Here is a 236,055-nt window from a genome sequence, read left to right as displayed (position 1 = left end):
CTTAAAGCAAACTTTGAGTTTGATAAAGCTGAGTGTTAGGGCCACTGGAGTCTGGAGATTACAGTATGAGAGAAAGTCATTTCTGAGAAGTACTACCTGCTTAGGAAGAGTAGTGGCTTCAGTTATGAACTTGGACTGCCAACGGAAAGGTAAAACTAAAAAACAAACAAAACAAAAAATGATGAAGAAAGTTATCCTTCCAGAAGTACTGAAGCCTAGTGGGGAAAGAGAAACATGAAAAAAATTCAAGAATGTGGACAAGCCACACAAATTACTCAGACCGTATTTGAGTGGGACATTCCTTTTTGTTATTTCTGATTCACCTAAGTCACCTAATGAATCACACTTTGGTGCCATTCTAGTCTGTTAGAAGAGGGAACGAGTGGTATCTCGAACCCTGAAAAACACATACCAGCACACACAGAAGTGGCTGGGAGAGGAAAGCCATGAAGAGAGGAAGTTTCCCTGAGTACTTGCAAGGTGTTCAATCAGCAAAAAGGAACATCCAGCCTGGTGTATGTCTTTGACAAAAGCAGCAAAGGACAAGTTGTTTATGTGCATAATTGTTTTCTTTTGTGGGAAATGATACTTGAAGATATGTTGGTTTTTTTGTAGAAGAAGGTGAGTTTTAGGGAGGCCTAAAAAACCTGCCTATCCAGTTCAGGTGCAAAGACTATTTACAGGAATTCACAATCCAAAGTGATTAGCTCTAACTTACAGGAGATAATGGGTAAATTATGATGTAATATATGCATTACAGCACCATTAAATTTCAACCTTCCTAGAAAGAAGAGAAAGCAAATAAATTAATCATGAATTTACGTGGCTGTTTCTTTGCATGCACTCTCAGCATCTTTATTTAGTCATCATTGAATATACTTGCTTGAAAAGACTTCTAACCCTGCTTGGTAAAAAGGGAGGTAACAATAACGGAAGTAAAAGAGTCAAAGGACTTTATGGAGATCCATTTTGGGCCAAAGAATTGTTGGAATTTGGCTAACCTAAATTTTTAAAATAGACCCATATTGTAGAAATAATTCCATAATTTTAACGTAAACATTTTTTTCCATTCTCTCAAAAACATTTCAAAGAAATAAGCAACTGAATTATATGACTGATTAGATATAGAGTACAAAGGGAAAGGGAAGAGGTGAAGAAACCTGTGGTTTTCAGTCTTGGAGACAATGATTCTATTTAAGAAAACTATAATGAATCAGGTGCAGACAGTAAATATAGGATAGGCCCTAATGGCCTATTAGTCGGATGCCAAGAGATGTCTGAGTAATTAACCCTTGTTCCAGTTCAGTTGGAAGTGAACTATGGTAGCCAGGGGGCTGAGTCATTCATTATACTTGTAGTCATTTTGTATATTGATGGAGTACACCTGGCTTGGATGCATGGGCTTAGCATATATCAAAAACAACCAGTGTGTAGAATTGCTCTACAATTCTTATAAAGCAATGCCTGGAAGGGAAAATTTGAACTACCAAAGTTCTCATGAGGCTCTCACTCACCCAGATGAAATCATCTCAGCCTGAAGATTTTTGAAGGCGGGAAATTTGACTTCTACCTAACTAAGAATATGGTAGAACTGCCTTTGCCCTGTATCCAGACCTTGGTGAATTCCTTGCATGTTTCTGTGTCTTTTGGATGAGCACGTGATTTGCTTTGCCCAAGCATCTGATCTTCCCATCCATCAGAACCTCCTCCCAACGTTTGTCAATACTGTAAATACTGTCAGTGGGTATGTAGTGGGGTTGATGCAAAGACCCCGCACCCGTATGGTTAAGTCTCTGTGAGGAAAAAGTTGGGACAACAAAGAGGAGAGGTATGATATTGTGAAGTCCATGTGATCTTAGCATCCAGAGTTTGAGATAGTTAAAGCCTTGAGATGCATAAGAAGAAGTAGAACTTACTAGTGTGGCATAAAAGCTATACCATTAATTCTCAACGATCTACCCCAGTGAAATAATATTAGCATAACATTGACAACGGCAACTAGAACAAAATCTAATACCTTAGATATTGTTTGTTTACTTGCACTGGGTGAAAATCAGTGAGGCAACAGAGGGAGCTAAAACAGCGCAGGTGAGGCTTGTGGATTCTGGGACTTACAGTGTTCCACATAACTGGTGACACAGGAATAACCTTGGAGATATCAAAGGTAGCTGTAAAAAGGCAAAACATATCAGCCAATGTAAACATTGAAAAGATAAATCCTGTTCTGAGGAATATGACAATTTCTCCTATATCTAAATGTATTATTGGTAAGGATATTTTAAGTAAATGGGAAAACCTGCCATTGCCCCCTAGATCACTAGGGAATAGAGGATTCACCTTCTTTCCAATTTTCTATCTAATTTTTTATTAAATATATATACAAAAAAGTGCAATACCCTAAATGTGGAGTTAGTTGATTTTTCATACACTGGATATACCCATAAAACATCACTCAGATGAAGAAACAAAATATTATCAGCACTTCCAAATTCCTCCTCATGCCTCCATCCCAAAGGGAATTGCTATTCTGACTTTGAAAACTATGGATTCCTTTTGTGTGCTTTTGTATATTACATAAATAAAACAAAGCAGTATGTACTCTTTTGTGTCGGGCATCTTTCACTGGACACTTTATGTTTTGACTCATCCAGACATTCATTCCACTGTTATGGTATATTTCATCATGTGATGTATCACAATTAATTTATCCCCCCTATTGCTCATGAGCATTTGGTCATTTCCAGCTTGAGTTGATTACAAATAGGGCTGCTACAAAAATTCCACTACATATCCATTGTTGAATGGATGTACATGTTTCTGAGGGGTGATATCTAGGAGTCAAATTGCTCGATCATAGAGTAGGCACACACTCAGCATTGGTGGTTACTGCCAAAGAATTCTGCAAGGCAGTTGGGTCAAATTTACACTTCCACTAGCAGTTCTTCAGACTTATAGTTGCAATCCGTTCTTGCTGACACTTGGTATTTTATCATTTTAGCCGTGCTTTTGGGCACAGGGTGAAATTGCATTGTGGTTTTAATTTTAATTCCCTGATGACTAATGAAGTTGATCAACTTTTCATGTGTCTATAGGCCAGTTGGGCATCCTTTTTTGTGAAGGTTATTCAGGTCTTTTGTCCATTCTCTTGGTGGGTCGATTATATTCCTCTTATTTATTTGTAAAAGTTCTTTATATATTTTGGACATAAGTCCTTATTTGGACACAAATATCGAAAATATTGCTTTCCAGATTGTGGCTTGCCTCTCACTCTCTTACTGGTATCTGCTCCACAGCCTCCTTACGTGACTGCTCTTGTGGGGACATCAAAGAAGAGAGGTGATGTTCAAGATGCAGTGAAAACCAGAGGCCAGCCACAGAAGGTAAGCAGGAGTGAGAACGAGATTTCAGAGGAGGCAAGAATTGAAAGATGTGGTGACTTTTTGAGGAGCTGCCAAACTGTTTTCACAGGAACTGCAGCATTTTACATTCCCACTAGAGATATATGAGTGTTTAAAGTTCTCCACATCCTCTCCAACACTTATTTTCCATTCTCAAAAAAAAACGTATAGCCATCCTAATGGGTGGAAAATGGTGTCATTGTGGTTTTGATTTGCATTTCCTTAATGTCTAATGATGTTGAGCATCTTTTGATGTGCATATTGGCTGTTCATATATCTTCTTTGAAGAAAATTAATGATGTCTTTAAATAAACAGAAATGCGTATTTTAATATTGAGAAATTTATAACTTTTATCCTTTATAGATAATTTTTTGTTGTTATATATAAGAAATGTTTGCCTACTTTAAGATCATGAAGATGTTCTGCTATGTGTATAATTTTAGAAGCTTTATTTTTTTAATCTTTCACATGTAGATCAAGAGTCCACTTTGGATTATCTTTTGAGTAGACAGAGGGTAGAGATCAAGGTGCAGTTTTCCCACATAGCTCTGCAATTGATCTAGGAAATGATTATTGAAAAAAATATCTTTTCACACCACACTGAAGAGTTAAAGTTATCACAACCGAGGTTAAAAAAATTATATCTAATTTATTTATATCTATACATTTCTAATTATATCATATATGTATATATAAAATACGTAATAAGGATATATATATTTCTAGATTCTCTATTCAGTTGCATAGTTATTTTGATTCTACTTGTACTAACACCACAAAGTCTTAATTAATATAGCTTTATAATCAGTCCTGAAATCTAGTAGTATTGGTCCTCCACCTTTGTTCTATTTCAAGATTGTTTTAATGGTGGTGACTGTCAGAAATATAAGACTCCCAAGAATATCCGGAGACGTAAGAGGGATACATGTGGATAAGCCCTGAAGAGCTCTGCCCAGCCCCCTGGGATCCCTTTTTACCATTGCTGTGCACCCCTCTGCAGGCTTCTGGGTGCAGTACAGTAAAAGAAGTGTATTAATTTATGTGATGGAGTTTCTTAGGCCCCTCATTTGTTGAGCTCATAAACGACCACAAAGACAAAATAGGTTTTTTTGTTTGTTTGTTTGCTTTGTTTTTGAAACAGAGTCTCACTCTGTTGCCCTGGGTAGAGTGGTGTCATCGTAGTTCACTGCAACCTCAAACTACTGGCATCAAGTGATCCTCCTGCCTTAGCCTCCTGAGTAGCTGGGACTGCAGGTGTCCACTACCACACCCGGCTAATTTTTTCTATTTTTGGTAGAGATGGAGGTCTCGCTGTTGCTCAGGCTGATCTTGAACTCCTAACCTCAAGTGATCCTCCTGCCCCAGCCTTCCAGAGTGCTTGCTAGGATTGCAGGCATGAGCCACTGCACCCAGCCAAAAACAAAGTAGTTTTGATATATGAATATTTATTGCCATACATATTGGTAAAGTTGCAAAACAGAAGTGATCCATATTGAATTGAAAGCAGAAAATCACCTTTCTCTCCCTCTTTTGTGAAAAATTATACTTCTTTCTCCAGACTGGATTGTCTTGCCTTGTCTCTCTGTAGTTCTGGTAGGTCAGTCTCCAGAGACAGCTTATACACCTCTGGGCTTGGGAGACGCCTCATGAGTTTGCCGCCTGCACATACTTGCTCACAGCCTCCAGCAACCTCCTAAAAGAGAGGTAGACGGTGAGTGTGGGTGAGAGACCTCTCCAAGCCACGAGGGAGGGTGCACCCTGACAATGGAAGTACAGTCAGTCCTCCACATCCCCAGATTCAACCAACCTCAGATGGAAAATATTCGGAAGAAAAAAACCAATAAAAAATAACAATACAACATAAACATAATACCAATAAAAATACAATATAACAACTATTTACATAGCATTTACATTGTATTAGGTATTATAAGTAATCTAGAGATGACTTAAAGTATATGTGAGGATCACATAGATTATATGCCAATTCTACTGTCATTTTATATAAGGGACTTGAGCATTATGGATTTTGGTATCCAAGAGCGTCCTCGAACCAAACCCCCACCACCCTCCGTACTGAAGGACAAATGTACTACAGAATCAGGACCAAGACCAACCTCAGGCTGGTGGTTAAGCAGGGAAAACCAGAAATCATTTTGATCCCACAATAGCCTTCCCAGAGGGACATGGATTTGTTCTGAGAAAGCTGCCCGGAAGGCCTCCATGGGAATAAAGGCTATTTCCACTGACCCTCCAGAAATAGCACAACAGTATACTCCATAGTTTAGCAAATGTTAAGTTAGAAATCAGTACTCCCAGCTCTATGGAACGCTTCTCTGTAAAGGCTCTGTTTTTCCTGTTCTCAAGTGAGAGCAAGAGAACTTGCCACCCCTAACTCACCATGCTTCACGGAAAAAAAAGTGAGTCCCTTTGAGTGATTCAAAAATGAATCCCGACAAGTCAGATGTCACCATTGATGACTGGGACAGAGCTTTTGGGGGAGGCCACCAGTTTTAGGAGTTGACAGCACAGACCATCCTTGAATTGTGTCACTTACACATTTATACTTGGGCATCTGTGGGTACCCGGTTCTGTTCTCTGAGCAAGTGATACTTTGAGGACCAACCGCACCATAGCGAGAGTTGCATTGGATGGTGATGTTTTCAGAATCAACACACAGATCCTTATCCACAGACGGCTTTCCATTCACTATTTATGGTTTCACACACAGAGCTCTAATGGAAACATATCTGAAAACAATCTGTAAATCTAGGAAGAATAACATGATAACAGTCTAGGATAGTAAGAAGGAACTATATTTAGTGCTGCCAATTGTTCCTTCTCTCATTTTGATAACAATATTAGTTATCATTTATATTGAGCGTGACTACCTACCAGACTTTGGGCTAAGCACTTTATGTGATTATCACATTTAAATCTCTCAGTAGTCCTATGACGTGAGTGCTGTTATTCCAATTTCATCTTGGAGAAAAATGAGATACGCGGAGGTTAAGAATCTTGCTCAAGATTATAAAGTTTTTAAATAAAATGATAGGCTATAAATAAATGCATGTGGCCCCAGATTCTTAGCTATCAAGGCAACTATCCCTTGCAGCCTTGATTGCTGGAAGATTCTAGGTATGAAATTTTCCCTCTTGTCTATTATTCCCCTGTGTGCAATGGAGACAATGGGTGGCAGATAAATCCTAGCGTTGTTAGTTAAGTGATATTAAAGCTGATGCATGGAAACATCAGACCCGATTTTAACTCCTCCCATCCCCACTACAGGCTAGAAACTAGGAGTCCCCCTCACATACACACACCAACTATATCATGGCAGGTGGTGCCCTGCACAAGGCTCTGGCAGAAATACCTGTCACTCATGGTTTTGGGAATTAGCCCAGGAGAGCCTACATTCATGCTAGAGCAAGTTTCCATGAAAATTTTGCCACAGGCTCACAGATAAACTCATACTAAATGTGATGCTTCTAGAATATTTCTGGAAATATATATAAAAAAATGAGAACAAGAGTTGCCCCCAGAAAGTTGAATTTTGCGACTAGGAGAAAGAAGTGGAGGAGCTCAGCATTTGTGCGTGCCCTTTGCACTTTTTGCATTGGGTACCATCTGCCTATGTTAATTATTTAAAATAATTAAAATCAAATCAGATGTTTTCATGCTGCCTGTGGCAGAAAGAAACTTTGCTCTCAGTACTCTCATGACAGTTCCACCCACTTAGCCACGGGCTGAAAAGGGAGCTGGAGTTGCCTTGACATTGAGGGGCTGGGGGTGACCAGCGTGAAGAACTGCAGGAGAGTTTCGCCTAATTGAAATAGAGAAAGTATGCAAGTCTATAATTGTGAAATGACAAAAATGCAGTCCAAACAATTATTCCCTCAATATTTATGCTTTTTTCATGTATTTATAACTCTAAATTAATCAACTATGGGGCTACACTAGTTGGAAAGTAAAGGGAAATGTCTCAGCGTGGTGTTTCCTGCACAGGTCATGCATGCATGGAAAATTAAATGGTAGAGGATGAAGCATTGTAAGTGGAGAAAGGATCATGACAACCTTAAAAATTTTTCAATGGTGCTGGATAAGAGTAAAGGTCCTTCCATCCCAGCGTTATATCCCTGACAAAAGCACTAAAAGATAAGTTGTAGAAGGCATATTTATTAACCCAAAGACTTAGCTTGTTAATAACTGTCTGAGTTAAGACTAGACTGTTAATAACCACCTGGGTCTTATGCCCGGATTATTTATTTTAGTCTCCGGGAAGGGGAAGGGTAAAGATACCAACTCGAATTTCATGTTTTGCCCCTTGGACCAGCTGTGGATATTTGTTACTTGACAACACACAGGTATTTATCCATAGAAGATGGTGAATACTGAAAAATGTCAGAAAATGAACTTCATCACCGTTTGAGCTGTAATGAATTGCAATAGGCACATAACAACCAAAATGCTTAACTCTCAAAAATAAAGAGGAACAGTTCCCAGAAATAAATGGATGGATTTCTCTGTAATACTGATGGCAGCACAATTAAATTTCAACTCTCCTAGAGAGATAGGAAAGCAAATAAACTCATCATGTGATGATTGCTTCATTTGATAAACAGGAACTAAAGAGAAATCTATGTCAGATGAAAGAGTTCATTTAAATAATAAAACAAAATATCATTTTTTAAAAAACAGCTTCTGCTTATTAATCATGTCCCAAATTTTTGCATAAATTATTGCATTTAATTTCTTAAGGCAAACCTATTACATGGACATTAGTAGCCACATTTTACAGATGAGGAAACTTATTCAGAAAGACTGAGTACACTTCCCAAAAGCTATAATTAAAGTCCCCTGATGATGCAGCCACCATTATTATACTATGAAGTCATTACGAGGATGATGTTTTGACTACTAGGAGTTCTGTTTTTGGCAGAGTCAGTTCGATTCTCTCATTCTTTTCTCTGGCATTAAGAATTACTAAATTAAAACAAAATACTTAACATGTTCCAGGCACCATGCCAAGCCCTTTACAAAGAATATTATTTAATTCCCCCAGCAATTCTGAAAGACACATACAATTATCATTCTTATGTTATAAAAGAGGAAACTGAGGCTTAGAGGAATTGAATATTTTGGTTCCCATGCGGTGGAACCAGGATTTAAACTCACATGGCTGGGTGTGACTCTGGAGTCCATGCCCCAGGTCCTGGCCACACTGTCCTCCTCTCTCTCCAGCACTGTGGCCTTGGCCTTGGTGTAAGGCTGAGCTCAAAGGAGTGAAATAACGCCCTCAGCACAGAGCAGGTGTGGCTGACTTTTCTCTACCATCATTATCTAACGCAGCTGTTGCAAGCTGTGGAGGGAAGAGAGCCATTTTCCACTCCCTTCTCCCTCTCTCCTTTTACTGACCTGCCTTCCGTTGACTGGCTGATGATGTAAGGACATCAGATTAAAGATGGGGAAGGGAAATCTTGGAGCATACAGTAAAACCACAAGCGTCAGTTTCTCGTAGATGTGCCTATCTTTTAAAACAAGCAAAATTTTACCTTGACCAAAAAAAGCAACATAAGAATAAAGGTGTATATGAAACATTTTTTTACAAAACATACTTTATGACTAGATGCTTTTGAATTTGAATTCAGCAAACATTTTTTGAGCACTTCTATACAAGGCACAATGCTAGATACTGTGGAAGGCAGAGATGAGTCAACACCTACCCTCTGACTTTAAGGAGCCTGCAGATTAGTGGGCAAGATGGACTTTAGACTTATCTAAAATCTAAGTCGAAATTAGGATAGAGTTATGAACATGCAATTGTAATGGAATATGGGGCCTGAACTGTAGGACAGGAAGGACACGGAGGATGTGTCTGGAAAAACCAGCGGGCTTTGGTGGAGGAAAGGGCGAGAGGGCAGATGATGGGAGCAGAGGTGAGGAGGGCGGGAAAGCGTTTGGAACTGACAGGGATCTAGGGATTGTCTAGGGCCACCAGAGCACAGGGACAACTGCCAGCTACTGAAGACTGATGTGCCGAAAAGCAATCTATCTATTGAATAAATGCTGATTCCTGAAGGATCAGTTGCCTGAAGTGAATTTACTGAATTTATCAAATTATCAATTTACCCAATATTGTTTTAAGAAATATTCTTCTTAAATATATTCAGTAATATAAATATATTTCTCTTGAAGATCACTATGAATCTGTACTTTTTAGCAACATTTTAAGAATGTTCAATCTGTCCAACACATGGAGTTTAGTGTTCTTAGGATTACATTCTTTTTCTGACTGTATTTATAAAGGCTTTCTTCCTAATACATTTAATGTGTGCATTTTTCTTACGAATTTAAGTACAAATACAGAGATTCATAAGATAAATGTTTACTCTCAAGTGACATCTTTTTAATATTTTAAAGCCATTTCTTGTTTTGCCAACATTTTAGCATTTTTAAGATTTTTGCCAATTTCACTGGATGACTAATTCACTGCAGCTGCCAAATTGCTGACATACTGACAACTTGCAATTTATTTTCTTATAGTTCAAAACAACTTTTATTGGTGGGAAGATTTTAATGCTTTTGAAAATTTCTGTGAGCTTTGAGTTGCCTGGTTTTCATCAGTGCAACTTGTCTTTGCTACTACAGCTTCCTCCGGCTGTACTGGGCTCCCAGGGCAGACGGAGCAGAGATTGTTGGTACAGTGGGAGGGGCTCTAGGGAGCCGAGACGGGGGAGCATGTGGGAGGGTGACCAACCACCCCAGTTTGCCCAGGACTGGCCTGGTTTGAGTACTGAAAGTCCTGAATCCTAGGAAATCCCTCAGCCCTGCGCAAACTGGTACAATTGGTCAACCTATGATGGCGAAGTAAGTGGAAGGCAGTGTGGGTGCTTTAGAGCTTTGGATTTCTGTTTCTTTGTAACACTTTTAGACCAGTCTGACCTATTCAATAGAAATTCAATATAAATTATCATTTAAAATTTGGCTATCATATCAATTGAATTTTGGGCAGAATTGTGCTTAAAGACATGAACAGAGCATATGGGATGGGGGACATGAGTGTGCAGGTAGCAGGAGATGGGGCTGGAGGAGTGGCATGATCAGAAGCTGTAGAAAGTCAAGAATCTGACAACAGGTTTTACTCAATGAGAGAGTTAAGCCCCTGCATATATTCTGAGGGGTACCTTAAGCTTCCTCCTCCTGCCATAAAATGGGCAGTGACAGCGTTGGGGGGAAGAGTGAGAACGCTGTTTCGACTTAAGTGGGCAGGTGGGGGCAATTCATATAATTAAGGACAGATGGTAACATAAAACCATCTCAATCTACCCAGGTTTTAGAGTAAAAGGTGAAATCCTGTATTTCATTGGATTCAGAAGTGTGATTCGGTTAAAACAAAGCCCATAGGTATATAAAGTATACTCTAAAAGCAAACGTGTTGCAGGCAATTAAAGCAGGATATTAAATGATGTAATATATGGCAGTTAAAACATATTATCATTAAATATTTATTTCCTTAAATATTAACCAAAAAATGTTTTTAACTATCTTTTAAGTACCCTCTTGCTATAATTAGTCTCTCTTAAGATTTTACAATTGAGAAGTGAGGATAATTATACATTTGCTGATGAAATTTCCAATATTTTATTTTTTATTAAAAAAATAACTTCAGAAGTAGGAGTAAGAATCCCTTTACCATTTCCTTCACTATCTACTCTTCTCACACTTCCTCCTCCATAAATCTAACCGGCTAATCCTTGAGGATTTGCTTTTATCTACTGATTTGCTGTTTTTAATAAGTCCTTTGGGAGCACTCTAAATGTCTGTAAAGAGTCATATACTTTTTGGGTTTAATGCTTTTAAGCATTACAGCAAAAGTAGAAACAATTAAAGGAAAAAATGCTTAATTTGAATATATTTTTAAAAATCACTAATATATCAAACATTATTAAGTAAATAGGATAATAAAGATATTTAAAATAATTAAAACTTAATTAAAATTTCATGTCTAACTCTAAACAATCCTTGAGTGGTTTTGACTTTGCATTTTTATTTTTGCAACTTTAAGTTATATGTGCTGTGCTAGTTATCAATGCATTGCCTCTCGGCTCCAAATTCACCATTTATTATAGCTCTTTGATAGAGGATGGATTTCCCTTAAATATTTATCTTTTACAGTGAGCATGATGTTAAGCATTCTCAATAGAGGGTGCTAGAGGGACATTACAGGAAGAAAGGGACTGGCTGTTTCCTGCTGCTGCGTGCTGGGTTAGTAACATATCCAGTGGTGCTCCATATATGTACCCTGTACCCAGAACGCACTGTCCCTTGGCAGTCTTGCAACCCTGGACCAGCCTGGCTATCACCTTCCTGTGGTTTTTCTGACAGGGGTATTGCTCCAGGCTTTTTGCCACACCAGCACCCCTACTCCCTCTTCATGCCTGCACACCTTGCTACCAGCTGCCTCTTGCCTGTGTCCCCTCTCCACCTTGGAAGTTTGCCACCAGGGTCCCCTTTCCTTTGCACACCTGTCTACCTGGCCGCTACCTGCAATTCACTTCCCAGACACTTCTTGCTCCTACTCTGTCTGCAGGCCCATGTAGGTACCACCAGCTGCAGCTCACCTCTGCCCCACTTGCATTCTGGAGGGTTGGTTTCTGCTTACCCAGTGACCGCAGACCCGCTCTTATCCAGGCAACTCGTGACCTTCCCTGGCATCTAGTGGATTGCAAGTATACTTCTCTAATGAGTTCTAAACCCCAGTCTTGGGAAAGCCACCCTTCCCCATTGAAGTTTATCTCCCTTGAGTACCTTCCCTCAGCCTTAGGGTACTGTAAAGAGTTTTCTTACATTTTATAGTTACTTTTTTAAAATCAGAGTTTAATAATTCTTTACATTAAACCTCCACTGTTTAAATCACTGTGTGTTTTCTATCTCCTGATTGAACCCAGACTCATACACATACATTTAGGTATAATCTAAGACTTGTAATAATCAAGCTTCTACTTGGTATTGGGATAGATGACATATAAAGTTTCTAAGAAAAAATTATTTTGTAGAAATAAAATTTTTTAAATTATATAAATCCATTCAGAGTGTTTACATATATTTTGAATAAAGGAGAATTCATTATATCTTTAAATCTGCAAATAGGCTCATTATCAGTATCAAAAAGTCAATTATTTGGTTAAAATTTGTAGAAACATAGTACTAGAAACAGTAATTCCTGGATTCAGAGAAATTGTAGAAAATAACGTCCCTTTTTAGCTTCCGTAAATAAAAAATGGCAGTACAATCAAATAGTCTCTCTTTTTTAGTTATAATTTTTGTATGGAAGAGCCTCTAGTTTACTGATTTCTTTCTCCCTATGGTTATTAAACCTAGAATAAAAATATTAATAATTCACTTAGTCTTAATATGTTTTCCTATGGTCAAAGAATGATATTTGGCAGCAGAGATTTTGTATTTGATTTCTCTCAGGCTAAACTAAACTTTAGCACCAAATTAACATTGCATGTAACTTATACATTTTTTTTACTTACAGTGTAATTATTCGGCACCACTGTAGGCAAAGCTCTGAAGGAAACACAAAGATGAACTAGTCACAGGGGAAGAAAAAACATTTCCCTTAAGGCAAGAAGATGAATGCACCTGCTCTGCCTTCTAAGGATGGGAACAATCAATTCAGGAAAGAAAGTTCTCTCAGCGTTGATAGCACAAAAGTAATGTGGTTGTAGAAATAGCCTGAGGGACAGAGAGAGAAACAGAATTCAAAAAGAATATAGAAGGAGTAATCTCCTCATCCTGCACGGTAGGAATTCAAGTTGTAAACTCAAGTTGTAAGCAGGGAGAAGACCTGAAGATCCTTCTCTGGAGAAACTGGACAGCAACAGAGAAGCTACCTTTCCTATAAACACTAGTATTTGGGGATTCCTCAGCCTGTACTTGTGAGTAGGTAGGACACCCAAAACTCAGGAGTGCAAACCAGGTAGAACTTTATGTTTCTTTTATATAACAGTGCGGAAGCATGAAACCACCCAGAATGGTTGGTAGCGCTGCTTGACATGATCAACAAGGGACCAGATCCCTTTTTCCTTGTTGTTTTAAATCCCCAAGGATGCTGTCTGTCCCCCTCACCATGGTGGCAGCTGACTCACCAGCACCGTCAGCATTTCAGCCCTCAGCAGGAGGAAAGAGGAAGTTGAGAACCAGCAGTTTTCTTTTGAGGGAAGTGACCAACAAGTTGCATTTATTGGGAAGTTGCTCCAAGGGAGGGTCTAACTCAGCAGCCATGTGCACTGCCATGTGAGTTATATTTAACTCAGCTTCCAGAGGACCCAGAGATATAAACAAGATCGATACAGGTTTCTCCTCATGCGTGGGACGGTTGCTCAAGCCATTTTACTTTAATTGTGAGGAAAACGGTGACCAAACCGGGGGAAGACTTGACAATGTGCAGGGGGCTGGCATGTGGGCTTCACCTTCATTTGTCTTTCAGAGTTCCTTCTCTGGGGCTGGAACGAGCAGGTCGAAAACAAATGTGAACCTCCTCATGGCAGGCAATGGCGGAGCTGTGCTGTGAGCGAAAGAGGCAACGTGCACAAGAGTCCAGGGGAGGGCATGACTCCCTCACATGGGGAGAATGGACAAGGCTGTGGGGTGTGTTGACATCGAGTCTGAACCTGGAGGACCTGAGTGATGAGCACGTGTGGACCAGGGGAGAAAAGCCAGTCCAGGGACACATACTGCTGGCCCATACAATAAAATAAACGTATAACCTTACAAATGGATTTGTTAAGTACCCTAATTTCAGAGTCCTAAATGACCACAAAGACAAAATAGTTTTTGGTATGTACATTTTTAATCAAAAAATCTGCACTTTGTGTCCAGAAAAGCAAAAACATGAGCCATAAGATGATCAGTAATTCTACATTCTTAAAGCACTAAACTTTCATAAATTATCATTTCTAAATATTACAATTAGTATCAGTGCCAAAGCAAAAGTAGTTGTGCTAAACTGAAGTGATGTGTATTGAATCATAGGAGGCAAGCCAGCCAGGTACCTTTTTCCTTCCTCTTTTTGGAAAATTATAGTTCTTTCTCCAGAGTTGCCAGTCTTGCCTTGTCTCGTTCCAGTAGTTCAATCTCCAGAGACAGCTTATACACCTCCAGGGCCAGCTTCACATCCTCTGGTTTTGGGAGACACTGCATGAGTTTCCTGCCTGTGAGTACTTGCTCGCAGCCTTCAACGATCTCCTAAAAGAGATGTAGAAGGTGAGTGTGGTTGAGAGACCTCTCCAAACCATGAGGGAGGGTGCACCCTGACAATGGAAGGACTACAGGATCAGGACCAAGACCAGCCTCAGACTGGTGGTTGACAGGGAAAACTAGAAATCATTGTGGTCCCACAGTAGTTTTTCCAAGAGAGGCATGGACCTGTTTTGTGAGCTGCCCAGAAAGCTTCCAAAGAGACAAAAGCTATTTTGGTGCCCCTCTAGCAATAGAACCACAGTATATTCTACAGTATAGAAAAAGTAAAGTTAGGAGTCAGTACTCTTGCGTCTATGGGATAGTGCTCTGTAAACAGCTCAGTTTTTCCTGTTCTCAAGTGAGAGCAGGAGGACTTGCCACTGCTGATGCACCAGAGTGCTCTGCAGCGAAAGAAAGAATTCTCTTGAGTCACTCAGAAATGAATCCTGACAGGTCAGATCTCACTGTTGCTGACTGGGCAGAACTTGGGAGGATGCCGCTAGTTTTAGGGGTTGACAGCCCAGACCTTTCATGAACTGTGCCGCTTACCCACTCACACTTAGGCACATCTGGGTACCAGGTTCTGTTCTCTGAGCAAGTGATACTTTCGGGACCCACTATTCTATAGCCAGAGTCACACTGGATGGTGATATCTTCAAGTTCAACATACTGATCCTTCTCCACAGACGGCTTTCCATTCGCTATTTCTGGTTTCACACACAGAGCTAGGATGGAAACATATTTTTAAATAATCTGTACATCTAAGAAGAAAGCTATGATAACAGTCTAGTATAAAAAGAATGAGCTATATTTAAGTGCTACTAACTTCTTTTTTTTCATTTTGATAACAATAATATCAGTTAACACTTTTATGGGGCATGACTACTTATCAGACTTTGGGCTAAGCAGTTCCTGTGATTATCTCATTTAAGTTTCACAATAGCCCCATGAAGTGAGTACTGTTATTATTCCCATTTTATGTAAGAGAAATTTGAGATACACAAAGGTTAAGAAATTTGCTCAAATTTGGTCATAACATTTTTAAATAACATGACAGAATATTTTTAAAAGAAGGTACATGATCCCAAATTCTCAGCTAGCAAGGTAATTCTTAATCCCAGTCTTGAATGCTGTAAGATTCTAAGTACAAAAATTTCCTTCTTGCCTATTATTCTCCTATGTGCAATGGAGAGGATAATGTCAAATAAATCCTGAAATTGTTCACAGCAAAATGATACATGTTAACTGCAAATCTGTACGCATAAAATCAGACTCAATTTTGATTCCACCTGTCCCCATAATAGGCTGCAAAGTAGGAGTCCCCTCTTACATACACACACCTACGTCCCGGCAGGTGGTGCTCTGCATGAGGCTCTGGTGGAAATACCTGTCACTCATGGTATTTGGAATTAGCCCAGGAGAGCCTACATTCATGCTAGAGCATGAATTTTCCATGAAAATTTTGCCATAGGCTCACACGTAAACTCATATAAAATTTGATGCTTCTAGAATATTTCTGGAAATATATATAAGAAACTGGAAATAGGGGCTACCTCAAAAAAGTCGAATTTTGTGACTAAGAGAAAGAAGTGGAGGAGATCAGCATTGTGTGTGCCCTTTGCACTTTTTGCATTGGGTACCATTTGAATATATTGATTATTTAAAATAAATAAAATCAAATCAGATGTTTTCATGCCGCCTCTGGCAGGGAAGAAACTTTGCTCTCAGCGCTCTCATGACAGTTCCACACACTTAGCCACGGGCTGAAAAGGGAGCTGGATTTACCTTTACATTGAGGGGCTGAAGGTGTCCAGAGTGAAAAACTGCAGGAGATTTTTGCCTGTCCAACGAGAGTGTATCCTGTATCACATTCATAAATAACATCTTCTCTGAATAAGCTGTATGTTTGAACTCTTTTAGGATGTCCATGGGCAATGGTAGGAGGAAAATGGCAATCTTGATGGTGGGACATAAAAGCGAGAGAGCGTGAGCTTGTAGAAAGTATAAAATAGCACATCCCAGAATGTGTGTGGTTTGTAAGAGGCTTCATTCAGTCCTTCTATCCTCTCTGCCCATAAGGTCACTTGGCCAAACCCACATACTCATGCTGCCCTCCTGTAAACCTCGGGCTGAGGAACTGTGGAAAAGCTCAAGTTATAAGCCCTTAGTTTTCCTTCATCTTATTGACAAGTTCGCTCAACTTCACAGTGTTTAGGGATCATTTTGACAAGAAGGCTGGATTCAGCCCCAAGTCACTTCATACTAGTGGTACACTTAGTCCCTTCCTGGCTAAATACAGGGATGCACATCTGTGAGAAACTGTAAGGAAGTTAAAACACCCACAATCTCTGAGTCATTGCTCCCCAGACAAAAGTGTCCATCCATCCTCACCAAGAAAATACTTACTGCATTTTAAACATTTTAGAGAAGAGCTCATAGGAAGAATGAAAATGGTGACTTTCACATGGAAATAAAAAGGCTATGGTGCCAAGCCCCTTTCTGCAAGGGAACATTGTCGGGGTCCACAAACGCTGCATGAGAAAGTTAAATAAAATAAAGTAGCAGGAATGTCAGACAAAGAACTATAGTAGTTATGAGAACTATACTAAGATGCTACCAAAAGCATGAAAGAAGTGATGGCTCACAAATAAGTATAAGTGAGATTGAAATGCTGGAATTTCCATGGCAGATGGTAGAAGAAGGAATTAAATAACTCAGGGAAGTGAGCATGCATATATGCACACTGGAAAATCTGCCAGGTGATTATGTCACATGGGAAGTCCTGCAGGATACAATATTTACCAAGGCCATAAGGAATTCCTTCACCAGAGGAGCACCTACATCAAAGGCCACAGCTGATGATGAAAAAGGTCATTAATGAGCAAAATTCACTGATAGCAATAACAGTCAGAGAGGTGCTCATAGGCTTTAGAAGCTATGTGAAGGAAGGGGGCAAGATGGCCAAGTAGAGACATCAGTTGCCAGATAGTCCCCAAAAGACGTTTCAGGTGAAAAAGTGAAGGTGAAATACTGAGGGAAGGGTGCCAAACCTACTCTTACTGGAGATACCACAGGAAGAAGTTGTGAAGCGGAACAAGAAAGAGCAATATTGGCCAGGCGCAGTGGCTCACGCCTGTAATCCTAGCACTCTGGGAGGGCAAGGCGGGAGGATTGCTTGAGGTCAGGAGTTTGAAAACAGCCTGAGCAAGAGCGAGACCCCGTCTCTACTAAAAATAGAAATAAATTAGCCAAACAACTAAAAATAGAAAAAATTAGCCGGGCATGGTGGCGCATGCCTGTAGTCCCAGCTACGTGGGAGGCTGAGGCAGAAGGATTGCTTGAGCCCAGGAGTTTGAGGTTGCTGTGAGCTAGGCTTACGCCACGGCACTCTAGCTCAGGCAAGAGAATGAGACTCTGTCTCAAAACAAAACAAAAAAAAGAATAGACAAATATCAACCTTTGTATGGCTCTGGGTCCCCGATGAAATAAACACATTGGTCCAGAAACCAAGAGATGGAACCATGAGTGGCCCCGCTGACCAGCACTGTTAAGTGATTTGGGGAATTTATGCTTCTCATTCCTGAAACTCTGGAATCTGCAGGTTCAAAAGTCCTGCTTGACAAAGTGGAAACATTTCTACCAGGGGAGATAGGGATTTTCCTATTAATTTATAAGCTGCAACTAATGCCTGGACACTTTGGGCTCCTTTGGCCTTACCGGCCAGAAGACAAGAAGAGAAATCATTATCCTGGCAGGAGAATGGGTCCTGATCATCAATAGACGAGGCAATCAAACACAAAGGGGGAAAGGGCAGGATGTGTTTTGCACTGGAGTCTCTAGGGGAGAGGGAGGAATTTCACATCGGGGTGACAGTCTGACTAGAGAGCTCAGAGGCAGCAGGAGGAAGCAAGTTCAGAATGGCAGGTTCAAATACATTTGGACGGGTCTTGTTCTGCAGATTAAGACAGATGGGCCAGAAATCAGGGAAGAAAAGAGAATAAATCCAAAGAAACAAAACACAGTAATTGAAAAGTTCAGCTTATCTATTAGATAAGGTCTGATTCAGAAAAGAAGAGGAAACTGGGAAAGTCAAAAGAATGGGAACAAACGATAGGAGGAAAAAAGAGAAAGTTGGATCTGCTCCAAGAATCATGCAGGGTATGTAAATTCTTTTACCTAATTTTAAATCTTCTTAATAATCTCCATCACAGTGATATGAAGAAGCTCCCAACAAAATATAATTCTATGAGCTCTTACTGTCATCACATGATGGTGTTTGGGGACTCCACGTGCCATCTGGTTGGCATGTAGCTGAAAATCTTAGGTTGCCAGGACATGAATATAAAAGCTGGTCTCCATAGAAATACATGCAGTCATTGGTGTGACGATTTTTTCTGTGTTGAATGATTTCACCATTCCTTAAATCTGGTATGGGGCAACATGATTCTAAAACATAAAGAGTGAAGCTAATGGTTAGTAAAATCACCCTGAGGAGGCTCCTAGGACTAACAATCTTATTTCCACCTCCGGAAGATCTCTTCACTGAAGAGTGGTTGGGGAAATAGGAAAAGAGACTCAAAACACTCCAGGTTTGTTCTCCCTGTTCCTGTTGATCAGTAGCCTCCAAAATGAAAAGGTGTATTAAAGCTGTATGAAAATGTCCATTTTCAAAAATTTTCAAGAGCAATGACAAATAACATTAATACACTTATAGCTTTATTAGAGTTACATCATTATTAAGCTTTCTATTAACTTACACCTCAGGTGACAAGGAAGAAGAAAGTTCTCAAAAGTTTATATCCACCTGAAAGCTAATGCATAGAAATAAATTTAAATTACTGGTTAGGGCAAGAACTTTTCTTTCTTGATGCAAGATTTAAGAGAAATAGCTATTTAAATTCTTTCATTTTTAATACAATTGGGGCTGATATAGGGATATAATTTTTGATTCGTTAGTGTAAATACTTTAAGATCGGACCTTATATCACCTGATATAAGAGAAAACATCAGAACAGAATAGTGTGCTCTGTTCTTCATATCAGGAGCTTGGCCAGCACTGTGGTGGGGTCTTTGAGGCATACTCAAATACTCTCAGTGCTCATTTGTTTATGAATTACAATAAAAATGCCCAACATTCATATGGTTCCTATATTGTAACAACAATAATATTTATATAATGTTTTACAGTGTAGAAAATTTTTAAATATGTAAGTCGTGAGTCTAAATTCATATTTGATCAGATTTCGTAACTTGGAAAAATACCATTTCACTTCTGCTTTTTAAATAGTTACAGATGTGCTTCATTAAGTAATTAAATCAATAAGACCATAATGGATAAAATAAATATAACCAAGAGTGTAGGGTCCTAAACATCTATAAGCAATACTTTATTATTTAGGCGGTGGCAATATGTTTTGTTAAATATATTTTTAATTTAGTCCTTTTATTAAAAATCTTTCATTCTATTTCCCCAAAAGGAGTCTGAATCATTGTAATTAAACTTTGTTAAGTAATCTTCTAGTAAGTTGACCTAAACCGCCACTTTTCATTATTTATGCATTTCACATATTTTTCAAATCCTGATCTGTAGCACAAAATTCCCTGTATTCTGGGTGTTAGTGTCTTCACCTCTAAAATGGCAAGGTTCTGATAGACAAGTAGAAGGAAGCATTTTCTCCCTTTCTTGTCACATCTACTGAGGTCCATAAAATAGCATCCACTTGCTCTACCGCCCCTCACTCATTCCCACAGAGGACATGAAACTGGAGAAACTCTCCTTTTTATCCTCCTGGGGTCAGGAGTCAGGGTCTGTCTTCCAGAGGCAGATCAGGAGACCCAGCTCTGTCAGCCTGCCATCTCATGGCTCAAGAGGCATGAGACACAAGTCACCTTGCAGCTGGCTGTGTTCATGACTGTTTTACAGACTTTTGGGGCCAAGCACCCCAAAGTCTACAATGGGGAGGTAAGGGCTGTGAAGGAAGTCTGGCCCCAGCGATAGCTGAGCTGTGATCTCTATTCTAATTTTCCCAGTAAGAAGCTAATACTTAATCTGCATCGTGTTTGACTTCTGGGTCTATTTCTCATGGTATTCTGATCTGGGATGCAGAAAGGTTACAATTTCTCTACACCTCAAACTCTTAAGATTATGGTCCCTTCTGACAATAACACTTCATTACCGTGTTGAATTAATATACTTCTAAATTTATTTTGAAGGATAAAATGACATGCATTTAAGGTAGAGAATCCTAGCACATACTGGGAATTCAATATACAAACATATTTAAAAATAAAAACTCACCCTTACACCCTTTGTACGGGGTCCATCTCAAATTTTTTTGACAAGTAACAGTTGTAGGCTCATCTACGGCCGGTGTATAGCCAGGAAGACAGTGGTATTTTAACACAGTCCCAATAGCATATATTTGCTCTTTTGTTGGCCTAGGATATCTTTCCCAGGAAGCATGTGGAATATCTGGTAAGTCGGTACAACTATCTACACGTAAAAAGAAGGACAAGTAAAAAGGACACTGTTACTGGGACTGCCACAGCAATCAATGAGCCTGTCCTATCAAAGGGTGTCTTGTGTTCATTCAGCTATTGTTGGCTTTTTCCCTTCATATGGGTCACTTTTTCCTGCTTCTTTACATGTCTGATAATCTTTTGTTGAAAATTTGACATTAGATAATATATTGTAGTGACATTGGATACTGATTTTCCCTCAACACCTTCAGGGCCCATTGTTGTTCCCTTGTTTGCTTATTTGTTAGTGACTTGATTGGACTATTTCAGTTAAGTTTATTTCCACCAAGGGGTGCAACATCTAATAGCATGCCTCTGACAGCACAGCCTTGGGCATGCACATAGTCTTCCAAACCATCAAGCATGTTGGTGGTTTTCTCTTTGACTGTCTCTTTTCCATGAGGCTTTTGGCTGGTCTGCCTTTGTGGGTATTACATACAATTCTAAGACTCCAGTAATTGTTAACTGATTTCTCTATTCTTTTTACTAATTCATTAGGGCATAAATTGCCTCTTAGTCTGATCCAATTGAAGTTGGGCCGCTTGGCAGGGGCAGGGTGTTGACAGTCTTTGAAGCTTGCTCCATATCTCCCCTGGAAAATCTTCTGTTCTATGGATCAGGAGCTGGGGGAGATTAGGGAACTCATTCTTCACCAGATGCCTCCCCAGAGTCCTTCCTATGGTGTAGGAGCTATGGAGAGGGGGAGGGGGAGGCAGCAGGAACTGGTACTGCCCACCACCAAGTATACATATTCCAAAGACCAAGCTTGGGAGAATAAGATCTGCCAATATTCACAAGCTGTCAAATCTACCCACAATAGTTCTTCCATTCCAGGAAGCTGGGGTGGATAGGAGATGTCACTTTGCTACTGAGCCCACTGGAATAGCTCTCCTGCAACATAAAGCCATGCAGGAAAGGAGGACCAAATTCTCTACCACTTTCCCACCCAGATCCTCCCTATATAATGGGAACTGGGGTGGAAGAGCAAACACTGATGTCTGGCTGCTACCACCTATCCAATATAGGTTTTTCACAGTGTAGAGTTTTGGAAAATGCTATCACATAATGTTCACTGGTTGCCAAGTCTACCCCAAATACATTTTACATGCCAGGGAGCTGGGGAAGATGGGAAATGTCACTCATAAACCCCACAGAAACAGTTCTCCCACAAGGTAGAGCTGTTGGTGGCTGTATGTGATCTCTAGCTCTAATGCGATGGCCTCCCACTGCATAACAAGTCGCCATATATTTGCTGAATAAATGCTTCTCAATTTGTTGTAAGCACTTTGATCAATCTCCAGAGACCTTGAATGATTTTCATTGCTGATTTTGACTAGCTTAGTAGATACCTCTACAGGGAGAGTTCTCCTTAAACTCCTCACACCACTATTCCAGATGTCCCCAGGATATAGGTCTTGACATTTCATAAGGGCAAAAGTAAGAGAACAAGGCATCAATGGCTTCCTCCCCTTACCAGTTGGATGATCTGGGGCAAGTCATTTAACCTTTGTGAACAATTTCCTCATCTGTAAAATGAGGAAAATAATAGTGTCCACAATTATTAGGAGGATTCACTGAATTAATTCTTGTTATGTACCTAGTCAAGTGCTAAATTATCATTATTATGATTACCATTTTTACTAATAATCCACATGAGTTTATGACTGCAGAGTGTCAGAATCATAGCTGGTCCATACAATATGTTTGTGCAAGTTAGAAGAAGGTATTTTTCCTCGGGACATTTTGTTATTTACCTTTCAAAATAATTATCACAATATGATGATTTTGTTGGAATAAGACAATTTTCTATCAACTAGCAGAAAATTGTTGAAATAAATATGCTAATCCACAATGTCTACAATATCAATGCTTCCCTTAGGGTTGGAGTGTGCACAACCTGCACAACTGTATGTGGCAGCCTTTTTTACTGATATATGACCTTGCACAATAACTGAAATCATTCTTCTATCCAACAAGAAAATTTGATCAAGAAATTATTGATCTAAATTTAAATTTTTACTGTGATTCAAAGTGGGCCTAGGCATGCAAGTATACCCACACAAACATTTCTTGTTACCTTTAGATGCCAGACACTGAAATTCCTTCATGGTCCATACTTACTGAGCTCACAAGTAGGAGGAGAAGGATCCCAGGTGTTGTCAACTTCACAATGTATTACACTGCTGCCTTTGAGAATAAAACCTTTGTGACAGTTAAACATAATAGTGTCTTTGTACATATAGATGGGTCCAAATCCAGAGACAATACTTCCATGTGGCACGTTTGGCTTAGGACAAGTGATTTCTAAAGAATCATGAGAAAAGACAAGTGAATTTTTAAAAAGAAATAACAATGAGGAAATTACTGCTACTGCTAATCCAATTATACCACGAACACCTGATATAAGTACGTGTTAAGCAGATACAATGAAAACATTTTAAAGTGAATATATAGAGAAAACCCAGAAGCAAAGCCATATACCTACAGCTAACTGATCTTTGAAAAATTTGACAAAAACATACACTGGGGAAAGGATACCCTTTTCCATAAATGGTGCTGGGAAAATTGGACTGCCATATGAATTAGAAAGAAACTGAACCCATATCTCTCACCATTTTTATAAATCAACACAGGATGGATTAATGACTTGAATGTAGGACCTGAAATTATAAAAATACTAGAAGAAAACCTAGGGAAAACTCTTCTGGACATTGGTGTAGACAAAGAATTCATGACTAAGAACTCAAAAGTACAGACAATAGAAACAAAAATAAACAAATGTGACTTAAACTACAAAGCTTCTGCATAGCAAAAGAAATAATCAACAGAGTGAGTAGATAACCTGCAGAATGGGAGAAAATATTTGCAAACTATACATCCAACAAGGAACTAATATCCAGAATCTACAAGGAACTCAAACAATTCAACAACAATAATAAAAGAATTAACCCCATTAAAAAATAGGCTAAGGACATGAATAGATATTTTTTAAAAGAAGACAAACAAATAGCCAACAAGTATATGAAAAAATGTTCAACGTCACTAATCATCAGAGAAATGCAAATGAAAACCACAGTGAGATATCATCTTATACCAATAAGAATGGCTATTATGGAAAAGACAAAAAAAAAGATGTTGGCAAGGATGCAGAATAAAGGGAACTCTTATACACTGTTGGTGAGAATGAAAATTAGTACAACCTCTATGGAAAAAAATATGGAGATTTCTCAAAGAACTAAAAACAGAACCACTATACAATCTAGCAATTCTACTTCTGGGTATCTACCCAAAGGAAAAGAAACCATCATACAAAAGAGATACCTGCACTCAGATGTTTATTGTAGCACTATTCATAGTAGAAAAGATATGGAATCAACCTAAGTGTTCATCAACTGAAGATTGGATAAAGAAGATGTGGTATATATACACAATGGAATACTATTCAGCTGCAAAAAAGAATGAAATCATGTCTTTTGTAGCAACATGGATCGAACTCGAGGCCATTATCTTAAGTGAAACAACTCAGACACAGACAGACAAATAGCACATGTTCTCACTTATAAGTGCTCCCACTTATAAATCCTGTGTACATGAGGAAGCAGAGTGTGGAATGATGGACAGTGAAGACTTGGAGGGGCATGGGGATGGATGATGGGAGGTTGCTTGGTGGGTACAATGTGCATTGCTCTGATGATGAATGCCCTGAAGGCCCTGACTTCATTACAACGTATATATTATCAATGTAGCAAAATTGCACTTGTACCCCATGTTAATATACAAGTAAAAAATAAGTGACAAAAAATGTAAAAATAAAAAATAAACTGTATATCTAAATCTATATGTGTGTGTGTGTGTGTGTGTGTGTGTGTGTGTGTGTGTATATATATAATTTCAGTTTTTAAAAGCCTCAGTAAAATGAATTCCCATCATGTTGGTCCTTGTATGAGATGATTATGGATAACTCCTCCAACTGCACTACCAATAAAAACTAGTCATATCTAACCCAGGAGAAACATTTACGTCCAAGGCCCCCAAAACTTCCAATATAATGGCCTAATTTCCTGGATGATTTTGGTTGTGGGTCAGTGGCCCACAGTAATGATATGGTGTCATGCAAAGGCAGCCAGGACGTCAGAGACCTGCACCCCAACAGGGAGAGAACACACTGCACCCACTCCCTTCCCCACATCTTCAGTCATCAAGTCCTGTCGATCCTGCCACCTTAATTCCTCTATAATCCTTCAACTGCTCTCCAAGCCCACTACCATAGCTACAGTTAATGCCACCTTGACTACTCGGCTGGAAGGTTGTAAAGGTGCTTAGTCTGTTTCTACAATTATAACAAAATATCTTAGCTGGGTAGTTTATAAATAATTGAAATTTTTTCCTTACAGTTCTGGAGGCTGGAAAGCCCAAGATCTAGGCACCAGCAGATTTGGTGTCTGGTAAGGGCTCACTCTCTACTTCCAAGATGGTGCCTTCTTGCTGTGTCCTTACATGGAGGAACAGATGAATACCGTGTTCTTACAAAATAGAAGGGCAAAAAAGACCAGGGCTCTCCCTTCAGCCTCTTTTATAAGGGCACTAATCCAATTCATGAGAGTGGATCCCTCATGACTTAATCACTTTCCAAAAGGCCCTACCTGTTAAAAGTATCACATTGAGTCCAAATTCTAACACGAATTTCGAGGGACACATTATTCAGACCCTAGCAGATGCCTATTGGTGAGGTTTTATCCCACTTCAGATTGTTGTCCAGCCTGCAACCAGATTTATCTTTCTAAATTGCAGCACATTTACTCACCTAGCCTTTCAATGAAACTTTGTTATGAATTTCTGAGAGTGGCATACAAGGCCCTTCATACCCTGGCCCCTGCTAACTTTTCCAGCCTCATCACCTGCCGTTCCCACTTCTTGCACACCTGACTCCAGGCACTTTGCACTGTTTACAGTATCATGTTCTTTTGTTCCCCTGGTTTGACTGTGTCCTGCTATAAGTCAGAATAGTAAGTGGTACTGTGTGAATTTAGTAGTCAAGTAAGATGCCTTATATTAGCAAACTAACAATACCATAACATATCTTCTGGCTTAATTATTGCTTGCTTTGTCCTTTTGCCCTGCTGGTGTTTAGTAGGTTTCGCTTGCACTATAGGCATATGTGGTTGACATGACAAGTACTAATCAATAGTTCCAGTTCCACTTCCTGAACAGACAAATGACTACATTTCCCAGTCCTCTGAGGCTTCCCGCTAGTTCTAGACAAAAGGCTGCAATGGAAAGTGATATATGATCACGTAAACTTGCCTTTCTCTCTTCCTGAAGAGACTGTGAACCACATTTTAATAGGGAGGTGCCACAAGATCAAAGCAACCTGGATTGCTGAGCAGGTTGCTAAGCTAACACACAGACCGCAGCTGCTCTGGAGAATCTCGGGGACACACAACATACTCAGTATGAATGACAATGAACTTTCACTTCACCAAACCCGTGAGACAGGGGTGCTGTTTGCTACTGTATTCTAAAACAGCATGTAGTAAGTATCAGCTGGCCAAATAAATGATTGCATCAGGGTGATAATTAGTCTTTGAATTGTTCCATTTTCCCAATAAATTATTCTTTATTTGTCTTTTAAACAAAGGAGAACAATTTAAAGGAGAGTTCATCCTTGTGACTTACGTTCACAGGTAGGAGGGCTGGGGCTCCAGACACCTATGGTTTTATTCTCCACCGTGCAGGAAATAGAGGCTTTGCCTATGAGCGAGAAGTGGTTGTCACAGCTGTAGGTGACAGAGGAGCCATATGTGTAGATGTCTTCATCTCCACCACTGTGCTTCCCATTCTTGATGTCTGGAGGGGACTCACACTGGACAACTGATATGAGTGAGTGAAGAGAAAGAAATAATCAGCGGAGGCATTATTACAAATCTAAAATCCATGCAAATTCTAATGGAGAGTACACATAGAAGCAAAGATGCACAGGGATTTTATTACCTAACATAGTTTAAGTTTATAGTCAAGTCAGAAGAAATCTTTACTTACTTACACATTGTGGGAGAGGATCACTCCAGTCAACTCCTTTATCTTGAACATCACAATGACTAGTGGATGAGCCAATTAAGATATATCTGAACAAGAGAGAATCAAAGATTTTAGTGGAATTCTTCCTATCCCAAATTAAAATGGATAAAGGGATCTGAACAAATAGAATTTTTACTTGATGTGGAAATGAAGAAATAATGTTTTCTTGGACATCATGTGCCATTGAGCATTCCATTTAGTAAAATTTCATCACTGCAATGAGGTGTGTGTGTTGATTGATTTGTTTTCATTCTTTAATCTATTATTAAGCATCTACTAGGTGTCAGGCATGCAGTTCATCCAGAGCTCAAGCAGGACAATAAAAGAACATCTCTTGAACATATAAAAATACACTCAACTTCACTGATAATAAGAGAAATTGAAACTATAGGGAGATCTCGCTTTTACCTCTTACATTGGAAAAAGTTCAAAAATTTGATACATTTTCAAAAGTTTGAAAACACAGTTGGAGAGTTTATGGAGAAATAGGTATTTGCATACTCTGCAAAACCATGTGATGCTTACTTAAGGAGAGCAATCTGACAATATGTTTTAAATTTTCAAATATATGTACTCTTCGACCCAGAAAGGTCACTTCTGGGAATTTACCCTACAGATGTAACTACATATGTACAAAATGACATATGTTCAAAGTGATGCATCAGAGCATCATTCAGAGTAGCAGCAGATTAGAAATACCCGTGGATACATCAAAGGGACTGTTAAGCCATGACACATGAAATTCTATGCAGTTGTAAAAGGAAAGTAATGAGGAACTTCTCTATATACAAACAGGGAAACATCTCCAAGTATAGATTGATAAGTAGACAACAAAGCAAGATTCAAAACTACATTTGTTATTGGAAAGGGAGAAAATAAGAATATTTGCTAATTGCTTAGTTTGTATTTGTATAAAGAAACACTAGAAAGACATGTAAGAAATCAATAAAAAATGGATCCTTGCTGGAGGATGGAAAGGAATGGGGCATATGGAGATAGGATGGAAGCAAGAATTCTCAATGTCTATCTTTTTACATCATTTTAAATTTTACATCATTTTAAATTTACATCATTTAAATTTCTGAACACATTAGCTATTTTAAAAATTAATTTAAAAGAACTGTTTCCAGATTACCTCACACTCACCCTGTGAAACAGCTGAATGTGATTTGCGATCCAAAAAAGAAATCTGTCTTAACTTCCACGTGCCCGTTAGGTAAATCTCCTGGGTTTCTGCATCGTTTCTCTGGGAGAAAAATTTAAATGATGATTAGTGATCCACGTACTCACAGATATGGCATTATATTAAATTAAGTTTAGCCTAAACCTGCCTCCTTACATATTTTAAGTTCGGCCTAAAGGCTGCTCTTGTACACGGTGAACTGTAAGCCAACTGGATGTGTAAACAGCCTGTAACCTACCCTTGCGTCAATCACCCAGCTTTGGCTAATCAAAGGTGGCCAACTGTTCACACTGTGTTCAAATAAGACGAACACTGAGCTGTAACCAATCTGGCTGTTTCTGTACTTCACTTCCATTTTCTATAATCACTTTCCTTTTTCTATCCGTAAATCTTTAGTCACATGGCAGTGTGGAGTCTCTCGACCCATTCTTGTTCAGAAGCTGCCCGATTCACACATCATTCTTTGCTCAATTAAACTCTGTTCAATTTAATTTGTCCAAGGTTTTCTTTTAACAGATGGTGTCAGAAAGTGGGATCTGAAGTAGAACTTCCGGCAACCATCAGGAGCATTAGGCTACCAAGTGTGGTACTCGCCAGGCCCAATGTGCCCAAGGCTCTCTCGCAGCAACTGGAGATGGTTAAGTTCTCTCTCGGATTCCAAAGCTCCTCAAACTGTGTTTTGAGCTCTCCAAGTTTGTTTGAGCAAATTTTTTATCTGAACTGGGTTCAGAAGTTGCTACAGAAACTGGACTGGGTCCAGGATTGGATCGGATCCTGTTATTAACTGGCTTGGATCCAGTTAGAGGCCTCCGATGTCCGACTGGGTCAGATCAAAACTGGCAGTAAATAGCAATATTGCAGGGGGTGGGAACTCCAGCTTTCAGGAAATCACAGGGATTTTTGTGTTCTATTCTCTTTGTTTCTTTTTCTTGCGCACACACACACAAAAAAATCACTGGCTAAGTTGATCATGGAGATCTGAGAGCCAAAGCCAAGATTCAAGGTAAAAATAGGATTCTTAATTTCGGAAGAACTGAGGACTCCCCCTTCGGGCTACTCCACCTATGCATGTATTAAGTATTAGGCCCCAGAAGCAGCAAATGTTTACAGAAATGGCAAAATCTTACTAAAGGCAATTTAAAATTACAGTGCAACTGTTCCAAATGTACAACACTGCACTTTAAGAAGTGCATTTGAAAATGAGGGCCCGAAAATTAGTCTCATTGATGTAAAGAAGCTTCTAAAAAGATTCTGATGTTTTTATTCTCTCTTTTAAAAGTCTCTTTACAAAAGGCAAATAAAACGCTTAAATGACTAACTGATAAGAAAAATTAAATCTGCTAACCTCTTGGCTTGGTTACTATTCCGCCCCAAAGGCAAAAAGAAAGCTACCCTGGATAAAGTGTTTACAAAAGGGAGGCCTTCAGGTGAACTGGCCTTGCTTCTTTTACAAACCTATCCGTGCTGAGTCTAGGCATAGAGACTGGTTTTTTCTCGCCCATTCCTTAATGGGCTCCACCCTGAACTCAGCAATTTTAGCTAAGAAACAGTAGCTGTGTCAAAAAGACCATCTACCTAAAACACACCTTCCTGGCATTTAATTGGCTATGTTGAAACCCTTTTGGAAAAGAAATTTATATCTATAAGGGAAATTTCCATTTGTAAGGGTGTCTGAGAGAGAGGACTGGGTTGCTGGAAACTCTTGCCTTTGTTTTAAATTTGCATAACAAGCCTTGCCTTTGTTTAAGGTGCTTTTCCTGGCCCCGTTGTTTTAACTGGGCCTTTAGGGACAACCTTTTTTCTTCTTAGTGTAAGCAAATACTGGTACAATATTTAGGCCTAAATTCTTAGCTCTGTGCATTTGAGAGATAAATTTTTTACCTTGTTTCACCTGAGAGTCATCTTTTTAAAAGGCAAATTGCAGCTTAGCTAATAATTGTTTAGGGCAATAGAACAGGTCATTGAAAGATTGATCGTCTAAGTGGGAAAAAGAAAAATATTTAAAGGCGGGCAAACAAAAATTCTTTATAAAAGCTACAAGATCTGCTTCTGTCTTTGTGTCTGTATGTCTATGTGTTTATATGTGTCGTGTGTATGTGATATTTCACTACCAAAATATATAAAAGAGCTCTAATTAATGGTCAAAGAAAAGTAAGCACTTCAATCAAACATATTATCAGGAAAATAGAAATTAGTTCAAGTGCCTTTTAGTTCATGTGACTTTAGTAATCTTCAGTAAATAAAACTAGTTTTAAAATTGTTAAAGTCTATATGTTTCAAGGTCATAAAACTGCTTGCTGCCACTGTAATATTTTTGATACTTGCTAGATTTGACTGTGAGCTTACGTTTTGGGTTTTGAGTCTCTGGGTTCTGGGATCTGGATAGGCGGCCATGTTTGGCCTGGGGACATGTTCTCAGTGCTTAGCTCTGCAGCTACAAGGCAGAATCAAGCCCAATTAGTACCTTCTTCCCTGACCCACCCAGCTTTGCCTCCAGACCACTATGGGGGGAATGTATTCTCCAGGCAACCTTTGTCTTCTGTCCTGAGGTCTATACCTGGTATGTAAATTGAGGACGTGGGCCTTGCCCTTCATAGCAATCCTGGGTACCACGGGGCTATGTGAGACCTGGGGAAGACATTAGGGAGGGTACCAGTGCCTGTGGCATACGTATGTACATCGAAATCAGGAGTTGACAAACCTGGTTTCTTAGTGGCTAAAGATTCGGGAAGTTTAGTTTCTGAGACAACTTCCCAAAGATAGAAAAAGCACAAATAAAAAAATAAGTGTTGATACTTACTGACACAGAAAGTACTATAGCTCCATTGGCCTTCTTTGCAGGTAAGAAACTGATTTGAACTGGTCCTACTGTAGCCAGGGCGGCAGTTGTATCTCAGACTACTTCCGCTTTGGAACTCTGTCTCATTCAGCTGATTTACTGGAGAAGCAAACTGTAAAATGGGTGGAGGACCACAGTTGCCTGGACACCAAAATGACAAGAAACACCGCCAGTTATATCTTGGGATATAGCATCTTAATTTTTTAAGAATATAACTTTTAAAATAGGCACCATTCTTTTCTCCTCTAATGAAGAAAAATCATAATTCAATGAATGAATGTCTCAATGAATCCAGTGAGTGACCCATAATATATGTTTGCTGATCCATGATAACGACAATGATAAATGATAATCATAAAAGGTGGAATTTTTAATCCCTTCTTACTATATATGAGATAATTTATCTGAAAAGGATGACAGACATGAATGTCATCAGCCTATCAGATTCCCCAAAGCTGCTGACTCAGATGCATCTGTGCAAAGCCAGAAGTTCCTGTGAGTTTGCCTTAACAGAAACATATTATTAATATTTTATTGTACATAATATCACATAAAATTGGTTCCCTCGGGGAAGGCAAAGTGGGTGGCTGGGAGACAGGTAATAATAACATTTGAAATTTATAATTTTTACACCTTTTGGATTTTTGATATGGAGAAAGAAGCCTGGAGCCCTTTAGACACAAAAATCTTAATCTGCTTTCTTTGCAAGAATCAAGTACAGGGCTTATTTACTTTTTAAGAACACTGGTAGGAGTATACACTTAACCCCTCCATTCTGGATAAATCCACACACAGTGAAAATTGTTCAGTCAGACAGGTAGATAATAGAGATTGTTTCAAGTTATGGTTGGGGGACAGATCGTTTTGGAAATTCCTGGCGAAGAAATTCTAAGAAAATATGTCTAGAAAACTTCCTCTTTTATGTGTAAAGCAAATTTCCATATTTTTTATTCCATATTCCAGCTGGTCAAATAAACCCTTTGTTACTGAAGCTGGATGTCTGCTAGAAGCTTAGTTATTACTTTTTGAGTCTTAAAAGTGAATGTGTGGATGATCTCAATTGCTTGTTGCCGATCTGAACTTGTTTTCCATCACTCACCAAAAACAGTGGCCAGCAGAGCAGCGACCAAGGTCATCTGGAACAGAGTTGGATCAGAGACTTTCCACAGCCCAGAGAGGGACCAGACTGCCATCTCCCCTTTTCTATGAAGAGTCCCCTGTGGAGCTCTTAGGAGCAACATGACCAGCTGCTGCCTCTCGGACACTTTTCTGCTGAAAGAACTTAATTTAATAAACAATTAATGAATTCCTACTTGATGTAAAGCACTAGAATAAATGCTATGGGATCCATGTCTTCAAGGAAATCACAGCCTGGAGTGGAAAAAAAGACATGAGCACAAATGTTACAGCACAAGACAGTGAGGGTCGGCCTCTGCAGAAGCACCATGCTCAGAAGAAGGACTGATTCCTAGTGGAGAAAGGAAGGGGGCTTTACAGAGGAGACTGCATCTGAGGTAGGCATGCTGCAAAGGAGAATGAATGCAGGACATATTGGGGGAACAGTAGACAATACTTCAATTTGGCTGGTAAGTGGAGTGTCTGAGATGGGGAGATGAGTCTGAATGGGATGTAAAGGCCAAGTTTAGGAACTTATAAGACTTTACTCTTTGGAGAATAAAGAGCCCTTGTTTTTTTTATTTGGGGTTTTGTTTTTGATTTGTGTGTGGGTTTGCTTTTAAGCTAAGGAGTGACATAATTATTGTGCTTTAAGAAGATCACTACAGCAGATGGACTCATGATCAAAAAATGAAGGGGACAGAGGAGAGAAATGGCAAGGTTGATTCTGAAAACTATTGCAATTGGTTAGATGATATGAACACAGAAATGGCAAAGGACTTAGAGCAAAGGGGTACAAATGTAAAACAAAACAAAACAAGGCAAGAAAATGATGAGACAGAGAAAAAGAGTTGGATCGATGTATATACTTATGATATTGTTGGGAGTTCCTCATGAGAAATGTTGACAAAGACAATAAACAATCGAGTAATTTGCAGTTCTGAAAAAATGGTTTTGTGTATATATATATATACAAATGAAAAAATATACATGACAAATGTACTTTCATTTTTTAATCAATTTAAAGATTTGTTTAAAGCAAAATTACTAAGGACGTTTTTATTCTTCACCACTATGTCCCAATCCCTTTGGAGAACACAATATATCCTAAGTTCACATTAGAAATAGTCCTTGTCCTTGAAGGAATAGATGAAGTCAACTCAATGAAATATTGAATTTTATCTTTTATTTTGACGTCTCCATTAGATCCAGATGGTTCAACACTCTCACGTATCCATAATTCACACAAAGCCCATATCCATTTAGGTAAAAGAAGTCCCTCAATATTTCTCTCAAAAATGTTTCTGTCCCACATTATGGGAGACAGGGAAGTTGGGTAGGGGGTTTTGGAGTCACACCCAGACTGTGTGAGTTTGAATCCTGGTCCCACCATATGGGAATTGAGTGCCCATGTGCAAGATTCTCAGCTCCTCTAAGCCTGTTTCCTCTTTTATAAAATGAGAATGATAACTGTTATTGTCTCTCAGAATTGGTGAGAGGGCTTTGACATATGCATGGATGGCTCATAGGAAATATGCAAAAGAAATGTTAGGGAAGAGTTTGACAGAATTGGAGCTGGAATATCATCATGCCAGAAGCAGAACTCCTAGAAGTCAAAACAACATGGTCATAATGACTTAAAATTATCATAATGGGGGCTGCATCACCAGGGGACTTCAATTACTGCCCAGTGCAGACAAACGCCAAGTGAACTTGGGGCCAGAAGCCGTTGGTCTGTGCTTCACTGTGAACCTTGGTACAATGAGATCCAAGGGGACACCAGGAACAAAGAGGTGCTGGCACCCCCAGGGGCTGTCCTGGGTGTTCTTCTGGCCTCGCCCTTCACTGTCTTCCTAGGAGGAACTCATCCACCTCCATGACTTTGTTCATCGTACATAAATCACTCACAGACCTCTAGGCCTCATTGTCTCCTGTACATGCAAAAACTTACATGCTCCATAAACTCAATTGTTAATAATTATTCTGCTCTGTCTGATTCCTTCCTACATGTAAGTGTTAAGCCATGCAGACCTGTCTTCTTTACTCTGGTTGGTAACAAGTGGAATTCCAGTGCTTAGTCTTAAAACTGTAGGCTGTTCTAAACACAGTGAAAGAAATCTTGGCAAGGTAAGGAGAACATATTTTCTTTTCCCCTGTAGCTGCAAAAAAGCAGATAATATCTTCATGTTAAAACTGACCTTGCAACATTATTTCTAACAAAGGGGTCATTCCCGGACTTTAGAAAGATTGTTGTTCTGACAATTGACAGTAATCTTTAACCTTAGAAAAGTCTATAATTCTGACTGGTTATCTTAGCAAATTATTTTTTGTCTAATATTTAAATGAAAATTTCTGTTTTCCGAAAGTTATAGGTACTTGTGAGTTTTCTTTGCAAATTCAGAAGTAATTAGTACACTTTCCTCTTGACCTGCAATCCTGAAAGTAAACTAAAACTTTTGACTCTGTTAGATTTCTCATTTGAGTAAAAAAAAAAAAAAATTAAGTTCTAATTCCCAAGGTTCAGATCAGTATTTCCAACCACTTCATCTATATCTCCCAGGCACCTTGAATCCAACATATTTCCAACTAAATTCACTATCTTCCTCCAACATTACTTGACTTCTCTGCTTTCTGTCTCGGCTAAGGTGACAATCTCTATCCAGCCTCCCAGACTAGAGTCATCCTGGCCTGCTCTCTCTGGCCACCTTTCCATATTCAGAATCACCAAGTTCTGTCAAATGGGGATAGCAGCAGCAGCCACTCTCTCCTACGCTCCAGTTCCTGAGTTCACTTGCATATAATGTCTCGCATGGAGGTGCTTACCTCCAACTTCTCCTTTATTCACTATTCAGATCAAATGTTACCTCCTTGGTGAAGAATTGCCTGACTCCACCAAGAAATGCCAGTGTCTTCTATGTTCCCCTAGTACTTTGCTGATACCTTGATTGTAACACCACGTTGTGTGTAACCATCTATTTACTTCCATCTCCTAAAATAGATGGTGAATTCCTTGAAGACAAGGAAGGTGTTTATTCTAATGTCTGTCTTTAACCTAGTATTGTAACTGGCCTGTAATAGTTATCCAATGAATGTAAAATGAATGAACTCAATTCAATTTTATCCTCAGAATGAAAATGATTGTCTCACTAAAGACCAATGAAATCATGTGTGTGAAATACTTTGTCAATTTTGAAGAGAGATAATACAGTGATTAGATTTCCTTCATGAACTGTCAGGATGTGCCATGACTCACTTCGTTGGTTGCAGCGTGTGCAGTTCACCGTGACTGCTCCCGTGGTTCCTCAGCAGAACTCAGCCGGCCAGAGTACAGGCATGGAGGTAGCCCTTGTGAGTGGAGGAGACCTGAGTTTGAGTCCCAGTAATACCATCCTCTAATTCCGTGATCTTAAAGAAGCTATATCAGATTCTTGAATATCAGTTTCCTCCATCTCTAAAATGATGACATTAAACTTAGATGATCTATTTTATTCCCTACAAACTCTGCAATTCTGTAACTGCTCGTTGAAAAGCTGAGACTAGCAAATGCCCTCATACTTCAATGACATCGTCATCTTTTAAATTCCAACAGAAATGAAACCAACTTAAGAAATTTAGCCAACATGGTGGGTCGCTGGTGAAAAATACCATCAGCACGTGCCAATGTAGTACGATTTGAGAGATAGTGGGGGAATCTTCACTCCCCAAATTTCTCCTTCCATTAGAGATTACTTTGTAAGTTAAAATATTTAATTTGGCTGAACTCCCCTTTTAAAATTTAGGTACATCTGCAAAGAATAATATGTGTCTCTTGTTTTAGGCAAAGTATCTCTCTCCTTCCTCATACCTGGGCTCTCAATCACGTCACTTGCAAACTTCAGAAAGAACTTGCTGCCACACTTTCCTCTCCCTTCCTAGAATCTCTTTTTATCTCCAGCTCCTTCCATCTTTGCTCATCTTACATTCAAATGTATCTGTAAGCTTCGTACAAACCTTCTTTGATGTTCCTGCCTCTTCTGTATGCCTTTTATTCTCTTGATACTACCATATTTAGGGACAGAATAGGAATCAGCAAAGAGACAAGCAGTTGAAGAATTAAAATGAGGACTGAAATAGCACTAATCTGACCAACCAAGGGAGAAGAGAATTTCAGAAACGAAGGGTGACCAACATCATCAAAGTAAGAAAGTGAGAGAGAGGAAGGGGGTGAGGATGGTGATGCCTTCTAGCTTCAAAGGCTGACTGGAAGCTGGCCAATTTCCTCCTTGCTACCAAATCTAAAGGTCTTTACTGACAATAGTAGAGGCAATTCCGAGGGGTTAATCAAATCTCCAAAAATATTGCCCCAAGTTTCAGAATGTGGATATATGAAAACCAGGTTTCCTGTGAACCCTTTTAGGGAGTCTGGCTTACCTCCTGCCTCAACTCCCCTATTTGAGGACATGGTAACAGATGACAAACCAACACACCTTTTACATACAATAGCAAGAGCAACACATTATACCTTTTCTGCTTTAGTTTATTCTATTAAAGTGCACTATCATTCTTCCATTTCCAATAAAAACTTGAGGCTCGGAAGGGGTTAAAAGTACTTTTCAAGTCACACAATGCCCTAAGGCAGTACTCTTGAAAAGACTTTTGCTTAAAACACCCCCAAGTTTGTGTCTCTGTCTTATCCTTCTAATTATGCCCTCCATAAAGGGCCAAACAACCAGCCTTTCCCCCAAGCTACCCCAAGTGCTTAATAGCCCACTGACCTGCAGTAGCTGAGGAAGGAGAAGACTCTATGGTGATGTCTTGGGTAGTTTCTCAGGGAAGGAAGCTGCCTGGCTCTCTACAGTCCTGGCTCTCCCCCAGATCAGAGTTTATCATACTGCCCTGAAATTGGCTAGTAATTGTTCCACCAAAAAGTCCCTAAATTCCAGCCATGCGGTTGGCTGGTCAGGGAGAGCTGGGTGGAGATGGATGGTCAGAAACACTTGACTGGTCCAGTGAATGATTAACAGCAAAAATACAGCAAGCAGTGTTTACCTAACCTTCTTCTTCTTCAATAGTCCTCATTCTTGATAACATGTTGCAATCATTTTTTTTCCTCTTCTGCCAACCATTTCCCCTAAGTGAAGAGGTAATTTGGATTTGATGCCAGAATTCTTTTTGTTTTTCTTTTTGTAAACACAAGAGAGTTAGGTAAGACACAATCCAGCTAACCTGGAAAACTTGGATACTGCAGGTTCAGACAAACTCCACAAAAATAATCCCCTTTCCATGACACTAGGTCCAGTAGGCTTTCCTGGGGTTCAGGGACTGAGGGGTCTTGCCCTGTGCTGGTCTCCATCTCACCCTAAAGAATTGCAAAAGGTAGGGAATTTATCAAACATTTGTTGAGTTCCTGTTATGTGCTGAGTTGCCTGGAACATACTCAAAGCTCAACAAATGTTAACTATTACCACCATCACCACTACTACGTACCAGGCACCTCCAGAAGTTGGTCTATCATTGAGTGCTGCTCAGAAAAATGCAATGAAGAGCCAGTCATGTTTGTTTCCACATAGATCTAGGAAGATCCTAATCCCTGACATCGTCCAATTAAGCTATTAATCCTAAAGCTTAAGATTTCTGTGCTCAAGAGATTGCTATTAAAAAGCAATTCTTATAATTTAATCAAGTCCCATTTGTTAATTTTTTCCATTGTTGTGATTGCTTTTGGGGTCTTCTTCATAACTTCTTTGCCTAGGCCGATGTCTATAAGAGTTTTCCCAACATTTTCTTCTAGAATTCTTATAGTTTCATGTCTTAGGTTTAAGTCTGTTATCCATCATGAATTAAATTTTGTGAGAGGTGAGAGATGTGGATCCAGTTTCAGTCTTCTGTGGCTATCTAATTTTTCCAGCACCATTTATTGAAAAGGGTTTCTTCTCCCCAGTGTATGTTTTTGTCAGCTTTGTCAAAAATCAGATGGCGGTAGAAGGATGGCTTTGTATCTGGGTTCTCTGTTTTGATCCATAAGTCTATGTCTCTGTTTTTGTGCCAGTACCATGCTGTTTTGGTTACTATAGCCTTGCAGTATAGCTTGAACTCTGGTAAGGTGATGCCTCCTGAATTGTTCTTTTTGCTTAAGGTTGCTTTGGCTATTTGGGGTCTTTTCTGGTTCCATACGAAGCATAAGAACTATTTTTTCTAGATCTGCAAAAAATAATGTTGGCATTTTCATGGGGATTGCATGGAATCTTTAAATCACTTTGGGTGGTATAGACATTTTAACAATGTTGATTCTGCCTATCCGTGAGCATATGTTTTTCCATCTGTTTACATCCTCTGCTATTTCCTTTCTCAGTGTTTCATAGTTCTTCCTATAGAGGTCTTTCACCTCCTTGGTTAAATATATTCCTAGGTAGTTTATTTTCTGTGTTGCTATTGTGAAAGGTATTGATTAGGGTTAATTCTCATTTTGACTGTTATTGGCATATAGGAATGCTACTAATTTGAGTACACTGATTTTGTAACCTGACACTTTACTGAATTTATTATCAATTCCAGGAGTCTCTTGGCAGAATCTTTGGGGTTAAAAAGCTTCTGTACAGTCAAGGAAACAATCAAAAGAGTGAATAGACAAAGTACAGATGGGAGAAAATATTTGCATGCCATACATCTGATAAAGGGCTGATAACCAGAATCTATAAAGAACTCAAACAAATCAGCAAGAAAAAAAATCAAACAAACATTAAAAAGTGGGCAAAAGATATGAACAAAAGCTTTTCAAAAGAAGATAGACAAATGGCCAACACTCATATGAAAAAGTGCTCAACATCACTAATCATCAGTGAAATGAAAATCAAAACCACCATGAGATATTACCTAACTCCAGTGGGAATGGCTTTTATCAAAAGTCCAAAAACAACAGATCCTGGCATGGATGTGGAGAGAAAGGAACATTTACAGACTGCCGGTGGGACTGCAAACTAGTACAACCTCTATGGAAACTGTTAGGTCCAGAGCCGAGAAGTAGACACATGAAGCTAATGTGTAGCAAAATGCTGTTTATTTTGAGCATCTGGGTACAGATGGGTGGAGGTGAAAAAAATGTCTACAAGAGAAAAGGGGAGAGCCTTGGGTTTTATAGAGGGTTTCTCCAGGGGGAGTAAATGGGCCAGAACAGCTGCTTGTAATTAATTCTTTTTCAAACAACCAGCTCCTATGATTCCTGCCCCAGTCACATCCATCCTTCAGCTCCAGTGTCGTTCTTATCAGGAAAGAGAGGGAGAGGTAAACTTCGTCCCTATTGGGGGGGAAAAGGAATGTTGGCTGTAGAGGTCTGTTAGATTTACAACGTCTGAACTCTCCAGATTCCTGCAGCTATTGTTTTACAAGCCTAAGTTTTTGCGTTAACCACATTCTGTCCTATATATACTTTTCAGGTTCCCACCTAGAACAAACCTAATATAAAGCAGAATGGAGATACCCCAAAGAACTAAAGTTAGACCTACCATTTGATCCAGCAATGTCACTACTGGGGATTTACTCAAAGGAAAAAAAGTCATTTTGTCAAAAAGACACTTGCAATCAAATGTTTATAGCAGCACAATTCACAATCACAAATATGTGAAACCAACCCAAGTGCCCATTAATACATGAGTGGATTAATAAAATGTGGTATATATACACCATGGAGTACTATCAGCCATAAAAAGGTGAACTAATACCTTTTGTAACAACTTGGATGGAACTGGAGACCATTCTTCTAAGTGAAGTATCACAAGAATGGAAAAACAAACACCACATGCAGCCACTATTAAATTGAAACTAATTGTTCAACACTCATGGGCACATATGAAGTAAAACTCAAGGGAAACAACTCAACTTCTGTCTCAGTGAGTCATTTTAAGGATGTAGCTGTTTTGAACCTATTTTCCCAAAATGGGAGGCTAATTTTTGCCTCATAAATTTTAGTTAATTTTTGCCTCATAATTCGTATCTCATATTAAAATGTGACATACACTTTTACCTGAGATCCAAGCTTCCCCATTCTCCTTACAGACAGGAAATTAAACCCTCCACTCCTCATTAATATGTTAGTAATTCTTGTCTTAAACAGACAACCACCACTCTTGGTTTTTTCACATTCCAAGAACAATACATACACACACACACACACACACACACACACACACACACAAAGTACATTATACAACTGCAGTTGGTTACTATGCACTTGGATTTGAGCCCAGTAAGAGACAAATCTGAAACCAATTTCAGAACCAAGAGGAAAATTTATTCATAGATGTATTACTATTACCAGTCTGTTCAGCTACAATGTGACATTTTTCCCTTCAACTCAGCTTTCTTCCATTCCAGAGAATATTTTAGTTCTTCCATTGTCAAGTTACATTTCTTTAATTGTTGCATGAAGTTTTCTGCAGCTTTGCAAAGGTCCTTACTCTCCTGAAAGGCAAGCTGAAGAAAAAAAAATCTTTAAGTCACAACTTACAGGCTGAGACCCAGCTATACACTCTGAAGCCAGGGAGCAGCAGTTAAGGTCCCTGAATGGGGACTCAGACCCAGGCCAGCTTAAGGAAAGATCTGGGTCTTCAGCAGGATGAATCACCTACATTTTCTGGCTTAAGTATACTTCTTAATACTATCCCCGTAATATGAACTAAAAGAAGAGTCTCAATGAAAACGGATCTGTTCGGTGCTTTTTGGAGCCTAGAAGAGTTTCAGAGACTTTTTCACGGCAGTACTTGCAAATCTCAGGCACTGAGTTTGTGTACTTTGCTGTCTAAGGCACACAAGACAACTCCCGCCAACAGGGTCTTACGAGGCATTTGTGACAATGGTGGTGAACAGGAACTTCCATATATAAAAATGTCAGTTAATAGTTTATGAGCGCCTTCCCATTCTGTAATCAGGCCAAGGCCAACTCATTCAAAAACATCCCACACTGAACAGATATTTATGGAGCACGTGCCAGCAGCGATGCCAGGCCCCAGAGACACAGCTGTTCATAGGACAGACATGAGCCTCCTACTTACAAATGCCTTCTCCAACTCGGTCCGCGGAGCTTCACAGGATGGAAGTGCGCTGCTCCACTCCCCGTCCACGCAACGCTGGGCCTGCGTGCCTACTAAGTGGTACCTGAACAGAAATTATTAACAGCAAAAAAAGATTGCAGAAGACTCATCAAATTCATTATGCCCAAGGAAGGGAGGGAGAGAGGACACAGAGGGGCTTGTGAGCCAGTGGCCCCCAGCCACCTTGGTCCTGCAGGCGATGGGGTCACCAGCTGTCAGCCTGCACACCCTCAAAAGGTCAGCAGAGCTGGAAGGCATAGCAGCAATGATACTGGGTGTTAAGTCCTTCCTTGCGTAAAACTTCTGAATGAATTCATTGAAGGTATCAAAAATACACACTGTAAACCAACACATCTGGCAACGATGTGTGAAAAATATAAAGTAAAAACACTCTCTTGGAGGGTAGGGCAGATCCAAGTGATGAGTCAACCCATAAAAGAGAGAAGTGAGAAATTCTGACTCAGTGTGTTGATGCACACAGTGTTTTGGTGGGGAGAGCAAGGGAAGAAGCATTTTATCATTCAGTAATCTAAGAAGGCATCTGTTGTCTAAACTCTAAAAAGGAGTAGAAAGTTAGAAACTCCCCTCAAATAAATCTTAGTGAATAGGCTAAAAAGGAGCAAGAGTTTTTAATCAGAAAAACATGAGCATTGACTGCAAAGTCTGTTGGAGGTGTATAATGAGATGGAAACTCCAGGGAGGCCAGGTGACTCTGAGCTAGTGAGATTGAGGCAAGGGAAAGAAAAGGCTAGAAGCTCTGTCAGGTGGGTGGCCAGGAAGTCTAAATTAAGGTTAGACTTTAATTAGGATGCTTTAAGGGTTTATACTCTAAGTCTTTGTATTTCTGCACCTCCGTATTTTTTTAATGTTTTTGGCTGTTTTGTTGTTGTTGTTGTTGTTCTGTTTCTTCAGAAACACATATATTTTCAATACTTTCTCCTTGTCTTAACTGAAAGTGACACTTTCATCAGGATAAATAGGATCCTTTAACAGGATAAGCCTGTCTTCCAGAGATTGGGGAGAGCTAGCAGTGGACTGAAGCGGCTCTCAAAATCAGAATGAGCTCAGAATCCCGAAACAGTAGGAAATCCAGGGACGCAGGTGGGCATAGACCGGATTGTTCCCCCAAAGGATGCAGCCAAGGGGCAAGATCTCGCATCTGAAAGGCGGTGTGCACTCACCCCTCTTCACAGTAGTAAGTAATGGTAGATCCTCTAGTGAAATCATTTCCTTTGAAATAGCCGTGAGGTGGATTCCCAGGAGGGCCGCAGTCTCCTGAGAGAAGGGAGTACAGGAGTGACAGTGTGAGGGCCAGGGACGTGGACAGCACCTGCTAAGTGCAACTGCACCAGCACCGGCATCTTCACAACTGCACACGTGGGATCCGGGGACACGCTCTCCGTTCATTTCCTTCTCATCACAATCATATTTGTCCCTGGGAGAGACCCCTCCCCTGGCTCATCCTCTCCGTTATCAGGGATTTGGGAGTCCTTTCTGACCGGCCAGAGGAGCTCAAGGAAAGAAAGTTTAAGTTGCAGAGATGCTCGTTTAAATGTACACGAAAAGAAATATTAGACCATAGGTGAAGGCAGAAGAAATAACTTCCTGAGTCAGGAGATAAAGGATGTGAGCTCAAAGGAAGGCTGACATCCCCTGTGGGACAGAGCTGTGACATATGAGAGCTTCAGAAAAAAAGGGAGAACAGAACTGGGAGGGAAGAGGATGAGTTTGTGGAGTTGCGGAAGGAGAGTTGGACAAGGTACTGGGAGTTGTCAGTTTTGATTTTGGCTCCTTCGCTAACCATATGGTGCTGAAAAAGCCATTCTGCCTCTCTTGACTTTCCTTCTCAAATATAAGATAAGCAGGTTAAATAACATTATCTCTAAGGTCCCTTTCAACTCTGAGATTGTATGAGGTTAAATATGTTAGTCAAGATTAAAGGCTAAATGAAGAATGATTATGTAGATGTGTATTTACATAAAGGTGTTCAAAACAAATGGTTGAGTAAAAACAGCAAATCACAAAAGAGCATGCATAATATATACTTTTTAAAAACGCAGTCACACACAAAGATCTATACAGAAAGTTATATATCAAAGTACTCATAAGCAGGCCGGGTGTGGTGGCTCATGCCTATAATCCTAGCACTCTGGGAGGCCGAGGTGGGCAGATCGTTAGAGCTCAGGAGTTCAAGACCAGCCTGAGCAAGAGCGAGACCCTGTCTCTACTAAAAAAATAGAAAGAAATTAGCTGGACAACTAAAAATATATATATATATACATAAAAAAATTAGCCGGGCATGGTGGCGCATGCCTGTAGTCCCAGCTACTCGGGAACTGAGGCAGGAGGATCGCTTGAGCCCAGGAGTTTGAGGTTGCTGTGAGCTGGGCTGACACCATGGCACTCACTCTAGCCCAGGCAACAGAGCCAGCCTCTGTCTCAAAAAAAAAAAAAAAAGAGCATATGTCATTTGCGATTTAAACTGCCTTTCTTTATTATTTTAAAAGCTACTGCCAAAATACATCCAATGCATGACATTACTTTATACTCTCACTGACAAAAATGGCTGTTTCCTCAGAGCCTGAGTGATACTAGATGAAATTGATCTTTTCATTTTTTGCTACTCTGATCAATAAAATATTTGCATCTAATTTTAATTTCTAGTTCTGTAATTATTAGTAATGTTCAATATTCTTTCATAAAATTGGGAATAGAAACACCATTTGGGGGTCATAATTTTGGAATTGGCTATCCTTACACAATTTTCCCATTTTTTTTATTGGATTGTCTTTTCCTCACTGATTTCTAGGGGCTCTTTGTATATTAAAAAGATGAACTCTTTAACCATCAAATATTTTCTCCAAGACTCTGTTATCCTTCATTTTTTTTGATATCTTTTATATATGGAAGTTTTTATTTTAAAAATTTAGTTAAATCTGTCCATTTTCTTCCTTTATGACTTTTGAGTTTTATGTTACTGCTTAGGAAGTCTTTTCCCATCCCAAGATAATATATAAACTCTCTCATGTTTTCTTTTAATGATATAATAATTTTTCTTTTTTATCTTTATATATATATGTATCCATTTGGAATATATTTTTACTATGGTGTGAGTTAGAGCCCTAAGTCTGTTTCCAAATAAATAATTATCACATTACCACTGAATACAGACTTTTCCTCCAGATTTAAAGCAAACTCTTTTACTTATCTGTACCTATACATTGCTATTTTAATGGCATATTAATTATAGTACTTATAATTTGACATTTTAATGCTATTTTGCTTATACTTGTGGTATATTTTACTATCTTTTTTTTTTTTTTTTTTTTTGAGACAGAGTCTCACTTTGTTGCCCGGGCTAGAGTGAGTGCCGTGGCATCAGCCTAGCTCACAGCAACCTCAAACTCCTGGGCTTAAGCGATCCTACTGCCTCAGCCTCCCGAGTAGCTGGGACTACAGGCATGAGCCACCATGCCCGGCTAATTTTTTTTGTATATATATTTTTAGTTGGCCAGATAATTTCTTTCTATTTTTAGTAGAGACGGGGTCTCACTCTTGCTCAGGCTGGTCTCGAACTCCTGACCTCGAGCGATCCACCCGCCTCGGCCTCCCAGAGCTAGGATTACAGGCGTGAGCCACCGCGCCCGGCCTATATTTTACTATCTAATAATGTGTTTCCTCCCCTGCAATTCAGAAAAATATATACATTACTCATCATTTTCCAAAAAAAATCAATTTGCAATGTTAGATATGTACTTTTCCAGATAAATTTTAAAATTAATGTTTTGTTTCATATTTTTTAAATTTAAAATTATGGTGAGGACTGCATTGTAATACTAAGTCTGCCCATTCAAGATCATGGAATATCTCTTTTTAAGTAAAGTCTTGTTTTATGTCCTTCAGTAAATTTTCACATATATCTTGCAAATGAAATTACTTTTATATTTCAGTATTCAACTAATAATTATTAATAGAAAGTAATACCATTGATTTTTCAACATTTATTTTGTAACCAAGTATGTATTAAAATTTTTAGTAGAATTTCTTGAATATTTTAAATATATTCTTCAAATAATGACATCTTGTGACCTAGAAATCATTCTAGGAATCTATCCTCTAGAAATAATAACAGATATAAGGATATGCATGTGTGTGTGTGTGTGTGTGTGTGTGTGTAAGTAATTCATTTTGGCATTGTTCTTAATAGCAAAAATATGGAAATAAATAAATGTCCATCAATATGAGAGATGTGTAATAAATTATGGCATACCTCCATGCAATTATTTAAAAACAAGCAATAGAGATATATGTATGGGTCTGGAAAATGTGCACATATATTGTTATAAATAAAATAACTTAAATATATGTATAGCAAGGTCCCATTTTTATAGGCATATACATACACACAATGCTTATTTAATGTAAACATATTATTTGTGCATGTTTGTTCTAAATGTCTGCATAAACATAAGAAAAGGCATGAAATAAACACATCCAATTGGTTACCTCTGAGACAGATATATTGTAGTGATAGAAAGAGGGACTTTCACTTCTTGTTGTAGATAATTTTGCAGTGGATGAGTTACAGTCTTTTTTCTCCCCTCTCGATTTTTTTTTTTTTTTGGTGTGTAATTTTCAAATAAAAACTTTAAATCACTATCTTGAAATTAAAAAATAAAATAGTCAATGCCCTAAACTACCCAGCATTAAACGTAGTAGGACAGCAATCCTACTTGAAAAAGAAAAAGGTGTTGTTCATTTCATCGCTGTTCATTTCACTGGAATATATCACTTGAGTTGAGGTTTAGTTCTGTGAGCTCCACTTGTTTCTTGGCTATCAGCTAGATCCTAAGCCCTTCACAGGAACAAAAAAAAAAGGAAAACACCACAGGGATGTTGCAAATGTCTAGGAGTCAGCATCCCAGGGGGTTGCGATTGTTTCTTTGGTACTTACTACTTTTGCAGATGGGAAAGGGAGGTTTCCAGGTGTGGTCCTCTAGACACTGGCTCCAATTGCTGCCCTTGAGGATGTAGTCGTCATTGCACTTAAACGTGATTTTGTCAGTTACATTCACAGGCCCCGAAGAATTGAACTCACCGTTTACCAGCACAGGGTCAGGACAGTGGCCCACTGAAGAAGAAAACAAGCAGTAAGCTGAAAGGGCAAGGCGGAAGCTTATCACAGCAAAAGCCAGACTTCCTCAGTCTTCAGTGAGAAAATAGAAAATTAGAGCTAAAACTGCACATTTTTAATAGGGCCAGGTACATGGTACTAAACTATATCAATATAGGATGAGAAAAGAGGAGGCTGACCTAAGTATGGCAGGAAAGATCTTAGTCATGCACAAGAATGATATGAATCGGCAATTGAATTTACTAAAAGTACTTAAGCACTTAAGTAGAAATTACCAATAGCATGTTTATTGTCATGTTATGTTAAGCATGGCTCAAAATTCTTGAGCCTATGTTTGAGGCAAGTCTTTCCTTCCCTTTCATCAAGCCAAATATACATTTAGCATTTTTCATTTTGTTTTGTTTTTTTCCTATGATGTGGAAAAACAGGAGAGAATGCAGAGGAACGTGAATTTGGTCATATGAATGAAGGATAACAATATTGGTGTGCTTTACTATAGGTATACAGGAGAACCCAATGCAGCTATTCTTAAAAACAGTAATAATAAATAGGATATGGACTCCTTATTCTCATCTCTATAGAGAATACCACAAATGAGATTCATAACCTTAAGCAGTTGGATCTCAGTATCACATTTGTAAATTGAGAACATAATTTTTCCCCAGTTCAAAGGTTTTATGATGGGTGAAATAAAATGATATGATATACTTACTTCAAAATAATAAAGTGAGGATATAGATGAAACAAGATTAGTCATGTGTTAATAATTAATGAAACTATGTGATGACTATATATGAATTAACTTGACTCTTCTGTCTTTTGTATATATTTTAAATTTTCCATACTATAAAAAATTTAAATCAGTGTAAGATTAAACAAATTATACCAAGAAAAGTAGTTTTAATATATGGAAAAAAATATTTCCTTCTTGTAGGTATAATTGATTCTATTAATTCAGCTAAATTAATACTGATCAAGAGCTGATCATGTACCTTCCAAGAGAAGGTACCACCAGAGTGCACCACTAGAGTGCTTTAAAAGTGGACTCTTAGAAATTGAAAGTTTTTTTTCTTATAAGGTTTTAACATGGCCTACAGGAAGTAGTACGTGAAAGAATATAACGAGATGACAATTTGGGCAAAGAAGCAGACAGATCCAACTTACAGCGGCATTTAGCAGTGGGGCCATTCCATTCCTTAGAGGCATTGCAAGAAAGGGTTTTCTCTCCCACCAAGTGGTAGCCCTTAATACAAAGGTAAGTCCCCAGAATCTGTCCTTCTACCTCCTTTGCAACAAATATGCTATTGTCCACTGGGGGAGGTTCCGAACAGCTCTCTGCTAGAAGGAAAAAGAAAACAGATTCACTTGGCATAGCATGTGCTGTAAGGAAGCCCTTCTTGGATGCCTCCATCCAAGTGTCCTTTTGCTGGATTATTGCTCTTGACTCCTGTCCTCTTCCGTGTCCATGTCCATCCATGTCCCTCCCTTTCCAAGGATTTCCAAAGTTTTACTTCCAAAAGAATAACAGGATTTCACTCAAACTCAACCACAAGTTGTCCACTCCTAAACAAACAATCCCCTTCCCAAATAGCAGTCCTGGAGTTTATTACAGGCAAGACTTCTTAGGATTTTGAAATTGGTGATTTTTTGTTTTTGGCTCCCAGAACAGAAAGGGAAGATAAACCATAGCCACCCAGACCAGGATCATCATTAAATACATACTAAGACATTATTGAGCACAGAGCATTGGTCATTTGAGATTTTTCAACAAAAGAAATATCATAAATTTAAATTTCATTAAAACTCTAGACAGAATTCTACAAACTGATATCAAATGCCTTGTAAGCTGAGTTTAAGGAAAGCATACGTACCGTCTGAAGCAGAAATCAGCCACACAACCACAAGAGAGCACACAAACCGAAAAAACATCTGGTGATCAATTACTTGACCCAGGCTGGAATTAACCCAGCCCAGACACCTGCTTTAGAGTGAAATGATCTTCTAACCCCGCTTAAGGCCAGACCAACCACCTCCCTCCTAGAGAAGAGGTTATATTGATTTCCCCTTTCTGGACAAAATGCAAAAAAAAAAAAAAAAAAAAAATCCTACAACAGGAAATAAGAACAGCAGCAAGGAAGCTGTATGACAAGAGACTTTGCAAAGATACAAAGGAAGGGCAAAAGAGCTGCCAGGTTTAAAACTCAGTTTCAGAAATTTCCCAGTTTCTGGGAATGCAAATCCAGTTGACCAGTCTTTTTGAACTGCAGGTTTATCCTTCCCCAACAGATGTGGGCCAGATGGTCTTGCCATGACCTTGACTTGTCAATATTTGCCCGTGTTCACAGTCCACCTTCTGCAATTCTCGCCAGCAATGGGGGAAGAGAACAGGGTACTGTTCCCTTGTGCTTTCCTAGGTAAGCTCCACCTCCGGATGCTACTTCATCCCCTTCTCCCAAATACCAGATCTCCTAAGGCTGTAAGCAGCACTGAAGACTGAAAAGCTCAAAGGAATAAACTAATCTTACCTGCCTCTGTCCCTCCAGATCTGTGGCTTCCCAGCAAGCAGCTGGTCCTGACTGATTCCAAACCTGAGAGCTTCAAAGCCCTGCAGAGACACATTATCCTTATTTGCCAGGCCTATGCCAGGCTTCCCACTTGGTGGCTCTTCCTATGGCAGGATTTGGCCTGAGGCCAGAGTTAATCAAATGAATGGAGAGAGAGGTAAAGGGAATGCTTTGGTCTTCGGAATTAAAACATGTAAAATTGCTCTGGGGCTCCCATAGCATGTTGTTCATGACTATTACAGCACTTAGTTGGTTCTCTGTGCTCTAATTATAAAATTGGGTTAAAATTCCTACAAAATTTTAGGTTTTATTAAAATAATAAATATAAAGCATCTAAGGACACAGTAAGGTCTCAAATGTTATTCTCTTTTGTAACCATTGTTATTATGTTGTAATGATTTGTTTTCTGTCCTCCTTCTGAAGGGAATCAGAATATGCCACCCCCAAATATGCCGCTTTGGCGTAAAGATTATTTTAAGCTGGAGACACTTGAGATTCAATGATGCAGGGGGGAAAAAAGCTTTCTTTGGCTTCTCTTATCTGACTAAAGGCAACAGCTTCTGGGAAATAAGGTTGCCATAAATTCCTCTTCAGGGCAGGTCCACTCCCAGAGGGGAAAACGTGGGTAAAACTTATCCCAAATTCCTTCTCTGGGAGAATTTCATGGCCCTGAAGGAGACAGAAGACACTCATACTTCTATAGACAAACACTATTAGAAACACTCTTATTTCCTGTTTGTTCTCCTGAAAACCCATTCATCTTTCCAAAAAGTCATCTGGTTTTCCTACAAGTGCCTTTCTGCTGCTCCCCTGCACCTAGTAAGATGGTAAGCCCCAGATTCTAACCAACCCTTTCAGTTACTCATCACTGAGTTTTCCCACATGGATTTACACTGCATCTGTAAATAAACTGTTTTTTCTCTCCTGTTCATCTGTCTTTTGTTAATTTAATCCACAGGTCCCAGTCACTGAATATAAGAGAGGAAAGTTTTCTTCCTCCCAAATATTCCCACAACAAGCAGTTAACTCTAAGACGGGGTTTGTGCCTCGTTTGTGTTTCTACTCCCTTCCACTGTGTCCCATATTGCAAAGCAGAGTTGTCCGCTTAAATGAATAAAGGAAATGCAGAAATAAATTTTAAAAATACAGTCATCCAGAAAGTCTACAACAGCCCCCGAAATCCACACTTATCATTTATCATTTATTGTATACTGCCTTATTTTTTTCATATTTTATCTTTTCTCAATATGTAAATTTCTATCATGTAAGCACCTTCTAAAGTATGATTTTCAAAAAGTTAAAAACATGATACTCATGTAAATATAAACTGAATGTGTCAAAAATTATATTCGACTCATTGATTAATGAGGAACCATTAAAATCCTACAACTTGTTCAACAAAGAATTTGAGGAATAGAGATTTCAAACATATTTTGGATAATGTTATTAATATTGTGTGCATATAATGTACCAAAAGTTATCTCCTTTTGTGTATGATCTTAAAAATTAATTGCATTTTTTAATTAAAAATAACTTTTATTATATTTTCTTATTACAAAAACAATGCATATTACTCACATATTTTAGCATGACTTTATTTATCCAGGAGATAAACGTTCAGCCAGAAAAATGGATCTCTTGGTTTATATTTATAATAAAAATCAATGAGGAAAAAAAGTATTCAAAAAACTTCCCCATCCATTAATATCGTTATTAGCCTTTTACAGAAGACAGATATCCATATTCTGGAAATTTAACTTAAGGTAATACTATGACATTCGACTTAAAAGCTCAAGCTATCTAAATTTCTACCAAAACAACTGACAATATAAATTACATTACATTCTGATTAAATACATGCAAACGGTGATATGCAGACTCAGAAATGTCTTCCATGGACAGAATAAATAACTAAATAAAAACATTGTCTGATCATCAAGACAGTATATTTAGATGCAGAGAGAAACCCACATCACAAGAACAAAATCATTACAGTACAGCATGCTAGAAGCAGCCATGTGAAAATCACCTGCTACAGAGCAGGAAGGAGCCTTTCTCAAGGCAGCTGTGTGTGTATAAAATAAGCTCCTAGTTTCTAGATGCTGAACTGCCCGCAGCCCAGCTCATCACTCTTAGGTTACAGAGTCTTGTATCACCCACAGTATAAAAGAACCATTTGGGGGAAGCTGCATGTCATTACTTTTTTTTGCTACTCACCCTTTTGCCCAGCAAGCGGGCATTTGAGTGAAAAAGAAAAGAAAAATTTTTTAAAGCTAAAAACATATTATTCTTTTTTGCTTGCAAGATATAATATCCTTTGGGGATCCCACACTCTCCTTCAGGAGTGGTGACATGTTAAAATCGCATTAACAGAGACATACTTGCACATCTGACGGTCACTGATGTAGGGAAGAGTTATCTGGTTTATCCGTAAGGGAAACCAAGTGACTAATGCACTGAGGCCTTGGTTCTCCCCGGCTCCCCCCAAGTTTTACACGAGAGACCAGTTGACCACAACAGTGACAGCTAGCTAAGAGTCAGGCTTCAGAAGCCTGCTCCTCTTGAAGATGCAGTCACGGCTTTGTTAGACACCACATCGTGGTGACAGATCCAGCGGAAGGGGATGTCTCCTTCCACCTGTTTTGAAACCAAAAGCCTCCCCGATACAGTTGATCCCAAGGAGCCTTCTTTACTTCTTCATGGGATGTAAATGGTACCTTACTTTTCTCTCCAGTCCGTACTCCCAACCACTCAGGAGAATTAAGTCAGCCCAGTCTTCAGCTACGAGAGGCACATGCATCACGTAGAAAATGCAGTAGCTACAAAAGAGAACTTAGAAGGTGGGTACCTATTTAGGGGAGTCTTGCAGTCAGATCCTGCCCTGAAGGGCCTGGAACAAGAAAAACCTCTCTAAACGAAAAGGTTGCTACGGACACTGTTCTTCCGTCACTGCAGAAGAGATGTTCCAGGGACTGAATTTCTCAGACACCCTCCATTCACCTGGTGATTAGTCCTTTGTTTCCAATGCGGCAGAAGGTGACTGCTAGCGTATGTGTGTGGGACCGTAGCCTGCTCGCCTGGAATGGATGCAAGAGACCAGCTCTCACCACACAGAAAAGGCTTTCTGGAGTTCGGTCCTCTCACTTGGAAACTGAGAGGTGCATTTGCACTTTAGGCAAAGAATAGCCAACGGGGGATGTGGATAGTCATAGGTAGCATGTTAAATGTCTAAACAGAAAGAGATTGGCCAACGTGGGCCAAACTCAGCAAAGAGATGATACAAACTAATCAGTTCAGGCTGTTAAATGTTTTGAGGCACAGGGATGTTAAGTTTTTCAATGTAACGGATATTCCCATTAGGCGAGAGGGGAGGAGGTGTGGTGATGTTTTTCCAGGCCTCATTTTGGTGGCCCCAAATGTCCAGTACCAACTTAACTTCCTGTTCTAGCCTCTGTGGAGCTGACATCCCAAGCTTTTCAGCAGATCCCAGTCCCTCGGAGAGGTGTGGCCCGGGCCGCCACATCAACTGGAAAGCAATGTGAGGGCTGCGGCAGACGGGCGTCTGTGCATTGCCAGTTTGTTGTCTGCTGCCTAGGAGCCAGAGGGGAAGAGACACAAAGCCATTACACCACCACCAAAGGACGAACAAAGAAAGTAGAGCAGAATCCCGCCCCAACCCCAGTCCCCGACCCCTCATCCCACATCCACACACACGCGTGAACACACCGCTGTGCCTGCACACGCACGGGGCAGTCAGGGGAGTCAGGCAAATGCTAATGGCATAGTCACAGGCTTCCCTCCCTGAGAAGATGACCCTGTGACCATGTTGGACCAGGTGCTCCTTTTAGACCTAGGCCATAAGCTACAGACCTAAGATATGAAGCAGAAGCAGTTGGGGTCCCTCAGGGAAAAGGAGAGTACATAGGCTACATCAACTAAAAGACCATGCCAAAAAGTGACACTGTAGTCAGGGGCTACTTGGCTTCTGAGAAGGGTCCCTGCCATTGTAGTCACCGCAGTTCATTCTGAAATCAGTCATCAGAGTGGACCAACTTCTTCCCATAAACTGGGATCTAATGTTTTACCTTGTGAGAAATTCTTCCCCCGAGAACGTGTTCCTAAAATGTTAAGTGTGCATATGAATCACCTGGTGATCCTGTTAAAATGAAGATTCTGATTCAGTATGTCTGGGATGGGGCCTGAGATTCTGCATTTCTAATGAGCTCCTGGTCCTTGTTAGGGTAACAAGGAATAAGGCATGAGAATGATGAAACAATCCCACCTGTACTTCCCGTACCAGAAGTTAAATCCCATTGTATACCACTGGCCATAATCTCTTCAGAAACAGGCAGGTCATATTTTAGGAGCAACATCCCACTAAATTCTAAAAGCTCTCCAAAATTTTTCTTTATAATAGATAATATGAGTTACCTGTCACTAATGGGAGTCACTGCATAGTATGGTCAAATGTAATTTTTTCTTAATTCTTATATAGGAGCCAACTACTAAAGTTCATGTGCTTTCCATAATGTCCTTTCCATCTTCCCCAGAAGGTGGTAGAAGAGAGCCATGCCTACACCATGGACTCCAATTACACACAGAACTTCCCTGCATCTCATTTGTTGTGCAGCACCAGGCAAAGTTTTAGGGGTAGGGAGTGGGTGGGGAACAAAACCAAAAATACAAAACAAAAAACCCAGGAGCCTTCTGATAGGTTCAAGTTACTTAACAATTTTATTTACCCATTCTACACACACACCCCCACACAAAAACACATTTTGAATACAGTTATACACACCTTAAGTGGATCTGAGTGGCATATTCTGTTATCAGAGTCACCAGATTAAATCAGAATGCTGCTAAAGACTTATGTCTCTACTTTCAACAGAGCTGTGCCTAGGAAATTTACAGTAGAACTCTAGTTCTAGGCTTCCCGATCCAGCCCATTCCCATTCAAGCCTGTGGTGCTCAGCCCCACTCCACCCCCCTCCAAATGGCACCGTTTGTGATCAGTCCTTTGCTTTTGCCATAGCAAAACCATCACCGTATCAGAATGAATTGATCTTGTTACTTCAACACAATAAAAAATGTACATAAGCAATTCAGATACAAAAACACTGAGTAGGTAAATCTTGGTCACAGATATCCAGGGAAAGGATTACTGGAAAGAATACTTTTGCCAACTCTTAAAATCCATTTTTGAATGCAAAATTTCCTTTGCATTTTTATTTATTAGATTAGGAGTAAAAGCCAAATGCATGGCAGACTAAAAACAGCAGCACTATCCAATGGAATGCTACATTCCATAACAGGGTGAATTGAGGGCACAGACAGTTCAGAAATGGACGGTGTAAGTGAAGTCATGCCCCAAAGCCGGGGACTGGATGAGACGACTTCAAGTAGAGGTAACAACTTCGGGCTCTTAACCAGCATTCCCTTGGCTGAGTTCATAAAAAACTATACAAGTGATTACAACTTTTATCTTTAACAAAATGATGAGAATTTTGTCACTAAAGTACAAGAAGTGTCTATTAAAAGTCATAGTGTACAGAACTTCCCCATAAAGAAAATGTATGGAGTGCTTAGTACCTTTCTTTGTAAGACACACGCTATAGACAGAAAATTACAATAATGTGTATATACTACCAATTGGTACAGTCAGAAAACAGATAGACTGTCAATGTATAGACCTTACTAGAGCCCGTCAGACAGCACCTAGATCCTGCTAGTCTATCAGTCAGTCAGCACACAGACACTACTAGAGTCTGTCAGTCAGTCAGCACACAGATCCTATAGAGTCAGCATACAAATCCTACTAGTCTATCAGTCAGGAAGCACAGAGACCTTACTAGAGTCTGTCAGTCAGCCAGCACAGACAGCCTACTAGAGACCGTCTTCTAAACAGTATGAGTCTAAATTCAACTTCCGGATACATTAAGTCTTCTGATGTGTGTGTTACCTTGAGGGGAAGTCAGAGTTCTACTTCTCAATGTTCAACCTGACTTAATTGTTACAAATTTTTAAAATAAAAATATTTTAAAACACATATAAGTCAAAATATATACTAGAAAAGCTGGGCAAATCTATCAAATTTCTTGACACCAAACAGCATGGCTTCTGGGCTTGACAAAGACAATGGAATGTGCGTGAGACTACATAAACCAGATACAGTTCTTTCAATTACTAGACACTCTTTCCCTCGTCCATTGGCCATCCTAAGCACCAGTGAGTTTCTCAGATCTCCTACACATACACAAAAAACCGTAAAATGAATTTATTTCCAAACAGCTATATGTTTCTTCAAAATGCCAGTGCCTCTAAAGATCAAATGTGGGTTGCAAAGAGGATTACCCAGATAATAACAAGGAATATTTAACCATTCCATCTAGGAGTGCAAATGTACAGTATCCCTAACTCGGGAAACAAACAACTAAAACCAGAAGCAATGATACAGGGTATATCCCTAGCACAATATGTGAGTTTTCTTATTCTACTTTCCAAATCAAGGTAAAACCATTCCTTTTACCAGAGCAATACAAAGAATAAGAAAGAGCTAAATTCCAATTTGGGGATTAGGAGATAGAACAGAAGCAGGTTCTCCAAGGCTGCTTTAGATTCCTCTTTCAAATCTGTCACGGACTTCCTCATTCAGTTTTGAAGCAAGAACAAGAAAAAAGAATTGATAATAATTTTCCTTTCCCCATTTTATACCAGTAGATTAAATGCTAATGTCTTCACTTATTTCTCCCATAACAAAACTTAAAACCTCAGCAAAGGGTACCCTGAAGTCCATTTTGTCTTTGGAGGACTTGTGCTACAGACACGATCATAGTAATGTATATATGCTACCAATACACAGCCAAGTAACAGAAGCGGGAAGAAGGCCTAGAAAGGAAGGATAGGAAGTAAGACTTCTCTAAAATTTGGAGTAAGAGCTTTTTCCCATTCTATATTCTCCTGGCTTCTTTCTGTTAAACTTCTCTGAAAAGATCTTGACCTAAAAACTAAAGGAAGTGGAAAATCTTCCTTGTCAAATTCCAATTTTTCCTGTCCTATCTGAGAATAATAAGACCACCAAAGCTCCTCCTCTGGGGGATGCAAACAGCACAGGAGAGTGGTGAAATAATCAGCACGTTGGGAGGCAGAATGAACGTCCCAGTGACCTGTCTCTAATGCTGGGGTTTATAACAGGTTAACATAATGCTAGTTTGTTGGAGAAGGCCACTCACGCTAAGAGTAGGTACAGTATAAATCCAAAGTCTTTAGATCAAAGTGCTCCCTCTTCTCATTCATTAGCTCTGAATTATTCTCACTTTGCAGCAGGAGAAAAGATGAATGCTTATTTGGGCTACAGATGTCACCCTCCAAGCAAAGGTACACAAGATGACCTTGTAAAAGTGCCACATATTCCCCAAACCACATCTCATTCTCGCAATGGTGGGGGCATCCCCACATGTCAACCCCTTTAGTATTATGGCCATAAGAGAAAAGTCAGGAGAAGCAATCTGTACACCACTGTGACAGTCAGCACTTCTAGACGTAGTGTGTTGTTCTTTTGCCAATGTTCATGTTACAAATTACATGTCCTGTCTCTTAAAATAATCTTCTTCAGGGCAAGGATCTGTTCTTGTACTTCTGTGTGTTCTTCCTCCACCACTGCCCCACCAGCCCAAAGCCCCACAAACAAAGATACTAAGTACACATTAGGTAACATCTCAACAGAACAACAGGTTACTTTATGTCTTGGATGCAGTTCTGAGAAGAATCTAGGCAAGCAGCCTTTGGAAACTGGCCATGGTATTGTACTTGCAACAGAGTAAAGGACTCAGGGTTGGGAGTCAGTTGTCTGTTAAGACAACCTTTATCATCCTGCAGGTACTGCCTCAGTACCTCTCTCCAGGGTGCTTAAAATCCCCAGCTATTAGCCAAGGACAATTATGTAATTCAGTGATGTTTTTAACCCTGCAATATAAAGGGTTAAAGATGGGACTAAAACCTAGAATAATCCTCAAAAACACAGCAGCCTGCCTTGGATGGTGTTACTTTATTTAATATTAAGATCTGCTCAAATATAATATATACCTCCAAAGAACTGTCCTTTCAGAACCACAAGGAATTCAGAATTCCTAGGTTGATGCTTTGTCCCAGGAACTACTATTCCGGTGTTTTCCCACCCAACTTTCTAAGGTGGAGTTCTTAACCTAGGTTACAAATCATCAGGGAAACTATTGAAACATACGCATGTCCAGACCCCATTCTCAGAGATTTTGAATCAATATCAAGCCTAAGGTGGACACAGGCCTGTTTATGTTTCAAAAGTTCTAAAGGGGATTCTAAAGAACACTCCTGGATGAGAACCACAACAAAAGGTCTTCCATTACCAAACAAAAACAAAACAAAACAAAAATATCCTTGGAAAATAGCTAACTTGTTGTCACCGGTTATCTCTAAAAGATAAGCCGATAACTTTAAGGTGGGGAGACACCTCTCTCTTTTAAAAATATCACGAGAACTTTAAATTTGACTCTCAGAAAAATGTACATATATTCATACATTTTGCATGCAAAATTGGGAGACAGAGTAAGCCATCATGGACTACCAAGGGGCTAAGAATCCCTTCTCTAAGCATGTCCTGTTTAACTCTACAAAGAAAATGAAACCACAGAAATGAACAGATAATGAAAACCGTCAACAACTAGACATAGGGTTCCAAAGACTCCTTTTATGAGATAGTTCCTCCTTATGAACACAAGAATACTCCAATGAGAGAGATTAAAGTCACCATCAAGCTTTACCACATTTGGGGGAAAAAAAATTGTCCATATTAAAAAAAATTGCTCATATAGGAAAAATTTTGTTTTTAAACTTAAGGAGAGTGTGCTAAAAATTACTAGAAAATAAAAAGCAGCTTTAGTGAACTCTTCTCTGCCTTTTTCCTTGAGCAATTCAAACATCAGTGGTGACTCCTAAACCTAACTCCATCCTGAACAGCCCCACTGGTCACTGGCTTTGGCAGGAAAGTTGCTGCGATTGACAGAGAACCTGGGAACCACTGGAGAAAAGACATGACTGCCCTGCAAGAGCCCTGCAAGAGCTAGAGACCACCCTACTCTTCTGAACCCTACTCCACAGATACCAAAAGACCCACGCCTGGCTCTTCAAGTTGAAAACACAAACCAAGATACTTCCCACATCCTCAGAGCCAGCTTCCCTCAAGGCATCGAAGACTTATGATTGTTTTTCAGGAAAGGAGGCAAAATTTCTCACCCTATGTCCACTTGCAAGCTCCCAATTATTCTGTGGATGTTCTGTAGCCTGGGCTGGCCCGGGCAGGGCCTGGCTGGAGAGGAAGGGAGAAGGGAAAATAAAGACTTCCCCAGGCCAGATCCATTTAGGCCCACTGCAGAAAGCATCACCTGGATCAGACTTCTCTCTTGCCAAGCACCCCCTTCCTTCCTAGACAGACACCACAGTGCCACACATTACACTGGACAGTCCGAAGGGGAGATGAAAGAGGGGGAAGAAAGCAGTCAATCAAGTAAGCACTGTGAGGGAAACACACATGAAAGAGACAAGGGTGAAGAAAAATTGGGCTTTTGTGTACCCCTCCCATGCCCCACCACCACCATCACCACTTCACCAACACAAAGACATTAGGAGTTTAGACACCAGGGAACAGAGAGAAGAACCAAGCCTATGGGGCATGCTTAGCCCCAGGGGAGTGTATCCTTTCCCTCTTCCTCCAGACTTGTCCTGAAAGATTCAACTCGCCAACTTGCCCCCAAGCGGGGAGATGTTTCAAACTGCAGACTAGCTAAAGTTGGTCTGCAAATACGTGATCTCAGGTTCTGTGTCATGATTAATGGTGAGGTGTCGGAAGTGGGGGTTGGGGGAGGAAGTTAATGACTCCTTGGTTATTAGCAACAAGGGCAAGAGGCCCAGGCTGGAGGGAAACACACAGTTACACCACCGGAATGCTGACTTGGGTCTTCGGCTAGTCGGCCCCTTCTTGCATGTCCGGAGCACGGAGAGGGCTGAGGGGCTCGAGGGGCCGGCTCCCAACACTGTAATTTCTTGGACGCCTTATTGTATTCGAACTGGACAGAGGCGTAAAGCTGTTCCTTCTCATCCTTATGGGGGTTTGGTTCTTGGGGAAGTTGTTCTGATTGGAAATGGAGGGACACCACACAAATGAAAGCCAAGCCAAGAGCTCACTCGTATAGGTTAAATATCGCTTGTAACCACAACAGCCGCCCTCACTCCTGCTCCTCTGCACACAGGGTCTCCCATGGGACAGGGGACATGGCCTGGTCTCCTAGCACCAGGGAGCTGAATGGTTTGTAAGAATGAGAAGCTCCTTGAGTATCAGATCCTAAAGCAGGAAAAAGACTCAAAGAAAGGAAGGGGCTTATTGAAGATCACACTGATGACCAGCGACAGACCTAGGACCGAACCTAAGTCTCTTGACTTTATAGGAGCCTCTGGACTCTGCTTTTCTAAATGGAGACCTTCCTGGGGTAAGAATTTGCATTTTACTTCAACCAGACACTGTCCATATTTAATTGAATTTCTAGGGGCCAACTTTCAAGGTTAAGACTCACAAAAGGGTTATTAATTAAAAAATAATAATTCTAACATCTCTTCCTTTTGGAAGTAAGCAGACTACATAGGACTCAAGTTTTGGATCTGTTTCCCTTTTGTATATAAAAGAAACCCCAGTCTCTTGATGCTAAAGGTTCAAAGACTCAAGATGGCAGGGAAACTAGCACGTTCCCCTGTGGGAAAATACTTACAGTTGGCTTGTCACGGTGCGTGTTCACAGCCTCCACATTGAGTTTAATTGTTTCCACTTTGCACCCTGGGAAAACAGAGGGAAGAAACGAAGCCATCAGGGAAAAAGCTCAAGAGAAAATTCCTTAGTTTCATGATGGGAAAGTATACCATAAAGGTATGTATGTATTCCCAAATACATACATATATACATACATCTCTTTAAAAATGGAAGGCACCAATGGAACCTCCGTGGTATAAGTTGAACTTCTAGACAAACTTCAGAGAAAATTCAAATATCCTGACCTTCCTTGATCCCCACATTCTGCCAGCCCCGAAGCTCCTAGTTACCGTAGGCCACAGGAGTAAGTTTGAAGATGGTATGAAGTGGGCATCTCAAATATGGTAGCTCATCTGAAAGCAGAAAGACCAGGCAAGAGAGGTGTTAATATTAGGGACAAGGTCAAGTTAGTAGAAGAGAGATTCTAAGGAGCTCATAACAAGTTTTCTTTACCCTGACCACTACCTAGAGTCGTATAGCTCCTCCCCTAAACATCAGTCAATTCTCATGACCAAAGAAGCCCCCCACGCTTCTAAGTGGCTAAAGAAGGAAATAAGGCCATTTTCAATCCTTCCACGCAAGCAAAACAGGAATAAGTGCCATAGCCAGGGCCCATGGAAGGGGTCCACCTGGGTATAGCAAAAGCCAATGATACTCGGCCACAAAAGCTTCCCAGCAGTTCAGGGAAATCAAAGGATGAAGAAGCTTCCAAGATACCACCTTCCTAGTAGTCAGAGTGACACGCTGGGAATATTCAGCCACTTTCCTGATGCTGCCAGGAGCGTCAGCTTGGCGCTGGCCCTTTAGCCAGGCAGGATCAAGGAGCCTCAGCAGCAGCCAACCTCTGTTGGGGGTTTTTGCAGCAGCTGAGCGACTTTAGTAAGTAGCTGACCCCGTGGCTGCTGGGAGCCCCACACTGCTGCCTGAAGAATGTACTCTGAGTGGAAGAGGGGAAGGTCTGGTTGCCAAGGATCCTGGTGCCACTGTGAGGCCAGCCCTCTCCCCATGGATGTGTCCCCTAGCCCTTCCCTCAAACTGTACCTGCGCCTTTATCCAAGAAGTAGGCCAGGAGGCAGCGCATGACAGCCTGGTGGGAGATGACGAGGACGTTGCCCTGACGTTCCAGCTCCATGATGACAGGCTCCAGCCGCTGCACAAGGTCCTGGTACGACTGTGCGGGGAAACGGGCAGGCTGGCAGGGGGCCAGATGCAAGCTGGCAGCCAAGTCAGTGTCTGGGGCCCGGAGTCAAGAGGCCACTTCTTCTTCCCCAGCGGGCTTTCCTCCTGGATACTCAGCGACTTTATGTCACCTACTAACCGTCCCCAGCCCTGGTATCACTTGAGAATAATCAGATCTTTCAAGAGCAATATTCAGACCAAGAAAACTATGGGTCAAGAAAAGAAAGTCTGAATTCAACCTGTGTTGGGTTTTTTTGTTCCCACAGATTAATACAGGCAGTATATAAGACAACAAGAGCCACCTAGGAGTTTCCTGCACCTCTGCCATTCTGTTTTATTTACCTTTGCCTTATACATCCCTATGGTATAAAGCCCCTTAGTCCAGGAAATAGCCTAAAACACTGAAGATGATAGGGCAATAATTCATATCCCACATATTTACTTGATGACTCCATTTGCTTATGTGGGGGTGGGATTAAGGAAACAGAATGAAAAATAGAAACTAAAAGAAGATCGTGTTGATTCTACAACATACTCAACATAAAGGAGGTCTTGTCACCCTTTTCCCTGGAAATCTTAACAAATTAATGAGGCACTTGGCTGCTGAAGCTGAACTGGACCCAATATGACTCAAGGGTAAGATGATAAACAATGTCTAGACTCCCCCCAAATCACAGTCAATTCTTCCCCTGGATCAAAGCTAAACCCCAGCAAAGTGCTAGGCAGTCACTCCACATGAGCGAGGCTCACCTCCCCACCAGGATACCGATACAGATACTTGTCTTGATCTCGAAGAGCAAATTCTTCTGGATACTGCTTTTCTATCTCTGCATAGGTCATCTCCTCACACACGCCCTGCAAAAAGCCACACTGGCTTAAAGAGGTAAACTGACCCACACTAGCCCCATCCCCAATAAGGAAGATGACACTGAAAAATACTAGTTTCTCACTACGTGCCACACACTGTGCTGGGTCTTTTTGTGTGTTATACCTGATTGTGACCAGGGAGTCAAGGGGTGTCTGCCACTCTCAGGACCGCAGAGAGGAAGGCAGCTTCTCTAGCTCACCTGCCACTTTCTCCTGCTACTGTGGGGATCTTAAAGGCCAAGAAAAGGCAACAGGATAAAAGGAAGAGGAAGCAGGGAAGGAGGGAATCTGAAGGGACTGGAGACCTTGCAGAAGAAATAAAAGAATAGAGAGGAAGAGAAAGAAATCTCTATTTCTGTGCTTAAAGATAGAGAAAACCAAAAAAAACTTTGGGAAGGACTTTTCCTGAATAGCTGACCAAATGGTCTAAGCAGAAATTAAAGAAGTGGGTTGCTGGCTATTTCTTTTTCCCAGGCGGCAAACATACAAAGAACAAAATGAGTCCTTGTTAGCCCCACTCTCCCCAGGTGCCAGAATGGCTGGGTCAAAAATTGGTTTGGGTCCCATCATTGACACAAGAACTGAAGGAGGCAGGAAATCTCATCTGGGATGCAGTTTTCCTCCCTGAACCTCCAAATTGGCCACAGATTCAGCTTCCTCAAAGTTTCTACTTTGTGTTTCTAGTTTCCTAGATAAAACTGCCCAAGTAGTGACTTCTCATAGTTCCTGCCTAAATACGAGACCCTTATTGGCTTTTGTCTTTTTTCTTTTTTTTGGCCTTCAGAGCTTCCAACTCACAGCATCAATCTCATTCAGAATCTTCCACTGCTCATAAGTCACCCCAAGAGACTCTGCAGTCTGGATAGTTCTCTTCAACTGGCTCGTCCACACTTTGAGGTCTGTTATCTCCTGTTCCTCCAGAAACTTCCTCAGAGCGTGGGAAAACTGGGGTTTGAAAATAAAAATTAAAAAAGGAAAGAAAACACACACACACACACACACACACACACACACACACACACACACACTAACTCAGCCTGAAATGGGCAATGTGTATAGCCACAGTCAAAAATCCATAAGTGCTACTACAGTTAATATAAACCCATGAGGAAATAAACTTTGACTGATGTACCCTCTACTGTGCTAAGAATACAAATCGTGCCCAATAAAGATCTGGGGCTGGACGACTGCAGCAAAAATGGCTCCAAGTTATCCACACAGAGCTAGATGCAGTGAGTAGGAAAACACCTTGAGTACTTGCCTGACTTTCTTAAACCACAGTCCAAGCCCAAATGGGATTTAAGAAGTAGTAAGGGGATAAAAGGGATGACCTCCACTGTGCCCTTTTAACTCTAAGCCCAGGAAATCCAGCCTGCTGGCTAATTACTCACCTGCTTTCCCCGCACTGAGAGGCCAGAGTCACCCCCAATCTTCCCCAAGAGATTGAACTCGCTCTCTCCATGCCGGCACAGGTAAATGGTGCGAGGATGGACATGAATATTCATGAGGTAGTAGACTATCTTGCTCTGGATGTAGTCCTGGACTCTGTTGACTAAAAATCGCTGGCCCACATTTATCACCTTGATGAAAGAAAGATCCCTGGGACAGAGCAAGAAAAAAAAAGTTCCCTGGGTATAAAAATCTTATAATTGGATTAGGAGGGAAAAGGATTTCTATAGTGACTTGCAGGCTTATAGCCACTCTTCCTCCTCTCCTCTGTGACCCCCCTCTCCCCGTTTATGGAACCAAATGGTAGGAGATGGATCACTCCTCAAATCCAAGATGAAGCACAGTTTCCTAAACTTCCTTCTAGTCAGTCCCTACCGTCTCCTCAGTGTCTGTGCTGTGCCATGCAATGTAGATAAATATGGCAAGCAGAATTCAGGCTTCCCTCCAGGGACTAAACTAGATGACCTGAAGGTTTTGCTAAGCCTGAACTTGGTGTGAAGAATAGGCCCATCCGAGGCGATCAAGACCTGGCATATGGCACCAGCAGCAACGCCGCGAGGGAAGAGGCAGCCGAACCACAGACAGGGATGTCTGCACACCCCCCGGATCTACCTAACGGAGCCCCACTCAAAGACACTTTCGGACACTGCTTGCTTTGTGACCATCATGGGCTTGTAAAAGTAATAAATGCTTTATAAAAGTAATAAATGCTTTAAAAAAATCAATCCCCCCCCCAAAAAAACCAGAAAAAAAAGATAGAATGATGCAAATCACCCATCACCCTACAAACAGAGGTAACATCTATGAACACATACATTATATATAATATTCTTCTAGAAATGTTTTTTTAGGTAGGACTTTGGGTTAACGGAAGGATATACTGTTATGCCATATAGAGAGCAGTGGTTTTCGACCTCTGTATGAAGAGGACACCTCCAAATATTAGTTTTCTGGGCAACCCACTTGAAGGAACTGACAGGCTCAAAACATTAACCAACCTGCTGTTGAAGGAACTGAAAGACTCAACAGTAAGCAACCCACTGCGGCAGCTTCAGTGTGCCGTGCACATCTGTCACACCTGCTTGGCCGCAGGTCTGTGTCCTTATCTGAACAAAGCTGTCAACTGCCCTGAAGGCACGCTCTTTCACAAGGCCACACTCCCACAGAGTACACTATCTTTCTTCAACACAGACTTGGTGTTTTGCCATGGCTCATATACCTCACACACGACAAGTTAACACATATTCTATACCACGTTGCCAATAGATGCTGCCATAGTAATGACGGCCAGCATTGATCAGACATTCCTCTGAGTCAGGCATGTTCCTGAGGGCTTTACTTATAACATATAGATATATATATAATATCCAATATTTATTATACTACATATAATGTGTTATCTTAGGTTATAATATTATATGTGCATGTATTAATATTAATATATATGTAATATCATATAATATAGAGAGAGTAAACTTTAAAAATTGATTAAAACCTGATGACACATCTCCAAGGGGTGTCCTACAACACCCTAGTTCAGAACTACTGATCTGGAGCAGGAGTTGTCCCATCCAAGAACTAACTAGGCCCAACGCTGCTTAGCTTCCAAGATCGGGCGAGATCGGGCGCATTCAGGGTGGTGTAGCCATAGATTGGAGCAGTGGTTCTCAACCAGGGGTGATTTGGCCCCTCGGGGGATATTTGGCAATGTCTGGAAACATTTTTGGTGTCACCCCTTGGAGGTGTTACCGGTACCTAGTGGGCAGAGGCCAGGGATGCTGCTAAACATCCTACAATGCACAGGACAACCCCACAACAAAGAATTACCCGGTTCAAAGTGCCAACAATGCTGAGATTGGGAAATCTTGCTCTAGAAAATAGAGAGAAAATACTGAAGGTAAAAAACACTTCAGTGTTCCAGATGCAACCCACATAAAAGCCACAAATCCATACCTTGTTTCTCTGGAATGATGTGAACATTACAGGTCTAGATTATCAGAAGAAAGTGAGGGGACAGAGGGACACAGGCTTTTTTTCCAGATGAGACCTTGGCCTCAGGCCCTTCAAACCACAGCCTTGCACCTTACTTGTCATAGTTGTCTGGGTCAAGGGGTCGGTAGGTGACTTTGTAGCACTCGATTCTCTTCAGGAAGTCCTCCATCACATTCTCCCGGTTCCGCTCAGGGTAGTCAGGGCTCGACACCTTTACTTCCTGAAACCACAGGGCTAGTAAGGGCCCAGGCAGACGTCTGCCCCAAACAGCCCTCCTACAAATAGCCACTGCTAAAAAAAGAAAAAGAAGTTCATAAAAGTAGCCTTTCACTGGAATGCTGGCACACCCCACTCACTGAGCCCCCCCCCGCCCCCCCCCCCCCCCCCCCGCCTCCTGTGAGCCAGGCAACCAAGAAAGTAAAGACAACTGGGAGTCATGTGTCTGCCCTTGGCTGAGGGACAGAAGCAGTCACACAGCTGAAACTGCTCCTGGGCCCCAATCCCTTTATGCACTTTACTGGGAAAACAGAATGGGCTCTAGTTTCTCCCACTGCCACTCAGAATAGGGTGTGTGACCCCAATGCCTGAATTAGGGCCAGAAGCCTCTTCCCCAGATGATCCCAAGTTCCTACACTGCTGGGACGGCACCACCAGGAGACCATGCATGGATATCTGCTTGGCAGAACAGAGCACAACCCATCCAATGGGGACTGTCTCATGCTGTGACCCCACAAGGCATGAGGAACTCAATGCACAGAATACTGGATGACTGCTGGGCAGATGACCTTCCCGTAAGTCAATCCTGACAGATAATGAAAAGTCTGATCTATTTTAATATCTAGATCTCATTATCTAAATAATACCCAGAACACAGCGCCAGGATTCCTAGGGTCTAAGACCACTCAACAGCTAATTTCCGAAGCCTCGGTTTCCTCTCCCAAGGAAAGAATGTCAAAAGTACCAAATGGCAGAGACAGAAAAGATCCCCCTGTGATGTTAAACATGTCTATTTCTCTCTCTCCTTATCCAGAACACCCCCTACCACACACAAACATACAGAGAGGGCACAAAAGGTGAAGAGGAGGTGGTATGTAGGGGTGTCACCCACCAGGATATTGGCAGCAATGACATCAGGATCATCACAGACAGATTCCACAAAGAATACCTGGCCATGGAGACAAGGCAGTGATAAACAAGTCAAACGTGCCAGCTACTCATTAAGAGCACATGCTCACCTACCCCACCCAGCCACATCTCCCAGGATTTTCTTCATGAAAGTGGCCTTCAAGGCCTTCTCATGTAGCTCCTATCACATCCCCTGGGCCTCAAACATACAGGCTAAGGGTCTGAGAAAGGGCCTGAAAGGAAATACTCAAGAACGAGGGGAATCAGATATCCAATCCTGTCCTCACCCACCATAGATCCACCGGAATTAGCCCCCTTCCTATGCCCCCACCTCCACTCATCCCTTTTCCTCCAGTGCAGAATCAGTCCTACCTTGAAGGAATTCTCCTCGGCAAAGTTCAAAATCATGTCCCTCCTCTCCCGGGTGGTATTGGTGGCATCAAACACCTGGGAAGAAAGCACACAAGGGAAGTGAGTAGGGATGGAGAAATGGAACCCTACCAAGGCGGACCCAAGGTGGGCTGAGTAGCCAGGCTGCCGGAAGGGCAGGAACCAAGTGAGGAAAGAAGCAGGTAAGGCTCACCGCGATCTGCCCGTTCTCCTCAGTGAGATATGCCTTGACATCCTTCAATGCCACCAGAGCACACTGTCTGCAAAGAGAGCAAAGGAAACCAGCAAGAAGAGCTAAGTGCAAAGACAGCCAGAGACACAGATAGTTGGGCTGCTATAGGATGGACGTGCCTTCCCATTTAGTTTCCCACTGGTCAAAATTTTTCCCTAACTAGATCTTTCAACTTTCCTATTGAGGTTTTTACACTATCCTGTATCTATGTTCTGCCCCTGCCCTAATACATAGATCTCATCCCTCTATAGACTGAGTCTACAAGCACACAGGCATCACCCTGAGCCCTGTTCTTTACCCACCCAAGCCCAAGGTGATCTGCCCATCAGGTAACTTCCACTTAAAATCCCCACAAGATATTTACTGAGAGGAAACCAAAGCCCTGTCCTGTCCAGTCTCGTGATGAACAAGAAAGAGTTGACCTGGGGGTCAGGCCTTGAACAAGACTCACTTGCGGATCTTCATGGCCTCCTTGTTGTCATGCCGAAAGAAGTCGTAGGACTTATAGGACTTGACTGCTTCACGCCGATACACCCCAAGGTTAAACACTGCAGAAGACACGCAAATCCTTCAGCAGTAAAATATGATGCCCTCACCGAATGGAACTTCTTGGCCTAATGTCACAGTGGCCAAGGGGATGAACAAAAGCACCATGGTGGGTTGGGAACAATACCAGATGAAGAGTCGAAAGTCCTGACTTTCTAGACCTTCAGCTGAGTTTCAATTTCCCCCACTACTCTATCTATTTCACAGAGATATTGATAGGGTTAGATTAGATCATGCACACGCAAGGGCTTTGAAAGCGTAAAGCCCTATACTCACTTAATTCTTAATACTCCTATCAAAGGCAATCCCTCAAAACAAGGCCAATCCACCCAGGCCAAGAGGAGACAAGTCCAGGAACAGGGAATAAATCCAGGAAACCAGAAAGTTATCACACTATTTCTGCCAGAAGCACCCCATGATCTTGATGCCAGGAAGAATAAATCTCCCAGAAGCCTGTGCAGCCCAGGATAAGATTTCCCTTCCCAAGGAATGATCTGCACCTACCTTTGGTGGGCACTCCAATCCAGTTGAGGTAGCGTGTTAGTTTCTTGGACACATAGGTTTTACCCCGGGCTGGCAAACCAATCATAACGATGAGAGTCGGGGAGTTGGTCATATAGGATGCCCATGCTAGAAGGAAATGAAACAAAATAGAACTAAACGACTAATGGCCTAGTAAGTTTATGCAGTGGGCTAGGACCTTCACAGTCATAATCTTGTTTAATCCTCATAAACCTGGGAGGAAAAGGTCCAGGGAGAGTGGGAAGGCAAATAAGAAAATATCAGACAGACCCTCCTGAAATAGAGCTAAAGGTTGTACAGATTTCCAGAAAGCACCCAAACCAACACATGTCTTTCCCACATGTCTGAGGTCTTCACAGAGGTACCCGAGGTGGAAAGAGAAGGAAAAGTGGCAAGGATTAGAAAGTAAGTAATCATGTCACCTCCTTAACATGAGAATGCCTAGTAACATGAGAATGATCTAGCTGGGAAGGAAGGTCTTGTGACTGGAGATTCCACCAGTGCAGAACTGAGCGGGCTCCTCTCATAGGTCCAACAGAGTTTCTACCTTGAAGATCCCACCCATTCCTTCAAGGCCGCAGGCAAGAATTAGAGTGCCCATTGCCCAAAGAGCCTTGCCTCAAGCTGTTTTGGCCTTTGCACTCGGGCTATGAGCTCCTCCTTAAGCCAGAATTTCTAAACCAATAGTGAGATTTGGTAGGCAAAGCCTACCTGTTCCAAGTTCTGAATAAATCCCAGGAAGCTTTATGGAAGAGCTAGCCCAGCCTGCCTCAATGGCCCAGATAAAAGCAAGACACTTGAGATGCATGACTAGTCACTGGTCTACCCTTCCTTAGTCAATTATTAATAACTTCTTTCAGGAATACTCATTTACTGAAATAAGTTTCACTGGACAAGTGGAGCAACCTAGATGTTCAGAGGTCAGGTGACTTATTGAAGGACACACGATGAGTCAAGGGGAGAGCTGGCACTGGAATCCAGATCTTGTGCTTCCTTAGCAGCTTTTCTCCACAAAAAGCAGCTCATTCTCAGCTTGTTCACAGGGACTGGCTCATCCCCGCCCATCCTGCCACAGGGACAGGGACCTGCACTGCTGCCAGCCACTTTCCTGGGGGCAAGACCCTAACTGAGGATGATCTGGGAGGGCTCAGACTCCGCCAGCTGTGATGAGGGAAGTCCCTGCCCAGGATGGGAAAGGGAAAGAAACACCTACACCTTCCACTTCCCAGCACTGCTTTCCAGAAGGTGCCCTGCTAGTTGCGGCTGCTTCTCTGCCCTGGGACAAGGTGGCCCTGTAAGGCTAAGAAACAATTCAGTAAAATGGAGGCACCTGGATAGGAAATTCATCTTTCCTTTTTTGAGAAAGAAATGTAAAAAGATCTCCCTGGAGAAGTAGGCAGAGGGACCCAGGTAGAGAACCACCCTCAGAAGGAAGAGAGTTTCCTAGGCAGGAGCTCCTCCAAGGTAGGTAATGGAACAACATAAGTGATTTTCATCTCTGTCCAAATAGGGAGTGCAAGGCAAGCAAACTGCCCTGCAGCCTCAGCTAGTATTAATCCCTGATCACTGACCCCTAACAGGCAGATATACTCCGCACAGGATCAGCTGCCTCAGGTTTAGGTAGTAAAATCCCCTGAGTCTTCACTTTCTCCAGCTCAGCTCAGCACTGCAGTCTTCTCAATCCCCCAGGACTCGGCTCATTACCTGCACTGCCAGGCCTGCTTTGTCCACACTTCCAGCCCATTAGGCACTTTCCCCAAAGGCCCTGTAAAGCTTAAATTAACTGATACTTGGGAGCTGCTCTGAAGGCAACCAGTGAACCAGCTGTTCTATGTTTACCAAACTGGACAGAAAATGCTAAGAACAAGAGAAAACCCCAGCCACGGGGAGTTCACATGAGCCCTCCTGCTCCACACCTTCCACCTCTGCCCTGAGCACACCCACACACACCTGCTGCAACCCAGGTTTCTCAATTTCCAGAGTACAAAACTAAACTACACTTCCTATCTCAAATTGCCACACTGGCAAAATTAGGAACAGTCTGTCCTGCCTGTTAAAAAAAACAAAACCACCTGCTGCCGCCACCATCTTAATTTGAATGTTAGATACTTCATGCTGGTTAATTTCAGAGACAATGTACCCTACCTTTGACATATAATAGAAAACCATTTCAACCTCAAAATTCCTTTCCATCTTCTTCACACAAGGTTTAACTCATTTTCTCAATCTTAAACTCATTTTCCCTTCCTAAAGTTGGTTAGATGAAACGAGGACTTGATAACTTCTCTTGTATAAACAGAAAAACTCAAGCCCAGGGAAGTTAAGAGTTTTGCCCGTAGCCTTGCACAATAGAAAGTCAAGGTCAGGGCTCTGACCAGACTCCTGGTCTTATGACTGCCCATTCAGTCCCAACTGCCAGCTCTTGTGCCTCAAATCTGCACGTGACAAAGGGACCCCCACGGTAAACCCAACAATGTTCTCCATCCTAATTCTGAACGATGGTGTAGGAGAGCAATGATTCCCAGCCTTTTCATGACAAAGGTTGTCTTCTATTATTTGTTCTCAATAGGCCCAATGTTTTGAAATATGCTGCCCATAAAGCATGTTTCATTGGCGGTATCTTATTTTTATTCATTAGGAGTCATAAAAACTGCTGATTATCTCCTGCTGTTTGACAGGCATGACATAACCAAGTTCATATAACTGCAGCCAAATGCTAAGAAACCTGATGTTTTAGTTAACCAGTGCAGCTATAGTTGCAAATGCCCAATTTCCATCAAGTATCTTGAAATATTAAAAACAGCTTACAACACAGAACTTCTTAGGAGAGCAAATTAGTAATACTGATCAACATTTCCAACATGTCCATCTTTTATCCTATTATTTCTGTAGGAAGAGTTGCTGGCACAAACGTGCAAAGGTAGATGTGTAAGGATGCTCACTGCAGCATTCTTTGTGATGGTGAAAGATTGGAAGTGATTTAAATGTTCATCGGTGGAAAACTGGCATATCCCTACAATGCAGTCTGAGGTAAATCTGGATTTGCCAACATGAAAAGGATGTCCACAATATAGTCAGTTTTTAAAGAAAGGAAATGGCAGCAGGACAGAATGTGTACAGTATGAACTTATTTTCATTAATGGGACACATCAGTGTAAGATGTCTAAAAGAATCAAACTTAGCAGAGCAGGAGAGATTGTGGGAGATTCTTTTACTTTTCACTTTCTTTCTTTCTGTATTGTTTGAATTTTTCATGAACATGTTTTGCTTTTGTATTTAGGGAAAGGTACATATAAGGACTTGTCTGCTCCGTATCTACTCAAGATAGCAAAGAAATTTTTTAAAAAAGCATGTAGCCCTCCCTCTTCCTGCTTTCATAGAGCCCTGAAACCAGTCATCTGAGCACCTTAAAGGCACCTCAGTCAGCACCCCTCTTCACCCCATCCCTGGAGCAGTTGAAGTCCCAGTAATGCTCCTTTAGAGGTTTTGGTTTCCTAAAGTCACATTCTGCAGCCCTGAAGTCCTCAAGCCCAGTCACTTGCCAAAGTCAAAGTTAGCCAACACAGGTGTAATTAGCAGCAAGGGAAAAAAGGTTAAGCTATTAATAAACCCTAACCCTAATAAAACCCTAATAAACCCTTGCTGGTGTGAACACGAAGCAGCCAGGCGAGCCTGCTCCAAAATGCAGGTACATAGCAGAGCAAAAGGAAATAGACTAACGTATTCTCAGAACTGTATTCTCTCCTTTGACTATGACTACAACAGTCTCACAACCGAGAAGGGAGTAGGGAAAATAAATCACGGTGGCTTTAGGACAACCCAGAGGCCTCCAGTGGAGCAGGGGAGGGGGTAGAGAAGCTGTTTGGAGAAGAAGCTAGAGCTTGGAAAGGAGAAATTAGAGCCCAGAGTAGGAATTAAAGTCTAGAACACAGGAAGGAGACCAGAGATCTTGCTTCCTTGACTAATCAGACCCACAAGGCAGAAAAACTGCAAGAGAGTTAGAAAGGCAGGTAGGAGAGATTCCTAACGTGGAGAATAAAGCAGAGCTAGGAAGACCGACACGGTATGGTATCATGCAGAGTCCAAGACTGCCACAATCATCAGCGCTGCCCCCCAGCCCCAGCTCTCTGATTTCTTTTGGACCAAGCATCCTAATAACACAAGTGTATTCCCCTTTAAGAGGTACATCCCAGATCTGGGTTACAATGTTGTCAAACAAGAGGAGAAAACAGTCTTTACTGAAAAAATAACTCTTCACAGGACTCTTTAAAATAATGAGCTCCCAGTACAGCATTTATATATGTTTCAGAAATAAATACAACATGCAGATTGAGTCACCTGTGAAAAATAACATACATTAGCTATATGCCCAACACACTTCTAAGTGCTTTCCTATATTTACTCATTTAATCCTCCTATCACTCTTGGGGGAAATACTAATAGTATCCCCACTTTAAAAAGGAGTAAATTGAGGCATGAGAAGATGAGCAACTTGTTCAAGGGCACACAGCTAGGAAGTAGTAAAGCCAGGATTCAAGTCCAGGCAGCCTAACTCTAGAGGCTGCACTCAAACATCATGTTATACTAGCTATCTCTCATGGAGTATTTTTCACCCTTAGTACTTGGCTTCTTGCCCTGGCAGAGAAAGAAGACCCTAACTGTAGAGGTGTGCCAACGCCAGTACCACATCCAAACCAGCTGCTTCTGTCCAGCAGGCCTCATGCGTGCTAGGTGAAGAGAGATTATCATCATTAATCATGAAACTGACAAGGGCATGACATCAAGGTCGAGGCTCTGGGGAAAGCTTTGAACATGAGACTATTCCTGGTCTCACACTGGTTGGCTGTTTCCACCTGCTGATATATATAACTGCTCAAGTGAGAAGAACTGACTGATAGGATCCCAAAGGAAAGGTGCAATCCGGAAGCAGGGGCAAGAGTTAGCATTCCTTGAAATTCTCCCAAACATCTCGGGAACTAGCATCCCAGTCCTTTTGGGAAGCTATGCAACCTATAATGATGCTTAGGAATGCATGCTTCACCTCCCTGCAAGCCCTCCTGCTGTCTCTGTCTAAAAGACTGGCATGGAAATGCTCACGTGAAAGCTGTCCTCAAAGGAATGAACCTGCTGGGAAAATAGTTTGCAAAGTGCAAAGGCTAACCTCTGAGATAGTAAGGTGCCCAGACACTGTGAGAAGTCAAGTGCCAGGGTTCATTCCCCCTGAGGTCTGTAGGAATGATGCCAAGCAGCACTGGCTCCTACCTGCAATTTCTGTAATAAACAGCAGCCTCCCAAAATGGACTACCAACAGATAAAGAGAAACTGATAACATTTCCAGCCCAAGTAACTCCTGTACCCTGCAAATCTGTTTTACTCACTGCATGCACAGTGCATGTTCTAACTTATATCAGCAAGTCAGTGTGCAGGAGATGTAGAATCAATTAAAGAAAGCCGTATAAGGAACTGCTACACCAGCACTTTAACCCCAAGGACAGATATTTCACTAAGTCTACTTGTTTCAGACAGGAAATTCCACCCTGGAAACTTTGTTTTCAATTCCCATGTCAAAGAATTATTTCTCACTCCCACCAAGCAGCAGAGTCTAGGATTACAACTATATTCCCAAAATAAAATCCTGCGAGTGTGCTAGCGGCCCCTCCTCTTTCCCAGGACTCACAACATTTCTTCTCTGACGTTCGAAGACTTGAGGTTTTGGTTTGATAGCTGTTGTTGTTCTGTTCTGAGGAAGATGCAGGATTTCTGGACATGGCAGCTCTTCAAAAGATGTCTAAAAGAGAAAAAAAGATTGTAAGGAAGGGAAGGAAGGAGATATCTCTCACAACACTCAGTGCAGAGGCTCCCTGTGGTATAAGTGAAAGAACCCTGGGCCAGGAGTCAAGTCCAGCCCCTCTTTCTTCTTTCTCCCAGCTAATAGCTACTTCCATAGCTCTATTTCCTTACCTATAGGGGTGCAATAGTACTTTACACTTATATGCTGACTTAGGAGTTTACATTCACAGACATTATTATCTCCTTCAGTCCTTTCAATAATCTTGTAATAAGGCAGATTTTGCTACCATTACTTCTCCCCATTTTACACAATAGAAAACTGAGGTTAATCGAATTAAATGGCCTGTTCAAGTTCTTTCATGATCTCAAATTCTAGTTTTAAGAATCTGGGCCGAGTACTGGCAGCAGTTGGGATGGGGTGGGGTGGGTTATGAATAGATCAAAGTTCATTATCAAGGAAGTAATTACAATCCAACGGTAAGACTCAGTCTTGGAAAAAAATGAGAGAAGTGGGAAAATCTCAGACATGCTTCCTTAAGTACAAACTGTTAACTGGACCCTGAAATAGCCCTAGCACGTCACCATTTCTCCTCTGGTGTTCTCATTCTCAAGCCCTGCTCCGCACCCTCTCCCAGTTACCACCTGGGACTCAGTCTGAAGAAGGAACATTGGAGCACAGAGGTGGTAAATGACTTCCTCAAGGTCACCTGCAGAATAAGGGGTAAGTCCTGATTCGACCTAGGGTGGGAGAGCTTCCAGCTCACTCAAATTCAGACAACGGGCTCGTGAAGACGGAAGGTCCTATTGCTTCTAGGACCTTGCGCTGTTCCTCCACTGACCACACAAATCCTCCAACCCAAACACCAGCTGCGGCTCCCGGGCTCAGAACGTCCGCACTCCCTGCAACGCCCGGGGGACCAGCACTTCCCGAAAGAGCGAGGCATCATCGCCCCGCACCTCATCCGGATGCACGCAGCCCCCCTGAACCCGCCCGCTCAGCCCCTTCCAGGCGCTGCGCGGCTGTCACTCACCCTACGATCTCTCCTAAGACCCCTCCCAGCAGCTGCCCCGGCGCTTCCCACGTAACGCAGCAGACAGGACCCGACAGATTGTGGCCGGGGGCCCTACACGCCAGTCGCCCGCAAATCACGTGCTCCTGTCTGGCTCCGCCCACCCGGGCGTCGGTCCTCACCTGGAGAGAATCGTCGACCAATCGAGCGCCCGCAGGACGCAGGGGGCGGGGCTCAAGGCGGAATTGCTGACACCGGCTCCTGAAGGAGGATGGAGCTGTGAAGGAGAACCAGCACAAGCTCCCAAGTTTCCCAGCCCTGTGGAGGTGGGTTGCATTGTTGCTTGGTAACTGATAGAGCTGGGGGCGGGGTTAATAGAAAGCCTTCCCTCCTCCTTACTCTCGCGAGAGTGGATTACTAAGTAGACGTCTTGAGAAGAGTGTAACCTTTTGACGACTGGAAAAACGTTGGAAAGATTAACGCTTTCATCCCCGAATCCCAGCAGGACCTCGTTAGAGCCATAAATTGGAGAGTAAGCTTTGAAATACGTTTCGCTAGAATAAACTACCACCATACTTGAGTTGATTACACCTTAGGGCGTTTGTGTATCCTTCCCGTAGGTCAGACACTGTAACCTAAGAAAATCAGCTACTCTCATTGCCGAACCAGTAGCTTCCCTGGACCCATCCATATACTCCAGTGGACTTCTAACCACCTTCCTTATTCCTCTTCTACCGCCCCTTCCCCCAGGCTATATCATCTGTTGTGGTCATCTTGAAGAATCAATGAGGAAAATTGCACCAGCAAAAAACTGAGTCATGAAAGGTGTGAAAAGATGCAAAGGTTCCATGTAATTTATTCAGGGATGGAGGCTTTTACACTGGAGGTGAGTTTGCACATTCCAAGTGAACTACACTTTTTATAGTTGCCCCAGCAGACTCGTTAGATGTTTGATAAACCCACCCTAGGCAGGGTGGGACTTGCTGTCTGGATCCAAGATGGGTAAAGAACAATGAGTATGCATTTCTTGAAAAAGAGAGAGATTCAGGGACGTCTTTATTCCTCCTTCACCTGGGAATTAAATTGATCCTTCAGAACAGTTCAAATAGTTATCTCCTCCTTGAAGCTTTTTACAACTCCCAGCGTGTTATAGTTGCCCTCTCGGGACCTATACAACTCTGCCTTTACCCTCTCAGCAAGTATTTATTGAACACTTTTTATTTGCGTGGCACAGTCCTGGGTTCTAGGCATACAGGGTTGAAAAGGGACACAAAATCTAGCAGTATCACGTTGTTGTGAAATTCAGCACCTATGTGTCTCTCACACTCCGTCCTCTCTCCCCACTACCATGAGTACTTATTACACTGACGGCAGGAATGGAGGCGTCTTCATTTTTGAATACCCAGGAACTGAATTGGAATCTGGACGACACAGGTTAGTCCTCTTCATTCCTCCTTATACTGCCACCACCTGGATGAGGCAATTGCCCCAGATGCTGACCTCATACTGTGCTTTCTGAGGTGGCAAATGGACGTTTTTCAAGTATAGTCCCACGCAGGTGGAAAGGCCAGTCGTCCGGCCCCCTTAACCCCAATGACTCAATGTTTGGTGCAGCCACGAGTATAGTCACGAGTATCTACGTGTTTTTGACAGATCCTTTGACTCACTGACCATTCTTCGCATTCGTTTGCTTTCTGAACTATAATTCTGTTTCTCCCGGTATAGCCTGGGTGTAGTGTGGAAGCCCTAATTTAATAGTTTCCGACCTCACGGGCTGAGGTCACATTCCAATCTATAGTACTTGATGGAGGAACTCCTCCCTCCGCCCTCTTCTCTTGAGCATATATGCTACTGACGCGGAGGGCAGCTCATTCTCTCTACAGGTAGCAAGACCGGTTGTACTTTAGGAATACGGACAAATCTTCATCCTCTGCTCGTGAGGGAGTGTGGGGGGCGGAATTAGTTGTCTCTTTAAGAAAGTTTGCGCGTATTAAAGGGCTAAGGCAGAAGCCGCACCGAAGTGTCGCGAGAACCGTAACTACCAGCAACTTCTCGCGATGTTTGGCCCCACGAAAGGTGGCCATTTTGGAGTCCCCCCGGCGGCTGGCTGCCCCGGCGGCGTGTCCCAACCTGCTGCCGGGACCAAAGCTGGCCCCGCGGGTGTTTGGCCTGTGGGCGGCCGGACCGACACGATGTGGCGGCTCCGCTGCAAGGCCAAGGATGGCACCCATGTTTTGCAGGGGCTGTCCAGCCGGACCCGGGTGCGGGAACTCCAGGGCCAAATTGCCGCCATCACCGGGATCGCCCCCTGCGGTCAGCGAATCCTCGTCGGATTTCCACCCGAGTGCTTGGATCTCAGCAACGGGGACACCGTTCTGGAGGACTTGCCCATTCAGTCGGGTGAGTAATTGGGCCAGGGGCCAGGGACAGTCCTGGGAGAACAGGCGCGTGAGAACAGAGAACCAGTCCAGGCAAGGTGGCTGCGGATGGGTCAGCGGTGGGCTCTGAGGACTGGGGTGAGAATAGATCAGAAGAACAGAGGACTCTGACGGAGGCCGGGGCAAGTGTCTGGCAACGCCTTGTTTTTTACACACGGTTGAAAGAGAAGCCCAAAGCCTTGGAGTCGCCCTTTCCCAATCCGCTTTCCGGTTTACCGTGAAATTATGTCAATTCATTTTGTTTTCCCTCTGCATCTACAAAAGCATAAAAAAGTAAGACCAATTTTCTCTGTCCTTATGGTTTTTTTCATGTATCAGCGATCAGATCTGAAGGTTGCAGGATCCTTTCGTTTTGTTTTGTTTTTTTTTTGCTTTCTTGGTTCGTTTTTGCAGTCCCCTTCATATGTACTTGGACAGGTATACTCTATTTTAGAGTTTGCTTTTAAACACCCACTGAAAGCCCTTTCGATTTGTAGCCAACAGCAGTCGTTTCTGTCCAATATGAAAACATGAATATCCATGTTGATAATTTAAAAGCTTTCTGTTGTAGCAAGGACTCTGTAAAAACTAAGTAGGGTAGGTATGTTAAGTTTCAAAAGGAGGAGAACCCTCTAGTGGCCTAGTTTGGGGTGAACACCTTCTGGAAGTTTGATGCTTTTAAAATGCAGAGAGCCAGTACATTGTATAAGAAAATTTTGTTTTTGAAATGTGTCTTTTAAAATAAGTATAAGGTTGTATACTCCAGGCTCCTTCACTAATTTGGGATGCAACCTGAAATGTTTTGTTCTTTGTTGTATTTTCATCTTTATGCAGATTCAGTGAACAGAAGGTGTTACTGGTCACTTGTTTGCAAAGCTGAGTCTTAGTAATTCCAGTTTATGCTTACTCTGTTTGTAATTCGCAGACTTGGCTAGTGAACAGCCAATTTCATCTATAATTTCTCTGCAGTTCTGGATTTGTTTTATTTTAACAGGCGACATGCTGATTGTTGAAGAAGACCAAACCAGGCCCAGAACTTCACCTGCATTTACAAAACATGGTGCTCCTAGTTACGTCAGGGAAACTTTGCCTGTACTTAGCAGAACTGTGGTCCCAGCAGACAACTCTTGCCTCTTTACCAGTGTGTACTATGTCGTTGAAGGAGGAGTCTTAAATCCAGCTTGTGCCCCTGAGATGAGACGCCTCATAGCACAAATTGTAGCAAGTGATCCAGACTTCTACAGTGAGGCAATACTGGGAAAAACAAATCAAGAGTACTGTGACTGGATCAAAAGGGATGATACTTGGGGAGGAGCAATTGAGATATCGATTTTGTCTAAGTTTTATCAATGTGAAATATGTGTAGTGGATACACAGACAGTAAGAATTGATCGTTTTGGGGAAGATGCGGGATATACTAAAAGGGTTCTGCTTATTTATGATGGCATCCACTATGATCCACTTCAGCGTAACTTCCCTGATCCAGATACACCTCCTCTGACCATATTCTCCTCTAACGATGATATTGTTCTTGTACAAGCACTGGAATTAGCAGATGAAGCTAGAAGAAGGAGACAATTTACTGATGTAAACCGCTTCACCCTAAGATGCATGGTATGTCAGAAAGGATTAACTGGACAAGCAGAAGCAAGGGAACATGCCAAGGAGACAGGCCATACCAACTTTGGAGAAGTGTGATCCATGCACAAATGAGGGTTGGAGCCAGCTACCTCACAGATCCAGAAGGCTCTGGGTTTTCCAATAAGCTATTCGTAACCCTAAAGAACAAAAGGACACAATGCTTGAACCATCCTTTTAAAACCACTAAGACACTAAAATTCCTTGTTAAGATTAAAATTAGTGTGCAAGTTTACAGATGTGTGTCTACAGTGGTGATACATGCCCTCTTTCTGCTGGGGTGACAGTGGGGCCACCTACTGACATTGACTTGAAAATTGAGTTTTAGTGTTATAAACTAGTACCCAGCAGCTTTAACTTGTAGAAGAAAACAGCATCACATTTTGGGTTATGTGGATGGCCTCGTGAGAGGCCACTGGACATGTACCACAGTGTCTCCAATAATAGAGTCCTTTTAAAACTCTGAGTGAGTGAATAGTTTCTAAATTATGAATTGATTCATCAAATGAAGATACTCAGAATTGTCAAAACTGATTTTATATTGCAATTTGGTAGACTTTATAAATGTGTACTTAACCACTTATAAGTACATAACAAGCAATTTTTACAGGGACGAGTCTCTTCCTTGGGAATGTTACCTAAAAACAGGAACTGATAGTTCCTTGTTTAAGATTTCTGGTGTATAAAAGTAGAATGTATGAGGAAAAAGGTGCCTGAGCAGCTTACTGAAGCTTTAAAAGACCGTTGGCCTCGTGTTTTAATGCAATTCATGTATTGGTCTTTGTCACATTGGATGAAATTTTTAAATTAAGCAGGGTATTTTTTTTAATTGAAATTCTTTGAAATTTGAGTGTTCAACTTTTGCTTTTTTACATAAAAATTTGTCTGGGGGGATTTAATTTTCTCAGCTTTTTGTTAAGAGCACTTCCAAAAAACATCTCCATCTGTTTTGATTTGGTTTTTGTAAGATCTTTTGCATAAGTAAACAGTATTTGTTTTTCTGCTAGCCTTATCCCTCCACTAATTTTTTTAAAATAATTCCACATTTTTGCAAATTAGCACTTTGCTTATCTGCAATCTTTGACTTTTGAAGAGTTTTAAAGTAATTGGGATTATACTGTTGAATGAATTTGTTTCACTTCCAAAATATGAAAGTTTCAAAATCCTTGCCTTATTCAGCTTTCTCAGAATTTTGCTTCTTCCTAATATTAGATGTGTAACCATTTGTTTGGTGGACTGATTCACAAGGCACACCCTCTAAAACTTAGCTTCACTACAAGATCTTCCAGATAAAATTCTCTACCTCTTTTCTTAATTCTTCTGAAGATCAGGGATGCAAAATTATAATTTGTTATGTATTATCTCACATAATGTGAAGAGGCTTAATGTTGTGATGTTTTGTTATCTTGGTCTCATTTTTTATTAAGTATCTCACTTAGAAAACCAATGGTACACTTAAAAGCACTTAAATCTCTTTTGGCATATCTTCTTGGCAAATGTTTTAAAATTGAGTTTTACTTTTAGCACTTTCACTTGGTGAAGGTGGCCATGTAAAATTAAGGAACATGTGAACAATTTAGGAGAAAAGTACACTTAAGGAACAATTCACAAAGTATGCTTGAAATCATCAGATGACATTTCTTGAGTATATTTTGTGTGTATAGCTGTTTTAGGCATTTTAAGCTATTGTGGTCAGTATAACTTAAGAGTGTTTAATTTTCTGTTTTACTGAGCCTTAAAAATAGCGCTTGTGAGCTTAGGATACTTAATGTTTGGCAATCATGTACCCGACTCTCATCTGATCTAAATGGGTTTTGTATCTCTCTTATTTCCCCCAGAAAAAATTAAAACTGTAAATTAAGGATATACCACTGGATAACAACTATCAAATTGAGCTTTATGCATCATTCATAAAGCTCACAAAGCTTGCCTTTCTTTGCTACTTCAGGAGCCAAATTTGACATTTGCTTACTGGAATTTTAGATCCAGAAGTTTATTCATGCAACAAATATTTATTGAGTAATTTTTACAGTGCCAGGCATGTTTTGTTATGTTTCCCAACTTAAATTTCTGTTACTTTAAAATTGAATATATATTATCTATAGTGGATTAATTTAACAAATGGAAAGAAATACAACACTGATATTTTACAAAATTAAACCCCTTCATTTTAAGTGTTTTGTTTACATATTAAGTGTCAAATATTTATACAGGGGATCTTATTCCATTTTATCTGTTACCTAGGTTGTCCATTCAGCAGTTGGACACTGATGCTCAAATTGCTTTCAAAGATGACTTTTTAAATTAATCATCTGAAATTCGGCACTAGTTAACGTAGTGTTCTGATCATGAAAAATTCAAGATGTAGCATTATTTGCAGATCATTTGATTTAGTTGTTGAGGATTAAAAATTGAAACTTCTGTTCATTCTAAATTCAAGCTTGTAGGCCTCACAAAATTTACAGGGTTTTTTTAACTACACTTATTAAACTTGTGAAATTAGTTATTAATGTGAGTAAAGAGAATTTCAAAAGTATGGATTTAGAACTGCAGCAGGATTAAAAGAAACTTTGTCTTACATTTGTACTGGAGCAGAATGAAATCCTTCTTCCTATGCATTCAGTTTTTGTCTGCCATACAAGAATTTTGATCAAAACAAAGACAGTTTACATTAGTGGCAGAGTGAATAAAGATTATGCTTTCCCACTCTACCCTCCTCCTCTTTTCCCTTATTCTTCTTTGTATTAAACATTAGATGCAGTGTTACATGAAGATACACTCTAGATAAAGTAGGTTTCAGAAGTTAAACTTAATATCCCTGAGAATTTTATGGTGTGGTAGCCATATGAAGACATCAGTATGTTAATCTTTTGTTAATAGTTCATGTTTGATTTCTTAATTGTTTCCCATGAATGATAATTTGGTACAGTCAAGTGATATCTTTGAAGCTTGGCTGCTGGTCACATTGACCCCACTGTTAGGGACTAGCGTAGTCATACCAGTTGGTTATTCCATAAAGTTCCAGCAAAATCATAATCAGGAATTAATTAACATGACGTTATCTATCTGTGCCCCTAAGTGCCCATGCCTAACCTGCTTATCTAGTTTATTCCTCTGTCCTGTGTAGGAATTAAAACATGGGTGTTGCAAGTTGCCCTCGCTAAACATAGTTTTCTATGTCTTTTTGAAAAAATTAGAATGGGGAGTATACAAGATTAAGCTACAGAGTGATTTTTTTTTTTTGACAACTCTGGTGGCCTTCCTAAATATACTAAGAATTCTTTCATGTGTTGAGACACACCTTTATCATTGTTTGCAGCACTTTAAAAAAATATGAAATAAAAGTTTACATGTTAGACCTCTCTAGGGATCTTGTTAAGAACATTAAAATACAATTTTTGAACTGCTAACCATCAGCTCTTCTTAAATATTGTCATCATTGTATAGTGTATCTAGCAGTACAACATTCTGGTGTTTTGGTAACAGTAGAACTCAATTTCAGTAACTATTAGGAGCTAGGTGTGTGCCCTAACATTAAAAATGTTACTATTATAATGCGATTGTCCTTTATCATTTATTGAACAATGCAATATTTAAACTTGTAGCACAAAGATGACTGGTAATTTCTAAAAGATTAGATTCTTAAAACTCTTCATTTGTTTCTAAGTAAACTTATTTTAAGGAAGCTGATTTTTGAATCAGGGGCCTTAAAAGTATCATATATAAGCTACATCATTTTTAAGTCTAAAGTAAAACACTTGAGTAAGCTAGTTTATTAACTAAAGATGTTGTCTTATTAAGTGTTATATTTCAGCACATTTCATTCAACATAAAAAGAATATAAAATGTTCCTGATTGTGGGAAACTGTGAGTTTTCCCTCAAAATTAGCTAGCATTTCGTTTACAGTGCTTTGACTATTTGACTTAGGAAAAATTATTACACTGATAGTGAATTGTGGGGTGCTGATTTAGGTCTTCATTCATATGCATGTAAAAGAAGTTGATAACCCTCCCATGGTATTTGAGAGTGAAGGGAGGAACGGGCAGGAGGATAAAGTATCACTAAAAAAGAAGAGATTGTCAAATGGATGCATTCCTAGTCATGAATTAAGCTTCTCAGAACATTTTTAAAGCAATGCCTTTGTTACATTAACCCTTCTCCATTTGTTGGCATAGAATGTGGCATGGCCATAGGTGAAAAAACTTGTCATTAAATTGTAAAATCATGAATATAAGCATTTTGCTATGATGCCCTTTTATACTTATGTTTTTAAAAGTACTAGTCTACATGGAGGAATTTAGGAATAGTGGAAATATAATTTGCTTAAGTGGTAGGTAAACAGGAAGGTTTAGAATTCCTACTAAGATTACATGAGTCTGATTTTATAAGTGGTATGGGATATATAGTTAAGTGTAGATCATAAGTTAAAGGACCAGGGGACCTAATTCTTGTCAGTTTCCAGTTTACATTGGTGCCATTTAGGACTCAGGCTGTTTACAGGAAATATGTACTTAGCAAAGTACTATTTTTCCTTTAAAAATTTTGAATTCAGCTTAAAATACAGAATATGTATAGCTTGCCAAAAGGGATAGAGAATAAAAATATTCCTGTAGTTCCTGTATTAATGCAGTAGAGTCAAAGGTTCCTAAAGCCAGAAAAACCATAAGTAAAGACTCAAATTTAGAGCTTTAGGTCATAACTTGAAAAAGTAGGGAAGGGCAAAACAGAACATAAAATATTTTTTCTTAATGAGGATGAACAGTGTTTTCTTATTTTAAGAATGTTTTGTCTATTTGCCAGCATTTTTTTTTAAAGTTAATGCACTGCTGCTACCTGGAAGGTGTCTAATTTCATTTTGTACAACTTTTATGTGATTTTGCCATTGTCATTAAGATGCATTAATTTTATTTATGCTGTGTATGATTTTAAATATCTAAATGCTGTATGAAGCGACTTGTGTTAAAGAAATAAATGAAGTGAAAACTTTGTTGTTTGAGCATACTTTGGGATCAGGGGAGGGGTCCAGTGAACAGCTACTACACTCAAGTTACATATTTGTCAAAAGCTAACAGACTATAGCTATCACTTGTGTACCGAAATCCATCAAATCTCACCCTTTAGGTGAACTCTTAGGAGAAACCAATGTACCTACAGATAAAAGCTATGTGGATAGAGGAGATTAACTAAAGAGAGCGTGTAGAGGGAGGAAGGTTCACAAACAGCTCAAACTTAGCATGTCTTAAGAATGTGTGTTCTTACTGAATTTTTCAAAATTTGTGATAAAGTTATTATCTGAAGATGAAGGGAGTAAAAGAGTGGTAGAAAGTTTGAGGAAAGAGAAAAAAAGAAAGAAAATGGGAAATCCAGCTTCCTAGAGAAAAGTGGTAATTGATTGCCTGGCAGTATAGGGCAGCCATCTGAGGTTGTTACTGATGAATGTATCGTGGTTCCAGTCTGCTTGTTATGTGATCAACATAGAGATCTTACTGGATTGAAGGAATCTAACAATATCAAATCAAAAGCAAGAGTAGGAAATGCTGACATGTGGAGTAGAAGGTTAAAGTTGACATTTCCGGGAACCAGGACACTAGCAGGTAAGAGACAAGTGGTTACACAGTCTATTCAGGCCGTCTTGCTTAGAGCTGTTGCCATATTGTGTGTGTTTTGTGGCCCTGTCTACTTACTGCTCATGATGAGACATTATAGCAAATTAAATAAATATTAATAAATTTATACTGACAGTGTATTTTATGCAAATTCTATGATGAGTGTCCCAATTGGCCATTTCAACAAGTGAGTCTGTGTAAAGCTGTTGGGAACTTGCTAGGAGATCCAGATGGAATCCAATAATGTTCCCTGGCGTTTCGATTATCTGAATATTTGTTATCAGCTACAGATCTTTGTAAATACTATTAAACATGCTATTTCTTATTTGTTAAACAATTTTTAGATATCCATAATAATAACACAAAGACTGTTAGAAGCATTTTAAGAAAGCTAAAGGAAATCAGTCTTGACATTACTAGATATGTGTTAATCACTACCATGTAAAGCATCAGCAACTAAGGGCCCTCATAGATGCTCAGACTCATAGCTATATTATAACATCAAGAGTTTAAAAACCTCTAAAAACAATCCTAATGAGCCAATGCCCATTACTTGTAAGAACAATGCACAGTTTAATAGTATGTCAAAGGATAAGATTCGGGAAAAAACAATAAGGAAACCTGCAGCAGTAGATGGATTATCTATCAACATGATCTCAAAGAATGAATACTTTTTTTTTTAGGGCAAGTTTCTCAAGTAAAGGACTTCAGTTGCCAAAAAGTTCATCATCAGTTTTGGCACTAATACATAACTATTAGAATAGAATAGAAGAGTAATACATAAAAAAAAATTTGGTGCCCTTCATGAATTCAAAATTGACAGGGTGAGAAAGAAGACAGTGACATCCTGGTGGGTTAAATCTAGATATGCACATTGTGTTAAGAGATTGCAGTGAAGTAGCACCTAACATTGTGTTTCAAAAGAAGGTGGTGCTAGAGCTGAACCTTGAAGGAAGGATGAGACTAAGCTAGGAGGCTGAGGATGGGAAGGGATCAAGCAATGGCACAGCATGTGCAAAGGCCCAGAAGCATGAAAGTATAGCAGTTTCAGAAAAATTGGATGTGGCTATAGTAAAGAATAGAAATGTAACTATGAGAGGAAAAGCGTATACGGCCCGCTCATGAAGGTCTCTTTATGTCATAATAGGGACTTTGAATTTCACGCTGAATGCTGTGAAGACCCATCAAAAGATTTTAAAGAGGAACAACAACTCCGATGTGCATCTATAAAATGGAAGAGGTGTAACAGTAATCTCTGCAGTCTCTTCCATCTCTAATGGTCCATGATCCCACCAACAGTGAAATCTGGAGCCAGAGTAGGGAGGATGAAGATTTGGAAAGAGATAGGAGAGCTGTCTCACGGGAGACACTGGAGAATTAGCGTGAAGTGTCGAGTCTGGGTGAGAAGAGGTATGGTACTGAAATTGGCTGGGATGGGGAGAGAGGAGACAGGACAGGTTCGAGAGGTATGGACAGGGACAATACAAATTCAGTTTTGAGCATGTTAAAATTTGATGTCCCTTATACAACTCTGATGCTAATTAGACAGTCTTGGCCCTCAAACTTTCATTAGTACCGGGAGGAAAAGGACAGCTGAGTCCTCCAAATTTCCATGGTAGGTGGGCCAAAGAACCACTTCTCTCAACAAAAAAAAGGAAAAAAAAAACTCTACTCTCCCAAACTACTTAATAATTAAGTAATTTCAGAACTCCTTCATCTAAATCTACTTAATTACATGCTTTAGTTCCCACCAAATTATTTTAGGCTTGACACTAATATCACATTGGTGAGAACTCAGTGTTCTATTTGATGTCTTAATCTAGCCTATCAATCCCACATCTTACAGCCGAATTATAATCACCCTCATCTGAATCCTTCCCTAGCCGTGTTTTCTTTAAAGCAGGCTCTTGCTTCCTTAGCCCCTAGGTGAGGAATAAAACCTTCCCACACTCCGATATTTTAGAGGTCACACCCAGAGCCCCAGCATAGAGTATCATGCCCAATAACATGAACACAGTGGGCAAGAAGTGTTTCCTAAGGTTGGTGATAGCGTATGTTCAAAGTAACTTAATTTTTCCTTTGGAGAGGAGAGGGAAAAGAAAGACATTGATAGGATGTGACTGTAATGTGAGTGAATAAATATCATCAAAGGCTGGAATGGAGGTCCACAACTATTTTGCAGACAGTCCAACTTTGTAAGGGGCCCAAGAGGAAAGATTGACTAATGACTGTCTATGGTGTTTTGGTTTTGAAGTGGGGTGTGTGTGTGTGTGTGTGTGTGTGTGCACGCGCGCGCGTATGCGTGTGCACTTGGGCAGGGGAAGTGAGGTGCTTCAATGGGGAAGTTGTCCTGAGAAAGGAAATCGTAAACTAGCCTCTGATAGTCAAGGAGACTACTGCACCACAACAGCATGCGAGGATGGAGAAAGAGGGAGGAAACAGATGAGTCAGGTGAGCTGGGCTGTGATTAGATTCCACAAAGTCATGTCATCAAACAGGCAGTCGTTACAAAGTGCAGTGACACACACTCCCCCTCACATGCTGTCCTACATCAGCCAGGGAAGCTTACTTATTCTTTCAAGTGTTTCTGACTTTGGAAGTCCTCCCTTTTCTGTAGTCCAGGCCTCCTTCCCAATTCTTTTAGAACCTTAGAGACTTGGTATTTTTTTCAAGCAAAAAGAAAGCAAAACAAAAACAAGATGGATTCCAGGTACAACATTTAAGAACATGGAGAGTGGGAAATACCAAATTCAGAATAGTGATTTATTTCAGCTAGGATATATGTATGTTGGCGGACAGCAGCATGTCAAGGCTTGTAAGTAACTTCAACTGTAATGTTAATGTTTCATTTCTTAAACTGGGTACCGTGGTGTTAGGTACAGTGGTGTTTGTTGTACCAGGAGAGCTGTAATATTTCATAATTTTCAAAAAGCAAACATTTCTGAAAGGAAAGAGAAGAGAAAGACTATTTTGTCTATGTCCCTGCTTCTACCTGGGAAAAGATCGGGGCCCCTCCTGAGTATCCTAATTTTATAAACTGAAAAACTGTTCACTAACAGGATTGTGCCTGCTATCATCTTTGGGGTTAATGCTCATAAGTCAATTCATTTTTTTAGCAAATGTTCAAATCACACACCTATGCAGCTGGATCAGCTTCAGTGACTTCATCCATGGGTGTAACTCTAGTTGCATTGAACTCCTGATTTGGAGGTGCCCTTCCTGTTTCGTTGGTATTGTGACATCACACACGTTTGAATGACATACCAGGAAGGGAGGTCATAGCCTGACGTGCTCATCAGCTCTGCAATCCATGCCCTGCTGATAGGGTCCTGGATTATCCCAGGCTTCCTCACACCTCCCTCCTAACCATTAGTCCCGCCCCATCTCCTCTTTAGCTTGGCCCCAGGATCATTGCACTTTTTATTTCCTACCCAGCTATGATCACAGAAAGAGAAAAGAGGGAAGCCATGTGTCATCTTGTTATAAAACATAAGAATGGCTACAAGTAAGAAATGAAATGGAAAAGGATGAATCTAATTGCTACAATTAGACCTGCAAATTATCTGTGTATTTCCTGTTTCCCACTTGGGATTCTCTCCAAAATGGAGGCAGATTGGCATTATCATGATGCATAGCAATCTGCCTGAATTAGAAATCTCTGCCTGGCCGCTTCTTAGCTACATGGTCTCAGACAATTTATTTAACCTCCCTGTAAAATTTAGATATTAGTAGTGCCTACCTACCTTTTGAAGTGAAAACAAAGATTAAATAAACCGATGCATGAAAATGCTTAGCACAACACCTAGCACATAGCAAGAGCTTAGTAAATTTTGGCAACTATTATTTATGTACTTTGATTTTAATTTTTCTTCCTGCCCTAGTAAGTGGAGTACCTTAAAAGTTAGTGGGTATCCAGGATAACATAAATCCAGAAGAAAAAAACAGCTCCCAGGCAAAAGTCCTATCTGGTAAGAGCGGCCTCTGTACCGGAGGGAGATTTCTTCCCAAAAGCAGTGGATACGTCTACCCACTCTCTTCTCCCTACGGGTGCCAAAAATTGGCCCATGAAAGGAGACAGGAGTTGCTAAACTGGTTGGTAGCTTATTTTGTTTTTATTTCTTCATATGCATTGCCACCTTCCGTGAACAGCTAGAAGAGACCAGAAACCCAAATGACAGAGAGCATGTTTTCTCCTTCAAGGCTGTCCTGTCACTTTTTCATCAGGACAGGGACCTCTTGGGGGAGAAAATTGTTTTATTTCCCCTGGAAATAAATGAGGCCAAGAAGGTTGTTGGCACTTGCTGGGGCAAGGGTGGCTCAGCTCCAGCACTCCCAGCCTTAAGACACCCTTCTTGGCGGACATGACTGGAGATGCCAGGATCATGAGCTGGTAGGAGTGGGCTTGGGGATGACAGTGATTCTCAGCAGCCAGAAAAGCTAGTAGAAGGATTTTCCTGGCCATGAAGGATTTTAGCTTGGAGAATTCAGGGGAATACTTAGCTCCAAGTAGAAGAAGGCAGTTCTAGATGGGAAACCAAGTTTCAAACAGACCCATAGAAAAGCACACTACCCAGTGGACTGTCTGTGTTCCTTTATATCAAGATTAAAAAAAAATGATAGGCTCTTCGGCTTACTCCCTTCCTGCCACCTTTCCTTTCTTCCAGTCTCAACCCAAATCAGCCCCTCCTCCTTCCAGCCCTCTTTTTTTTTAATAAAGGGCTGCTTAATTAGCTCTAATGGGGAAAGGGGAGGGCAAGAGGTGATTGGCTGAGTGAGAACAGCACAGCCCTGCCCACTCCCCTCCCACACCCTCCCAGAGGAAACAGCTGGAATGAGAAGCAGGGAGGGGAGGCTTGGATTGGCTGAGTCAGTGGCAGGGTGGGGGCGAGGCAGCACAGATGAAGCATTTACCTGTCTAGGTAAGTCAGGAGGAGGTCAAAAGAAGGAGAAAACAGGAGCAGGCAGGGGAAGCAGTCTCTGTCTCCGTCTCTGCCCTTGGAAATAAAAGGGTATTCCTGTCCTCTCTTCAGCCCCTCAACCCAGTGGAGGTGAGTTAATAACTAACCAACTACTGCTTATCCGGCAGCAAAAGGAGGGGCTTCATGGGAAGTTAGAGCTGCAGGGTTTGGGGGAGAAAGGGGGTCCTCTCTGTTCTTCAATTCTCTGATCAGAGCAGGTGGGGAGCATCTTGAGATTGTAGTATTTTTGCGAAGACCAGGGCTGGGACACATCTTCTTTGTCATTTACCTATTTAGGTTGGATAAACATATTGTGCAAACAAGAAAAGAAAATAAGTTTGTTTTGGAAATTTCCATCTCTGAGCAATTGAACCTGAGTTGTGATTTGGGAAGAGAACGGTTGGAATAGAGGGAGTCAAAATGGGAGACTCCCCAGGTGGGCAGAATGTCTTGGTTTTTTCCATTGCATTTGTAACAGGAAATTTTCCCGTGGCTTTATCACCTCGGTGTCTATATTTAAATAAAGGGTGCAGTGTGTGTATGTTCCATCATGGTGGTTTGATAATGGAGCTCTCTGTGGACAGGTGTGTAAGGTGTGAGCCGTACTAGGTTGTTTGTAAAGGGATGTGAGGTTTGGGCACGTTGGGAAAACTCCAACTCCAGCTACCAGCTCATCTTTGGAAACCCCATGGATAATCTAGCTGCAAAGTCGAGTTTATTTGGGTTCAACTCAGTTGATTTTCCAAGTCTGCCCATTAGTAGATACAGAGACTGGCAAACAGAAAGCTACTGGGCCATGCTGGGCCTCACCCACATTAATATTTCGTGGCAGCATGTCAGATGTGGTCACGGTTCCGAGCAGGGCTTGGGCCAACCTAGTATGGCAGAGTCCACAGGAAGGAGAACCAGACCAGGCCAGTGGTTTCCTTCAGACATTCCAGTTGACAGGTGGTGCGGCAACTTACCTGCATAAGGAAGGTGGACACAGGTGTCAGGTCAGAGCAGCAAGTCGCCCCTCCACTATCCGTCTTGTGGGGGTTAACACTCTGGCCCCTAACTTTGGCTCTTTTCCTCCCGTTGCAGAGAAGAGGGAAGTGGGAAGGCCTCAGTGCCAGGCTCCAGGGCCTGGCACACACAGCCCTGGGTGAATGTATGGGTTTCCCAGTCCGGGCAACTGGAGCGTTAGGTGTGAGCTTACCCCACACCACCGAACTAGCCCACCACACTCTCTGACCGAGAGCTGGGGAGCTTAGCAATCAAGACCCCCGCAGCATCTAACAAAGCGCTTCTGTGCAGAGGGTACTTCTACCCACCCGGTCCCTCAAACCCACTGGTGAAAGAGATTAGACCATTGCCTAAACACACAGAAGCTTGCCCACGTGCTCAGGAAGAGGGATACGCACACACTGCAAACTTTAGTCTTCCTGGCATTTTTCTTAGGATATTCTCCAGGCTGAGGCGCATTTCTGGGTAGTCCACAAAAAGTGGAGACACCTGGTCTGAGAGAAATAGGAAACCTCTTCGACTAGTGGGCGGAGAGGCAGAGCTCTTGGAGGCTGTGGGTGAGCCCGGGGGAGGAGGATGGCAAGAGGGCCTGGGTCTGTGCGGAAGGACAGCCTGGAGTGGGCCTGGGGCCCTCTCCCCACCCCACCCTCTTCCGATGCCAGAACTCCCCATGCTGTTTATTTCCGCTCTTCCAAAGCTTGGCTGGTTTCTGCGGAGTGGTTAATATTTAATGTGTCTTTGGGTGGGTGGCCCTGACTGTAGGCTGTGCATACTTCTCACCCCTCACCCTGTTCCCTCCTCCTCTTAAGTCCCCCAAAGAGATCAAGGGTTAAAAGATACCAAACTCTCACCTTGAGTGTTTTGCTTATTTCTCAGGCTTCTTACCAGGTAGAAACACCTCGGGTTTCAATGGCTGCCCTGAAAAAAATCCCCAGGTTTCAAGGTTGTAAAGTTGGTGAAAGGAAATGCAGCTTTTTTTTTTTTTTTCACCATTCAGGCTCTTTGGGTGAGAAAACTAGGTATGGCGATGAGGCGCCAGCACTTGTGGGCTCACTCACTTTGGTTTCAGGTCAGATTCCTCTCTGCCGTGATTATGGAGCACCTGTCGATGATCTTCCATGGCAGTTGGTGTCGTTTCTTTACTCTGGAAATACCTGCTGTTGGGGCAGTACACTGGTCTGGAAGTATAAAGCTGAACGAGACCAGTCACAGGGTTTAAGGTATGGAGTGGCAGAAGAAGGGCGATCTTATGGCTTTGAATATTTAGTCGGGGGTGGCCACTGACCCTTCTTAGGTACATGCCCCTCGTGCACCTGGACAGCCCCGAGATGCCGTCTGCAGGCTGCCCTGTGTATGCGGTTATGGGTCGGCCCCTCCCTACCTGCATGACTTGGAGGGTCAGTGGGAAGAGCCCCAGATTTCTCATCTGTAAGATGAGGAAAATGTCACGTCCTGGCTATGTTCTGAGGATCTAATTAGCATATGAGAGAGCACTTTGTAAGCCATGGTGTGCTGTGTTCTTGAGAAGCCAAGCTGGTCCTATTGTCTTTATCTCTTCCAGCTGCTTCAGGACATCTAGATTCTGAAATGAGAGGGTCACAGGCTTCCCCGGGAGGAAGGAGAGCCTAGCAAACCACCATAAGTCTGAAGGCTACTTGGAAGAACAACGATAGCAATTTTCTCTGAAAGTAAGAGGCAGCAGCTGCTCACCCATTCACAGAGAATATTATGCTAATTAGAATGAAGTCACTTTAAATATTTACTGCCCCCATTTTACAGATAAGAAAACTGGAGCCAAAAACTAGACCCTTAGATCTATACTGACTTCTTGACAACAATATGCCTTTGTCTGATGCAGTTTTGTACCCCCAGTGTGTACTAGGTGTTCATGTTAGTTTAGCTGAGAACATTGCCCAAATTCTGCTGAGCCATATATTCTCTGAGAAATAAAATATCTAAGAAAAAGCTTACAGTGATAGGTTAGAAACCAAGAAGAAGCCTTCCAAAAGCTCACCCCAACCAGACACCAGAACAGATGACAAGTTCATTCATCCAGCATTTTTTGAATGCCTGCTGTGTGTCTAGGCTTATGAGAGCTGAACCCTCCTTGCTATAGGGATGTCCCCCCTACAGAACGTTAGGAATCGGCCAGTGCTCTCTGAACCTGCACAGTCCCTAATGGAGTGGATAGCTGGGATGACTGAACTTCATCCACATGATTCCCCATGTTCCTGTTTCTTTGGGGTTCTGGGTATGGGGAACTAATCTCATGAAGACACCCTAAGAACTGTCTCATCAGTGTTGATCCATCATTGGGCTTCTTTGGTGTCTCTACCCCTCTGGTCCCCTCCTTATCTCCTGAGAGGTTCCAGACCCTTATGAACCACATGTGTCTGGCTCATTAGGGATCCTCTGTTTTCTTTCCCTAGTGTCCTGCCCCTCCTACCTGCCCCACTTGAGGGACTCCTCCCAAGCAGAAGAGGAGCTTCATGAGGCCAGTACTTGGCAGCTCTGCAGAGTTGGAAGGCTGACTCACCCCACCCAGCCCAAACCTGACTTCAGCACTGGAAGCAATTATTGGCAGAGGCCAAAGGGACATCCTCCCTGGCATCCAAACCCCAAGTCCTCAGATCTCAAATAGAACACATCTTTCTAGGACCTTTTACCTAGTGGTAGGAGGGTAGGAAACATGGTGGAAAATACAGCATGGCGTTACAGGGAATCAGATAAATTTTCATTCCAGCACTCCCAGCGTTCTCTTTGACCTTGGAACTGTCTTTTAATCTTAATTCTTTAGAATTTCATTTTAACATAGAGGAGTCACCCTTGGCCTGCCAAATTCGGGTAGAGTATTTTCTACAAACAGGCATGTGAAAATCCTTGGGAATTGCCTTGCTTTGCTACTGCTATGGTAACAGTGAACTTGAAGCCTTTTTTTCTGCCACCCCCCGCACCCCCACCCCCAAGAAGTCAGAGTTGGGAGGAAGCCACACAGGACCTTACTCTTATTTATTTGACACAGGCTAAGGAACCTCACTGGGAATATGAGCAACGACACAGGAGATAGTGCACTAGAGAGGAGATAGGTGTATGTCAGCCACTGTAGGTACCCTGTTCATGTCTCCCAGACCACGGAGGGAATGACAGCCGTGGTGGTGGCTGTGATGTTAACTATGACAGCGCTGACAGTTACTAGGCTGTGCACCATGCAGAGTGGTTTACATGGAGCATTATGTTTTATTTTCTCGACAGCACTATGAGGTGGGTGCAATTAAGGGCTCTATTCCTGCTCTCAAGTCTATCTATAGTCTCCCATTAAACCAGAACCTTCTTTTCTGAATTCTTTTTTCTCTTGAGTCAAGTTGGTTTGATCCTAGATATCTTGTCTTTTTATTACAAGAACAAGAGTAGTTATTCATTTATTCATTAGTTGTTTGAGTATTTACCACCAACTAAACTGTGCTGTTCTCCCATTTAATCCTTACACTAACCCTACTTAATGAGGAAAGACAGACTCAAAGAGCAATCTGCCTCAAGTCATATAACTGTAAATGGCCAAACTGGGATTTGAACCCAGACTAAAGAACCCAAGCTATGGGGCAAGGGCAACATACGTAACCTAAACTTTTGTACCCCCACAATATGCTGAAATAAGAATAAAAAAAAAAACCAATAAAAAAAAAGAACCCAAGCTATGAACCCCTGTGATATTTACTGTTTATAGCAATGAAAATGTAGGTTAAGCTCCCTGGTTAAGAGAAGAATGTAAGAGAGGTCAGAGAAGCTCCTTTCTGACGAGACGCTCTCCACCACCTAAGTCCATCCTTCTGCATGTATTGGGGCCAGCTCATGTGTCCCTCCACGCAGGCTGGGGTAGCGGGTAATGGCTGATCACAGCCCCCTTCCAGCTCTCTGCTTGCTTGGTGTCCTTGCCGCCATGCTGCTCCAGGGCCTGGGCAGAGCCTTGCAGGGGCCTCGGCTCACACGTGGCTTTGATTCTTCTCTTTTCAGGCCCAGCTTGGGACATTCTTCGCTTCCCTTCACTTCCCCTCTGGGAGCCCCTTTTGCCACCCCTGCACACTGCTTCGGGCAATGCCCGAGAGGGAGCTGTGGCCGGCGGGGCCTGGCTCAGAACCCGTGACCCGCGTCGGCAGCTGCGACAGCATGATGAGTACCACCTCCACCCGCTCTGGATCTGTACGTACCCGCCCTCCCGCAGCCTGGCCTGCTTTCCGCACCCCTGCCCTGCCCTGCCCTCCCGCCTTTCCTGCTCGCTGCCACTTTTCTTTCATCTTCCTCGTCAGGGAGTGAATCACATCATCCATGGGCACTCTCTGCCTCTGAGTCAGCCCTGGCTCTGTAGAGAATAGGTGTGGCACCCTTGGAGAGCAATAGGACACATGAGACATTGCCCCCCAGTTTTGATTAGATTTGGGAGTTGAGTTGAGGAGAGCAGCCCTGTTATCTGAGGTCATGGAGGAAACTAGAATGTAGATTCTTGCAGCACATGGATTCTTGAAGTTCTCTGCAATGAGCAGCACTACTTCAGTCTCTTACAAAGATCAAAGAAAATAGGGTAATTAAGAGACTGGGTTCTGGAACCAAACAGATCTGACTTCTCTACTTATAAGCTGTAAGATCTTGCGCAAATTATTTGATTTCTTTAAACTGTAGTCTTTTCAATTTTCAAACAGGGATGGTATTTACATGTAATTTGTAGGGTTCTTGTGGGGAGTCAATGAGATAGAGGTAAAGCAGCTCCCATATGCCTCTATGCAGGAAAGAAACAGACTGTCTAGGAGCAGAGACTGAGAATCTTCCAAAGATACCGTGTTTAACTATCTGTGAATGGCATGTGTTGAACTGTAATTTGTCTGGGCATGAATTTCCATCTGGGTTGTTGTAAGATGTGAAAGATGAGAAAAAGTAAATCTGCCCTAAATCCAATCGTAAGCATTCCTTCACTGTTCATGCTTGTCACATACATAAGAACCCGGGAGAATTTATACTTTATTGCTTTATATCCTATAGAGATATTTGATAATTTAAGGATTATAAGGCTCTCTACTGAATGTCAAGAATGTTTAATATAGTCAGAGGGTTTTGATATGTAAAAACAGAGTAGAAAAAGCAACACACACACACACACACACACACACACACACAAATCCAAAGCGCAGGCAATCTGTACATAATTTCTTTTTGACCGTGGGTGATGGGGCCCCAGAGACATCTTTCTGTTTCTGTTAGGGTGAAGCCAATATGAATAGTCACATACCACCGGATGCAGAATGCGGCAAGGATTAAAGGTTTGCAAAGTGAATCATTTTCAAAGGAGAAATTCAAAGTTGGCTTGCCCTTGGCAAGGCTATTTTGGGAGAAAGAGGGCAATAAAGATCTTTCTTCAAGTAACTCTTGGAGTTGGCTTCAGGGCTTCCAAGGGTTATATCTGGGGCTTCCCTTGCCATGTAGGCCCCAGTCAGTCACCTGACAAGTGGCTCTTTAAGGGGCAGGGGCAACTGGGAGGGTTATTCAACAACCCTCTCCCCTCCCTGCAGAATATTTTTAGAGTTGTCTCAAGATCTTTCCTGGCCATCTGAGTGGGTCGGAAGAATATACAGCTCTAAAGTGTCCTAAATATCAACAAAAATGGTGGAGATAACAAGAAGAGACTCAGGCCAAAGTACTTATATTCTTATTTTCCCTTTTGGTTTTTCCTTCCACCTCCTCCTTGGAAGAACAACTATTCCGTCAACCTTCCTGGCTTGATAGAGCAGGGACAGTGACCATCTGAAATGATCATAGCATTTTCTTTCAAATATCCCTATGTGCTCTCTCATGATGAAAGCGCTCTTCATTAATATCTACTTAATACATAATACTAAGTGTCTTCCCCTCCCCCAATACCAACCAGTTTCTCTACCCTCCCTCCTTAAGCTAATATTTGCTTAAGAAGTGCATACTTATTTGAATGTTAGCCAGAGCCAAATGTCATCAAGAAAGTAAATATACAAGGGGAAAAACCATGTATGGAATGCATTTCAAAGTCAAGTGTAAATGATTTAGTGCATTTATCTGTGGCCAGTCATGCCACTGTTCCCACTGGCCTGGCAGCCTGTAGTTGGCTGCATTTCCTGTTTGTCCTCATACTGACCTTGACATTCCAGATCAAGTATGCAGAAGTACTTTGAAAAATTAAGAGCAATACCAATCAAGTCTCAGGTCAAATCATTACGTTGCCCATACAATTTGGAGCTAAATCAGAGACACACAAATGAAGTGCTTGACAAAGGTCACTGAGAGGAAATGGAATTAGAACCTGGGACTGCTTCTGATCTGTGCCCCTATGCATTCTGCCCAGGACTGAGCAAAAGCAAGGCCCGTGCCTTCTGCTGGCCAGCAGCAGAGCAGGGTGCTAGTGGGCCAGCCGCCTGGCAGTCCTGCCCTCCCTAGCGCCTGTGGTTTCAGGAGTTGCTCCAGCAGGTTTGCAGAGCAGCACAGGGAAGGTTTCCAGCCCTTCGGCATTCCTTCCCCATGGCAGGTGGTTCTCAGGCCCCGCCAGTTTCTGCGGAGGGAGCTCCCTTCTCACAGCTCCCTCTTCCTCCCCTTGTTCACGTCCTCTCTCCTCCCTCACAGAGTGACAGCAGCTACGACTTCCTGTCCGCTGAAGAGAAGGAGTGTCTGCTCTTCCTGGAGGAGACCATTGGCGCGTTGGACACTGAGGCTGACAGTGGACTGTCCACTGACGAGTCTGAGCCAGCCACAACGCCCCGAGGATCGCGGGCACTGCCCGTAGCCCAGCCTGCTCCCCAGGGTAAGGCAGACTCCCTGGGACAGGACTTCTGGCAAAACCCAGAGAGTCAGTGCATCCTTCTGGCCCTTTCCACCATGCATGCCCTCTGCTCCAAAGGCCACAGGCAGGAGAAGGAACAGCTGCACTCTTCTCCACTCTCCTGGCTAGAGTAAAGCCCTGTCCCTGGAGGGAAGGAGGGACCACGGACAAGCCTGCATCCTACGTCTGTCCACGAAGCATCTGAGGCCTGGGAGGGAAAGGGATTGACCGGCTCCCATCCTCCTGTGGAAAATTCTAAAGAGATATGACCACAGAGGTGGGGGAGGGCGTCAGGGAGGGCAGGGTGGCTCTGGAGCGACTGAGTCAGTCTGGGGAGCTAATCTGAGTGATACAGAGGGCAAGGCTGCGGGAGATAAGAAGAGGGAAGGGCTCCCCTGCTAGTGGGCAGCGCCTCGAGGCCATGTTGGAGAGTGTGGAGAGCCAGTAGCATTCAGGCTCGGTGGAAAGGGACAGGATGGACACGAGTGTGGCCGTGAGTGGGGGGCATATGTCCCAGGGTGTGAAGAACATTTTACTCCTGAGGACAGTCCCACCAGTGTCAGGGCTGCAATCTCTTATTCATTCATTTGGAAACATTTACTGAGCATGTGTTAAACCCTCCCTGGAGATAGAGCAGTAAATGGAGACATGAGCCTTTGCTGCCCCTGAATGTGGCTCACCAGCCCGGTGGGCCTGGGGCACCTGCCGAGCTTGCTGGAAGGAAAGAAGCCATGTCATTCGTGCAGGGACTCTATGGCCATTACAGAATTGTCCAGGTGCTCCTAGAAAGTGAGAGTAGAAGGCAGAAGTTTGGTCAAAGCAAGAGCAAATCACTTGTTCATATGCTTCCACTGGGCTCGGTTACCTGGGACCCCAAGATATCGAGATAGAACTGTCCCGAGTCTACCCCAACTCTGGTGCCTCTGTGGAAGGTCAGGGAGAGCCTGAGTCAAGGACATGGAGCGACCAGGGTTCACCCTCTTGCCAGTTATCATGAAAAATTAATCCACGGTCAAAGAAATCTGCTATTATCGATCTTTTAGTCTAAATGATAGCCAGACAAGAGTGCTGCCCTTCTGAAAGCAAAGAAAACAAAACAAAACCCGTTCACTGCTAGTTGGAGGTCAGAGTTCAGGGAGCATTTGCTTTCCCCTCTGCCGCGGGGCCCTCACCTCTGTCCCCCCTGTTCTGTTCTCCTTGACTCACACAGGAGATCCGGAAGAGACAGTCGCTCGGCAAGGACTAGGGCCAAGGAGAGTGACTCAGTCCAGCTCATCCCACCCTCCTGAGCCCCAGGGCCTGGGCCTCCGGTCTGGCTCCTACAGCCTCCCCAGGAACATCCACATTGGCGGAAGCCAGAACCTCAGGAAAAGCACCCCCCAGGCTAAGACCCTCGTGGTCGCTGGAGAACCCGAGAGGCCTGCAGCAGAGCCTGAGAAACCGCGGGCCAGCCAGGGCGGCAAGCCCCGGGGGGCTGCCCTAGATTTGGACGTGGTGCTCATCCCTCCCCCAGAGGCCTTCCGGGACACCCAGCCAGAACGGTGCAGGGACGACAGCCTGCCGGCGGGGCCAGGACAGCAGAGCCACACACCCCAGCTCCACACGCCAGCCAACCCCCAGAAGAGCGAGCAGATTCCTTCAGAGGCCATGTCCCAAAAAGCCAAGCAAAAAGACTCAGAGGGGGGCCCAAGACAGCCAGGGCCTCCTCCTGCCGTGTTGTCCCAGAGTGCAAGAGCTGAGGATGCTCCCCCTCCATCAGGGGAGGACCCGCATGCCCGGCTGCCTCCCCTCACAGCCCCTAAGCCCCGGAAGCTGCCACCTAATATTGTTCTGAAGAGCAGCCGAAGCAGCTTCCACAGTGATCCCCAGAACTGGCTGTCCCGCCACGCTGAGGCCACCTCTGGGGACTCCTGCCTGGTCTCCTCTTCAGTGCAGGAGCAGCGGAAAGCACGCAGAGAGGCGCTGGAGAAGCTGGGGCTGCCCCAGGACCAAGATGAGCCCGGCCTCCACTTAAAGCACACAAGCTCCATCAGACTCAAGGAGACCCGTGCTCAGGGCCCTTCCTCGGCTCCTGCTCCAGCTCCGGCTCAGCCCGCAGGTCCTGCTCAGGTCTCAGCAGCTGTCCCTGCTGCAGGGAAGGCTCCAGCTCCAGCTCGGGGACCTTCGCCAATGCAGGCTCCTGCTCCAGCTCCAGCTCAGGGGTCTTCTCCAAGCACAGTGTTGATTCCTGCCCAGGTAACCCCTCCAGGGAATGTTGCAGCTGCCAAATCCGTGCCAATTCCCATCCCCAAGGCGCCAAGGGCAAACAGCCCCCTGACCCAGCCAAAGCCAGACTCGGCGCTGACTCTCCAGCAGAGCAGCATCCCTGGCCTGAGACAGATGAACTTCAAGTCCAAAACGCTGGAGCGTTCGGGCGTGGGGCTGAGCAGCTACCTCTCGGCTGAGAAGGACGTCAGCCCCCAAACCAGCGCTTCTCTGGAAAAGGCCTCCATCTTGGACAAGGTCTCGCCCAGCATCTTGCGTAATTCCCGACCCCGGCCTGCCTCCCTGGGCACGGGGAAAGACTTTGCAGCCATCCAGGTGGGCAAGCTGGCAGACCTGGAGCAGGAGCAGAGCTCCAAGCACCTGTTCTACCAAGGACAGAGCCGTGACAAGCTTCCTCGACCCCTTTGTGTCAGCGTCAAGATCTCTCCCAAGGGCGACCCTGGCGAACACAGAAGGGAGGCCCTGAAGAAGCTGGGACTGTTGAAGGAGTAGACTTGGGCCACCAGCTCTGCCAGCGCTGCCACCTGCCTGCCCGGCACTAGGAGAGACGGGGGCTCCACTCAGGGGATTTGGCCAGCTCACGACTCGGGGCTTGGGCAGGGGTCGGCTTCTCTCAGATGCTCTCTGAGGCGAAGGGGAGGGAGAGATATGAGCCCAAGCATGTTTTCATATTCGGAGTGTTGTGCCACTGCGTGCCTGGACAAGCGTGTGTGTGTGTCTGTGCATGTGCGTTGTGGGCTGTATGGGCCACTGAAGCTATGCCTGTGACACAGGAGGCGTTGCTCAGAGTTCTGCCCTTGCCAGAGAGTCTCCTGCTGTGAGCGGACTGCAGCCCCGCCAGAACTGCGTGGGGGCCGAGCCAGAGAGGAAAAGCCAAATGAGACAGTGCATGTGCAGTGACTCGGAAAAAAGTTGCGCTCGGCAGCTGCAAGGTCACGGGAAACGTGGGCCTCCCAGAGGCCCTGCGGTGGCAGCTGCAAGGTCACGGGAAACGTGGGCCTCCCAGAGGCCCTGCGGTGGCTAGAGACGGGCTCACACCTCGCCAGGGCCCTTTCTCGGTTCCGGCCTCTGCACGAGGCCTGGGGCCAAGAGGAGTTGGTTTGTTATCTCCTCACCCACTGCCTTCATGGTGTCACTGGTCCCAAGGATAGGACACATCTCTGTCACTAAACCTCTGGGTTGACTGATAGCAGAACAGCCCTCGCTGGCCTGAGGAGGCAGATAAGTGACCACACGCTCTGGCCTCCGCCTCTGCCGGGCAGAGTTCTTGTCCACGGGCTTGACAGATCCAATAAAGACTGTGCTGCGGTCCCTGACGCTGGTGTTCCTGTTCCTCCTGCTCTCCGGCTGCCTGTCCCAGGGTGCATGTGGCGGACCCCGGGGCTGAGATGGGAGCCTCAGCTCAGCGGCTTCACGAACACCAAAGGACTGTTTCAGATCGTGTCCACGCTATTGGTGGGAGCTTTTAAATGTCCTCCGTTCCAGTGGTGGAAAACCAACACAGTGTCGGTTCTTCCTAGAATCTCAGAGCTGGGAGGGACATCAGAGGAGCTCTGGCTCAGCCACGTTGGGGGAGGGAAGTGACTCACCCAGGGTCACTCCACCATTTAGTGACAGAGCTGAGACCAGAACCCGGAGCCCCGGATCCCCGCTGTGTGCTGCGCCTGCCGCCTGCCCTCGGCCAGGCTCTTGGACACCCACGCAGCACCCAAGGCCCACAGTTGCTGTCGGAGACTCCAGGCCAGGGCCCTTCAGCATCCTCAAGTGTCCTCTGAAGCATCAGAGATTAAATGTTGTTCAGGATAATAACATCTAGTGCTGTGTTTTTTAAGTTTTATTTTGGAAAGCGGCTATAAGTAGCTCATTATTAACCAGCATACCTCCACCCCAAATTCCCTGACCAAGTTGTGCAACTTGAGCAAATGTCAAAGGAGGGTATTATGGGTGGGTGGTGTGGGCTTGTGAATACAAGCTTGGAGGTTAGATGTGGCCAGACAGGGCCCTGCTTCCCCTTAGGAAATAAATCTCATGCACGGCTGCGAGCTGGGTGGAGTCCAGGATGCCCAGGGACAATTGGAAAGGTGTCCTTTAGGTCGGCTGAGCATTTCTGGGCCATGTCCTCATGATACGACACCGTCAAGACTCAAACTTTCTGGAAATGACGAGAAGGTAAGGCAAGGACAGTAGACGGCTCCACCCTGCCACGGCATGTGGGGTGTGGGTGTGGCAGTTTCTATGTGCATTCGCTCACACGCCCAGAAGCCTGGGGCCTCCTTCCTGGTGCTGAGTGGGGACCCGGGCTGATGGCCCCCGCAGCTGGCCGGGCTGTGTCTTACTACAGACGCCCGGAAAGAGGGAAGACCACCGCCTGGAGGACCAGTCCGACATACTGTATTTCATAGAGCAGCTTCATGTGTGTATTTCAGGAACTCAACCTGAAGAAAGATCGGCTTATTCTTTATTCATCAATTGCCCTGATTAGTCAGGAAACCAGGGGACGGCTACAAGTAAAACTGTAAACCTTGGTAGGAATCTGGGCCCCTGGCATCAACACGAGGCTGAGCAACATGGGTCGGTCGAGAGTACACCCTGCTGTGTCCCCACACCCTGGCAAAGGACATTTCTCCCCCCGAAAAAACAAAGCTACGTACGGCCTGCACCTGCCCACCCCACATCCTCATCCTAGTGACTTGTCCACTTCCCCCGTTTTCCTAATCTGAGAGACTCTCTTCCCTCGCTATTTAAAAATACTATGCTTTTCCACATCCTCGTCCTTCAAAGAGCACAGTCTGCTCCAAGGATGGTCTTTGGGCTTCAAGGATAGAATAATAAATCCATCCTCATTTTGAAGAGGGGCCAGAGGACCCCGTGAGGACATCCACCCCCCTGAAAGTGGTGCTGGACCCACCTGCGGGAATCGGTCTATCCTCTCGTGTCCGCGCAGGACTGCTGTGCACCCGGCCTCAGTGGACTCGGTGGGAGGAGGGGACGGGCTCAGAGTTGCTCTTATCCCTTTGTAGAGAAATTTGAGTTGAAGTTTGTATAGGCCATTCATTTAATTTTAAAAACCAAAGCAACAGCTCTACTCCTGCTTGGCTTGGACCTCTGCTACCCCCCGCCATAGCCTTCTGCCGCTGGGCAAAAACCACCAACCACAAACCACCAAACACAGGAGCTGGGCTCTCCCAGCCTGCACAGCAGGGTCTGTGCCCTCAGATGTGTTGACAGCTGCTGCTTTGAATCACCACTCCTGTGCCACCTGGGGCAAAGGCACTCTGACCCCATGGGACAGGACTACGTGCCATCTCACACAGAGGTCAGGGGACAGGGCGGCCCACCCCCCACGTGCCTCTCTCCACAGTGGGGCCTGCACCTGGGGCGCTGCAGGTGTGCACACGCTGATGGGACGTTTCTTCGCTCTTTTCTCCACACGAGTGTGGATGGAGTATTTAGATCTGGGCTCAGATTCAACCTTCCTCCCTTATCACAGGAACCTGGGGACGTCACTTTAACTTTCTGAACCTCGGAGTCTTCGTCTATAAAATGGAGAAAATAATACCATCCGTTCAAGATTGTTGGGATGAATAGTGATATAAAATATGCAAAGCTCAGTTCCTGACGCAGTGTAGCGGCTCAATAAACGACAGTATTATCTTCTGATCTTCCTTCTTCCTCCTCAAAGAGGGGAATGCAGAGAGGGTTGGGAGCCAGGAGTGCACACAACTCAGCTCTGAGAGAAAATAGAGGCGAGCCTGCTGCTTATGAAAGTCCAAAGTCACAACCAGGCTTTGGCACACCCTCCAGGTGACTCAACTTCACCCATGCCACGTTTCCTGGAATTTGAAAAGAAGGAGATTATCACAGATGCGGTTTTGTTTTAGTGAAGGCTGAACCAGCTGTTTCGAGCATCTGTAAAACCCAGCGCCCCCTTCATCGTCCATCTCTTGCTGCCTGTGAGCACATCGTTTACTTCTCTTTGCTTCCTCTAACTTCCTTTTGCTGTGTGGTTCAGAAGGCTATATGCTGTTCTACAGTTACATACTTTTAAAATGGAGGGGAAAAAATAAACATATACCAGGAAGGAACTCTGGCTAAAATCAGAAAGAGATGGAAGCTAGAAAAGGTTTTAAGATTCCTGGAGCATTTTTTTAAAAATAGGGTAGGCATCTTTCTGGAATGAATCAGGCATTAGTTATCAGGAGGCAAGGAGTGTATTGGACGAGCTCTGCAAATCCCTGCTGACATAAGGCCCGGTGAATTGCAGGAGTCATCTCCACCGTCATGGTCATGACTGACCCTTAGCACACACGTGACGCAAAAACAGGTGACATTCTCATTCCAGGCCGTCATTCTCTCTTGCTCATTTCCTAGCTGGGTGACTGTCCTCATTCACCACTTGTCTCATATCCAGAGTTCAAAATAATACAAAACAGGATGGTACCCTGGCAAAGCTCAGACCAAAGTGAGCCAAAGGTAGAATTACCTTTGTTTTACATCTGAGGAAAATGAGTTTCAGAAAGCTCCTGGGGTTATGAGAAATAGAACTAGGGAGAGAATCCAGGCCCCTGGGTCAGGGCACTGATTCATTCATTTCACAGTTTCCTGAGTTCTAGCCCTCTGCCCAATATTGGGAAAACAAAGATAAGACAAATCCAGATCATAGAGGAGCTCATAGTCTAGAGAGAGGAAGAGACGATAAAATGTGATTATGATAAACACAGTAAGAATATAGAGCGATAGAGGGCAGAGCTCTAAGAGAAGAAGGGGGAAGTTCTGGAGAGGAGGAGTTCCCGACAGAGCAAACACACAGCATGAGCCAGCAAAACACCGAGGAGCACGATCTATCAGCAGAACCGTCTGGGACGTTCAGTGCCCAGGGACCAGGCCAGAGAAGCAGGCAGCAGGAGATTGTGTGCCATGCAAAGCAGTTGGAACTTGATCCTGTAAGCAGTGGAGAGCCCATGGAGGATTGAAAGGAGAAGAGTAGCAAGATCAAATCTGCATTTTATAAAGGCTCTGGCCAGGGCTGTGGGGAATGTACCATCCTGCAGTGATACTGGAACAAGGAAACCAGGTGGGGGACTTTATCAGTCAAGCATGCTTTTGGCTGCAAGTAACAGAATGCCCTGTGGCTTAAATAAAAGGGGATTTATTTTTCTCCCATAATGAGAAATCTGAGGGTGGGTGGCTATGAGCGTTGGTCAGAGCTGGAGGCACTGAGAGTCTCTATGCTGTTCGCTCGGTGGTTGCAAAAATGGAGGCTCCAGTCATGTTGTACGTATTCAAAGGATGAAAAAGGGAAAGAAGAAATGACAGCAGCTGTGTCTGTCCTCCTTATTAACAGAGCAAAATCTTCCCCAGAAACTCTTCAACAGACTTTAAGTGTCATTGGCCAGAACTATGTCACAAGCTCCCTCTGGCTGTAAGGGGGCCTTCCCTGTCCTCTCTGATGGGAGGGGGGTGGGTATGAGTGTCCTACCAGCTAATCCACAATGTCCCCTACAGTCCAAGTGAGAGTTTAAATAAATCAGTGAAGACAGCAGGGCGGGGAGTACAATTCTAAATGTGTTCACAAAGGTAATCAGCAGCTTAATGACTGACCAAACGTAAAGAGTGAAGAAGAAAGAGGAGTTCAAAACAACACCCACATTGCTGGCCTGGACAAGTAGACAGAATCCACAGAGTTTCTGCGGGAGTAGGACCAGGGGGAAGGGGGTTTGGGGTATACTGAGTTTGAGGTTGCAGTGGGACTTCTAAGTTGGCATGGCCCCCAGCTCAGGAGGGAGACATGGTCATGCGAGCCACCAAATGTAGGAATGTAGGTGACAGTTGATCATGAGCCTGGATGAGGTTGTCAAGGGAGGATGGGTAGAAACCACTTTGTGTGTAGCAGATGGGAATGGAGGGAGTTCCCACTTACTGACTTGCATTTTCCCTTTTGATGCAGAGACAGTGGGCGAGTGAGGGAAGTAGGGGTGGGGCAAGGAGCTTGATAAGAGAGGGGAAGGCACACCATAGCCGTGTGGGTAGGATGACAAATAAAGTTAATTTGGAATGACAAAAAAGAGTGTGTGACGACACGGAGAGCCCCAGTGAGGTCAGGGACTCCTATGCGTCCTTCAGGAAAGCACAGGTGCAGAGAGAGCAAGGTGGGGTCGATTCGGGTTCAAGGGAGTCCAGGGTTATCTCCACCCCTGGGCCTCCCACTGAGGCCCCCCTGCTCACCATGCTGCGCTACCCTATGCAAACAACCCCCGGCAGAAAGTGATTGTTCTGAACAATGGCCCCCGTTTTCTACACAATTTACCAAATCCACAGCTCTTGCTGCGTCCTTGCTAATTCTCAGCACCTGTGAGAACCACTTCAGCATCCTGACAGCACCTGAAGGAACTTTAGGACCCTCTCTCAAAGCACTGAGGAGCGGTACCGCACGTATGGGGAAGAAAAGGCATGTTCCGGAAATGGCCCAAAGTAAGGAGAGTGCTGACTGCCCCCCAGTGTCAGCTCAGCCCCTTGGCATGGGGGGTGGCAGGACTGGGAGGCGTGTTGCAGTCAGGGCAGGAGGTAGAAAGTGAGCTCCGTGAAATGCTGAGGATGTGTCAGCATTTTATGAGTTTTATATCGAGCAGAAAACGGGGGTGTGGGGGGGTGGGGGGAAGGATCTGAAGGAACGTAGAGGCCGCCACTGGGGCACAGCTGTGGCCCTTCCTAGGCAGAGTCAGTGACAAATTATCCTGGAGTCTGAGCAGCAGTACGCGGGCAAAATGCACGGGAGGACACACAGCTAAACTCATTTTTTATCATTTAGCATAGCTGAGGCAGAACTTGTGGAAGGGTTGGATGGATGATCTATGTGAAATCACATGCCACTTCCATCCAGTCGAGAGAGAGAGAGAGAGAGAGAGAGAGAGAGAGAGAGAGAGAGAGAGAGAGAGAGAGGGAAACGGCTTCTCACAGTTGGGAGTGGCCTCTCTCCACCTTCTCTTCTAACTTTCCTTCCTTCCGCTGATTTAACATCTCCTGCACACAAACCTTCAAACACTCCCCTTGGGAGAGGTGCGGCTAGAATCAGTGTTTAACAAACACTTAAAGAACAGGGTGTGTTGCATTCAGGCTTGGAGCGGAAAAGAAGGGAGCTCCCAGTCCAATGGGGAAGACACGAACTGCACCTTTCAGAAAGTGTCCCAGCGCAGAGACGAGCACAGGGATGACCGGCCACCTCAGGGCGAATGAAGACAGCGCAGAAGGGGGCAGAACTGCAGCGGGGATGGGGAACAGGGGGCTCATGGCCTGGCCAAGGGAGGCTGACTAAAAGCAAAGGACGTTGAACTCCGTTTTGAAGGATGATGTGTTTGGTCTGAGAAGGGGGGGGGGGGGGGGGCGGCGGGCAGTCCTTAATAGGCTTCAGTTTACGAGGGAGGAGGGAAACATATAAAAATTCCTCATCTCCAGGCAGGAAGCCCTGAGCCAATGCATCATATCGGCCTGTCCCTGGGATTTTTCTGGTCCAGAGCTGGGGCCTCCTTCTTCTTGCTCCGTTGCTTTCAGAGGCTCCAAACTGAAACTAGAAGCTCCGGGAGGAAGGGTCTGGGCAGGGCGGGTAACAATGGGTCAATGTTTAACTCAGGGGACAAAAAGCCCTTTGATAGGACCCTGGCCTTGGCACACTCTTCCTCTCTGCAAAGAAGCTTGGATTGCATTCGGGGAAAGCAAGACCAGGAAGCAGTGGTTAGTAAGGACCCCTTTTCCTTTCAGATGCCTGTGGCTGTAGAACCGGGGTGCAGTTTAGACCCCGGACTGCTATCCAGCTTCTTTTCATCCCCACTAAGGCCCTCTTCACACCCAGGAGGTTTTTACCTGGCTCTGAAAGAGATGGGGCTGGGGCCAGGTGACCACGTGGAGAGAAAACGCCTCGCACCGATACTGTGGGTCCCAAAGCACGTACGCCAGGGTCGAGAACTTTCTTCAGGTTCCAGTCCCTGAGCCAGCATTTCTAGGGGCCTGCTTTCCTTAGAATAATCAGTTTCTTGGTGAATCTCAGTTATTTAAGCTAATCACCTGTCCAAGGCAGAAGGTAGGAGGGAAAATGACACAGGGGTCAGGCAGCTCTCAGGAAAGCAGTGGCATTGCGAAAGGTCAGCTGGCACGAGAGGTGGGCACAGTACGCTGAGGACGAGGTGAGGAGCCCTCCATGCCGGTGGCTGGGAGGGCTGGCAAGAGGGTGGGGGGGGGGCTCCTGGGCCAGCCCCTGGGGGTGACGCTTCCAGGCCCACCTCACGCTGTTCTAGAATTGCCCACCCTGACATGACTCAAATCCCTCCAAAAGCCTCAGCAGGATTTTCCTTCCCTTTCTCTTTATGTTCTCCACCCCCCAGGATAGTTTTCTTGGGGTGACAGCACACCCTCTCCAGGATTGGGCCATCTTATCACAAGGAAGCCAGCAGGGCCGACTCTGGGCCCTTACAGCAACGCCGCACCCAGGACATGGGCAGAGTCCACCCTGGCAGCAAACCCTCCGGAGCACTGTGAGCAGAGCCTTATTGCCGTCCGACTTGGAGAAGGAGAACAGGAGGCTCCACTGGGCTTTAGCAGGACGGGGTCAGCCCAGGTTCAGCCAGTTTCAGGAACAGTTGGCCAAGAAGGGTTCTGGGAAGTGGGGGAAACTGTGTCGCATACATCCGCCCTTGTTTGCGCGAGTTGGAATTTGTCAAGAGGGGTGGAGAGGAGCAGTGAGGGGCTGAGGTCGTGTCCCTGCGAGAGGGCACGTGAGGAACGACCGCCCGGACAGGACAATCGTATGCGAGGGTGCCAGGGCCGTAGGGGAGACTTCTCGGTCCCTCTGTGTCTCTCACACCATCACCACAGGAGCCAGTCAGCACCGCCTCTCCCTGCCCCCTTGCTGTCAGCACCAGCATCTGCCCCCGCGTTGCCCTGTGCCCGCTTCCCTGGGGTGCAGAGCTGGGCCTGCCACTTCTGGGTGATGGGAGACCTGGGCTCTGAGGAGGGCAGGGGGAGGTCAAAGAACCGGCTGAGCTGGACTGAGGGATTCCTGTCATTCCCTTGCTGGATGGAGAGGGAAGGGAGGAGGAGCGCAAGAGAGGTGAGGGGTGACGGGGATAAGGAGGGTCCCCAGCAGGTTGGGTGCCTTCCCCTCCATCAGCCATAGTGGGTGGGGATGCCGCTTGGTCTCCTCCATGCCCCCACCAGGGTTGGAAGCAGGCAGGCGGCTCGCTGGCCCCCTGTGCTGTGGGGCTGTGCGATGGGGAGAAGGGAACAGGGCAGTGGGCAGCGTGCACGGGGAGCCCATCCCAGACGGGGCTTGCGGGAGCCCTGCATTGCCCGGGAGAAGCCCAGAGGGTCCTTGCCAACCCTCAGCCTTCTGCTAGGCCACTGCCCAGAGGTACAAGACCCACGAGCTGTAGGGAAGGAAAGACCCCAGGCCAGCTGGGGAGAGCAGTCCCAGCTCCTCACCCGACCGCTCTGCCGGTACCCAGGGAGGGCTGCCCCGCCCCTGTGCCTGCCTCTGCCCATCCTGTCCTCTAGGGGCCCCAGACCAGGTGTGCCCTATACCTATGACCTCCTTGATTCAACTGAGCTAGAGTGGGAATTCTTTCAAGAATGTTTTATAAAAAAATTTTAAGCAAGGTAAAATTGCCAAACAAGAACATGCAGGAGCCATGGAATGTACAAACTCAGATTCCTCACTCGAGTCCGGCTGCAGATTGACTTGGCTGGCTGGAGTCCCCCCAGTTATGACATCTGTGGCTTTGTTGCAGATAGTCGGGGGACCTGGGTTTATTATTCTCTGTTTCCACATCTCCTAGCACGGGGCCTGGCATCTCATAGGAGTTTAGTAAATGCATGCTGGATGAATAAATAAACGAATTCCTAGCATACAAGAGGAAAGAGTGGCTTTATTCATAAGCCACTTGTCTAAACAGCTAGTTGTCCCAGGAGAACCCAGGTTTTCCCCCATCTTCCCCCAACCTCCGTCCTCAGGGAGCAGAGAAGACCCCAAACAAATTGCTCATACACAACTGGACGAAAGTGATGAGAAAAAGTCAGGGCGTTTAGAATGCTGCCCTGGAGAGGGTTTCATCTTCAATAAGTAGAGAACTCTTCTCTCTGGGCCCGGGGAAAGGTCCCTTTGACCTTGCTCTAGGCCTGTGCTGCCGCTCTCTGCCTGTCCCTCAGCCCCTGGTGCTTCAACCTCTCTGTCTCCTCTCCCTGTTTCCCCGCATCAAGGGCCCGATCCCAGACAGAGGATCCTCCCTACACCGGCCTCTCTGGTCCTCGTCTCCAGAGGGCCCCACAGCACCTCCAAGTGTTCAGGGCTGAACAGACATCACAGGCGAGAGACAGTGAGCCAAAGATATCAACGTCCCCAGCAAACATGTCTGTAGGTACACAGGTCCCCAAAGATACCTGTGAGCTATTAACTTAGGCCTGCGGTCCCCAGCCCGTGGGCCATGAACCAGTCCGGTCTGTGACCTGTTAGGGACTGGGACACAGAGCTCCACCACCCACCACCCTGGTCAGTGGAAAATTGTCTTCCATGAAACCGGTCCCTGGTGCCAAAAAGGTTGGGGACCTCTGCCTTAGGCTACTGGGATGGATCTGGTACAGCCAGACATTTTGTGGTCATTTTGTTTTGTAAGAACGAAACCCACACTTGAGCAATGCACTGGCACTTTTATTTTTCTTTAGAGGCCTTGGCACCAATAAATGAAAATACCTGTCCCCACTAATGCGTTGTCTCTGAAAAATAAATTCACAGGCCACTGGGTCTGGCAGTGCATGGCGTGTGCGTCCCCCTCCACGGCGTGTAAAATGCTCACGTTAACTTAAGCAGCAGTGAAAACTGGCAAGCATTTTTGTTCCTTTTTCCTTCTTTCTACGACTGAGTTTGATGAACTACACCTGGGATTTATAATGCGAATGTGCCACAGGGTGGTGAATCGGTGGAGAAAGTGGACAGGCCAAGGGACATGTGAAAGAATTTCAGTGTGTCTCGATATTTGGATATGGGGGAACTCCCTTTCTGCCAAAGCACAGCAGGTTTACTAGCTCTTTTGATATTCAGAGGAGACGAAGAGCAAAAAGAAGGGTGTTTCGAGCAAAAAGAAGGGTGTTTCGAGGATTGGAATAAGAATTGCCCAACCCAGTGATTTAGACAGAGTGGGAACTTAATAAATGAGTGGCGAATTAATTGGAAAGGATAAAGCCAGAGGGAGGGGCAGTTGGTGACAAAGTGCAGGGCAACAGCTCGGCGGGCGAGCGTGTCCTCCAGTCCTAGGTGAGGAAGTGCCCCCTGGCCTCTGTCCCCCTTCAGCCTGCAGTCAGCCTGCCCCCGGCTCTAACCATTCGCTGCTCCTGAGTGCTTCGCTGACTTGTCAGAGCACAGCCCGCCTCAGCACGCCGCTGTGCTGCTTTGAGAGCTGGACCCCGGAGGCAGGCACACTCGTTTTAGCTCAGAAAAGTCTCTATCTATACCCAAAGCCACTGCCCTGCGACCTCCCTACTGCTGCAAGAACCTTTTAACTGGGCTCCTTGTCACATGTGCCTTGAAATATAGGGGAAAGGTTGCTGGATTCGGAGGCAAAACACCCCAGCGTTAGTTCTAGTTTTTATCTAGTTGAGTAATCCTGGGTAAGTTATTTACCTCTTTAAACTCCAGTTCCTTTATCTGTGAAACAGGGATAATAACACACACGGTTCAGTGTAGATGAGAAGCTTAAATGAGATATCTTCTGGAAAGGGCCTGCGAGGGGGACAGCAAATGCTACCACTCTCTCCCTCCGTGTTTCCCTTCCTCCCCCTTCTCTCCTGCCTGTCTTCCTTTCTTCTTCCCTCCGTCCTGCACAACTGCTCCCAGACTGATCTTCCCTGAATGCCACTTGATCACAAATTTTGAATGACCCCCCACTGCCAGGCCCAATGGCCTCTCTGTCTGCTGTGCAGGTCCCTGGGCTCCTGGTGGCACCTCTCCTCCCCAGGTTTCCTCGCCCACCACTGGGGACGTGCATCGTCCCAGTGGAGCGCCCTTTCCTGAGGACTTGCCCCTCTCTGTGCTTGCTTCTGTTGTCCCATCTTCCCGGAAGCCCCTTTCCCACCTCCCCATCCCTGGAGGCTGCCCCACCGCTCTGTGGATCCGTCTCTCCCTTCTCTGATTTCCAGTTCCGCTTACTGTCTCTATCAGTTTCTTTGCTATGAAATCAGAGGCAACTATGTCTTCAGGTCGTTTTCTTTGTGTCGGTCTTCTTAGCAGCCGTACTGCCTGTTCCTTGAAGGCAGGCCGAGGTCTTCTACCCCTTTGAGTTCCCCACTGGGCCAGCAGAGCTGGGTGGGAGCATGGGATGAAATTTGGACTCACGCCTCCAGGCCAGGGTCCAAATCCTCGGTCTAGCATTTCCTAGCTATGAGATTTGGGGAATCTTATGTTTCTCAGCTGTAAAAGCAATGATTTAACTTCTCCATCAGAAGGTTGCTTTGTTAATGTGTTTGTCCATTGAATAAATCTCTGTTGAGCACCTAACACATGCCAGGCCTGTGCTTTTGACACAAATGAGCTCATCTAGCCTGCATAATCTCCATGTGATAACTTTAGCCTTGGAACTCCAAACTCTAGCATGAAGTTTGTGGAGATTAAATAAATTCATTGAGAGTTTGTAAGAAGGTGCACCATGCTGGATACGTAGGAGTTGCCCAGCAAGTCTTTGCTGAATCTGAGTATCAGGTCCTCAATAAATACTTACTAAATTGAATCTGATGGGCTCACTCATCCAAAGTACTGAAGATATTAGAGTGAGTAGAACTACAATGTGCTTCTGTCTTCGTGGAGCTTTCAGGCCAGCAAAGGATAAGACAGACATTAAATAAATAGCAATTGCTGTTAATTACATTTGTGCCAAGCGCTGTAAAGGGAAAGTATGAAGTACCATGACAGCACATAAGGGGACCTAACATGGGCACATGTTGGGGTAGACTTCTCCGAGGAAGACCCCCAAGCTCGGATCTAAGGGTTCTGAATAATTTAAGCAGGAACAGAGCGGGGAAAAGCACAGGGGTGATAGGCATTCCAGGTAGTGAAATGGTGTGTACAAAGGTCCTGAGGCAAGATAACACAGGGCCCTTTCCAGAAACTTGAGCTTAGCTTGCAAGCAGCTGGGGGTAGGGGGGCAAGGTGAGGCTGAAGGCAGGCCACCCCAGGGCACACTGAGCCCTGCTGGCCGTGCTGAGGAATCAGGACTGGATGCACAGTTGGGGGCCACTGTGGGGGGGGTCTCAGACCAGGGCAGGGACATGACCAGATGTTGTTTTGGAGGCTCACTCTGGCTGCTGTGTGAAGAACAGAGGAAAGAGCAAGGGTGGATTCAGGAGAACGGAACAGAGTTAAAGAAAACTAATGCCAGAAACATTCCCAGCAGGGAGCCCACAGTGTCTGTGGGCCTGAAAGCTGAGTCCAGGGCCAGAGCAGCCTCCAGTCCCGGCACCCTCTCTTCCTCACACACACTCGTCCCGACCCACTGCCTCCCGTCTTACCCACTCCCTTCCTTCTCAGTGCACAGCCTGGTTTGGGGTGGGGATGGGAGAAAAAGAAAAAAAAAAAGCCTGCAACCACCACCCCAATCTGAAGCTCAGGCTAAGCCACAAACTGGTTTGAACTTGTTGGTTCAGAGCTGGCTCCAAGGCAAAGAGCCACTCGGCCCAGCTCAGAGTGGCCTCTCCACATTCTTGTGCCCACGCTCACCCTTAGGAGGACAGGGCAGAGGCAGGCCCTCCTCCACCTCCCCATACCCAGATGGCTGGCAGCCGCCCAGCCTCTGCTTACATAACCCGAGCCCAGGCATTGCTCCACTCCCTCCCTTGGGGCTGGGTGGCTCCTGGAGGCGAGATCAGCAGGTAGGTGCTGGGTGACAGCTGTGGACGTAAGAACCAGTTTCCACGTCCCCCAGTTCCACCCAATAAGACCCAGTGGTCTAAACCTTGGTCATATCCACAGCTCAACCCCCCCAGGATCAGATGGCTCCCCCAACACTCACCATCCGATGATCTCTTTTGGTGTGAGAAATTGGAGTGACTCTTTGCTGGGGTCAAGAGACGTTGGTCTTAGACTTCTGCTCTATCACCAGTGCAGGCAAGTCTTGCAAATTCTCTGGGCTTTGCTTTCCGCAACTGTGAAAGGGGAAGATGATCCCTCCTGTTGTGTAAACCTCACAGGAGAGAAACAAGACCAAAGTGAAGGTTCTCAGAAAAGTTATAAATACAATACAGACTGAAAAGACTATTAATAATAACATCAATGATAATAGTAGTAATAACCTTATGTCCACGGTGACTCATCTATGGCCATCAAAGCACTGGGAATCCTAGCACTAGATCTCAGAAAATAGTGCTCCAACAAACAGGGCTGATGTTTCCCACCCTCAATTTGTCCTCCTGCCCCCAATCCCAATGGCGCCGAGGCTGGGACAGAGGTTCAGCCACTGCACTGCTCCTAAGGGTGAGCCCCCCTCTCTCCCAGCCAGGACAGGCTTACCTTGGAGCCATCTGACTAAGGCAGCAGGCACTTCCTAGGTAAGGGGCTGGAGATAGTTATCAGCTCAGAAACGGCAATTGCAACTGCCTCAGGCAAGATTAAAACCAATGCCCCAAATCGAGAAGATTCCTGGAAGGATTTGGTGCCCCGAGAATAGGCAAAAGAAGGATACTCAAGCCAACCAGAGGGGACAATAGATAGGAGCTACGTGTGCCTTCCAAGTTCACCCTCTCCTCTCCCCAAGGGCTCCTCTCTCCCCCAGGGCTTTCACTGAGGTCTTTTCTGCCTGTCAGAAAGGTCGTCAGCATAGGCCAGAGGGACGAACCTCTGAGAAGGCACTTACCTGCGTTAAAGGCTGATCGGCCACGACTGTCAGGCGCAAACCTGTCACCTGACACAATCAGATTTATTGACTCAGGGAGGCAAGGGAGGGCATGCCAGAGGAACGGTAGAATGACGCTCGCCAGAGTAAGGGGGAGAAGCATTTTCTGTAAGGTTTGGGTCCCGCTGTAGGATTTTGAGGCGAGACTTCGGAAGTGGGGATCAGTTCTGAATTGGTTGCTGTTTCCGCTGTAGGATTAGGATGTGTGGAAATTAACTGGAGATTGGATGCTGTCAGGAAGCCAGGGCAGTTCAGCAACTGGGCGTCCCCAGTAACTGGGCCCACTGGAGCATCCTTGATAAGAAAGCAGTCGTCACTCAAAGAGGGAGCCTCTGTGACATTTTACAGCGGCTGCAGGACTTTGGGAGAAACAATGTTTCCTGTTAACTTTGCAGCCGGTTTTATCTGTCTCTGTCCTTCCCACTTGATCAGCAGCAGGGCTGCTTTTTTAATTTTTCATTCTGAGCTGATTTTTGCTGTTCGGTTTGGTACAGGTTTTATACGCTTTCACCAGCCCCATTGATCGTGGGACCTCTGGTCTGGATGACTCCACTTGTATGTGTCACGTGATGATTACGGGCATAGCTCCTGGGTCCAGACTGACTGTGTTCACGTTCTGGTTCCACCGCTGCTTCGCTCTGAGATCTCAGGCAAATTCTTTACCATCTCTGTCTCTCAGTTTCCTCATCTGTAAACATAAAAGCACTCGCCTCATAAGGTTGTAAAGATTAATAAAAGAATACATGCAAAGTTCTTAGAACGGTGCCCGGCCCTTACTGTTCAATAAACACTAGTTCTTTTTCTTCTTATGATTTTTATTTTAAAGATAACCTAATTTCTGACTTAAAATGACAGATTTACTACGCACATTTTTCTCCTCCCCATTCAAAGATATCTCTAAATAATACTGATTAAAATGTATCAACTGGACGCTCTGGACCAAGCATCCTGATGTAGAGGTGAAAAAACCACAATGTCCCACTGTCTGGTGGGAGAGTTAGATGTGTATAACGATCATCACAATGCAATATGAATGGAATTATAACAAGCACGTATAGCTTGTGTCTGCTTTTAAATTATTTCCTTAGGATAAATCTCAAATAGTGAGACTCCTGGGTTATATTGACGCTTTCTTAAGGTATCAGCTTTGCAATGAATGAAGTTGTCTGTTATAAAACACATGTAATATCCCTTGACTCTTATATATGCTGGAAATGTTTTTCAAATCTTTTGTTTTCCTTTTTATTTATATTATTGGGGGTGCAGATTTTTAAAAAGGTATTTGAATTTCTCTTTTCCTATATTCTTTCTTCTATGGTTTTAAAGCTTGGAAAATTACAACTGTAGAGATAAGATACATATTCATTTCTATTTTCTGCTACTTTTTAAAAATGATTTGATTTTTCTTCAATTGCTCAATTAATCCATCTGGAATTTGTTTTAGCAATTAATCAGAGCAATTTATTTTTCAAATTGCTAGCTAAGGCTATTCTTCTTTTACATATTCTTTGGTGACATTTATCAAATATACAGTTCTCACTGTAAAAAGATAATATGTTTTGAGATATTAATCTGGTAACTTCTAGGTAGATGGCACCCAGAGCTTCATGGGCAGGAAAGAACCATCAAAATTAGGAAAAGCCACTATTTGGTTTTCTAGGCAATGTTGAGAAAGGATTTTTAAAAAGTAGGAGAATTTTCATATGCGAGCTTAGAGAACTAATCATAGAACAGATCACTGACCATCGATCGGAGAGGAACAAGGAATACGATGTCAGTGAAGTTCTCATCACAGAGGAAGGGAAAAGTTCCTTCTAGTTCTGGAAATAGGATTAGGTGAAAGAGAAAGAAGAAAGGGCAAAGGATCACCTAAAATGTTATAGCTCCCTTCCTTGCCCCCAGACAGAACATTAATAAGAGATATTGCAGGGCAAGAGGGCATGTCATGGATAAAACGACCACCCAGATAAACTTGGGAGAGTCTGAGAACTTCAGGAACCCGTATCCTCCACAGCCTGGGCAGAGCTTGGGGAAACCACAGACCTTATAGAGAGACCTTTGCCCAAGGGGGATACCACGTCCAACCCTATCTAAGAAAGGAGAAGTAGCAATGACCGAGACACATGCTAAGGGCAGCCTTTGGGGGTGCACACACCACGGTGTGTTGGGGAGAAAGAAATCTAGAGTTTTGCAAGAGCAGAGAGATGAGAAAAGACCTAGGTTCCAAACAAGGAAGCTCAGAGTGTGGCGCTCTTGTCACCAGAGGCAATGGTGAGGACCAGGGTGTGGGTGGCAGACGCCACCGTGATGCCCATGGACCAGATCAAGCCAGCGGCACCTCCTTCACCAAGCAGGATGAGGGACATCTCAGCAGAGGCTAGGGAGAACCAGAGGATATCTGAGTAATACCCACCACCCAGACATGATCCTGAGAAGGGGTAGGAGAAGCGCCTTTAAGCTGTTAAGAGTTTGAGCTTTGAATTGGTTGCTTTACCTAAAACAGATCTGAAAAGTGCAAGAGATTAACTTATCATTAATTGGCACGTTGAAGTATCTTGCCAATATCACCTCATCCCCACTACTACCGATAGCAATTAGCATTTAAACTAACATATTATACAACGAAAATTTTACTTTAATTTTTCCATATCTGAGTAATACATCGATTCTGAAACCACCACCACCAAACACACACATACATGCAACTGGGCTCTTTCTGGTATTTTTATTCCTTTATTTATTTAAAATACATTCTTAAAGTCAGAACAAATCTTTAAAATGTGTTTGGGGCATGTTATGTCCACAGGCAATGTGGAAAGATTTTTTTTCTTTTACTAGGCATAATTGAGATTTCTTTATTCTTTGTGTCAGAGAAACTCAAAACTCTTTCCTGTATTAGCCTTGCATGAGTTGTATAGTGGCCGGCATAGGCAGCATAGGAAGCTCATCGCTGCAAGTAAATGTATGAAACATTTTGGAAAACTCTGCCAGATTTTCCTTGGGAAGATCCTTATACACCCTCTTGTTCCCTGGCACTCCCTAGGGGTGACCATATTCTTGCCTGGGACAATCGCTGTTTACACCAGCTGCCCAACACAATTATTGGAAGTGCACCTTTCACCCCATAGCGTCCTGGTCTGAGGAGGCTCCAGGGTCCTTCCAGCCATGCAGTGTTTCTGCCACAAGGTGGCAGTAGCTGCCCACAGTTGCAACAGTATCCGTGGCAGAGAAAGTGGCCCAGGGGCCTTCCAGCCATGCAGTGTTTCTGCCACAAGGTGGCAGTAGTTGCCCACAGTTGCAACAGTATCCGTGGCAGAGAAAGTGGCCCAGGGGCCTTCTTGCCATGCAGTGTTTCTGCCACAAGGTGGCAGTAGCTGCACGCAGTTGCAAAAGTACTGCAGCTTGCCGGCCCTCCCAGTATCTGTGGCAGAGAAAGTGGCTCATTCATTGACACGGGACGGGGCTCCAAATATATACACCAGACTATTGAAGCGAGGTACCTTAGAATGAAGGACTGAGAACGCAAGGATCATCTTGTCCATCCCCTGCCGTGGACAGGCCACACAACCTTTCCTGGCAGCTGCAAGACAAGCTATCCTCAGGATGGGGATTCTCTCGGCTTGTGAAACTAGACTTTTGTTCAAGAATTTCACGCAGCTCCTGGGGAGAAGGGGAGAGTCCACTCCACTAGCAATTTCTGATGTCCTCATCTGCAAAGACCCTAGTCCTTGCTCTGAATGTGCAGACTGCTTAGATGTGTTCAACTAGTCCATAGAGAGTGTTTTCCAGATGACACTTCCATTGTCAGTTCTTCTCTTTTAAAATTCCTGTTGTGGGCTGAAATGTGCCAAATAGGGTCATTGAAGATGTAATTAATTAAGATGAGGTAATACAGAGTAGGTTGGGCTCTTGAAACTATACGACCTTATAAGAGGAAGAGAGAGAGACACAGAGGCAAGATGCCCAGGTGAAGACAGGTGGAGGTTGGAGTGATGCGGCCACAAGCCAAGGAACACTTGGAGGTACCAGAGGCTGGCAGAGGCCAGGGTGGATCCTGTCCTAGATGGTTCAGAGGGATCGTGGCCACTGCTTGATTTGGACTTCTAGCCTCTAGAACTGTTGAGAGAACACATTTCTGCTGTTTAAAGCCACTCTGTTTGTGGTGCTTTGTTGTGATGGCCCTAGGAGACCCATGTACCCCCCGTCACACTGGCTGCCCCTTGCTGCATACCAATGCGACCACACAGTCTGCAGCTTAAAACAACACACGTTTATCATCTCCTGGTTTCCTTTGGTCAAGAGTCCCGGCTCACCTTAGCTGGGTCCTCTGCCAGTCTGCAGCCCGGGGGTTGAGGACTGCAGTTCTAAACCCTCTGAGTCTGCAGGGTTTGCCCACCTCTTCCTATTAAGAGCTAACTCCTCTCTCCCTCCCCAACCCTGCCCCACCACCTTTCTTGAAGGCAACACAGAGGCCTCTCCCCACCGCCTCTGCTCCTAGTAACTAGCCTCATAACTAGAGTTAAGTCCTAACACAACCCTTATGGTGTGTGCTGGGTCTGATAATGGAAAAAAAGGACCCCCTATGAGCTGCCACTCCTGGTCAGCATATATACCAGCAAAAGCCAGAGAAGTTCGTGTGGGACTAGATCCTAAAAGTGCTGGATCGAGGAGGTGGGAGCATCAGAGAGGACAGGGAGGGTTTATTAATTTGGGAGCACTCTCCAGAGATACAGGATTCAACGCCCTGGCAAGGACCCCAGGAGGTGACGTGATCTTGCTGTTCAAATGGCTCCTAGAAGCATGGGGAAAGTGATGGCCCAAGCTCGATGCAGCTGGAATGCCAGTACTACCCCAGTAGACAGTGGAGGAAGGAATGCAAAATCTCAGGAAGTGGGTGTGCTAGACTGGATACACCATAAGGCTGGAAGACCTACCAGATGATTCTGTTCCATCAGGAAGCCCAGAGAATACACCATTCATGAATTTCAGAGGAAATGATCTCATGAGAAGGATACAAGCAATACTGAATAGGTCAGCTGGGCTCTCCTCTATCCACCAGGGCCGATGGTTGGAAAGGTAGGTTGAGAATTCTCCTCAGTGATACAATGGCCCAGAACCAGAAAAGCCAGGTGCACACAGTTCTTATGATGAGCAATAAGGTTGGAGTGGCAGCCAAGGGGGCCGGACCACAGAGAGTTATGGAGACAGTTAAGAGAACACAGTGTCCCTACAGGCAAAATACATACTCAACCAACAAGGGTGTTTCTTAGCTTGTACCATGAGAGGTAGTCAAGAATGAATGACAAGGAATCAGAGGGCAGTAGCCTCAATAAAATGTCATGATCCTTTGGCCATTTCCTGGACATGAATCAGTGTTCAGACTCAGACTCAGCCAACTCCCTGAGAAAGAGAACCCTGCACCACAACAACAAACACACAGTGGTGATTCCGTAAGTCCTTCCCAAAGGGACCCGCCATTGTTTATTTGGGTAATAGTATACTGGGGAAAGGGGACTCCCAAATATTCTGAGGACCATGATACCCAGAGAATCGAAACATCGTCATGGCTGCCCGCTCTAACTAGTGGGGCATATGGACGCCCGGTAATAAATAAAGTCCTTGCCAAGTCCAGGTTACAGCCACTGGCAATTTCTCCAGTCTCTGTGTAATTGAGATTGATGTACTTGTTAGCTGGGTCATTAGCCTGTAGGTTAAGAGCTATCATAGTGGAGCCAAGTAAAGTCTTTCAAACTGTCCTACCCCCAGCCAAAATAGCAAATAGAAGACGGTATTGCCTGGGGGTGCTAATTCTGGATATTAGACCCTTTAGGATCTAAAGAATGCAAGGGTATAGTTTTGATGACATCTCCATGTAATTCAATGTTGGCTCCTGCAGAAACCGAGTGGACCCTAGAAGGTGACAGTGAATGACCACAAACTCAACCAAATAGTAGCCCCAATTCCAGGCATTGTGTCTGTTTATCGGCTACGTGCAGATTGTCATGGCCTCAGGTACATGTTACGCAGCCTGGATTTGGTAAGTGAATTCTGTGCTGTTCCCTTCAGAGAGGAGGATTAGAGCCCATTTGCATCCATATACATGAATAACAATATATATTTGCAGTTTTGTCCCTGGGCTATGTTAACTCCCCTATCCTCTGTCATAATATAGGGGTCTGTCGCATCAGTAATATTTTTAGGGGTCCAATGATCAGGGACCTGCCAAGAAATCTCATCTGAAGTGAAAGGCAAGGTATTACATCTTGCACCTCCTACCACATGTGACAGACCCCTTTGGTTCTGGAGGTAGCATATTCCGTAGCTAGGAATCCTGCTCTACACCAAGTGGCATGAAAGGCTTCTACCTTTGAGTGGGGCCCAGAGCAGGAGCCAGCTCTGCACCAGATCCAGGCTGATCGGGAAGCAGCCCGGCCATCCAGTTAGTAGCAGAGGTCTAGGCAGTGAGAGAAGATGCTGTGTGGAGCTCACAGCTCCCCAGGTGGGAGAATCACAACCTAGTTACATGGTCCTCTGTGGTTCTTTTGCAAGGCCATGATATCTGCAGGGGAGGATCACGTGCCTTTTGAAAAACAATTCCTGGTGTGATATTGGACCCTGGTAGAAACACAATATCTGAACACAGGATATCACGAGCTGAGAGCTACTACATCCACCAAGTCATAAGGCCAGGCGGGCCCAGCAGCAATGCATCATGGGTTGTAAGTTGTACATCTGGGACCGAGCACAAGGACCTGAGAGCACAAGCAATCTGCATGAACAGGTAGCCCAGACTCTCACGACAGCTACCGCTGTTGTGCAAATGCCCCTCCTTCGGCTCATAAGGGGCCACGTACCTTATAACCCAATGGCAGTGGAGGAAAAAACCCAAGCCTGGTTTATGGATGAGTTGGTTTGGTGTATAGGTTCAAGTTGAAAGTGGACGGTAGGTGTACTAAAAGGAGTGGTCTTGAAAAACAGAGGCAAAAAATGTCCTTCCAACAGGCAGAGCTTTGGACAGTGCACCTGGTCATCTATTTTGTGTGAAGGGCAGAGTGGCCTGATGTTAGATACATACAGAGGCCCGGATGGACAAATAGTGAAAGATGCGGACAGAGGCGTGTGGGTGGACAAAGGAGCAGGCATGAAGTGTGAAGATCTCTGGGTCATATGCTAATGCCCACTGGAGAGAACCATGGAAGGGACACTAACTGCCAGGCAGAGAGAGTGGCTTGGCCATCTGACATCAGCCAACTTCAGTCATCGGCTACCCTGGTGCTGACAAAAAGAGCACATGAAGGAAGTCACACAGTCAGAGGCATGGAGGCTGTGCATGCGCCCCCAAAACAGCATAGGCCCCACTGACCAAGGCCGAGTGAGCTCCTGTCCAACCTGCCAACAACAGAGACCAACATGGAGCCCCCACATAGCACCATTCCTTGAGGAGGCCAACAACCTCATCAGTAGCAAGTCAACTCTTTTGGGCTCCTTCCACCCTGCGAGGACCAGTGATCCATTGTCATAGGGTAATGTTTATTTCAAATAGCATCTTAACCAAATAACCCCAACCCATAGGAAACATTTCCTTCAATCCCCAGACCCAACTCACTCTAGAAAGATTATGCTAAGGGCTGCTGATCATGTCTTCCTACAGCAGTTCCTATCAATGCCCTGACGTGGGCTACAGCTGAGGTCTCAGCTCCCATCTGTTCAATGATCTCCTGGGATTCTTTACCCTGTGCTTTCACCAGCAATCTGTACGTGAACTTAAACCTTCTCAGCACTCCACCAACTGCCTTTGGAATGCCCTCTGTGTTTAGAGGTTGAACATGATTGGATTGTAAGCTTTGCTATCAGGTAAATGGTGGTTAAGGTTGTAAAAGCCTGCTAAATGCCATTATAAAATGATTATTTGTGCCATACAAACACTTTCTTTGTTGTCTTTTGGAGGAGTGGCAAGTCTCATAGTTCACCTTCCCTGGTGAATTTCTAAGAAAGTGATCAAGGACTTGTAGGAATGCAGGTGTTTTTAAACAAAGATGTTTTCAGTACGTAGTATTCTGACCTGAGCTAGGGGAGACAATGTGCCTTCCCAGCAGGTGACAAGGACAGAAAAAGCTTACAAAGTGGGAACAGTGAGCAAAAAGCTGCAATAATGCATAAGGGAGGAGGTTAAACCTTGACTACCAAGGAAGAGGAAAGGACTGGGTGAGCCACCTGGGAGCAGAAAGCACCTCTGTTGGCTGCTCTTCCTTGTACGTTAGAAAACACGGTTAAGAGAGGGAGGAAATCAATGTGGATTGTTTTATAGCACAAGTAGCTTTCCTTGTTTTGGTTGGCTTTCTGTTTGCTGATTTTTACTCTCGTGTGTGTTTGGCAGATAAAGTCCTTTGTGAAAACCGGGATTGGGGAATTGGAGGTGAGATGGGGTGGGGCAGGGAGTGGGTAAAGCTCTTTGCAGATTTGACATTTGGTCAAAGTATTATTTAGCCTGCTTCTGCAGCCTGGGGCCAAAAACCAGGTTATGGTGTCATAAATTGATGTGGAAGAGCCCCCTGTGGCTTTGAGCTGGGCAAGAAAATTCAGTTATACCTCCAAGAGAAATAACCAGTATGAAGTTTTTCTTCCCCATAAAGCTTCAGAGAGGGGACATCATGGCTCTGGGTCAGTGCTCCAGAAGCTGGCCCCGGTGTGTTACAACCAAGTGTGCTTTGCTATAATTTATGTCTGTAGGTATGAAAAAGTCTTCAAAGCATTCAAAAGTAGATAAAAATAGAAAAATGTACCTTAAGGATGCAAGTGACTGCTGTATTTATAAAACGATGAAAATTTGACAACTATTTACTTAAAAATATAAATTTAATTCAGAAGTGTTCTTAGACAAAATGATTTATTTTTAATCTTCAAGTGTCAAAATGATGGGAAGAAAGAAAGAAAGGGAAAGAAGAAAGAAAGAAAGAAAAGAAAGAAAGAAAGAAAGAGAGAAAGAAAAAAAAGAAAGAGAGAGAGAAAGAAAGAAAGAAGAAAGAAAAAAAGAAAGAAAAGAAAAGAAAGAAAAAAGCAAGAGAGAAAGATCCCTGAATAGGTAAAAACACTCAAAGGGATTTTTTTTGAGTGTTTGATCATTTAAGACACCTGCTCCCTGTTTCTATAAGCTAAGCTAATTATATTATTAGCTAATGTTTACTGAGAATTAACGGCATGTAGGCACTTTGAGTTACATAGATTATTGCATTTAATCCACTTAATAACTTTATATGGCAGGTGCTATTATCTCCTGTATAACAGATTAGGAAACCAAGGTTTAAAGAGAACAGATAATCTGACCCATATTACTTTCCTAGTAAAAAGTAGAGCAGGGGATATTAACTTAAGGGAAGGACAGCCTGACTCCAGAGTCCATGTGATCAAACATGATGTTATATTGCTCCTTGAGGAGCTGGAAGGGGAGAATGTAGCCAGGCATTAGCCACCTCTCTACCACCTGCACGAGGATCGCTCAAGTCTGGGGATGAACCTCTGAAGGCAGGGCCACCATGTACGGTTCTTCAGGTTGTGCACTGCTCATGAGTGCTACATCGAAGGGGATGCTATTCACATTGTAGATATATTTTAACTAACATGGGAGGTTCCAGGTGAGGGTGAAGATCTGGAGTTCCAGGACTGAAGCTGTTTACCAAATACTGGGATATTAGCACACTCAGCTGTGCACGCAGTTGCCAGCACACACGCATGCACAGACTGCCTCATCCCAGCCAAACTCCAAGCATCTCAAAGAGCTGTTTCTCTTTCTCTCCTACTGCTTTCAGTGACTCAGTTCCTACTCCTAACCTGTCTTCAAACCTGGAAGGGAGAAAGCGAGGAGAATACATGCTGCCATCTATGGTTGTTCAAATTGTGCAACAACATACCAGCAGAATCTATTCTTAAGGAAGAGGTGCCCTTTCTGATTGGCCCAAAGGTGCCATATTGTCTGTTAGAGGTCCTGGGGAGGATCCTTAGTTACAGCCTGCTGCACCCCCATTCCCTTGATCCCCTGAGTTGTTGAGTGCTTGGACTGTGCCAGCCATTTTAATGTCAGCTTAAGGCCAACAGAGGTAGGAAGATCACATCTTTTACAAGGAAAAAAACCCATCCATAAACTATTTTTCAGAGGGAAATACTGGGGTATTTTTGAAGTGTGTCATCTGTTTGGATAATCCACACTTGTCAGCATTCTCTTTCCATGAAGATCGTCTGGTTTACGGTATTGTGCTTTGTCTAGGATGTGAACTGGTAACCACCAGGCCATGCAGTTGATCAGAAGTTAGTGATCCCAGCTGCCCAAATTGCTTTTCCATGGTAGCTGGAGGAGCAAGGTCAGTCGGAGGGTACCAGCTGCCAGCCAGACAGCCGGGGAATTCCTCTCCTAAATTTTGAAGTTTCCCATCTTTCCTGCCCAGGTTGTTGCGTCACTTGTCCAGAAGATTCCTGAAAGGGCTGGCTAAGCTGGAGCACCCTAAAAAGTCTGGGAGCCTGGACTGGAGGGGCCGTTAGAGGATATGAATCAATGTGTTCCCTGGGAAAGTTCTGCAGGAATAAGTGACAGTAGGAATGACAAGGGACTAGGACTGGCTTCTTCCTGTAAGTAATGAAACCCAGGGAGAAGCGACTTGGGGCAAGTGGCAGAGCTATACCTTGCACCCCGATTTCTAGTGCCAGCTCCAGCTGCTTTGCAACATCCCATATTGACCTCTCAGTCTCCAGGTTTAAACAAGAGCACCAAGAAGACATCTACACGCCAGCATCTCATAGGGATAAACAGAAACGTCCACGTGGATCTTATTTCTAGACTGAGATGGATGGAGAAGCGCCCCGAGAGCCCAAAGAACAAAAGGTGAGATGAGGCTTTCTTCCGGAGACTGGGGTCTTGCCTCTGAGTGTGGGTGGTGAGTTGGGCAGCAGCTGTCAAACGTGACCCCACGTGCCCTCTCCAGAGCAGGTGGGCTCCTTCCCAGGTACCAGGTAAGGACCCTGGAGTTCAGGCTGCGGCATCTCCTTCCAGCTCTTTACCCTTCTGCTCACACCCACCGGAGCGCCCGGGTCCTTAGAAGCGCTGGGTAGTGTGGAACCAATAAACGTCAGAAAGAGAAGAATCATGGAGATCACACGGGCAAAGCTCTCCTTTAAAGGGAAGGGGAAAGGAGCGTAGGTCAAGGTTATTGTGTCAGCCTCGGGCAAAGCAGACCCTCCTGGCTCCTGGTTCTGCGTTCTGCCCTCTAAACCACACTGGTCCCTTCCCTTCTTGTCTGCTGCCCAGGGCGTGGGGTTGGGGACACGGGGAGTAGGAGAGAAGCTGGGCTCGGAGGGGCGGGAGGGACCTGGGAAGTCACACAGCAGCCTGTGCTGAAGACGAGGTGACGCCCTTCGCGGCAGGACCAGAGGCACAAGAGAGTTCTTCTGCGTCCCCTAAAATGCAATGCACTGTAACCTAGGCCTGTGGCCCCCAGGCCACCGACGCGGGGCTCCTCGTCTCCTGGAGAAAGGATTTCTGAAGGCCGTTGTCAAGGGAGGGTGACTTGGAGAACTTCCACTGCATGTTGTCCTTCCAGCCTCCAATCAAGGCTGATAACTCTGGAGACATTTTATCTCGTCCTCTGTGCTTCCTCATTGCCCCTGGAGGCGGCTCTTTCTCCCGAAGCCCAGAGATTGCGGCACCGCTGGGCCTCCGACGTGCTGGGCAGCCCTGGTGCCGAGACTTTGGCCCCGGCATGTGCTGGGCATCAGCACTCAGCACTTTGGAAAGATTGGCCCATTGGGAACCTGGGTGCCAGCCCCAGAGTTAGCCTGGACTTGGTGAATATTAATCAAGCTATAGATTAGGTGCAGGTCGTACCCCGGGAGAGCTTCCGGGTGAGGGCAGGAGGCCAGGAGCTCAGGAAGGCAGGGAGAGGCCCGAGATGGCCACGGCAGTGCCCACAGGGCACTCGGGGGAGGAAAGATACAGGAGGGGCTGTGAGAAGCCTGTGGACTTTTCAAAATCTGGCCACTCTTGGGCCGGAACCGGATGGAGCAGGCAAAGGCTGGACAGAGCCAAGCTGTGGGGATGACTCGCATCTATAGGGCCACCCCACGGATTCTTGACCTTCCTCTCCTCTCTCCTTTCTCTCACCTCCTACCCTTCCTCTCCCCCTTCTACCTTCTCTGCCTTCTTATTCCCTTCTATTCCCTTTTCTCCTCCTTTGATTGCCTCCTGCCTGTGTCCCAAACCGGCCGGTGGCTCTGGCTCTGCAAGGCTTAGTCTAGTTAGGGAGCAAGGGGCTCCTGCCCAGGGGCCAAAGCACTGACTGTTAGTGCCCGTCCTTAACATTAGTGACTTATGTGGTAGAACAGGAAGGCAAACACAATGGCTAACTTTAGTTTGCCTTCTTTTAAAAAATCTATAGATCCCAGGGACTTCGGGCAGTAAATAGATTAAAAGAACAGATTTTTAATCAATCAAAAAGCATTCCCCTATGGGGAATGAAATACAGAAGTATGATAGACAATCTGTCTTTTTAATTAGCCATCAGTAAAAGACCGTTGAGTAGAGAGATCAGTATGGTATCCATCCAAAGAGAGGGGGGTTTCTGTTCACAACTGTGCATTGCTCGTCTACAATGTGCTAGAGCCTGAAGGGGAGGGGTGAGACACAAAGTCCTGTCCTCAAGGAGCTCCCCAGGCCAGTGGGAGAGACCAGAGCAAGGGAAGGTCGGTGTGGACTGGGGGCAGGGAGAATTTTCCAGAAGTTGTGGGGAAGACACAGAATAGGACACTAGTGCAGACATCTATGTGCCCAGAGATTTAATTTTTAACTCCTTGTTACTGATGGGAGGCACACTAACAGGGAGACAGAAGGCTTCCCTTGAAGGAATCAATGCCCCTCCTGCAAAGAGGAAGGGGAGAGGAGAAAGGGGGAAGGGGACTGCCCTGTGTCACCAGGCACAGTGCCAGGCACCTGCACCACAATCCCACTTAACTGTGCAGCTGCAACCCCATCCCGGTTCCCTCCTTTTCCTGGAGAGGAAATGAATCCCCGAGACTAACTTTCCAAGGTCCCACAATTCCAAATAGGTTTGGACTTGCAAACGTGCGGTCTTTCCCCCACTCTGTGCTCCCCCCAAATTCAAAGCTCCAGGCTGGCGAGTGGGTGCCAGGGCTGGACTCCTACAGAGGGCATTTCACCCCCTCTGAACGCAGGAACCTCAGGGCAAGGGAAATGTTCACCCTGGCAGGAGCGACCAGGCCCAATGTGCACGCTTAGGAGTGTGAGGAGGGAGGGAGGCTTCCTTGGGGAGGGCACTGTGGTCTCCCCCTCAGGTTTATCCGACCCGGTCCCTGTGCTGAGCAAACTGAGGTTCCAGAGAGAGAAGGTGCCCACCCAGTCCCACCGTCACTCACTGCAGCTTCTCTCAGGCCTCTTTTCATGTACAGTGATTTTTGCAGGTTGCCAGCCAGAGGGCAGGATGGAAAATGCTCCTCCTCCTCACACTGTGCCTGCTACAAGGTGAGTCCCACCCCTCGCCCACGTTTAGAGCTGGCAAAACCAGACCTGAGCCTTCCAGGCTGCAGGGATTCCCGGTGGGCACCACAGTGGCACTGGGCACAGCCCTGGCTGTCTCTGTTGGGACCCAAGGCCAGGCAGTGGCTCCAGGGAGTCAGACTGGGGCCCAGGGGAATGAGGGAGGTGAGAGCTCACATGAGAGGGCACATGCCTGACTTGATGGTTTCTAGAATATTCTCTGTTTTGATATTCCCCATGTCTCTGCTCTCTTCCATTTCAGTTGTTAACTGAAAGCTGCATTTTCATGATAAGGGTTCCAGGGCATGCAAAAGACAGAAGGAGCAGTGCTTCCTTACCCCTCGTTCTACAAACAAGGGCCAGGCCCGGCACCAGGGACATAAAGATGAAGACTCTGCTCTAGTCTTAAAGAGTTCAGAGGCTACAAAGAAACGATATGAGTCCACAAAAATTACATGCACTTATTTATTCAATATACATTAACGAAGGGCTTACTGTGTGCCAGGCACTGGGGACAGATAAATGAAAGCCAGGATCCCTGCCCTAAAGCTCCTCACTGGCTGGTGTGGTGAAGCTGGCCAGGTATAGACCAGGCTCAGATGACAAATGGCCCCATCTCCAAGCTCTCGTAGCTGGAATTTATTCTGATGGTGATGGGGAGCCATTGAGGAATATAGGGAGTATGCACCTAGAGTGTCCAGCACCTAGAACCTAGTCCCAAGTAGATGCTTAATAATTATTCGATAAATGAATGAATGAAAATGCCATGATAATACCGAAAAGGGACTAACAACTGTATCTGCCTTATAAATAAATCAGAGTTTCAATGAATCAAAAGTAGCCAATATTTGAATAAGCATTCGGTGTGATAGAATCACACCACCTCTTTATTTGAATCTCCCACTACTCCCTTTAAAATTTTTCATCAAGAGCAGGCTTCCCTGCCCCTAAAGGAAAACGCAGGCAGGCCCATGTTTTTTCTATTAACGTATAGGTAACAGTCCTAAATTAATTGCTTTAAGTCTCAAATGTTCTACATTAAATTATTTTTATTTGGAGACAGGATCTCACTCTGTCACCCAGGCTGGAACACAGTGGCACCGTCAAAACTCACTGCAGCCTAGACTCCTGGGCTCAAGCAATCCTCCTGCCACAGCCTCCCGAATAGCTGGGATTACAGGCGTGCACCACCATACCCTGATGATTTTTTTAATTTGTTGTAGAGATGGGATCTTACTGTGTTGCCCAGACTGGTCTTGAGTCCTGGCCTCAAGTGATCCTACCACCTCGATCTCCCAAAGTACTGGGATTACAGGCGTGAGCTGCTGTGCCTGGACAATTTGATCATTTTAAGTGTCCAGTTACATATTTTGGTCAGCACTTTAATCTCCATTCAAAGATATACCTCCTCTTCCTCCCAAGGCCTGCAATGCAGGAAGGGGTGTGGTTGCTGCCTTCTCTCTGCCCCTCCCCATCTACAGCTGCCACCTGGGACCTCAGCAGGGCCGTAGCAGTGGGGGCAGGGGAGGCGGGAGGGCAGGCAGCTCTGGCTTGGGGGACGGCCTGGAGCTCTCTGGCCTGGCAGGGGTTTCGAGCTGGCTCTTTGCCTCTTCCTCTTGTGGACCCTCGGACAGCCCCCCCCGGTGACCCACCCCCTCCCTTTGCTGCAGGTTCTTCTTTGTCCCCTCCACACAGAGGACCCCATCTCAGATGGCTGCTGGATGGCTCTCTTCCCTCCAGAACCCACCTCTGGGCCGTTGAAACACCTTCGTCACGCCTGTGCTGGCGGGAGAGTTCCTTAGCAGGTGCAGCCCCTACCCCCCCTTCGTCCTGCCGCAGACCTCTTGCACTGGCTCAGGCCCAGCCAGCCTCCCTCCGGCTGCAGGCAGCCCTCGCACCTCCCCAGTGGGAGCCATAGCGGGAGATGAGAGCCAGGGACACACACCCACCTCCACGGGAGGCCAGAGAATTGGCATCAGGGCCCCCAGGTGAGCCCTGAAATGATCCTAAAATGCTGGCCTGCTCTTTAGTTCTCACTGGTGGTTCGCATAAAATTCCAAAAACCTTAATTCTTATATATAATGAAGAGCTACTGATCAGTAACCTGCCAAACATGTCCTTAAGGTATTGGTTCTTAACTTTGATACTAACAAAAAATTATGTGCATTGCAAGAGTGGTTGAGGATTCTGAAGCAGCTTTCTACTGTGAAGTCAGACGGCCCCATGCTGCCGACTCACGAAACAGTGCTCCTCTCAAATGTGCCACATGTAGATCACAAGAATCCCTGGAATCTGGGGAGCGAATACTTTATCAGGGCATCACCACTGTCCTGAGATGGTCCTTATTTGTAATTGTGAATATTCTTGCCTTTCAATGATAAATTGCCATTTAACTTTACCATCAGTGGCGCGGCTTGGGGTGTGTTGTTTAATTAAACCCACCGTGAGTATTGATATGTCCATAGCTTTTATGACCTCTGCTTAGACCTTCAGACATGTGTCATTGGCAGGACAGGCTTCATGGGCATGTGACTTGTGCAGTCACATGGGACCCCAGACTCAGAAGGTGCTTGGCTTCATGCTCTGCGGATGCCATCTTGAAATTCTGAATACCTTTTGAATAAGGGGTCCTGCATTTTAATTTTGTACTGGGACCCACAAATTATTTAGATGTTCCTGGCAATAAGCTATTAAGCTGAACTTTCTGGAACCTTCCTATGTTTTTAGGGCCTCGTCTCAGAGGCCCTAAAGACATAGAACAAATCGATAGGTGCGTGGCACCCACATCCTAAAGCAATATGTTGAACCACCTCTACAGGACTGCAGAAAGAGATCGTAAGGCTGGTGCCAGCAATAGCCCATCATGCAGCTGCCCAGGCCAAATGGGGGCAGGGGAAGAGTCACCAGAGGGCAGAAGAGCTCACTGTGAGAGCTGTTTTGGGGAGAGATGTCAGTGTGTTGTGTTCCCCTCCCCGTGTCCCAGGGGACAGGAGGGATGGCTTTCCACACACTTTAAGCCAAGTGGAAGAAGGAACTTCTGGAAAGTCACTCAGCAAGCTCACCATTGGTCCCAGGTTTCTCCTGACAGCAGGACACAGGTATGCTTCTCGTGACCAAATGGGAGGCCTCTCCCAAGAGGGCCACCCAGACGGGACTGTGACCATAAAAGGAAGGGCAGGTAGTCAGAAGTCATAGGCTTGGTGGTAGCCATAAAAGACCAGCAGAAAGACAGGCAGTTCTCACAAGGACAGAATTGCAGCCAGAGGTCACCAAAAATATATCTGGGAGGCAAAAAAGAGACATGTTTGAACATTTGCCTTACCCAGAAAACACCAAGGGAAGATCACAACTGTCTCATTCACTCTCCTCTCTCCCCTCCATGCCTAACCCTGGGGGGCCCCAAACAGCAGCTTTGAGCAGAGGAAGGTATGGAGCACAGCAAGAGACCCCAATATGTCCCCCTCCCCTGCGACAGGCTCCAAGCCCAGCCGGGAGATGGGAAAAGCCTCTATTGTGTAAGAGACTGGAGTTGCAATCTTTCATCAGACTGTGATGGGTGTATAATTTTAGACTAGACTGGGCTTTCTATTATCCAAGAGAAACAACTATTAATATATGCAAACTTATGCCTGAGATTTCATTAAGGAGCAGAGAAGTCCACAGAGAAAGTATGAAGAGGCAGTGAGAGAAAGAATGAATGTTGCTCTGCTTGTGCTCTATCCAGTTTAAGTCGTTCAGTAAACCGGCCACACGCCGGGGTTCCACCGTGAGTCGTCTGTGCCTCTCGCCAGAGCGGACACATTCACAATACTGTTCATCTGGGCTTTTATGGTGCCACCTGGTTGTTTCTGTTTCTAGAGAAAAGTGGCCAGTGTGAAAAATTTTGCAACCACTGGTCCAGACGTGTCCTCACCAAGCACAGCGGGATTTTCGTGTTCCAGGGCACCCTCTCCCCTGCAGAGGAAAGGCACATGGATACGTTCTCACTGTCAGCATCTCTCTTTCACACTCCATGCAAACTGGGGCCCTCCTGTCAGATTAGCCTCAGCCCTCTTGCATGAGCTTAGGTGACATCTTTTTTAAACATCTGCCTTGGAGCCCAGTGGAATGAACCCGGCTCTGGAGGGACTGGTATGAGAACGCCTAGCACATCTCGCTAAGTGCTAGCTGAGCAGTGGGTGAGATTACTGCTGCATTTTCATCTTTCCCCTGTGGCCTTGGGTACAGCACCATTCCATATCTTGGGGACACTCCGCTTCCCCAGGGGCCAAGCTCTGCCATTTCTACATTGACTCTTTCTACTTTCACAGTGGGATTTTCTAACCTGACCCCTAATTCTGGCAGAGTTTAGAGCTTGCTATGCTGACTATACTCATCACTCCCTCTCCTCTGACTGTTTGCTCTGCCTGCAGTTGCAAATGCATTGAGGGGCCCGAGGCTGGTGTCTGGGAAGCTCGGGGGAGCCGTCACCATCCAGTGCCGTTATGCCCCCTCCCTGGTCAACAGGCGCCAGAGGAAGTACTGGTGCCGCCTGGGCCCCCCCAGGTGGATCTGCCGCACCATCGTGTCCAGCACCCACTACACTCACCACCTCTATCACGGCCGTGTGGCTCTCGCGGACTTTCCACACAGAGGCTTCTTTGTGGTCCGGCTGTCCCAGCTGTCCCTGGATGATGTGGGATGCTACCACTGCGGCATTGGAGACGAAAGTACCATGGTGTTCTTCAGCATGAATCTGACCGTCTCTGCAGGTATGAGCTGACGTCTGGCGAGCCACGCTTGGAGAGGTGAATGGTAGGAGGCGGAAGGTGCAAGAGAACGTTCAGAGAACCAAGAGGGCTTTAAACATTAGGGGAGGGATGATGGCAAGCAGGGGGCAAGGCAAAGACTTTAAGAAGTAGGCTTTCCTCTCCAAGGGAAGCTGCCTTCAGAAGGAAGGTAGATATTAGGATAAACTTCCCAGCCGAGTGTACATAATCCGCCCGCCCAATGTGCGGAAGACATATCTGGAGATAGTTCCAAGGAGGTAGTGAATTGGCTAACGTGGCTTGTTGGGGTCCTGATGGCTCTACGTTCAGACCTGCGGACAAGGGGTAGCACTGCAGAGGCTCCTCTGTGACAAGCAGGACAGAAGAATGGCCTCTTCCTAGCACAGACCCTTGCTGAGCCTCTCAGCAGACATGTGACAGCGACCAGGTCCAGGTCCTGCACGGCAGGTTCCAGAGAGCTGATCCAGAGTCAGGCACCCGGAGTGCAGGAAGGGCACCCGGGCTGTGGAAGGCCACTCTACAGAAGAGATGTCACGCTAGGCGGCAGCCCGAGGGCAGGTTAGCTTTATTCAGTGCAGCTCTGCAGCCATCTGCTGCGATTGGCTGCTCTACTGGAACTGGAATGTTTCTTTTTTTATTTATTGAAGAGCAGTGCCCGCTGGGCCATGGGGCTCTGGGGACAGGGGCATCGTGTGTCGGTCCTGGACAGCTGGCTAGAGAGTATGTGGGCGTGGGAGAAGGAGACGGGACTATGACATGTCAATGTTTGCGGCAGACTAGAGAATACAGCTGGGCTTCCCAATATTTGTTATATTATATTTTATTTTATTTGAGATGGGGTCTTGCTCTTGTCACCCAGGCTGGAGTGCAGTGGCATGATCATAGCTCACCACAGCCTTGAACTCCCGGGCTCAAACAATCCTCCTGCCTCAGATTCCCAAGCTGCTGGGATGACAGGCATGAGCCACCTCACCTGGCCCAAATTTTAATTTTATCCAACATATCACCCAAAGACTGCATCTCCTAGTGAGGTTGCATTCCATCTGGCAAAGCCTTTAAACCCAACGTCCTTTGCCAAATCCAGTAAGCAACCTGGCTGCCTTCCCACATGGCCTCCCTTTGCCATTCACACAGGTCCTTCCAGCACCTTCCCCACGGCCACTGCAGCTACTGGGGTGCTCACCCCGACATCCTTTGGAACAGCATCTCCAGCAGCCAACAGATGGACCCCAGGACCCACCCAGACCACAGAAGGACAAGGGACAGAATGGGACAGGGTTGCTCCAACTCCAGGAGCCAGCACAGCCACAGCTTCAGCTAAGGGAAGACACACCCCAGGAACAACTGGGACCGCAGCTGCAGGGACAGGCATCTGGGTGGAGGCTTCTGTCAAGGCAACAGTTCCCGTTCCAGAGAGTCCAACTTCAAAAACCAGCGGCGTGTCCAACACAACAGAAGGTGTTTGGATGTGGGGCACCAGAAGCTCAATGACAAACAGGGCTATTGTCAGCAAGGACAGGAGGGAGAGGACAACCACCCAGGCCGACAGGCCAAGGGTGGAAACAGAGAGGGCGGGGATACCTGTGGATGCAGCCAGGAAGGTCATAGGAACCACTGGGCCATCAGCCCTGGTCTCAGAAAATCTGCCCTGGGAAACCCTCCAAGAAGCAACACCGGTTGCTAAGCAACAATTCCTGGGCTCCATTGAAGGAACAACCCCAGCTGCAGGAGTGTGGACCTTGGGAATCACCAGCACAGAGACTGCATCTGTGGAGGGAAGCACAGAAGGGGACCCAGACACTGCGGCTGGAGACAGTGGTCCCCAAGCAACGCCGAGCCAGGCCCCAGCAGCAGGTCCCCTGAGACCCCCCGGCAAAGAGTCATCCGTGAAGAGGTAACCCCCAGGCCCCTCCTCTCAGCCGGGGACCCACATCTGTCTCATCCCCTGACATGAGAGGGAGGCGCCTCTGCTCTGCTCACTCCTGTCCCTTTGTACCTGCAGGACAGTGACATGCACATCAGAGCCCTGCCCTCCCTTGAGGGGCCGTGCAGTGGGAATACCCCCTGAGTATTTTCACGTGGTTTTCAAGTGAAATCTAAACAATAGAATGATAGAACATTTAGGCTGGAACCTCAGGACTTTCTATTTTTTAAGATGGAGACCAGAAGCTCCAGAGAGGGGAGGTGACCCGCTGAAGCCACAAGGAAAGATAGTGGCAGAGACAAATGCCGAGGCTGGCTGGCTGGCATCCCCAACTCCCGCTCGGGCCTCATTCTCACTGTGGCATGCAGTGGGGCCCACGCTCAGGCGGGTGGAGGAGGGGAAAGGATTCGGGCTTGGGAACCTGAAGACAGTGGTTTTAGTCCCAGCTCCGCTACTAACCAGCTGTGGGAACCAGGGCAGCCAACTTGCCTTGGCCTCAGCTTCTTCCCCTGTAAAATGAGGGGCGTGGGCCAGACGACCCTCCGTCTTCTGTCTGGCTCCAGCCTCTTCTCTCCCGTGCTCTTTCTGTTCCCACTGCAGTGCTTTTCCAGAAAAGAGCAGCGCTCGCATCCTCACTCCAGTCTCTACCATGCTGGCCCCGTTCATGCTTGCGGCTCTGGTTCTGTTGCAAAGGAAGCTCCGGAGAAGGACGACCTGTGAGTTGAGTTTAAGTGGCCCCGAGGCCAGGGAGAGGAGCACTTGCTGCCACCTGACACCCTCAAAGCTGGGTGGGGGTAAAGTCATTTCAGGACTTTTGAATGTAGAAGGGCTGTATTCTAGTCTGAGCCATTTAACCACTCTTGGCCTTGGTTTCTTAATCAATAAAATGGGAACATCATCTCTGTACTTATGACTCAGTGGCATCCCAAAGCTTAAGGAGAAGCTTGTGAAGGGTTACAAGATACATGCTAACCACAGGTATTGCAGCCACGTAAGCCATCCAGCCGCAGAGAGCAGGAGAGTGGGACCCAGACGTGGGGTCACAACTTGCATCTGCACCCTTCTTATGGCCCTGCTGAAATTCTCTGACAGCCATGTGCCCAGGTTTAAGTACCCTTAAAATGAGTGCTCTGTGGTGTTGGACCTAGTAAAGAAGGGTGAGATTTTTCTAGGAGCAAGTGGAGGAGGCTAAGGTTATCAGACCCAGGGCCCCAAGAGGCTGGGCCCAGTCACTGGGCTAGGCTGGCACTTGCCCGTCTTCTGAGTCGAGAAGTTGTCAAACACTTGTGGTGGGTGGGGGTGGTTCCCAGGGAGCGAAATGCAGTGCTGTCCACGTCCAGGACCCTCACAGCCTGCTGTGTCTCTGCAGCTCAGGAGGCAGAAAGCCCACCAGGGGTCACCCTGATTCAGATGACACATTTCCTGGAGCCAAGTCTCCAACCAGACCAGCTGCCCCCCGTGGAAAGGAAGATGCTCCAGGATGACTCTCCTCCTGCCCAAGCCAGCCTGACTGTCCCAGAGAAGGACCCGGGGCCCCAAGAAATGGAAAGATAAACCACTCGGTCACCATGGAAGGAGGACCATGCCCAAAGACCTCCAAGACCCCAGCCTCTTCTCAGCATCCTTCCTCCACCTGCGTGAAGAGGAGCTGATGCAGCTGGAGCTCCACCCAGGGAGGCAAAGCTGACCATCCGTGGGCCCAAGACGCTCAAGCATTGTCCATGGCCAAAGGTGACAGTATGACTTGAAGAAGGCTTCAGGAAGAGGTCACCTAGGCAAAGTGTGGAATTTCCGTTTCTGGATGTTTGAAAATAGAAAAGGTTTCCAATCAGTGTGGACAATGACAAATTCTCTATCACCACTGCCAGCCTTTGCTGGGCACCCCCCTTTCTGACATGTTAGTACTCAGCCTGCTGCTCACATGTCATATTCAAGTAGATTCTAAGCTTCTCTAGGATAGTAATTGTGTTTTATCCATCTCAGCATGTCCCCAGAGAACTTCCAACTCAGTAGGACCCCAGTAAATATCTGTGGCTGATTGGCTAATGGGGAGGGCATGGCCCCATGGCCTCTGGGGACTTTGCCCACGCAAGAGCTCTGAATCCCCCTGGGCATCTGCCCCTGCCTTGGGGAGTTCTCGAGATGACCTCATGGGCAGGTGGTTTCTGCATACGGACCACACGGAGGAACACTGTTCCGCACAACAGCACTCCCCGTTTGGCCCCACGCTCATTATGCTGCAGACTTTTTGACATAGTCAAGAGTTTCTGGGATTTTCCTAGAGGATTTTTCTAGGAGAAGGGTATTTTCAGTAGAATCTCGTCTTCTTCATGAAGTTCCTCTTGTTCGATTGCTTATAAATCCTTCATATCAAGGACTGTGGATGAAGCTGGAAAATGGTTTTTGGGGTGGGGTAGGGGACAAAAGAGAGGAATTTTATGTAGATTCTTTCTTATAACCATGTAACCTCACACCTGTTGGGGACCTTGATCTGCCCCAGGTCCCACTGTCTTTTCAGGGATCACATCTGCTCTTTCCTTTTGCCAGATGTGTGGGCAGCTGTCTGGACTCCGTATTTGGACACAGCAGCATTTGAGCAGTGGAGGCAGAAGGGAAAGAAAGCCTCCAGTATCAAGTTGAGAATTGTTAGGTAGACATTTCCAGAAGGCTCAGCCCCACCTTCTAAGCCATCAGCAGCATCAGAAATCCTTCAGTAATACCTCTTCATATCTAGTCCTGAACCAAGACACTGTAGCAGGAAAATCAGGGAGATGCAGGCTTCAGGGCTGTCGTTTTGGAAAAGCAGGGAACTTGCACACATCTGACCAATTGGAATCATAGAATTTCAGAGCTAATAGATTTTTAGAGATTAGTATAAAATCCTCAGTCTAGAAATGAGTTAACTGAGGCCCAGGGGTGGGGGGAGTCACTTGTCTAAAGTCACTCAGTTAACCCAGTTAATGATAGCAGAGTGAAGACTAGAAAAGAGAACTCATGACCTTGGCCTGCAGCCTTTTCCACTTTGCCATTGCTAAGCAACGTATCAGAGCAAAACTGATTGTCAAAAATCAATGATACCATAGTCATCCCTCTGAATGATTTTCATGCCCACTCTCTCAGTGACCTGCCAAAAAAAACAATAAGGAAGATAGGACAGACACCATTGTCCCATGCAACCAGTGGGGAAGTAGGCCCTGAGAGTGGTGTGACTCAGCCAAGGTCACTGGGCTCATTGGTGGCAGGGATGGACAGGGACACAGGCTGTTCCTAACACTAGATTCTCAGGATGTGAAGAGGTGTTCTGAGCACAGGAGGTTTGGTAGATTAAAGAAGTTTGGGACGTGCTGGGTGAAACAACAGATACTTCTGTGTAGGCTTTTTCAGAGCCTTTGGCAAACGAAGGCTTATTGTGAATAAGCCCGGGCGGGGGGCGGGGGGAGCCTTACCCGTTTCCCAGGCATGTTGGACTGTCCCGATGCAGTGAAGCAATCTCACGGGACTGGGTTCCTCAGATCACTCTCTGATGCAAGACACCAGGGACTGGCCAGGCTTTTCTTTAAAGGGCCAGAGAGTAGATATTTTAGGTTTTGCCAGTCCTACAGTTTCTGTGGCCACGCTCAGTTCTGCTCTTACAGCACAGAGCAGCCGGGCACAATCCATAAACAAACAACTGTGCCTGTGTTCCAGCAAACTTTATTTACAAAAACAGGAGGCAGCCTGGATTGGGCCCTTGAGCCATAATCTGCCAACCCCTGCACTAAGCCGTAAGCCATATATGACTCTCCCACCTCCACTCTGATCTGAAGGATCAGACTCTGCTCTTCCTCCAGAGCTTCCCTGACCACCCCTCTTAGGCACCTCTCTTTCCTCTGAACTGCTCTAGTACTTTCTATCTGGAATTTAGCAGCTAGGACATCCTGACTACCCCATCTTGAGGTGGCGTGGGGACCACTCCAGGAAGGGTGTTGGCCAAGTGGCTGGAGCCAGGAGCAGTTCCAGGAGTAAGTGTGTTATAGGGAAAGCTGAGATCCACCAGTGGGAGGAGACAGAGTTCAAAGGGCCAGAGCAGAGTCTCAGGGCCAAGAGTTTGGAGGGACAGAGATAAGATCTGAGTAAGAGCTTTGCAAGGAAGGAAGTGGGGCAGCCCCCAAGTGTTTACAGCTCTGCTTTATGGGCTAACTGATGCAGGGAGTGAGACAGGAGGGGTGACTTAAAGGGCCAGAGGCAAAACAGGCAGAGGAGGCTGACTCCATTAGTTGGTAGTGTCGGTGCTTTTGTTTTTTCATATTCTATCCCCAGCTAGCGTGATGCCCACAGCACTGAGGTGAGGGGCAGGGAAACATCCACCACCAGGGTGGAATCAGAGAAGTCTCCATGGGGATTTCTAATCCAGGACACAGAGAAGCCACTGATTTTCATATGATCCAGCAGATTCTGGGGTTAGGGCATGTGGGAGCTCCCTGAAAGATCAACTCACAATCAGGTACATTAAAGAAGAGAAAGAGATTTATTTACTCTGCCCAAGAACCGTGGAGTCATTATCCAATTTCCCGGTGGGGTCCAGAAATTTACATACCTTCATTTTAAAGAGGAAGGGGAGATGAGGAATATAGGTAATTTTGTTGAGGGGCAATACATGGTTATTAGGGAGGCTGAATAGATACTTGGGAGAATGAATGGATGGGGGGGCGGAGATTGACTTGCAAATGATTCTATTCGGAAACTAAATTAACCTGAGACACAGGTATTATCTTAAAATGGTCTGGGCCAGGTCTGGTCGCATTCTTAAGGATCTTCTAGAGAAGTCAATTGTTCCTTTGGATGGGTCTGTTTACTTTTAATGAAGAAAGAGGGAAAGCCCCTTTCAAGGCCTATTGATCTCTAAAGGCCTTTAATTCAAAATTCGCTTTATACCAAAGAGTGATATTTTGCAGCGAAATTTCCTGCGCTCCTTCCGGCACCATGCTCCAGTGCTCCTAACCCTTCTCCTTATTAACGCTGCTACTGCTTGGTAACGTGTCTACACAGCAGGCAGGGCCCTGGGTATTTTCACATGCTTTATCTCCCTTGATGCGACATTTCTGTAAGGTAGGCGTGATAATTCCCGTTTTACCGACGAGAAAACTGAGATTCAGAAAAATTAAGTAGTTACATTACTAGGGAAAAGGCAAGCTGGGAGGGGAATGCAAAGTGGCCCATCTGCACGGCTACGTCCTGGTCGCTGTGCCACCCTGCCTTGCCCCTTGCTTGGCTGGGTAGCTGGTTAGATCTTTTCCTCTTTAAAGCTCTAAAGCCTTGTTGTTTTCTCTCTCTTCGGCTCATGCATGGAAGGTTTCATAATCATTTCCAGGAATTCATTCTCTTTAGTCACCTAGCTAGCTTATTCCTGTCCTGGCCTAGTGAAGTATAAAAAAAAAAAGTTCAGGGAGCCAGAACTGAGAGCCAAAACTTCATGCACCAGCCCTGAGGTCCTTGCTGACATTTGTACAAAGAGAGCCCAGATCTGTATTTGTGGGCACATCCAGCTAACTCAGGTTACTCAGGCCAAATGTTGACCCTAAGCTGACTTCTCACTGCTCTCCGCTAACACTCTGGGGTTTCCTCCTCACCTCCAACAGCCAGTGTGGTCTGAGAAATACCGAATCAATTTAATAACAGCCTCAGTCACACCCTAAAAGGAAGTTACCTTCATGGAAAAACCCACGTGCATTTTAGCCATGTAGACTTGGGGTATTGGACCGTCCCCCACCTGTGCAGATATCCCAGAGCTGAGAGCTTGACAAGCGTGGAAACGGACTCTCTGTGTGCCACCAAGCTCTCCATTTTTCTTTAAGTGACGTGGCTTGGTTTACAGACACTGGCCCTCCCAGGCCAGCCTGCTCCCTTCACTATCAGCACGAGGGTGACCTGTCACAACACTGCCCACTCTCCAAGGGGCCAGCTGAAACCCAGGTGCACAGCAGAGAGGGGGAAGCTGCAGGGGAGGACCCCATGCCACACCTCTGGGTGCATGTGTAAATCACCAGCCCTGAGGCCCTGGGCCAGCAGGCTGCCATCTGCCTCCTGCTCGCATTGCGTTAAAGACACAGTCACTGGGCAGAACCTGGGCTCTTCCATGTTCTGCCTCTTCCAGCCTCCGGCCTTGTTCCTGCTCCTCACTTGTCTGCTGCCTCCATCCAGGTCTACCAGCTCTGCTGTGAGCACAGAGGGTCAAACGAAGGCTACTTCTTTCCCTGAGCTGCAAATTCCTGACTTCCCAACCCTGGGTATTTTAGAGAAGAGGAAGACAGCCAGGACTACCATGCCCAAAGGCATTTTCCAAGATGTCCCACAGTTTGTCCAAAGATGTTGCACTTCACTTCAGACAAGAGTTGAAGAAAAGGGAGTTAGGGAGTGTGCTTGTTTAGGGCCTGGCATGGGAAGGTCAGACCGATTAGTCAATGCAACTGGTCTAAACTTTTCATTTTGCAGCACACTCCCCCTCTTCCAACAGAGTAGTACAGAAAAATCAAACACTAATCCCAGTAGACATCATCAGAAAGAAACAGACTCCCATTCTACAGATGAGAACACTGAGGCTCAGATGGGCACAGGCTACAGGGGATCACAGGGGCTATTTTTTCAACGGCTGCCAGCCAGGCAGCCTTGGGCCGAGGGCCAGACTCAGACCAGGAACAAGGAAATGGTGAGTCTTCAGCAGGACCCCAATGGCTCATGAGAGGGGCTGGGCCCTGTCACCTGACACTCCACCTGTTGATTTTGGATGTCTACTCCAAAATTCTTCCTTGTTCCGCTCCTCCCTAGCCAGGGTGTGGAGGTAAGAGAGGGCAGGATGGTGGTTTGGTAACCTGAGAAAAGGTTTGCTTATTCGTCCCTGCCTCTCAGAACCAGAGAATAAAAGCTCTTGTGAGGCCTGGGGACGAGGCCCAAAGGGAAGTTGAGAGAGGGGAGTTTCCTCCAGGGCCTTTCATGGTCAGCTCGCCATGCCCTGCTCCCCGCGACAGCCTCTTCCTGGGGAGCAGGCCCAGGCGCACAGTCCCGGGGGGCTCTGCCTTCACTCCTCCACCAGCCAATGTGATAAAAGGGCACCAACAGCCCCCACCCCCAGTGGAAGCCCCAGAAGAAATGCTGTGTTCACTCTCTGATTGGAGTCAGCTGAGCTAGGAGAACAGGTGAGGGCAGTGACGCAGGGAGGCAAGGTGGCTCAGTGTGCTCACACAGGACAAAGAAACATTTGAGGCTCACGTGCATACATTTGGCCAGTAAGTCACCCTCTCTCCAACCCTGTCCAAAGATCAGAGCCGCTACTCTGGCAGCAGCCCTCTTTCCCTCTTCCCACCCCCACCCCCACCACCCACCTGGCCATCCTTTCACTTTTCCCTCGTTAAGGTTGCTCTTGGCATTGGCACGATGCTGCCAGATGGTAGATGCTGTGCCCTGAGCTCCTTAGGAAGGACCCTGGGGAGCCCCCATGGAATCACCCCGTAGTCAGGCAAATATGGAGTCTTTATAATTAATTCTCCTCCAGTAGGGAGACTCATCTGGGAAAAGGCCTAGGCCTCTAAACATAAGTCTGGACTCAGAAACTCCCACAAAACTTGCCTACGCCCGGCCAGCCAGACTACTCCAGTTCCAGCTCTCCGAGTGGATTCCAAACAGCAACCACTCTGGGGACCATGGTGCCCGCTAGCAGCACCCTCATGGCCAGCTGAGCACCAAGGGCTGTGGTCCCACCTTGCTCTCTTCCCCCAGCCAAAAGGCAGAACTGGAACAGGAAGAGCCAGGGTCAGGAAACACTACATCACTACAATCCCAAACAGCCAATAAATATCCTTTGGCGGTGGGTAGATGATATTTAGCTTTGGCAGATCCACTGTCACAATTTTATTTTCCAGTGATTGATACTGACATAACTCTATATTCTAGGCTGGACGGGGAATACCAGATTACCAGGCTGGCTGGCTGGCCTGGGATTAAACATTGACTCCAGACAGGGGTTAAACATTGACGCAGCTGGAGACCTGCACCCAGGATCAGAGAGCTGGCAGTAAACAGTGTATCTGTCCATGCTTATCTCAATTGTCTGGCAAAGGCCCCACTCACCGGAACCATCCATACCGAGGGATGCCCGTGGGCAGTGGCGAGTGGAAAGGGCTACGTGGCCTCCCCTTCCCAGCTGATGATTGGGTCAGCCCCCGGCCATGGGGCAGCTGGCTACTAACGCCAGCCTGTGTGAGCCCGTGGGCTTGGTCCTCTCCGGCCTTCTCTGGGTCTACCAAGGGTGTGAGTGGAAGTTGCTTGCTGCCTGTGGCAACAATCCAGAAGATTCATCCTGAGAGTAAAGGCTGTGGGAAGTGGAGGAAAATGCCCAATGCTAGAAAACCTTGGCTCTAGACCTATCTGTGCCATCACCTCACTGCACGAACTTGGGCAAGTCATTTCGCTTCTCTGCCCTCAGTTCGTCACGGTTCAGTGGGGAATCACTCTCAGTTCCGAAAGCCTTTGCTGTCCCATCCATTTGATGCTGAATCATAAGTATCTATTAGATGCCAGCCACTGCACATATTATACTTAATCTTTATAACATACCTATGTGGTGAGACTCATTTGCCCTGGAGACATTAAATAATTTGTCCAAAGTCCTCAGGCTAGCAGGTGGCCAGGCTCGGCTGTAAACCCAGGGCGGTCTAGTTCCAGAGCGTGTGCTCTTTCCACAAGGCTACACTGCCTCTCCGTGCTTGGGACCTCCTGGCTTGTGTTTTTCCCTGACAATGTTGTGTGTGGGTGATGACTCCTCAAGTAGACCACATGCCCTTGGGGAACGCGGATGCACATCTTGCACGTCTCAAAACTCCTGGACCTTGAACTAGTCATGATCATAGCAGGTGCCTGTGGTAGGCTGAAAAGTAACCCCTCAAAGATACGTCTACATCCTAATCCCTGGAACCTGTAAATGTGAGCTTATTTGCAAAAGGGCCTTTGTAGATGTGGTCAAACTCAGGATCTGAGATGAGGACATCATCCTGGGTTATCTGGGTGAGCCCTAAATGCCATCACAAGTGTCCTTATAAGAGAGAGGCCGAGTGATATTTGAGACACTCACAGAAGGCAGTGTGACCATGGGGGCGGAGGCTGGAGTGATGCAGCCACAAGCCAAAGAATGCCAAGAAGTGACAGCACCAACCTGGGGCTCGAAGACAGCCCCAGACAGATTATTCCCCAAGGCTTCCATAGGGAGGGTGGCCCTGCTGCGACCTGGATTTTGAACTTTGGCCTCCAGCTGAGAGAGAATACATTTCTATTGTTTTAAGCCACTAGAGTTGTAATAATTGGTCACCAAAGCCACGGGAAACCAATACAGTGCTCGAGCAAAACAGACTCCTAGAACTGGAAGAGCGCGGGGGGCCACTGGGCCCCGCCATTCCATTTCACAGGTGGAAAACCTGCCAGCCTGAAGGAGTGACTTGGCAAAGGTCACTCGGCGAGTTAGAGGCAGAGCCAGGGCCAGGACACGACTGTTCTGACCCTAAACCAGTCACTCCAATTTTGCATACACCGACTCATACTGAGTCCCAGAGACATGAAAGTCGGATGAGAAACTGCTCTTTTTATTATATATTTTATGGTATTATTGCTTTAAAGGCGGAAGACTTTCGAGCAGGCGGAGGGCACGGGGATTCCTGCTGTCACGGAGCTGGGCGACAGACCCTCTGGGCCAGTCCCTCCTCCCCCAGCGTGGAGATACAGGGGCTGTTTTAGGGCCAGTGGGTTCCAGACAGGAAGCCACAGTGTAAGAGGGGAAGCTGGTGACTCCAATCACACCACCAACGTATGGCTGAGCCCAAAATGTGATGTGGGATTTTTGCTTTCTGGCTCTTGCGTGGGTTCTACTTCTCATTTTTCCCTTCTCCTAAGCTGGATCAGTGGGCTGGGGGGGCTTTGGGAATGTGGGGTGTGTGTGTGTGTGTGTGTACATGCATGTGTATCTGACACTGCTAAAACAGTTTTGGATTCTACTGCACACATGCACCAGGACATGATCTAGTGAACTACCCACCGTGGTGTAATGATGAAGCAAGGAAGCAGATGCACCCCCAGCCACCCCGCTGAGGCAGAGTGGGAAGCAGCGATTTAATGGGCAAGCTTCCCGCCCTCCCCGCGAGCCTTCGCTCATCAAGTTTCTCTGCCAGTATTCAGTGGGCCTCCCTTAACCCCTGCTCCAGCCCAGACAATGAGACACAAGTTATTCCTCATTTGGGGGAAAGCAGATTACTGAGAAATAAGAAAACAAGCCTACAAATGTCTTGACCATTGAGTTCAAACGGAGAGAGGTGTAAGAAGGGAACCCTTTGAAAGGAGCCGTAATCTGGCAGAGCCGGGCTCGTGTCATCCCTGTCCCTGCACGTCTCAGTCTGCCCTCATGTCCTCCCACTCGATGTCAACCCCGGAAGGGAAGAGGAGAAAGACCGCTGACGAGGAAGAAAGAGCTTAGCTGCTGCTGAGTCCTGGTGCCCTTCCACCCGCCACCGCGGGGCAGAGTCCAGTCCAGAGGAGAGGGGATCGATGCTCACAGAGACTTCCAGATGGGTTGGGAAAGCGCCCCAAGGGCCCGCAGCTTGCCTTCCCGGTATAGAACTCGGTCCACAAGTGAACCGCCTTGAACTTGGTGGTCCACCGTCCCACTCATATCCATTGTACCCTCGGTTATATGAGACCACTGGAGCACAGGAGGCTATGAGGGGTGTTGGGAAAATGTGGCTCCACGACACGGGATCTGCCAAAGGGCTCAGAAGGATGCAGATGAGCCAGACTTGCTCTGCACCCACAGGCAAGGCAAGGGAGGGCCGAGGGCCTCGAGTTCCTACCCAAAGGAGGCCAGCAGCACGGACAGGGAGGGCCCGGAGTGGACCACAGACCTCGCAAGAAGAGCAGGGACAAAGGCCCACTGACCAGGCAGGACAAGTTATACATCTCAGCAGACAAAACTCTTTCCTTCTGGAGCCAACATAGCACCATGACAAAGCAAGACCAAAACAATGGGTCGCCCTACTCACTGCCCCAACAGTGACGCTGGCCACCCCTCACCCGTGACCACTCTCCCAAGCCATAAGCACGAGACGAGAGCAGGGAGTCCAAAAGGAAGGAAAACCCAGAATGCGACTGAATTTTAAATCCCGAATGAAGTCACTGAGGTATCATTGAGTCAGACTGAGTGTGCCTGGAAGCGCCTAGTAATGGTTTTTCTTACATCAGTCAGATGATGGGTTTAAGGTCTGGAATTAAGCTACATAGTAGAAAACATGTTTTCTTTTTTGGCCACCCAAATCTGTTGCTGTGGATCAACACCCCCGAGTGAGCGAGTGATCACGTAAATTAGGACCAGGGCTGTGGGTGCCTCGTGTTTCTCCAGGGCTCCACTTCTCCTTTTCTCCTTCCTCTCCTGGGAGTTGCCTGCAGGGCTCTGTAGGGAGGGCCTGGCTCAGCCCCGCGCGGGTAGGATGGGGCGGGGGGTGTGGTGAGGGAAGGGGGGTGTGTGTGCGTGTGAGTGCGTGTTGGGGTGGGCTTCACTTGCGTAACACGGGACTGTCACGATCGTTTGGAAAGCACCTCTCCAACTCCACTCTCCCTGGAGTCACGTCCTGGGGGACCACCGTGGACTAACCAGGCAGGAGAGAGGTTGCCCCTCCAGCTCAGCAGGTCGGTGCCCTCCTCGCTGTGGGGCCGAGCCTGGGCCCCAACAAGACTCTGAGGTTGGCCCTTTTCGGGGGAGCCCAGGAGCACTAGGGTCTTTAATTACTCCAGGGAGCGAAAAGGGAAGAGCCACGGTCCCCCCAGTTCTTGGAAGCTCTGGGGCTGGTAAAAGGGGCTTTGCAGAAGGTGTGTAAAGGGTGGGCCTAGTCCGGGCTAAATATCCTAGGGGGTTGGAGGAGTTCCCGAGTGACTAGGATGTGAGACCAAGGACTAACTAAGAGCCATTCGTGCCACCCGTCGAATGCTGTCAACTTCATATCAAGCACTGGGCCGGGCATTTTACATCCCATATCCGGCTATATCCTCTACCTGCAGATTTGGCATTACTATCCTTCTTTTCCAGATTAAAAAAAAAAGCGAAGGGGACTTGCCTAAGGTCTTGCAGCTAGAAAGTGACAGGACAGGATCTTCCCTGTTGACACTCTGTCCTGCACCCCACAGCTGCCATGATGGAGGAGTCCCAAGGAACAGAGTCTTCCCAAGGTCAAAGGACAGCAAATGGAGCCAGCCAGGAAAGGCAAAACGAAAGGAAAGCAGGAGACCTGGGAGAGTCACGTGCCACCGGCTGGCCACGCTGCCTGTGGGAGAGTGGCCCTTTAAGAGCCCAGGTGTGGGTCAAGCACTGAGCAGAGTTTCAGTTTTGGCAGAAGCATCCAGTGCCCTGCTGGCAGCTTCCTGAGAGGCAGGGGTTAGGGACCGGCTGCCCCTGAAACTGGATCAGCGGGAGAGAAGGAAGTGGCTGAAGTAAGTGCGACCGGTCTGGGATCCCCGGGCAGGACAGGATGCTACCTGGGAAGGGCCCCGGGGACGGTGGCTCAGGCAATCCTCTACGTTCACAACTCCCAGTCTCGCAGACAGTGGGGAGAGGGGACCGGGGGGCAGGCCGAGTGACCGTGAGTGGTGGGGAGTGGAGGCACGTACCCCGGTGGGACGAGGAAGGACACAGTGTGTGGAAGCCCCTACCCTTTCTGCGAAATGTCAGCAGTGGGAAGGAACATCTGTGATCAGACTATGTAGCTCTTCTCTGTAAGCTTGGTCCCCAAATGCCCTGACTCCTCCACAATTCATTAACTGTGTGGCCTTAGGCAAGCCACTTCATCTCTCTGAGACCATTTCTAGATCTGTAAAACAGGGAGGTAAATAACACCCGTGAGAAAACATGTGTGAAACAGCTTTGTAACCTCTACAGTGAAATAGGAATTATTCGGTGTTTTCACTTTAGCCCGGTTACTCAGGGATGTAGCGAGCGCCGGACTGACCCGGGATTAAGAGGATGCGCGAACGGGCTGTGCAGCAGGTCCTCGTCCAGTCCTTGGGGTTTCCTCCTCCCACTTTCTGGCCAGGGCATGTTCAGCCCCTTTATCTGGGCTTCTAAGAGGCTCTGAAGTCCTTTCCAGTTTCAACCCGGTTTTGCTCCAGCAGATTTTGCCACCTGCTACATCGATGTGTATCATCATGTCGTCCTGCCCATGCTATAGGCAGAAAAAATGAGGTCCTCGCAGGGTCACTGAGAAAGGTGGGCAGAGCCACCCAGGCACAGGCAGCATCCCCAAGTCCAGATGCTTGTCCTGGCTGTGCGGCCAGGAAACCTCAGACATGGCCCTCCCCTCCCCTTGCCCATCCCGACAGCACCCCCAGCCAGCTGGGGGACCATCTGCACAAGGGCAGCAGCTGGTTAAGCTCTATCCCCAGTCCCCAGTCCCCTTTGTGCAAGTGCCACAGTGCCTAGGGCCACCCAAGCTGCTCAGGTTTTGCAGACAGCCTTTGCCATCAGTCCCTCCCTTCCGCAGGGGAATTACAGGTTCCTTAACCTCTGGATACAGGATGTGCCAAATTCAGGGGTTTGGGTAGAAGGGAGGCTGTCTGTGACAGGAAGTAGAGGGTCTTCCCAAAGCCAGAGCTGGAATTCTCTATCCATCCTTCTCCCTGTCCCTGGATGGGGTGACGTAGCTGGAAGAACACTGAGCCAGGAGTCAGGAAAGCAACTCGCTTCGCCTGTCTCTTAGCACCTCCAGAGCTCTGTGATTTTAGTTTATAAAAGTGGGATCCCACAGGCTTCTGTTGAGTAAATCCACTAACCCGGGCTTCCACAGTGTCATCTCTTTCCCACCTGATACAAACCCAGGAGGTAGGCAGGGTACGTATCATAATAACATTTTATAGTTGTGGAAACTAAGACTTTGAGTTTATGTGAGTGATGCAAAGTTACCCAGTGAGTATGAATGACATTTGGGTACAGTTATTTTGATATGGTTACAAGGACATTTTTATATAACCTAAAATATTACCTAACTTTAAAAAAGTTTTTATTACTCATGCACCGTGCTCAACAAAGACCCTCATCTATGTCTTGCCCTCTCCCTGGGTGGGCTGGGGTCCCCAGGTCACTGGCATTGACACAGTGTGACGGAGTAGAAAGGGGCTTTGGTGTCAACATGCCTGGTTATAGGATATGAAGGTAACACACCCTATGCATGGTAGGTGCTAAATAAATAGCAGCTAATATTTTTCAGGAAGAAATTTCTCTGTTGGCACCTACCCCTCAGTCCAGGTGCCTCTTCACAGGAACTGCCCTTTCTGAGAAAGGTGGAGAGACCAGAACTGAATTCATTCTTCCCTCTAATGTTGGATGTCCTGCCCCGTCCTCTCTCAGCAAGAACTTCTTCTTTTTTTTTTTTTTTGCTTTCTTTATTTTTTTTTTTATTTCAGCATATTATGGGGGTACAAAAGGTTAGGTTAGTGGCTATGAGCCTATGCCCTTGATCCAGAATCCCATCGCAGCCCTTTAGCAGCTGTGCAACCTTGAGCAAATTTCTTACCTCTCTGAACCTCAATGATCGCATCTATGCAATGGGGCTGCCCATGCTATCCTACCTCATGGGCTGGCTGGGAAGGTTAAACACATGTGAAGCACTTGGAAAGAACTCGATGTGTGTTCTTCTGACCCAGCACACGGTGCATGCCTCCTCCCAGCCATGGTCCCACCTGAAGAGCTCACTCCCAGTCTTCAAAGTCCACCCAGCAAGCAGCCTTCTATTCTCCCCTCACTCTGTGATAGGAACAAAAGGGAAGACTGTATTGATTTTAGAGAGGGGAGGGCAAAGGAACTAACATTCCTCTGAGACCATACTAAGGCCTTTGCGTATGTTGTTTCATTTCATCTCTATGCTGGGTACGATTATCTCCAGCTTACAGATGAGGCACTGCAGGTTCCAAAGAGTTTGAATGACTTGCCCCCAAACACACACACACCCAGTGAGAGAGCTGATAGCCAAGCTGAGGGGTCAATGCTCTGTGCCACTCTCAGTCAAGTGACAGACCCCTACCCTGCTGTGCTTGAGAGTAATTGCTCAGTTGAAAAGTTGAGAAGCACTTTATGCTATTTAAGGAGTTTCCATATCACTATTCCATTATCCCCCTCCATAGTCCCTCATCCTGCATTAGCTCTTCAAGCTAGGAGAGTCAGGGACTATTATGCCCATTTTACAGACACGGGAGCTAAGCCAGCATATTCTGCCCAAGGGGTAGAGCTCTCCTTGTAGCTCAGGGCAGAGCAGGATGCGGGAGCCCAGGTTCTCTTCCATCCTCAAGGCTCCTCTTCATGCAACTATATCCAAGCTTACTCTAGTCTATGCTCAGGCCCTCCACCCACGGGAGATGAGAATGACAGTCCCCAGGGGAGTCGGGCAGTGCCTCTCCTGGAAGTAGGGGAAGGAATTGTTCTGTCCAGGCCAAGAAAAGCCCCCTCCCCAGCCAGGCCAGCCACTTCCAACTCCTCTGAACTCCAGATCTTCCTGCTCCTCCAAGTTCACGCTCATAGACTGTCAGAAACTGCTAACTTAGCTTCAAGTCTCCTTAGCAAATGCTCTCCGTCCCCTCTGAAGTCCCTGGGGGGTGACCAACTCACCGTCTCCTGGTACTAAAGAGATAAAAAGACCAGAATGGCTGCCAGGTTACCAGGCCACATGGCTCACCAGAAGCCAAGCCAAGACCAGGGTCCAGGAGATCCTTCCTCCTCTGAAAAAGGAAGAATCCTGAGATTGGATGGATAAAGGTCTGGACTCCAGGCCATAAGAGCTGAAGCACAGTCACTTCAACTGAAGAGGAGCTAGTTAAATTAATTTTATAAGAAGACAAACTCTATTCTCAGCACAGCCTACACCCCGCCCCCAATCCATGATCATGGGGATATATGTTATAAATATATTGGGGCTCTAACTTAGTAAACTGAGAATGATCTAGCACATCCCAGCCTCACAAGTGAAAAAACAACTAGCTCCTAGTTTAAGAAGCAGAAAAGGTGTCTTCCTGCATGATATACTAGCATATATATAACCCAATAGAACAGGCCCCTCCGCTTATTCAACAGAGATAATGGGGTAGTGATCTCAAATTCCAATTCTGCTGTGGGTCTTGGTGCCAAGCATCTCTCTAACCCTTAGATTTCCCACCTGTAATATGAGGACAGTAACAGCTACCTCTTGGGTAGCACATAGCAGGTGCCCAAAAATGTTACCATCTTTTCTGCCTTCCTTAAGTGAATCTTTCAAATCAAGCTCCAGCCAACTTGGAACTGGAGCCCCCCTGAGACTTGAATCCCTTGGGTTTGAGAGAAAGTCTGGTTTTGAGAGGAAGGGGTCTCTCATGACTCTCAATTCACAGGGTCCTTTCAGCTGCTACCAGAGAAATTGTGCTTCAGGTTTTAGCTTTGGGCAAAGAAGAGTTCCTGAGAGCGTGGGGGTCCTCTTCTGCCCATCATCTCCCCTTGGCATGTTCTTGCCAAGGTCGCCCTCTGCCAGATTGGCCCCTCCAGCTGATGCTCTTATCCCTGGCTTGAGACTGTGCAAAGGGTAACGGGTCCACGCACACGTGCCCCCTCTACGTGGACAAGCAGAGCCAACCAAACATGCCACAGAATGAGAAGTCTGAGATGAAAGTCAGGACTCTCACCTTGGAAAACCTGGCATCTGACTCTGTAACTCAGGGCAGGTCACTTTACTGATCCAGAGAAGGGGCTGCATCCCCCAGTTCAGCCCATGGGAAGACCCGCTGCTGTCTTAGAGAAATATTAGGAAGTTTGCTTATCTAGAGGTGAGGACAGGGACAAGAAGCAAGGATAGCCACTGCTGGGTTGAGCTCTTCAAAGCAGGCATGTTTTGTCTTCCCACCTGTGAGTGCACCCACCCAGGGCCAGCACAAACGGCAAGCGGTAGACTCCCCAGGACTTCGCAGCCAGCCCATCTCGGCTGTTGCAGAGACTTCCCAGCCTGCAGAAAGCTGCTGCGGTGCCCACTCAGGTGATACCCCGTCTAGGGTCCCTTGAGTGCATTCGAGTTGGGGCTAACTGGCATTTGGCTGAGCCCCCACTCCGGGGGTTAATCATTGTCCTGGTGAGAAAAACCTAGGGCAATTGACCAGACTCAGGAGAGCCTGGAAGTTGCCATCTGACACCCATATCTCTCCCCACCCCCTCCGCTTACACTTCCAGAGACCTGGAGAACAGAATACCTTTATCTCCACAAGGAAATAAAACGGTTCTTTGCTGGGAAATCCCCCTGCAGAAAAGAAATCACCAAGATAAACAACTGTATTGCCCTTGGCTCAGGCTGGCGAGGGAGCAGGAGCCGATGCCTGGAGTCCTTATCTTTATGGGCCTGATTACTGCCCAGGGCTTACGGCAGGTTCACACTCTCTTTGTCAAGTCTACTCCAAAGTTTAAAGTGTGTCAAAGTCTGTGGGAGAGTGGGGACCCCTCTCTCCTCCTCTCTTCCCCTCTAGGCTGTAGTTTGGGCTCTGAGGACAGCTGCTATTAGGCCGGGCCCTGGGGCCCCCAAGCCTCCCCAGCCCTGGGCTGTGTCCAGGGTGGTGACAAACTCCACATGGGCTGTACCTTCTGAGGGGTCTTACCTTAGATTCTCCATCGTTGTCTGTCCGGCCTCAGCAGGCAGGAATCTGAAGACTATATAGCACCTATGTTTTTAACCCTGACCCCATAACCAAGTAGCTGGGAAACCTGGGGCCTATCATTTAGCCAAGGTTATCTCAAAATGTCTCAAGATCTCAATTTTCTTATCCATAAAAATGGTGGTGATTGCATCCATCTATCTTATTTCAAGGGAAGTTATGAAGCTCAGATAACCTAAGGTAAATGACAGGGCTCTGATAAGAAGCTGGGCTCCGCAGGTAACAGGAGCAAACCTAGGTGTGAGCGTTCTATCATGGTTGAGGTGGGCATGGCACAGTGGAAAAGTTGAGAGCGCGGACTTTGGAGTCAGACGAAGCTGGGCTCGAATCTTCCCCCACCCCCACTCTGCCCACCCCCAACACCACACACTGAACCCCTGTGTGACATTGAGGAATGTACTTAACCTTTAAGCTCTCGTTTCTTCCGATGCAAAATGTGGATAAGAATACCCACCTCATAGGGTTGATACCAAGCTCAAAGGAGATAACACATGTAAACTATTTGACACAGTGCCTGAGACAGAGTAAGAGAGCAACTGGTGGGGTTATGACCATTCTCATCACACTTACAACCTCAGTGATCATTAGATCTCCTCTGTGGGTCTCAGTTTCCCCATCTGAACACACCATGAAACATGTCAGCTGCTCCAGGGGTGTAGGGAGGGCAGGGGTGTAGGCAAGGGTGTAGGGAACGGTGCAGGGAGGGCAGGGGTGTAGGGAATGGTGCAGGGAGGGCAAGGGTGCAGGGAAGGGTGCAGGGAAGGGTGCAGGGAAGGGTGTAGGGAGGGCAGGGGTGCAGGGAGGGCAGCTGAAACAGAAAGATGGGGTCACATATTGGTAGTAACCCATCATCCAGAGAACCGCTTCTGAGGTCTTACAGTGGGCCTGGGACCGCGTCCCCTGGGCAGGGATGTAGAACAAACAACACTGATGTCCCTGTCCCAAGGGAACCCGCAGCTCAGTTGAGAAGACAAAAGCCGCCTGTGAGTACCGAGGAGCAGTAAGCGCTGTAGGATGATGGGACATGGAGCCGTCGCGGGAGACGGGGAGCCCTTATTCACTCAACAGGATTCATGTCAGTTGCTGGAGATACGAAGCCAAACCGATGTCACTGAAACTCTAAGGTCAGCTAGTCTCAGAAGACAGAGGAGCTTCAATTCCTTGTGGTTATTGTCTTTCAGCGTCTCAGGGGAAGTCAGCCCGGGCAGCACAGCCCCCTCAGGACCCACCAGCAATGACGCTCTTCTTGCTCACCTGCCTGCTGGCTGCCTTTCCAGGTGCGTCTGCCCGGTGCCAACTCCGCAGGGCTCTACCCCCTCATGCCAGCCCCTTCCAGGGTCCAGTTCCCTGGGGACACTGAAACCAGACTCATCCCAAAGGATGTCCCTCTCAGAAGGCGTGCTCCCTTGAGGGGGAGTTACACAGACGATGCAGAAAGGCCATGTCTGAAAATAGGTGGGTGAGCGTTGGTAGTCAGGGACAGGGAGGGTGATTCCTATCCGCAAGGCCAGTGGTCTGAGGAAGGATCTTCTCTGGAAATAAAAACACAGTCTGGGCAGCATAGTGAGACCCTGTCTTTGAAAAAAAAAAAGAAAAGAAAAGAAAGACAGAAAGAAAAAGAAAAGAAAAGGAAAAAAACTAGACCAGCATGAGCAAGAAGGAGATCCAGTCATTTACTAAAAATAGAAAAATTAGCCAGGCATCGTGGTGTGCCTGTAGTCCCAGCCACTCGGGAGGCTGAGGCAGGAGGATCGCTGAGCCCAGGAGTTTGAGGCTGCAGTGAGCTACGATGATGCCACTGCACTCCAGCCTGGGTGACAAGGGGAGACCTCATCTCTACAAAAATAAAATAAAAAGAACTTGGTCTCCAACCAAGCATCTCTATGACTTGCTATGGAATTTGGGGGAAATCACTCAGTCTTCCTTGCTCTTAACATTTTTATCTGAGAAAAAAAGAAAATCATCTCTACAAAGTGTTTTTAGAAATATAAGGGAATAACAGATAATATCCTAAAAAATTCGTGTTTTTCTAAAAGAAACAAGGGATATCATAAGTTTGTCATTCCATCGTCCTTAAAATGTTTATCATTAATGCATTACAATTAGAATTTAATGATGATTAAAGCAATCATTTCACCCAGGCACAGCAATTTTCCAGTTGTAGCATATGGAAAACCGTCCACAGAGGGCCCGGGTGTCAGGGAGACAATCGCGTCTCCCCAGGGCGGCTGTCTAGATTTCCTTCGCCAGGCTTTGCCTCCCAAGGGCCTCAGAAAGCCTCTGTCTTCTATTCCCCACAGTGGTCTCCATGAAGAGTCCCATATTTGGTCCCCAGGAGGTGAGTAGTGTGGAAGGTAACGCAGTGTCCATCACGTGCTTCTACCCACCCACCTCTGTCAACCGGCACACGCGGAAGTACTGGTGCCGGCAGGGGGCCAGCGGCCGCTGCACAACCTTCATCTCCTCCGAGGGCTACGTCTCCAGCGACTACGTGGGCAGAGCCAACCTCACTAACTTCCCAGAGAACGGCACATTTGTGGTGGACATTGCCCGACTATCCGGGAATGACTCTGGGCACTACAAATGTGGCTTGGGCCTCAACAACCGAGGCCTGTCCTTTGACGTCAGCCTGAAGGTCAGCCAGGGTAAGGATCCAGGCTCCTTGGACTTCAGGGGGAAAGGCAGAAGGAATCATCTTGGGTGCACGGGAGGGCTTGAGGAAGAACGTCCCGACAGGGAAGGGTGTCCTGGCAAGGGGTCAGAAGGTGGCTCCTCCCTCCCCAGGCAAAGACTTTTTAAAATAGGACATGGGAACAAGACAGAAGAGGCCAGTGGAGGTGGTGGGTAAACCTTTCTAGGTCTCCCTTCTTAGGGCTTTACTGAAGCTCTAGCTTAGGAGGACAACTTCTCCTGTGTTTGTTACATGTAGGAAGCGAGGTCTATGAGCCGAAGGAGACAGAAGAGGCAGGGAGACATTTCTAGGGATCTGTAAATTCCTACCATTGACACACCTTTAGATCAAGGCTTGGGCTACCAGAAGGCGTCTTTAAAAATGCACATCTTTTTAGCCCATCAGCATAAATTAGATTATCAGTTCTTGACCAAAAAGACCAGGTTCCTAAAGGTCTGACCTGGATGAGTCAGTGAAAAGGCCTGTTCTAATTGAAGAAGGAGAAAGGGGGGAAAGCTCTTTCTGACAAGGATTTAGCATCGAGGGCATTTGAGATAGTCATGGGCAACTTAAAAGAGGAGGAAGTCTTAAGGGAGGAATTTGGAGGGACTCCCAAAGATACGTTTTGCTCCTTTGGGATATGCATACTGTTATCTGTGGACTAAATGAAGAGGTCATTCAGATGGTGGTGGAGATTCATAAAACCACAGAATCTTAAGAGCTGAAGAGAGCTCAGAGTTCACTCTGTTAGGACGTCAAGAAGAACATTGTGGATGATGGGTATGCAGCTATGTTCCAGAAACTTACTGCATCGCAAGGCAGCCCATTCCATGTTTGGACTTGTAACTTTTAGAAAATTCTATTGCAATACATTGAAATCCACCACCCTGTACTTATATTCATTCTATTCATTTCAACACATGTGAATTTGGAAACCTACCTCATATAGGCATTGTGGTTGTCACAGCAGGGGAGTCACGCATGAGAAAAACATGTCTCTGCCCTCAAGGAACTTCCAGTCCATGGAGAACATAATAGATTGGATGTAGTAAGTGAAGCAGACATAAGTATTAAGAGAGCACAGAGGAGGGAGAGATTAGCACCAGCTGGGGGAAGTTTTCATGGGGGAGGCGGCGGTCAAGCTGGGCCTTGGGAGACATATTCTGAGAGTGCCCTTCTGGGACAGAGGGCATTCCAGGTGTAGGCCCCCCAAATCCTCACTGGGAATAGCAAATAGCTCTATGTTGCAAGAGAATGGAATCACAACTTGTCCCCCTGCTCCTCATCCTGCAGATACCGGGCTCCTAAAAGACGCTGAAGTCCACACAGTAGACGTGGGCAGAACAGTGACCATCAACTGCCCTTTCAAGTCTGCGAATGCTCAGAAGAAGAAGTCCTTGTGCAAGCAGCTAGGCCAGAACTGCCCACTCATCATCGACACCAATCAGTATGTGAACCCCCAATATAGCGGCAGAATAAGCCTTACGATTCAGGGTACCAGTCAATCAGTGTTCACCGTCACCATCAAACATCTCCAGCTCAGCGATGCTGGGCTGTATGTCTGCCAGGCCGGGGATGATTCCAGTGCGGATAAGAAGAACGTCGACCTCCAAGTGCTTGAGCCCGAGCCTGAGCTGGTTTATGGGGACCTGAGAGGCTCAGTGTCCTTTGACTGTGCCCTGGGCTCTGAGGTGGCAAATGTGGCCAAATTTCTGTGCCGGGTGAGCAAGGGGGGAAACTGCGATGTGGTCATCAACACCCTGGGTACGAGGGATTCGTCCTTTGAGGGCAGGATCCTGCTCACCCCCAAGGACAAGAACGGCGAATTCAGTGTGCTGATCACAGGCCTGAGGAAGGAGGACGCCGGGCGCTACCTGTGCGGGGCCCACTCTGACGGGCTGCTGCAGGACGGCTGGCCCATCCAGGCTTGGCAGCTCTTCGTCAATGAGGGTGAGCCGGGGAGAGGGCAAGGGTGGGCAGCCTAGCAGGGGAGAGCCTCGCTCAGCTCCCTGGGTCTGTCCATTAACGTTCATCAGTCAGTCGACAGCACCCACTCCCCTGGAGCCCTGAGCTGGATGCAGCCCAGGCAGCCGAAAAGCAGGCTCTGCCTCGTGGAAGCTCCCAGGGGCCCTCTGACGGCTCTCCCTGCTTAGTAAGAACGAGAGGAGCAAAGCTCCCGCTTGAGGCAAGACTTGGTAGAGTGTGCGGGTTTCATGACGGGCCTCTGTCCCCTCCCGCGGCCCTGAGCAGGATGGTGCCTCGTCCCTCACATTCACAGGGGGAAAAGGATTAACCTCTCTTGCTCTCGAAGATTCCCCGGGAAGGAAGGGCTGCAGCCCCTGCATTCTGCACAAGCACATCTTTCAGGCTTATTTTTCACTCCCCACGTCTGGCTCACTCAGCTCTACGCTGGTGAGCTGTGACACGGTGGAATAACGAAGTCCCTGCTCCGTCCCCCACTGGAGCACTCTGCGTGGAGCCGCCCTCAGGAGAAGCAGCAAAAGCAGGACTCGCAGTTCAAAGTGTCCGTCCCTGTGACTTTTCTGTAAGGGGCTCTTGTTCCCTGCGCAGCGTTTCTACAGCAGGCTCTGGTCCCCACCACAGTCCCCTGTGCCCTCAGTGGCCCCGGGTTCTCTCCGGACCTCAGCTATAGCTGCTTGGGGACGGCTGTCCTCTTTGAGGTGCCCCTCAGGCTCCTCAACCATTTTTATTTTCCAAACCATGTGTCTGTGACAAGTCCTCAACAATTAAACTTATCTGTGTTACATAGTTTCTAGTTTAAATCACACCGTTCTAAATGTGTTTCCTTGATTTGGAAACAATGTGTCTGGCTGCTTTAGCCGGGTGAGCTGATAAACAGACAAAAACTGACGGGCGATTTTGTAAGAAGCCAGCGGAGAAGAGCTGACATTCTGTCCTTAAACGCCTTCGGTTTTCTGCCCCGAATAAGGCGAAGGGAAGGAACGAGGTGTCCAGGCAGACGGTGGGTGGAGGTCACTGGAGTCTGGTCCTGGTGGCTCCAGCCACAGGCTCTGTGACATTAGAAAGTTCTTTTTTGTTTTCTAAAGAGGGCGAGGTGATTCGCCTAAACCCCGCTCTCCGCCCTGGCTGGGATCTGGGGAAGCGGCTGTCCCGGTTGTCCAGGGCTAGGCCCGTGTCGCCGCCCGCCCTTCCATCCCCCTCCGTCTGTGCTTCCAGAGACCGCGATCCCCCGCAGCGCCTCTGTGCTGAAGGGCGTGGCAGGCGGCTCGGTGGCCGTGCTCTGCCCCTACAACCCGAAGGAAGGCAGCCTGCTCAAGTACTGGTGTCGCTGGGACGGGGCGCAGAGCGGCCGCTGCCCCCTGCTGGTGGAGAGCGAGGGGCCGGTGCGGGACGAGTACGCGGGCCGGCTGGCGCTGCTCGGGGAGCCTGGCAACGGCACCTACACCGTCATCCTCAACCAGCTCACCGCGCAGGACGCCGGCTTCTACTGGTGCCTGACCAACGGCGACACTCGCTGGAGGACCACTGTGGAGCTCAAGGTTATTGAAGGTAAGAGCTGACTTGGGGCAAGAGGGACGGGAGGAAGCCCCAAGACCTCTCCAGTCCGCAGCACAGCCGGGGCCACCTCCCGCCCCTCCCCTGTCACCCACAGCCGTGCTGACGGCACAGACCTCAGGAACGAGCCTACCTGCCCGGAGGTCACTTTCCCGTACCTGGAAGAAGCACCCCACGCTCTTCTAATGAATACACCCCACATAGCACCTCCTACTATCAGAAACACCGGCCTCCTTTTGCAGTCTGTAGGGGTCAACTGAAGGCGAGCATTGAAGGTAGCTCTTTGTATGGAGTCTAGAAGAGAAGGAAGAGGAATGAAAGCAAACCGACGTCGACGTGCAAGGCTCTATGTTCTGTGATAGGCTCTGGATTGACCGTGGAGGTTATCAACAATAATTATCACTTAAGCACATAGCTACGTTGCTTGGGTATTCAGAATAATGTATTTATTTGCAGTGCTCTCCGAAGAGGAAATGTGGACAAAGGTGCCCACGATAGTCACTTCCCTACAGCATCTCCAGGTGCCAACTTCTGTGTCTATTTCTCCTTCCCTCCCTGCTCCAGGAAAACCGAACCTCAAGGTACCAGAGAATGTCACTGCTGTGCTGGGAGAGTCCCTCAAGCTGCCCTGCCACTTCCCGTGCAGATTCTACTCCCATGAAAAATATTGGTGCAAGTGGAGCAACAGGGGCTGCCCAGCCCTGCCCACCGAAGACGAAGGCCCCAGCCAGGCCTTTGTGAACTGCGACCAGAACAGCCGGATCGTCTCCCTAACCCTGAACCCAGTCACCAAGGCAGACGAGGGCTGGTACTGGTGTGGGGTGAAGCAGGGCCAGCACTATGGAGAGACAGCCGCTGTCTACGTGGCAGTTGAGGAGAAGGTGCAGGGTGAGTCTCTGAGGGCCAGGCCTGGGCCCCATGGGACCTAAGAGGCAAGACTCCTCGAAGGCCCCTGCCTAAGAGCTTCTCAGCCAGGGCTGGCCAGAGGTTCAGCTATAAGAGGCTGGAAGTAGGAGGGAGGGGGGAGATTTAGCCCTCAAAAAGTCCATTGAGCCTTCCAAAAAGGACATCCCAAAGGAACATACAAACTAAGTCAAAATAGTTTGCTGTTTAACCTCAGCATGAAGACAAGTCCCATAGTTGTCACTTCAAACCAGATTGAAGTCCCTTCTATTTCTAGAGATATTCTTCTATTTATAGAACTTTCAGAGTCACTATCATACACAATATATTCATCCTCCCTCCCTCGGCCAAAGCCTGCTCTCCAAAGAGAGCCAGATACCCTCATGTACAAGGTCTGGTCAGGAAAATTAAGGCAACCGCATCCAGTAAGTTTGCATTTCATGCCTTTTTAAAATGTCACATGAAATGCTTTGTCCCCCTGGAAGTCCTATTGTGTCTGGGTCCCTCTGGTATGGCTCACTTTGTGGGGCGGGGAGTGCGGGGGGTGTTGCCAGGCTACTGCCAGGGGACAGCGCTGTCACACCCAGTGCTGCAGTCAGGATGCCTGGGGCAGGGTTCCAAAGCTGTGAAAAATCTCCCCAGCCCTAAGTGAAGGGCCAGCTTTGATGCACAGCTGGATCTATGGCAAGGAGCCTTGAAGGTGGAAACGAATTTGGTAGTAATGGGGCAGAGAGCCTCTGCGACACGCTAGAGAAGGCCCTCGCTGCTCAGTTTCTGTCATCCTGGGTTCCACCCCAGCAGCCTTGAAATCTAATCCTGACCCTGTGATTCCTAGTGAAATCTACTCCTTAGACTCCTTAACCTCCAGGAGCAAGAATGCGGATAAAAGCCCATAACCCAGCCCCCACCCTGCTCTGCTCCAGAGTCCCACAACATCAGCCCAGCAAACGCAAATGCTGCTACGGATGAGGAGGTGGTAGAGCCGAGGGTCAGGGAGACTGAGAACAAAGCCGTTCAGGACCCCAGGCTTTTTGCCGAGGAAGGAGTGGTGGAGGATGTGGGAGACCAAGCCGATGGGAGCAGTGCGTCTGCGGATACCAGCAGGTGAGGATGGATTCAGGGTTGGCCCCTCGGAGGACACCCCAGAGGCTGAGGACCTGAGGCCGGGTCACCAGGTCCAAGGAGGGAGGCCTGTCCACCCCTTGGACAGCAGGGGGCGGCCCTTACAGCTCTGCTTGTGCATGGGAGGGTCCCGTGGCACCCTCTGCCCTTCTCCCATGGCTGCGGCGACGTGTACAATTCAGTGCAATGTTCCAGGCCGCAGTGCGGAGACGGCCCTTGCCTTTGCCGTGTCTGGCAGGCTTCGTAGAAGAACAGAGCTAGGGAGCTGTATCAGGACACAGTGTATAAACCCGGGAGGAAACTAGCCAAGCGCATCCTGAGGCCCCCAGCGCTCCCGTCCACTGATAACTGACTTGCTCCTCCCTCCAGCTCTGAGGGGAAAGGCGGGAGTCACAAAGTGCTGCTCTCCACCCTGGTGCCCCTGACCCTGGTGCTGGCGCTGGGCGCTGCGGCTGTGGGGGTGGCCAGAGCCCGGCACAGGAAGAACGTGGGTAAGTCCCTGGGATGCCTCCCGCCTCCCGCCCCCAAGCCCGAGCCCGCAGTCCGGGCCCAGCTGCCCTGAGAGGAGGCTGCCATCGTCTTTTCTTTTTCATAGACCCAAAACCGAGGACTCTGAGAAAGCAGCGTGGGGAATGACAAAGCCACACACACCCAAAACTTAATCAGTGCTGCTGTCCAAACACTGTCTCTGGAAAGCCATGTCCCCTTGCTCAGGGTGTAAGGTCAGGGGCAGGACCGCCAGGACAAGGAGTCCAGGACTCACAAGACCAGGGCTGCAACCTAGTCCGAAAAGTCACTGGCTGTGTGACTTTGGTGCGTCCCTGTTACGTGCCTCAGTTTCCCCAGGGCTCAAGACAGGAATGATAACAACCCCGTCACAGAGCTGTCGTGAGGGCCAAATGAGGGGCTGTGCTTTGTGGGTCACAGAGCAGTAATCTAAGGTCAGGGATCATCGTGTCTTGATTCCCCATGACAAGGGCCTGGGGAGGAGACAGACCCTTTCCCTGTGCTGGGGCCTAGTCGGAGGTGAGCTCCCAGAGGCCCGCTTACCTCCGCCCTCCCGAGAGGAGCGGCACCGCCTGGTCTCCTAGGCCCGGGGCTCTGTCCCTCCACCAACTCCTCTTTCTCCCGACAGACCGGGTTTCCATCGCAAGCTACAGGACAAACATTAGCATGTCGGACTTCGAGAATTCCAGGGAATTTGGAGCCAATGACAACATGGGAGCCTCTGGGGTCACTCAGGAGACTTCCCTCGAGGGAAAAGATGGTACGTCCATCACTCAAGGGGATGCTTAGCCCCTGGGAAAGCAGGAACTGGACCTGACCCCGCCTCTGGGGTGGGAATAGGAAGCTATCAAGGGCTAACAAACCCCCTCTCTTTACACAGAGTTCAGCACCACCACTGAGAGCACCACGGAGACCAAAGAACCCAAGAAGGCAAAAAGGGTGAGGATGAGGAGGGAAAATGGAGCCCCACTATGTGGCCAAAAAAAATGCAGCATGAGGGACTGCGGTCAGACATCAGGAAGAACTGCCTCAATGTGGGGAACAGAACAGGGAAGGTGGTGTAAATAGGCTTCAGGACTTTTTGAGGGAGAGAGGTATCTTACTGATTGTGGGGTGTTGACGTGTGGGTGAGGCTGAGGAGGGAGGTGAGTTGCATTTGTAGGCTGTAAGTCTGCAGGAGGGGGCGAGACTGGGAAGTGAGGAAGGCCAGTGCATGGAAGACGCAGTCACAGGTGGGAAGATCAAATGTGCTGTGATGAAGTGGGTGCTCTTCCTGAGTTGGGGGACTGCGGACCCCGAGCCACCCATCCTCCCTCGAGGGTTTGCTCAGGACCAGCCTTTCGCCGGGGCCGGAAGGACATTCGCCCACAGTGGGCAGTTTGATGGTCACTGAAGCCCCTGCCCACCTCAACCAAGTGCCACACAACTTGAAATCTTACCAGACCTGCCTCTGAGTTGCATGTTACCCTCTCAGGCCTCCCCCAGGCCCGGGGGCGGAGAAGGACCACACCTGTGCCTCTCGTCCGAGGCACTGATGTTTTGCACCACACGCACTTGCCCTTGAAACAGCAGCGGTCCCGGCACGCAGCACAATTAGGCGAATGAGTTAGTCTGGAGATGGCCTTTGGGGACTTGCAGTGCTGAAAAGCACCTCTCTGGGGGGGGTAAAGAGAAACAGACCACCCCAGCTGACACCAGCCTAGGCCGGGCCACCTTGCCCGTGGACTGCGTGGGCACAGCTTCCGGGGACAGGCCCAGGCAACAGAGATGGTTCCACTCCGCCTGTTGGAAGGAGGTAGTGAGACAGAGGGGGATATTTTTAGAGGCTGCAACTTTCCATTTCTCAGAATTTGTCGCTCACGGTGAGTGCGGGGGCTGGGCTGAGGACAGTGGGCCACGCAGGCTTGCGTTGCTCGGGCCAAGGTCATGGATTCAGGATATTGAGAGCATCCCTCCCTCCCGGCTCCACCCGCTGAGCCAACGCCCCCAACACTGACCTCTGTCCTGTCTCCCCCTAGTCCTCCAAGGAGGAAGCCGAGATGGCCTATACCGCCTTCCTGCTCCAGGCCAGCCACGTGGCCGCCGAGGCCCAGGACAAGCCCACGGAAGCCTAGGCCGTGCCGCTGCCTCTCCCTCCACCTGTAACAATCACCTGCAGAATCACGATGATCCTTGGGGCCCTCACTCCAGGGGACTCCACTGCCTGCACTCACACCCACCTAGGCTTTTCCCACCTGTCCGCAGAGGCGTGCCGGTCCCCTCCTCAATGGCATCAAAGCCTGGCCTGACTGCTCCTGTTGGGCTGGGTGGCGTGAGGCGTTCCACCCGCAGCTCATTTCTAGCGGGAGACCCTCAGGCACAGAGAACACGGTCCTCGTGGGGCCTCCCACCGAGGAGCTGATTTCAGAAAGGACAGAAATTTGCAGCCTCTCTGCACCCTTATGATGGGATGTCAGTGGGATTTTCCGCTCCACTCCATCCCCCCCTCCCCTCCTTTCTCTCTTCTTCTTTCCTTCATTCAAAAGACGTGTTTGAATACTTATCAGAACCCAGGTGCCCTGGTAAATGCTGAGACAGACATGCCACAAACCCCGCTCACGGCACTTCTGTAAACATCACGGAGGGAACCAAAGCTCCTCTCACGGTATTTATGCTCACTAAGGCCTGAAATCCTCACCAGGTGTGCTCACCTCCGCCCTTCTTGGGAGACAGCATAAAATACCTGCAGCCCTGAGGCATTAGGGGTCGTGTACGATGGGCACATGCACAGGTAGTTATATGCACACATTCTTACCATTTCACAGGTGAGAAAATTGAGGTTCTGGGAGGTGAAACATTTTTCTCAAGGGCACCCAGTGAGATAAGCTAGATATAGCATCTCCTGTCCTCTTGGCCGGGGGTCTCTCGACAAGAGCCCCTGCTCCCTTGGAGGCAGAGTCTTGGAATAGAAGACAGAGGAGGGAGAAGAGAAAAATGAAGTGAAGACTGATCTTTCCCAGGCCCCAGCTCAGGGCAAATGATCCTTTTTCCCTTCCTGCCACTCACATGGACCTAAGACTAAAGAACGGCCAAAAACCCTCACAACCCCTCACAGTTGAGAAGTTCCAAGTAGAAGGGAAGAAAAGAAGGTGTTTGATGGTGCCAGGAAGGGACTGCTCTCCAAAGAGCTCAAGTTTAATGTCTTTTTCCCTCTAAGTTCTGTCTTTCAACCAGCACCTACAAGCTGGCACTTGCTAACGAATCAGAAATGTGACTTAATGGATAATTAAAGATGATGATTGCCACCAAGGAGGCTCAGGCTGCATTTGTTCCCTGTCACTCTGTCTCCCAGATGGCCCTCTCAGAGCATTTTGCTTTGGTCCCACTTTTAGGCACCCCGGGGATGTGTCTGCAAACCAAAGGCTCCCCCGCCTCCAGGGCTGGGCTGAGGGGCTAGGAGAGTGCCTAAAGGCGGAACCACGGTTGTCTTCAGTAAGAGAAGAGTTTTGTGTCCACTCCAGTGGTCAAGACCCAGAGTTCTCTGTTATAGAACATAATTAAGACTATTTGTAGAGGAATAGTGGAATAAACTGAAAATAGCTGTAAACAGTACTCTTTTTTTTTTTTTGAGACAGAGTCTTGCTCTGTCACCCTGGGTAAAGTGCAGTGGTGTCGTCATAGCTCACTGCACCCTCAAACTCCTGGGCTCAAGTGATCCTCCTGCCTCAGCTTTTGAGTAACACACTACCACGCCCAGCTAATTTTTCTATTTTTAATAGAGACGGGTCTGGCTCTTGCTCAGACTGATCTTGAACTCCTGAGCACAAGTGATCCTCCCACCTCAGCCTCCCAGAGTGCTGGGATTACAGGTGTGAGCCACCGCACCCGGGCAGCCAGTACTCTTCTTGAGCATTGAAAAATAATAATAACCTTGGTAAAGCAAAAACGGAATACTTAACCCTGATCTCATACTTTTCTGTGGTACCCTCCACGATCAAGAGGCTGCTAATCAAAACAGAGGTAACCAAATGAATAAACGCTTTCTACAAGATTACCAACTAGAAGCTAGTTAAATGATAACTTAGGTTTTAGACTTGCTGAATCCAAAGTCTCTTTTGTGGACAGTGATTAGATACAGGGCCCCCTTGTCTATTGAGATCACTCCTAGGCTCTGGCACTAAACCATGTCACATCCTATAAGGAATGTCCACACTGCCCACTGGCAGCTTGCTCCCCTGTCTCATCTCTAGAGCCTTCCTTGGGGCCTGTGCGTGGAGAGTTCTCTCTGGGAGAGAGGTCTCCCCAGGCTCCCAACCTGCCTGATGTGAACCTTCGCTCCCACCCGGGTCTTGAACATAACGCCTTGGTTGCCGTGTGCTTCCCAAGCCTGCCCCTGCCTAGGACTGAGACTCCAGTCCTCCTCTGGTCCCCCCTCAGCCCACCAACCGCAGTGCCCAGTCCCAATTCCCAGGCATGACAAGGTCAGAGCCTGGGCTCCTCTCTAGCCAGGAGAGATGGTCGTCAGGAATGTTCATTTCTCTCTTCTCTGTGATGGGGATGTGTGTCTAGCTTCTCTTGCAATGACAGCAGATCATTCCAGGAGAAGCAAAATTATAAGGTGTGTCAGAACCTACCACAGTTTTATCCTCCGGGAAGCTGCTCTCTGACCTACCGAAGGGCCGTGCCTATGGTAGAGGATTAAGATGCGACTTCTGGGTGAATGCCAATGACCAGCAAGCCGATGCTGAGCTCGTGTAGCCTACCCTGGTCCCTAGAATCAACAGCCAAGAGATGTCACTAACAGCACAAGCACCTTATGTTATTCCTAACGGATATAAGGAAGTACAATAATGTACTGCCCAAAGTCCACCTGCTCCTTATGCAGTAAGAAACCCTCTTAAAGAAGGAAGCTGGTCCACAGGTTCCAGGTGGACATGAATTTCAGGGGTACGCTATTCAGCCAGTACAGGGGAGTAACAAGCAACTGTAGCATTGACAATGATAAACGAATAACAATGCTCACCGGCCAGCAAGCATTCAGGGAACTACTTAAACGTTTGATGACAAGGAAATCTTCCCCAAGTTCTTAAATTATCTCGATGTTTTTTTTTCTCTTTAAAAGCCCATTATGTAACTATATGACCATAGATTAACAAGGCCCAACTGTGGTTAGGAATATGTTTATAGCAATTGATTTTGTTTTATTAAGCTTAAAAAAGGATCTCTAATTAGTTCAAGACTTTTTCAAAGGCTCATGACAGAATATCTCTCCTAAGAATATTAAACAGCAGAGAGAGGAACTGACCATGCTCTGGTCTATGAAGCTGGTCCCCAAGGCAGAGAAACAAGTTGAATTTTCCACCCCACCCCCACCTCCCTAACATGATTAACTCTACTAGGGGAGTCTCTGCAATAAAAATAGTCCAGGTTTTTGCTGATAAATCACATTAAAGTCCATCCAAAATTCCCACATATTTGGGGTTTTAACCTTAGAATACCAACAGGAATATGGCCATATTCAGGAAAGAAATCTTAGCCATCAAAGCTCTGCCATTTCTTGTAGAAGAAAATCATAAGCAGGCTTATGTTATGGTAAGGGTTATTGCTTCTAAGGCCCCGTTGCTCTGCAGTGGCTCACTCTGGGACAGGCAAGCCTGTGGTCCGAGGTCCTGGAAGGAAGGAACTGCAGGATGCTGGAGCCAGGTGCTCTACCTGGAGGAGAGAGGGGGTTCCTGGTGAGTCACCAGGAAAGAGGATCCTCATGGCCTGTCACTGCGGAGAGCAGCGTTGTGTCGTGGGGAGGACCACCTGAGGATGCAGGGCCTCGGTTGGAAAGGCCCGGGAGAGGGTCCTTGGGACTCGAACGCATGGAGGCCAACAGAGAGTAACGCAATAACCTAACAGAACACACAGCAACAACCTCCATCCCAGTGACGACGGCTAATCTCCACTGTGCTCTAACTGTGTCCCAGGCTGTGTGCTAAGTCTCTCGTGACGCTGAGCCATGTGACCCTCACAGTAGCCTTATGAGAAACACTCTTCTTAGCCCATCGGTAACATGGGAGGATGACAGAGCCTGAGTTAAGAGAGTGAATGAATTCGCCTAAAGGACTTAGCACGCTTCCCGGGGGTATCTGGAATTACTTATTCCTTCCGCCTGCCTCTCACTGAGCTCTGAATTTTTCCATTGAGTTCACCCCTTCTGGCTGCTGGAGGGTGTTAGGCCACTGAGTCCCCTGCCCCTTGGTGTGCTCCAGCCTGTCGGACATTCTCCTGGGAGCAGAAGTGCCGGGGCACTAAGGCAGCCCTGGGAGTCTGAAAGGAGAAATCACGTTTAGACAGGAAAAAAGGAGAAAAGAGAATAAGAACGGTAAATTTCACAATTTTGCCAGGGGTCAGTCTTCCCTTGGGGCTCAACCCCTGTGATCTGGGGGTGACACTGGAAGCCAGACACCGGACAGGCTCAGGTCTGGAAGCTTTGATCCCCTCAAACTTCAAGCATTCACCTCCTACCAGCGGTCCTCAGACTTCTAACTGTTGCTCTTAACAACCCAATGGGATATCTTTAAGGGCTGCGTTTGGGCCGCACATTTCGTGGAAAGCTCCCCCCGCCCCACTGTCGTCCCACACACCTTCTGCGCTGCCTGGCAGGCCCCAGCCTCGGCACGGCAAGCCCTGGTCCCCAAGACACATGCACACGTCCACACTCTCCCATGTCACACGTCACACATTCACACATCACACACCCATGTATTCACACTCACACACTCCCACGGCCAGTCACACACTTATCACATTCATTCCCTCCTATTCTCTCTCTCTCTCCAAGGCAGCTCCAGGCCTGGAGCCCAGCGCACGGCAGAGCCCAGCTGTGCACCAGCTGCAGGGCGTTGGGAAGCGCCCTCCGGGCAGGGAAGGCTGGAGCTGATCCCAGCTGAAACCTCTGGCTGGCAGTCACTCTAACCACCGGGTCCCGAGACTGCCCTCTCGAAGACATCACGACCACAGCTGCTCTGGGCCACTGGGGACCCAGCTAGGGAGGGGACAGGGCAGGCTGCCTGCCCCCACACGCGCTTCCTCTGCACCTGCTCCGTGCCTCACCCTCGACTTCCACCCCGGATGTTGTTGTTGTATGTTTTGGAGAGCATGTGACAACCCCGGTGTGCGGGGGCATGCGGGGGCGAGCGGGGAGTGGTGAGGGCTCCGTTAGCAGCAGCCTCCCAGAAACAGCGTGGGAGTAGCCCAACCCATCCACGGGCACCAGAGGCTGCAGCACCTGGGGATGGGGCCCTGGGAACCGAGGCCCAGGAAGGAAACATCCCCCACCGAGCAACAGCCCTCGGGTCTCCGCATTAAAGGCTCTTTCACACCCCCATGCGTGTGGCTTCTGCCGGGCCTCGTGACAGCCAGGCGAGGTCCGCAGGGCAGGGGCCAGCCCTAGGTCGCTGATGAGAAAACAGAGGCCAGGGGAGCTTGCCCAGAGCTGGAACATGCCAAGCCAGGACAAGAACTCAGGTCTCCTGGCTCGAATCCAAAGCTCTTTCCGTGACACCCTGTGGCCCCGACATCTCTCCCTCCACCAGGCAATGAGCCTCACCCTTGGCCCCTCAGGGTCCTGAGGCACAGCACTGCCCGGCTGCTGTGACCTCAGGCAGAGCTGCGTGTGACCTGCCATACCCTACTCCTGGCATGGCCCCTGTGGTCACTGGGCAGAGGCCTGGGCCCTGCCAGGGGACAGCCCTTTACGAAGATGCTGGGGGGATGAGGGATGAGGAGCCACGTTCTGCAGGAGGGAGGCCAGAGATCCGCTACTCCCACCTTCGTTTATTTTCTAGATAAAGAAATCAAAGCTCAGAGAAAACAGGAAAGTAGTAAATTGCTCAAAATATAGTATCCCCATAGAGTAGGTGCATAAAACATTTGTGAATATGAGTTCGCTGGTGACTGGTAAGGACTCCACCCAGTACCTTCTGACTCCAGGGCCAAGCTTCTGTCCATAGCCTTTGTCAGGTGGGGAAAGCCAGTGGGGAGCCGGTGATAATATATATATATATATTAATATACAGCACGGGAGGCCCTTCCGAGAAAAAAGTGCCAAGGCAAAGAAATATCAGGCCTGGTAGTCTTGAGGAACTTCCTAGAGGCCCTTTGAACCGGGTGACCCATTGTCACCGAACACAACATGTTTTCTCCACTCCTGACTTCCGCTGTGGTTTGCCTGTATTCTGTTTTAGCTTGAGACGTGTTAGCAAACACGCCGGGTTGTCATTTCCTCATTTTCAAGCCTCGTTCCTCGTGGGGGCTGGCAGTCTCGTTCAAGCTCCGGATTGTGAAGGATTCCTGGGCGAGCAGCGGGTCTCTGTCCCCCTCTCCAGGGGCTCCTGGACGGGACCTTGCTCTGGAAGGAACCATGGGCCTCTGGCTTTGGTCACTTTACTTCCTGCCAGGTGAGTACTATGGGGAAACACTTCAGGCTTCTAGTGAGGTTTGAATTGGCCACAAGGAGGGGAGTTGCCTGGCTCCTCCAGCTCTGCCTGGAGCCCTGTGTGGCTTCCATAATAAAGCAGGGCAGCATCTCTCGGTGTGGACTTCCAAAGCTTTTCACCTTTATGCACAATAATACATACATTCATAATAATACCTAACACATACACTTGATGTCATGACCCAGCACACACACACACACACACACACACACACACACACACACCCCTAAAATTTATTATGGGGCTGAGTTTTGGGCATCAGCAGCTGGGTAGATGATGGTACCACTGAAGAATATGTGGAGGCACAGGTTTGGGAAGAGAGATCAAAAGGGTTTTCTGGCCGTGCAAGTTTGGAATATATCTGAGATATTTAAGTGGAGAGGTCAGAGAGGCAAGTCTGGAGCTCAGAATGTGTAAGATAAGACCAGAGATCACATTTTGGTGAAATCCATATAGAATTGGCATTAAAACCCATGGGAGTACATTAGCTAGTGAGATGAGAGAGGGAGGGAGGACAGAGACAAGAATGGGCCCAAGTCGCAGGCGCTGGGCTAGCCCAACATGGTGAGGTGGAAGAGAAGGAGGACGGAGTCTGACAGGTGGCTGCCACTGAGCCTGTGCCAGGGAAGCTGGGACAGGCAATGTCCCAAGGCAGGTGGGCTCCACTCTGCCAACTGCTGCTGGCAGGGCGAGTGAGATGGAGACAAAGAAGGGACCAATGAATGTGGCAACAGGGCAACTTTGGTGACTTGACAAGAGCAATTCCAATGGAATGTTGGAGACAAAATTCTGATGGGAGTAGATTGAAGAGAAATTAGGAGGTGTGGAAGTGAGTTTGATTGAGTGACTTTGATGACTCTGAGAAAGAGTGGAGGGGAGGGAAAAAGTCACTGGGGGGTGTTTATAAATGGGCAGTACCGGAGCATGCGTGTAAGCTATGGCAACGCTGGGAGAGGAGCATCCCTCGGTCAGGGAGAGAAAGGGGAGTACTGCAGGCGAGAAGTTCTAAAACAGGTGAGAAGGATGGACTTGGGAGACAGAGGGAGGGACCGGAGCCTGAAAGGAGGTGGACGCTTCATTCAGCAGGCTGCACATGCCCAGCTTGCTGGATATGGATGTGGGAAGCTGAGTTGGATGTTCCTCATCCTTTTCTTTGAAAAAAAAAATTCCACGCCCCTTTTGATAAACATAAAAATCTCAGGCTACCTCTCCTCTTTGCAAGATTCTGCTCTGATCTGAGTTGATGAGGTCCTCTAGAAAATCACCACTACAAGGAAGCCCGAGTCTACCTCCAGAGCAACCCCAGGTGCCAAGGCCCTCTGGACCCTGACCTTATTTTGCATTACGAAAATCACGGGATTTTTTAATGTTCCAAACATATATTTACATCCAGTTAAATATTGACAGTGACTCTTTAAACCCCGTATCTCCCTCTCCCCTACCATTACCACTAAAAATCAAGTCACCAATTTAGACATTAACGTCACTTAGTAGGCTCTCTAAAATATTAATATTGAACAGCTTGGTTCCTTTAGATACCTTCTCTCACCCCTCCCTTTCTTCCCCCAGATCATTTGTAATTGTAGTTCTATAGCCCAGGATTGCAGAAATGCAAGGGAACCTGGACTGCTCATTTAAAATCAGACTCCTGGGCCCCGCCCTAGGCAGATTAATCACCATGCCTAAGCGTAGGACCAGGTCATCACATCTTAGTCTCACGTGTGCCGTGGAGGATGTGGATGGACAAGCCAGGCATCCACCCAAAGCACGACCCTGAGCAGACTGAGGCCACTGGAGGCATCTGCATAGGCGAAGCCCCCTGTCTCTGCTGTCTTGCCCCTGCTCACTCGATTCACCCCTTGCTCTTGGGGAACCCCATCCCTGGCCGGGTTAGCCTCATTCAAAAACCTCCATGTGTGTCCACCCTCAGGGCTCAGCTTCCCACACAGGTGGGGGCTGTCTGGACGCACAGGATGATTCCGCCACCCACCCCCATGATTGGGTCTTTGTCCTTTGATTGACACTTTGTGAACAGGTCACCCTTCCATGGCCACGTTCCACTTGTGAGGCTACCACATGACTCAGGGTCTGGCAGGTTGAAACCAGGGCTCGGAGTTTCGTGTGGGGGTGTCCGTGTCAGCGCTGTGCTTCTGAGTGGCCTGTCCCTACCACGCCAGCATCAGCTCCACTTTCACATCTCGACGGGCGCCTGTAAGTGCTCCCTCTCCAACCGCTCTCCACCCTCCCCTAGGCCCGCCCCGGCTCCCACGATTGCTTCTAGCTCTTTGCCATCGAGTGCCCTCTTCCCCCTGCCTACGACGTCTTATCCCAAAGCCTGAGTCCACCTCTTCTTGACACTTTCCTTGACTCTCGTGGGACTGCACTCCTTGCAGCTATTCTTAATGCGTGGTCTGCGGATAAATCTCAGCATGTTTGCGAACTGCTCACCACCCATGGACATGCTATGTGCTCTTGCATGTCCCAGCCTTCATGGGGACCGTCCTTGCCGTCTGGAGGACTCTCTCCTCCTCCTCCACCCCAGCCCTCCAGCCCCACCTCAGTACACACACGCTCCACCCTATGAACCCCTTCCCCAAAACAGGCAGACATTTCCTGGGACGCACTTAGTTGACAATCGATCGAACATGGCCTTGCCCTCCTCTGCAGCTGGCTCAGGTCTGCTAGACCTGCCTTCTGTCCCCCAAAGCATGAGGTTTTTGACATCAGGGACGCAGGAACTGCATCGTTTATCCCGCCGGCTCCACATCCTCCCCACACACATGCAGTGTGCGCACATGCGCACACATGCGCACACACCCTGACTCGCCCTGCCTCCCTCCTGTGCTCCCTGCCTCCGAGACGAGCCATGTCACTCTCCCAGCTGGCCTTTGAGCCCCTTCCTCAGGTCTCCACTCAGATATCGCCCCCTCCACGAAGCCCTTCTCCAACTACACCGCCCGCAACAGCCGGATCAGGTGCGCTTGCTCGCGCCCTCCGGGGAGCCCCCTGCCGCATCTGTCACGGGGTTTATCGACCGCCGCAGTGGCCGTGTACTGGCACCACCCACTGCGTGACTCGCGCTGCGAGGCAGGGACGCTGGCTAGCTCACGGTCACAGGACAGGTATTCGGGGAACACCTGCTGACTGATTTAGTAACTAGAACTCTCGATGAACGGCTGGAGGGATGGATCTGAGCAAAGCCAAGTTGGAAAGGAAAGCCTGCTGCAGCAGGACCGTGCCACCCTCCCCACACCGCGCTGAAGTCACCTGGGGGCCATACGCTGTTTGGGGTCACCTGAGACGTATTATCTCTCCTCAGAGTGGATGTTGTAGTTTTGACGATCTTCCCAGGGGGTTGGTGCCTGTGTCCACATGGGCTTGGGTTTGGTGATGGGTTTGGTGATGTCAGGTTAAGGCTTGGGCACAGGACTGGGACGGATGTGGAGCTGGCTGGAGGTTGCGAGTAGGGCTGGGGATGGGAAGAGGCTGAGGCTGAGGCTGAGGGTGGAAAGGAGGGTAGGGCTGAGGCCAGGGCTCGCGGGGCTGGGCTGGGGCCTGGGCTAGGGTTGCAGAGATGGCTGAAGCTGGGGAAGTGGACGGGGGTGGGATATAGCTGTCACTGCAGCTTCCTCTGCATTACCTTCCTCTCCCTGCAGTATCTGGGGCTCTGAAGATCCTCCCAGAAGTCCACGTGGAGGGGGAGCTGGGCGGATCCGTTATCATTGAGTGCCCACTTCCTAAAACGGAAGTGAGGCTATACCTGTGCCGGGAGACAAGTGGCTCTGGAATATGTAATACTGTGGTGTCCAGCACCAACTTCATCAAGAAGGAATACAGGGACCGAGTCACTCTGGAGCTGTGCCCAGACAAGAATCTGTTCTTCGTGGAGGTGACAGAGCTGACCGAAAATGACAGCGGAGCCTATGCCTGTGGGGTGGGCAGAAACACAGACAAGGGGAAGACCCAGAAAGTAACCCTGAGCGTCCATAGCGGTAGGTACCTCAGCTGATCGCAGGCTCAGGGCCTTCGCCCCAAGACGTTTCCACTCAGCCCTCTGACCGCAGCAGTCCCCAGACTCTTATGCTGTTGCCATGTTAGCCACAAAATTGGGATCCACCTAGCTGAGACCTCATAGTCCATTAATTTCATGGTCCACAGAATTTTCTATCCAAAGTGGATGAGAGGAACAAGATGGGTGCTCTCCTTGTAGTGCCCACCCTACTCCGGGCTTGAGGTTGAGGAAAGGCTCTGAGATGGGAGGAAATTGGAAGCAAAAGGACATGATTGTCCTATGTAATTGTCCCATGAGAAATGTCAGGGATGAATATAAAGGAAAGATGCCCATAGATCAAGCCGCATTTGTGAGCCAAACTTGTTACTTTGTGGTCTGATCCTTTATTTCCCTGAACCCACCTTTCTCCTTTCCTCCGCTGACTTCCCTACCAATGCAGCACTCACTCAACCCCAGAGTGTCTGCTTATCCCTGGGAATCCCAGCGGCCTCTGATGGTTTTGCAGGGAATGTCAACTGGGCTGGGGGGACGAGTATTTCCTTCCGGGAAGCCTCCAGCTCAGTTCTTTTCTGCCCCTCTCGGTGGACCCTGCCCTCCTCACCTCACTGCCATCCACCCCGGCTGAGTGAGCTTCAGCTTGCACCAACAGTCCCTTCCTCAAGCCTCGGTCTCCCCCCAGACCACCAACATATTCCTCTTGCCTCCAATAGAGTATGAGCCATTCTGGGAAGAGGAGCTGATGCCCGAGCCTCCAAAATGGTTTCATAAATTTCTGCCCCTGCACATGTCCCCTTGGTTCCAGGCGCCTACACGTGCCAGTTCTTCCAAATTCATATCCAAAGGTCAGTTCACACAGCGAGGGTGGGACAGGTGGGGAAGATGCTGTGGCATGGTGAGAACAGAGGACAGGGTGTGTTCAGTTCACAGAGTGGCTGGCAGAGCTGAGCTTAGTCTCAGATGTGTATTTCGCTGTCTTCGGAGAGGGTCCCTCCCTGGGGTCTGCTTTCCATATCCTTCAAGCCTACCCTACAGCCAGGCCACGCGGCCATAGTCGCAGAACTTACATATCACCACCAGGTGGCACCATAAGCAATGAAGTGTGTGCTCCATTCACAAATCTTGCTCTTTTATGAATGACTGCGGAAACCAACACTGGGCAGACGTTTCCCAGCTGGAGGTCATCCCGCCTCCTGCTCGCCCTGGGGCTGTCTTCTACCTGCTGGTGTCTAGTGATTTTAACAACTCTATTTTGCAACTAAAAGATTGACGATGATCATATTAACCATACCTTTACATTTAGATATCATTTTCCTGCTTTAAATACATTTTGCTATGCAATATTCCCATCATATCCTCCCACATACCCCGTGAAGTAGATACATTAGTTGAACATCATTACGCTAGGGGACTCTGCTGGGGGCCAAGAGGGATGGTGTACCTGAGCAGATCACATAGCCAGGGGTGTGGCTGACAGGTGTAGGATGGGAGAGAATAGATAAGCACGCACATAGAGCACAAGGCAGAGTGGGAACAGAACTACAAACAAGGTTCGCTCCACCCCGGCTCAGAGGAGGGCAAGCTCCTCTGCCTAGGAGGTCAGGGAAAGCTTCCTGGAAGAAATGGTATTGGAAGCAAATATGCTTGCAATTGACTAGGTGTTTCAGGCCATGAGGACTGCAAGAACAAAGGTAGTCTGCGTAAAAGGGAAGGGTGTACTGAGGAAAGAGAAGGTCTAGATAGTCTCCTGCTGGAGACTGGACTTTATACATGGGAGATCACTTTATCCTGCTGTTTCCTCTAGTTACCACACAGGCTCAAAGGACTGAGGTCCCTCCAGCCCACCACCCCTCCCCCACCACCCTGATCATCCACCACCCTCGAGTTTCCAGAGCATCTTCAGTAGCAGCTACCAAGCCCCCAACCCTCCTGCCGTCCACCACAACCTCAAAGACCTCAGCTCAGGAGAGGTTGCTCGGGCCTCGGACGGCCAGCTACAACCACCACAACAGGCTGCACAGGCAGAGGTAAGAGTCCACACAGAGTCCACAGAGGATGGGCCAGACCCTGGGCAAAGGGGGCTGGAATTGGGAGACCCACTGATACCTTCCTGCAGTGTCCACTATTAGAGAGCCTCCTTGGCGTTGTCTCTAGACGGCCTCTGCAAAATATACTACCTATGAGTATAGCACATTAACTCATTAGTCCCATTAGCAAGACGTTTGTCCATGCCCCAGCGTTGACCCTGTAGGAAGAAGTGAGACCCAAGTCTTTCAGTCACTCAGATTCATTCAAATCTGTTTTGATGGGGAAGAACTAAGTGAGGATAAAAGTAAAATTAACTCTTAAACTCTTAAATATTAAAATTATCTTTCACCTGTTTCCTTTTACTTTTTTAATGTGGCTACTAGGAAATTTAAAATTACATACATGACTCACATATTTCCATTGGACAGCACTTGGTCTAAAGGCTGGAGGGCAGTCCACGAAGTACTGAAATAAACCACCAGGGGGCAGCATTATAGCAGATTCCAAAGAAAATCTGTACTAGCAGGAATTATTTTTGCATAAGCAAAGACAAACATGTTATGAGGAAAGGGACCTCCAACATCATCTGGGTTCTGTAAGTGTGGAAACTGAAGTCCTGAGAGCTAGTGGTTTCAAATGGAACCAGGACTCCTGATTCCTAGTTCAGCAAATCACACCAACCTATCAGTGGAGAAGGTTTCAGGAAAATTTCAACAAATATTTTCTAAGTCTCTGCTATGTTCCCAGCACTGTGCTATTTCCTGAAGATGTAAAAAAATGAAAACATGCAACATCCTGGTCTTACTAACATATGTCTGACTGTGGTAAGATTTGCAAGGGCATGAGCAGAAGAATTAGGAACACAGAGCACGAAAAAATTGATTCTGGTTTACTGTGGGTGGGGAAGAAAAGTGAACTCATGCACTGTCCCTTTAAGCAAAGTAAGATTTCAATATGTAGAGAAAATGGAGTGGAGGGGAGACCTCCTAGGCAGAGGGAGCACTATGAGAAAGGAATTAGCTCATTCAATATTTGCAATAATCTTGGGAAGAAATCAAACATTGGAAGGGGAACCGGTATTTATTGAACGCTGCTATGGGCCTGGTGCCTTAAATCCTTTATATCTGCTATTTTGTTTCATCCTTGTAACAGTTCTGTGAAATAGGTTTTACTATCCATTTGTGGGGAAATAAGGCTCAAAGAAGTTAGGAGACTTGTTCAAGATCACACAGCCAGTAAAGACAGAAGCTGATTTTGAACCCAAGTTTCCTGATTCTATAGGCAAGTTTTGGGGGCAGAGTGGGGCGAATTCTGTTAACAAAGGGACACACCTGTGAGTCATCGCCAAACAACGCCGGTTGCTTCCTTAACCTGCCTCACTGCCTAACCTTCTCTTCCTCCCTCTCTCCCTTTCCTTCCTCCCCAGAGCACCCAACCGTGGCCCGCAGTCTGGGAGGGAAGGCCCAGGATTTCACATCCTCATCCCGACCACCCTGGGCCTTTGCCTGCTGGTCCTTCTGGGGCTGTTGGTGAAAAGGGCAGTTCAAAGGAGGAAAGGTGAGCGCCTGGGCTCGGGCTTTGGTTTGCAGAGCTGAGCTGCCCAAAGAGCCCAGAGCACTCAGACCCCCACTCGGACTTCAGGGGAAAGGCAGGGACATTTCGAAGAGCAGCCTGGGGCGTAAGGAAGTGGGATGGGGCTCAGTGGCCTGGAATTGGGGAGAGGAGAACGGCCCGAGCCCTTTGGTCTTCGCTGGAAGGCAAGGCTGTGCCGCGTACATTCTGCGCACTTTCACGGAGCATCCCCACGTCGGACATTGGCAAGCATGAAGAAGGGGGCAGCCTTTAGTTCGGGGAGGGGGCCAAAGGGGCCATGGGCCTCTGATGCCATTTTCTTCTCTCCCTCTGTCCCTGTGGCTTTGCCGAGAAGCCCTTTCCAGGCGGGTCCGCCGACTGGCCCTGAGGATGCGCGCCCTGGAGGCCTCGCAGCGGCCCCTGGCGCAGAGGCCCGGCACGTCGCGGCGGCCGCGCTCCCAGAACAACGTCTACAGCGCCTGCCCGCGGCGCGCTCGGCCGGCGGACGCGGCAGGTGAGCGCGGAGGCCCCGGGAACGCCGGGCGCGGCTGGGCCCGCGCCTGGGTCCCCAGGCTCCCCGCGGGGTCGGGTGGGGCCCGAGCCTCGGCCACGCCCTCATCTCCGCCCTCTCGTTCCCTTAGGCGACAGGGAGGGTCCAGTCCCAGGCCCCGGAACCTCGGCGCCCCCGGCCCTGCCGCAGGTGAGCTCTGCCCCGCCCCTGATTGGCAGCCCGGGCGTGCACCGGGCCCTCCAGGCCGCCGGCTCTTCCTCGCCGGGAAACACTTTGCGTCAGTTTCCTCCCTTGTCGGTGTCGGGAGACGGACTGGCAGGAACTGGGGGAGACTTGGCTGCGTGGCTTTTAGCCAAGCAGTTGTCATGGGGCAAACGGGTGCTGGGTGCCGGCAGCTTAGCAGAGAGGGAGCCGTGGTAACTCCACAATTACGTGAAGGGCTTTCACGTGGAAGAGATCAGATTTCTAGGAGGTCCTGAGCGGATGGAAGCTGCCCGGACGGTTTCACCTTCCTATGAGGGAGAACTCCTATGAGAGGAGGTAATTTACCCATCTCTGGAGGCAGGTGGGCCTGGTCGAGAGGATGATGGGGCAGAGATATAGAAGGGATTCAGCACCCTGGGGGAGGGAGATTCATCTTTAAATCGATAATGGACATAGGGAAGGCGTGTGTGTCAGTAGCCATTGATGGACGGGGAAAGCCTGTATCCGTTCATCTTGGTTTTCCCGAGTTGAGAAGAGAAAGCATTTTATTCTCTAAAGTAGCCACAGTGGCTAAAACACTATTACTTCAGGAACTAGAAAAAAGCTAAGTGTGGCAAAAATCCCTGTTTTAATTCGAGTGTGGACTAAGCTAATGCAACAGACCCTAAAAGGCAGGGCTCACACGATGGAAGCCCATTTTCCTCCCAAATAGGCACTCAGATGCAGAGGAACGGGAAGAGGTGCCCTGAGCCACGTGGTCACCCAGGGATCCAAATTCTTTCTGTCTTGTTGCTCCACCATCCCCTGGAGTCTCACCTGGTCCGTGGTCAATACTCAGTCACCAGCAGCACGTGCACATCCAAACCCACAGGAGGGAGACAGAGAAAGCTGCTTCCTGAAGCCCTGACCCTGAACTTTCACGCATCACTTCCACTCACATCCCGCTGGCTGTAACTTAGCCGAGTATCGACACCTCCCTTCAGGGGAGGCTGAGAAACGTAGTCCCTGTCTGGGCAATTGTGTGCCTTGCTAAAGAGGGGAGAATGATACCCAGCAACAAGTAGCAGTTCTGCCATCGTCACCTCCAGCTTCTCCAGCTTGCGCTTCTCCAGCCCTGCTAGAGCAGGTTGACCCCAGCTTGGGCACGGTGCAACGGTGCCTGTCTGCTCTACCCTCCCACCACCCTTTTCTCTGGGATGCCCTGTGACCACACCTGTGACCGCACAGACCCTCACCTGGGCCTGGGCCTTGCTCAAAGCTTTCCCTGCCTCCCCTCCCTGAAACTCTCATTCCCACTATTAGGGGCAAAAAAACTTGATGGAACACATTTACAACATGGTACATACACTTACTGACAGATTATTTTAGTCTTCACAGGGAGTATTTTCATTTTTTAAGCCAAATAAATTAATCTCAAATGATGAACTCTAATTGACAGTGGAGGATAGCTTTCCGTTTGTTTGCTTTAACAAACCTAAAACCATCTTTATTATCAGACAAAAAAAATTAGTTAAAACATAGTAGAGGACAGTGTGAAAAACTAACGGAGGGCCTGCTCATTTTTGTTCAACATTCATGTAATTTAGCAAAACAAACAAAATCACATCATACATCAAGGATTTCTTCTGCCTCATCCTCTTCCCCATCCTCAGCCTCTTCCTCGGCCTCTAAAGGAAGCTTGGCTATTACCACCCCTACTTCTCACACTGGAAACTGCATCTTGATCATCTCTCTTTTCTGTCTCGCCTCCAGCTTTGTGTGTCATTTCTTCTCTTGTTATGTGCTGTGTATTTGCTTCAGTCTGACATCCTGAGCTGTTCCGGGATCCAGGTCTTCCTTGACCGTGTGGTCCTATGTCATCACGCAGAGTGGTACCCGCTCGTGCTTATGGGCTTCTTTTGTTCATTACTCGACTGAGCCTTGTCCTCTCTGACATTTTCACTGGGTTCATCTATTATATTTTCCGGTTTTCTTTGCTCTCACTGTTACTTCTTTTTTCACCTTTCTCTTCTTTTTCCTTTCTATTCTGTGGCTTCTTGTTTCCTTGGCTGATGGAAAGATACATTTTTGAAGCAAGCTGCTGCTGCCTCCCTCTTTGGTAAAATACAAAATGCAGAAGTTCCTTTCAATGAGTACGTACTGAGTGCTTACTATGTTCAGGGTGCTGGACTTCTGCTTCTCAGAACTTATGTTTAAATACATCATGGTTCCCCCATGGCCTTCAGCAGCTGTTACAGTCATTGCGCCATGTTGGGGTCATTGGCACAGCCCTGTCGTCTGAGAACTGACCATCCTGAAGGTGGATGATCCTGAAGTTTCTGTCTGGGGAAGAGGAGCACCACTGTGCCCAGGTGGTCTGCCATCTTCCTTCCATTACCACCCAGCCCCTTCCTGGAATGCACTGTCATGCCACATCACAGCCTCTCTGAGCCCTTACAGAGGGGCAGAGGGTGACTCACCCTACTTTGGAATAACTCCCTAAGAAGATGCATATTTATCCCACAAGTCACATCATCTTATCCCCAGGGGATATTCCTCTGGCAGCTGGGTCTCCTTGAGACCTGTGCTTAGCCACGTGATTTTAGTCTGAGCCCCAGTTAAGCTGTTTCCTGCCCACATTAGATCTGTTTTCCAGTTATTCGGGGTGAGACACCACGCTGCAAACCCCCAGGGCTGGCCCACTTGATGGAGCTCAGCGATCTCTGTATCTTCTGGAGCTCAGCAACCATGCCCATGCCCCCCATTGCCCACTGTGGAAATCCACCAGGAGAGAAAAAAATCACCCAGCCCAGATCCAGTGATGCTTCTTTGATTTTTCCCAGGAGTCTGAAGCTCCCTGGCTCCACGCCTCGTCTTTGAAGACCAGCTGTGAATATGTGAGTTTCTACCACCCACCTGATGCCAAGATGGAGGACACCGATTCAGATGACTACATCAATATTCCTGCCTTACTCACCTCCCTGGCTGTCCCCCTGGGCCCAGACAGTGGTGCCAATGAGTCTTCTCTCTCTGCCAATTTCCAATATCCGCTCCATTTGTCCTCAGAGCCCTCATTACCTCCCATGCCCCACCTCAACTCTCAGCCCCATGTATCTGTGCCCTGAGCATGGCTCTGCCTCCAGCTCCTCTTACACATGTTTGCAGCCCCCTGTGGTTGTTGGGGGGATTCTGAATGTGCAGAGCATTTGTCCTAGTGCCACCAGCTTCCTTTCCAAACCATCTGACAGGCTGTGGGATTTGTAGTGTTTACTCAGTATCTGTCATCACAGAGTCTTTGCAGCACTGGCTCTAGGTCACATGGGGTCAGGCTGGAGCAGAGGCATAGCTGTTGCTTCAGGGGTCTTCCCAGGCCTCACACAAGTAGGAGGCTCTTGGTTGACGTCATGAGGACGTGCCCCAGCCCCACGAGCTAGGCAGGGCCTGGCATGAAAACACTCCTGGGAACATCTTTGCCCTGATCCAAAAGTTGGCACCTGGTAGTGAGCTTCTACTTATCTCAGCTTCTATGGTAAGGGCAATTTATTTTGATGTGATGATGCATTCTACATTTTCAGAACCAGGCTCGTTAGTGTTAGTGAGATATACATATATATCCATAAACCCTCTTTACTCTGTGCCCCTCACTTGATGCACATAAGTACCCTGATCTTGGCATCTCCCCTCTTTTAGAAATCATCTTTGTCATCCCCTTATCCTTCTTCCACAGCCTGGCATTGACATTTGTGCATTTATCTAAACTTTGGTTGATTTTAACCATCCTAAACCATTACATCTCTCTGCTTTCGAAACATCCCTCTTCTCTTTGCCAGTTGCAGACAACATATAGCAAGGTGGGGAAGGAGTGCGATCTGGGTTTCCTGGAGGGCCGGAGGCTCTGCAATAGCACTGATGTTGTGGGAGAAGAGACATCTCATTTCCTACCTATACTCTTTCCCTTAAGATTTTGGAGCAAGGTCATAGTCGGACATTATAGCTTTAGATTGATGTCAACTATGAAGTTCAGCCAGAGCTTGAGGCTAGAGAATGCCCAGTCTTGCTGTTGGGAAGAAGGCCTTTCCCAGATAGACAGCACAGTCTCCCTGGGCATCTGCCCAGAAGTAAAAAGGAAAGGCTGCCAGACTTGAGTTGTGTTGCCTTTTATTAGCAGGAAATATCATCGCAGATTGGACAGTACGTCCAGGTACAATGACCCCATCAGCAATGTCAGCTTGACAATGGCACCCTCTCAAGTGGCAGACAAAGGGACGAATGGCTAGAATGAGAATAGGAGGGCACCCAAAGGAAAGGGACAGTGGGGTGGGCTGGTGAGCATGGGCAGGAAATGAAATGTTTAGTGGGTATCTGCTTCATGCTGGGCACTTTAACCTTAGTTTATCTTTCATCATTTACTTTTCAAATTGGTGCCCCTCATCCCCACCCCAGTGCTGTCCCTGCAGATGTCATAAGACAGTGTGGCTTCCATGCCCTAAAGTTCAATTTTACATCATCCCAGCATCCTCATCATTCCTCGACAATCCAAAGACAAGCAAGAAACCCAGTTTATTAAGTATTTACTGAGTACCCATCCACTGCCCGTACTGTGGCAAGGATCACGGGGACAAAATAGAAGCACGGGGCACTGTATTCTGCTGCCTTCATGGAACTTACAGTCTCACAAATAAATATAACTTCAGTTCAAACACTGACAATAATTAAATAGAGTTGTAATAAATACGGGAATCCACCTTGTAAACTATTCACAGCATCCGAAGGCACCTTCCATGACTGTCGCTGAGGCTGCTTAAAGAATAAGGTCTTTGGTAACAAGCCTGTTCCAAGGGGGTGGAGTGCCCAGAGAACAGCGCAGGAAGGGACACCCATTTGAAATGACACAGGGGACAGGTGTGGAGGGGATGCTGGTCCAGGCATCAGAGCTGGTAGAATTTCTCCATCCAGGTCAGGAGAATGTCCACTTCCCCAAAGGCTTTGGTCAGAGCTGCTTCTATGTCCAACTAAAAGGAAAGGAGAGTTGAAGGCCACACATGTTTGCTGTGAGAATGGTGTTCCCCAAAACAGGCCTGACTCTAGATCATGGGCTGGGTCACCTTTGGGATGACCTTAATGAACTCACCTCTCTACCACTTGTCCCCCATCTATACAAGCTTATCCGCTCAGGGGTGAGGACAAATGGGCCAGTGAGTAGCAGTGGGTGAGGAGCACAGGGAAGCAGGCGGTGGCCCCAGCAACAGGACCACAGCCTCCAGCATGGGCTGCAGGTGGCCCAGCACCTGCGTCCACTGTGCCCACGAGGAAATGAGCCCAGGTGCCCCCTTCCTGTCGGATGTTACTGTCTTCACCATTTATTTACAGGCTGAGGTATCTATTCCTCAAAAAAGTGATTAAAATCATATGTTTTTGGAGAAAGCCTGGGCATGAAATTTGGGTTTTCTTTGTTGTCTTAATTTGGGAAAAGGTGACATAATTTCCCATATTTTTTTTCACAAACTAGACCATTTGCACATCATGGAAAATACCGCAGATGTGTATGGGATGGGGGTGAAGCGTCTACTTTCTTTCTCCCTCACTTCTGACTTCAGTTCCTCAGCCCAAGTACCCATAAAACACTCGCACAGGGAAAGTCTTCGATAGTGAAATCATCTTGCAGGGAAATACAGTAGCATTTTAACTTAGAAACTGGCAGGAAAAAAGGCCTCTTAGCTTGTGTTGCTTACACAAAGTATACGGTAATTGATGCAAATATACCTGTGTTCCTGCTAAGTCAGGTGGCTTTGGGGCAAGCCTAGTGGAGTCCCCTGCATTAAATTCTGCGTGAGGTTTCTGAGGCACCCTCATGTGACAGTTCAGGCTGGCCCACCTCTGCTAGGTGGGCAAGCTCTCCGCTCCTGGCCTTACCTGTTTGAACGCTCCCTGGAACAGCAGAAAGCGCCTGCGTGCACTCTCACTGATGGAAAACATCTCGTTGTCCTGCTGGATAACAGGGGCAGAAAGTTGCACCAAGTGTTAGGGAGAAGCAGAGGCCAGCTTTCCCCATGCTCTTCCTCGCGATGCCAGAGGGGCTCCTAAGGCCTGAGAGGACAGGGCTGAGTTCCCACATCCTCGTAGTAGCCAAGCTCCCACCCTGTGGCAGGGGCTGCCTGCTTTAATTCTCACAGCAATCCCACCAGGCAGGAGTGATCATCCCCACTTTACAGAAAACAAAACTGAAGTCCAGCGAGGTTGAGGACCTTGCCAAGGGCCCCTTAGCTGACTATGAACAGAAGCAGGCTCACACTTGAACCCAGAACTGTCGGGTATCCAGAGCCTGTGCTCTTTCCCACAACACCTGCGACCCCCTGTGGAGGAATAAAGCCAGGACCAGATAAGGGGAGGGAGGTGTATTCTCAACACACACCATTGCCCGCGGCTCCTAGTCCTTGTTCTACTCACGCTGGGCTGCAGTTGTGACTTGATGACGATAAAGTTGTTGGCCAGAGTAGAGAATGACTTCAGGGTCCTGAATTCCACTGTTCTCTTGTAATAGTGTTTGAAAACAGTATTGAGGTAGAACTTCAGCAGGGAATGGATGAGGTGACAGCTCTCAGCATCCTGGGGAGGGTCTGGGTCACTCTGGGGCCAAGACCTCTGCCCACCCGGCCCCCTGGAGGAACGGCCACATGCCACCCAAGGCAAGATAAGCACAGTAGAGGCAGAGATCTTCTAGGAGATGAATGAGCCTTAGATCTGAAGGAGCCTTCTGGGGCTACTCTAGCAGCACCTTTGTTTTACAAGAGGAACCCAGACCCAGAGAGAGAAGGGACCTGCCCAAGGTCGCACAGAGCGGGTCAGCGGCAGACACAGGTCTAGCGCTCAGGACTCTTGGTCGCCCACCTGGTTAAAATTCTCTTTCTTCTACACCACACGATCTCTCTAATAGCTATGGGGGAGGTGATGGACCCTGAAAAGCACTTGAACTTGAACTTGGTGGTTGAGAGTTGGCCAGAAGATGACTGGGAGAAGAAGAAATGAGGAGAAGGAACGTCCTTGAACACAGCCATTGCACTCTGTCCCCCTCGAGCTCCTGAAGCTCAACACCTTTCAGGGGTCAGCGCTCGGCCAGCTGTGCCCACTCACTGACAAAGTGGGCGATGGGGAGATGTTGGGGGGAGAGAAAAGGATGGAGAGGGCAGAGGGAGGTGAACCTGAAGAGGTGCCCACTGGGCCCACACAGCAAAAGAGAAATTAGAGTTGGTGCCTCTCTCTGGCTAAATGGCGAAAGATGTTCACAAGCCCCAGTCCGCACCTGCCCCCACACACCGCACATGCACAGCACACGGCGATAGGCCCAGACGGACGCCGACTTCCCTGCCTGCCCCTCTCCCATGTGAGGTCAGTTCGGGGCAGAAGTGAAGGGCTCCCGCCAGCCTCCCCTAAGGCAGCCCCACAGAGGAAGGCACTGTCCTTCCCCAGGGTCTGATTACCGAGACGTCCTGCAGAACCTCCCGCCGCAGCAGCCGGACACTCGTGATGTTATCCTGAGCTTGCTTTGGGAACAGGAAGAGAAGATGTCTCCAGGTTAGGGGTCAGCACAGAAACCAACCCTGCAAATATGTGCTGCTTCCCTAGACCCCTAAATTTATCCCTCCTGGGACATCTCAGAAGCCAGAGGGACCAAAGGAGGTCCCAGGAAGGGCTGTGCTGAGCTGGCCCCTGGGGAGGGGTTGCAAGGTTTCAGCCATGGAAGACCAGCCAGCTTGACTTCCCAGGGGCCAGTGGGATCCCAGGAGTTCTTAGAGCCTGAACACAAACTTGATGAGAGAGCTTGTGACTCCCTGGGTCATCTGAGACGGAGGAAATAAGCCTGTCTGGTCTGGGTTTAAGAACCCCTAGGGCAGGATTTCACCTCCATGTTCCTCCTGGTGAGGAAGCGGGTGGGGGGGAGATGGGCTGCCCCCTAGATCTTTCTCTGCAGCCCAGCCACTCATTCTAGCTCTTGGATTTAGAGCCGAAGAGTCCATCCAGGATGAAGCCTGGATGAATCAAGCTCTCTTCTGTGTTTCCCTCTGGCTCTGTTTATCCTCCTAGAGGCTGACCCCATCTTTCTGAGCCTCAGTTTCCTCATGTGTGAAGCAGGGCTTGTGGCGCCTTCTGACCTCACAGGGTTATTGTACAGGAAGCTGATTAGCAAGCTGCAGGGGGCTCCGTAGTCACAAAATATCGTCCCTCCTCCATGACAACCCCTGCGGCTGGGTCCGGAGCGCACTTTATTGTATTTACCACAGCGTCCTTCACGGCCCAGAAGGCCTCCCACAGTTCCTGGAGAACGACCCCCTTCGCTCGGCAGGACCCAAATCGGAACTCTTGGCCCCGGGCCCCCGGCAGCTGGCTCCAGAGAAGCAGCATCAGGCTCAGGCAAGGGAGGGCGGCCGCCTGCGCTCGCGAGCCCATGGGCAGGGAGGACGGAGGATCTGCTGAGACAAAGCAGGCAGGCCCTGAGGCGACTGCAGAATAGCTCTCCCTGGGTCTGCCAGGCCAGCCTCAGGGCACACAGATGGGAACCCTGAGACTGGGGTGGGTCCCCAGGCTAGAGTATTGCAAACCTGTGGCCTTGCTGGGGTGCACTGGGGTGGGGCGGAGGGGCTTTCTGCCCCTCTATCTCATGCCCACTGGTCTTGCTGTCTCTCTGCCCACCCTCCCCTGCCCGGCCCATCCGCACCCGCATCCCCTGCACCTCCTTCCCTGTCTGCCATGATGCTCTGTAGCCTCAATGTGCTACTAGGAATAGGACCCAGAAGAGTGAAGAAATGGGGGGTCCCAGTGTACCACAGAACGCGTCTGGGCAACCCAAACTCGGGGGGATGGAGAGCTTAGCTAGGCGTGTGCTTGTGCCTCAAGTCACCAGGCACATTCAGGCAGGTCTTTCTGTCCCTCCCAAGAGGCGGCCATCCCTGACTCTGCATCCCCAGGGAGCCGAGGGGCTAGTCCTGGTCCCTAGGGAGGGGCGAGGAGGGCAGGCCAGGGGCCACACACTCACTCTGCCACCTCCACTGACTGACTCACACGTCACTGTAAAAATTCACTTTTTAAGTAACTGAATAAGACTCCAGATGAGTCACTTTAAAAACCTTCCTCTGGAATGTCCGTTGGGATGACTGTGTGAAGAGCCTTAACATCGTTATCTATTTATCACAACTGTATGCAGAGAGTTCCTTTCCAGTGCCTTCTTTGCCCTTTGCCTGCCTGCCTCCCTTCTTCCTTGCTTGGTCTTTTCCTTCTCATCTGCGTCCTCCCTTTCTTTCTTATTTACTTCCACAGCCATTTAAGAACCTTTCTTATTCCCGGCACAGTCTCACAGCCCCAGACTGGGCAGGAGGACCACAGACCTGTCTTTGGGATGGCTGCCCACACCTGGGCGAGGAAGCGGTGCCCAGGGCTGGCACCCACTATCCTCCGTCACATGGGTCTCTGCTTCTGTGTCTCCCTCCAAGTCTTTTCCTTCTGTTCTTCCAAACTCCATAGGTTTTAGAGCCTCTCTCGAAAATTTATCTCTGGTTCTCATAACCTTCCTGGCCTCCCTCTAATCCAGCCTCAATTCTCCTTGATGTGAAATTGGAGACAGCAGCTCCTCACCCACAGTGATGCTTTGTCTTTACATAAACACTCAAAAAAGTGACTTCTGCCACCACCCTCAACCCCTATTCCCAGATAAGGCGGCGGTCCAGTGCGTCAAAGCGGAGTACTCAAGAATCCCCCATGGCCCGGTGCGGTGGCGCTTATAGTGCAGCAGCTACTCAGGAGGCTGAGGCAGGAGGATCACTCAAGCCCAGGAGTTCAAGTCCAGCCTGGGCAATATAGTGAGACCTAGCTCTAAAAATAAATTACTTGATTTAAAAAAAAAAAGGAATCCCCCATGGCTCACCTCAGGTCCTATACGTGATACTGGAGGGCGGCTGTCTGTAGGTGGCTAGTGCTTTTCTAGAAGGGGAAGGCTGGGCAGCACCGTCACCATCCAGCCATCAGGGGTGTCACTGTGGCTGGGAAGTTCCTGTCCCCGCTGTGGAGGTCGTTTCAAAAGCAAAGGTGTGCAGGCAAGCAAGGCTTCGTGGGGATTTGTGAGTATATATGGGGGCTGGGGGGAGGGGCGGAGGAAGAAGAGGGAGGTGGAGACAGGGAAATTGGTCATGCTTTCCTAGAGAATTACTTCATTGCCTAGTCACCCTTCACTTTAAGACAATAGGGCAATGGGGAAAGCAGCCCCTGAGGTGAGATGATACCTGGGTCTGAGTTCAGACTCTGCCACTGGCTCTGTGGCCAGGGGCGAGTCTCCTAGCTTCCCTGAGCTGCAGTGTCTTACATCCATTAAAATAAAATTTCTAAATTTGTTCCACATCCCCCAGAGGGCAGGTGTAGGGAACAAATGCAAAAATAACACGGAAGTGCTTTGTGAACTGTACGCCTGTAAATACATTATTACTGTGCAGAGTGCATCAGGCTCCGTGCTGTCAAAATCACTTAATAATTATGCCCTATGGGTGATGGGACAGTAGCCTGGAGGCTAAGGATAGCCTGTAAGTGCCTCTCCTTTCATCCATCAGGGCCAGGCATTTTAGGAGTGTTTCCTGACATGCAGCCACCCACAGTCCCTAGGCTTACAAGCACTCCACCAAAATATGCCCCGGTGTCCTGCTGCGGCAGCCTTGGACTGTGTGGCTCTGCCTGGAATCACTCAGGGGACACAGGCAATGTGGGTGTATCAGGAGTGCCAGCGCGTCAAGCGCTCTGACCCGGTCTCCAGACAGCAAGGAGCTCGGGCTTCCGTTTCCCTGTGTGTCAGACAAGGGCATCAGCTGGAGCAGGGCTTCCCAAAGCACATTCCATGGAGTGCTTGTCTTACAAGACGCTGCACGAAACAAATGAGTTCCTGGTCAGGTAGATTGGAGAAGCCTGGCGTGTGCTAGCCCCTCCTGGAAACATACCATGCTCCGGAGAAGAGTGAAGACTTTGAGAAGCCCAGTGGGGAGCAGGGGAATGTGCTTGACTCTGCCTAATCCAGCATTTCCAGTATTTGCCCCTGTCCCTGAGGAACACATTCCAGGACACACTGGACTCTGAATCGGGGACTGGCAAACTGCAGGCCCCGGGCCAGACCCACTTGCCACTGCTAAGTTAAGAACAGCTTTGCCCTGTGACCTAAAAATAGGTTTGACATGTCTAAGTGATTGGGAAAAAAAAAATCAGATGAAACAATATTTTGTGACACGTGAAAATTATGCAAAACTCAGATTTCAGCGTCCATGAATAAAGTTTTAATGGTCACAGCCAAGCCCATTTGTTTATATATTGTCACTGGCTGCTTTTGTGCCACAATAGCAGAGACGAGTAGTTGTGACTGAGACTGTACGGCCCACAAAGCCTAAAATGTTTATTCTCTATGCCCCCCGACCCCCCCGCCCTGGCCCGGCACAACCATGCTGAGAGTTTGCTTCAACCCGGGTCCAGGCAAGAGAAATGGACATAAGGATGTGATGTGAGCGGTAGGGCAGCTTGCTCCAGCTCAGTGGAGAAGAAAGAACAGGGGACACTGGGTGGGAAAGGCCCTTAGCAGACCCTGCCCCATCCCTCAGGCACCAGCACCCCACACTCCATCGCATGCTCGGTGTTGTGTGGCTTCTTAAGTGAACAAAATACTTGCGTGCAATGCCTGGCCAGCAGCCTGCCCCACTGTCCCCACCACCAGTGTGAGGACTTTGTTCCTGGAGGGCCTGAGTCTTGCCCCCCAGTCCTGGGCAAGGGCCCACAGCACAGTTTTTCCCCCTTTAGAATCTATTCTAGGGCATTACCAAAAGTCCCTAACCAGTGGGGAAGAGGATGCCAAGAGGCAGTGAGGAGACAGAAAGGAAGACCAGGTAAGAGTGTTAGAGCAATAGATAGGGGGAGGCAGGACAGGGCTGGAGCGAATAGGCAGCTCAGGCAGGAAGCTGAGAAGGAAAATGAGCCCCCAGGGCTGCTGCAGTCCCAGCCGACTGTCTACTGGTAGGCAGGAGGGCAGGCGGGATGAGCTGTTTCGGGGCAGGCTAGGACAGAGGCATGAGGTCATGGCTACACCTCTGCAGGCTCCAGGGTACACCTGTGGTTGTGAGTAGCTCACTGTCTGAGGAAGGAGTGATCGAACGTGGGCAGGCCAGGCGAACGCGTGCCTGGGCCTCAGCCTCCGAGGAGCTTATCACGGCATCATCACCTAAGGAGGGAGGGCAGCAGAGAACTCAGGGGCCTTGGGCCAACACCAGCTGCGACTCTGGTTATGAGCACAGCTTTGGAGGCACGCAGAGCTGGGTGCAAATGTCACTGGGCTGCTTTTGAGCTGTCTGAGGCTCAGCCTCCTCACCTGTAAAACAGAGTCCTCCTAGGACCATGAGGACGCAATGACGTGTAGCTTTGCTCTCACCAAGTGTGACCTATGAACCAGCAGCAACAGCACAATCTGGGAGCTTGGTGGAAACGTAGAAGCTTAAGCCCTTCCCATAAACTACTGAATTAGAATATGCATTTGAAGGAACTGCCAAGGTGACTCTTACGTACATTAAATTTTGAGAAGCATCTGCATAAAACACTCAAAGGACTTAACTCAGTGTCTTCCACGGGGTAAATGCTTAATGAACAAGAGCTCCAAGTAAAGGGAAAAAGGATTAGAGCAGGGGTTCTCAAGACACTGAGCAATGTCTAGAGACATTTTTGATTGTCATAAGCGGGAGGTGCTATGGGCATCTAGTGGAATGGACCAGGAATGCCACTGAACATTCTGCAGTGCACAGGACAGCCTCTGTCTTCAAAGTTATGTGACCCAAGATGTCAATGGTGCTGAGGTTAAGCAGCCCTGGACTAGAGGGAAGCCATGGCTGTGGGGTATGAGCTGGAATCGGAACAGAGAAAGATAAGAAGGTAACCTTCATTGGAGGGCGAGGCAGTGGACTGATGAGATGGCTGGGGAGTGGAAAAAACAAGATGGCAAGTTGGAAGAAAGTGCCCAAAGGCCACCAGGTGGGAATGGGTGGGTGAGGCCTGGACTGCTGGCTCACGTCTGGGGAAGACCCATGTCTCAGACTTTGAGAGACTGGAGAAAGTGGGACTGTTCCTTTTGTCCAGGTCCATGTGTTTTTATCCAAACTCCATCCTGGACCAGACCAACATCTGAAGCTCTTCTAATCTCTATGAACAGATATAACGTGGGGAGTTTCCTTAACAGAAATAGTGAGAGGAAGAAAAGTTCATCTAAGGATAAATCTTCACATACAGGCCGGTTTTTTCAAAATACTCTTTATTAGATTTACGGATTTTATTTTGACAATCTCATGCCACTTCTATCCTGTATATCTCTCCACAGCATCTGAGTTTTACATTTGGGGAATAAATCTACTTGCATTCCACATCCCCTACAAACTCCTCTAAACCTAGATAGAGAGAAAGAGACTGAATCACGGTGAAGAGTCCCTTCTCCACTTCTGGGTGACGCGACAAAGAGCTCACTCTTAAACCTGAATCTCCCCTCTCTGATGCAAACACCCTACAAGACAGAAGTAATAAGCATTATTATTTATAATTTCCTGAAAGGGAAAAGATAAGAAAAAGTTACATCATCATTTTTCTTCCAGTGAATTGTGCTTTATCTTTACCTCCCCATTTGGCTGGGAAACTCATGTGCTAATGGATTCAGGATACCTGTGTCACCCTGCCTCTCATAAACCCAAGATTGCTTTCTCTGGAAAATAATTTATTTTATTTTATTTTTTGTTTGTTTGGGTTTTTCTGTTCGTTTTGTTTAGTTCTGTTGTTTTGAGACAGAGCTCTGTTGCCTGGGCTAGGCATCATCAAAGCTCACTGCAACTTCAAACTCCTGGGCTGGAGCAATCCTCCTGCCTCAACCTCCTGAGTAGCTGGGACTCAGGCACGCACAACCACACCTGATTAATTATTCTGTTTTTTGTAGAGACAGGGTCTTGCCATGTTGCTCAGGCTGGTCTCAAACTCCTGGCCTCAAGCAATCCTCCCACCTCAGCCTCCCAAAGTGCTAGGATTACAGGCATGAGCCACCATGCCCAGCTTTGAAGGAGAATCTTTTTCTTAAAGGGGGGCTCCCTTTTCTCCTGTCCGGATCCATTCTCTACACCTACAAGGAGTTTTTAGATTCCTGGACAGCATTAATCTCGCCTTCTCCTGTGCTCCTAGGAGAGTTGCTGGTCCCTTTTTGATGGCACCAATGTCATCCTTCCCTATAACCTGGTTGTCTCCTTCACCGGGCTGTGAACTCCCTGGGCACCAGCACTGAGTTTTATCCATCTCAGAATTCCCCTCAGAACCTGGCACATGGCAAGAGCTTAGTCAGCATTTGTTGAATAACTGAATTTTATTAACCGTTGTGACATAACCGCCTCCCTTTCCTGGCACACAGTTCTTAAAACCCTTAGAATCTCCACAGTGATAAGTGTCTTTTTTGTGCTAATGTGATGACTGATGGCTGGGGTGGCCTGTGTAGTCTTGGGATAGTCAGCTTGCCAGGAAAACCAACTACGTGATTAGAGGGTTGAAACTTCCAGCCCCACACCCCCATCTCACCCCATCCCACCTCCAGGGAGCAGAGAGGCACTGAAGGTTGAGTTGAGGACCAATGGCTCATGATTTAATGAGTCATGCCCAGGTGAGCAAGCCTCCATGGCTAAAGGACAGGGCTCAAAGAGCTTTGGGGTTGATGACCATGTAGAGGTGCCAGGAGGGTAGTGCACCCAGAAAGCACATGGAAGCTCTGCGTCCCTTCTCCCATACCTTGCCCTACACATCTCTTCCATCTGGCTGTTCCCTAGTTGTATCCTTTTATAATAAACTGGTAATCTAGTAAGTAAATTATTAATGTTTTCCTGAGTTCTGTGAGCTAGAATTAGCATATGATTAAACCAGAGGAGGGCATCATGGGAACCTCTGATTTATAGCTATTTAGGCAGAAGCACAGGTGGTAACCTGGACTTGTGATTGGTGTCTGAAGTGGGAGGAGTCTTGAGGGACCAAGCCCTTAACCTGTGGGATTTGTCACTGTCTCCAGGTAGATAGTGTTGGAACTTAACCAAATTGTAGGGCACTGAGAATTTGAGAATTAGTTTGTGTGGGGAAAAAACCCACACATTTAGCGGCCAGAATTAATGTGAGTAGAGTAGTATAGTTAGTACCACATAATTAGGCTGGTCCCCAAATCTGATTATGTACAAGGTCAAATTGTCTCCCAGGCTATTTGTCCAGAGGTCTTTGCCAGGGGTTCCTCCTCTTTGTTCAGGCAATGCCCACAGGCGGTGAGATATGGCCTGCATCCAGGGGCACATTTGCTTGTGCCCCTAGCATGGGAGTACAAATTCACAAATGACGCCATGACCACCCATCTGGACATAGAATCACAGGGAAACAGAATCTGTGATTAGCCCAGCATAGGCGAGAGTCCTGGGTCTATGAATAAGAGCATCTTAATCTTATCCCTAGAGCTGCCACGCCCTGCTGCCTTGAACAAGTTCTGTACTTTCTCTGTGCCACCTGCCCCATTCTGTCAGGAGGGAAGACAATCCCTATTTCATCCCTCTTACGGATTCTCCTCCAGTCTCATCCCCTATAAAATCCCTTTCCTGCATTTAGGAGATTCTTCTAAATATACAACTCTGATCATATTATTCCTTGGCCCCCAAATCATATTTGGTTTCTGGCAAGGAGAGAAACCCACTCCCACCCATTGCTCTTTCGTTTCATTTTTGTAACCCCCACCACCTGTGCCTACCACAGAGCCACCTGCCTACCAGGTACTCATCAAATGTGATTGTCCACAAGTCAATCCTTAATTTCAAAACCAGGTAAATTGAATGTATGTAAGGGAGAAAATAATTAAATTGCTTTTTCCTTTTATGTGATCCTCCATGGGTTATTTCTATAGGTAAAAGTCCATATAATGAAATGCTAATTCCACCACTAAAAATAATTTATATTTATATTCTTTTTAAAAAACCTCATAACGTTTTATGTTACAAGAAATCAAGTTACAGATGGCATATGCAGTATGATCCCATTTTTGCAAAAAAATAAAATGGGCACATGTGTTGAAAATGATCTAGAAACATAAATCCCGAGATGTTAACAAGATTATCTTTGAGTGGCTTCTTTAGAGCTTATCTGTATTTTCCAAGCTTTATATAATGTGCAAGTCTTTCTAAAGATTTATTTTAAATTTAAATAAATCATTAGTTTCCACTGAAAACTGTTGAAATTCCCTGACCTGGCGCAGCACATCCTCTGAGACCTCGTCCATGCACCTTCGCAGCCTCCTCTCTTCCCACACCTCTGCACACCGTGCTGCCAGCCAATCTGAGCTTGTGTTTCTGCACCTCTGCTCAGCAGGATCTGGGATGTCCTTACCACCTGCCAAACACTAACCACCCTCTATCACCTCGACATTGAAGCAAAGGACGTGTTGTTGACTGTCAAAAGCAGGTTGCATATACAAGTCTATGTATATGTACATGCATATATATGCATATATGTATAAGCTGTATGTACACACACACACACACACACACACCTCATTAAAGATGCTTACTTTGAAGGCATAGGAAAGATTACAGGTTGGGCAGACTTTTATTTTCATCTTTAAACTATTTTGTATAACTTGCATGAAAAACTCCACAAACACCTACCGCTTTAGGAAGAGAGATTGAGATTTGCATTAGAAATTTTACAAGTTCTTCAAGGCCTGTTTCCTGATGCCATTCCCAAAAGCTGCAAGGAATTTCTGTCACCTCTAAACACTGCAGCAAAGTGAACTTCTTTTGTGGCACTTCTTCTGTCTCTCTCTCTCTTTTTCTCTTGTACTAAGATCTGCAAAGGGGCGGAAGGCACAGCTTTCTCCCTGAGCACAGTGTGAGCGATGCAGTCAGCAGGCGAGGTCAGATTATGGCACGATGTTGACCATGGTGGGATTCAGCAAGGGGCTGCTCAGTTCACTCAGGGATCATGTAAGGGGGACAACATTCCAGAATGGGTGATAGATGGAAGACGGAAAGCTCATCTGCAGAACAGCCTTTTGTTCTTAGTGGGAGTGATGTAGAGGACCTTCTACTTACAAAGATGGCCTAAGATGTCAGTAAAAAGTTCAGGACAAACCAACAATCACACACACACACACACACACACACACACACAACACCACACACACTTACTACATGGATTTTAAAACTGGCAAAAAAAAAAAAAAAAAAAAAAAAGGCAGGCTAAGGCCTGGCAGGTCTAAGCTTGCCCCAGAATAAGAGAGACTAGAGATTATGTCTTAGAAAAGGCTTACGTATATAATCCTTGAAATGCAAAATGACTCAGGTTCTTACACCAAATTTTTCCTTTTCTTTTGCCTCCTCACCTCCAGCCTTTGCCCCCAGCTAGATGATCAGATCCAGGAAAGCATCAAAAGTCAAAGAAATGATGAAGCTTAGAAGCTATTTCCAGCAATAGTGGGTGGGGCTTTCCACATACACTCTGCCTTCGCCTTCCCAAAAATATCCTCCTGGAAAACGTGTTACTCATGAAAATGAAGGGAGCCTTGGAGTATTTCCTGCCGTGAAAAGTCACTATCCCAGAGAGATGGCCACCCAAGACAGTAGATTTAGTTGCTTAATCCTGCTTGAGCGAATCTAGTTTCCCACAATAAAATAATAAAAATAATTTGGGATAGCATAACTTGAATGTTCATGTTTCCATCGCCTATCATTAAAAATTAGAAATGAAAAATCTTGAAGTTCTGTGATTCCATCTGCTCGCATAAACATAGCAGGCTCTTGCAGAGTCTCTTCCTAGAATGTTTTGAGAATTCCCAAAGGAGTCGTTCTCATGAACTAGTCTGTGCCTTCAGAGCTGGCTGAACCAGCTATTGCAAATTCCAACTACTGTCCCCATGATGGTGAGAATGGGACTCTCCTCCCAGCTTCTCAGTGACAACTTGCTCTGGCCAAAAATTGTTGTGAGGTCACATTCACCCAAATGAGGCAATTGGACCCAGAGTGTTACAGGGTTCTGTGAAACAGCTTTCTCAATTTACACTCTGAGCCCTTCTTGGCCCCAAGATGCCGAATGGTTGGTTTAGGGTGGTTTCTGGTAGCTGGGACTAGAATTCATCAATATCAGTGACATTGATTCCTATTGCTGAGCCCAACCTACTATGCCAGACTCCTTTCTTTCTCAGGGTGAATCATCTTTGAGGGGTACAGATTGTCATTAACCCCCTTGTAATCCGGCTTCTAAATGCTCTGGCCCAAGAGCCATGTCTGTGAGTGTCTGAACCCCAGGTGTAAAGAGTTTCAGCCTTTTCCCCAGAAAGTTCTTCAGCCTCACTGTAATTCAATGGCGGTAAATAAATGCTCGTGTGCAGGGGTGTTGCCTAGCTCTGCTGGCTGAGTTTCTTTGAGGTGGGAGCTGCAGGAGTCTCGGCTCTAGTCCAATAATCCAGCTGTTTGTGTAATGCTTTACAAATTGCTTCTACAATCTGATATTCACAAAGACCCAATGAGATACAGAGAGAACAGATATCATTATTTCTGTTTCATGGATTAATAAACCAAGGCAAAGAGAAATTTAGTGATTTGCGTAAGTTCATGGAGCTAGAAAATGGAACCACCTAGAATTGATCCCAGGTCTCCATCTCCAAGGCTAGGTATCTGGGAGGCAGGAAGGTGCTCTGGAAAACATGCAGTCCATGAAGTCACCCATTGTATTTGGATTCCTGGCTCTGCAACTTACTAGCTGTGTGACTTTGGATAGGTTACTTGAGTCCTCTGTGCTTCAGTTTCTTCATCTGTAGAGTGAGAATAACAACACTACCTACCTCATACGTATTCGTGAGGATTAAATGAGAGAAGACATACAAAGTACATGGAAGAAAGCCTGATACATCAGTAATACTAGAAAGAGTTAGCTATTATGAAAATATTGCTACTGTTATTTTATATATTACCATGCCGCACTCAGTGCCTTTCTCTAACTAAAAGAGCTTGGATCAGAGGGGCTGCATGGCTACAAACAAATATTTACCCTTTAACTATGTGATTTTAAAAGACAAACACCTGATAACATGGTCACACTAGTACCCCAGATAGAAACAATTAGGGAGACTTCAAAGTTGCTTTAAAATGGTAACAGGAGTTTGGTCCTAAAGTAAGTCATATGAGAAGATAGTATGAAAACTTCAAGTCCAGAATTAATTGAGCAAGCTCTTCTTTAATTAACAGTAGTAATGAAAGTAGATGAGAATGGAATGATTTTCTAATAAGTCACATCATTTTGTTCTAAAATCATTATGCATTAAGTAACTATTTCTACTTTCCCCTAATGTTTGATGATCTGAAAATGTGTTTATTTCATCTTCATTTTTAATAATAGTTTTATTGAGCTGTAAATTCACACACCATAAAGTTCACCCTTTGAAAGTACATAATCAGTGGTTTTTAGTATATTCACAGTGTTGCGCAACCAGCACCACTAATTTCAGAACATTTTCATCACCCTGAAAAGAAACTTCATAGCCATTACCAGTCACTCCCCATTTCTCTCTCCTTAGTCCCTGGAAACCACTGGGTTACTTTCTGTCCCTGTAGATTTGCCTATTCTAAATAATATTTGTATAAATGGAATCATACAATATGTAGCTTTTCGTGATTGGCTTCTTTCACTTAATATTTTCAAAGTGCATCCATATTGTAGTATGTATCTGTGCTTCATTTCTATTTAATTGCTGAATAATATTCTATTGTGTGAATATACCACATTTATATGTTCATCAATTAAAGGATATTTGCATTGTTTCCACTTTTTTGGCCATTATGAATGACACTGCTACAAACATTCATGTACGGGTTTTTGTGTGGGCACGTCTTCAATTCTCTTTCAATACCTGGGAGTAGAATTGCTGATTTGTATGGTAACTCTATGTTTAACATTTTGAGGAACTACCAGACTGTTTTCTGAAGTTTCTGCACCATCTTACAATCCCACCAGTAATGTATGAGGGCTACAACTTCTCTATATCCTCATTAACACTTATTATTGTGTATTTTTTCATATTTTAGCAGTGCTAGTGAGTGTATAGTGTTACTGCTTTGTGATTTTGATTTGAATTTCCATAATGACTAATGATATTGTGAATCTTTTTATGTGCTTTTTGGCTGTTCATATACCTTTTTTGATGAAATGTCTATTCAATCTGGGTTGTCTCTTTATCACTGGGTTTTAAGAGTTCTTTACATATTTTGTATACCAAATTAGATCTGATATAATTGCAAATATTTTCTCCCATTCTGTGGGTTGTCTTTTAACTTTCTTGATGGTGTTCTTTGAAGCGCAGCAGTTTTTAATTTTGTTGTCCAATCTATTTTTTTATGGTGCTTATGCTTTTTGTGTTATAACTAAGAAACCCTTGCCTAATGCAAGATCATGAAGATTCACTGTTTTATTCTATAAGTTTTATACTTTTAGCTCTTACATTTAGATCATTGATCCATTTTGAGTTAATTTTTATACGTGATATGAATAGGGGTACAGCTTCATTAATTTGCATATGGATATACAATTGTCCCAACACCATTTGTTGGAAAGAGTACTGTGCCTCCATTAAACTGTGGTATCACCCTTGTTGAAAATCAAATGACCATAAATATAAGGATTTATTTCTGGACTCTCAATAAAATTTCATTGATCTGTATGTCTAGTCTTGTATATCAGTACTGCACTCTCTTAATTGCCGTAGCTTAGGAAACAAAAAGAAGTCGGGAGCCAAATAAGGATTGTAAGGTGGATGCCTAATGATTTCCCACCAAAACTCTCACAAAATTGCCCTTATTTTGTGCAAAGAATGAACAGGAATATTGTCATGGTGAAGGACTCCCTGGTGAAGCTTTCCTTGGCATTTTTTTCTGCTAAAGCTTTGGCTAACTTTTCAAAACACTCTTATAATAAGCAGATGTTATCATTCTTTGGCCCTCCAGAAAGTCAACAAGCCAAATGCCTGGAGCATCCAAAAAAACTGTTGCCATGTACTTTGCTCTTGACTGGTCTGCATTTGCTTTAATTGAACCACTTCCTCCTCTTGGTAGCCATTGCTTTGATTGTACTTTGTCTTCAGGATCATACTGGTAAAGCGACATTTTATCTTTTGTTATGATTCTTCTAAGAAATGTTTCAGGATCTTGATCCCACTTGTTTAAAATTTCCATTAAGAGCTCTGCTCCTTTCTGCAGCTTGATCTGGGTGCAATCGTTTTGGCTTCCATTGAGTGGAAAGTTTGCTCAACTTTAATTTTCTGGTCAGAGTTGCGTAAACTGAATCAATTGGGATGTATACGGGGTTGGCTATTGTTCCTGCTATTATTAATAATTATCAGTCCTCTTCAATTAGAACATAAATAAGATTAATTTTTTCCTCTCAAATTCATGAGGATGGTCTGCTGCTGTGGGTTTTTTCTTCAACATTGTTTTGTCCCTTCTTAAAATGAGTTATCCGTAAACTGCTTATTTCTTTAGGGCATTGTCCCATAAACTTTTGGTAAAGCATCAATGATTTCACCATTTTTCTGTCTAGACTTCACCATAAAATGATGTTTGTTCTTGCCTCAATTATAGAATTTATGTTGTGCTGATAGGGGCTATTTCTTGAAAAGACTATTTTATCTTCACTTTGTATCTTTGTTGAAAATCAATTGTCCATATATGGGGTCTTTTTCTGGACTTTCTGTTCTGTTCCATTGATCTATTTGTCTATCTTTGCATCAATACCACACTGTCTTAATTGCCATTGCTTATTATAAATTTGAAATCAGATAGTATTAATCCTCCAACTTTGTCCTTCTTTTCAATGTTATTTCAGCAATTTTATTTCATCTGTTTTATTTTCATATGAATTTTAAAATTAGTTTGTAAATTTCTACCTAAAACAAGGCTGCTGGAATTTTGATTGTTATTGCTTTGAATTTATAGATTAATTTGGGGATAATTGATATTAATTTGGGAAGAATTATATTGCATCTCTTAACTTATGAATATGACTCATAACTCCATTTAGATCATCTTTAATTTCTTCCAGCAATTGTTTGCAGTTTTCAGCGTACAGATCTTTTTAATCTTTTGTTCTTAATTTATCCCGAAGTATTTCAACTTTCTTGATACTATTGTGATTAGCAATTTTTTTTAATTTCAGGTTCCAATAGTGTATTGCTGGTGTATGAAAATACAATTGATTTTTGCATATTGATCTTGTATTCTGCAACCTCACCAACCCTTGTAGTTTTTTGCAGATTCCCTCAGCTATGAATAAAGATATTTTTCTTTTCTAATCTGGGAAAGTTTTACTTTTTCTTAAATGGAATTGAGGCTTAGTGGTCCTGGAAGTACAGGGACCTGAGTTTTAATGCCAACCCTGCCATAGCTCACTGGGTAATCTTTGGCCAGTCACTTTCCCTCTCTGAACCACAGTTACCCTCTGAAATGATCTGCATGTTCTCTGTGATCAGTATGTTCCCTCCCACTTGTAACATTCAGTAAGACTAAGAATGCACTCAGAAAGGTATTAGCTCTTTATAATTCATAGCTTCCTGCCTCCAGGCCTCTGAGTCCTACCTTCTTCCCGTTAAGTGAATGACTCATTGTGCTCATGACAGTGGAGTTCAACTGGTGAGTGTGGCCTTTCCTCTTCCCAACCTTCCAGTGAAATAGGGGAGCAGCTATATTCAGTCATTCACTCATCATTTATTGTACTGCCTCCTTTGAGCAAGGCCCAGGCTCCAGAGCAGGGTGGATTTTCCATTTTCCAGCAAATGTCAAAAGTCTTTGACTCACAAAAAAATTAGCAAAGGGCCACTTACAAATAAAAAGCAATTTAATTTGTTTTTTTTAAAATTTCTTTTTCTTTCCATCCTCTTGCTTTGGAATTCAGTCTTTATCAGTAATGTAGTGTTATACTATGCTGAGATGAGGTAGGATGGGACAGGCTAAAAAAGCTAAAAAAAAAAAAACAAAACAAAAAACCAACAAAAAACCCAGCACTGTCCCCCAGAAACTTAAGAGTCCAGTGGGCAAATGATCCATTTGCTCTCCATCTGTATGGAAAGGGACAGACAGACAAAGTTACAGTGGACTATATCAGAAAAGGCCCCAGTCCTTAAAAATGGGGAATTTGGACAACTCCAAGGCATGGTGGAAATAAGGGATAGAAAATACTATTTTTAGGCCGGGCGCAGTGGCTCACGCCTGTAATCCTAGCACTCTGGGAGGCCGAGGCGGGTGGATCGCTCAAGGTCAGGAGTTCGAGACCAGCCTGAGCAAGAGCAAGACCCCGTCTCTACTAAAAACAGAAAGAAATTATCTGGCCAACTAAAAATATATATAGAAAAAATTAGCCAGGCATGGTGGCGCATGCCTGTAGTCCCAGCTACTCGGGAGGCTGAGGCAGGAGGATCGCTTAAGCCCAGGAGTTTGAGGTTGCTGTGAGCTAGGCTGACGCCACGGCACTCACTCTAGCCTGGGCAATAGAGCAAGACCCTGTCTCAAAAAAAAAAAAAAAATACTATTTTTATTCTTTTGAGTCACCAGTACCTGGACCTCACTCCTAGCTTTAAGATGTCTCTCCTTCTGAGAAAGAGCCCATTTGGGGCCAATTGTTACAGGGGTTATTGCTTTCTGGGCTCAATGCTAAAGACAGTGATCTGACTTTCTACAAGTCTGACTCAATGACAGTAGGCTGGTTACTGTAGATAATGGGTTGGTTTCCTGGGCAGGTTGCTGCAGTTTGTGGGTCAGAGTTCTATTTTTATATGTGGTCTGACCATTGTCTGTATATTCAGTCTCAGCAGAAACTGAGGTCCAGGGAGGAGAAGTGACTTATCTAAGTTCTAAGAACTAATAATTACTAGAGTTTTCAGATCGACCTGAGGTTTAGCATACATCTCTAAAGGAACTTACATTTTGCTTGTTGAGGAAACAAGGTTTAGACCCACGGAAAAACAATTCAATACAGATGTTATAGAGATAAGTTGCACAAGGAAGTTAATGGTTAGTGCTACAGCTTGGCAGGAAGGCTCATAAATTTCCTCTGATACAGCCAGAGATGCTATCGGTCAAGTGCTTTCTATGTACTGAGCATTCCACCAATCCAGCAAAGTAAACTAGCTAAAAGCATGGTTCTCCAGTCTGTCTACTTGCATTCATATTTTACCTCCATCATTGGTAGCTGCGTGAACTTGAACAAGACACTTTACCTCTCTGCTCTTCAGTTTCCTCATCTGTAAAGTGAGAATAATAATGGCACTGTATCATCACGATATTTTGCAAATTAAATGAGCAGTTACTTGCAACATATTTAGAACACTTGCATAATAAGTGCTGGAACAAATTAGTTATTACAGTGTCATTTAGTCCTCACACCAATCCAGTGTTGTAAGTAATATAATCCCCACTCTGCAGATGAAGAAACTGAGAATAATGATGTCACTTGTCCAAGGCAGTGAGGGTCAGAGGCAGGATTTTCACTCATATCTCTAGGAAGTCAGATCTCATTGTTCCTTTCCACTAAGCTTCCAAGTACAAGATGCCATTGTTAGGAAAGTGGGCGGGAGAGTGGAAAAGTATGTAGGTCTGTGAGATCAGGCTACCACATTCAAATCTTGGTTCTGCTATCCGTTAGTTATAAAACCTTGCACAAATTATTTATCATCTCTGAACACATTGTCACTTGCAAACTGGCAATAATACTACCTACCTCACAGGGTTGTTTTAAGGCTTGAATAATGTAATGTATTTGAAGGTCCCAATACAGAATCTGGCACACACTTAATAAATGACAAAATCATTTTAATCATATTGGAAGTGACTATCATAAACCATTCTTGAGTGTCTGTCCTCAATGGCCCCACCTTCATGAAGTTTTCCCTTAACCTCCAATCTGCTTTGACCTCTCCATTGTTGAATTCCCTATTGCTAGTACTATGGTAAGTCAAACAGAGAAGAGACAAATGACTTAGAGGAGGAGACAGGTTTTGTAGGGAAGTAGAATACACAGGCAAAGAGGTGACAAGTCGATGGCAACATGGTAACATGGAGTCCCAAAAGACCAAGGCTTCTCGTGGTCCAGACTTTCAGAAGGGTCAAAAATACTTCCTAGGAAACAAATGGAAGAGCTTTGTCCTCAGTTTTGTGGGTCAACCTCAGACATGACCATCTGGGAGACTCGTATCCTTGGCAGGTAAAACCCGTCTCCTCCTTGCCATCTAACACCACTTGATGGTTCTAATTTTAACACTGAGTTCAGTGCAGTTGGCTTCTCAACTCTATTCCTTGAGAGTTGAAGCCAAGTTGTTTATCAGACTGCTCAGAAAGAACTAGGAAACATGTAAGTGGAAAATCTGATAGAAGAGGGGTGATATGGGGTAAAAATCTCATAGAAAATGGGTAATAATAATGGGAGGTAAGAAAGCAAGGGAAAAATCAGAAGAACAACAAATGACCATCTCTTCCATCACCTGGGAAAGTAGATATTATCATTCTGTTTTCCAGAGAAAGAAATGAAATTCCAATAAGGTTAAGATTTTTGCATCCCAAACCACTCAGGTAACGAGGGTTGAATCATAATTTGAAATCAACAAAAAAGATCCGGAAAAAGTACACAAAAAATGTTTAAAAAGTGGTTGTCTGTGGGTGGTGAGATGGTGGGTGATTTTAGTTTTCTTCTTGATGTTCCTCTGAATTTTCCCTATTGGGCAATTGTCACTTATATAATAAGACTTATTAAAAGTTACAGTTATTAAAACTGTATCAGGGCCCAGGCTAAGGACAGGGAGCAGAAATTAAAGGCAGTAAGGAGAGCTCCTGTAGGAGCCAGGAATCAGTCCAAGTCTGTGGTTCTGAGACTGGGGAATCTAAGCTATGACGCTGGGGGTGCAGCTCAGAGTGAGGTGGGGGAGGCAGGAGGGACCCAGGCTAGGCCAGGCCACAACTCTTGCTCCTCAGAGTCCAGGGATGCTCAGCCTGAAGGGGGCCTGGAAAGAAAACTCTGACTTAATAGTTGGACGCAAAGACAAAGACTTGATCCAGCAGCAATCTAAACTCTGAGGCTAGACAGAATCCAAAATGGGAGGCCTCAAGCGAGGGCAACTATGACGTCTGTCCAGAAAGTACCCAGCCATGTAATACGAGAAACAGAGGCATTTATTGAGGAAGAGACAAGAAACATTGTACACAGGACAATGACGCCTCAGTCCCTTCAAAGTAGGCACTTTGGAACCTCTGCAGCCTGTGCAAGTACAGCATCCTCAGGTGTTCTGCTTGTCATAGGCCTTTGAGAACATGGATCACTTTCAAGATTCTCGACCATGTTTGAAGCATTTGTGCCACACTATTATTTGCCCTGCACTCATTGCGTGGTCCCAGACAGCCTTCTGAATCATCCAAACAGTTTCTGCAGAGGAATGTTCAAGCTTAATGCAAAATCTGATGCTCTACTCGCTCAGTTATTTTGAATGCAAGGGCCACACAGTACACGTGCTCACTCAGTGGGGTCTAGCGCTCCACTGACTAGTATGGTGAAGTCATTGTTCATGCATGCGCATTCCAGTCCACTCTCCTTGGCTGCCACGTTATGTGGATGTCGTGCAAACCATTCTCACTATATTAACAGTGGCTGGATACTTTCTGGACGGACCTCCCTGGGCAAGGCTGTAGAACTACACTTATCACCTGTGTGTTCTTAACCCTTATAATAGCACCTTGTGCCCATTGTAATTTGTGTTGCAAGAGTATGGAAACCTGGGGTGAGGAAGAATGCAGGGGTATGGAGAAGACGGTGCAGGGAAAGAAAGAATGGCTAAAGCCCCTCCCTCTGTCACAGTCCCTTTAGGTGGAGGGCAGTTGTGGGATCAGAGCTGTGAAGGAATAACAAGACAGGACTAGGGACTAATTCTGCAGGAGAGAGAAGGCCCAGGTTCTCACTTGCATCTTCCTCCCCGGAGGAGCAAGCAGATCCTATGTGAACTGAGATTCAAGCTCATCCTCGTTATTGTGTCTGCTCATGAAGCATTTTCAAACTCCAAAGAGATATTTTGCAAAGAAAATTTTATTCATAGAAATACATACCAGCCATGCAGGATTCCATAGCTGGAAGATACACAAGTCTGGACTTGGGGAGTCGAGTAGGGGTGGTCAGTAATTGCAAGACAGACCCACAATTTCACATCAGAACTTCTTCCGTGACTCAAGCCAGGCAGCCATTGGTTCAACTTTAAATATCTCACAGAGCATTGGTGGTGAGTAAATATATCCTTAATTTAATAAAAATGAATACTCTCCCTAGCTACTCTTCTAGAAGGTAGAGGGTTTGTTGACTGCAGAAAAATACATCACCTGCTCTAGTCTGGTTATAAATATAATCTGTGAATTTTTTTTAAAGTCTCATGTTCAAGTACAAAAATAAATAAGTTAAATAGGAAAAATAAATAATTAACTAATAATACATCCAACAGTAGAAAAGATGTTACAAAAATCTTATAAAAGTGTGGTCTAAATTAAGATTGGAGACACATAAAGATGACCACATATGGAAATAAATAATAAATAAGACACACTGTGACCAGCACTAAATTGCTATGGCAATGAGATGGCGACGTGGGCCATGCTTGCCCGGGTACCGAGGATGGGGACTCTTGGCCTGCAGTGTTCTCAGCAGCAGCATCACTTCCGTACTATTCTGTCTCCTCCATCCATCGCAGAAGAATGTCTAGTTCCCCCAACGCCTTCACCACTGCTGCCTGAGGCTCGAGCTAAAAGAGACACACACTCTTGCGGTTAGAACTCTTGAAGACACACACCTGCTCCAGGGTTAATCCTCTCTCTTATTGCAGGTCTACTGGGGATTGTGAGCGGAGCATTCTTTTCCATATCAAGAGCTTGAAAGAAGTTATAGAACATCAAGGCCTCACATGAGGAAGGGAAGTCATTGAGTCCATCACCCTGGTCTAATATGTGAAAACTGAGGCCCAGGAGGGTAGCAGAATCCGGACTACAACCTAAGCCTCTTGAATCACAGTAGCTAGGCTGTTTTCTTTAGGAAAGGGATGTGTGTGTGCATGTGTGTGTAGGGGTTGCCTACTCTGTGTACTTCAACTGGACAGATGTTGATTGTACCAGGCATTGGACTGGTGGCTGGGGATTCAGAGGTGAATGGCACAACCCCCATGCACAGGGAATTCACAGTTGAATGAGGGAGACGGGCAGAAATAGGCAGCTAAAATGTAGCGTAGTGAATAAAACGTAGAGCTCCACAGCACCACAGGGGAGGCACCTAACTCCTAGAGAAGCAGCCAACACCTTCCTGGAGGTGCCGCCTCGGCTGTCTGAAAGGTTGAGTAGGAGTCAGTCAGTGAGGGGTAAATCTCAGGCCTTCCTGGCAGATGGCAGAGGTGTCAAGGTGAGCAACAGCATGACATGGGCGTGTGTGAAGCTGTGAGTGTTTTTGAGGGTATGTATAAATGTGTGAATGCTGGAACGCTATTGCCCCTCATTTGTGCAGCCGGAAGATCGCACTGTCTCTGGAGTGACTTTTCTGTCCATTTCCAGAGCATCATCCGGAGAGGGAACTCTTCTAGAGCCCAGATGAGAGTCCCCTGGGTTAAAGCAAGGGATGGTCCCGTGACCTCAGAGGGCTATCAACCTGAGGGCTACAGGATTTCTACCAGCATGAATATCCACCCCACTCATCAATGATCTCAGTTCTAAAAACACTCCCATCCCAATCAATGCCAACATTGCATCTACCTCTTCGAAGTGACTCAGAATGTGGCTGTACTTTTTCGTTGCTTCCTCCCCACAATGGCAGGTCACGTGGGCATGCTGAAAAGAACCCAAAGAAGGATAGATTATATTAAAGATTCTGATTTTCTGCCCTTGCCATTGACATGCAGCAGGTGGGAATTCTACTCTTTTAGCCACAACCCTGTAGATACCTGTTCCTATAGAAAAGTCCTTTCGGGTCTCATCACTTGGGATCGTTAAACTAATGATCAGCTGGAAGAGGAAGCCAGTTTTGGGGGGTTTTTTAAAATTTTTTTTTAGTAGAGACGGGGTCTCACTCTTGCTCAGGCTGGTCTCGAACTTCTGAGCTCAAGTGATCCTCCCATCTCGGCCTCCCAGAGTGCTAGGATTAGAGGCGTGAGCCACCGCACCTAGCCTGGAAGCCACCTTTTTAAGCTCAAATATGGAACTCACTGTTTCTTTTTAGAAATAGGCAGGCAGTGCTGAAGGAGTCTGCGATCACAGTACCCCATCTGGCCACCCATGCCCCCAGCTCTAGTCTAGGAGCTCCATCCCAGAGCTCCTCTGAGCCCCCATGGGAACAGAAAATTGAATCCCTAGGTTCTATTCAGATCATATTCTGAGAGCAAACCCAATGGCCTGTTGATTGGCTGCCTAGACACAGGATGCATTGGTACCTGTAAGATACCTCATCTACAGAAAAAGTGTAATTTCAAAGATAATAGAGAACTGTCATTATATCAAATAGCTATCATTTTGTAGTTCTTTAGATTTCACAAAGCACTTTTTTCATAGAGCATATACTCAAAAGTCAATAAAACTGAGTTCTTATTACCTAGCGACACAGATTATTAGAGCTTTTGGACTCAGTTTCTCCAGCCATTAAACGGAGGTAGGAAAGAGAGCTTGGCTGCTAAATCATTGAAGCTATGGACTAAGATGGACCCTGTTACCCAAGACCCTCACTCACACAGAGACGGAGGTCCTTCTTGATAGCAAGAAAGGAATTGGCTAGACTGCTGATCTTCCGGAGGGTATGATGGTCAGAGGTCTGGTAGTTTTTAAATACCCTGTCCAGATAGAGCCTCAGCAAGTGACGGAGGAGGCAGCACTGATCCGCAGGCTGCAAAGGAGACAAGTGTGTTGGTGAGGGGCGGGGGAGGACAGAGACGAGACCAGGGCAGTGGAGGAGCTCCCATGCCCCACTTCCTCCCGTCGCCTGAGCCAAGCACATACCTTTGTGTCTTGCAGAGACCCCATCCTCCTTAAAATCCTGATGTCAATGTTTCCGTCTCTGGCTTGCTAAACAGAAGCAGACAAAGCGAGGAAGGATGGGTCAGTGACTGCTGCCAGGGTCTTAGGTATCAAGATCTCGTGTCCCCTCCCTGCCACGGCCCAGTGGGAGGCAATCCTTCCCAAGACATTTTTATATTACAAACTACGGATATTTCCTGGAAATGCATCCTCCTGGTAAGGAGTCCTCCAGCTGCCTTTTTTCATGATCACGCTCCCAGGGAAGAGAGAGCCAGACAAGGAGAGAAGAGGAAAGGCACCCGGGAGAGGTGAATGTCCTGGTACATACCACTCTGTCCCGTATCTCAGAAAATCCACTTTGTATTTCCTGAAGGTTTGTGGTGATCACACAGCTTCCCAAATGAAGAGTCTTCAGCCCAGTAGAAGGAGTCCAGAGGAGGTAAAACATAGCAGAGAGAAGGCTGAATGCAAGACCCGAGGCTTTCATCTTATGCCTGGAATCTGGAGACGGTGAGAGCTGGAAATTCAAAGGAAAGAGCGTGACTTACTGATGTCTCCATCTGATGCATAAGAAGCCAATCCAGCCGCCAGGGATGTGCCTCCCCCAGGTGTCCACAGACGGAAAACTGAACAGCCTTATCTGCCTCCAAACAGTGTGGCGCATTCGTACAACTCACTAAGAAAAACTGCCGAGCCTCCCGTGAAGAGAAAGAAGCCTTCAGGTGCCGTTTGGGCTCTGAGTGTGAGTTGGTGCCACCAGTCGTGGTTCTTTTATTCTGTCCCCAGCCCAGCTCCACCATCACTACCCAGCAGATAAGGCCCAGAACAGCAGGAACTTGCAGTGAGTAGAGGATGCATTTCGGGGAAAATGTTAATACTTGTTTTGGGGAACTGACGCACATGGCCTTCCCTTCCAGAATGCTCATGCAGCTCACCCTTCTGGTTCCACTAGACCTGTGGGGGAACTGGGGAGAACAGAATCGCACAAAAGTTGTGGCCGTGCCATCAAAAACACCTGGGGAAAATTGTCTGGGTTTTTACGGCCACCTACAGAGCCGAGGAGCTGAGCTCTGTTTGGCATTTGTCTGAGATCAGATAGATTATTTGAGGATAATATTAATAGACTCATTTCAGCCCTGAAGGCAAAGAAAAAGTCAATGATTTCATCACAACCCTACTGCCAGGGATAGGCAAAACCTGATGGGCAATCAGCTGGATTCTACCTAACAAGCTCCCTCCTGAGGCATCTGGGACTGACAGCGCCCTCTGCAGGAAGACTGGAGTCAGGCACTCCTGGGGTGAATTCAAGAGTACACACTTCCCTGCTCTGCAACTCGAAAGATGGAGCGATCCCAAAAGACAGAGAAGAAAGTCAGTGAAGGAATTCATTTCTTCTTGGGCAAGGCTGCTCAGTAAGCGAGCAGTTTATGGTGTCTGCTTAGTTTTAAAATAAAATGGCAATGGGCTGAGGTTAGGGTAAGATATATTAAGGCACTCATGTTGGGCACAAAATTTAAGGGGGGGCACCAAAATGCTCAATCATCAAGATAAAGACTATTTTAATGCAAGATCAAAATGAATGAAAAAAATCACAGTGAGCAAAATATCGAAATTTGAAATATAGACAGAATTTGAGAGTGCCATGCTGAACCACATAGGAGTGAAAGGAAAAATATGTTGCCGCTATGCATATATTTTCACGTATTTTTAATGGTTAACTTTTTTCTCAAAAACATATGGCGAAAATATTACTGATGAGTTTTCTTTTCTTAAAGCCAAGAAAATGAAAGTATTATAAATTTTGTTTGGGGGCATAACTAAAATATTTAAACTTAATGTGAGTTATAATAAACCTACTATGTAACTTTTTCAATTTTGTTCAACTACTTTAATATCTTGGGAAAAGATGACACACATAAAATGCATAAAGATATATGTGTGTGTGTGTGTATATATATATGGATGTACATCTTGGCTCCATGGCTTGGCACAGCACTGATAATCATTATCACTTACTGAATTTTTCCTATGTGCCAGGCAATATGATAGACATTTTTCACATTCCTGGCCACTGCAGATACTGCCAAATGTAGGAGAAGGGAATGAGCATAACAAACACAAAAGTATCAGACAGAACTCTGGGTTTAGAGAAGAGAACTGGGTCCAGATAAATCCAGTTCCCAGCTATGTAGGTGGTTCCAGTTTGCCCAGGAATGAGGGGGGTTCCTGAGATACCAGGAATTTCAGTTTTAAAACTGCAAAAGTCATGGGTAAACAGGAATGAGTTGGTCACCCCACATCTGTGTGACTTTGGACAAGTCAACTCACCTCTCTGAGCTTCATTTTCTTAGCCCCCAAAATGGTAATAATTAAACTTACCTCAGAAGCTTGTTTTGACATTTAAATAAAATAATGTATAATTTATACAGCTAGCACACAGTGTCTGATCGGTTCATTTTAAGTAGTAGTTGATGTTAGCTGCCTTGAACTTAGTGAGTATGTAGTAAATCTACCTGAAGTTCAGCGATTCGATCAGCATCTATTGAGCTGCACTGTCCTGAATGTCGTGCTGGTACCAAAGCACAAAGATAAACATGACAAGTCCTTGTCCTCGTGGAAAAGGCTCCTTTAGACATGGGCCTGGACACACCTGGGTAAATGACTGGGAGGGCAGGGCTGATCCCCAGAGCAATGTGAGCAGTGTCAGTAGAGGGGAGGGTCTCTTACCTGTGCTCAGAAGGGCTGCGGCTTCTGGTCTCCTAGGAGTCTGTCTTAAGCTGAAAGGCTTCCAGTTATTTATATACACACATGTGTAAGTCACAGGAAGGAAGTGAGCTTGGGCAGGTGAGGGCTGGAACTCCCTTGGAATTTCTCTCTCGGCATGGCACTTCCTCAAGTCCTAAAGCAGCCCAATTGCAGCCTGGATTATCCCAACACCTTCCTCCTCCAAGAAGCACTGCCCAAGGGGATTACTTATTGTAACTGTGGATTAAGGCTGTGCCTCCTTCTGGCTCCACCTTCCTGCTTGGTAAAATGACAGGACAGAGAAGATCTGAATTACAGGGCTGGAAGAGAATTCCAGGGGGTGCTTTCCCTTCTCCTCTAAATCCAGCTCTCCCTAACCCAGTTTCTCCCCAACTCCAGATACTATGGGTTCATTCCTGCTGTCTCCCCTTTGCTTTTTCTGTCCCCACCATTGCTCCCCAACTTGGCCAGATCCCTCCATTCATCATCAGAGAGGAGACCCAAAGCTTTTATTCCTGAACAACTTTGTGTGACGTCAGCCCCTTCCTTCTCTGGCTTCCAATAGCCGATTTTTCTTTGGCAAGTGAGAGCATCTGATGTTACTGTCTGTTTCATGGACCTTAGCCTTTTGTCCCTAATGACACTGGAAGATTCTCTTAGGCAGGGACTAGTCTGTCACGTAGGACCACACTCCCTGACAAGATTAAATTCAAAGAGCCTGAGATGCATTACAGACAATGCTTCAAAAACTGTCAAGATGGCAGAGACTATAACATGTTCCTTTTCAGCTTTTTTCGTACTCAATATCTAAAACTCTGAAGTCTTATATTTGAATCCAAAGATTCCACAGTTTGCAGGATGACTCTGGCATATAATTTCATCTTTCTGGATCCCAGTTTATGAATACATAAAATGAGAGAAACAGAGTAGATCACACATAAAGTCCTTTCCAGTTCCGACATTCAATAGTTCTTTGACGCTCTTCTTCTATCTTTTGGATCAGAATGCTCTTTTCAATGTTTTCCCAGAGCTTTCTGAAAACAAAGACCATGACTTTTCATTGTAATGCTTTATAAATGTCAAAAACAGGTGCAAATATCTAATCTCTCTTAAACTATTTAAGCTCAATCTGTTTTGCCCATCACTGGTGCTGAGTAACCCATTTCTTGTGATCATTTATAAGTGTGATTAAAGTAAAATTGGAAACGTGATCTGACAAGAATACTTGAAGTCAAGATTTTCAGTAAATCTAGGCTTGTATAGGCTATATAGCCATGCTAGTCAATTCTTTCCCGTTAACCAAGAAGAACCCAATTGCTTTGTTGTAAGCTACCTGTAATGATTAACTAAGCTTAGTTATTCACACACACTCCCAATTTTGCTTTCAATAATCATCTCCCCTTTTCCTGTATCAAAATACTTTGTTCTTTTAAAATCCACTGACCAGATCCCATATCATGCTCTGTGTAGATACCAAGTCAACTGGTCTCCTCTACGAAACCGTCGCTGCCTCACCCTAACCTCTCTCCACCCCCATTTCCCAAGGCAAAACTGATCCCTCCCACCTTTTCACCTCAACTGGACCTTGTAGATCCCTCTTTTGTACATGTCACAGCCAATTGTACATTTTTGGTTACATATTTGTATCTCTCACTAGCCTGAGAGCTACTTGTTCATCTCCCTGGTTGCAGCACCTGATGGTTCTTGCTAGGTACCCAGTTAATACCTGATGACTATTGAATGAACATGTTGATTCATTATTGTTTCCTCGTTATGCTGTGTCTTAAAGCGTAAGCTCCATGATTTCACTTATGGGGGGACTCAGGGGCTCCCCTCCCACGTATCTTCTCTAGTAGGACCTGGAGGGTCCACAGATCTTCTAGGTGGAAGAATTACATCCCAATGGCAAGAATCTCCTTATCTAGTGATAGACTATTCCTCCGGGGCTGTTAGAGCTGGAAGTGACTTTAAGTACATTTAGTCCAATTCCTTCATTTTATAAATGGGGAAACTTAGCCAGAGAGGCTAAGTAACTTGCCCAAGGTCACTCAGCTGGTAAAAGGCAGATCTGGAAGTTGAATTCAGTGCTCATGCCACTACATGGTACTTTTAACCCATTATAAACTCCTCTTCTATAGTAAATGCTTACCTTAGAAATTAGACTGAGCGAGAATCTTTTCCTTCCTTGCAATTCTGGCAGAAGAAACTGGTCTTTGATGGAAAGAAGGTAGAGGATGTTAGCACAGCAGATCACATGGGACTGACAGCCAGGAGACCCAGTTCTAATACTCATTTTTTCGCCAGCTTTCAGGGAGACCTTTGGTGACCCAAGACTAGTTCCTATACCTTTCATGTGTTCAATGTTTCATCCATAAAATAAAGATAACACCTACCTTGCCTGTATAGCTCACTGAGTTGGCAGGAGGAATATATATATATATATGCATATTTATATAAACATGTAAATACATAAAGTCATTTTAATAATTCCTTATAGCTGATAGAAACTGTTTTAAAAGCTATTCTTTCAATAAACATTGATTAAATGTCTACTGTGCACAAGACAGTGTGCTGATGCTGTGAGGATTACAGAGATGCCCCGGTCAGATCTCTGGTCCCTAGTTGCTGACAGCTTTGTCGGGGGGATGAGGGGTGTGCTTGCAGGAGCACCAAGAATGCCAGCGCTACTGAGTGGGCACAAAGTAAGTGTGGAGGGGAACAGGAGAGGGAGTTATGATGTAGAGGGAAGTTTGAGCTGAGCCCTGAGGGGAGGGCAAAATGTAAATGGGCAGAGATGCTAGGGAGGGGTAGGGAGGAGGGTGAGGTCAGACAAAGGGCACTCAGGATAGAGATGAGCTAGGGCAGCAAAGCCCACGGTGTACGTGAGGACTGGCAATGGATTCGCTTGGCTGGAGCTGGGTTTCGTGTAGAGGAGCAGTGTGGGAATCGAGTTGGAAATACGGCTATAACATCAAAGACCAAGAACATCATGCCAAGGAATGTGCATTTGGACGGAAGCCTAGAAACCTGAGTTCTAGCTCTAGCCTCACCTTCACCCACTGTGTGGTCTTGGGAATAGCACTTCCCCTCCTCATCAGTGAATCAATGGTGGGGAAATAAATTGGATGATTTCTTAAGTTCCTTGCGACTTGGCTTTCTTGATTCTTTGTTTTCCCCCTTGAGGGGACCGGGCAGCCGTTCACTGAAGCATCTCAGTGGAGTAGAGATGGGGAATAGCCGTGCAGTAGCCATGGGACGCTCAAGGTCAGCAAGTGGTTGGCACATTGTTAAAGCCCAAATGGAACCACTGGGGGAGGCAGCTGTGGTGGAGCCAGGGGGGTGCAATTCATGAGCACATCACGCCAACTTGAGAAAGTGGGGTTCCAACACTGGGGGTCAGCATCTAATCGGTGCCAGTGTAACTCTACAGATAAGCTGGGCAGAGGGAAGAGCAGGAGAATCCTTTCTTATGAAACAAACTCAGCTTCCTAACCAAGCCATTTTTGGGCAGGAAACAATTTTCTAGACACCCAGCTGCTCCTTTTTCCCATGGCAAGTCCTGACTTTGCAGCTCAGGGTTTTCCCTGTCTACGACGTCATAGCTGCTGACATCTGAGCTTCCTGCCCAGTTGCATCACTTTGCAGAGAAACCCACGGGCCTCGGGTCCTGCTGGAGGAAGAACCTCAGCTCACCATGTGGGCAGGTAGAGGACTTTGCCACTCCCAGCCAGCAATGCTGGGAGCTTTGCCCCGCCAGCAGCCCCTGCTGCCTTCCCGGGAGACAGGCAGGGATGGGCAGAGCAGCTGACTGCCAGAAGCATACATTTTCAGTTCCCTGTCCTCAAAGCTGCCAGCATGAACGACGTCATTTCCCTTTCCTGCGTTTTTCCATCACGCTCTGTTTAACCAGCTCAACTTGTTTCCCTCCTTTCTGCTGAGACTTCCTCTGACATACCTGGGTCCCCAACGTTGGCTAACTCCTCCTGCTCCCTGCCTGCAGTGTGGGAGGCACTGGGAAGATCCTTCCCTGGAATTGGAGTCGGGAACAGAACTCTGGACACCGGCCTTGGATTAACACACTTCTCTAGTGTGGCAGTCAATGTGTTAAAACAAACAAAAAAACATGTAAGAACAAGAAAGATCAGAAAAGTTGAGAATTATTAAATAGTAACAACCATCACTTATTTTTAATGAGTACCTGCTACACACCAGGCACTGTATAAATGGGGTCTCAAGTCCTCATGACAATTCCATGAGGCAGATATCTCCATCATTGTACAGATAAGGAAACTGAGGCTCAGGTTTAGTACATTGCCCAAGATCACACAATAAGTGGCAGGGCCAAGATTTCACACAAAACTACCCACTTGGCCAAACTTCTAGGCAAGTCCTTGATTCTAAAAGACAGCAGTCCTGAGCGTGTGTGGCCATCTGCAATTTGCTCTGGAAGACGGAAGGAGAGTAGAGCGTCCCCACATGGAGCCCAGGCTTCAGCTGGGCCAGGAACACTGTGTGACACACTCAGAAGCCTCTGACCCTTTGCTCTGTCTTGATCCATAAATTTGTGGGTAACTTCAGAGGCTTATCGCTAATAAGTCCAGGCCCCTTTTGTGCATCTGGGTTTAGTTATCTACATTGCTAGCATTCAGCTCGGTAACCTGGGGCCTGGGTTATAGAGCTGTGGCTGGGATAAAGTGAACTCGCCCAGCAGAAGGAGGAGAGAGCGCTGGAGCCAGGAAGACGGGGCCCGGACTCATTTTCTAGATCTGCAGGCCCTTAGCTGTGTGGCCTTGGGCAAGTTGTTGTCACTATTAAAGACAGGTGTTTGTGTCTGAATCATCCATGGAGTGCCCATCCAGAAGCTGGTGCCCATTTTGGCCCCTTTCCTCTGTGTCCTGGGCCCTGGCACCTCCACCCAGGGCACCCCTTGCCTGTGGACTGCACTTTATTCAGTTTTGTCACCACGAGGACCATCCTTCTGTCTGAACACCCTCTTCCAGCCCAATGCATACACCGTGGAGAATGCATTGGGGTGAGGGAAGACATGTCTAGGTTGGGATGGAAGCAGTAAGAAAGAAATAACAGAGGGAGAGAAATACAGAGAAAAACCAGAGACAAACAGAGAGAGAGAGAAGACAGACACAGAGAAAGAAGATCCGAAATGGTGCGATGTCAAGAAGGAGTCAGTGGTCAGAGCCCCTCCATCCCTTCCTGATCAGGAAAGGGTGCGGGCTGGGAAATTTGGAGGCCCAGTCCGGACCCCTTTTCCACACTAACCTGCTTTGGGAGCCCAGGTATATTCTTGGTCCCCTCTAGGCCTTAGCTTCCCCGTCTATTATGTTTTTAAAGGCCCCTTTCCTTTCTAACAGTCTCCATTTATGATTCCTTGACTGACTCTTCCTGAATCAGAAGACACTTCCACTCACAGGTAAAGTACAAAGTTTATTCAGGAACATCAGTCCGTATAATATGTACTACGGGATATCACTCGCTCACATCACAGACACGGGATACACAATTTCACAATAAATTAGCGGAGGGGGAGCTGACATTTTCCTTCCAGGATGTCCTACAGGACCTTTCAACAGACATATTTTATTATAAATGCCACAGTGGACTATTCGGCGATGTTCAGGCGGGATCAGGCAGCCCGAGGCCAGCCAGTGGGACTCGCAGCTGCAGGGTGAGATCTGCTTGAACCCAGATTCTCCCCAGCCCCGGGGGAAGGAATTCCACATCAACAGAGAGCTTTCTCGTCTGGCTAAACACGGGGGCCTTCCCCGGTCCCCTCCCCTTCAAAGCAGGCTGTCTCCCCCAGAAAACCGCACAGGGGGTGTTCATCCCTGGATTATTCGACAGGTGCCACGTCATCAAGCAGCCGAAGTTTCTTGGTGATTCTTGTCAATCCAGGCCAGAAAGACGTCGAGCTCTCCCAGGGACTTCACGGCGGCAGCGCGGATCTCCAGCTGAAACCCGCGAAACCATCGTGAGAACCTGCCTTTCTAGACTGTGCAATAGTTTTCAATTCACTTTCCCCATATTCTGGTCCCCACAAGGTTTTCTTTTTACTCATCAAATAGATTTGCATAGCATACAGACTCAAAATTGTGTTCCTAACAGGCGACCAAACTTTTTCCCCCACAAACAAGCAGTTAAATCATGTCAGTTCCTTATAAATAAAATAAAAAATGCTTCATTCTTTTTTTTCTGTTGTTTTATTTTTCCCCTTCTTTTTCACAGAAAAAAAAAAAAAATCTGCCTTCCCGGCCAGTTTTCCTGTTTATTTTCCTTTGCACGCTGGCTCGTGTTAGCCCTGCTGTGCTCCCAGGAAGTCTTAATCCCTGTGGTGCTGTACAGGGGGCGGGGAGAGCGTGTTGCCCCCATTTGACATATGAAAGGATAAGTGTCCACCGCAGTGTTGCCCAGCCATTTAGTAACAGAGCTGGAACTAGAACCCAAGTCTCCCGACTTATTTCACCTCCTTCAGCAGACTTCAAGGAGGTGGCAAGATCTAAAAGCATGTCCTGTAGAGCCAGCCAGCGTGTGATCAAATCCTACCTCCATCCACCACACGGTCCCAGCAGGAACTTAAGGTACTTAACCTGCTTGTGCCTCGGTTTCTGCATTTATCCAGTGCAAACAATGACTCAGCATTGTTGTAAAGGACAGCTGTGTTAATACTCGTAGTGCACTTAGAACAATACCTGGCTCATAGTAGCAACCACATGACTTTTAGCTATTTCTGTAATATTATCCTATAGAGCCTCTCCACAAAGAAGCAGAGCTCTGAACCGACGTCCTCCCTCCTTGCTAGTCAAAGGGTTGGTAGCGTTTGGGAGTGTGATCTAAATGCAGAAACTCAGGGGTCATCCCAGCCCCGCTGAACCAGAATCTGCATTGAGCAAGATCTTCAAACGATGCGCACGAGAAGCACGGCTTCCCCGTCTAGTCCACGTGAGATGCGCACTCTGGTCTCCACCAGCATCTGCAGGAGAAGCACTGTGCCTTCCTCACCACGCGGAATGCTGATGGCAGGTACTGACCACAAGGACATCACGCAGGTAACTTGTTTCACGCGTAACAGCTCACAATTCACAGCGGATCTTAGCTCCCTGTGTCCCACCCTCATCCTACACAGTATGTGCCTTCTCCAAACGGTAATACAGGTCAGGCCTGATACTGAGGCTATAAGAAAACAGAGGAGGGATGATGGAGAGGTGGAGCCCAGGCAATTAGCAAATGAGGTAGGACTGGGAAAGCCCACAATTACACTTATGGAGTGAATGAATGAATTTGAGCGGAGAGGAGGCTGAAGGCTTGGCACTGTCTCATTCAGGCTTCTCCCATTCATCTTCCACCTTCCCCGTCCTCTGCCCAGAACTTACCTGATCATAGTTGTCGTGAACAATCCTGGTTGCATTGGTGGCTTCCTGCCTGCAGTGACACTGCCTCTGCTTCTGCTGCAATAAAGTAGAGGCAGCTCCTATCAGGGGACATTTCCACCCTGGCATGCTCTGACTGCCAACCCCTAGCCACACAAGAAGTGACATTTCTCCTTGCTTTCACAGTGAGAGTCAGGTGAGTAAACTCAAGTGACAGCAGACAGGGGAGAATAGGGCTTGTTTGCAGAGTCACCTGCATTTGACCATGGCTGTTGCTTCTTCTGGATTTATAGAGCACAAGGAGAGCAAGCCCTGTGTCTGGTCTACCTTGTCACCACCCTGTGGATGCAACCCCACAACGTAGGCACTCAGTATACACTTGTTGAGTTAATTGCTTATATAATTGGTTAAATGATTCCATGTGATTCCATTATTGTATTAATGTAAGTAGGACAGGGGTCACCACCCCTTCTAAAAACTTTAGAATCTGAGGCACAGAGAGGTGACATCACTTGCCATGAAGTCACACAGGAAATCATTAGCAGGAATAGGGATAGAATGAATCAGTTTGTTATGGTTTTGTTTCTGATGTTTGATTTTAATAGAGCACAATGAATTTATAGGTGGCGCTTAGGGCTAGGCTATTCCAAAGAACGACCCAGAGGTTACCTGGTACGGAAACCCCAAAGGGCCAGAAGCAAAGACGCTAGGGATATGCTTATGGTGAGGCTGGACCCCTTGGCGTGCATCTCTGATTAAGGAATACTTTGCCACAAGTTGGTCACCCCGGGAGGATTATCCATGAGGAGACCCGTCTGCTGAGCTGTGAGCAGGCAGGAAGCCCTGGGGAAGCAGCGACCACTGGGAGAAGTTCTCGACAGTTCTCCCTGTGGATCTGGATGACAGGCAAGGAATTTCCTTTGACTCTGGCAACCATATCAGAAGGCCAGTCGGGGCCAGCACCTCCAGGGCTCTCCCTGGGGCAGACGGGGAACAGATGCTTAGAATTAGGACGTGGTGACTCACACAGCGCCGTAGGGTTTTCTGCATGTAGAGGAAAGAGTTGGCAATGCTGCTGATTTTTCTCAAGATCTGGGGGTTCAGCTCCTGATGATCCTTGAACACCCTGTCCACATAGAATGCTAGGAGGTTCTTGGTCACGCAGCATGCATCTAAGGGCTGCAAGGCATAAATCAGAGAAACTCCCAGAGGCCCTCTTCTCTCATTGCCTTAGAGACCAAAGCAGTCTATTTGAGTATGAGATAGCAAGAAGTGAGAGAACTAAAAAGTCATTTTTTAAAAAATTTATGATGGTCTCAGAGCGTTCATTCTCTTACTCATGTCAAAGCTATTTGGGACAAAGATGGCGGGGGGAGATTCCCACGAACGCTTCTTTTTGTATGTCGAGGAGATACATTAACAAAGGCTAGGGCCCCGAACCCCATCATTGACTAGATTCTCCCCACAGTATTCCTAGCTGTATCATCACTAACTTCTGCTTAAATCCTTCCAGGAATCAAGCACCTCCTTTGTCTGAGCAGCTTTCTTGAAAAGTACTTCCTTACAATACAGAGGGCCTCCCTGTTATGTCTCCCATCCGGCAACACTCGAGGGCTATGACATGCCAGGCTTCGTGCTGGGCATGCATCCCTTCAACTGCAGTGACATTGTGTTCATTCTGGCCACCTGCTCTGGGCCGCACTGCTCGGCTCCCCTCCAGTCTGTCCTTTTTAAACCATGCAGAGCATTTGAATGGGGCCGAGCTTTGCAAGAAGGGACAGACAGCTGCAGAAATGGGCACATCTAGGTAGGCCCACAGAGAGCAGATGTCTCCAAGAAAGGGCCCCTAAAACTCCCAGGCACAGCCCAGAGAAGCTGGCTGGATAGAATTTCCTTCCAGCAGTTTGTACCCCACCCACCACCCCAAGAGCCAGTGAATTACTCCGCAGAAGATTAACTTGGTCTAAGTGGGAGTGGCTCACAGCAGGATGCACATCCATCTTCCTTAGAAGTGAAAGCGCAGAGTCCCCAGCCCCAGTGGCGGCTTTTCCTAGATGGCAAACGCTACCTCCTTCCTTCCTCCGCTCCTGCCAGCTCCCTGAACCCAAAGGGCAAAGACTTACACACTTCTGTGTTATCAAAGATTGTGGTACTAGAAAAAGGAGCACAAGAAAAAAGGAAGGGGGGAGAGGAAGGAAGGAAGGAGGGCAGAAGGAAAGGAGGGAGGGAAGGAGGAAAGGAATATGATAAAGCCCTGAATCCTCATGGGCCCCTTTCCTTATTCACATCAGCTATTTCTTGACCATGAGAGGAGAAAGAGTCTAGAGTCGGAGACATAAACTTGGGGTCTATGCGGGGCTCAGCCACTAACTAGTCATTCTCCCTCCCAAGATCTCAATGTTCTCATTTGAAAATAATGGTTTAGGAATAGAAAGTATTTTGGGTCCCTTACAGCTGTGATATCTTTTGAGCCTCTAATACAGTTGGCTGGAATGCTATTTAGTAAGTGGCTACATCTCTTCCCCAAGAATGAGTCACTGCCTAGAAGAATTATGAAGGCATTTGTCTCTCTCACATGTGCAGAGAAGCCCAAGGAAAAAGTCACTCACTGCACATACACCTTACACTGTGTCACATAAATCCCTGAGAAACCTGGGTCTTTCTAGAATGCTTCCAAGGACTGGAGGAGCTCAGTTTTAAAGGCATTTCTCGTGGCCCCTTTTGTAAAATGAATTATCGCCTGGTGAGGCAACTGTTTCACGACACAGTCTTATCCCCTCCTGTCTGGACAGTTAAACTCACCTTCCCACTGGCTTTCCTGCCTCAAGCTGTCCGTTGCGAGGATGCCACCAGACTGTCTTTCTAAAGCATTTTGTGATCATATAACCTTGGGCTCAAAAGCCTTCAGTGACTCTCTGCTGCCTCTACCATAAGGCAGAGGCTCAGCCTGCCTTCAGGGGTCTTTGTGAGATGACTCCAGGGTGTTTCACTACCTCATCACTCACCACTTGCCTACATGTCTTCCCCATCACAAACCTCACTGTGCCCAACACACGTTCCTACCTTCACTGACCTTACACCATGCTCTTATGCCCTCCGAATCCCTTCCTCCCTTTTATCTACCAATCTACAACCTCCTTGGCTTTGAAGTCACTGTTCATTTTCTCAGCTCTCTCCAGGGGACCTTCCAAAATTACCCCCAAGCCACATAAATCCCGTCCTCTTTGAGTGCCTGGCTCTCCTGGTCCCTCTGTAGGGAAGTAGCATATCTTTAATCCCTCCCCAGGGGTTCCAAGTCCCTAGGACCCTAGTGTGCCCTGACACATCAGTTGACACATGAGAAGCCTGGTGCATTTGAGGGACACTGGAGATTAGGAAAGAGCAGGGGACAGGGTTGGGGATTTCTTTCTGAGCCCAGAGCCGCTTCACCATGAAGATGAAAATAACAGGAAAGAGCCGACAAGATCAATACCTTAATGCTCTGCAGGGTCTCCGATGTGGACAGGATAGTGACATTTTGGAAGGTGTCCTTAGCTTGCTATGGAGAGAAACATGAGAACAGACACAAGCGATGAGTACTCTGTGTTCTCTTGAGACACTGAAGATAACGAGAAGGAACTCACTTTTCAAGCAAAGTCGTTAAGAGGAGGCACACCCCTTGTCCACACCTTTGCCCCAACCCGTACTCACGATGGCTCTTTTGATTTCTTGGAAACTCTCTTCTATGTGGTGCATGTCCATGGAAATGAGACACCTCCTAAGACCACGGGTGTGCGCTGCACGCAAGATAAGCACTGCGCCCAGGAGCCAGAGGGAAACATACTGTAACTTCATGGCCTGCAGACAGGGGTGGAAGTCAGCTGCCCAGCCAAGGGTGGGGGGCAATGAAAGAAAAGGCCCCCAAGGACCCCGCAGGGCAGGCCAAGCGGCATTCAAGAGAACAAGACTCGCTACCTCAGCCTTGTGGAGTTTCAGGGGCCTGTGTCTCCTCTGGGTTCCTTGACTCAATTGAATATGAGTCCTCCCGCACCCCCACCCCAGCCCCCACCTCCACCCCCAGAAGGCACAGAGCTCTCCCAAGTCCCCGGGAGCAGATTTGTGCGCATCTCTCTCTCCTGTGACTCAACACAGCTCACTTTGTCAACAGGGGTGAAAAGCATTGTTTTTAATAAATTAAATAGGAAAAAGAGGCCTGGTAATATGCCCTAGGAATTAGGCAACAGATCTGAAAAACCATTAAAGCATATTTGGGCTTTTATGTTTATCCCTGAAATAGACAAAACCTTTTTATTATAAACCCCCAGTGTGTATCTGCTTAAAATCATTCGATTGTGGCCAACTATGCAGATTTTGCCTTCTGGAGAAGATAGGAAAGAGAGGCCGATGACATCTCCTGTAACTGGTTAGCCTTGGTGAGGAGCCAGGGGAGGTGCCCACGGCAGAGGTCGTGTTGGCGACTTCCCATCCATCGCCCGCTGAGCCGGGGGGCGTGAGGGGCTCGTGCGGAGCTGGCTAGTTCCTGGGCAGGGCCGGATCCTGAGACGATCGCCTCCTCTTCTCATTCTCTCACCCTTCCTGCCTCTGTCTTTCTCTCGGCCTCTTCATTTAACCACTTTACATTGTGCCATGTAACGTGCACAGAGAAAAGGGCAGAAAATATACTGGCAAAGCTTATTGCGTGCTCTCTCTCTCTGCTTTCCCCCACACTTGCACACGCTTCACACAGAGCTTAGCCTTGGTAAGTGACATGGCAACAGGCGAGAACAGGCCGGCCCTCTGCCCTGCGTCCCCCCTGGTGCCCGCTGCGCTCTCTCCTTCCCAAGGTGTGGCGGGGGAGGACAGGGAGCCGGCTGCGGGCTGTGGGCGCCCCTCTGACCCCCACGACAGTTCCTGCTGCTGTAACCACGAAGAGCACACGTGTGTGCGCCACAACCGCCCCGCTCCCCACCTCCGCGCCCCGCACCTTCCTCGGGATTCCCAGCCCCTTCTCCGGAAAGCCGAGAAACAGCACGTCCTGGCTGGAGGACCCTTTGTGCCTCGTCTCTTTATAAGTGGGCGTCATTCCCAGGGAGTGGGCACGGGTGTGTGTCGAGACCTCACCAGGTGGCGGGCGTTATGCTAAGGAGCCGGAGTCCCCGTTCCCCAACCTCTTCCTTTCCAGCAAAACAAGGAGATCGACCCGTTGTCAGGGAGGCGTGGGGAGAGTCCCCAGAGCTCTGTCCGCTCTGAAGGCCACGTGGTGCTTCCAGAAAGCCAAGTGACTAGGAAGCGGGTACAGTTTTTCTTCCGACAAGGTAACCCTCGGACGAAGTGGGACATCGCCTGCTCACCCCATGCCCGAACCTCACACCTTTTGCGGAGAAGATGCCTCCCTTAGCTCGGTGAAGCCATCCCAGACGCCTGGGCCCGTGCAGACTTGGGTAGCAGGTAACGTTTATCCTACGTGCCAAGTTCGTGGATCATTTTACATCACTATCCTATTTAAGGCTCACAACCACCCTGTGAAGTAGGCTTTGTTTGTATCCCCATTTTGCCAAGGAGGGACCTGAGACCTAGAGAAGTGAAGTGACCTGCCCAAGCCAGGCCTGCCCCGAGCCAGGTCTTCCTGCAGGTGCGCGGCCCCACTCCCCACGCCGTTTGCCCTGGCGTCTCACCTGGACGTCCCAGTAGCTCCCTTCACACCAGACAGACAGGAACCCATTTCTGATTGGGTCCCGCGGAGCCAGTGGTGCTCCTGACATTTAAAAAGATATTTAATAACTGCAAAGAATTTAAAAAAGATAACACACTATAAAGTGCACCGTTCCTGGAACAAAAGAGCAATAATAAAGACATGAGATTCCTTTCCATTCCTTTCTTTGCTTTCTTCCTTCCTTCCCACTCTCTATCTCTTCTCACGGAAAATAAGATCCTAGAAAGTTCGCCCCCTATATGAAGTATTCCTCCACATTCTGCAAGGTGCACCTGGGGCGTCAGAGCCATGCACAGTGCTAACAAGTCCAGTCGCTGCCCTGCAGCTGTGAAGGATGCGAAGGAAGGACTGCATGAGCCTCTCACCTCTGCTGGTGCCTGCGGCTGCTCTGTGTGTCCTCTCCCGGTGCTCTTTGCCATTTGGAAAGGGCTGGTCATTTTTATGCAGGTGGATAAGAGGAAATGCTGTCAAGGTTTACTGGGTGAGTCCACCTTGGGGAGATTGTTTTTCCCCTTGTTTTCTTAGCATCTTATTTCCTTAATTGTTTTCTTTTCTTTCCTCTTTGAGATATAGCTGATTAATCATTATTATGAAATGACTCTTCCTTCTGGGTCTTGACATGCAGTTTCTAGGAAAAATAAACTCCCCATCTCCATGCAAATGAGAATGTCTTGCAACGCTTTGTCCATACAGAAAAATCCAAGTTAGGTCACTTTCCTCAGAGCTGTGGTGTGCTACCAACTGTAGCCCGCAGGCAAACTCAGGAATGCACTCTCCCTGCCAGCAGCCAACCCAGGAAACTCTGCAGGTGCCTCTGGCTCCAGCACAGTCATCTCCCGATCCTCATACAGCTGTTGAGCACCTACTTCATACAGCTGTTGAGCACATATCATGTGCCAGGTGCTAGCTAAATGCTTTACCTGTGTTATTTCGTTTAACTTCTTGGAGAACATTTTCTTCCCCCATGAATGCAAGGATTTCTTTGCACATCATTTCTTTCCCCTTCATCTTGTCCCCTGGAGGGTCCTTTGATTCTTGATTAACGAGAACAGAGAAAATGAGACTGGGAAGTAGAGACACAAGGGCAGCCAGTGGCAGGTCCCAGAACAGAGCCTGGGATCCTCACTCCTGGGCTAGAAGACCCTCCATCTAAATTACTTTTTGACACGAACTCCCCACCATGAAGTTCTGCAAGGATCAGGATTTGGGGCAATGGAAAGACAGGATGTAAACAGTTTTACAACCCTGTTAAATAAAATTTATAGGAAGCCATTGGTTTGCACTGAGCTCCTGCACCAAGCCCAGCAGACCGAGCCTAAATGGAGTTACTCACCTTGAAGTTCCACTCCACCAAGCTGAAACTAAGTGGTTTATCTGACCTTCCGAGAAATCAGGAGAGAGACAGATAAAAGGCAAATCTCCAAGCAAGCCAGTTTTAGGCAAGATGATAGAGTCTGGACACCCAGACCCATCACCTTCGGACCTTGCCAACATCTACCACCTCATCTGTCTTAAGGGGCCCCCACACCTCACTGGCCACTCTCACCTAGAAAGCTGGCCGCTGGCTTTCCTGCCTTGCAAACACCCATGCAACTTCAAGACTCAGCTCCAGTGTGTCTCTTTGTGAAATATCCCCTTTTTCCTTTCCCTCCCCTCTCCTCCCGACCCCCACCCCGGTTGAGTTGACCGCTGCTTTTTTTCATATTCTCTCCGGACACAAGATGCCCAGTTAACTTTGAACCTCAGACAAACACATTTCAGTGTTTATCTATCTGAAATTCAAAGCTAACTTGGAGTTCTGCACTTTTGTTTGCTCCATCTGACAATCCTACACTGAACCTGCTACCAGGGCCAGATCCAGGCTGTGTAGGGCCTATAGCCCACACAATTTGTGGGCAAGGAGGGGAAATTCCATTGGAGAAGCAGAATTCAAAAATAGAATTACAAAATTGGAGACAAACATGAATATTTATTTAGAAAGAGAAATCACAATAAATTACCAACTTTAAAAAGCTGACAAATACCACACACATCAAAAGATCCAGGAACATAAATCAACATTTTTATTAACTGCCCAACGCTTTTTTTTGTTGTTGTTTGCTTCTTTTCTGATAATGACTTTTTTTGACTGTTATTTTCTGCAAAGAGAACAAAAAGATATTCAGTCTCTTCCTTTGGTTGTGGTTGTTTCCATAAGCTTACTACAATGGAAGATAAAGATTTTAATTCTTTTATAACACCCCACATACACATTTCGCTTCCCTCCCCACCCTGCCAGCACAAACAGTGCGACAGCATCTCTTTCTAGGTAATGCACCACTCAAGTCAGCCCAGTGATGTCCGAGCTACTGGGAGAAGGTGAAGTCCTACTCTCCTATAGCCTTGTTGCTTGCTCCTAGGAGAACCAGAAGAACGGTATCAGGTCCAAATCTTTTATTACCTTTCATTCCAATATCTAACATTTCTCGTGGTCACATACTCAAAGTTCATAGACTAAAAGAGCTAGAATAAAAGTAATAGCAAATAAGTATGGAGCACATTTACCTGCCCAGGTACTGTGTTAAGCAACCCCATGTGTTAGCTCTTTCAATCTTTACGCCTACTTCATAAGGTAGATACTATTTTTGTGTCTATTGTTTTGGATGAGGAAGCTGAGACTTAGAGCTACTAAGTACCTCGCCCAGGGGCACCCAGGCAGGAAAGCGCGGGAGGAGGGTGCAATCACAGCAGCCCTCCCCAGCACCTCCATGCTTAACCCCATCACGGCACCAGACCCCAAAGAGCATCTGTCCAGTCTTCTTCTCATTTACAGATGAGAAAACGGCTGAGGCTCAGCAAGGAGAAGTGTTTTGCCCAAGCCCCGCCGCCGAGTAGTTGGGGAGCTGGGACTAGGGCCCACACCCCTGAACTCTCAATCCAGTGCTCTTTCCATTCGCAGGAACTTTGTCACCTCTTCTCACTTCAACACTTTCTTTCTGAAGAAACAAAGGCATCTCTACCCTCCAAGCAAATGAAAAGCAAAACCACAAATGGTACAGAGGATGGGCTGAGAGTGCCCTTCCCAGCCAACGAATCCAGGCATGTCAGGAGAAACTATGATTCTGAGGAAACTGAATGTGGTTTTTCCCTTATTGGTATTATAAATCATGTCAGCTGAAAAGAGCTGCTCCCACGGTACCGGGAGCCAGGGAGTTCCTGGGGGGTGGGGGGAGGTCACCTCGGGAGATCTGGGAGGAGGAGGGGGTTGGGCTGGAGGGTGCTAGCTTGCTGCACAGTTATAGGAAGCAGGTGGCAGAGCAAGGACTGACCAATCTGAATACTTGAGGGGTGAGAGCAGGCCAGACACAAGGACCACATCTTGTATCCACATGGTTTCCTGGAGGAAACTCCAACCAGTGGCACTTGCTGCGGCATCATCCCAGCTCCTGGGATCCTGTCCGTTAAGAAAGCCAGAGGCTGGAGCCCATTCTACTAAGCGAAGTATCACAAGAATGGAAAAACAAGCACCACGTGTATTCACCATCAAATTGGTATTAACTGATCAACACTTATGTGCACATGTGGTAGTAACATTCATCGAGTGTCAGGCAGGTGGGGGGGTATATTCACACCTAATGGGTGTGCTGTGCACCGTCTGGGGGATGGACACGCTTGAAGAAGCTCTGACTCTGGCGGGGCAAAGGCAATATATGTAACCTAAATGCTAAATATTTGTACCCCTGTAATACGCTGAAATGAAAAAAAAAAAAAGAAAGAAAGAAAGCCAGAGGTTTAGCTCAGACTTCCTTTCCTAGAGGATTTCCTCCCCTGTGCTGGCTAAAGTTCTACCACATTCCAGGTACAGATTCATTCGATGTGGCAGGCTGCAGAGAAGCCAGCTGTCTACTTGGAAGTGAGCTGAGAATTTCAGCACAGGGCTAAAACTTAAAGCAAGATGCAATTCCTCTGGGAATCTCTCTCTTGCCACCCTCACTGCATTCTTTTCTCCTTGGTGTCCCCTTAGCATGTGTGGGCTTAGTTATTTTGTGTGCTGTTCATTTTCATGTTGGGTTGTCGGGGCCACTCTGAAATCTCTCTCCTGTCAGACTTGACAGTGGAGGAGGGCTGCTATACACTCTCTCCCAAGTAGAGCGGGTATAACAGATCATGGCTAGATGTCTCTTTTGTTAAATCAATCTTTCAGTTTGAGAACCTAAGGTCAAGTTCTGGCTTAGCCATAGATTCCATGATGGCAGGGACCTTTTCTGTCTTGTTCATTACTTTATCCCCCAAATGTAGGATGCAGTAGGCACCCCATAAATGTTTGTTGAGTGAATGAATACAGAGAATGGAACCTTCCAAAGACAGGGATGATCACAGTTCTTTGATGTTTCCCCACATCCACTTGTATGGGGTTTTGGCAAGTTCAAGATGAACAGCCTACCTGCTAACCTGGGTGCCTGGTGGGGAGGAGCCCACGGAAACACTGTTCTTCTGTGCCCTAGAAGGTGAAGCCCCTCCAGAGGAAATTCAGAGAGATTGAGCCCAAAGGGTTTACATACTTCTCTCACTGCATCCAACACAATTAGATTCAGAAGGGGTTGGAGACTGGTGATCCTGGCTGACAAAGAGTTGAATTATACAGTCTTTTTTCTTTCAGTGTATGCACTTATGTTGAGGATTAAATAAAATGTGGTATCAGAAGAAAAATTTTTGAACTTGACGTCTTATAGACATTGAAGAATTACCAAGCAGGGAGACAGAAAAATTCAATTAGGCCAGCTGTTTCAAAGTAAAATTAATCATTTTGCCTAATAGCATTGAAACACAATTACAATTAAGCACATTTTAAGTACCACAGTAACTCACCATCACTAAAGCTTTTCTTGTAGCATGATTAATGTTTAAACACAGAAAAAGTTAATCATGCACTGATCACAGGTCTGAGATGTCTGGTTTATTCCTTTGAGAAATTGGTCAAGTATATGGAATCACACCCCCCCCAAAAAATGTACACACTTTCCTTCTGATACCCACCTATGAACCACTCAAGAGTCCATAAACTCTGAATTTAATAGCATTAAAAGACTCATATTTGTGTCTAACTTTGGCATCTGCTGGCTGTATACCTTCAGAAAAGTCAATTAACCTCTCTGTGGCTCAGTTTTTCATCTGGAAAAATGGAGGTGATAATTCCTGCTCTGCCCTTTTTTATTACAAATCATATGCTGTATACATGTGTAAAAGATTAATGTTACACAGGGAGGGGATTTATTTGGAAAGGAAAAGATGCCTTCTCTCCCTACCTGTTTACCTAGGAGCAAGTTACAATATGCTCAGCTATTCCTGCTCCAGGGATGGAAGTCACAGAAACAGAGAAACTGATCCGATGCTAGAAGGACACTGCTCACCTGCTCTTCCAGCTGGGTTTGTTCATGCCGGCTTGTCTGTATGGCTGGGGGCTTGAGTCAATTCCCCCTTAGGAAGAAGCAGGGATGAATAATTTCTGGCTCCCATAAAGCTACAGCTCCCATGATGATTGGCAAAGCCTAATGATGCTGAATTATGAAATGAGCACTGGAGTTAGGGTGACCAACCATCCCAGTTTGCCTGGGACTAAGAGATTTCCTGGGACACAAGGACTTCAGTCCTAACACCGAGAAAGCCCTGGGCAAACCCAGACAAGCTGTTCACCCCAACTGAACTGAGAATAGAAAAGCTAGATTTGAGTTCTTGCTCTACCACTTCCTAGCTGTGTGATCTTGGGCAAGTCACATAAGGCTGTCTCTTCTGCTAGCCTCAGTTTTCTCATCTATAACATGGAGCAAAGGAGGACCAGACAATACAACCCATAGGAAGCTCCTGGAAGAAGAGGGAAACTCAATAAATGTTGGATCTGCAAATGCAAACAACATAAAATGACTCACTGAGGAAGGTCTGTGCTTTACTTCATGAATGCTCTTCTCATTCACAAATAGCCTCTGTCCATCACTTTACACCCTCCAGAGCATTTTCACATATGGCATTCATTTACATTCAGAATTCCACATAAATAGGGAAAATGTTCTTATCTCCTTTTTTCAGATGGGAAAGCCAAGGCTGATGGCTCATGCAGCCAGATAGAGCTGGCTTAGAACTACAACCTAAGCATCTTGACGATTAGTTCAGGCCTCTTCCCTCGAGACCACTCGCCCTCCCTAGCCCACGGGGCAGCGGCCAGTGCTGCCCTCTGCCTGGGGGCCTCCAGCCTCTGCAGACAAACACCCCACTGATGCCAAGAGTTAGTGCCAGTGAGGCCCCAGGGACTAAGTTCTACTCTTCAACACACTCATGATCGCTTCTTGGTGCAAGATTCAGGGTTGAGAATATTCTTTCTCTCTGAAGACATGGAGGTCTTGTTGGAACTCAAATTTCCTTCTTAAGATTAAGGGAAGCAGGACTGTCACCCCCTTGGCTTTGTGCTCTGAGAATTCCCTCGGCAAGAACAGTCTGTGAAACCCCCATGGGGCCTTGGGGGGCTGACAAGGCTGGTGGGAGGGAGACTTCCCATCACCTGCTATTTGCCCCCTGCTTCGCCGCCCCTCCTTTCCCTTCCACAGCTCCTCCCTTCCAGGCAACATACAGCGTTTCGTTATGTTTGTTCAATAACATGTTCTTTTCTTAACTATTAAAAAGTATGACCAACAAACACATGAAAAAATGTTCAACATCACTAATCATCAGGGAAATGCAAATGAAAACCACAATGAGATATCACCTTCCCTCTGTCAGAATGGTGATTTATAAAAAGTCAAAAAACAATAGATGCTGGCATGGATGTGGAGAGAAAGGAATGCTTACACACTGTTGGTGGGACTGCAATGTAGTACCTCTATGGAAAACAGTATGCAGATTCCTCAAAGAAATAAATGTAGACCTACCATTTGATCAAGCAATCCCACTACTGTATATCTACCCAAAGGAAAAGAAGTCATTTTAGAAAGAAAGAAAGAAAGAAGGAAGGAAGGAAGGAAGGAAGGAAGGAAGGAAGGAAGGAAGGAAGGAAGGAAGGAAAGGAAGGAAGGAAGGAAGGAAAGGAAGGAAGGAAGGAAGGAAAGGAAGGAAGGAAGGAAGGAAGGAAGGAAGGAAGGAAGGAAGGAAGGAAGGAAGGAAGGAAGGAAAGGAAGGAAGGAAAGGAAGGAAGGAAGGAAGGAAAGGAAGGAAGGAAGGAAGGAAGGAAGGAAGGAAGGAAGGAAGGAAGGAAGGAAGGAAGGAAAGGAAGGAAGGAAGGAAGGAAGGAAGGAAGGAAGGAAGGAAGGAAGGAAGGGAGGGAGGGAGGGAGGAAGGAAGGGAGGGAGGGAGGGAGAGAAAGAAGACAGGAGAGGAGAGGAAAGGAAGAAAAGTAATCCTTGCTTTGCTATGGAAAAGTTGTGGAGAATACAGAAAAGTTACGGAGAATATAGAAGGAAAAAACGGTCACCTGTAGTCATTCTATGCAGGGTAATAACATTGCTGTCTTTTTACACTTGGGATCACCTAGAGAAAAGTGTTTAGAGAGTCCATATAGTAAAATATAACCCTGGGCCCTAACCCCCTCAAGGGCCCTAACCTTACATACCTCGGTCACTCACATTTCAGTCAACTGGGCCCCCATGACACGCCAGGCCCCGTGCTAGGCTCTGGGATCCAGCAGTGAACGGCACAGGCAGGCCTGGCCCTCACAGACCTCACAGTCGCCGGGGAGACAGGCCACTACCCAGCTGTGGTCACGGTCACTCTTACCAGTCAAGAGCTAGCTCCTCGCCAAGGACTTTCAATGTAGTAGTTTATTTCATCTTCACAGTCTTGTGAGAAGGCCCTGGTTTCAGTCACATTACAAACATTGAGAAAACTTAGGGTAAAAGAGTTTAAATACTTGGACAAGGTCATGGAGCTCATAAAGGAGGAGCCGGGATCTGGACCCGCAGAGACTAACTTTCGAACAGAGCAAGGGCTATGGCGGCGCTGCCCCGTGGGGCCCGTCTCGGAGGATCCAGCCCAGCCTGCGGGTCGAGGAGGCCTCCATAAGGAAGGGGGTTTGACCGGAAACATGGTGGAGGAGAAGCAAAACATCTCCTTTCCATCCCTTCCGTACCCTCCGCCAGGCCCCAGCATCCTCCGCCAGGGCTCTTGCCCCCGCTCTTTGCCCACGGCTGTGGCTCTCTGCGGGGCTGCATCTGCCGTTCCCCCGTGTCCTGACCTCAGCCCTTATCTGTGCAGGGCTGTTTCCCCGCCACCCTTCTCGGTGCCCCCCACTTCATGCAAGCCTCTTACCCAGGGTCCTGGCCTGCCTCATGCTCTCAGGGACATCTTAGAAATTCCCCTTTCCCCCTTGCCCAAAAAATGTTCAGCCTTAGCCTGGAACCCCAGATTTTCCCGGCACTAAATATTAATCACAGTTCAGGTTAAAACTACCATGCTCAATTTTCCCCAAATTCCAGGCAGGGCGGGGCAGGACGTGATGAGGAGAACTGTGGGAATTTTCAGCGTCTGGCCACCCCAGAAAGGCAGGGCAAGAACCAGGCCTGTGGGGACTTGAAAGGCCTGGGCACCTCCTCGGAATTAAGGTGCAGACCAAACCTTCCCCCGGAGTGTAAGGAGCTTTCATCTCAGTGGTCAGCCTCCTCTCCAGCCCCCCCACAATAATCCCCGGAGCATGGTGGCGCTGGGTGCCGGGGTGGCGGTGGACCAGAGCAGTCTGTCACTGAGCTCACTTCTGCCTCTCCTTAGCCCCTCTGGGCCTGGGGAAGCTCAGAAACACCTGGCAGGTGGCAAGCCCTGCATCCACCTGCTGTCATGGGAGCCAACAGGAGAGAAGCTGATGGAGCTGGAGCAGGGACTGAGCCTCTGCCAAGAGGACACACCCAGACTCCATTCTTCTTGAACACACTTCCTCTTCCAGAGGATTCCTCCCAGGGAACTCCCAGACAGGAGGAGGATTAGCATCTGGGAGGGCGCCAAGGTCATCCAAGGTCCCATTCAAAGAAAAACCCTACCAGGAGAACAAAAAGAACCCTTGGCAAGGACAGCTCTATGCCTGAAAGCTGCAGGCATAGTAATGATCGTAATAGCAGCAAAAAACATTTATGTGGTGCTTACCGTGTGTGAGACACTGCTCCAAATGCTTTATGGACTTGAACTCATTGAAGCTTGGATCTAGGAATACTGCTTTGCTGAGGCCATTTACAGGTGCTAAGTCTATTGCTAATCTGGCATTTTGACAGCATCATTTTAACTTCCAAAATCTGTGTGTCATCACATCATTCATTGATTCAGCATACTGAGCATCTGCTGTCTCCCACACACCATGCTAGGCTTCGGAAGTACAAATGACTACAGCTCCTTCCCCTGAAGAGCTAAGAGTCTAGTGGGAGGGACAGGCAAGTAAAAAGGACAGTCCATTACAGTGGGCAAAGTGCTTTGGGACCACATCATGCTATGGAACACAGTAGAAAGACATTAATGCAGACCAAGGGGGGGGGCAGAGGATGTCAGGGAAGGCTTCTAGGTGGAGGTGACATAGGATCCATAGGAGTTAGTTCAGGAAAGGGAGGGACAGGCACACCACACTGGATAGAAGCCTGGAGGTGGCCAACGATGGCAAGGCCTGGGACACACATGTTGGTCAATACGGGCAGAGTTTGGAAGAAGCATGGGGAGGAGGTGGCAGGAAGGTACAACAAAAGATCGTGAGATCCTCAGAGTTTACCAGAGGAGCCTCACTGTGCCAGCCCCCAGCTGTCCGTCAAGCCCAGCTGACCCAGGCTGAAGCCATGGTGGAGTAAAGGCCAAATGTTCTTGCCAGGCCATGCCTACATTTTACAACCATGAGCAAACCAGTGATGGTTATTGTTTGAAGCCACTATTTTTAGATGGTTTGCTTTCCAGCAACAAATATTCAAAGCAATCACTTTAGAGATGGGGACAGCAAAGAAAAAGAGGGCTAAGTGGAAAGGACAAGCCTCCACAATAGGTGCCCTGTCTTGATCCTCCCAGGCCTCGTGTTTGGTTAGGAGCACACATCATTTGGCTAACGTTTGGAGACTAATTATAATATATCAGCTAACTAGTATCAGTATATGATTCTAGCTGGTGCTAATGGGTCTTTAGGCTCCAAATACAGGGCATATCCCCAGAATCTGGACATGAGGACAGGAATGGGGTGTGATGCTAGTACCTTGAAGGTCATAGACTGGTAAACCAACATCAACCTCAAGGGAAGGGGTTTCTAATCACTGGCCATAGGCCTCTGTCCTTTTCCTTACCATTGTCTTATCAATGATTTTTATTGATCACTTGGATAAAGTTTAGGGGAACTTGGATAAAGTTTAGGGGAACATTTGCTAAAGACATGAAGCTTGGAAGGTGAATGGGCATATGGAATGACAGGATGAGGTTCCTAAAATATTTTTGACAATCTGGAGCAATAAGCTTAATCCAACAAGATAAAATGTAGGAGGGCTAAATATAAGACTCCGTAGTTGAATATGAAAAGAATCCTCCACAAGTAGAGAATGAAAGAGAAGTGGCCTCGTCACAGGATAGAGGAGACTCCCCCAGGAGCTCTTGAAATATGCCTATTGGAACGAAGGAACTGAATTTTTTATTTTTAATTTGAGTGGCCACTGTGGCCAGTGGTTGTCACATTGGACAGTGCAGGTCCATGAGAAGAAATGTTAAACTCTGAGATGGGAGAATTGCTTGAGCCCAGGAGTTCGACACTAGCCTAAGCACCATAATGAGACCCCCATCTCTTAAAAAAAAAAAAAAAAAGGAAAGAAATGCTAAACTCCAAACCGAAGTAAGATCTGAAGGAGAGGAACAATTTTCACTTGTTTGTTAACTTCTAAATTGGTGGACTTTTGATTATAACTAAAGTGTACAATTTTATTAGCTTCAACATATCTATACACCCATAAAACCATCACCTCAGTCAAGATCGTGAGCATACGCAGCAACCGAACAGTTGTCTCCTGCTCCGTTAAAATCCTTCTGTCCTGCCCTTCCCACCCATGTTCCCACCCCACCCCTGCTCAGGCAAGCGCTAATCTGCTTTCTGACAATATAGACTAGCTTGGATTTTCTAGTGCATTACATAAATAGAATCACATACTATGTAATCTTTTTTAATCTAGTTTCTTTAACTCAACATAATTATTCTGAGAGTCAGCCGTGGTGTTGCATGTAGGAACAGTTCATTTCTTTTTACTGCTGAGTAGTACCCATTATTTGGATATGCCAGGGTTTGTTTGCCCATCCTCCTTCTAATGGACATTTGAGCTATTTCCAATTTTGAGCTATTGACAATACAGCTGCTATACACATTTGTGTAGGGTTTTTGTTTGTTTGTTTGTTTTTTGGTAGACATATGCTTTCTTTTCTCTTGGGTAAATACCTTGGAGTGAAATGGCTAGATCATAGGAAAGATTTCTGTCTGATTTTTTCTTTTTTTTTACATGTACCAGTCGTCTTTTACGTGGGCATTAATTCTCAATTAGGATGTGAAAGGATTTGGCAACGATGGAGTTCCTCACGGAGGGGTGCAGGGCAGAGGAAGTCACGGTCAAGAGTGCAGAGTGTGCCCCTCCCCACTGGCCCCTCCTCAGTGGTACCTGTGTGGCTGCTCACGTTTGAGTAAGAAAGGCCGTAGCTGAAAGACGGTAAGCTGCCAGCACCAGAGAAACCTTGGCAATGCTCCCTGTCTTACATTGACTTGATGTGCCTGTTGCAGTACCGACGGTAACCTCTTTGCAACACTCCAACATGCCTTTAGGGTGAAATCCACGTCAATATCCATCTTGGCATCTCCCCGCTAGTTAGACATCCATGAGTTCCTTCTCCTTCACTGGTATGTCTGACACCATCTTGGAGTCCTGATGTCTGCTGTCTGCTTTTTAAAAAAACTATTAAACCCTTTTCCAATGGTGTTAATAGTATGATACATTATGCTGTTATGAATATT

The 236,055-nt window shown here is 46.2% G+C and overlaps 11 protein-coding genes and 1 long non-coding RNA gene across 35 annotated transcripts; 6 read left to right on the top strand and 6 right to left on the bottom strand.

Annotated features, from left to right (window-relative positions):
• Window positions 1–14,238: 14,238 nt before the first annotated feature.
• Window positions 14,239–37,243, bottom strand: C4BPA (complement component 4 binding protein alpha). Of its 6 annotated transcripts, none has more exons than XM_045536088.1 (13): window positions 37,136–37,242; window positions 35,635–35,726; window positions 32,365–32,546; window positions 31,227–31,406; window positions 28,390–28,489; window positions 27,205–27,290; window positions 26,842–27,036; window positions 23,287–23,469; window positions 20,945–21,139; window positions 18,904–19,092; window positions 16,432–16,602; window positions 15,196–15,371; window positions 14,239–14,652 (listed from the first exon to the last, which is right to left on the bottom strand). In XM_045536088.1, the coding sequence occupies exons 3-13, from the start codon at window positions 32,504–32,506 to the stop codon at window positions 14,485–14,487; spliced, it is 1,785 nt and encodes a 594-aa protein (XP_045392044.1). In that variant the 5' UTR covers window positions 32,507–32,546; window positions 35,635–35,726; window positions 37,136–37,242; the 3' UTR covers window positions 14,239–14,484. The 6 variants fall into 6 exon arrangements, with proteins under 6 accessions (XP_045392044.1, XP_045392045.1, XP_045392046.1 ...); XM_045536089.1 differs by having other exon boundaries at window positions 32,365–32,537; XM_045536090.1 differs by having other exon boundaries at window positions 32,365–32,534.
• Window positions 37,244–39,529: 2,286 nt separating this feature from the next.
• C4BPB (complement component 4 binding protein beta) lies at window positions 39,530–48,689 on the bottom strand. Of its 2 annotated transcripts, none has more exons than XM_045536112.1 (7): window positions 48,452–48,689; window positions 47,745–47,918; window positions 46,401–46,577; window positions 42,628–42,721; window positions 41,408–41,510; window positions 40,672–40,829; window positions 39,530–39,654 (listed from the first exon to the last, which is right to left on the bottom strand). In XM_045536112.1, exons 1-6 carry the CDS (start codon window positions 48,507–48,509, stop codon window positions 40,680–40,682), a joined length of 756 nt encoding a protein of 251 aa, XP_045392068.1. In that variant the 5' UTR covers window positions 48,510–48,689; the 3' UTR covers window positions 39,530–39,654; window positions 40,672–40,679. The 2 variants fall into 2 exon arrangements, with proteins under 2 accessions (XP_045392068.1, XP_045392069.1); XM_045536113.1 differs by having other exon boundaries at window positions 47,745–47,915.
• Window positions 48,690–50,723: 2,034 nt separating this feature from the next.
• Window positions 50,724–75,438, bottom strand: PFKFB2 (6-phosphofructo-2-kinase/fructose-2,6-biphosphatase 2). 6 transcript variants are annotated; one of them, XM_045536619.1, is made up of 16 exons: window positions 75,099–75,220; window positions 73,955–74,065; window positions 68,260–68,385; window positions 67,661–67,757; window positions 67,171–67,237; window positions 66,960–67,034; window positions 66,571–66,627; window positions 65,558–65,682; window positions 63,413–63,620; window positions 62,820–62,966; window positions 61,905–62,009; window positions 61,017–61,146; window positions 60,266–60,328; window positions 59,938–60,002; window positions 59,115–59,306; window positions 52,653–52,735 (listed from the first exon to the last, which is right to left on the bottom strand). In XM_045536619.1, exons 2-15 carry the CDS (start codon window positions 74,043–74,045, stop codon window positions 59,139–59,141), a joined length of 1,524 nt encoding a protein of 507 aa, XP_045392575.1. In that variant the 5' UTR covers window positions 74,046–74,065; window positions 75,099–75,220; the 3' UTR covers window positions 52,653–52,735; window positions 59,115–59,138. The 6 variants fall into 6 exon arrangements, with proteins under 6 accessions (XP_045392577.1, XP_045392575.1, XP_045392574.1 ...); XM_045536618.1 differs by lacking the exon at window positions 52,653–52,735 and adding an exon at window positions 58,516–58,631 and having other exon boundaries at window positions 59,104–59,306; XM_045536621.1 differs by lacking the exon at window positions 59,115–59,306 and having other exon boundaries at window positions 50,724–52,735.
• On the top strand, window positions 75,334–84,117 carry YOD1 (YOD1 deubiquitinase). 3 transcript variants are annotated; one of them, XM_045536626.1, is made up of 4 exons: window positions 75,334–75,403; window positions 75,828–75,963; window positions 77,318–77,477; window positions 78,489–84,117. In XM_045536626.1, exons 2-4 carry the CDS (start codon window positions 75,913–75,915, stop codon window positions 79,190–79,192), a joined length of 915 nt encoding a protein of 304 aa, XP_045392582.1. In that variant the 5' UTR covers window positions 75,334–75,403; window positions 75,828–75,912; the 3' UTR covers window positions 79,193–84,117. The 3 variants fall into 3 exon arrangements, with proteins under 3 accessions (XP_045392582.1, XP_045392581.1, XP_045392580.1); XM_045536625.1 differs by lacking the exon at window positions 75,334–75,403 and adding an exon at window positions 75,490–75,609; XM_045536624.1 differs by lacking the exons at window positions 75,334–75,403; window positions 75,828–75,963 and having other exon boundaries at window positions 76,958–77,477.
• A 5,469-nt stretch (window positions 84,118–89,586) lies between these two features.
• C23H1orf116 (chromosome 23 C1orf116 homolog) lies at window positions 89,587–101,301 on the top strand. 9 transcript variants are annotated; one of them, XM_045536610.1, is made up of 7 exons: window positions 89,587–89,787; window positions 91,772–91,922; window positions 92,264–92,390; window positions 93,500–93,546; window positions 94,714–94,899; window positions 97,339–97,516; window positions 98,745–101,301. In XM_045536610.1, exons 5-7 carry the CDS (start codon window positions 94,795–94,797, stop codon window positions 100,289–100,291), a joined length of 1,830 nt encoding a protein of 609 aa, XP_045392566.1. In that variant the 5' UTR covers window positions 89,587–89,787; window positions 91,772–91,922; window positions 92,264–92,390; window positions 93,500–93,546; window positions 94,714–94,794; the 3' UTR covers window positions 100,292–101,301. The 9 variants fall into 9 exon arrangements, with proteins under 9 accessions (XP_045392566.1, XP_045392567.1, XP_045392565.1 ...); XM_045536611.1 differs by lacking the exon at window positions 92,264–92,390; XM_045536609.1 differs by lacking the exon at window positions 93,500–93,546.
• Window positions 101,302–103,972: 2,671 nt separating this feature from the next.
• On the top strand, window positions 103,973–115,241 carry LOC123627144. Its single transcript, XR_006731153.1, has 3 exons — window positions 103,973–104,873; window positions 106,118–106,270; window positions 115,215–115,241. It is a non-coding gene; the product is annotated as an uncharacterized LOC123627144 (long non-coding RNA).
• A 12,744-nt stretch (window positions 115,242–127,985) lies between these two features.
• FCAMR (Fc alpha and mu receptor) lies at window positions 127,986–136,880 on the top strand. Its single transcript, XM_045536095.1, has 7 exons — window positions 127,986–128,108; window positions 128,182–128,242; window positions 129,739–130,062; window positions 132,670–133,008; window positions 134,161–134,920; window positions 135,551–135,666; window positions 136,320–136,880. The coding sequence occupies exons 1-7, from the start codon at window positions 127,986–127,988 to the stop codon at window positions 136,502–136,504; spliced, it is 1,908 nt and encodes a 635-aa protein (XP_045392051.1). The 3' UTR covers window positions 136,505–136,880.
• Window positions 136,881–147,317: 10,437 nt separating this feature from the next.
• On the top strand, window positions 147,318–164,693 carry PIGR (polymeric immunoglobulin receptor). The gene is made up of 11 exons (XM_045536606.1): window positions 147,318–147,445; window positions 153,847–153,942; window positions 154,966–155,310; window positions 156,630–157,286; window positions 158,535–158,867; window positions 159,438–159,761; window positions 160,700–160,880; window positions 161,268–161,389; window positions 162,034–162,165; window positions 162,286–162,344; window positions 163,424–164,693. Exons 2-11 carry the CDS (start codon window positions 153,900–153,902, stop codon window positions 163,517–163,519), a joined length of 2,292 nt encoding a protein of 763 aa, XP_045392562.1. The 5' UTR covers window positions 147,318–147,445; window positions 153,847–153,899; the 3' UTR covers window positions 163,520–164,693.
• A 4,981-nt stretch (window positions 164,694–169,674) lies between these two features.
• Window positions 169,675–183,598, top strand: FCMR (Fc mu receptor). 2 transcript variants are annotated; one of them, XM_045536604.1, is made up of 8 exons: window positions 169,675–169,831; window positions 173,527–173,862; window positions 174,593–174,724; window positions 175,684–175,906; window positions 177,334–177,464; window positions 177,835–177,993; window positions 178,121–178,179; window positions 181,017–183,598. In XM_045536604.1, exons 1-8 carry the CDS (start codon window positions 169,795–169,797, stop codon window positions 181,296–181,298), a joined length of 1,359 nt encoding a protein of 452 aa, XP_045392560.1. In that variant the 5' UTR covers window positions 169,675–169,794; the 3' UTR covers window positions 181,299–183,598. The 2 variants fall into 2 exon arrangements, with proteins under 2 accessions (XP_045392560.1, XP_045392561.1); XM_045536605.1 differs by lacking the exon at window positions 181,017–183,598 and adding an exon at window positions 178,907–180,361.
• Window positions 183,025–194,503, bottom strand: IL24 (interleukin 24). Its single transcript, XM_045536093.1, has 8 exons — window positions 194,471–194,503; window positions 190,556–190,625; window positions 190,319–190,408; window positions 186,448–186,638; window positions 185,652–185,714; window positions 184,621–184,779; window positions 184,087–184,161; window positions 183,025–183,185 (listed from the first exon to the last, which is right to left on the bottom strand). The coding sequence occupies exons 1-8, from the start codon at window positions 194,501–194,503 to the stop codon at window positions 183,102–183,104; spliced, it is 765 nt and encodes a 254-aa protein (XP_045392049.1). The 3' UTR covers window positions 183,025–183,101.
• An 11,376-nt stretch (window positions 194,504–205,879) lies between these two features.
• Window positions 205,880–208,801, bottom strand: IL20 (interleukin 20). 2 transcript variants are annotated; one of them, XM_045536602.1, is made up of 5 exons: window positions 208,606–208,801; window positions 208,260–208,325; window positions 207,994–208,146; window positions 207,027–207,101; window positions 205,880–206,032 (listed from the first exon to the last, which is right to left on the bottom strand). In XM_045536602.1, the coding sequence occupies exons 1-5, from the start codon at window positions 208,762–208,764 to the stop codon at window positions 205,955–205,957; spliced, it is 531 nt and encodes a 176-aa protein (XP_045392558.1). In that variant the 5' UTR covers window positions 208,765–208,801; the 3' UTR covers window positions 205,880–205,954. The 2 variants fall into 2 exon arrangements, with proteins under 2 accessions (XP_045392558.1, XP_045392559.1); XM_045536603.1 differs by lacking the exon at window positions 207,027–207,101 and having other exon boundaries at window positions 205,938–206,032.
• A 7,982-nt stretch (window positions 208,802–216,783) lies between these two features.
• IL19 (interleukin 19) lies at window positions 216,784–222,238 on the bottom strand. Its single transcript, XM_045536601.1, has 5 exons — window positions 222,095–222,238; window positions 221,877–221,942; window positions 219,431–219,583; window positions 218,408–218,482; window positions 216,784–216,988 (listed from the first exon to the last, which is right to left on the bottom strand). The coding sequence occupies exons 1-5, from the start codon at window positions 222,236–222,238 to the stop codon at window positions 216,893–216,895; spliced, it is 534 nt and encodes a 177-aa protein (XP_045392557.1). The 3' UTR covers window positions 216,784–216,892.
• Between the last annotated feature and the right edge of the window lie 13,817 nt (window positions 222,239–236,055).

The sequence above is a fragment of the Lemur catta genome, chromosome 23, assembly GCF_020740605.2.
Source record: "Lemur catta isolate mLemCat1 chromosome 23, mLemCat1.pri, whole genome shotgun sequence".
NCBI classification, from domain to species: domain Eukaryota; kingdom Metazoa; phylum Chordata; class Mammalia; order Primates; family Lemuridae; genus Lemur; species Lemur catta.
Note: the sequence above shows the minus strand (reverse complement) of the source record. Positions and strands in the feature narration are given on the sequence as shown.

Bases quoted from the DNA above. Each gene is read 5' to 3' on its own strand.
- YOD1 (XM_045536624.1), top strand. From the start codon at position 77,135: ATGTTTGGCCCCACGAAAGGTGGCCATTTTGGAGTCCCCCCGGCGGCT. The intron at 77,478-78,488 runs GTGAGTAATTGG...TTATTTTAACAG, and splicing joins GGACTTGCCCATTCAGTCGG to GCGACATGCTGATTGTTGAA.
- IL24 (XM_045536093.1), bottom strand. From the start codon at position 194,503: ATGGACGAGGTCTCAGAGGATGTGCTGCGCCAG. The intron at 190,409-190,555 runs GTGAGGAGGCTG...CTCCCTCCTTAG, and splicing joins AGGAGGACTCTGTTTTACAG to GTGATGATGCCGTGATAAGC. The intron at 183,186-184,086 runs GTAAGGCCAGGA...CTTTCCTTTTAG, and splicing joins TCCAGGGAGCGTTCAAACAG to TTGGACATAGAAGCAGCTCT.
- C4BPA (XM_045536086.1), bottom strand. From the start codon at position 32,506: ATGTTGCTCCTAAGAGCTCCACAGGGGACTCTTCATAGAAAAGGGGAG. The intron at 23,470-26,841 runs GTAAGTCACAAG...ATGATTCTTTAG, and splicing joins CAGCCCTCCTACCTGTGAAC to AAATCACTTGTCCTAAGCCA. The intron at 14,653-15,195 runs GTAAGCGGCACA...CATCTCTTTTAG, and splicing joins ATGTGCCTAAGTGTGAGTGG to GAGATCGTTGAAGGCTGCGA.
- C23H1orf116 (XM_045536607.1), top strand. From the start codon at position 94,795: ATGCCCGAGAGGGAGCTGTGGCCGGCGGGGCCTGGCTCAGAACCCGTG. The intron at 94,900-97,338 runs GTACGTACCCGC...CCTCCCTCACAG, and splicing joins CCTCCACCCGCTCTGGATCT to AGTGACAGCAGCTACGACTT. The intron at 97,517-98,744 runs GTAAGGCAGACT...TGACTCACACAG, and splicing joins AGCCCAGCCTGCTCCCCAGG to GAGATCCGGAAGAGACAGTC.
- IL20 (XM_045536602.1), bottom strand. From the start codon at position 208,764: ATGAAAGCCTCGGGTCTTGCATTCAGCCTTCTCTCTGCTATGTTTTAC. The intron at 208,147-208,259 runs GTATGTGCTTGG...TCTCCTTTGCAG, and splicing joins GGTCTCTGCAAGACACAAAG to CCTGCGGATCAGTGCTGCCT. The intron at 206,033-207,026 runs GTAGATGCAATG...TGTCTCTTTTAG, and splicing joins TTCTGAGTCACTTCGAAGAG to CTCGAGCCTCAGGCAGCAGT.
- IL19 (XM_045536601.1), bottom strand. From the start codon at position 222,238: ATGAAGTTACAGTATGTTTCCCTCTGGCTCCTGGGCGCAGTGCTTATC. The intron at 221,943-222,094 runs GTGAGTACGGGT...TTCTCTCCATAG, and splicing joins AAGAAATCAAAAGAGCCATC to CAAGCTAAGGACACCTTCCA. The intron at 219,584-221,876 runs GTATTGATCTTG...TATGCCTTGCAG, and splicing joins AGACCCTGCAGAGCATTAAG to CCCTTAGATGCATGCTGCGT.
- PIGR (XM_045536606.1), top strand. From the start codon at position 153,900: ATGACGCTCTTCTTGCTCACCTGCCTGCTGGCTGCCTTTCCAG. The intron at 158,868-159,437 runs GTAAGAGCTGAC...TCCCTGCTCCAG, and splicing joins GGAGCTCAAGGTTATTGAAG to GAAAACCGAACCTCAAGGTA. The intron at 160,881-161,267 runs GTGAGGATGGAT...TCCTCCCTCCAG, and splicing joins GCGTCTGCGGATACCAGCAG to CTCTGAGGGGAAAGGCGGGA.
- FCMR (XM_045536604.1), top strand. From the start codon at position 169,795: ATGGGCCTCTGGCTTTGGTCACTTTACTTCCTGCCAG. The intron at 175,907-177,333 runs GTAAGAGTCCAC...CTTCCTCCCCAG, and splicing joins AACAGGCTGCACAGGCAGAG to AGCACCCAACCGTGGCCCGC. The intron at 178,180-181,016 runs GTGAGCTCTGCC...GATTTTTCCCAG, and splicing joins CGCCCCCGGCCCTGCCGCAG to GAGTCTGAAGCTCCCTGGCT.
- PFKFB2 (XM_045536620.1), bottom strand. From the start codon at position 74,045: ATGTCCAGAAATCCTGCATCTTCCTCAGAACAGAACAACAACAGCTAT. The intron at 67,758-68,259 runs GTAGGTGCAGAT...TGTCTTCTGCAG, and splicing joins GATTGGAGTGCCCACCAAAG to TGTTTAACCTTGGGGTGTAT. The intron at 61,147-61,904 runs GTGAGCCTCGCT...TTCCCCGCACAG, and splicing joins ATCGGTATCCTGGTGGGGAG to TCGTACCAGGACCTTGTGCA.
- C4BPB (XM_045536112.1), bottom strand. From the start codon at position 48,509: ATGTTTTTTCGGTTTGTGTGCTCTCTTGTGGTTGTGTGGCTGATTTCT. The intron at 42,722-46,400 runs GTAAGTACCAAA...CCCTTCTCTCAG, and splicing joins CTTTCCCATCTGCAAAAGTA to GAGACTGCGGCCCTCCTGGG. The intron at 40,830-41,407 runs GTAAGTAGGAGG...TTTTTTCTTCAG, and splicing joins CCGAGTTGGAGAAGGCATTT to CTTGCCTTTCAGGAGAGTAA.
- FCAMR (XM_045536095.1), top strand. From the start codon at position 127,986: ATGTGCACGCTTAGGAGTGTGAGGAGGGAGGGAGGCTTCCTTGGGGAG. The intron at 128,109-128,181 runs GTGCCCACCCAG...TGATTTTTGCAG, and splicing joins TGAGGTTCCAGAGAGAGAAG to GTTGCCAGCCAGAGGGCAGG. The intron at 134,921-135,550 runs GTAACCCCCAGG...TTCCCACTGCAG, and splicing joins AAAGAGTCATCCGTGAAGAG to TGCTTTTCCAGAAAAGAGCA.